Raw genomic sequence first — 282,349 nt, forward strand, 5'->3', positions numbered from 1 at the left:
CACAACTATTGTCACGGATTCTGCCGAGGCTGCTCCTCCTCCTAGTTCGGGCAGGCTTCGGCGTTCGTCGTCCCCGGAGTACTAGATGCCACCGTTGAATGTTTCTATGTTTGATTGCTTTTGTCTGTCTATTACACCTGTGTCCGTTTGTGTCTGATTACGTGTTCTATAAGTTGCCTGTTTTGTATTGGTTAGGTTGTGTGTTGTTTTTCGCCTGTCCGTTGTGCTGCGTGTTTTTTCTCTGTTTTGTTGTTTATTGTTTTACGCATAGTTTGCGTAATTGCTCGCCTCTGTTTTGTTTTGAGGCCGTTCATTGTATTCTTCGCCTTGTGGTTTCACAAGTAAACTTTGTTGGACTAAGCTTCGGTGTCCTGCGCCTGACTCCCACACCACATACACCTCAGCCTTGACAGAACAACACACCAGTATGGAGTCAGCAGGAGCAGTGGCGGCACCCAAGTCGCTGGAGGATCGGATCAGCGACCAAGACACCATGATCCGGCAACTTGGGGCCGCCATGAACGAGGTGTCCAACACTCTGCGCCGGTTGGTTACGGGAGAGGTGCCCACGCCTTCTCACACCATACCATCACTAACGGCCAGTCCTCCTCTCTCAGCACCGGAACCCAGTGGCATTCGGCTCTCGCTCCCGAGGGCATATGATGGTTCTGCAGCCGGGTGTCAGGGGTTCCTCCTGCAGGTGGAACTCTACCTGGCCACCATACACCCAGCGCCCTCGGGATACGAGAGCGTCTCCGCCCTCATCTCCTGTCTATCCGGAAAGGCGTTGGAGTGGGCCAGCGCCGAATGGAGGGGGAATAGATGCCGCTACCATCACCCACGCGGAGTTCTCCCGCCGCTTCAGGGCTGTATTCGATCATCCACCTGAGGGGAAGGCGGCGGGGGAGCGTCTGTTCCACCTCCGACAGGGGAAGAGGAGCGCACAGGAGTTCGCACTGGAGTTCTGGACTCTAGCGGCGGATGCGGGGTGGAATGAGAGGGCCCTCATCGACCATTACCGGTGTAGCCTACGAGAGGACGTTCGTCGTGAGCTGGCCTGCAGGGACACCAACCTATCCTTCGACCAGTTGGTGGACATCTCCATCCGTCTCGACACCCTGCTGGCTACCCGCGGACGTCCCGAGTGGGGGTCGTCCATTCCACCCTCCAGCACCTCCGAGCCAATTCCCATGGAGCTCGGAGGTGCTGGCGCTAGAGAGAGGAGGAGAGAGAACCCGAGGGGGGCCATCCCCTGCACCAACTGTGGCCGTAGAGGACACACCGCGGCCAGGTGCTGGGGAGGGTCTCCTGGGAGAGGGGACAACAGGTCACGCACTGGGGAGTCATTTCAGGTGAGTAGGCCCCACTTACCCAGAGCTCTCTGTTGGTCACATGTGTATACCTGTGAGATTTCCACAGGTGGCACCTCATTCCCAGCATAAGGCGCTAGTAGATTCAGGCGCAGCTGGGAATTTTGTTGATCGTGCATTTTGTTATAGGTTAGGAATTCCCCCTTCGGCCGGTAGAAGCCCCCTTTCCTGTTCATGCCCTAGACAGCCGGCCGTTGGGGTCGGGGTTGATCAGAGAAGTCACAGCACCACTTAAGATGACGACGCAGGGGGTCATGAGGAGATCATTCAGTTTTATCTGATTGACTCTCCTGCGTATCCCGTGGTGCTGGGGCTTCCCTGAGTTAAGCGCCCATGATCCTACCATTGCGTGGCAACAGAGGGCTCTTATGGAGTGGTCTGCCCAGTGTGTAGGGAGATGTCTAGGTGTTTCCTTAGGGGCGACCTCGGTAGAGAGTCCGAACCAAGTGCCCGCAATGCGCATTCCCCCTGAATATGAGGATTTAGCACTTGTGTTCAGCAAAACGAGGGCAACACGGCAACCACCTCATAGACAGGGGGATTGTGCGTTGATAGATCTCCAAACAGGAGCGGCACTTCCGCGGAGCCGTGTGTATCCCCTGTCTCAAGAGGAGACAGCGGCTATGGAGACTTACATAGCCGAGTCCTTGGCACAGGGATACATACGGTCCTCCACTTCCCCGGTTTCCTCAAGTTTCTTCTTTGTGAAGAAGAAGGACGGGGGTTTGCGCCCGTGTATTGATTACCGTAGTCTCAATCAGATCACGGTTAAGTACAGTTACCCTCTTCCACTGATTGCGACTATGACAGAATCAACCGGAGCGCGGTTCTTCGCAAAGTTGGATCTCAGGAGACGCGTACAATCTGGTGCGCATTAGGGAGGGGGATGAATGGAAAACAGCATTTAGCACCACCTCGGGTCATTACGAGTATCTCGGTCATGCCATACGGGTTAATGAATGCTCCTTCAGTCTTCCAATCCTTTGTTGACGAGATTTTCCGGGAAATGCATGGGCAGGGTGTGGTAGTATACATCGACGACATCCTAGTGTACTCTTCTACGCGAGCGAGCATGTAGCCCTGGTGCGCCCGAGTGTTGAGGAGACTGTTGGAGCATGACTTGTATGTCAAGGCAGAGAAATGCTTGTTCTTCCAGGAGTCCGTCTCCTTTTTGGGTTATCGGTTGTCCGCGTCTGGTGTGAAGATAGAGGTTGACCGTGTAGTCGGCCGTGCGTAATTGCAAACTCCAACCACTGTAAAAAGAGGTGCAGCAGTTTTTGGGTTTTGCTAATTACTACCAGAGGTTTATCCGGGGCTTTGGACAGGTTGCAGCTCCCATTACGTCCCTGCTAAAGGGGGGTCCGGTTCGCTTGCATTTGTCAAACTATTTGACAACTATTTACTTTACTTTACTGTACTGTACTCTACTGTGCTCTACTGTACTATACTGTACTGCACTGTGCTCTCCAAACTTGTGAAACATATAGTACCAGTCAAATGTTTGGACACATCTACTAATTCAAGGGTTTTTCTTTATTTTTGCTATTTAAATACATTGTAGAATAATAGTGAAGACATCAAAACTATGAAATAACAATATGGAATCATGTAGTAACCAAAAAAGTGTTAAACAAATCAACATTTATTTTATATTTGAGATTCTTCAAATAGCCACCCTTTGCCTTGATGACAGCTTTGAATACTCTTGGCACTCTCTCAACCAGCTTCACCTGGAATGCTTTTCCAACAGTCTTGAAGGAGTTCCCACATATGCTGAGCACTTGTTGGCTGCTTTACCGTCACTCTGCCGTCCGACTCATCCCAAACCACCTCAATTGGGTTGAGGTCGGGGGATTGTGGAGGCCAGGTCATCTGATGCAGCACTCCATCACTCTCCTTCTTGGTAAAATAGTCCTTACACAGCCTGGAGGTGTGTTGTGTCATTGTCCTGTTGAAAAACAAATGATAGTCCCACTGAGCCCAAACCAGATGGGATGGCGTATCGCTGCAGAATGCTGTGGTAGCCATGCTGGTTAAGTGTGCCTTGAATTCTAAATAAATCACAGACAGTGTCACCAGCAAAGCACCCCCACACCATAACACCTCCTCCTCCATGCTTTACGGTGGGAACTACATGTGCGGAGATCATCCGTACACCCACACCACGTCTCACAAAGACACGGCGGTTTGAACCAAAAATCTCAAATTTGGACTCCAGACCAAAGGACGCATTTCCACCGGTCTAATGTCCATTGCTCGTGTTTCTTGGCCCGAGCAAGTCTGTTCTTCTTATTGATGTCCTTTAGTAGTGGTTTCTTTACAACAATTCGGGCTTGAAGGCCTGATTCTGAGCAGTTGATTTTGAGATGTGTCTGTTACTTGAACTCTGTGAAGCATTTATTTGGGCTGCAATTTCTGAGGCTGTTAACTCTAATGAACTTATCCTCTGCAGCAGATGTAACACTGGGTCTTCCATTCCTGTGGCGGTCCTCATGAGAGCCAGTTTCATCATAGCGCTTGATGGTTTTTGTGACTGTACTTGAAGAAACTTCTTCAATGTTCCGTATTGACTGACCTTCATGTCTTAAAGTAATGACGCACTGTCGTTTCTCTTTGCTTATTTGAGCTTATTATTGCCATAAAATAGACTAGGTCTTTTACGAAATAGGGCTATCTTCTGTATACCCTCCCTACCTTGTCACAACACAACTGATTGGCTCAAATGTATTACGAAGGAAATAAATTCCACAAATGAACTTTTAAGAAGGCACACCTGTTAATTGAAATGCATTCCAGGTGACTACCTCATGAAGCTGGTTGAGAGAATGCCAAGAGTGTGCAAAGCTGTCATCAAGGCAAAGGGTGGCTATTTGAAAAATCTCAAATATAAAATATATTTTGATTTGTTTAAAAAATTTTGGGATACTACAGGATTCCATTTTTGTTATTTCATAGTTTTGATGTCTTCACTATTATTCTACAATGTAAAAACCCTTGAATGAGTAGGTGTGTCCAAACTTTTGACTGGTAGTGTAGATGTCTATGATTGGTTCATATTTTGTCTGTTCCTTCAAATTAGTAGATTCGGATATTTCAGCCATACCCATTGCTGACAGGTGTATAAAATTGAACACACAGCCATGCAATCTCCCTAGACAAACATTGGCAGTAGAATGGCCTTACTGAAGAGCTCAGTGACTTTCAACGTGGCACCGTCATAGGATGCCACCTTTCCAACAAGTCAGTTCGTCAAATTTCTGCCCTGCTAGAGCTGCCCCGGTCAACTGTAAGTGCTGTAATTGTGAAGTGGAAACGTCTGGGAGCAACAATGTCTCAGCCGCGAAGTGGTAGGCCACACAAGCTCACAGAAAGACACCGCTGAGTGCTGAAGCTATAGCGCACAAAAATTGTCTGTCTTCGGTTGCAACACTCACTACCGGTCCCAAACTGCCTCTGGAAGCAACTTCAGCACAATAACTGTTCGTTGGGAGCTTCATGAAATGGGTTTCCATGGCCGAGCAGCCACACACAAGCCTAAGATCACCATGTGCAATGCCAACCGTTGGCTGGAGTGGTGTAAACCTCGCCACCATCTGGCAGTCCGACGGACGAATCTGGGTTTGCATAGTGCCAACTGTAAAGTTTGGTGGAGGAGGAATAATGGTCTGGGGCTGTTTTTCATGGTTCGGGATAGGCCCCTTAAGGTGAAGGGAAATCTTAACACTACAGCATGTATGAATTGGAACGCCGACTGCGGGCCTAATCGTCCAACATCAGTGCCCGACCTCACTAATGCTCTTGGGGCTGAATGGAAGCAAGTCCCCACAGCAATGTTCCAACATCTAGTGGAAAGCCTTCCCAGAAGAGTGTTGCAGCAGTAAAGGGGGGACCAACTCCATATTAATGCCCATGATTTTGGAATGAGATGTTTGACAAGCAGGTGTCCACATACTTTTGGTAATGTAGTGTAGAAACACCAGATTTTCGTCACTAAAATAAATGAATGTTTATTCATTATGAAATTATGAAAAATATTAATAACATTCCACCCATGAGGAACTAGATCATTTGACTGCAGGAAAGGGCTACCTGGGGAGAAAAGAGAGAGAGAGGCAGAGAGAGAGAGAGAGAGAGAGAGAGAGAGTGAAGGACTGTCCAGACTGTTTTCACACTTGCTTTGAGTTATAAGCTGAACATAACAGTATGCCAGTGGAAGGGAGGACTGTAGCAGGTGACCCAACTGTGGTTTATGACTATTATGATTTCCCATTGTAGCCAATTCAATTGCAGTAATTCCATTAGTGATTTATTTGAAATTCTGTTATCAATTTGGTAACAGAATTTAGAATTTTAATCACTTAATAGTTAATAAACCAAATAGATATAAGTAAAAACACTATAACTAATCGGTAGGTCTAGCTTTATCTGTTACTTCTGTGAACTTTTATTTTCCTCCCTCCTCACGAGGGAGAGAAATGTGAAAATATCTTAAAGTTATGTGGGTTTTTGGTAATGGAATTTCAAGGCACAAGGCCATGTTTCTTAAGCTTACAGAAGGCAAATAGTTGTCAGGGGTCTTTCCTTCAATATGATTATGTTTTAATGTATTTCTTATACCTTTTAAGACTTTTTGTAGATGTTTTCTAAAACCCCCTTTCTATCTGTTTGACTAGAAATCAAAGCCTTTATATTATATTTAGGATAGAAAATGGTTGAAAAATGTATATATGCCTTAGGAGTGTTTTTCTCTGCTCTGCTGACAAATATTTTTCTCCACTCATACAGGAGTAATAATGGCCTAGTTCAATCATTTTTCTTGAATTCTTTCTTTTTCTTTTTTATTTATCAGGGGGTGCTGCAGCACCCTCAGCACCCCTACTTCCCGCGGCTATGCTTATGACACTACATTTCTCCTTGCATAGTGTTTACATTTAGTCCATATTTGATCCCAAGATATTCAGGAAGATATACGACCATATCATCTATATTACCACACTTTCAAACCCTTATAGTAGAGTAGATGTGCTAGGCTCCAGTCTGTGAAACGCTTCATTATCTCCCGTTATGCCAATGATTTGGGACTTATTTGTTTTGCTCCAAGGAGCCTTAGAAATCAAATCATCAATTTGTCAAAGCATGCTGTCATGGACGTGCCTATTTCAGGGTTAACAGTGGTGATTATGCAAAACACTAATTATGTTTGAGCAACCTGCAAGTCAGTCCTTAGCTATTAATTTCTTATCCTAAGAATTTGTGCACTCCCCATACAGCTTATGCATATTTATTTTTAAAACAAAATTCTCATGCAGCACATTGCATTTGCATAACCGCTTTATAAGCTTCTTCACAGTGTTCAATGATTCCCAATTCTCAATCCAATCTGCTTGGCAGTGGCTGAGAGTGAGGCTGTCTGCATGTGATTCATTCCTCCAGACTTGCTGTTCTAACAGCTGCATTACCTACCGCCTTTGATTCATTTGCAGGTGTTTTGAGTTCGGCTATGCGTCAGATGGGTAATTCTTATTCAGCCATGTACTTCACATTGGCCCCTGGGTACGTATTATTTTCCACTAGTCATGACAAAATCCACAAATATGTTTTTTTGTGTGTGCATTATCATATGGTATATAGAAAAATATAATGCAGCAGCAGTATTGGACTTTTGTGTGAGTGTCTCTGTGAGTGTCCCTTAGCGCTGTTCTGGTGTCAGCCAGAGTGTGTGCAGGCAGGTGGTCTGCAGGCAGGACCAATATGCTGCAGCAGACCGACCCTGCTGGTGCTCAGTGGAGTTGCTGATCTGGGACCAGTGCCAGGGTCTCTATGGGCTCCAGTCCTGCAGCTCTCAGTTCACTGCATCACCTTCTGTCAGACCATCTCCCATCTGTCCCACACAGCCAGGACACAGAACAGGGCTGCAGGCTACGCCACATTAACCCAGGGACCAGGGGTCACTTCCTATAGAACTCAGTCCAGCTACAGACCCCAGCCATTAAAACAGCACGGGTGTCAAGCAGCAAATCTGGAGGGCCAAATCCTGAGTTTACATCTCTGTTGCCTAAACCTGAATTATTTGATACATCTGTTATTGAGCATAGCAAGACGTAAATGCACAAGCTTTCAGAGTAAAACCAAAAGGGTGAGATCTAGTCTTGGCTACAATACATAACATGCATGTGTAGGCATTTTCAGTGCCTCGAGGGATTCCCCCTCTGCTTGAGCTATGCTTTCCGGTGAGTCCAAGTGAGGAATCCAACAGCAAGGATGAGAATAGAATAGAAACTGGGGTATTCATTCATTCATAGTACCAGAAAAAGTTACTGACATTTACTATATCTTTTACTTTTCAGTCACTGCATGATGCAGAATAATTCACTGCATATCAAATGCAATGTTCAATGATAAGGTTGCAGCGATGTGGCGTATCTGATCTGAGGTCAGTGAGGATTCTGTGACCTTCATCCAGCATGGAGAGAGATGCCAGGCAGGCAGGGCCTTCCAGCTTCCCATTTGCATCTGAGCAGAATAAGCCGATAAGAGCCTTAAGGACGGCGGGCTCTTTTGTCACGCCACAATGTGTAATTCTCCAGTCCTCCTCCCCATCCCCAGCCATCCTAGTGAGGGAACTAACAGACAGATAGACAGAGAGCTACAGTAACAGTGGTGGCTAGCCCCAGAGTTTCTGAGCCTCTGCCAAGCTCCCCTGTAATTACCACTGCTGCTAAATCACACTGGGGGCGAGACTAATAACTCCTCCTAATAACGTACAGCGTATGTGTGACCTGCTGATGTTCAAATGGCATCATCACTCATTGTGACTCCCAGGATATACCATCCCCCATCCCCGTCCTTAGATCCCTTTCACAGAACTACAGCCAATCAGAGCTGTAGATTTCTCTCACAGTGTGGGAATGGGAATGGGACAGTCATTATGGTGCAGAAAGTGCTGTGTGTGCAGCTTCTCTGCCTGCTCATATACACCACCCATCAAGATGCTCATTAGTATTGTTGAGCTAGTTCTTGTGGTCTTTCGGGGGTGCTTTGTGGTAAATGTGCCACTGGAATACACCATTTATCTTGAATAATCATGATTAACATAAAGAAATAGGGGCTGCATCCTCAAACCACAATATTGTACCATAAATTAATATTCTATGATTGTTTGTATTGTGGAGCTTCAAGCAAACATTTCAAATCAACATAGTAGCCTACATCTTCTGAATAAATACACTGAGTATACCAAACATTAAGAACACCCCCCACCCCCCTTTTGCCCTTGGAACAGCCTCAATTCGTCGGGGCATGGGCTGTACAAGGTGTCGAAAGCGTTCCACAGGGATGCTGGCCAATGTTAACTCCAATGCATCCCAAAGTTGTGTCAAGTTGGCTGGATATCCTTTGGGTGGTGGACCATTGTTGATACACACCGGAAATTGTTGAGCGTGAAAAACCCAGCAGCGTTGCAATTCTTGACACAAGCCGGTGCACCTGGCACCTACTACCATACCCCGTTCAAAGGCACTTAAATATTTTGTCTTGGTCATACACCCTCTGAATGACACACATACGATCCATGTCTCAATTGTCTCAAGGTTTAAAAATCCTTCTTTAACCTGTCTCCTCCCCTTCATCTACACTGATTGAAGTGGATTTAACAAGTGACATCAATAAGGGATCATAGCTTTCACCTGGATTCACCTGGTCAGTCTATGTCATTGAAATAGCAGGTGTTCCTAATGTTTTGTATACTCAGTGTATATGTATGTACAGAAGGAATACGTTTGGGTGATAATGATGTGAACCTGGTGAAGTGGATAATAAATCATAGCTGTCATGACAGCGCCGGAACCTATTGATCACTAACATCCAGCGTCTCCCAGGAAACGGAAATGTTAGGTCCACAGTGACATGATTAACATGGCTATCTGTCATGTTAATCATGTCACTTCTCAAGATACCCCATCCTGTAGGCTGATCTGTTTAAGCCTAATATCACAGTTCAGAGGAAAGTGTGGAGGGAAACTTTTGTGGAGGGTTATAGAGCACTACCATCGGCAATTTGTTTTAATTGGCACAACGCAATAGTGTTCAATGTCCACTTTCTTTATACATATGCAGCACACAGACTCCTCTGTCTCCATATCAGTTCACATTGGTTCACTCAGACATACCAGAATGCCTGAGACATGTAAGATACACCTGCTCTCTTCTAATGCAGATCAGATTAGTCCAGTGTCCCCTGCTGCATGGGAGTCTCCTACAATTGTCCATTTCACTATAATGAGGCTGACATGGAGAAGGGACATTGATAGGTCATAACAGTCACTCCCCTGTTCAATAGCACAAACCCAAGGATAATCTCACTCATGCACGTGCACATGCGCACACACGCACACACAGGCCGCAAACAAACTTTGGTTAACTTCCCTTCTTTTATTTGAGAGGACACTTGGTAACAAGCTGCTGGATTTCTTCCTCTCTTTCCCGTCTCTCCCTCCCTGGCCTCTTTTTTCCATTCAAGTGAAATGTCTCTCAGGGCCTGTACTGTGTTCATGCCCTGTTGCTCTTATCTTCAGGCCAGGGAACTAGGGAGCCTGCTGTTTTAGTTGCTTCTCTTAAGGTTGTTTGGCTCCATGCACCAGTCTGCAAATGAAAAGATATTGATGGAGGCTCAGGCCTTCTTGGAGATAACAGGGCTGCATCCCCTCTTCACTGACAGAGCTCATCTTTAACACCATACTGCCTCCACTGAGCTGTCAATCTACGCTCCCCTCAACCGATAACTGCCCGCTCTCACTGATGCTTAATTGTGTCTCAGAGATTCAGTTTGTCATGGCATGCCATTTCCGTGGCCATGGGTGGATTGCTGGGACTGCTTGGTGTTGCTCAGGCCTATTCTCCAGAGACAATGTGAGAGGAATGATATATTGAAGATATGGAAAACAGTTAATCCTCACTCTCAGGGCTAAACGCTGAATGATTTTCAGGCTCCATATTTTGTGCTGTATATCGTGGTAGAATGATGACTGTGCCAGCAGACAGGGTGTCTGGTCCAGCCTGGATATTGTGTCTGCACAGCAGGTTTCTGTTCCATTGTGTTCTATTGTGGAAACTGGGTGACATTTATTCATTATTTGGCACCAGTGTGTTTTCAGGCTATGAATGGCAGTTTCCTTTCCTCACCGTGGTAACAACAGGTAATGAAATTTCAGACAGGAAGTGATAGTCATCAGAGCAGAAAGGGTGAGTAACACAGGTCTAGTGTGTTGAAATTGGCAATGCCTTACCCACATGCATGGAAACGCACACACACACACCTGTCCTGTTCATTTTTGTATGAGTAGAACTATTTCAGACAGAGTAAGTGTAGAGCCATCGGTTCCGTATGGAAGGCTCTAACAACCTGTTTCACCACATTTTGATTGCAGCCAGACCTAATTGTCTCTGCTCATGGGCACCAGCATCAAGCAGACATTAATATTTCACTGGCACTTATATCAGCCTTCCAGAAAAGAGCAAGATGCACTAACCATGGGAGACAGAGGCTAAGAGCAAGCACAGGCCAGTTTTTCCTGATGTGTCTAAGATGTCACACTAGATGACCACATCCTCAGACAAGCACACTAGCTGCCCTCTGGTATTCCGAGGTACACAGTAGACAGTCCTTGTGATGACCATAGTAAAAGTCCATCTGCATAAAATGTGGCTGGAAACTGTGGATGTGTTTTATTTTGTATTTAACCTTTATTTAACTAGGCAAGTCAGTTAAGAACAAATTCTTATTTACAATGACGGCCTACACATACACATTCCAATCAATAAATGACCCAGATGTATATGACATATGTTCAGAGATTAGACACACATCTTCTTACCCTTATAGTGTTGATAAGACAGCATGCCCTCCACTAACCTGGAAATATACATCATTACATCAAATGTGCTTTTCCAAATGACTGGAAATACACATAGCTGATTTGCAGCAATTATTTTACCCCAGCCTCTTGTTTCTGCAAATAAATTAGCTTTATTGAGGTAAATTGGCCTGTCAGAGTCACTGTTTGGTGGCTGACACAGTGCCAGGGGAGGATGAGAAATGGTTAAGAGGGAGAGAGAGACAACCACAGCAGATAAACCATACCAAACAATGGAATCCTTAAATGCAATTAGGCTAAAGAATTAGAAAGTCTATGGATGTGAAAGAGAATGTTATGCCTCAGAAGATCCACTCTTCTCAGGGAGAATAATCTTCTGCCGACTGATAATGCAAAGCCCATAATTTCTCTTCACCGGTATCTTCCAAGTATTAAAGTGGCCATTCTACTTCAATATATTCCTTTTCACATATCCAACCAAGAAAAGAAGCACCTAAGAATGGGTTGTAAAAGTTGTACAACTTTTTTGGGCTTGCTGAATAATTTCACTTTATCACGTTTCAGGAGAAGACCCAGATACAGACAGTGTTGAAGTAACAAAAGTTTATTACAAAAACACGGGGCAGACAAACGACAGGTCAAGGGCAGGCAGAGGTCAGTAATCCAGATCAGAGTCCAAAAAGTACAGAACAGAGACAAAGGGCTGTGAGACATGGGTTTGATCCTAGACACATGAAAAGTGGGATGTATACGGAGGGTACAGGGCAACAGAAGATGAACAGCAGAGTGGCTAATCATCTTGGAGATGGGGAAAGGGCTGATAAACTGGGGGGAAAGTTTGCGGGACTCCACCCGGAGAGGCAGATCTCGGGTGGACAGCCATACCTTCTGCCCGAGACGATATTGGGGAGCCTGGGTCCGGTGGCAATCCACTTGTCTTCAATACCTGGAGGTGGTCTTGAGAAGAGCCGACCGGGCTCTCCTCCAGGTAAGACGACAGCGGCGGATCAATAATCTGGGCCGAGGGTATGCCGACCTCTTCCTCTTGCTCCGGGAAGAGCGGGGGCTGATAACCCAGTGAACACTCAAAGGGCGAAAGACCCGTGGCAGAGTAGGGAAGGGTGTTGCGGGCGTAGTCGGCCCACACTAGTTGCTGGCTCCAGGTGGTGGGTTGGCGGAGACCAGGCAATGCAGAGTCGTCTCCAGGTCTTAGTTGGCTCGCTCCGACTGGCCATTGGACTGAGGGTGGAAACCGGAGGACAGGCTGGCCAACGACCCAATGATGGTGTAGAATGCCTTCCAGAACCGGGACGAGAACTGAGGACCCCGGTCGGAGACCATGTGATGTTGCCATCAGACGGGGGAAGACCCGTGACAAAGTCCAGGGATATGTGAGACCAGGGACGGTGAGGAACAGGCAGAGGTCGGAGAAGATCAGCCGGAGCTTGCCGAGGAGTCTTGTTCTGCGCACAGATGGTGCAGGTGGCGACGAACGCGGAGACGTCAGGAACCATGGTAGGCCACCAAAAGCGTTGTCGCACAAAGGCCAGGTTCCGGAGGTAGCCCGGGTGGCAGGCAAGCCTGGAGGAGTGGGCCCACTCCAGGACCGAGGAGCGGACAGCGTCAGTAACAAACATCCGGTTATCTGGGCCCTCTGGGGTTCGGCTGGGAACGCTGCGCCTCCCGGAACTGCTTCCCTATTCCCCAACTGAGTGCCGTCGCCAAGCACGAGGTGGGAAGGATGGTCTCGGATTCCGGGGGTGTAGCCGCTTGGCTATAGCGGCGTGACAGCGCATCTGGCTTGACATTCTTGGATCCCGGTCGGTATGCGAGGGAGAAGTTGAACCGGGTGAAAAGCAGGACCCACCTAGCTTGCCTGGAATTGAGACGCTTGGCGGTGCGGAGATATTCCAGGTTCTTGTGGTCTGTCCACACAATGAACGGAGGTTCTGCCCCCTCCAGCCAGTGCCTCCACTCCTCCAACGCCATCTTCACCGTGAGAAGCTCATGATTCCCCACATCGTATTTCCTCTCTGTGGCGTTGAGGCGATGGGAGAAGAAGGCGCAGGGATGTAACTTGAGGTCCAGGGCCGAAGGCTGGGACAGGACCGCCCCCACTCCGAAATCCGAAGCATCGGCCTTCACCAGGAACTGGCGGGACGGGTCAGGATGAACCAAGATGGGAGCAGTGGTGAAACGGTGTTCGAGTTCCCGGAATGCCCGGTCAGCAGCTGGGGACCATGTGAACGGAACCTTGGGAGAGGTGAGTGCAGACAGGGGGGAAGCCAGGGTGCTGTAACCCCGGATAAAGCGGCGATAAAAGTTGGCGAATCCCAGGAAACGTTGCAGCTGCACTCTGGACATAGGCTGGGGCTAATCCACCACCGCTCTCACCTTCCTGGGATCCATCTGTCCACTGCCTGCAGCGATGATGCAGCCCAGGAAGGGGATGGTGGAGCGATGGAATTCGAATATCTCCGCTTCCACAAAAAGCTGGTTCTCCAGGAGGCGTTGGAGGACCTGTCGGACGTGGAGCACGTGTTCTTGGGCGGAGCGGGAGAAGACGAGGATGTTGTCGAGGTAGACGAAGACGAACCGGTTCAACATGTCGCGGAGAACATCATTAACCAGGGCCTCGAACACAGCTGGTGCATTGGTAAGGCCAAATGGCATGACCAGATACTTGTAGTGACCGCTGGCCGTGTTGAAGGAAGTCTTCCACTCGTCCCCCTCCCGAATCGACACCAGGTGGTAGGCGTTCCGTAGGTCCAGCTTGGAGAACACGTTGGCCCCCTGGAGTGGCTCGAAGGCCAAGGAGATGAGCGGTAGCGGGTAGCAGTTCTTCACCGTGATGTTGTTGAGGCCCCAGTAGTCGATGCACGGGCGCAGGGTTTTGTCCTTCTTCTCCACAAAGAAGAACCCTACGCTGGTGGGGGAGGCAGAAGAACGGATGAACCCGGCAGCTAGGGAGTCCTCAATGTACAGCGCCTTGCAAAAGTATTCATCCCCCTTGGCATTTTTCCTATTTTGTTGCATTACAACCTGTAATTTAAATTGATTTTTATTTGGATTTCGTGTAATGGACATACACAAAATAGTCCAAATTGGTGATGTAAAACGTAAAAAAAATTACAAACGGAAAAGATGTGTGTGCATATGTATTCACCCCATTTGCTATGAAGCCCCTAAATAAGATCTGGTGCAACCAACTACCTTCAGAAGTCACATAATTACTTAAATAAAGTCCACCTGTGTGCAATCTAAGTGTCACATGATCTGTCAAATGATCTCAGTATATATACACCTGTTCTGAAAGACCCTAGAGTCTGCAACACCACTAAGCAAGGGGCACCACCAAGCAAGCGGCACCATGAAGACCAAGGAGCTCTCCAAACAGGTCAGGGACAAAGTTGTGGAGAAGTACAGATCAGGGTTGGGTTATAAAAAAATATCTGAAACTTTGAACATCCCACGGAGCACCATTATATTAATTATAATTTTTTAAAAATAATATGGCATCACAACAAACCTGCCTAGAGAGGGCCGCCCACCAAAACTCACAGACCAGGCAAGGAGGGCATTAATCAGAGAAGCAACAAAGAGGCCAAAGATAACCCTGAAGGAGCTGCAAAGCTCCACAGCAGAGATTGGAGTACCTGTCCATAGGACCACTTTAAGCCATACATGGAAGAGTGGCCAAAAAAAACCATTGCTTAAATAAAAAAATATGCAAACACATTTGGTGTTCGCCAAAAGGCATGTGGGAGGCTCCCAAAACATATGGAAGAAGGTAGTCTGGTCAGATGAGACTAAAATTGAGCTTTTTGGACATCAAAGAAAACGCTATGTCTGGCGCAAACCCAACACCTCTCATCACCCTGAGAACACCATCCTCACAGGGAAGCATGGTGGTGGCAGCATCATGCTGTGGGGATGTTTTTCATCAGCAGGGGCTGGGAAAATGTCAGAATTGAAGGAATGATGGATGGCGCTAAATACATGGAAATTCTTGAGGGAAACCTGTTTCAGTCTTCCAGAGATTTAAGACTGGGATGGAGGTTCAATGGTTTAAGGGGAAACATTTAAATGTCTCAGAATGGCCTAGTCAAAGCCCAGACCTCAATCCAATTGACAATCTGTGGTATGACTTAAAGATTGCTGTACACAAGCGGAACCCATCCAACTTGAAGGAGCTGGAGCAGTTTTGCCTTGAAGAATGGACAAAAATCCCAGTGGCTAGATGTGCCAAGCTTATAGAGACATACCCCAAGAGACTTGCATCTGTAATTGCTGCAAAAGGTGGCTCTACAAAGTATTGACTTTGGGGGGGTGAATAGTTATGCACACTCAAGTTTTCTGTTTTTTTGTCTTATTTCTTGTTTGTTTCACAAAAAAAAATTATTTTGCATCTTCAAAGGCATGTTGTGTAAATCAAATGATACAAACCCCCAAAAAGTCCATTTTAATTTCAGGTTATAAGGCAACAAAATAGGAAAAATGCCAAGGGGGGTGAATACTTTCGCAAGACGCTGTAAGTCTCCATAGACTTGGTCTCCGGACCAGACAGAGAGTACAGTCATCCCCGGGGTGGAGTGGTGCCTGGGAGAAGGTAGATTCCACAGTCGTAGGGTCGGTGCGGCGGAAGCGAAGTGGCCCAGGCCTTACTGAACACCTCCCGGAGGTCCTGGTACTCCGCGGGAATGGCGGAGAGGTTTGAGGCAACTTCCGAGCCCCCAGGAAGACGTAGCAGGGCAGGCTGCGCTGACTTCAGGTAATGAGCGTGGCAGAACGGGCTCCAGTCCATGATGGCACCAATAGACCAGTCAATAAAGGGGTTGTGTCGCTGGAGCCAAGAGAAATCCAATACAACAGGAACCTGAGGAGACTTAATTAGCAGGAATTTGATCGTCTCGCTGTGGTTCCCTGATACTCGTAGGTTGATGGGGTGGTATTGTGGGTGACTCGGCCTATAGAGCGCCCATCCAGCGCTCTAACGTCCATGGGAATGGAGAGGGGCTGAGTGGGGATGTCCAGCTCGGACGCCAGGGTAGCGTCCATAAAGCTCTCATCGGCCCCAGAGTCGATGAGTACCCGGAGAGATTTCGACTTGTTCCCCCACAGCAAGATGGCATGAAAGGGGGTGCGAGTAAGGGGAGAAGAAAAATTATCTGTATGGCCCACCAGAGTACTCGCTCCTAAATTACCAGTAGTCTCGCAATACAGGCAACTCTTCGTGTGAAGCCTGTATTGCCGTTCAGCTGGAGACAGCCTAGCTCTGCCAAGTTGCATCAGCTCGGGAAGAGATGAATCGGCAGACTCTCGGGGGAACTCGGGTAGCCTCGGGTTCTCTCGGCAACGGAGCCGTCGGGGACTACTGGGATGCGAGGAGGCGAGGAGGAATCCTTGGGCAGGCGAGTGGAATCGGACTTCCTCTCCTTCCTTCATTCCCGTAGTCGCCCATCGATCCGAATGGTCAAGGCGATGAGCGAGTCTGTGGTTCCCGGGCTGCAAGCTCGTCCTTTACTTCCTCCGATACTCCATGCAGGAACGTGTCGAACAGCGCTTCCGGGCTCCAGGCACACTCAGCTGCCAACGTGAGGAAATCCACTGCACAGTCTGCCACACTGCGGGATTCTTGCTGAAGCTGGAGTAACTTCCGGGCAGCCTCTGTCCCGGACAATGGAGCATCGAAAACCTTCTTTACCTCCTGCATGAACTCCTCCAGACTGAAGCATACGGGCGACTGTTGTTCCCACACTGCTGTAGCCCAGGCGAGAGCCCTCCCGGACATCAGCGTGATGAGGTACGCTATCTTAGAGCGGTCCAAGAGGAAGGAGGAGGGCTGCAGCTTGATGATGAGCGAACACTAAGCGAGAAATGCCTGACAGGTTCCCGACTCTCCAGCGAAGCATTCCGGGGGAGGTAAGCAGGGTTCTCGGGAAACCGGGGTGGCTGGGGAGACCGCGATGCTAACAGCCGCGTTACTGAGGGGCTGGGAGGTTCCCATCGTGGTAGGCTGCCTAACAGACAACCCGCGGAATTGCTCCAGCAATGTGTTAAACGCCATGGTCTGGAACCTTCCATGAGACCACGAAGCAACTCCTCGTGCCTTCCAATGGTGGCTCCTTCAGAGGAGATGGCGTTGTGGAGCTGGTCTGAGTCTGTTGGGTCAGTCAGGAGAAGGCCCAGATGCAGACAGTGTCGAAGTAACAAACGTTTATTATGAAAACAGGGGGCAGGCAAACGACAGGTCAAGGGCAGGCAGAGGTCAGTAATCCAGATCAGAGTCCAAAAGGAACAGAACGGCAGGCAGTTTCAGGGTCAGGGCAGGCAGTGGTCAATAATACAGGGTGGTGTGACAAGGTACAGAACGGCAGGCAGGCTCAGGGTCAGGGCAGGCAGAATGGTCAAAACCAGGAAAACTAGAAAACAGGAACTTGAGAAAGACAGGAGCAAGGGGAAAAACACTGGTAGGCTTGAAGAAACAAAACGAACTGGCAACAGACAAACAGAGAACACAGGTATAAATACACTGAGGATAATGGGGAAGATGGGAGACACCTGGAAGGGGGTGGAGACAGTCACAAAGACAGGTGAAACAGATCAGGGTGTGACACACTTGCTGAATAGATTTTTGGATAACACAGAGAAATTAGAGCGTCTTTGTGATGGAAGACCTTATGGATTGCTGACTCACACCTATCTGAAGTTACGCTCTACTTGGTTGGTTTAGCATTTTGCTAAAGCTGCAGCCATTCAGTTACTTAGGAAGAATATTGCATGACCCAAGAAAGACTCACTGCAACAACATCCTGCTGCTGAAATTTGGCCTTACCGACCCTGTGGGATACTGTAGCTTTCCCCATATTCTGCCAGAGGGTTTGTTTGCTCCTCTACAACAGAATGGGTAATGCCATCATTACCCATGCTCTCACAGACGGGGAAATAGTGCATGCTGTTAAAATGGAATGCTAAAAGGTGATGAGGAAACACCTATACATAATTATCAACTTCCCCCATTCTAATTTCCCTTCACTCTGCCTTGTGACAAGTGCTCGCTCTCTCTCACAACTAATCTAGTTTATATTTTCACATTCTCTACTGAGCTGACATGGAGCCTCAAATTGCAGACATTTGCTATGGTTCATGTCTCCTTGGAGGGAAAACGTGATGATGAGCTGCTTGGTTCATTTTACATTAGTCAATCAAATTCAGTAAAATATACATACGTTATCCAAACTACACATTGGATAATTCAGTTTGGAAATGTAGGTAGAATAGTGAGAATAGAGAATAAAACTTCAACTGACAGTTCAATTAAAAAGAGGAAGGGACAAAAGGTTGTCTATTATTTCTCTGCTTTCAGTTTTTTTATTTATATAAGAACTGTAATTTTCCTGGTTTTAGAGAAATATACAGTACCTATAAGCTCTTATCATGAATGCTCCAAAGGCATCTCCATGGAAACCAATAGGGATAAATACAATGACCAGAAATTATCTATTCACTGCAGGCTCTCAGTGAGCAGCTTTCTGGAAACGTATATTGTCTAAGGGATACAATTAACCAAACAACGTCACGCTCCACTTATTAAAGGACCAATAAACAATGTTCATTAAATATTTACAACAAAACATGTAGCCCTAAATAAAACTGGTATAAACACCCTTTTCTCTTTCATAACGTGATATCTAGACAAATTGGAATTAATTAGAGTTGAATGTTTTAAACTCAAATTGTCAGGCAATTGTCTGGAGCTTTCAAGTTTGTTTGTTGCTTTTTGCGAGACATTTCATTGATTTTTTTTTGTCCAAAATCAGCTATTTATATGAAATGATAGCTATTGCAATTATACCCTCAGCAAGGGGAGCGAAAACACACAAAATTTTTTTTTACAAAATATGCAAGCCTAAATCAGCCGCATTTAAAGCCTGCACACTGGCACTTGGGAGGATGTTACACTCTGAAAAGGAGTGCTGCCCCAAATATCCATGGCTACACTCAACAAGGCCCCATGGGTTTTCTCATTTCCTTGCGTGTGTGGGTATGTGTGAATGTATTTGAACCACCTTTATACGGTCTCTCATTTATACCCAAAAGCACATCTTACAAGGTCACCGGACTGCAAAGTTTAGCCAAAGGGCATTCTTTGTTTTATGGTGTACTTGGTTACCCTGCAGTCTGATAGGGCTTGGAAGGTAGGCTACTGTTTCATACACAGTACAAGGCAGGTCAAGGCCGTTGTAACTCAGTCCTGTAAGGGAGAGCAGCTCCAGAGGCACCGAGAGGAAACTGAGAGTGTGGGGTCAGGGAGGGTCCTGAGCTGAATGAAAACCTGGTCTGTCAGATGTGCACACCGTCTGGAGAGTCCAGGATAAACAGAAACTACTAGTCTATGGATGCATTACTACAAACATGTCAGTGGATATCTTGCTGAAAGAGCTATTGTTCTGTACATCCAAGTGATTGATGTGATAACTGAAGGCTATGCAACCTAGAACCTGGACTGTTGTTTGTTTGTTCAGAGTTTGTTGACTTTCACATTCCCAATGGCAGGCAAGTACGAAAAAAAATAGTTTCTACTTTTTGTTTTCTGATAGGGAAAAATAGATCAAATCTGTTTGAAGACATGATTCATGTTGTATGAAGTTTATCAACCAACACTGTCCTCAATTGTTTATTCTTTATCCTCCACAGACCAAGTGTATATCACTTCATTCGAACAGAAACTCATACCTGGGGCTGGCAGTGAGGGAAAGGAAATCTGAATTATGCTTCAGGTCCATTTCCAAGTTTCTCAGTAATATGATCTGGTACTGCTGGGAACATTTTGACAACTCAGCCTTTATTAAACCCTAACTCTGAATCTAATACCACATCTAGAGTTACTGAGTTTGGTTTAGCGGACAGGATTACAATCTGACCACCCAGAATGTCCAACACCACATGCCTGTATTCCACTGCAAATGACTTTTAGCTCTCTGTATGGAAAGCTTGGATGGAAAGGATATCCTTTATTACCCTTAATGAAGGAGGACATATTATACCTGCAACAATACAACATTCTAATACAAACTCAGTATATTATGAAGAAAGCCATAAACACAGTAACACACACAGCTTCACTACCCTCCACTCTGTCACTCCTCTCCTCTCTTCTACCTGTCATATCATCACAATTGTCACGATCGTCAGGGAGAGAAGTAGACCAAGGCGCAGCGTTGAAGGCAAACATATTCTTTATTTAGCGATAGTGAATACTAACAAAACAATAAACGATAACGTGATGTCCACGGTCTAGCACAAAACCACACTGGAACAAAAACCCACAAACACAAAGGGAAAACAGACAGTTTAAATATGGCTCCCAATCAGAGACAACCAGCCAACAGCTGACACTCGTTGCCTCTGATTGGGAGTCACTCAGGCAAAACATAGAAATAGACGAACTAGAACCCCCAACATAGAAACACACCACATAGAACAAACACACCCTGGCTCAACAACTAGAGTCCCATAGCCAGGGTGTGACAGTACCCCCCCCTAAAGGCGCGGACTGCGACCGCGCCTCAAAAAGAGCAAAACAGGGGAGGGCTGGGTGGGCATACCTCCTCGGCGGCGGTTCTGGCTCCGGGCTTGACCCCCACTCCTTCTCTAACCCCCCAAAGTACCCCTGGTCCGGTCTGGCCCTGCTGACCAGAGCTGAACTGAACACTGGTGGAGCGGATTGCTCTAGCTCCGGCGTGACGCAGCACCTGACCGGTGCCGGACCCGCCACCGGTGGAACAGGCACGGGCCGTGACGGACTGACGACGCACACCACTGACTTGGTGCGGAGAGCAGGAACGGGCCGGACAGGGCTGACGAAACGCACCACAGACTTGGTGCGGGGAGCAGGAATGGGCCGGACTGGGCTGGCGACGCGCACCACAGACTTGGTGCGGAGAGCAGGAACGGGCCAGACAGGGCTGACGAAACGCACCACAGACTTGGTGCGGAGAGCAGGAACGGGCCGGACAGGGCTGACGAAACGCACCACAGACTTGGTGCGGGGAGCAGGAATGGGCCGAGCCGGGCTGACGAAACGCACCACAGACTTGGTGCGGGGAGCAGGAATGGGCCGAGCCGGGCTGACGAAGCGCACCACTGACTTGGTGCGGGGAGCAGGAACGGGCCGAGCCGGGCTGACGAAACGCACCACAGACTTGGTGCGGGGAGCAGGAATGGGCCGGACTGGGCTGGCGACGCGCACCACAGACTTGGTGCGGAGAGCAGGAACAGACCGGACCGTACTGGGGACACACACCACTGGCCCTACACCGGGATCTGGAACGGGCCGGACCGGACTGGTAACACACCCCAGTACCTCTCGCCGTGCCTCTCCACCTTCCATCCCCTCTTCGACCAGTGGCCCCCGTAACCTGGCGGCCTCCTCTGCCAACCCGCTGGACCGCTCTATCGCGGCCTCCTGCTGCCCCGACGTCGTGAGCCCCCCCCTAAAAAATTTCTGGGGGTCTCTCCTCCCCGTGGGCCAGGCCTCTATCGTTCTCGCCCAACTCTCGCTCTTCTGTCTCCAACTCCCGCTATTCAGCTCCTCAATGGGCTTGACCCAGGCGAGGCTCTTCCTCCATTGTTCCCAAGTCCACTCTCTCTGCTCTTCCCTCGGCTTGACCCAGTCGAGGCTGCCACGGAGATCTGCTAGGGATCTCCCTGGCGATGGCTCCTCGACTCGCTGCTTGGTCCAGTTGTGGTGGGTTTTTCTGTCACGATCGTCAGGGAGATAAGTATACCAAGGCGCAGCGTTGAAGGCAAACATATTCTTTATTTAGCGATAGTGAATACTAACAAAACGATAACGTGATGTCCACGGTCTAGCACAAAACCACACTGGAACAAAAACCCACAAACACAAAGGGAAAACAGACAGTTTAAATATGGCTCCCAATCAGAGACAACCAGCCAACAGCTGACACTCGTTGCCTCTGATTGGGAGTCACTCAGGCAAAACATAGAAATAGACGAACTAGAACCCCCAACATAGAAACACACCACATAGAACAAACACACCCTGGCTCAACAACTAGAGTCCCATAGCCAGGGTGTGACAACAATGATGAATTACCTCTCTTGTTCTAACAAATTATTAGGACTCCACAGCTCCCATCAGTTCTGAACGGGAGTCCAATCATCAAACATAACCAGGTGAGCCAAAGCTTGTGAGGAGGGACTAGAGCTGCCTTTTCACAGAAAGGACAGTCAGCAGAGTTCTGAGAAAATCCCAATTGGTTCCATTTCATAATTATTCTGCATCACCACATTCTTCACTGTCTTTGTTTCAGTGACAAGGACTTAGAATCATAAGAATGCTGATTATGGCCATTCATTCAACAATAAAAAAAAAGAGTGCATCACCAGCCTGTGTGAAGTGCAGCTGCATCAGCTTTCTGGACTACACTGTATCTCAGGGATTCCACAATCCAGAGCGAGTGGATAATGACCGGCTCTCTTCCTCTTCCTTCTCTCTCTCTCATTCATTTATGATACAGCAGCACTCAGGCTCAATCTACTTATCGGAGGAGCACAGCCCTCACTCTGTTCAACAGTGTAGCCAAAGAAGGAGACGAGCGGTGTGCCAGCCGGGAATCAAACTGAGACCAGATTTTCCTTTACCTGGCTGGAACTGGGCTGACAGAGAGGATTTAATTAGGTTTGGGACCATAGGTTGAATATATGGAGATATTAAACAGGTGTAGAGAGAGAGCCAAACACAATAGATTAATCACAATAGGTACAGTGGCTTGCGAAAGTATTCACCCCCCTTGGCATTTTTCATATTTTGTTGCCTTACAACCTGGAATTAAAATTGATTTTTTGGGGATTTGTATCATTTGATTTACACAACATGCCTACCACTGAAGATGCAAAATGTTTTTTACTGTGAAACAAACAAGAAATAAGACAAAAAAACAGGAAACTTGAGCGTGCATAACTATTCACCCCCAAAGTCAATACTTTGTAGAGCCACGTTTTTTTTTACTGCTGCAAGCCTCTTGGGGTATGTCTCTATAAGCTTGGCACATCTAGCCACTGGGATTTTTGCCCATTCTTCAAGGCAAAACTGCTCCAGCTCCTTCAAGTTGGATGGTTTCCACTGGTGTATAGCAATCTTTAAGTCATACCACAGATTCTCAATTGGATTGAGGTCTGGGCTTTGACTAGGCCATTCCAAGACATTTAAATGTTTCCCCTTAATCCACTCGAGTGTTGCTTTAGCAGTATGCTTAGTGTCATTGTCCTGCTGGAAGGTGAACCACTGTCCCAGTTTCAAATCTCTGGAAGACTGAAACTGGTTTCCCTCAGGAATTTCCATGTATTTAGCGCCATCCATCATTCCTTCAATTCTGACCAGTTTCCCAGACCCTGCCAATGAAAAACATCCCCACAGCATGATGCTGCCACCACCATGCTTCACTGTGGGGATTGTGTTCTCGGGGTGATGAGAGGTGTTGGGTTTGCGCCACACATAGCATTTTTGTTGATGGCCAAAAAGCTCAATTTTAGTCTCATCTGACCAGAGTACCTTCTTCCATATGTTTGGGGAGCCTCCCACATGCCTTTTGGCGAACACCAAACGTGTTTGCTTATTTTTTTCTTTAAGCAATGGCTTTTTTCTGGCCACTCTTCCGTAAAGCCCAGCTCTGTGGAGTGTACGGCTTAAAGTGGTCCTATGGACAGATACTCCAATCTCCGCTGTGGAGCTCTGCAGCTCCTTCAGGGTTATCTTTGGTCTCTTTGTTGCCTCTCTGATTAATGCCTGGTCTGTGAGTTTTGGTGGGCGGCCCTCTCTTGGCAGGTTTGTTGTGGTGCCATATTCTTTCCATTTTTTAATAATGGATTTAATGGTGCTCCGTGGGATGTTCAAAGTTTCTGATATTTTTTTATAACCCAACCCTGATCTGTACTTCTCCACAACTTTGTCCCTGACCTTTTGGAGAGCTCCTTGGTCTTCATGGTGCCGCTTGTTTGGTGGTGCCCCTTGCTTAGCGGTGTTGCAGACTCTGGGGCCTTTCAGAACAGGTGTATATATACTGAGATCATGTGACACTTAGATTGTACACAGGTGGACTTTATTTAACCAATTATGTGACTGAAGGTAATTTGTTGCACCAGATCTTATTTAGGGGCTCCATAGCAAAGGGGGTGAATACATAAGCACGCACTACTTTTCTGTTATTTATTTTTGAAACAAGTTATTTTTGATTTTCACTTCACCAATTTGGACTATTTTGTGTATGTCCATGACAGGAAATCCAAATAAAAATCAATTTAAATTACAGGTTGTAATGCAACAAAATAGGAAAAACGGCAAGGATTTATCAGTGTGGTCTCGCCAACTTTAAAGGGTTTGTAATGAAGCCTTAAAGGTCCAATGCAGCCGTTTTTATCTCAATATCAAACATTTTGGGCTAACAATTAAGTACCTTACTGTGATTGTTTTAAATTAAAATGGTCAAAAACAAACAAAAATAGCTTTTTGGCAAAAAGCAATTTCTCATGCAAGATTTTTGCTAGTACCGTCTGGGAGTGGTCTGAGTGGGAAGGGCAAAACTGGAAACTAGCTGTTATTGTCAGAGAGGTTTGGAACTTTCTTATTGGTCTATTGACTAATTTACCACCTGGTTATGTCACCAGGCAGGCCAAAACTCCATCCCACCAAAACAGGCAAAAAATTTCAGGCAGCCTTTTCAAACAGCTCTTACACTAAAAGGGCATTATTATAATTTTCACAATTTCACAATATTACTCCCATCTTATAGTGTGGGAAAATATATAAAATATAGGAAAATCACATTTTTGGTCGGACTGGGCCTTTTATAAGGCCTTTACGCTTCAGAACGTTTTTAGTTTCTCCTGCAGTGGAATTTTAGAAATGAATGATTGCTGTGTTGTTTTTATAAAATAACTTCAGTATGGCATTTTAAGAAGACACCTGAAAAGATCACTTTAGCAAGTCCCTGGAGTGATAGTATCCATCATCAAAATGAAGCTTCGGAATCTTAAATCAGATCACAATAAGTAACGGTACAGGATGTAACAGACAGTAATTCCCAATACTTATCAGGTTCCCTGATCGGTTTTGATGTATCAGCCATTATAGATGGATATGATAATATTTGTCCTCAATCCCCTCTACATCTGCTTCCAAGTGTGAACTGACTGCTTGATTTATGGGACTTGGTAATGAATTAATTAGGTTGTTAAGATGTCCTGTTCAAGGCCATTGTCCAACAGGTTCCCATAAATTGGTCTCACACAGTAAATCTCTATAGAATCCAATGTGAATGGTGGTGAATGGAGCGATCAGGGAACGGACATTCCAAGACCTTAGGTATCAATATAATTTCTGAAATATGTGTCACCTCCTTGTCTGTTAATTTTGTGAATGGGATTCATGATTGATCCTAATAATAGCCAGTGAGATAAACCTATGTTATGTCTTCTGTCAAAACCATTAGACGTAAAAAGGGCAAACACATTAAAAACGGACACAGAGCCAGTGTGACACTTCATCTTGGATTTACATTTTATTATGACTTGTTGGTATGTTCAAGATAAAGATCAATCCTTTCCCCAAAAAAGGGGAAAGGATTGTGATGAAAATGAAAGATGCTATCACCAGATCACAGCAGGTACCAAAGTGAATGTGAATCATTGTTGTATTTCAAAACTGAATAGCTGTAGGTCTGAGAATAACATGTATCTTAAAGACAAAGGCCATATCCTAGAGCGAATCATCATTTATCAGTTAACTTCCAAACATACTTTGTACAGTAAGGTCACAGTAATACTGAAAATACATATAAAAGTGCCAACCATTGTTTCACAACCCCCGACAATGCAAATAACCTGATAGATTAAGTAATTACACCAGGTTTTCTGTGGAGAGAATGGTCAGAATCTGCTTCCCTGTAAGATGTTGAGGGAATTTAGGGGGATCTGCCTGGCTGTATCTAGCTAAGTTAAACCCTCTTGAGCACAGTAGGTGTTAAGGGCTTTATCCCTCTTTGCAAATGGCCATTAGATTCCAACAAATCCTGCTCTCTGCTGTTTGGGGCCGACCCAGACAGCTTGATCCTCACCCTGGAGGGTCTGACCTAATGATTTACCCAGCTCCTGTTGAACAGTCAGGAGAATAAACCAGCCATTTGATGTATTCATCTAGCCAGTCTTTTGTCTTATGACAGAAGGATGCTGATCAGAAGCAGCATTACTACAGGACAACAATGTTTGAATGAGATTTCTTTGTTTTACTTGTTTTGCAGAGAGTGTAGGTTGGGAAAATGGAATTCAAATGACATTGTAATGAAAGCTGACGAATTAGATGTGTACTGTGCTGCAAAGGAAATTGGGAAAATACATTCCTTAGGGACACATGCAATCGGTTGGAAAGCAATTGAACAACAATGTAAATGTAAAAAGCTTAATTGGAAGTACACGTTTCTCCATCTGCTTCATGACTTTGTAGTAGGTTGTAGGGGTTTATACAAATGACACAGCCTGTGGGTGATGTTGGAAACAGAAAAAGCTATTAATACAACTCAAGACAGAATAGATTTCACACTTTTTTTTCTCACTTCTTTCTTAGGGAGTTTTCACATACAGCGAGCTCCAAAAGTATTGGGACAGTGAGAATTTGTGTTGTTGTTTTGGCCAGTGGTGGAAAAAGTACCCAATTGTCATACTTGAGTAAAAGTAAAGATACCTTAATAGAAAATGACTCAAGTAAAAGTGAAAATCACCCAGTAAAATATTACTTGAGTAAAGGTATTTGGTTTAAATACACCTAAGTATCGAAACTAAATGTAATTGCTAAAATATACTTAAGTGTCAAAAGTAAAAGTATAAATCATTTAAAATTCCTTATATTAAGCAAAATAGATGGCACAATTGTCTTGTTTTTTTAATTCACTGGTAGCCAGGGGCACACTCCAACACTCAGACAGGGATATGTGAATGGACCATTTTCCTGTCTTGCTAATCATTCAAAATGTTACGAGTACTTTTGGGTGTCAGGGAAAATGTATGGAGTAAAAAGTACATTATTTTCATTAGGAATGTAGTAAAGAAGAAGTAAAAGTTGTCAAATAGTAAAGTAAGTACAGATACCCCAATAAACGACTTAAGTAGTACTTTAAAGTATTTACACTTAAGTACTTTAGACCACCACTGGTTTTGGCTCTGTACTCCAGCACTTTGGATGTGAAAGAATACAATGACTGTGAGGTTAAGGTGCAGACTGTCAGTTTTAATTTGAGGGTATTTTCATCCATATCCGGTGAACCGTTTTGAAATTACAGCACTTTTTGTGCATAATCTCCCCATTTTAGGGGACCAATAGTATTGGGACAAATTCACTTATATGTGTATTAAAGTAGTAAAAAGTTAAATATTTGGTCCCATATTCATAGAACGCAATGATTACATTAAGCTTGTGACTCCACAAATTTGTTGGATTCATTTGCTGTTTGTTTTGGTTGTCTTTCAGATTATTTTGTGCCCAATAGAAATGAATAGTAAATAATGTCCTCCTGAGTGGCGCAGTGGTCTAAGGCACTGCATCGCAGTGCTAGCTGTGCCACTAAAGATCCTGGTTCGAAACCAGGCACTGTCATAGCCGGCTGCGACCGGGAGACCCATGGGGCGGCGCACAAGTCGTCCAGGGTAGGGGAGGGAATGGCCGGCAGGGATGTAGCTCAGTTGGTAGAGCATGGCATTTGCAACGCCAGGGTTGTGGGTTCGATTCCAGTATTAAAAATGTATGCACTCACTAACTGTGAGTCGCTCTGGATTAGAGCTTCTGCTAAATGACTGTAATGTATTGGGTCACTTTTATTGTGAATAGAATACACTGCATTCTGAAAATATTCAGACCCCTTATATAGACAGCTGTGTGCCTTTCCAAATCATGTCCAATCAATACAAGCTTGGCACACCTGTATTTGGGGAGTTTCTCCCATTCTTCTCTGCAGATCCTCTCAAGCTCTGTCAGGTTGGATGGGGAGCGTCGCTGCACAGCTATTTTCAGGTCTCTCCAGAGATGTTTGATCGGGTTCAGGTCCAGGCTCTGGCTGAGCCACTCAAGGACATTCAGAGAATTGTCCCGAAGCCACTCCTGCGTTGTATTGCCTGTGTGCTTAGGGTCGTTGTCGTGTTGGAAGGTGAACCTTCGGCCCAGTCTGCATTCCTGAGTGGTCTGGAGCAGGTTTTCATCAAGGATCTCTCTGTACTTTGCTCCGTTCATCTTTGCCTCGATCCTGACTAGTCTCTCAGTCCCTGCCGCTGAAAAACATCCCCACAGCATGATGCTGCCACCACCATGCTTCACCGTAAGGATGGTGCCAGGTTTCCTCCAGACGTGACACTTGGCATTCAGGCTAAAGAGTTCAATCTTGGTTTCATCGGACCAGAGAATCTTGTTTCTCATGGTCTGAGAGTCTTAAGGTACCTTTTGACAAACTCCAAGTGGGCTGTCATGTGCCTTTTACTGAGGAGTGGCTTCCGTCTGGCCACTCTACCATAAAGGCCTGATTGGTGGAGTGCTGCAGAGATGATTGTCCTTCTGGAAGGTTCTCCCATCTTCACAGTGGAACTCTAGAGCTCTGTCAGAGTGACCATCGGGTTCTTAGTCACCTCCCTGACCAAGGCCCTTCTCCCCTAATTGCACAATTTGGCCGGGCGGCCAGCTCTAGGAAGAGTCTTGGTGGTTCCAAACTTCTTCCATTTAAGAATGATGGAGGCCACTGTGTTCTTGGGGACCTTCAATGCTGCATAACTTTTTTTTTTACCCTTCCCCAGATCTGTGCCTCGACACAATTCTGTCTTGGAGCTCTACGGACAATTCCTTCGACCTCATGACTTGGTTTTTGCTCTGACATGCACTGTCAACTGTGGGACCTTATATAGACAGGTATGTGCCTTTCCAAATCATGTCCAATCAATTGAATTTACCACAGGTGGACTCCAATCAAGTTGTAGAAACATCTGAGCTCAATTTCGAGTCTCATAGCAAAGGGTCTGAATACTTATGTAAATAAGGTATTTCTGTTTTTTGTTTTTAATACATTTTCCAAAATTTCTAAAAACCTGTTTTCACTTTGTCATTATGGGGTATTGGGTGTAGATTGCTGAGGATATTTTTAGAATAAGGCTGTAACGTAACAAAATGTGGAAAAAGTAAAGGGGTCTGAAAAACTTCTGAAGGCATTGTAAGTGAATTTGTCCCAATATTTTTGGTCGCCTAAAAAGGGGGACTATGTACAAATAGTGGTGTAATTTCTAAACAGTTCACCCGATATGGATGAAAATACCCTCAAATTAAAGCCGACAGTCTGCACTTTAACCTCAAATCCAAAGTGCTGGAGTGCAAAACAAAAATGTGTCACTGTCCCAATACCTGTGAAGGCCACAATACCTATAGTCCTCTTTAAAGTGAACTCTGGGAAAAAAAACCAAAATAAAAAAAAAAACCAAAATAACTCAGTTCTCTTTGTATTCACATTGCCCTTGCCTTTGAATGAGGACTCTGCTCTCTTACCATTCCACTTCAAAATGTTTGTGATCTGAATCCTCTTTGCATTCACATTGCTATGTTTAGAAAATAACCAAGATCTTTTTCCAACATTCACTCAATGCACTCTGGGTAAATACACAGTGCAGGACAAGTCATACCATCAGAACCTGTTATTGGACAGCCATGGGTGTACCTACATACATTTTGGAAGGTAATAGTTTGTATTTAGTTACAAAATAAGACATACTAATTATAATCAAAATATAATATTTACATGTAAAATTACTGGTAGCGGGAAAAATAGCAGAAGAATAACTTCAGATTTAAATAATGCTTAAACTGAAAACGTTTTACCGCCAACCTGCACATCATCTTTTTTTAGTTTGTGGCACTAATGTGAGGGGCTATGGCAGGGGGAACGATGTTGCAGTAGCCTATAGTGCTTGGTGTGGAAATAATGATAAGTGAACCTGGAGAGCTTTGTGTTCACATCTCGAGATGTTCTCAGTTTGGTTCACTTCGTGGGCTCTTTTGAGGGGTCTGAGTTCCTTTGGAGCATTTACACAGCACAAAAATGTAACCAAACTGCACTGAGTTCCCAAAAATTGTCTGAAAGGGACCAAGTGAGTTCCCAGTTCCTTGAGTGAGGCGCCACTTTGGTAAATGGATGATGAATGACTTGTGTCTTGAGGAAATGGCTGTCACCATGGCCGAAAAGCCATAACCGTGGGTCCATAAATGATATTAGCCGCTAGTGCAGTGCCTGAATGAATAATGTTCAGACATTTAAGATATTATAGAGCTGCAAGTTGTCCTTGCTGAACAGACGAGCTGGCCTTTTCAGTGTACTGCGCTCCTTGCCATTAGACAGTAATTGGTTTTAATGCACAGCTAATTGCACTCTCTTGCACGAGAAAGACAATAACCGAGCAATTTGTAGTTAATGCATCATTACCTCTCTCTCCACCTAAACCACTGGACATTGCCCTTCTCTCTGACTTTGACACAATAATGAGGAAGGAGAAATAGGACGTTTTTAATATCCATGGTCCTTCCACTACCATCACTCATCAGGCACACTCCACTCCAGTTACAGTGGGGAGAACAAGTGTCACGCCCTGACTCTAAGGACTCGTATTTGTTGAGTCAGGGTGTGATTTTCCTTGTTGTGAATATATTGTGGTGATGTTCTATGTTGGATTTTCTATGTTTAAATCTTGTATGTCTAGATCTATGTTGGCCTGTGTGGTTCCCAATCAGAGGCAGCTGTTGCTCGTTGTCTCTGATTGGGGACCATACTTAGGCAGCCTTTTGACACCTGTTAGTTGTGGGATCTTGTTCCGTGTAAGGTATGTTGTGTGTATGCTACCTTGGACTTGTTGTTTTGTTGTGGTGTTTATTCGTTAAATAAACATGTATGCTTATCACGCTGCGCCTTGGTCCTTCTCGTTCGTAAACGATCGTGACAGAAGATCCCACCAACTAAGAACCAAGCAGCGTGTCCAGGAGCAGACAGCCTGGACCTGGGAGGAGATCCTGGACGGGAAGGGATCCTGGACTTGGGAGGAGATTCAGGCCGGAATGGATCGCCGTCCTTGGGAGGAGACAGTGGAGGCGCGCTATAGAGAGGAGCAGCGGCAACGCAGAAGGTGCCGGCCGAGGAGGAAGCCAGATAGACAGCCCCAATAAAACATTTTGGGGGGGCTAAAAGGGTGGTTGGCGGAGCCTAGTGTTAGAGCAGAGCCAACTCCCCGTACTCATGCAAGGAAGCGTGTGACTGGGCAGGCTCCGTGTTATGCGGAGCTACGTACTGTGCCGCGAGTGTTCCGGCACAGTCCTGTACGTCCTGTGCTAGCACCACGCACGTGTCGTGCGAAGATGGGCATTCAGCCAGGACGGGGTGTGCCGGCTCAACGCTCGTGGTCTCCAGTACGCCTCCTCGGTCCCGTATATCCTGCGCCGGTGCTACGTACTGTATCGCCAGTACGCGTGCACAGCCCCGTACGTCCTGTGCTAATGCCTCACACATATTGTGTGGAAGTAGGCATCCAGCCAGGACGGGTTGTGTCAGCTCTCCACTCCAGACCTCCAGTCCGCCTCCACAGTCCTGCCCGGCCCGTTCCTGCTCCCCGCACCAAGCCAGTGGCAGTGGTGCGTGTTCCCAGTCCGGCCCGGCCCGTTCCTGCTCCCCGCACCAAGCCAGTGGTGCGTGTTCCCAGTCCGGCACGGCCCGTTCCTGCTCCCCGCACCAAGCCAGTGGTGGGTGTTCCCAGTCCGGCCCGTTCCTGCTCCCCGCACCAAGCCAGTGGTGCGTGTTCCCAGTCCCGGCCCGTTCCTGCTCCCCGCACCAAGCCAGTGGTGCACGTCTCCAGCCGGTCCCGGCCCGTTCCTGTCCCTTGCACCAAGCCAGGGTGCGCGTCTCCAGCCCGGTCCGGCCCGTTCCTGTCCCTCGCACCAAGCCAGTGGTGCGCGTCCCAGCCCGATCCGGCCTGTTCCTGTCCCTCGCACCAAGCCAGTGGTGCGCGTCGCCAGCCCGGTCCGGCCTGTTCCTGTCCCTTGCACCAAGCCAGTGGTGCGCGTCGCCAGCCCGGTCCGGCCTGTTCCTGTCCCTCGCACCAAGCCAGTGGTGCGCGTCGCCAGCCTGGTCCGGCCTGTTCCTGCTCCTCGCATCAAGCCAGTGGTGCGTGTGTCCAGTCCGGCACGGCCTGTGCCTGTTCCACAGCTGCTCCACTCCGGAGCTAGAGCAGTCCGCTCCACCGGTGCCTGATCCAGTTCCGGTCAGCGGCTCCACGCCGGAGTCAGAGCAGTTCGATCCACCGTCGTTGGGTCCAGCTCCAGTCAGCGGTTCCAGTCCAGACCCAGACGTCAGCCCCTCTCCAGGTTCGGGGTCTCCCACACCAGGGTCCAGACAGGGCTTGGTACGTTGTGGGAGGAAGGAGAGGGGAAGCAGCGCGCCGAGGTCCAGACCAGACCAGGGGCGCAACAGGGAGGTGGAGAGTAAGTGGTGGTCACGCCCTGAGCCGGATCCGCCTCCGAGGCAGAATGCCCACCCGGCCCCTACCCTGTTATGTTTATGTGGCGCGGTCGGAGTCTGCACCTTTGGGGGGTACTGTCACGCCCTGACTCTAAGGCCTCGTATTTGTTGAGTCAGGGTGTGATTTTCCTTGTTGTGAATATATTGTGGTGATGTTCTATGTTGGATTTTCTATGTTTAGATCTTGTATGTCTAGATCTATGTTGGCCTGTGTGGTTCCCAATCAGAGGCAGCTGTTGCTCGTTGTCTCTGATTGGGGACCATACTTAGGCAGCCTTTTGACACCTGTTAGTTGTGGGATCTTGTTCCGTGTAAGGTATGTTGTGTGTATGCTACCTTGGACTTCAAGTTTCGTTTGTTGTTTTGTTGTGGTGTTTATTCGTTAAATAAACATGTATGCTTATCACGCTGCGCCTTGGTCCTTCTCGTTCGTAAACGATAGTGACAACAAGTATTTGATACACTGCCGATTTTACAGGTTTTCCTACTTACAAAGCATGTAGAGGTCTGTAATTTTTATCATAGGTACACTTCAACTGTGAAAGACAGAATCTAAAAAAAATCCAGAAAATCAAATTGTATGATTTTTAAGTAATGAATTTGCATTTTATTGCATGACATAAGTATTTTATTCACCTACCAACCAGTAAGAATTCCGTCTCTCACAGACCTGTTAGTTTTTCTTGAAGAAGCCCTCCTGTTCTCCACTCATTACCTGTATTAACTGCACCTGTTTGAACTCGTTACCTGTATAAAAGACACCTGTCCACACACTCAATCAAACAGACTCCAACCTCTCCACAATGGCCAAGACCAGAGAGCTGTGTAAGGACATCAGGGATAAAATTGTAGACCTGCACAAGGCTGGGATGGGCTACAGGACAATAGGCAAGCAGCTTGGTGAGAAGGCAACAACTGTTGGCACAATTATTAGAAAATGGAAGAAGTTAAAGATGACGGTCAATCACCCTCGGTCTGGGGCTCCATGCAAGATCTCACCTCGTGGGGCATCAATGATCATGAGGAAGGTGAGGGATCAGCCCAGAACTACACGGCAGGACCTGGTCAATGACCTGAAGAGAGCTGGGACCACAGTCTCAAAGAAAACCATTAGTAACACACTACGCCGTCATGGATTAAAATCCTGCAGCGCACGCAAGGTCCCCCTGCTCAAGCCAGCGCATGTCCAGGCACGTCTGAAGTTTGCCAATGACCATCTGGATGATCCAGAGGAGGAATGGGAGAAGGTCATGTGGTCTGATGAGAAAAAAATAGAGCTTTTTGGTCTAAACTCCACTCGCCGTGTTTGGAGGAAGAAGAAGGATGAGTACAACCCCAAGAACACCATCCCAACCGTGAAGCATGGAGGTGGAAACATCATTCTTTGGGGATGCTTTTCTGCAAAGGGGACAGGACGACTGCACCGTATTGAGGGGAGGATGGATGGGGCCATGTATCGCGAGATCTTGGCCAACAACCTCCTTCCCTCAGTAAGAGCATTGAAGATGGGTCGTGGCTGGGTCTTCCAGCATGACAACGACCCGAAACACACAGCCAGGGCAACTAAGGAGTGGCTCCGTAAGAAGCATCTCAAGGTCCTGGAGTGGCCTAGCCAGTCTCCAGACCTGAACCCAATAGAAAAGGGAGGGAGCTGAAAGTGGCTGTAATCTCCCGAGTGGCGCAGTGGTCTAAGGCACTGTATTGCAGTGTTAGCTGTGCCACTAGAGATCCTGGTTCGAATCCAGGCTCTGTCGTAGCTGGCCGTGACCGGGAGACCCATGGGGCAGCGCACAACAAGCGTTGTCCAGGATAGGGAAGGGAATGGCCAGCAGGGATGTAGCTCAGTTGGTTGAGCATGGTGTTTGCATTGCCAGGGTTGTGGGTTCGATTCCCACGGCGGGCCAGTAAAAAAAATATATATTAAAAAAAAGAATGATGTATGTACTCACTAATTGTAAGTCGCTCTGGATAAGAGCGTCTGCTAAATGACTAAAAATGTAAGGAAGGTCTGTATGGAGGAGTGGGCCAAAATCCCTGCTGCAGTGTGTGCAAAACTGGTCAAGACCTACAGGAAACATATGATCTCTGTAATTGCAAACAAAGGTTTCTGTACCAAATATTAAGTTCTGTTTTTCTGATGTATCAAATACTTATGTCATGCAATAAAATGCAAATTAATTACTTAAAAATAATACAATGTGATTTTCTGGATTTTTGTTTTAGATTTTGTCTTTCACAGTTGAAGTGTACCTATGATAAAAATTACAGACCTCTACATGCTTTGTAAGTAGGAAAACCTGCAAAATCGGCAGTGTATCAAATACTTGTTCTCCCCACTGTATACTTCAGTCTGAGAGTTAAACAGCTTTCCTTTGACTACTGTCTCCACATCCTCCCCTCTCTGTGTGTGAGGGAGTAGCATGGACATGAGGAGAGCAGAATGCAAATCATTCCCTCTCCAAATAAACCTGCCCCCTCCCCTCTACCACACAGCCACTCTAAGGAATGTTCCAGTGACTGTAGAAACCTGTGACAGGACCATTGGACCCATGAGCACTTCCATTTCCACAAATGAAATGGCCCGTCCTTCTCAATGAGGCCCAGATCCCCTCCTCTTCCAGAAGTTATTAGCTCTCTAACCAGAGGGAGCACAGTTGGAGGAGGCAGGAGGAGAGCTGGAAGAGGGCTGGAGGAGGCTGGGGCAGGCAGGAGCAGGAAGGAAGAGGGAGGAGGCTGGGGGAGACGGGAGGAGGCTGGGGGAAGCAGGAGGATGCTGAAGGAGGCAGGGGGAGGCAAGAGGAGTTGGAAGGAGACTGGAGCAGGGCTGGAGGAGGCTTGCACAGGAAGAGAGGAGGCTGGGGTAGACTAGAGGAGCCTGGGGGAGGCAGGAGGAGGCTGAAGGAGGCTGGGGGAGGCAAGAGGAGGTGGAAGGAGGCTGGAGCAGGGCTGGAGGAGGCTGGAGCAGGAAGGTAGAGGGAGGAGGTTGGAGCAGGAAGGAAGAGGTTCCTGTGCTGCTGAGACAGACATCCCAGCAGGGAGTTTTTTGCTCCTCTCAGAGGGAGAAGCTGCTTAGCTGACTCTGTACCATTACACTCCATTTGCAAACACAGGCACTGAGATTTGGAGGTTGTTGTGTTAGAGAGACAATTTTATCTTACTGCATTGTGTGCCTCGAGGACAATATCATTTAGCTTGTCTACATGAATGCCTTTGCTATCGCTTTCCTGCATCTCTATTTCCTTGGTGATGCTTTTTCTCTCCCCTCAATCTGACCCTGGTGAATAATGAGCCCACACTTGGCACTGCTATCTATTGCCCCAGGGCCCATTCAGCCAAGGTCTACAATTCAGAGAGGGGTCAATGGTATCGTAACAATCAAGGTTAGTGCAATGGCTATAACATGCCCCTTTTACAATTAGATTGACTAAACAGCAGGAGAAAGACACTTGTTAAAGTTCACTTTGAGATAGTGTCATTCACACATCTAGGATTCAATAGTTTTCTGTTCAATTGTTTCCCAGTCTAATTGGCTAACTATAGTACACAGCCCAAAAGGAAGCACAAAGTGAAAGGCTGTGAGGAAAAACATTTCTTAAAACGTTATGTTTCTGGTTGTGGTTGAGTGAACATTTTATTTCAGGCTGCTGATATTATTTAGGCAAAGTCCATCCCATTGCCATCGCAAAGTTAACATTATTTTTATGCATTTTGGGAGAATGTTTGATGATTCCTTATGCTTCTTAAACACCACTCTAAAATGATTTGGTGATATTTATTCTCTCTAGAGTTTGCATTGAAAAGGAAGCAGTGAATATGTGATGTCTTGTTTTGGCTGGGGCAAAGGCGTGGGGGAAGAGGATTGCCCCAGGCTAAAGCTCCACTCTGACCCCTGACCCTGACTCTGGCACAAGACAGCGATGTTTCTCAGGGCCTGACGTCCATGATGAAGAGCGATTGTTGATCTGAGTCAACAAAAAACTGCCCAGTAAACAGACAGTGTCCCAGAATGCCCTCCAGGTTATGCCTCTGCAGTACTAGTTCTGCAGAGAGTGACAGCGTGTGGTGAGTGTAGGCGCGGTGGAAGAAGAGGCCGATTACAAATCCCAGACAGCAGGCAGTAAATCGGCAGTCCCTCAGCGGTTTGAGATGTGAACCAAGTCACACTTCTACCTGCATTTGTCAGACTAGGGAGGCAGTCTGAATGGCTTGTCATGTGCGTGGTGGAATATGTGTTCTGACAGCGTTGGTGTTCTGTCTGCACATCTCTCCACTTTGTGTCAGAGGGGCTCATGGATGCATACATCTAGATCAGATGTCCTGGTGAACAGATTCAGTTCATTTCTCACAGGAGTAAGTTCTGTAGTAGTGCTTTGGCTACAGACCCAGTGTAGTTCAGGTCTGGTCTAGCATACAGGATAGGAGCCATCAAGACCATTGAATCACACCAGGGAAGTTATGGACACACTGCAGCGGAGTTCTGCTTCTGACCAGTGGCTATGCAGCATTTCAAAGGGCTGTCTGTTTCGAGACAGACTATTACTACAATTGTTGCATAAGAGTTCTTACAGCTTTAGAAATCATACAATGAAATATCATTACTCTGTAGAATAGACAATAGAACTCAGGTAGAGAGGAATGGTTACATCATGCCACCTCTGCCACAGGATCAATCTAAGGTGAAGGCAAAGAACACTGGAGCTATTGTATTTGAGCCAGGAGTACAGGAGCTGCAGTGGATATTTGGTCACATAGGGCTGTTGTGACAAGGTGTAGACAATGCTTTTATGTGACACTTATGAATGAGAAGCATAATTCTTGAGACAGAAAAGAATAATGTGACAACTTAAACCCCCACAGCATATCTAAGCCTATAAATAAGCCAGGTCATGAAAAGCCTGGCCTTTATTCTGACTCTGCATGATTCAAACCCCAAAGCAGAAGAAAATGCAGCGCAGCAGCAGTCTGGATGCTCTGGTGCTCTGGTGCTCTGTACAGCCTGCTGAGGCCTGTCTGTGGCCATTAACCTCCTCCTGCAAATAAACCCTGGGTCCTCACTGTCTCACTGTGGCTTCCCTTTAAACTTTAAACGCAGGTCTGAAAGAGAGAGAGAGAGAGAGAGAGAGAGAGAGGAGAGAGAGAGAGAGAGAGAGAGAGAGAGAGAGAGAGAGAGTGAGCAAGAGAGAGAGAGGGAGAGAGAGAGAGAGAGAAAGAAAGAGAGAGATTAAGAGAAAGAGAGAGAGAGAGAGACAGAGAGAAAGGGAGAGGGAGACAGAGAGAGAGAGAGAGAGAGAGAGAGAGAGAGAGAGAAAGAGAGAGAGAGAAAGAGAGAGAGACAGAGAGAAAGGGAGAGGGAGACGAGAGAGAGAGAGAGAGAGAGACAGAGAGAGAGAGAGAGAGAGAGAGAGAGAGAGAGAGAGAGAGAGAGAGAGAGACTAATAAGATAAATCAAAGACCCTGTTCAGTTATAGCTTAAATCATCCTTTCCCAAAACAACTCTCCAGCACACAAACACCATTGGTAAAATGTACAGTATAAAGCCACTATTTAATATTTTCTGTTTGTACTGTAGGCTAGTCTATTTCTGGAAGTTAGAAAGACCAAACCTTTCAGGGTTTTGCTATTGTCTCTGCAGCTAAACCTAGAACTGAATTACAAGTATATGCAGCTAGAAAACGTAATCACTACGGTGGTGTCCCTTTTGGGATTTAAATCCACTTCTCTCCATTCCTAGAGTGCTTCAGAGAATATCAGAAGCTAGTGAGAACCAATAGCCATGAAATGGACATGCCACAGGCGTGTAACCCCAATTTCAATGTTAAAAGGACCAAATTAAGCCAAGGCGTGCCTGGACTGCCTGCCCTACAATATCATAGAACACTGGTGCAGTGGCTCTAACTCAAGATCACATTTTGTACTGATTGCACGTGATCATTTATAATAGAGACGAATGATGCTCTGTGTCAGCCAAGCTTATTATTTAGTGGGCTGTCAGGTCACTTCAAGTAATGCTTTTTAATAGAATAGAGAATCTTCCTAATGACTGTGAATTATACAATGAATGCTCGCTTCTATTAGTGGAGTAATGTTGCTCATGTCTCAGAAGACGGTAAATGAACTTCAAAATACTCCATAGAGAAATATACATTCACAATCGATATCTGATGATTAGAAGAAAGGTAAGCAGTGCTCTGTGCTCAGTTTTAATATTGCTAATAGGTTCAGGCTTGTGAATTATTCCATATTCCTTTGTTTCAGCTTCAGAGATTTGCTTTGAGACACAACCACAACATGTCCACACAGACACCTGTTTCTGGGCTCTCCCCTTGGCTGATCCATCCAAACTCCCATGGATCCAAATGTTCTTCCCCAGCTTTCCCAGCCCTATCCATCTCTTTAATGTCTCCTTCGTCTCACCTCCCAAACTTTTGTCTCACCTCACTGGCTGTGATTGTACAATGAGAGATTGGACATACCTGTGGCACCAAATTGGGTGTCTGCCTTTGTTTACACTGGTTACTGGTGACACTGGGATATGGAAGAGACAGGGTCCCTTGCTTGTCTGGGCAACTTCTGCCAAGGCCTTACACATGAGGGTGGGTGTAGTTGATTTATTGCCTAATGCTGTTTTCTGTGGGTTCCTGTGTCTGAGAGAGAAGAAGGAGCTACATTATTTCTTCCTTATATCACTGTGCTTCTCAGGGACTTCATTTAGAGTCCTGTGGTGAAGCTATAGGCTGATGAAGCACTGTTTTAGTGAGGAGAGATGCATCACCTTTTCTGTGAGCTATATCCGAACTGTGGCCAACAACATCTGAGAGAGGATTGTTTAAGTTTGTTTTGTGGAGGGGATTGTTGTTGGATTTCAATCTACTGACCGGTGAGTGTTGTACAACACTGCTGTAAAACCTGAGAAAACGTCACCTTTGTGTTTCTGTATTTCACCCTATAGCCATGCAAATTCAGTTAAAATCTCTAGGGTGGTCTTGCTAAAACTGTCTATGAACCACCTCTATACAAAATCCATGTTTTCTATTTTCTAAATGAGACATCAAGGTCAGTGCTACACTGTCAAACAACTTTGCGTAGTAAGCAACTCTACAACAAGCCTCTGAGCTTATTCCAATTTAGTTTTTTAATAGACAAAGCACCCAGTCAGCAATCTGGGTCCGGCCACAGCACAGAGCACTAGCAGAGTGACAACTCTAGCAGACACAGCATCAGGAGGTTAGCGGCCTAGCACACGGGAAACAGAGCAGGGAGCTGGACATCAGCTTTTGATGTTCTCCCAACACAGAGGAAACAAACACAACAAGTGCTGTGAGTGACAGCTGAGGACTCGTTCGCTCATCAAAGCCTCAGCCTGAATCCCTAACCATATCAACTGGGCAGAGAGAGCACCTGCCTGGCTGTCCTAATGTTAGAGAGACGCTGGCCCAGAGTCACTGGGGAGAACCAACACCCTCACTCAAATTGATTTCCCCTTCCTCAGACTCCCGCTCTCTCTCTCTCACTCTCTCTCTCTCTCTTTCTCTCTCTCGCTGTTCCTTTGAAGTACAAATCAGATTGGACTACTGTATGAAAGCAGAAAGCTCAGATTGTACACCAGAGACCTGTCACGACTTCCTCCGAAGCTGCCTCATCTCCTTGTTCGGGCAGGCTTCGGCGTTCGTTGTCACCGTCCTTCTAACCACTGCCGCTACTCATATCTTCATTCCATTTGTTTTGTCTTGTTTATTACACACACCTGGTTCATATCCCCTCATCAGTACCTGTATACGTGTTCCCTCTGCCCCCTTGTCTTTGTGTGATTGTTTATTGTAGAGGAGATTATAGCTCAGTGGAGCTTGATTCTATTGTGTATCACTGGGTTATTCACCCGTGTGCCTTTATTTCCCCAGTGCGCCGTTTGTCCACACTGGTGTGTTTTACGCATTGCTGCGTACCTCTGTTTATTGATTAAACCATTTATTCCGTGATTTCCTCTCCTGCGTCTGACTCCGTCCAACATCACCCCGCTACAAAACCTTTAAAGGACAGAGGGCATGCAGGAGGTCGGCAGGTGTCAGAGTGCATCTATTTCACCAGACACATAGTTCAGAGAGGTCCACGTTACGCTATCAGTAGGGCGCCGGATCAGGCCATGGTCCTGTCAGACTTGTTACTTCTGCCAAGTATATGGACTTAATGCCAGAGAGCTAGAGGATTGGTTATTGTTCCATGTGATTAATCTGGAGGGTGGAAAATGTCTCAAAATTGATAGTCAATATCCACCGTAAGGGCAACTGGTGAGTCAGAGACGGAGTTCAGAAATTCAGTGGTGTGAACTTATGATAAAAAAATGTCAACAGCCATATGCAGTAGACTACTCACAACTGTTCTTACTGTATACTGTATGAGTAATCTAAAAAACATGACTTAGCATGCCCTATTACATTGTGTATGTAACTACTTCACACAGCATGATAATGCAGTCATTAGGGCAGGCTGCTTATCTGCTACAAGGACACCACAACATTGGCTCAGACATATCAGCCTATGGCCACTGGGCAGTGTTCAGTGCCAGCAGAACAATACAATTTAGAGATCATCCTTATCGCTGGATTACTGCTAATTATGTGTGGGCTTCCAGTTTCCCAAACTATTAATGACGTTCCTGTTGGATAGAAGAGAGAGTTTGTGTTGGATGGAGGGAGGGGCTTAGCAAAGAAACGGACAGAATAGAGAGGACAGAATTGGTTACTTGTTACTTGCTGAGGCCCTTATACTGTAGTTTATGTAACCTAGCACAATGTAGAACTATGGTTGACTGCTACTGAAGGTCTTTGGCTAGCATGAATGGGCTTCTTTTCAGACTTTTCAGGAGTGGATTTGATCAGTTTGTGCTCCTTGACGCCTCCACTTCTGTACATAATTCCCTTTTTGTCCCATATATTACAGTCTCCTGTTCAGTTCAAAGTGTCTATAATATCATTTTCTGGCAATAAAAGATGTGTGCCACGCTGATGTACAGTGGGGGAAAAAAGTATTTAGTCAGCCACCAATTGTGCAAGTTCTCCCACTTAAAAATATGAGAGAGGCCTGTAATTTTCATCATAGGTAAATGTCAACTATGACAGACAAATTGAGAAAAAAAAATCCAGAAAATCACATTGAAGGATTTTTAATGAATTTATTTGCAAATTATGGTGGAAAATAAGTATTTGGTCACCTACAAACAAGCAAGATTTCTGGCTCTCACAGACCTGTAACTTCTTCTTTAAGAGGCTCCTCTGTCCTCCACTCGTTACCTGTATTAATGGCACCTGTTTGAACTTGTTATCAGTATAAAAGACACCTGTCCACAACCTCAAACAGTCACACTCCAAACTCCACTATGGCCAAGACCAAAGAGCTGTCAAAGGACACCAGAAACAAAATTGTAGACCTGCACCAGGCTGGGAAGACTGAATCTGCAATAGGTAAGCAGCTTGGTTTGAAGAAATCAACTGTGGGAGCAATTATTAGGAAATGGAAGACATACAAGACCACTGATAATCTCCCTCGATCTGGGGCTCCACGCAAGATCTCACCCCGTGGGGTCAAAATGATCACAAGAACGGTGAGCAAAAATCCCAGAACCACACGGGGGGACCTAGTGAATGACCTGCAGAGAGCTGGGACCAAAGTAACAAAGCCTACCATCAGTAACACACTGCGCCGCTAGGGACTCAAATCCTGCAGTGCAAGACGTGTCCCCCTGCTTAAGCCAGTACATGTCCAGGCCCGTCTGAAGTTTGCTAGAGTGCATTTGGATGATCCAGAAGAGGATTGGGAGAATGTCATATGGTCAGATGAAACCAAAATAGAACTTTTTGGTAAAAACTCAACTCGTCGTGTTTGGAGGACAAAGAATGCTGAGTTGCATCCAAAGAACACCATACCTACTGTGAAGCATGGGGGTGGAAACATCATGCTTTGGGGCTGTTTTTCTGCAAAGGGACCAGGACGACTGATCCGTGTAAAGGAAAGAATGAATGGGGCCATGTATCGTGAGATTTTGAGTGAAAACCTCCTTCCATCAGCAAGGGCATTGAAGATGAAACGTGGCTGGGTCTTTCAGCATGACAATGATCCCAAACACACTGCCCGGGCAACGAAGGAGTGGCTTCGTAAGAAGCATTTCAAGGTCCTGAAGTGGCCTAGCCAGTCTCCAGATCTCAACCCCATAGAAAATCTTTGGAGGGAGTTGAAAGTCCGTGTTGCCCAGCGACAGCCCCAAAACATCACTGCTCTAGAGGAGATCTGCATGGAGGAATGGGCCAAAATACCAGCAACAGTGTGTGAAAACCTTGTGAAGACTTATAGAAAACGTTTGACCTGTGTCATTGCCAACAAAGGGTATATAACAAAGTATTGAGAAACTTTTGTTATTGACCAAATACTTATTTTCCACCATAATTTGCAAATAAATTCATTAAAAATCCTACAATGTGATTTTCTGGATAGTTGACGTGTACATATGATGAAAATTACAGGCCTCTCTCATCTTTTTAAGTGGGAGAACTTGCACAGTTGGTGGCTGACTAAATACTTTTTTCCCCCACTGTATGATAAGATCTAATGAATTAACCATCCCACCTCCTCCACTTGCAAACATTTATAGAGAGAATAACAAAATGAGAACACAGACAGCGATGTCCTCATTTGATTCCTCCATGATGACATCTGTACCCTGTGCTGCTGGAGCTCTTTCAATAATGCAGGTTTGTCGTTCCGCCTCAAAACACACACTCACACACACTAACACGTCAGTGAGTGACAGGAATCACCATCTGATTGACAAACATGATGCACTCGGTGCTCCGTGACAAAGCCGGCAGACAGCAAGGCGTCCTGATGGGCTCAGTCCCCCGGAGAGAGGATGTCAGGACTTGTTAGCATTTAATAATCCAGGTCCAACACCTGCTGCTACTGCTCATCCAATGATCTTCACTAACAACCCCATCAACTAGCAGAGGGCTTGTCATGTTATACATCACTCAGCATTTCGTCATACCTGCCATTGGAAATGGAGAAGCAGAAGATAAGAACCCACTGGGTACAGACGTCAGTTCAACGTCTATTTTGGATTTACATTTGGTTGAGTTGTCAACTAATGTGAATTCAACGTGAAATCAGCCAAACATTTCACCATGACATTGGATTTGGGTTGAAAGTTGGGTGAAGGAAGGGCAAAATTCCCTTACATTGATGACTTTTTGCAAATCCAATCAGTTTTCCATGTTGATTCAACATTATCACATTTAATTGTTTTTGTTGAAATGACGTGGAAACAATGTTGATTCAACCAGTTTTTTTTCAGTGGGAAGTGACCTTTGTCTATTCCAAATGAATCGTGATCTTCACTACACCCCTTTGTCATCTAGCTACCTCACAAGAAATCCATCTGCCTAGATAAGAGAGAAACTCCATGTCTTCATTAGTGATGCGGCACCCTCCCAAGAGGGTAGACGTTCACTTTGCGCTGTGCCAGTTTGTTTTGAATTGAATTTGCACTGCTCGAGCAAATGTTCCTCGTCTAAATAGGTTTGACATTTCAAAGATTTGTGTGTTTATTCCTTCAAAAGGGACCTCGTAGAATGGTTTTGTTAAAGCCTCAACATGAAAATAATGCAGACTTCCATAACTGCCATATGGACATTCTGCTTTAGAAGATACACTAGATAACTAAGATTCACTTAATGTGTTCATGCATACGGTTTGTTATCCTCCAAAGTCTGTCTCTACCCCTCTCTACCCCTACCCACATACATACTGTATTACCTCAATTACCTCATCTACCTGGTACCCCTGCACATTGACTCAGTACTGACTCCTTCTATATCGCCTTGTTATTGTTTTTATTGTGTTACTTTTTTTATTTAGCAAATATTTGTCTTACTTTTAATTAACTTTGTACTGTTGGGAATGGGCTCATAAGTAAGCATTTTGCTGTAAAGTCTACACCTGTTGTATTCAGCGCATGTGACCAATAATATTTTATTTTATTTTGATTTGAAAAGGTCTCGTATAGCTACCAAAATGTATCAGATTCAGTTAGTAGCATAAATCAGAATCAGGCATAACATACAATGCCTCATGTACACATGATAGTGTCATTGTTGTTCACAGTGCTTGACTTGGACTGAAATAGGTTCCGGTACTCATTTTGGCTGCAGATACTATTTATATTTAGGTGCAGGAGCTTCACAGTACTTTGAGCTAATATTCTATAGTAGGAACAGGAGCTCAAGCAGAACATATGAGGTGCCGGTGAGTTCCTGCCCAAGTCAAGCACTGGTTGTTCAGTTCAATAATATCCCCCATGCACATGGGTCAAAACACTAATAATCTGTTCATGTAATTCTATCCCTGCTCGTGGGTCTATCTTTATTGTGTTAGTAATTCAGAGACTCAAAAAGCATCAATCTAATGGGCTAAATCATTAAACTGGCGAGGAGAATCCTCACAATTGATTTTCCTCTTAAGTGTTACTGCTATGCCTGTACTTAGATGCTATTACCGCTCAAACCCATAGGCTATTAGATTATCAAAGACCATGGTGACCTGATCAGGAAATACAGTACATTTCTCAGGAAAATGCTATTGTTGTTCAATTCTCCCATAGCCACGGTCACGATCTGTATCCTCGAAATGGGATTTTCCTTTAGAATTGCATTGAAATATACTCACCATGGCTACTGTGTGTTCAGTCAAAGACAAAGTGTTCTCTTCACACAGATTTGTAAAAGCCTCAGTTTTCTGCTGCCCACAGAGAACATGGAGATAAGTGACAGTAACAAATTGGTAAGAGAGATGAAGTGGCAGACACAAGGACTAGAAGGCGGGCGGCAAGCACCGACCGATAGGCTGTCCTAAAAGCTTTTGTTTCACGAAGGCGTGTTGCAGACTTCTTAGTCACAGTTCTCAAGCTTTACAAGCTTTCCACAATATGTAAAGAGCTTTTCAACAGCAAGCTAGCTAATCACCATGCCGTGGTGATTACAAAGAGACTCACTCAAGATAAATGAGTGATATCATCTATAATATTGTCAAACATTTATATTAATATGCTATATGGACCTTATCTGTATGTCATTAGCTTTATAGGTCTATGGAGAAATTAAAACAAGTTCCGCTGAGAAGGATCTGAGTCACGGTGGATGCAGCAATAACAGTGAGGTACAGCTTTATTAGAACAATTTTACATTTACCCTGACCCCTGGGTGCCTAGAAATGACTGAGGTAAGATTTAGGAGTGAGATAGGGTAAACTTGACCAGGGCCTTGGAAGGTCACTCTCAAATAGGCCTAGTGTAAAATATCTGGTAAAAATGTATTTTCGCCCTTGTGGAGATGGCGATGCATTAGGACAGAGGCAGAAGTGTTCCTTTCCTGTCTAAATGTCTCTACTCTATAGAAAACCCCCATGCAGTCATCATCACTGACATGATGACCTATCTCCTAAAGAGCTCCTCTTGACGATGGTCATTTCCTCAGATGAGGCCAATAGGGGTCTGAAGAGAGGTCAGGGACTGATGATCATGGGAGGTCAGGAATTAGACCCTGATCTACTCTGACCACATGATACCTGGCTGCTCCTTGCACTGCTGATACGTGACTCACCGCTCACCCTGACATGTTAGTGAAAATGTGAGAGGCAAAAGTACATTCAAGAGCAGACTGTGTCCTCTTCTCAGAGTATTGTCAGTGCTCTTCTTACTGTATACCCCAGAGAAATGGAGTGGAATTGCTGCCTCCGCCTGCAACTCCAACTGAAAAAGTGGGGCAAAGGGATTTTCTCCCGAGTATTAGTCCACTACTATTATCATGTTATTATTGGCACTTTCTGGTTACTGGGAGAGAGCAGAGCAGAATTTTTACAACATTTGGGAATGCAAATTTCGCATTAACTCATGAACGGCCATAAATGGTAAAGACCTGAAGTATCAGCAAGAACCACAAGCTATAAGCACAGCAACTATCTATACATAACATTCCAGCATTGGTGATGACTGAGAAGGGAAGAAAACATTATATCCCAACTAAACATGTGCCCTCAGCAAGCCAAGCTTGATCCTATTTTCTAACCTCATGGATGTAAGTTATGTCTCATATTGTAGTTCAAGAAGAATGTTTCTCGAAGTCAAAATGTATTTCAGGTTTAGCCTGGCATCATGTCTCTCTCTGTCCTCAATTTTTTTTTCAGCAACTCAGAGGGCTTCAAAAATGTTCAACTCAGTCAACTAGGATTAGGGACTTACCTTATGAAATGAATGAAATAAAGAGACCATTATGATTCGACGTACTTTGCTGCAGCATTGTCCCACTAACTCGAGCACAGTGATAAGTTATCCTTGTTTGACTCCTGACTGCCTGCAGAGAGAAAGGCCCCGGACTTTTGTTCCAGGGGACCCAACTATGCCCGTTAATCTTATTACCTCTCAAATCCCTGCGACATCACAGACAATTCTCTTCACATATTAATTTTCCTGCCTGTTGTTACTCCTTGTTTCCTGATTATTTTCCAGAATCAGAAGCAATTATTTTTAAAGGCTCACATCTGGCCCCACTGAGCTTTCCCAGCATGCAGCATGATGAGAAAATTAAAACATGTCCCCTGCTAACTCCCCCTCGTTGGTGACCTACAGTGTCTGTTCCTCCTGTCTGAAGGCCTCTGTTTCCCTCCATTCTCTGGGCCCATTTATTGTGAATGTATCTGATGCCAGTGAAGTCAGAAGAGACTGGCCAAGGGCAGGAAATGTAATATCCCTGTTCCACCTTAATCTCATCTGTGACCACCCATCCGACGGGTCATCAGAATGGGGCACGGACAGTAATGAAAAACAAACAGACATTCTCCTCTGGGTCCATTTACAGCTTAGAACCAGATCAAGTAAAGTTCAGAGCTCTGCCTCTGATCCTATTATAGACTTATGACATGCATGTGAATTTTGCATAAAAAAACATATCTCTAAACATTGCAACAGCAGTTTACAAGTATGCCAGGCTTCCAAAATACACATACACACACACACACACACTGTACTATACTGTCCAAAGAGGAAATTGGAGTCCATCTCCCAAAGACCTACCATAAAGACCAATAAAACTGCTTAGCTATTCAAACACCCTGCAGATCTCTTTAAAGGTTTTAAGGAAGATACTGTATAAAGTGAATTAGTTATGTATGCCAAATGCAGCGCTGTAATCCCTGCAAACGCACTAAAGGTACACAGAGCAGCTGCCTCCTTCCTGCTGCCTTTAAGTTTTGCACGCTGTAATAACCTGTGAGCTCATTAACATGGAGCTGTGTGTTTGTGTTTACTATTAAGAGGATCCATTTCAAATCTTTAAAACCTCCATATAAAACCCTAGTCCACTCTCAACAATTAATATGCACAGTGTGGAGACATTTTGAAAGAATGATTCAAGCTCCTTGAGTTTATGTATTTCATCTGTGCCTGTGGCCTGTAAACTGTGTGGATTGTGCATGCATGCAGAGAGGGGATTAAAAGCATGAGTCCCATGAATTATTCTACAAATCACCCCACCACCACATTCCCTAGCTAAGAATCAATCGCTTGATTACTAGAGGGACTCATGGGTCCCCAGAGCTTCCATCACAGTGTTGGGGATGCCATAAACCGTCAAAGTATTGATCATGGAGATTGGCCATCACTGAACATTTTCTGACATGATAACGGAGTATGAGCGTTCTCTGGGGCTCAGATGAAGGAGAGTGTCTGCAGACCAGCAGCCAGAGGAATACATTTACATCAGCACCGTTCACATCAGTGGGACTTATCAAGTATCATACTGTCAGTGGTGTAAAAAGTACCCAATTCTCATACTTTAGTAAAAGTCAAGATACCGTAATAAAAAATGACTCAAGTAAAAGTGAAAGTCACCCAGTAAAATACTACTTGAGTAAAAGTCTAAAAGTATTTGGTTTTAAATATACTTAAGTATCAAAAGTAAATGTAATTGCTCAAATATACTTAAGTATAAAAAGTAAAAGTATAAATAATTTCAAATTCCTTATAGTAAGCAAACCAGACTGCACGATTTTCTAGGTTTTATTTTATTTTACAGTGTCACGGATTCTGCCGAGGCTGCTCCTCCTCCTTGCTCGGGCAGGCTTCGGCGTTCGTCGTCCCCGGAGTACTAGCTACTGCCGATCGATGTTTCGGTGTTTGTCTTGTTTTGTCTTGAGTGGTTACACCTGTTGTCTATTATGTTTGATTGTAGATCCTATAATTACCCTTGTCTCACGTTTGGTATTTGTGTGTTATTGTTTGTGTCTAGGCGGTATCGGCATCGCTTTTGTCATATTACGTGTATGTTGTTTTTTCCCTCCCGGTTCGGAGGTTTTGTTTTGTTCTTTACTATTAGTAAAGTACGTCTGCTAGTATCTCTGTGTCCTGCGCTTGACTTCACTCATCGCATACACGTCGCTCCTGACAGAATAACACACCTCACCATGGAGTCAGCAGGATCAGCGGTGCCAACGGGATCACTGGAGGAACGTGTAATCCACCAAGACGCCATGATCCAGAAACTGGGCACCGCCATGCAAGATGTGATGAACACCTTGAGCCGATGGGAGAGAGGAGGTTTGCCCACACCTCCTCCAACAATACCACCACCCTCAGCCATACCCATCGTTCCATCTCCGGAGTCCAGTGGGATTCGGCTCTCGCTCCCGAGGGCTTATGATGGCCAGGGGCACACTCCAACACTCAGACATCATTTACAAATTAAGCATTTGTGTTTAGTGTGTCCGCCAGATCAGAGGCAGTAGAGATGACCAAGGAGGTTCTCTTGATAAGTGTGTGAATTGAACAATTTTTCTGTCCTGCTTTGCATTCAAAATGTAATGTGTACTTTTGTGTATCAGGATAAATGTATGGAGTAAAAAGTACATTGTTTTCTGTAGGAAAAGTCGATGTTGTCAAAAATATAAATAGTAAAGTACAAATACAGTGCATTCAGAAAGTATTCAGACCCCTTGACTTTTTCCACATTTTGTTACGTTACAGCCTTATTCTAAAATGACAAAGCGGAAAAAACACTTTTTTATTACATTTTTTCACATTTATTAAAAATAAAAAACATAAATACCTTATTTACATAAGTATTCAGACCCTTTGATATGAGACTCGAAATTGAGCTCAGGTCCATCCGGTTTCCATTGATCATCCTTCACCTTCGAACAGGATAACGACCCTAAGCACACAGCCAAGACAAAGCAGGAGTGGCTTCGGAACAAGTCCGGACTTGAACCCAATCAAACATCTCTGGAGAGACCAGAAAATAGCTGTGCAGTGATGCTCCCCATCCAACCTGACAGAGCTTAAGAGGATCTGCAGAGAAGAATGGGAGAAACTCCCCAAATACAGGTGTGCCAAGCTTGTAGCATCATACCCAAGAAGACTCGAGGCTGTAATCACTGCCAAAGGTGCTTCAACAAAGTACTGAGTAAAGGGTCTGAATACTTATGTAAATGTAATATTTCAGCTGTGTTTTTGCTTTGTCATTATGTGGTATTGTGTGTAGATTGACGACGTAGGAAAAAAACGATTTAATACAATTTAGAATAAGACTGTAACATCACAAAATGTGGAAAAAGTCAAGGGGTCTGAATACTTTCCGAATGCACTGTACCCCAAAAAAATGACTTACTTTAAGTGTTTTTACTTAAGTACTTTACACCATTGCATACTGTAGTTTGACAAGCATATTTTAGTTAAGTAGAGTTCTGTGTCTTGCAAGACTATTTAGTTTTGTAATATTCCTCTGTAGCAATTATTCACAAAGAGGAAATTAATTTCAGCTAGAAGCACTATGGGTTGAGTCACATCCATCTTTGTAGGCTACAGTTCAGATTGCATCCTTGGTACTTAGACAATAGACATACAACTTCATAAATCCATTCACAGTGAATCATTGTTCTCTCTGCAATGTAAAGACTCTATAAATATACAGCACCTTCTCCAGTGTAAGGTTTGTTGATTAATGGACCCTGTCTTTACTGGCTTAGTTTCTCTGGACCCCCGCAAAGTCGTAGTCTCTGTGGGAACTGGGAGGCTGCTAGTGCTAGCTACTGCATAACTAGGCCTACTAGCTTCCACCTGCAATGGTGTTTCGTTAGACGAGGATGAGGGTTAGACGAGGATGAGGTGGTAGCTTTGCTGATGTGGTTATCTTCTGTAATTTGGCACGAGCTTGATCAGATAATGCTTTTTTGTGGAGTTTTTGTGCACCACTTTGTCTTGCCTTTTGTTTATCCATCTTGAACAACTCACTCACTCTCCATCTGAGTCAGACCTGATTCACCAAACCTCTTTGAACTTGATAGGCAATTAGGTAATGAGGCCAAGGCGGGCTGCCGCCGGCGCCGCTGAGAAATAGGCTAATTAAAGATTCATGAAAACGATATTGTCTGACTCACGTACTGTAGATTGGACAACACAAAAACTCTGCTTGCTACATGTGGAAATGAAAAAGGAGGGTTACTGTCAATTTTTTAAATAAATAAAAAATATATACAATTTAGACATAGGTGTGAGATGACGGGCGCATGGGCCCCCAATCTGAGGGCCATCTGTCAGTCATGTCTGTAATCAGAGTGATTAAAGACAGAGAATATCATATTAATAATATGCTGGTCTAAACCCAAGGAGAGTTGCCATCTGCTTTCTATACGCTTTGATTAAAAAGCTAATGGCATTACTTGAAGCAGGAGAGCTTAATGCCAGTTCTGTACCTCGCTACAAACTGTGCAGGGTTAGAAATGAGTTAATAAGCACTTCAACTGACCTGGACAAATCCAAGTCAATGTTTTCAGGATGGTCTGAATACTCCAAGATTTCCAAGACACATACTGTAGTGTAGATAGATATGGCAAGGTTAAATTAAAGGAATGGAGGCTGGGCTGGAGTAGTGGGGTTGACATTAATTCTGATGTAAGTGTAAATAAGCAGAGCCAGCTGAAAATAAGCACTGCCATTTTACATCACACCCAGGTAGCCCTACAAACTGCTGCCTCCACACTGTAGGAAATCACAGATATGCAGTGGGCTGTATGCCTGTTAGCTGGGAGGAATGGACCACACTGATCATACTGTATAAGGACGTGATTCATTCTCCCATAAGTGTGAAGCTGATGAGATGGAGCAGCAGAGGAGACCAGTGGTTGTTTGTCATGTCACCTCAGGGCTTACACAGGGAAGGGGGAATGGAAAGCAAATGGATCCCATCTTGTTTATCAAATATATTTCAATAACAATTAATGCCCTCTTTGTTCAAATGTGATGTGATTCTAATGGGATTATAAAGGAATACATTTTATATCAAATGGTAAGCAGATGGTATTACATCTTCTAATTGTGTTTGCATAATGTCTTCCCCTACTGATCCTTACAAATGTCCCATCAATGCAATTGTTCAAGCCTTTTAATTCCCAGAGATGCTGAGGCTGCTTGGTGCTCTCTACTTGTGGCATCCTCTCTCTAATCAGGTTTGTAATCGAGGCCAGCCACAGAGGCGGCCAGTAATTCATTCTGTTCTGGAGAGGCAGGGACTGTGAGTGTCCCACAGCGAAGGTTGAGAGGGCACCCGCCACCTCCCTGCTGTGGCATAAATATGTTTGGTCAAACTCCTTAAGCAATGCAGACGTCTGTAAGGGGCAAAGATCTGTCATAATTATCCGCCTTTAATTCGGTGCTGAAAACACAACTGGCCTGCTGGGGCAACATTCCCCTCCTCTCTTTCATCACATCTATTGTGAGTCTGGCCCTGCTGCCATCTTTGTCTGGTGCTTCTGATGACTAAGACACTAAGTGCAAATTACCCTGTAGCTCTCCTTCAGATCATATTGAGAAATGTCGTTTTAGGTCAGATGCTGATACCTGCCATTTATGCCCATTAGGAATCCTGAGCGAGAGGAGGCACAGAAACCCTGTGCTTTAGCAATAGGGAGCTACACAAAAGTAATGTTCTGGTCACACTGCAACAAACCTGACAAGAGAACCATGGGGCCAGCGGGATTTATGAATACAACGTATAGAGTGGACTGACCTGTAAAAAAGTATAAATTAGTTCCTCTTGATTGGCGATCGGAAAGGGGCTGTTGGAAGCTGCTGGTATCAGAGGAACACTTGAGGCATTACACAGATGTCTCTCATCTCTAAAAGCAGCCAGCATGAAGAGCGAATCAGAATGGGTGTTGGGGACGTTTTATTCCAACTGGCACACAAACAGAAAATCCATTGGCCCCACTGCACCAACAACATTATATTCCAGCAGATATGAGAATTACAGCATGGTACTTTGGACTGAGATTTTTACAAAACCCTCTCCACTCTGACTAGGTTCTGCGGAATAAAACCGGCTTTCTGCTGTGCCCCTTAATTGAGTCTCCATCCTCTCCCACAGCTGCAGTGTGCTTGGCACTTACAAAACTGGCACTGAAGCCATTCACAAAGGGCCTGCACTCTAGGCAGACGCAAATACCAATTTTCCAAATTAAAGTTTCATATGACTAGATGATTTGAAATCCATTAACAGCCTCACAACAAAAAAGGAAGCCCAGAAAGGCAATTAACATACAGTGGGGCATGTCATTCAGGAAGGAGGATGCATTGTTGGAGTGGAGGATGAGGAATGAAGGGACGTGACGGAGGAGGTGCAGTGCCCCCAACCTTTATTAGTCTTTCACCTCTGACCAATGTCATATGCATAAAGGTTGGATATAGATAGATGAGTCTCATAGAAAAAGACAATGCAAAACCATGCAACAATAAATGGTTGTGGTACTTAATATGTTATCTTTGCTTTACTGTAAATCCATTACCTTAAAAAATAATGATGCCATATTGTTCAAGCATTGAATCACTCGTTAGAGGGGAGGAAATAATGGCTTTGCACCAGCACATTTGCATCCCTATGATGCATAAAACCAAAGTCTCAATGTTCCACTGGCATCAGAGATCAATAGCCTTCTCAACCTTACAATACAATATTGCATATCCATCTTCCATGATGCCCCCCCATTGAGCGGCTGCTGAGATGTTTCAGTGCTTATTACCGTTTTTAGGCCTGAGGGGTGACATTTCTCACATGCTTTCATGTTCCAGAGGAATACAGGGGGGGAGGGATCAAGGCCCTGTCTGATGCACACAGCAGGAGCAACTGGGTACACTGGGTTCCCCCCAGAAGGAGCCACTGTGCATGATGGGGTCAGTTCTAAGGCCACTGAAGGAAGGACTGGGCCAAATGCTTTCCCCATGGTCCCCACCCAAACAGTTGTGGCCTGTTTCAAGTAGGCTTCTCACTCAGGGACACCTAAATGCACACAGCAAAGATTGATTTCTGTGCCATTGGGCAATGAAATATGTTGTTGCGCATGCAGGGAAAATGTGTATTCAAACGACTTTGAATATAGTAATAATGATGATGATTATGAAAATAGGAATGTGTTTCAGCGCCTTATTGTTTTGTCTGTCTGTCTGTCTACTCCACAGTGTCCTCACACAGCGTAACTGTGATGATCAATAGACATGCAGTAATTGGGTTGTCCAGTGTTCCCCCCTTTGGAGAGAGAATAGGCTTAATCTACGAGCAACAAGCAGGATACTGTTATGAGATAAATGTATTCATTTTCTAACATTAAACTCTCCTGTTTAACTGATGAAGTAGTGTGGACAAACACTTATAATACACCTTACCATTTAGGTCCCATTGTCTCTGTCTTGTGGCTTGATAAAGTATTGCAAGTGCTCTCTCATGCTCTACCTCAGTGCAGCATCCTTTGGAAACCAAGTTGAACGTTCAATTTTCAGGGAGAGACACTATAAAAAAAAATAGGTCAATTATTTATTTGGATACAGAAACCTTTAGGTGTCAAAAATTACCATAAGCTTGTATGGGGATATTTTTATCACTGATTATGAACAAAACATCACATACCAACTGATTCCACTTTTCAAAATGAGGAGTGCTTTCTCCAAGCCAGTCAGTCTGATTGTCTGCAAAGGTGGCAATATTGAATATGCTGTCATCTCTAGGATATGTTTACTAGGCCTACTCTTAGTATGTGACAGGTTGTAGATGACAAGAATGCATGTGACAAGAAATAAGTATTTGGGAAGAATTTAACCGTCACATTTCTTTATGTAAATTGTAGACTAGGTTTAATCTATTCCTTGATTGAAAAACAGTAAAGTCAAATTTGAATCATTGTATGACTTCTTGGACTGTACCGTAGCCTACCTTTATGTAAAAATAGGAAATTATTGAAACAATTACAGTTAATAATTGTTGCGACATTGTCAACGTGTAATTACTGTCTATTCATTATTATCACAAGTGAAAACTTTCACAATAAAACCCTCCCACATTCTAATCTAAATGGATAATTGTGGAAATGAATGCACAGTAGCCTATTTCACAATTTCACTATCGTATCTCATTGGACAGTGGTTACACGCAGGTTCCACACGCCTTCTGTCGGTCGGTGAAATCGCGACTGCTGTGGACTTGCAAATAAAGCGAAATAGGGAGCGTTCGTCACCAAGACAATCACCTTTACTTTCCAACGACTGTGATATTTTTTTCATCTTTGACCTACCTATTTGGATTAAATCATAGCCTTCTGCGCGTGAAGGCAGAGTGTGGTTATTGGATCCGGAGGCGCTGGTTGGCCGCGTTTGCAGAACGAATTGCATCGTTGTGGAATTGTAGTAATTTATCCAGGTTGCTCTCAAGTGACGCGCATAGCACATTCTAGGATTTTGGTGGGCGACAGTCGCACTTGTCCTCTGGTGTACTGAATTTCGTTGGCTATATGGAGGGGTGTCGGGATGGCTTGCACCAGGAGAACCAAAACTTTGGTGTCTACATGCGTGATCTTGAGTGGCATGACCAACATCGTGTGTCTGCTCTATGTTGGATGGGTCACTAATTATATCGCGAATGTATACATCAAAGTCCCTATGCCTGTCCCAGTGAAAAAGTTAGAAGGCGACAAGAAGGGGGACACCCTACGGATCATAGAAAGACTTGATCGACTTGAGAATGTGGTCAACCAGCACATACAAGGTAAAGTAACCGCTAGACTGAGCAGTATCCTTTACTTACCATTTGATAGATTCTGAGTTGCATATGTTTAATTGTATTGAATGGATGGTTTGTGATATATTAATGATATAGACCTATTTGAATTAGCCTATATCTCCAAACTCAGCAAATAATTACATTGTTGATTTATAACATAAGATGACCCTAACATTTTCCTTTATGAATAATGTGACCACCATTTGTCATCTCCTTACTTCAAATGGTGTGCCTGTCTGGACCATGTGACATAAAGGACAAAGGACAATGAGAACATTGCAAAGGCCATTCAGTCTCTCTGGAGGCAAAATGTCTGGTAGTCTATGCATTATAATTGGAACAGTGTTGGTGACCTTAATTGCTTCTCCAACCACATGAAATATACATATAATAAATGTACAGCTGCAGTTATATGCAACATAATTGTTCAGCACATGCTGAAGCTTAAAACCTTCTTTTTAAAAACCCAAGTCTGTCTCCTTATACATTTTGACATAATTGTATATTTATGTTGCATCTGCTCATCAGTTTTATTATGACTGCCTATTGTGAAACTCTTGAAGTTTGTTTGTCTGTTAGGCCAATAGTAGAAAACTGTCTAATTCTCTCAGACTGTCTCATGAGAACTGTAGTGTAGACTGTGAATGTGAAAACTAGCCCAGAATACTGTACCTATCTGCTACAATGTCATCTATTTTGAGCTATAAACTCAATGTCAAATGTACTGGGACTATATTTTGAAGGATGTTATATCAATGTAATACAGCACACACAGTACATACTCTACCCTAACAGAGGTTTGTCTGTTTTCCCCAGACATTAGCGTTGGAGATACTGTTGAACTTACAGTGAGTGAATTTCCATAGACATTTATTTTTTTATACTATACTTTATAGTATTATCTCAGAAGCTCAATTGCTACAGAATGGGGCCATTTATTCAATTAATCAAAAAAATACATTTTGTTGTAGATCATATTGAATATCCTTTTGACTTTGGATTACTCTTGTGTTCTTGGGAATGTCTGGAATTCCCTTCTCAAAATCCTTCAGGCTTTGCCCCTCGCTACAGCATACAGTTACTCCATAATCATACTGTAATTCTCTCCCTCCCTTTCTGTGTCATGATTTGAGCTTTACTCTTGTCAACACAAGAGAATAATGTTACCCAGGCTCTGATTTGAAACTGTGTAGGACAAGTAGAGTATGAGTTACAGGCAGACAGGGAGGCACCCATCCCTAGGTGGACTTCACTGAGCTGTGAGGCACTGTACATATTCAAACCTGGCTGGTCAGTTGAGTAAACATTCTTTGTGGTGCCAAGACTACATTTCACTGTTTGGCACTGACAGAGAGTAACCTGTTGAACAGCGCTCTGTACGTTTTCTGTGTAAGAGTGTCTGCCTAACTGCCTTATCTCCTCAGGAAATTTTAGGAGTATTTGTGTTACTCAAAAGGGGCAATGTCGCATTAGGTCAGATTGTAAAGATCAATTCAATGTGGCACAGAACACGGCTGGAAGGACAGAATGCCCTCTGTCTATAGCACTATACTGGATGGATGGATGGAGGGTGGACTGATAAAACATGCACTGTAACTCAGCTGTGCATGCATGTTGATTTGGAATGTATCACCAATCAGCCTATTAGAGGTGGGCCTCAGATTTGAGCATAGTAAAACAAAACCACACACACTCCTCATGGAGCTTTGCACTGAGTTTTAGCGCTGCTTGAAATGTAAAGATAAAGCCCCATGTCCCACAGTGTATCACTGCATGTGGGAAGGGAACATTTCCACCGGTGCACAGCAGGTGTGGCATCACCATGTTGGACACAGACAGTCCGTTAAAACATGTTGGACACAGACAGTCCGTTAAAACATGTGTCTGGCTGATGTCACCTCCATACTCAATATAATAAGGCTTGTAAACTCCTCATATCAGTATTTGTCTAAAGAGCGGGATAAGGCAGTGCACACAACCCTTGATTTGTATTACGCACAGTCACTGAATGAGGCTCGCCTGGGTAGCTGACAAGTCCACACACGCCCACCGTAAGTGCTGTTACTGCACTCTACAGCTTTCCTTGTGCTCCCAAAAGCCTGCTGTACTAAATGGACAACAACTTACATAGTCCTCTATTAATAAATACGCTGCCATGACACTTGTTTACCCTGAACAAATGACTATCGTTCTAAGCCAATTAGTATGTGACAACCAAATATGGACGGAGTGTTCTTGTACAGAGACATAGAAATGTGTGTTGCACTGTATAACACTGGGCATCACTCAGGCATCAATCACTCCGAATGATGGTGTTTGTATTGTAAGTGTGAAGTCTTTCCTCCTGCAATGTGTTTACCTGGCTTTTTATGAGCATACCAGCGCTCACATTTCGAGCCGCTCAGTGTTCCTCTACACAGGAAACTGCAAATTCACTTGAGAGGTCTTCCTAAGTCATCAAGAAGTTAATATGAATTTAGACATGACAAATCTCAAAGGAGTTTTCTTCCGTAAAGTACATCTGGGCCTCAGAGACTTTATTATAGATCTCCCCTCTGAACATGAGGAAAGCAATGACAAAGTATGGGTCTATTTAATGGCGATTGTTTTTGTGAGAAGGCTGTGGTCCTCTGGTTGATTTGACCTCTGGGGCTGTATATTACCCCTGGGGATAACTAATAATATGGTGCTGATTCAGAGGGAGATGATGATGCTATTTCATTGGAAGTCCTCAATCAAACAACCCGTCAAATCAATTGAAAAGCCCTCTAAATCACAATGAGTGTTTACTCTTGAGAAGAGGAGCGAGAGAGGGGACAGGGGACGTGTGTGTGTGCACGTGTGTGTGTGTGTTATACACTCCTTGCTGGAGGGCCAGTAATAAATGTTATATAATGGAACAAGAAATGTATAGCCGATGGTCTTGTCTTTTTGCATGGTTTTGGCTATAGAGCACTTATCTGCCTTGTTGCTTCCACTAAAATATCACTCCCCGTATTCTGCCATGCCAAGTTAGTTTTCCCCCACATCCTTTCAATGAAATGTTGAATGACATAATGGCTGCAAGAGGCTGCAGGCATTGACCAAGTGTCATAATAATACGTAATGCTTAACTTGCTGAGTATAGGTTAAATATGGATTGCAAACAAGTGGTTCACTTGATCTAACATTAGGGCTGAACAGGTCGCTACCCAAAATATTAATCAAATCATTGGCAATGCCAGATTACTTTTGTATTTGTAATCGTTACTTAATGCCTCAAATACTAATATTTGATTGACAGATTGGCAACTCTGTCTGAGAAAGTTTTCAATAGATATTTAGTTAACTACCCTGCCTTGCACTGACAGTCTTTATGTAATCTTAAGGGACCAATGAATATCCTCATTTCAGAGCAGAAATGTGGTGAGTGATTTGAAGGAGTCAGGCGCAGGAGGGCAAATCACAGAATAAAAGGTTTATTCTGTAAACACAGCGGTACACAGCAATGCGTCAAACACTCCAGTGCGGAATACAGGCACACTGGAAAACAACGAGGCACACGGGTGAATATCCCGGCGATACAAAATACAAGGACCTCCACGAGCTAATCTAACCTCCACAATAAACAATCACACACAAAGACAAGGGGGCAGAGGGAACACTTATACAGGTACTGATGAGGGGATATGAACCAGGTGTGTGTAATAAATAAGACAAAACAAATGGAATGATGAGATGAGGAGCGGCAGTGGCTAGAACGCTGAAGCCTGCCCAAACAAGGAGAAGAGGCAGCTTCGGAGGAAGTCGTTACAGTACCACCCCCTTGACGCACAGCTCCAGCTGCGCGCCGACACCGGCCTCGGGGACGGCCAGGAGGACGCGGATCAGGGCGAGCCGGATGGCGACGGTGGAAATCCCGCAACAGGGAGGGATTGAGAATATCCCTCACCGGGACCCAGCACCGCTCCTCCGAACCGTACCCCTCCCACTCCACGAGGTACTGAAGGCCCCCCCGACGCCTCGAATCCAGGATGGAACGGACGGAGTACGCCAGGGCCCCCTCGATGTCCAGAGGGGGCGGAGGGACCTCCCACACCTCAGACTCCTGGAGCGGACCAGCCACCACCAGCCTGAGGAGAGACACATGGAACGAGGGGTTAATACGGGAATCTGGATGGAGTAGTAACCTATAGGTAACCTCGTTGATTCTCCTAAGGACTATGAACGGCCCCACAAACCGCGGGTTCAGCTTCCGGCAGGGCAGGCGGAGGGGCAGATTCCGGGTCGAGAGCCAGACCCGATCACCCGGTACAAAGACCGGGGCCTCACTGCGGTGGCTGTCAGCGTTGGCCTTCTGGTGACACACAGGGCGCTGGAGGTGGACATGAGCAGCGTTCCACGTCTCCTCCATGCGCCGAAACCAGTCATCCACTGCAGGAGCTTCGGTCTATCACACATTGAAATGGTGATAGGTTAGTGGAGGAGTGGCAGAGAGAGTTCTGGACATATTCGGCCCATGGCAAGAACACCGACCACTCCCCCGGCCGGTCCTGGCAGTAGGACCGCAGGAGCCTACCCACATCTTGATTCACCCGTTCCACCTGCCCATTAGACTCGGGGTGAAACCCAGAGGTCAGGCTGACCGAGACCCACAGACGTTCCATGAACGCCTTCCAGACCCTGGATGTAAACTGGGGACCCCGGTCAGACACTATGTCCTCTGGCACCCCATAGTGCCAGTTGGAAAGTCAATACACAAGTGGGACCATGGCCGTTGTGGAACTGGTAAAGGATGTAACTTACCCGCTGGGAGGTGCCTAGGTGCCTTACTCTGGGCGCACACCGAGCAGGAGGAGACATACACCCTCACGTCCTTAGCCAAGGTAGGCCACCAGTACTTTCTGGTCAGGCAGCGCACTGTACGGCCGATACCTGGGTGACCAGAGGAGGGGGACATGTGTGCCCAATAGATCAGACGGTCACGGACAAGAGACGGCACGTACTGCAGCCCAGTTGGGCACTGAGGTTGAGATGGCTCTGTGCATAACGCCTGCTCTATGTCCGCGTCCATCGCCCACACTACTGGCACCACAATGCAGGAGGCCGGGAGTATGGGGGTGTTGTCTATGGGCCTCTCCTATGTGTCGTACAGCCGTGACAGTGCATCTGCCTTCACAATCTTCGTACCCGGTATGTAAGACAGTGTAAAATCAAATCGGGTGAAGAATAGGGCCCACCTGGTCTGGCGAGGGTTCAGCATCCTCGCTGACCGGATGTACTCCAGGTTACGGTGGTCAGTCCAGACGTGGAAAGGGTGTTTCGCCCCTCGAGCCAGTGCCTCCACACGGTCAGGTCTCTGACAACAGCCAACAGCTCCCGATAACTAACGTCGTAGTTCTGCGCCGCCGGGCTGAGCTTCTTGGAGAAGAAGGCACAGAGGCGGAGCTTGGGTGGCGTGCCCGAGCGTTGAGATAGGACAGCGTCTATCCCTACCTCGGACGCATCCATCTCCACTACGAACGGTAATGATGGATCGGGATGGGCCAGTACCTGGGCTGAGGTGAACAGAGCCCTCAGGTTACTGAAAGCCCTGTCAGCCTCAGCAGACCAGCGGAGCCGGCACGGCCCACCCTTCAACAGAGCAGTGATGAGAGCTGCGACCTTGCCAAAGCCCCGGATAAACCTCCGATAGTAGTTGGCTAAGCCAATAAAGCACTGCACCTCCTTTACCGTGGTTGGAGTCGGCCAATTACGCACGGCTGAAATGCGATCTCCCTCCATCTCCACACCTGAGGTGGTGATGCGGTATCCGAGGAAGGAGACGGACTGCTGGAAAAACAGACACTTTTCTGCCTTGGCATGAAGGTCATGTTCCAACAGTTGGCCCAGCACTTTGTGAACCAGGGACACATGAACACCAGAATGTCATCGATGTAGACCACTACACTGCGACCAAGCATGTCACAAAACACCTCGTTCACAAAGGACTGGAAGACGGATGGAGCATTCATCAAACTGCACGGCATCACCAGGTATTCGTAATGCCCGTGGTTGTGCTGATTGCTGTCTTCCACTCGTCCCCCTCTCGGACACGCACCAGGTTGTACGCACTCCAGAGATCTAATTTTGTGAATAAGCGCGCCCCATGCATTGACTCGATTACAGATGGAATGAGGGGTAGAGGATAACTATAACATATTGTCCCCTTGTTCAGTGCTCGGTAATCAATGCAAGGGCGCAGACCTCCGTCTTTCTTCTTCACAAAAAATAAACTTGAGGAGGCTGGTCGAAGTGGAGGGACGTATGAACCCCTGGCGCAGGGACTCGGAGACGTATGTCTCCATCGCCTCCGTTTCAGCCGGCGACAGGGGATATACATGACTCCTGGGAGGCACAGCGTCTACCTGGAGGTTTATCGCACAATCCCCCGCCCGATGAGGTGGTAATTTGGTCACCTGCGTTTTGGAAAACGCGTGTGCCAAATCGAGGTATTCGGGGGGAATGCGCACGGTGGAGGTAGTGTCTGGACTTTCCACCGTCGTTGCACCAACGGAAACAGCTAGACACCTATCCTGACACTCTCGCGACCGCCCCGTGAGAACCCTCTGCGGCCATGAAAAGGTGGGGTTGTGTAGTGCTAACCAGGAAAGACCCAACACAACAGGGAAATCGAGAGACTCGAGAGGTCTTTTGTGTAACCATCGTGACTGGTGCTGTAACTTCCCTAACAGACCCTGACCCTAATGGTCAACTGTCAAGTGCATTGATGGGCAGTGGAATGGATAGGGGAACCAATGGAATACCTAGACTATGAGCTAAGGACCTGTCCATAAAGTTCCCAGCTGCGCCTGAATCGACCAGCGCCTTACACTGTGAAACTACTGTGTAATCAGGGAATGTGACGTGTATGGTGCAGTGCGCAGCAGAGGGCTCTGAACGAGTGTGGGTTTGCTCTACCTGGGGTGACGCGAGAGTGCCCTGCCTGCCGCCTCCAGACCCGGAAGAACCCTGACGACATTGTGCAGCAGAATGTCCTCTCCTGCCACAAGAGTGACACTGGAGCTGTCGTCCTCCGTTTTCCCGGATCGCTGCACCACCCAGCTCCACCCAGTTGAAGGTGGGTGAAACGGGCAGGCCACTTTCAGGACGTCCTCTTGCAGCTAGCAGGTTGTCCAACCGGATGGCCGTGTCCACCAGCTGGTCGAAAGTCAACATGGCATTCCGGCAGGCTAGCTCCCTTCGGACGTCCTCTCGCAGGCTGCACCGGAATCCGTCGATGAGGGCCCGCTCGTTCCACCCGGACCCAGCCACTAGAGTACGAAACTCCAGGGCAAAGTCCTGCGCGGTCCTCGTCCCCTGCTCCGTAGTTGTCCAACGCGGCTCCTCCTTATCTCCAGACCGCGTTGGCCCAGTCCAGGGCTTTCCCCGAGAGGCAGGAGACAAGGGCGGACACCTTCTCCCACTCCGATGGAGCCGGGCTGATGGTTGAGAAGTACATGTACAGCTGCAGGAGAAATCCCTGGCAGCGGGAAGCTGTCCCGTCATAATCCCTTGATCGGGATAGATAAACCCTCTGTGTGCTAGGGTGTGGGTGGCTGGATACGGTCGCTCAGCTGGTCCCGAAGGGTCGGGTCCTCTCCTCTCCAGGCATTGGATGACCTGGAGAACCCGATCCATCGCTTCTCCCAAGCTGGCTAGCATCGTAGAATACTCCCGGACCCGCGCCACGACTCCAGGCATGTGCTCTTCTCCTGCTAACTCCATGTCTTGGTGTGTGATTCTGTGGTGAGTGATTTGAAGGAGTCAGGCGCAGGAGGGCAAATCACAGAATAAAATGTTTATTCTGTAAACACAGCGGTACGCAGCAATGTGTCAAACACTCCAGTGTGGAATACAGGCGCACTGGAACACAACGAGGCACATGGGTGAATATCCCGGCGATACAAAATACAAGGAGTTCCACCGAGCTAATCTAACCTCCACAATAAACAATCACACACAAAGACAAGGGGGCAGAGGGAACACTTATACAGGTACTGATGAGGGGATATGAACCAGGTGTGTGTAATAAACAAGACAAAACAAATGGAATGATGAGATGAGGAGCGGCAGTGGCTAGAAGGCCGGTTACGACAAACGCCGAAGCCTGCCCAAACAAGGAGAGGAGGCAGCTTCGGAGGAAGTCGTGACAAGAATGCAGATATGCTGTAACTCTTTTCCCTCAAAGGGAAGTGGAGATACAGTATCTTATTCTCCCATGCTTCTATTTTACTCTCACAATTCCTCTTAGCAACTCCCACAGTTAATTACCTCAGCAGGTTGTGGATTGGTAGAATGTTGGTGTCAGGGTAACATTGGTGTCAAGGTAACAGAGTAGAAATGTTGAGCATTTCTCTAAAGCAGGGGTGTCAAACTCATTTTAGCTCAGGGGCCACATGGAGGAAAATCTATTCCCAAGTGGGCCGGACCGGAAAAATCATGGTATATATAACTTAAAAACAACAACTTCAGATTGTTTTCTTTGTTTTAATACGATCAACATACAACATAAAGCTGGAGCCTGAGGACAGTGTGTCCAAAATAGTACAAGCACAACATCACTATTAATCATAAAACACGTCAAGTTTATTTGAAAATTCTAAAGAAAAAGAACACACAAACACACAATGCCTCAGTGATTAACAGAACTGTTTCACAGATCACAGAACTATATCAGGGTGTCATTTCTCAGGCAGAAATGTAGATAAAAATAATGAAATCCTGTTCCCCAAACAAGTGCAAGAACCACAGAGTCAAGAATAGGTTAAATATACAAATAAAATAAAATCAATTAAAAACAATAGCACATCAACATAAAAACATATAAACATAAAGCTGGAGCCTGAGGACAGTGTCCAAAAGCACAACATCACTATTAATCATAAAACACCTCAAGTTATTTGAATGTTCTGAGGACAAAGAACACACAAACACACAATGCCTCAGTGATTCACAGAAGTATATCACAGATCACAGAACTATATCAGGGTGTCATTTCTCAGGCAGAAATGTAGATAAAAATAATGAAATCCTGTTCCCCAAACAAGTGCAAGAACCACAGAGTCAAGAATAGGTTAAATATACAAATAAAATCAAATCAATGAAAAACAATAGCACATCAACATAAAAACATATAAACATAAATCTGAAAGCGTTGCTCAAACTCCCGTAACAGTCCAGTTATTTTATCTTTGAACCGCTTCATGTCTGCCACATGTTGGGTCGCGCACACATTTTTCAGACAGGGGAAGTGAGCTGCATCACCACCGGCAAGTTGCGTCTCCCACAATGACAGCTTCAACTTGAGAGAACGTATGCTGTCATAATACTGCGTGACAACTTTGTTGCGCCCTTGCAGCTGTTTGTTCAAGTTATTCAGGTGCTCTGTAACATCCACCATAAATGCAAGGTCCGGCATCCATTCTGCGGAATGAAATTCTAACACTGGTTTGCCCTTTTCTTCCATGAACTGTTCAATTTCTTCTCGTAAATCAAAGAAACGCCTCAGCACAGCACCTCGGCTTAACCATCTTACCTCAGTGTGGTATGGCAGGCCATAGATGTGGTCTTTCTCTCTGAGAAGGCTGTCAAACTGACGGTGATTCAGGCTTCTGGATTGGATGAAATTAACAGTTTGGATGACCACCTTCATGACGTTATCCATCTTGAATGACTTGCAACACAAAGCCTCCTGGTGCAAAATACAGTGAAAAGTCAAAAAATCACGTCCTCCATTTGCAGATTGCACTTTCTCTCTGAACTTTGTCACAACGCCTGCTTTTTTCCCGATCATTGAGGGTGCACCATCTGTAGCCAGGCTGACAGCGCGGGACCAGTCCACTCCGACCCTGTCCAGCGCGCTGACGAGTGCGGTAAAAATATCAGCTGCTGTCGTTGTATCTGTCATCGGCACCAACTCCACGAACTCCTCGGTGACGGTCAATGTGTCATCATCTCCGCGGATGAAAAAATGGCCAGTTGTGCAACATCTGTAATGTCCGTGCTTTCATCAATTGCAACCGAAAACGCAATAAATGACTTTACTTTTTGCTTCAACTGGCTGTCCAAATCCACTGAAAGATCGGAAATCCTGTCTGCAACTGTGTTTCTTGTCAGGCTGATATTTGCAAAAGCCTGCCGCTTTTCAGGGCACACAATCTCCGCTGCCTTCATCATGCATGTTTTTACAAATTCACCCTCACTAAATGGTTTTGAAGCCACTGCGATTTCATTAGCAATGAGGTAGCTAGCTTTCACTGCAGCGTCACTGATGTCTCGGCTGTGAGTAAACACAGACTGCTGTTTCTTCAGACCCGCCAACAGTTCATTCACCTTCTCTCATCTCCGCTGTCCTTGAAAGTTGTCATATTTGTCGGCATGAAGACTCACATAGTGGCGGCCGAAGGTTATATTCTTTCAGCACTGCAACATGCTCTGAACACACCAAACATACAGCTTTCCCATTCAATTCCGTGATTAAATAGGATGACCATTTTTCTTGGAACACTCTGCACTCTGCGTCCACTTTTCTCTTTTTTGACAGAGACATATTGGGGCAATGAGGGTGCCAAAGCACATAATGTTAAAAGTAGAAGCCGTAATAAATATCGCGGGCAAAACAAAGTAGCTCATTGGCTGCACGTGCTTGACCTACTTGCTCTGCCCCGGTATAAACAGTTTGCTTGCTTAACACAATTGCTATTGCGCCATCCAGTGGACGCAATTGGAACAGCAGTTTATTTTATTGAAAAATTGCAGCGCATTTTTATACTTAAAAAAAATATATATATATATATATTTTTTGTTTTTTTTATTTTCCAAATCATCTCGCGGGCCGGATTAAACCCGTTTGCGGGCCTGATCCGGCCCGCGGGCCGTACGTTTGACACCCCTGCTCTAAAGGGTGTCTGTTCTTTACAGAGCACAGCCTCAATGTATGTAGTGGTTTTAAGATTGTGAACGTACTGGAATGACAATAAAGATCTACCAGTCCTAAGTGAATGTGGTGTCAGTGAAAGTGTGCTGAAGCAGGGGTGAAGTGTGAGAGTGTGGATAGGGAGGGGAAAGGGAGTCTCCAGAATGTTGATTTTCCAGTAATGGAACGATTATTGAATTACAGATAAACAAATGCACTGGAGGACGATTGCAAATGAAAACAATTAATTACAAAGAATCCAGAGGGCAAAAGCATCATGAGGAAAATCTGAATAAATTAGAAATGTTAACCTCCCTTGCAGGTATTTCCCCCTGACAATTTACTCTAAACAGGAAAATATCTCTGGCACTTATTCAAGGCTACTGTGCCATGTTTATTTGAATTAACTGATAAAATAGTGTCTTCATGTAATTGATGTTAGTCACTACTGTGATTCTGAGGTAGATTCATGTCTCATTGCTGGAGAAGTGTAAGGAGGGGGTTATTTTTATGGTTTACTCCGTATCTGCTAGAATATCTAGAAAGCAACGTACAGATACTTCAGGACAGCGTTTAGAAGTGTCCCACTGAAACAAAAGCGTTTGACAGCCCTCTCTGGCTATACTGTGATTAAGATGGTCCCATGCAGACTCGGCCTCTCCTCTATACCCCACCATCATCCCAAGCAATTTGTCTCAGTCCCTCATATCTGCCCAGTCTATTTGCTAAGTGCACACATGGGCACAAAGACAGCTTGTGTTCCACCAGACAGGCTTTTTAAGGAAGGCTCATCTCCATGTGGCGAAACGAGGAAGCTGAGTGAAGGTGACAGTAACTTAGAGAAATTGGCGTGCTTTGTTTTTACATGCTAGATTGTCTACCCATATTCATCTGCTGTCCTATTTACTTCATAATTCATAATTCATGCCTCTGAGTAAGAAAGGAACATTTTGGTTTGAGCAGAAAAAAACCTTTTATTTCTGGAGTTCTAGAGTCTTTCTATTCTAATACTGTATTAGTCTTTGATGTATTGATTTATGAGTAGGACTGCTTTCTCATAGAGCAGGAAACATACCAGGATATACTACACAGGGGAAATGCACAAGCACATTTTCTTATTTAGGAATTCATATAGAAACTCCCTGACTGTCATAAGCGTCAGTGAAATGCGGTGGGCGAAGTCAAACGCAGGACACAGAGCTTACTGGAAACATACTTTACTAGAAAGTAAACTGAGTACATACAACCTCCACACAGGGAGGAAAATAACCCGCACACTAACGACTGCCGATGACGAAAATACAATCACACACAACACACAATGAAAGACAGAGGGTTAAATAGGGAAGACAATACAACATAATGGAAAACAGGTGTAGACAATCAAGACTTAACAAGTCAAACACAGAAACATAGATCGGTAGCAGCTAGTACTCCGGGGACGACGAACGCCGAAGCCTGCCCGAGCAAGGAGGAGGGGCAGCCTCGGCTGAATCCGTGACACTGACAAGAATGAAGGAAGAGTTGGCACAGTGGTGCAAATCGAGGTCATGCAGAGCACAGCACAGTCGATGGCTGCATTCGAAAACAGGTCTGGAGATATTTACAGATGTAGGATCTTAATTTGAGCCAGTTCGCTACAGCAGGAAAATAATCCTGCAGCAACAGGAAATGTGAAGTATTATTTGGATTATAATGAATGGACATTTTTGTAGGGGTTGATACATTTTTCGTAAGGGAAAATGAAGTCTGACATTTTTAAGTGGAAATTACAAACTTCAGAAGCCTTTTTAAACCTCAAATACACTACAAGTTTTACATTTCCTGCATTTCAGGAAGGTTCAGCAGACTACAGATGAAGGATCTTAATTTGATCACCCTGTTGCAGGATAACTTTCAAACATAGTGTATCTGAGGTTTAAAAAGGCTTCTGAAGTTTGACATTTTCACATAGACATTTCAGACTGGATTTACCCATACGAAAAATTTATCAACCTCTACAAAAATGGCTATTAATTATAATACACATAATAATTCACATTTCCTGTTGCTGCAGGATTCTTTATCCACTGTAGCAAACTGGCTCCAATTAAGATCCTACATCTGTATCCTGCTAAAGGTTGGTGTAAACTGTGGATTGATAACCCAGAGACTGATAGAAGTGAGATGGAGAGAGATGATGACAGGAAGGAAGGAAGGAAGGAAGGAAGGAAGAGACTCGGTAGGAGGCTGCATCACCAGTGGCCTGCCCGGGGATTCATCACTGTTAACCCTAATTGGGATGTTAATCAAAACGCATATGTCTCATCATGTCCCCTGCTCACTGGCTCCCAGGGCTCATAACACATTAATAATCCCATCACTGATCCAGGAGTGAACCGAATGGACCTAACTAACTGTCATACTGTGGGTCATTGTGTGTTATTCTATAATAGTTATTCATTGGCACATGCATAGCTGTGAGACTATTGAGGTTGTTAGCTATGTCATTGTTGTTGAACCGTCAGTGAGTGAAACAACTCCCTACTGCATCAGTGTTCTTATTATGGAGTGTACCGAGTGGAGAGGCTTTCTAACTTATACTAACTATTGAGTATATGAAGCAGCTAATTACAGAGGAGCCACTTTTTTTCTCCCATATCTTGAGCAGGGGATTCTAATTAGCGGCAATGGGACCTAATTGCTAGTTAATTAGAGGGAATGAAGAACCTGTGAGGAGCTATGAGTATAGGCCCAATCAGCCAGAGTTGAACATTCCCTGAACCTGACAGAAATTAGCGCTCCACTGCAAACTGGCATGTGTGATGATGTATTGGGAGAGAGTACTACTAATGCATTTCATATCCACAGGATGTTGAAAATCAGCCTCAATTATCACCATGTCTCATTTTATTACTTTTTACCCTGGAACTTAATTACTTTGTGCCGCTAAATTCTCCTGTTATCTAATTGTTTTTCAGTGTTCATCACAAACCACCTGAAGGCAACACACACACCACACAGGTTTATTTTCAGATGTTCATTAAAATCGCTATAGCAATTAGCATCTGGTCACATTCGTCCACTGGGCTGCAACACGTCCTGTCATTCAAAATAGTTATCACCAATCCATATAATCACAATCTGCCCTGTGCACATTAAAACATGCCCCATTCATGCTGTCATGTTTTCTTATAGTGCACATTAGTACAATCAGTTATAGTAATGTGCTTTCCTGTGTAGGCTATCATTATATTTATTCATTCATCATTAAATTGAACATATTCCAAGTAGGGCTGTGGCGGTCAGTGATTGTCAAGCAAATAACTGCCGGTCTCACGGTAATTGACTGTTAATTAATATAAACACGTTTAGTATCTCCTGGCTTCCACGCATAGAGTACAAGCCACTGATGCAGACTTTTGGAACATCTCAATTTAAAAAAGTCTAATAAATCCATTTAATATTGCCTACACCATCACAATAAATCCATTATTTATTTTAGACAGGTTATTAAATGTAGTCTATTTCTGAAGAACAGAAAAGCATAATGAGTTGTCCTTCTGTTAGGCCCTGATGTGGCTATACCATATGGCTGTGGGCTACACTAGTTCATTTAGCAGACAAGATTTGCTTAGAATTCCACATAATTTTGTATTATTTTATAGTATGAAGAATACAATTGAACATAGCTAAATAAAATAGAAAGGATATTTTCTCCAAACGATTTCCAAGGAAGTGCGCACATGTGGCTATTCTGTGTTGAGTGGTTAACAAAGAAACAGGTCCTCCTATATGCTTAATTTCAAGTTATTTATGCAACCTTAGTTGTGACACAAACGTTGGCTATATGTTTTGATTTTTAATACATTCTAAGGCTGCATGATGCAACTCTAATGATGATTTGAAAAAAGTTGCATGAAAGGCATGAGCTCTGAGTTGTTTCTTGTGCAGGCTTTACATACTTCATCAGTCTCTCATTCACAATTTGACAAGCACTTGATAATATTCTCACCAGGCCTTATCCCGGCGGTATCCCCCTTGTGTGGCCGTAATGCCCCCTAAAAAATGCCTTTTGCGGTGGCCGTTGTGCCCTTGGGCTGAATATAACAATTGTAATTCCCTTATCCCGGCTCCCGCGCTCCGAAGCACCTCTCACTCACATGGCTCCCTCAAATATCTCAATTCTTATTAGCCAATGCCCGTCACGTGAACGGGTCCTTCTCACAGGCATCTCAGCTAAGAAGTAGGCTACAAGTGAAGACAGACACATCGGGGACGCAACTGCGTGCGTCCCTCTTATCAAATTTCCAAGGCCGATATTGAAGATGTTATAAGAACTGTCCACATTTAGCCTACTTTTCGTCAGCCAACAAGATGAGTAGGCCTAACGAACAGCAAAAGCACTACCCTATGTCAATCTGCTATCCCCCATAGTACAAAAGTTTACCTATTCTATTGGTCAACTTGTCCTTCTGTGCAATAAATAAATATTCCAAACATACACTGGTACAGTTGTAGGATGCGATAGATCCCAAATTAATACAACCACTCGCATCAAAATACCTTTTAAAAGCAATGAGGCTGATGCAACAGATGAGAACGTTTAGCTTAAAATGTTTATAAACTATTAGGCTATTTCTTCACATTATAAGTGCAGCAATGCGCACATGGCAGTAGGCTATAAGCGCAAATATTCCAAAATGCAATCAATTAGCGGGAAAACACTGTTCTCAAAGGTGACCGCAAATGCGATTATGCATGTAATACTTTATTATACTGAACAAAAATATAAACGCAACATGCAACAATTTCAAAGACTTTACTGAGTTACATTTCATAAAAGGAAATCAGTCAATTGAAATAAATTCAGAAGGCCCTAATCTATGGATTTCACATGACTGGGCAGGGGTGCAGCCATGGCTGGACCTTGGAGGGCATATGCCCACCCACTTGGCAGCCAGGCTCACTCACTGGGGAGCCAGGCCCATCCAATCAGAATGAGTTTTTCCCCGCAAAATGGCTTTATTACAGACAGAAATATTCCTCACAATTGCATAGCCTATAGAAATGTTGCACAACATGAGCTCATGGGCTCTCATGAAGTGTTTGATTTGATTTTCAAAAACATTTGCATTGATGTCAGAGTGGTTAGAGGGACAATAGAGTGCTGAGTACCAGGCAGTTAGCAAATTTGGTAGGCTACTAATGACCATCAGCAGCATCAGAGCTTGGAGAAGCCTAGTTACCGTGACTAAACGGTCACGTGAAATTTGACTGCGGTCATGACCCATGACCGCCGGTGTGGCGGTAATACGGTCACCGTAACAGCCCTAATCCCAAGCATGTTCCACTGTCACTGGGCATTAGTGATGTCCATCATTTTTCATACTAGTTGTATTGACGTGTGGGCATATAGACATGTTGTAGTAAAACTAGTAATGACTAACGTACAGTATGTCTTCTTTTATTGATTGCAGTTTAGACGTCAAGTTGTCATATACTGAAAGGGAAGTTAAAACAGCAGCCTTCTGTCTGTTTCAAGGCCAGAAGTGACAGTTGCAGGTGAAGACAAAGAGTCATTCTGGCCTCATTGTGTCAGAAGGAGTTCTTGGCTGAAGCCAAAAACATTTGCAAGCAACGATGTCCTTTGAAATGCTGTTACAGTCGTAAAAGCATGCAGGTACAAAGCCTGGAAGTGATGATTTGTTTTGAAGCCAGAGAGCGTGTACGGTTGGGTTGACGCCGATTGAGTGCACCCGCTGTTGTTGTTGTTTTTTGTTGTAAACCACAGACGACTCAAAAGATGAACTATGAACAGACGTTATTATGAGGGGGAAATCATCCATGCCTACACTACCAAACCGCTCCATTCCGGCCAGTGGGCATAGGGCAGCGGTTTAGTCATCTCTGTCTCATAGACTGACTAATCTCATAAGGAAGAACAGCGCTGTAGAAGCAGAAAGTGGCCTATCAGACACTACAATTCAGCGTAGCTCTCTCAAGAGGCTGTTGTCTTGAAAGAAAACATTGGATAATTTTTAATAGTTGTGCTTTAAAGATTTTTAAAGCAGTTGTCTATGAATGGTTCAGGTAGGCTTCAAGGCAAGCCCCTAATCTGCTCTGCTCAAAAAGAAGACCCAATGATGTGTAAACCTTCCCACTGTGTAAACTTTGCCACCTGTGTCGGGGTGTTTCCCCTCTGGCATTACCATGTAGGCCCGTCTTGTAACCTTTTAATCGAGAGAAAATTGCTTCAAAGAATATCAACCACTCTCATTATCCCATCCTCTTTTGATTACTTCATTCACCTTGCATCAGAAAGAAACCCTCATTATTTTCACTTTAAGTTGTGACATTACCATGAAAGACAGTAGCCTTAAATTCTTATTTTATGAGAATGATAATATATTTACCCTCCAAGTTCAACTCACTCTTCCTCTTCTCTCCAGTTGAAATTGAAACTCACTGTGACTTTGGCATTAGCATTAGCATTAGCATACATCAGATGTGAGGACAGATAGCAGCCTGTCCTCTGCTGTCTCAGTAAACTCTTAGACTTGGAGTGTCTGTGTCAGATGCCTCATGTTGAAGAGCACAGACCACAGGGCTGGAGGAGGAGAGCCCTTTATATGTCTGTTTTCACAGGGAGCCAATAAGAGATGACTCTGTGTTTCTGTTACTGTAGGATGTGATGCTAGGTGAAGTTATCAGGGCCTTTGAAGCTCAGAGCTTGCACCTGAGTTGCATCAGTGTCACAGGGGACATTTCCACATCTGACTATAGCAGGTGCATCAGCAGAAACAATGTGTGAGTATTTATCATCCACAATATTCAGGAGTATAAAATGTTTTCTGTTTTAAATGTTGTCTGAAAACGTATTTTCAACTTGTCAACACTAGTTAAGTCCTGTCCACCTCTCTAGAGCTGTCACTGTGTCACTGCAGGCAATACCTGAAGGAATGCCCAGAGAGATGAGTGGTGTTCTGAAACATGCCATCTCTACTCCTGAAATAGTCTGAGTGACGTATTACTTGTTCCCACAAATGCCTCTGATACACAAGCATCACAAATGTGTGCACAATCAGCATGAGGTTTTGCACATTTGAGAGGCATGGATCTGTAAACCTCATTACTGATATATTTAGCATGTGTGGTTTCTATACTCCACTTCCTCATGAAACCTTCACATTCTACAGGCGTTCTTTTTGTTTTCTAAACCTTGTCTGTGACTGTTCGGATCTCAAAGAGCTGCTATTCTTTCTATTGATTTAGAATCTCTCCTCTGTTCTTCATCAAGGCCATCAGCTTGTATAGAGAAGTAGCCTACGCCAGTCAGAGGCTGAAGTGGAGACAGAATCTTTGGTCATAAGAGGAGTTTATGCCTGGAGTGCTCTGCTCTGCTCTGCCAGCCTCTCTCCTCTGCCTCTCTGTTCCGCCTCCTCACTGCACAAGTGCAAGCCATCAAATATTCACTGCTGCCTTTAGAATGCAAATGCAAAGTGTAAAAATAGATCCAATATGTTTTAAGGTGGTGATACTGGAAGGAATTAAGTCATTACACATTCTCCCAAAAGATACTTAAAATGCTGTTTGTATTTGCATCCGACTGCCTCCACTGAATTGTGTGCGGAACTCGAATGAACTCAGGTTGAGCATTCCAACACCAGTAGTGTTGGCTTGCTGCAGTCTGATTCTGTTGGACCCACAAAAGGCTTGAAATGCTAGTGGTGCATTAATCAAAGAGGATAGCCTGAAGTGTATGATGTGCATCTGCTAGTACTTCACACACACATGACATGACCCCTCAGACCTCAGGTCACAGGTTCAGGTTCAGCCTCATTAGCTACTCCCACTCTCTAGCAATTATTCAGAGAAATATCCATGTGAAGACAAATAGCAGGCCGTGGAGAAGACTAGAGGAATGTTAAGAACTATCCTGATGCAGGTATTACTTTCTAAAGTTAGTTCCACAACAGCGTATTGTATTCTCTTATTACATGTTTATATCAACTCTGATGTCAATTCCACAATGTAGAAAGGATAGTACAGTACTGCTCTGTAATAAAACAACAGTTTGTCGGCTACATCTGCTGCAGAAGGACAAGAGTGAGCCATGGAAATAAAAGTGCTAAAAACAAAATGGCTGCCTATTTAAAAATGAGATGGAGAACAAGCTATGAAGGAAAAATACTGGAGTTTTGGTGCAGGTACAGCCAACTAGTGCAAAAATAATATTGCGATATATTCAAAACAATACGATACGATACCATATATCATAACATATTATATCCTGATATTTAACTGTATAGATGTTTTCCCCCATCTCTAGTAATAACTCTACAGCAGGCATGATGCACACAAGCACAATGTAAATAATGCCTATTTAGTAACAAGATAATCTTTCTTCAGTCACAGCTTTCAATGTCTTCATGCTATGGTTGGGGAATATTGTCCTGTCCCAGCAGCTTGAGAAGAACAGAAAAGAAAATGGTCTTGAATTGAAAGGCTACAGGACATTGTGTGTTACTTCTGAAAGCTCTAAGTGGATGCTTCTGAGCTGCCTTTTATAAAAACCCAGTTTGAAGCTTTGGAAAACAGATATTCTGACAAAACATGATAGAAGGAATATAGCCACCAGGCAGCGCTTTGTCAGTCTGTCACAGAGGGCAATGGCAGCCGTCAGCGGCCAACCACTCTGTCTGACCTGAGGTGTTAGCGAAGTGGCACAGCGAAAACCTTCCCTCTCATGTGCTTTAGTGGGGCATCTGCAGAGCAGTGATAAGGAGTGGACTGCTAAAAATGTTCCCTCACTGCAGACACTTTCGAGTCAATTAAATCTCTCATAGCACTATCTGGAATTTAAGTTAGGGAAATTGTTTGGTTCAAAATTTATGAATTTGCAACCCCTGTCGTGATAATGATAGCACATGTTGTAAAATGATAGCTGGGTTTATTATCATAAACCCCTCAAACAGTAAGGTAAGCATGGATGTGCTTTACTCTGATTACAGAGTTATTGAACATCTAAGCATTTCTTCCTCTCACAGTGTTGGATATGCCAGGAGACTCTGCCATTTTCTTTGAATTAGAGCCACAGTTGAAACTTAATCTTATCGCATTTGAGTATCAGTGTTACTGCCAATTCCACATCCCCTAGTCAATTTCAATTCATCAAGTTCACCTCACATGGGAGTTTTACTCCGTTTAATGATTTTGAAGGTAACATTTCCTTCTTTAATAGTATAAGAATAATGGCTCTAGTGTTTTCTATGCCAGAAGACATAAACAGCATAGACGTGCGTGATGTACAACGCATATTCTCCAAAATGCAGAGACTTCCAGGGACTACATACTGTCGAAAGTTTCATCATTGAATTAGACTGTAAAGCGTAGGCGATTCACCTTAAAGTCATGTCAACAATTAAAATCTATTTTCTTCTTTGGTTATCTATTGTTTTCTTGAGACGTAGGCTGTGGATGAATATAAGCTAGTTGTTTTCATAACTGTTCACAAACTCTTCAGCACTCCCATAATCTAATGCCGCGTTCATGTGCTAGTCGGAACTAGGAAACTCGTACATTTCCGACTTGCTAACAGGTTGTAGTTATACACATGCCGCGTTCAACCAGTTAGCAAGTCGGAAATGTACGAAAGCACGCAAACGTGGAATGAACTGGTGGTCCATGCAGCTGCCGTTCCCTGTTGTGATTCACTCTTAAGAATGAGAATGTGTTGTTTGTGTCTGAGAAAAACTTTGCTAAGCAGAGAGGCCAAACCCTCCAGCTTTGAGATAAATAAAAGCGCTCTGCTGTAGCAAGGTTGTTGAATAGTAATTATCACAAATGAGAAAGCTTTTACCTTGCCATAAATATTTAGAGAGGAAAAACATCAATGAAAAAAATATAAGACATCTGAATGCACATCTTTGTAGCCTCATTGAGTAGCCTTCCACCTCAGGCAAACAAAGCGTAATGGTGTTTGTCTGGTACACATAAGTCAGCCAAGCACTTCTCCCTCTGAGAGGAGCCTAAAGCTCCCTGCTGGATGTCTGTCTCTGCAGCACGCAGACTGAACACGCTCAGGAGCACAGGGCCCTCCAGTCAGTCAGGCCATGTTTAAAGGCCAGTCTCATCCAGTCTCCCCCAGCCTCCTCCCTCTTCCTTCCTGCTTCAGCCACTTCCTTCCTGCTCCAGCCTCCTCAGTCTCCTTCAGTCTTCCCAAGCCTCTTTCAGCCTCACTCAGCCTCCCCCAGTCTCCTCCAGTCTCCTTCAGTGTCCTCCAGTCCTGCTCCCTCTGGTTAGAGAGCTAATAGCTTCTGGAAGAGGAGGGGATCTGGGCCTCATTGAGAAGGACGGGCCTTTTCATTTGGGGGAAATGGAAGTGCTCATGGGTCCACTGGTCCTGTCACGGGGTTTCCACAGTCACCAGAACATTCCTTAAAGTGGCTCTGTGGTAGAGGGGAGGGGGCAGGTTCATTTGGAGAGGGGTAACCATTTAAATCCTGCTCTCCTTGTGCCCATATTACTCCCTCAGACAGAGTGGGAGGATGTGGAGACAGGACTCAAGAGAAAGCTGTTTATTTTCAGACTGCAGTTTAACTGGAGTGGAATGGAAGTGATGAATAAAGGGAAGGGGAGGACAATAGATAACAACAGATGACTGACTTTCCCTTCACTTCCATTCAGCTGTTGTTTGTCATTTCTCATCATACATCTATTCTATCAATGCGTGGGAGCAAAAGGCTGTGACTGTATTCGAGCTGGAGAATAGAACGATGGTGGACATATTTCTTGCTGTTTGCATGTGGGATGGTACGGTACATAAAATACCTCTTATAATAGGTAGGCTCACCATCTATTTAGTATTATTCCCAGGCTCCCATCTTGATGTCTTGAATTTGGTTGGCAGCCTGTTTCCATCATGCACCCTTATGGAAGACTTCTTGGGCTCTGGGGCTTGTTTTCCACCTTCAATGGCTGGTGACACATTCAGCCAGCTGGTTCAGTTAAAGAGGCTCTGCCATTAAACAACAACAACACTACTACCTCAGGCTATTGTTCCACCCATCCCATCTCTCCCTGATGCAGCACCCCTGTTCACACCGGCAGCAGAACAGAGGGGGCTGGTTCACCAGAGCTGGGTTAGCAGGATATAATGCCAGACAAATAAGTCACACTCTTATTGTACTTCCATCAACTCTGTGCTTTGGTGAAGAAGGGCGGTGTACGTGTGATCCTAGCCTCTGCCACAGTGTCATCTATTCCATTAGGAGTTAGGTGCAGCCTAGGAATTTATGTTCCTAGCCTGCAGCCAAAAGCCAAGCTCAAAGAGAGCAGCAGCTTATCTGATTGAAGTACTTGCAAAAGGCTCAGGCTGGACTGACCTGTGCCAGATTCCCATCAACATTCCCTCAGTAAAAATCTGAGCGCTCCCAACGTGAATAATTAATTGAAAACCAACACCAGCTGGAATAACTGTGATGTTATGATGATGAGAGATCCCAGTGTTTGGGCCTTCATTCCAAATCTATGTGGACCTAGTGTTCCAGTATATAGGCCAGTGAAGTCTGTTTTTAGTTGCAGTGAGAAACAACTCAAGCTCAGGAGCACATCACAAGTGGTTGGTGTGACATCTGTAGAATGGCTGTTACTGAAATATTTAAAAAAGCAGATCGAAAGAAACCTTGAGTCTTCTCAAGTTCCTCTTCACTTTATCTACTGGTGTCTTCATGGATTGTTATGGGTAAAGGTATAGGCTTTGGTGGAGCATGACTTGAATTCTACTCCGTTTTGGAGATTTTTCAGTTTTCTTTCTTTCTGTTGTTCAACGTTTTCTTTAGAAAATATTATGTTGTCTCGTTTGTTTGATACAATAATTAAGATTCAGATATGGTTTAGATATCATGGCAGACAAGCAGACCCATTATTTAAATGATGTCACGCTCACAAACAAAAAGTTATCAAGCAGCATAAGTCTGTACTTATCATAGATTTTGACCAGATAACTCTCTATTATCATCAGATAGATAAGCAGCTTTAGCCGCCTTGATCTAATTTAATTTGGCTCAGCCAAGTATTTATTTCCTGAATCTTACGATCCAATGTAAAAGGGAAGGGAAGGGGAAATGTTATGGGCATGATAATCATTTTCTGTCTCTTTCCAGCTTCAGAGTCTTATTATCATACAGGAAAATATTCTAAATGGAGGCGCATCACACATCTCTCTCTCTCTCTCTCTCTCTCTCTCTCTCTCTCTCTCTCTCTCTCTCTCTCTCTCTCTCTCTCTCTCTCTCTCTCTCTCTCACTCTCTCTCTGTCTCACTCTCTTGCATGCAGTGAAAACATTCAAGCATGCGCTGTCATTTGTTATCGGGTAAAGTCTTTAACTTATCCTCCCAGCATTATATTACATTGATTAATGTTGATTAATTGGCTATAATTGAAACTTTAATTAAATGTTATGATGTGACATTCAGATTTATGTTCTAAATTTTGAAAAAAGTGTTTTGAATTCCATTACAATACTTAATTTGTGGCTAAGGAGAAACATTTTCAAGGAGGTTTAGTTTAGGTGGTGAGCAATCAAGGCAAGTAATAGCTTACTGGAAATCAATGTAGTCAAACATTAAGGTGCACACACTATAACTTAATTTGATACAAAGTAAATGTGAGCCATGTTGACTTTTTATAGGTCTTACATTGAGGAATATTCAGACAGTGTGTCCCTAGAGCTTATTGTATGTCATTACACATTCTCCCAAAATAATTGTAATTGCTCTAGCCCTGCCAAACTTGTTAGCTGAGTGATGCGCTGTGAGTCAGACTGTCTGGCAACTGAGGACATTAAATCAGATAGATGATTCCCAACAGGCTAGTATAGATCTTAGCAAATGAGACACAGTATCATTTACATAAGAAATTAGACTTTTGGGGGATATGCCTGTCCCATATAGTTAGCAGTGTTTGTTGATACCCCTCTAGGTTTGCAGTTTTGTGGAATAGCCAAAGGAAATTAGAGTTTAAAATGTAAACACACCTCCATGCTAATTTGCACTCACTAAAGCATGCTCAGTGCTCGCCATCTGTGACCATGTGACATTTAACCTAATGAATGATTCAAGGAGATATAAATATCACCAGTGCAACAGCTTTTTAACAACGCACACACACATTATCCCACACTATCCATATTTCATTTACATTTTCAATGTACTTCTTTTAAATGTCCTCCTACATTTAGTAGGTAGTAGTTTGTAACATACTCAACTCCTCGTCTCTCAGAATACACTGAGCTGCTATATCTGATATTAGACATAGATTTTGGGGTTATAAACTTCAGACCGGCCATCTGATACTGCTGAATATTTCTTCTTTAGTTTCTAGAATGGATCAATGTATGAGGGTTTTGTAGCAATTTTGTAAGACTGGTCAAATGGTGAAGAAATAGTTGCCTGATTATTTCCTGAAGAATGCATCTGTCACTGTATTTCCTGGTCTTTGTCCTAGAATAAACATGTATCGATCTGAAATACATTTCTCTGTTTGAAAAAATATCACCCGCTTGTTGATTTCTATACAAACATTGATCAAGGGATTTTACTGTGAAAACCTTTGCTTAAGTGGCTGCTCTACCATCGAAAACAGACAAGAGGCAATCATCAATGGTACTTAAGATATGTACTGTAAAGATGCCTGTGCTTAGATAAGAAGATGCACAGTATTTTCATATTGATTCCTGACTATGTCTTTGCCTGCCTTTGGCAACCACGGTTGTTCAGCCACTGTAATGTGTTGCTTTGAAATGTTTTGATTTGTTTCCTGCGGTGGTGAGTTTGTTCCTGAACAGAGGCAATACTCTACACTGAAAATAGAAACCCTTCAGGAGAAATCATGCTCAGAGCGCTGTGCAGATGAGACTCACAAAGCAAAAACAGAATCTCTTTTAAAATCTCCCCTCTTCAGAGAGTGAGCACTAATCCACAGGCACCAAGTGTAGTGGGAGTCAGATCAACATGATAGGAGGCAACAGGAGACGCACCTCCACTGACTGGTTTAATAGAGTGACACATCTAACATCTAGTCTCTCAAAGACTGCTGTCTACCTCATTGAAGAGACTGAAAAATGTACACAAACATAAAAAACAAAACAAGGTTTTTGTGCTGTTTTTTAACATGTACTTTATTTTGGGGAGAGAAAAAGGTCCCCTTCTGATGTTCTCTTGTTATTTTTCATTTCCTAGCCTGGAATTGTTGGAATAGGCCATATTTATCATCCGTGAACCACCCATTGGTTTCCTAAGGGATGTCAGGGATGGAAATGTGAGTGCCTTCCTGAAGGGCCTAGTGATTGTATTACTTTAATGAGCAGAAAGGAAGCAGAAGCAGGGACAACAAAAGGTTGTGGGGAGTAGAGGCAACCCTACATCCAAACTCTGCCAGTGTGTATTTCCTCTCTCAGGAATAAACCCAGAGAGTAGGCCTACTCCCCACCACACCCTTCTTCCTCCCCTACTCTCAGAGAAAGAACAATGTCAGGAAGACGTGTCAGCCACTGATATGTTCTAATGAGAGAGTGCCCCCTTTACAGACACAGCCAGAGAACTCTATCAGTCTCCACTGGGCCCTAGTATGACAGAGTACACAGCCTCCCAACCTGTGAGCAAGCTAATTGGCTATTAGCTGTAATATGTGCTGTCAAGCTAGCGGGCGCTGGCACCAACCAAACTACAGTCGTTGAGAGAGAAGTGATACAGTATGTCACGGCACTGAGCTGAGCCGTGTGGAGTTGGAGTGTAAGTTAATTGTGCATTTATTTATTTTCACAGGAGAAGTCTTGTTCTGTGAATATGTGAGTTGTAAAGGGCTTTGACTGTTGACAAGACACGATTATGCAGTACATTAAAATAGCAGCACCATTGGTTCTTTATTTAAGTGGCAATTTAGCATGTTGAAAGTAATAATTTCTGGCAGTGTGCATAAGCCAAGGTATTCCATCTGTCTATCCACACGGTATGCTGACGCTGTTCAATGGGCCAGGTGCCTCTTTTGTCTCAGTAGCAGACTAGTGTCTATTCAAGACCCCAGCTCACCTGAACACCTGCATAGCCAAACACACATATTAAAGGAAAAATCCACCCAAAACCACTCATTCCTTTAATTTACAGTGTTAAATAACACTAATATGTGAGAACAATGTTTTTTTGTGTAGAAATGTTTCATTTTAGCATTATAATAAGGTTGGTAGCAACATGGAAAATCTGTTGTGGAAAGCTTAAGTCAACTACAAAATCCACAATCCCTACCTCTTTAAGGAATACCTGGAATAGTATAAAAATAGTATAAAAAAAACAAAGTGGTTGTCCCACTGGCTATCATAAGTTGAATGCACCAATTTGTAAGTCGCTCTGGATAAGAGCGTCTGCTAAATGATGTAAATGTAAATGTAAATAAGTCTAAATCTGTCAAGGGTTTCTGGGTAATAAGGGCTACACAGGAGGGCAATTTATGAGGGCCTAAGGTGTGTACTGAGGGTGGCCATTTTCCTATATTTTCTGTCGACAGGTAAAGATTTACAGTGTTTTTGTCAACACAACTTTGCCTCAGTGAGTTACCATGTATGCAGGGCCTCACCTTGGAGGTGTCAAAGACAAACAGTTCCTGGTTGAAATATGTTCCCCCTGCAAGGCCACCGGTAGATGTAATGTGATTTCATCAGTTTATCTCTTTTCATCTTCAGAGTACTCTTATCACACTTATTCAGATAGGATACTGTTAGTGTTTTGTGGGGGAAAATGTCATTTAAAATGATGGCATGATATGATAGCTTTAAAAATATAATAATACTTGATAAAAACTTGATTTAATTGGGTTGAAAAGGGGATGTAAAGGGTTAATGTAGATCTTCAGTGTGTTTTCTTCCCCCACTCTGCTGGAGAGCAGCTTTAATCCATCCTGGTGTAGATCATCTGATAGTCTTTGATATGGTGCCTCATGGTACAGCAGCACAGATGAGAGCTGTTGAGTCTTAATTACCTATTATACCCCAGACAAGACATTAATCTCACTGAACAACTGAGGAGAACAGTGATAGGCAGGCAAGAGTGGAGCTCTGGTGCAATGTGTCTTATTGTTCTGAAATCCTTGTTTTCCTATAATACAGCAGAAATCCTCCCTCGTACGGTTCGCCCTGGGTTGATTCTGTGTGTTCTGTCATGGAGGTTAGCATAGGGAACACATACTGTTTTGCTGCAGCATACAGACCTGTTCACTGTATCTAACTTTCTCTCCCTCTGCGGTGGACATCCTTTTGTAAACCTCCCCCTCGCCTCTCGTTGCCATAATCCCTTCGCTATATTGTGCTGTTTGCCTTCCTGAACCAGGAATAAAGGCACTTTGTGTGTCCTGTTTCCCTCTTCATGTTGTCTCTCAGCCTTCCTCCTCTGTGGATGTGCCACAGTAAGCACATGGCCCTAACTGACTTGTCCTGATGTGCACACAATGGAGCACACTGACTGACTCACTTCACCAGGCTGGGCTGCTGCTGATAAGCTCTGGGCCTGTGTTGCTGCTCTCTGTGTCGGGAACAGAGCCATCACAGTTTAAAGCAAAACCCCACTGGGTCCCCCCTCCTGAGCCCTTCAGAATCCACCGCATACACACACACACACACGCACACACACACACACACATACACACTCCCACACACACACACTCCCACCCACAGAGAAACAAGCCAGGAGAGAGAGACAGGCAGGGTGTTCCTCTTCCTATTATAGGAGGTGCAGTTGTAGGCTACTTAAATGGAACCGCTCAGATGTATTGACAAGTATTAGCTGAGGAACGCTCAACTCTGCTCTCTATATCGAGACGGAGTTGAGTTTTGATAACTGGTCGCGCGATTTGCTATCAAAAACATTGAGCCACCATCAGTCGATACTTGTCCTTCCGTGGGGTGCTTAAATTCATACTTTTAATTGAAACATTTATTGAATACCACCAACTTTTTCCTCATTTGTGTTGCTCATCTCAGTGTGAATGCGCTTGGTAAATCAGTGTTATTGCTAGCAAATCACACGACCAGTTATCAAAACTCAACTCCGCCTGGAAGAGAACAGTTGAGCGTTCCTCAGCTAGACATGTATTGACATGCATCCTCCTTTCCTTCTACTCTCCCTCTCCTTCCATCCTGTCATGTTTTTGAGATACGTTTCTTCTGCCTTCTACATGTTTTAAGTCTTGTTTTGAGGCCAGAGTGCTGTGAGCTGTTGAACTCCGATTGGGACTTGTGCGTCAGAAGAAAGTGGGATAATAAGACTAGCTATAAGCATTTATAAACATATTAATGCATTCATTTATAATTCATTACACAGACTTGGTTCATAGTGTTACTGAGTTTTCAACACTATATTTTGTCTTAGAGGCGATCATTACTGAATTACTGTACCATGTCTGTCAGAGAGCACTGAACATGCAGCCTTTGAGTGGTTCCTCTACTGTGTTCAATAGACATGAGAGGCTGCCTACATATTTTAGGGGCTTCTGAGTTCTTCTCCCAACAAAATAGCCTTTGGACGACACACTGCCCAGACTAAGCCAATACAAGTTGCCTAGGTTACCCTGTCTGCAAAACAACAACCCCTGACCCAGCCGGCGCTCTTGCCTTTCACTCCTGAGGAAAGCGTCTCAGAAGGCCTAATTAATCACCAGCACAAGTAGTCACATGAATGAGCCTGGAGGCACGTTTGCTGGGATTGGTAGACTTTTAGAACTTCATTGTGTTCTTCTCCCATCAAGAATGGAGGCATTCCTTTCTTCATCAAAGCAACTGAAACTTTCAATGCTGTATGTTTAACTTAGGGTACACAGCTCCAGGCATTACGGTTGCTATCAGTGAACACTGCACTTTGAGTGGCTGACCATATTGTGTTAATTTCAGCAGTTCTAATCAAATCAAATCAAATTGCATTTGTCACATGTGCCGAATACAACAGGTGTAGACCAACAATGCAGTTTTAATAAAAATAAGTGTTAAGTAAAAAATATATAACAAAAAAAACAAAAAAACAAAAAACAAAGAAATAACAAATAATTAAAGAGTAGCAGTAAAATAACAGTAGCGAGGCTATATACAGGGGGTACCGGTACAGAGTCAATGTGTGGGGGCACAGGTTAGTCGAGGTAATTAAGGTAATATGTACATGTAGGTAGAGTTAAAGTGACTATGCATAGATAATAAACAGAGAGTGGCAGCAGCGTAAAAGAGGGGGGGGTGACAATGCAAATAGTCCGGGTAGCCATTTGATTAGTCTTATGGCTTGGGGGTAGAAGCTGTTAGGAAGCCTTTTGGACCTAGACTTGGCGCTCCGGTACCGCTTGCCGTGCGGTAGCAGAGAGAACAGTCTATGACTAGGGTGGCTGGAGTCTTTGACAATTTTTAGGGCCTTCCTCTGACACCACCTGGTATAGAGGTCCTGGATGGCAGGAAGCTTGGCCCCAGTGATGTACTGGGCCGTACGCACTACCCTCTGTAGTGCCTTGCGGTCGGAGGTCGAGCAGTTGCCATACCAGGCAGTGATGCAACCAGTCAGGATGCTCTCGATGGTGCAGATGTAGAACTATTTGAGGATCTGAGGACCCATGCCAAATCTTTTCAGTCTCCTGAGGGGGAATAGGCTTTGTCGTGCTCTCTGTCTTGGTGTGTTTGGACCATGATAGTTTGTTGGTGATTTGGATACCAAGGAACTTGAAGCTCTCAACCTGCTCCACTACAGCCCCGTCGATGAGAATGGGGGCATGCTCGGTCCTCCTTTTCCTGTAGTCCACAATCATCGCCTTTGTCTTGATCATGTTGAGGGAGAGGTTGTTATCCTGGCACCACACGGCCAGGTCGCTGACCTCCTCCCTATAGGCTGTATCATCGTTGTCGGTGATCAGGCCTACCACTGTTGTGTTGTCGGCAAACTTAATGATGGTGTTGGATTCGTGCCTGGCCATGCAATCATGGGTGAACAGGGAGTACAGGAGGGGACTGAGCACGCACCCCTGAGAGGCCCCCGTGTTGAGAATCAGCGTGGTAGATGTGTTGTTACCTACCCTTACCACCTGGGGGCGGCCCGTCAGGAAGTCCAAGATCCAGTTGCAGAGGGATGTGTTTAGTCCCAGGGTCCTTAGCTTAGTGATGAGCTTTGAGGGCACTATGGTGTTGAACGCTGAGCTGTAGTCAATGAATAGCATTCTCACGTAGCTTTTGTCCAGGTGGGAAAGGGCAGTGTGGAGTGCAATAGAGATTGCATCATCTGTGGATCTGTTGGGGCAGTATGCAAATTGGACTGGGTCTAGTGTTTCTGGGATAATGGTGTTGATGTGAGCCATGACCAGCCTTTCAAAGCACTTCATGGCTACTGATGTGAGTGCTACGGGTCTGTAGTCATTTAGGCAGGTTACCTTAGTGTTCTTGGGCACAGGGACTATGGTGGTCTGCATGATACATGTTGGTATTACAGACTCAGTCAGGGACAGGTTGAAAATGTCAGTGAAGACACTTGCAAGTTGGTCAGCGCATGCTCGGAATACACGTCCTGGTAATCCATCTGGCCCTGCGACCTTGTGAATGTTGACCTGTTTAAAGGGCTTACTCACATCGGCTACGGAGAGCGTGATCACACAGTCATCTGGAACAGCTGATGCTCTCATGCATGCTTCAGTGTTGCTTGCCTCGAAGCGAGCATAGAAGTAATTTAGCTCATATGGTAGGCTCATGTCACTGGGCAGCTCGCGGCTGTGCTTCCCTGCACATTCGACGAGCGTCGGAGCCGGTGTAGTACGATTCAATCTTAGTCCTGTATTGACGCTTTGCCTGTTTGATGGGTCGGTGGAGGGCATAGCGGGATTTCTTATAAGTGTCGGTGTTAGAGTCCCGCTCCTTGAAAGCGGCAGCTCTACCCTTTAGCTCAGTGCAGATGTTGCCTGTAATCCATGGCTTCTGGTTTGGGTATGTATGTACGGTCACTGTGGGGACGATGTTATCGATGCACTTATTGATGAAGCCAGTGACTGATGTGGTGTACTCCTCAATGCCATCGGATGAATCCCGGAACATATTCCAGTCTGTGCTAGCATGACAGTCCTGTAGCTTAGCATCTGCGTCACCTGACAATTTCTTTATTGACCGAGTCACTGGTGCTTCCTGCTTTAGTTTTTTCTTGTAAGCAGGAATCAGGAGGATATAATTATGGTCAGATTTGCCAAATGGAGGGCGAGGGAAAGCTTTGTATGATTCTCTGTGTGTGGAGTAAAGGTGGTGTAGAGTTTTTTTTCCCTCTGGTTGCACATTTAACATGCTGGTAGAAATGAGGTAAAACGGATTTAAGGTTCCCTGCATTAAAGTCCCCGGCCACTAGGAGCGCCGCCTCTGGATGAGCGTTTTCCTGTTTGCTTATGGCCTTATACAGCTCATTGAGTGCGGTCTTAGTGCCAGCATCGGTTTGTGATGGTAAATAGACAGTTACGAAAAATATAAATTAGATTAAAACTCTCTTGATAAATAGTGTGGTCTACAGCTTATCATGAGATACTCTACCTCAGGCGAGCAAAACCGTGAGATTTCCATAATATTAGATTTAGTGCACCAGCTGTTGTTTACAAATATACACAGACCACCACACCTTGTCTTACCGGAGGCGGCTGTATGTTATCAATGTCTTCGTTCAGCCACGACTCGGTGAAACATAAGATATTACAGTTTTTAATGTCCCGTTGGTAGGATTTTCGTGATCGTAGCTCGTCTAGTTTTTTATCCAATGATTGTACGTTGGCTAATAGGACTGATGGTAGAGGCAGATTACCCACTCGCCGTCGGATCCTTACAAGGCACCCCAACCTACGTCCCCAATATCTCTGTCTCTTTCTCCTGCGAATGACGGGGATTTGGGCCTCGTCGGGTGTCTGAAGTAAATCCTTCGCGTCCGACTCGTTAAAAAACAAATCTTCGTCCAGTACGAGGTGAGTAATCGCTGTCCTGATATCCAGAAGCTCTTTTCGGTCATAAGAGACAGTGGCAGAAACATTATGTACAAAATAAGTTACAAATAACGCAAAAAAACACACACAATAGCACAATCGGTTAGGAGCCCGTAAAACGGCAGCCATCTCCTCCGAAGACATTGTTCAAGCGTCTCTCGTGATTATTCATAATCATACACCATATTTCACCATGTTCTCTGTAATTAGCATGTGACCATATAGCATGTGACCATATACAGTACTTACAGTAGATACTATTAGTATTGAGAACAAGGTTGTTTGTTTCATAGGAAAGTCCAATGCCGCTCTGCATGCATACATACCACTGACTCAAGTAATAAGATTAAATGCTATACTTTGTCACCATAGCAGGCTAGCAAAGGCAGAGATGCTGCACTGATTTATGATGCAGCACTGTGTTCCTGATAGCACAGGAGGTTGGTGGCATCTTAATTGGGGAGGATGGGCTCGTGTTAATGACTGGAGCGGAATTAGTGGAATGGTATCAAATACATGTACATCAAACACATGCTCCGTTCCAGCCATTATTAAGAGCCGTTCTCCCCTCAGCAACCTCCTGTTCCTGATAGAGACCTTTACCAAGTGTGATGTCACGAGAGGCTGTGTCCTGGAGGGACGTTACATCCCCCTGAGGTGGCTGCAAACCCAGACAGCTATGGCTCCATCTGCTGGTATGGTCGGGAACTCCACCCCTCTATGGCCAATCTTCCCACGCAGCTGAAACAAATGAGGAGCTGATGAGCTGAAGGTTTGGGAAGGGAAGAGACACAGTCTCCAACCTGGGCTCTCTGGAGGACAAGAGTGCTGCACGTCCACTTCCATGAGGAATATAAGGATTTGGAGATACTTACCTTTGGGAAATACTCACCTTTTGGATATATGCACCTGTGGAAATACGTGAGAGACAGTTGGAAGGACTTTTTGCTGGGTTGGCCACTAGCTGCAACGTGGACTACAGTAAGGCTGGGGAAAAGTTATCTGAGCGAGTGAGAGTTATGACTTTGGATGTGGAAGAGACATCCCTGAACTGTTAACCCTTAAAGAGCCACAAGAGAACAGAATTTTGTTATATTTTCGTTAATTTCCCAAGACCTATAATAAAATCCTTGTTTTGGTTGAACCTTGTCTCCTTGCACTACTTGAGCAATCCCGCTGAAAGCTGTGTAGCCTCTCGTGACGTCACAGATGGTGGAGAATACGGGCACGCTCAAGCGTTAATAGTGCATGTCAGAGGAGGATACCGAAGGTTTGATCACCCAGTTTTCCAAGTTGGCCGTAGGCTCCCCGCCGACTGAAATGGAGGACATATTGAAAGCCCTTGTTGCTTGCCAGCAAGCCCAGATGCAAGCAAACGTGGCTCTCTTGGAGGAGCAAAAGAAAGCCAACCTTCTGAAGGCAGAGGAATTGCAGTTGCAGAGACAGAGGGTGGTCCAAAATACCCGCCCAATAAAGGCAAGTGACTTTATATCTAAGATGGGAGCTACCGATGACATTGAGGCATACCTGCATGCATTTGAGGCCACGGCCACTAGGGAAGCCTGGCCCAAGCAACAGTGGGTTGGTCTGTTAGCCCCTTTCTAACCGGGGAATCGCTGAATGCTGTCCGGGACCTGGGCCCTGACCAGGTTACTGACTATGATGCCCTGAAGTCTGAGATCCTCAGCAGATATGGACTCACAAAGTTTGGTATGGCCCAGCGCTTTCACAGCTGGACCTTCCAACCAGACCAACCTCCTCGGGCGCAGATGCATGAACTTGCCCGAATCGCAAGGAAATGGCTGGATCCGCAGAGGAATACAGCAGCGGCGGTGGTGGAGGCCGTTGTGGTGGATCGTTACCTACGCGCCCTGCCTTATGAGGCAAAACGGTTCATCAGTCAACAGGCCTTGACCACGGCTGATCTGACCGTGGAAGCTGTGGAAAAGTACCAGGCCACAGCGGAGATGCTGAATGCTTCCCGAAAAGACCCCAGGAGGGCGGCCCCACCACAAATGGGAAGAACCCGTCCAAAGGACCCCAAGGTCTCGAACCCAGCCACGTCAGGACTTATCCCGGCTCCAGGGGGAGCCAGAAACCAGGCGGGTCCAAGAAGAGTACACCAGGAGGGGGGAAACTCGACAGTGTTACCGGTGTGGGGAGATGGGACATATCTCCTGGCAGTGTGGGAAACCAGCCGATGAACCTATGCCCACTGCGGAGTCCTCCAGCTCAGCACCCACACACCGTTTTGCCTCGCTCTTGGGAGTCGTAGATGGCGGCCCAGATCGACCCCCCACCTGCCCGGTAACTGTGAATCACCATGATGTGGAGGCCTTACTGGATTCTGGTAGCCGGGCCACCCTGGTGCGTAAGGATTTGGTGGGCCCAACGTGTTTGACCCCCGGGGAAAGTCCTCCCAGTTTCCTGTGTCCATGGGGACACCAGAGAATACCCCATTACTGAACTTACAATGACCAGCACACGGGGAACCATACACACGACGGCGGGGGTGGTTGATTCCCTCCCCGTCCCTGTCCTAATTGGACGAGACTGCCCAGCCTTTTACCCACTCTGGAGAGAGTCTCAGGAGAGGATAACCCGAGTACCTCGGAAACGGAGAGGCAAGACTCATCCTGGGAAGGCTCCGGTGCAATCCTCCGAGTTACTCACTCCCGCCCGGGCTCTGATAGGGATGGCAGGTGCCCAGACCGACACAGAGACGGAGCTACAGAATCTGGACAAAGAACTGTCTGGTCTGAAGGGGACCGCTGAGAGGTATCGTTTGTTAAAGCAACAGTTAGACATGAAGACAGAAGAGTTAGATATCCTCCAGGCTAAACTCCAACAGAGCTCCTTCCCTAAGCAACAGGAGGAGCTGGAGAGGCTGCGCAGGACCATCGAGGAGTGTGAGGAGACCCTGCGCAGTAGTAAGGAGGTCCAGAAGAAGGCAGAGGAGAAGTACAAGGTGTTGGAGAACAAGATGAAGAATGCGGAGGCAGAGAGAGAGAAGGAACTGAAAGCTGCTCAACAGAAGCTAAACTCTGCTAAAACCAAGGCTGATGCGTTCAGTAAGAAACTCAAGGAGAGACAACAGGAGGCTGAGTCCCTGGTCCTAGAGTTGGAGGAGTTGAAGAGAGAGCAGTCTGGCAAGCACCACGGCAATGCGGACGCCCTCTCCCGGCGTGATGCCTTCTTCGCTGCCTTTACCCGACGAGGACGTCGGTCCCGAGGAGGGGGATGTGTGATGTCACGAGAGGCTGTGTCCTGGAGGGACGTTACATCCCCTGAGGTGGCTGCAAACCCAGACAGCTATGGCTCCATCTGCTGGTATGGTCGGGAACTCCACCCCTCTATGGCCAATCTTCCCACGCAGCTGAAACAAATGAGGAGCTGATGAGCTGAAGGTTTGGGAAGGGAAGAGACACAGTCTCCAACCTGGGCTCTCTGGAGGACAAGAGTGCTGCACGTCCACTTCCATGAGGAATATAAGGATTTGGAGATACTTACCTTTGGGAAATACTCACCTTTGGATATATGCACCTGTGGAAATACGTGAGAGACAGTTGGAAGGACTTTTTGCTGGGTTGGCCACTAGCTGCAACGTGGACTACAGTAAGGCTGGGGAAAAGTTATCTGAGCGAGTGAGAGTTATGACTTTGGATGTGGAAGAGACATCCCTGAACTGTTAACCCTTAAAGAGCCACAAGAGAACAGAATTTTGTTATATTTTCGTTAATTTCCCAAGACCTATAATAAAATCCTTGTTTTGGTTGAACCTTGTCTCCTTGCACTACTTGAGCAATCCCGCTGAAAGCTGTGTAGCCTCTCGTGACGTCACACAAGCTATACAGAGGACATAGACAGGCTATTGGAGGTAGTGTTTCCTTTCTCAGACAGTATACCATTCAATCTTGCAGTGGTCTAAGGCACTGCATCGCAGTGCTAGCTATGCCACTAGAGATCCTGGTTCGAATCCAGGCTCTGTCGTAGCCGGCTGCGACCGGGAGACCCATGGGGCGGCGCACAATTGGCCCAGCGTCGTCCAGGGTAGGGGAGGGAATGGCTGGCAGGGATGTAACTCAGTTGGTAGAGCATGGCGTTTGCAACGCCAGGGTTGTGGGTTCGATTCCCACGGGGGGCCATTATGAAAAATAAAATAATGTATGCACTCACTAACTGTAAGTCGCTCTGGATAAGAGCCTCTGCTAAATGACTGTGATGAGGTGAATCAACCATCTTGTAACGATCCCGGCAGTCTGAGTCGGGTCCTGTCTGGTGACTAGTTTTTGTGTTTCGTAGTCTCCAGTTTCCCGAGGGTTCGGGAACGCTCCGGGGAGCTCTCTTGTTTTCCGCACCTGCATCCCGTCAGCAATCTGCACACCTGGCCCTCATCATCACCCCTTTTTAGGCTCTGGCCAAACATCCAGTTCCTGCCGGATCGTTAGCCATGAACAGTAGGTGTACTGTGTATCAGTTCAGAGTATCTTGCGTGAGTTTGTTGTTTTGTACTTTGTTGAGTTTTTGTGTCCTTACCTCCGTTTTTGTTCCACCTGCAGTCACACGTCCGGAACCTTCACCCCACCTCTGCCTGATGGTCGGCGGCTGCCGAGCCATCACTGGACCTAGTGCTGCACCCCCAACTACTCATCCACGCCGCCCGCTCTGTCCCTGGATTACTCTGCACCTTTTGTTGTTATCCGAATAAACCCTCACTTTCGTTCAACTCTCCTTGTCCTGGTCTGCTTCTGGGTTCTGGCTGAGGGAACTGTGACAGAACGATCCGGCCAATTATGAACCCAGCGGACCTGGACTCAGTTCGCCATGCCATTACCCAGCAGGAGAAGATGTTGGGCCATCATAGCACGGTACTACAGGAGATCGCGTTGTCAGTTCGGAACCTTTCTACCGGCCTGATGGAGGTCCAGAACCAACGCCAGTGTCCGGTGGAGGATCCACTACCGGTTTCACCCATCTCGCCTGCCGCTTCTGAAGTTGTGTCCCTCCGTGAGCCCAAGGTTCCGACGCCGGATAAGTATGAGGGGGAGCTGGGAGGATGTCGTTCCTTCCTTATGCAGTGTGGATTAGTGTTCGATCTACAGCCCTACTCTTATGCCACAGACAAGGCTAGGATAGCCTTTGTGATTGAGTTGCTGCGTGGTCGAGCGCTGGAGTGGGCTTCAGCCGTTTGGGAACGACAGGATCCCTGCATGGCTTCATACCAGGGGTTCACGGCCGAGATGAGGAAGCTCTTCGACCATTCCGTCCGAGGGAGGGACGCAGCTAGGCGCCTGTGTTCTCTTCACCAAGGAACTCGCAGCGTGGCCGACTTCGTGATCGAGTTCAAGACGTTGGCTGTGGAGAGTGGGTGGAACGAGGAGTCTTTGCAAGCGGCCTTTTACCAGGGTCTGTCGGAGCAGCTCAAGGATGAGTTGATCTCCTATCCGGAGCCTAGTGACCTGGACAGCTTGGTAGCCTTGTCTATTCGGGTGGATAATCGAGTCCGAGAGCGAAGGAGGGAGAAGCAATGGGGTCCGTCCAATCGATCAGCTTCTCAGTTCCCAGTCGGGTCGGGTGGTGGACCAGAACACGTCGATCATTCTCCACCACAAAGGATTAGTGGAGAGGACCTCACTCCCGATTCTGAACCCATGCAAGTGGGGCGGCACGGGTTAACCAAGGAGGAGCGTCAACATAGACGTAGGACCAACTGCTGCCTCTACTGTGGTCGCTCGGGACATTACATCTCCACTTGCTCCCGGCGGTCGTCAAACTGCCCGGCTCGCTAAAGTTGGGAGGACTTTTAGCGAGCCAGTTTCAACCTCTCAGTACCTCTGTCAGACCCCGCTTCCCGGCTACCCTTGTGAACAGGAATCAGAGCTTAGCGCTTAACGCTTTTATCGATTCAGGTGCCGATGGAAGCTTTCTTGATGCCGAGTTGGTGGAACAGCTGGGGCTTTCCAAGGAGCAATTGCCGGAAGCCATTGAAGCGACCACTCTGAACGGCAGTAGTCTGGCACGTATCACGATGAGGACTGAACCGGTTAAGATGCGGTTGTCAGGGAATCATTCTGAGATGATTTCATTTTTCATTCTGCCGTCTTCCCATGTTCCTCTGGTCCTTGGTTACCCCTGGCTGAAGGAACACAATCCCACGTTCGATTGGGTGACGGGCAAGGTAACGAAGTTGGAGCCTGGATTGTCATGCTAACTGTCTCAAGACTGCCTGCCCCCATTCGGTTCCCAGTCAGGTGATTGAGGCTAAACCTCCAGATTTGTCCCTGGTTCCCGAGACATATCACGATTTGGGGGAAGTTTTCAGTAAGCAGAAGGCTCTGTCACTCCCTCCCCACCGACCATATGATTGTGCCATCAACCTGGTTCCTGGAGCTGTCTACCCCAAGGGAAGGTTATACAGTATCTCCCGACCTGAACGTGAGGCGTTGGAGACCTACATCAAGGAGTCCCTAGCTGCTGGTCTCGTTCGTCCCTCGTCATCACCCCTGGGGGCAGGATTCTTCTTTGTGGGAAAGAAGGATGGCTCTCTTCGACCGTGTATTGATTATCGGGGGTTGAATGACATCACGGTCAAGAACAAGTATCCCCTGCCCTTGATGAGTTCTGCCTTCGACTCCTTACAGGGTGCTACGGTGTTCACCAAGCTAGACCTACGCAATGCGTATCACCTGGTCCGGATCAGAGAGGGGGACGAGTGGTTGACGGGTTTCAATACACCGATGGGTCACTTCGAGTATCAGGTGATGCCGTTTGGACTGACCAATGCTCCAGCGGTATTCCAGAGTATGGTGAACGACGTCCTGAGAGATATGATCGGTCTCTTCGTGTTTGTTTACCTGGATGACATTCTGATCTTCTCGAAGGAACCTTCCGACCACGTCCAGCATGTCCGGCAGGTTCTGCAGCGATTGTTGGAGAATCGCCTGTTCGTGAAGGCCGAGAAGTGCGAGTTTCACGCCCACACTACATCCTTTCTCGGGTACATCATCTCCAGGGGTGAGATTAGGATGGATCAGGAGAAGGTTAGAGCGGTTCTGGAATGGGCCCAGCCCGGCACGAGATTGCAACTCCAGAGATTTTTGGGGTTTGCGAATTTCTACCGCAGATTCATCCGGGATTACAGCCGTGTGGCCGCTCCATTAACTGCCTTGACTTCCAGTATCAGGACCTTCAAGTGGAATCCGGAGGCGGATCGAGCGTTTCTGGATTTGAAGAGGCGATTCACCAACGCACCGATTCTCTCTCAACCGGACACGGCCCGTCAGTTCGTCGTTGAAGTGGACGCGTCTGATGTGGGAGTTGGCGCCATCCTGTCGCAGCGATGCTCCACGGACAGTAAACTCCATCCCTGCGCCTACTACTCTCGCGCCTTTCGCCTGCAGAGAGGAATTACGATGTGGGTAACCGGGAGCTTCTCGCGGTGAAACTTGCCTTGGAGGAGTGGCGCCACTGGTTGGAGGGGGCGGAGCAACCGTTTATTGTCTGGACTGACCACAAGAATCTTGCTTACGTGCAATCGGCTAAACGTCTCAACTCCCGTCAGGCCAGGTGGGCGTTGTTTTTCGGACGATTCAAGTTTGCCCTGACGTTCCGACCTGGATCTAAGAACGGCAAGGCGGACGCCTTGTCCCGGATGTTCTCCAAGACGGAGGAGAGTGGGTCCAAGACCGAGACTATTCTCCCCCGGAACTGCGTCGTGGGAGCAGTGATGTGGAAGATTGAGGAGGAGGTGCTGGCGGCCCTTCGGACTCAGCCCGGTCCCGGTAACGGTCCACCCGGTCGGTTGTTTGTGCCTGAGTCGGTTCGTCTGCTGTCCTCAAATGGTCCCACGCCAGCAAGATGGCTTGTCACCCTGGCGTGGCTCGGACAATGGCGTTTCTTCGCAGACGCTTTTTGGTGGCCTGCCATGGCCGAGGATACTCGGGGTTTTGTTGCTGCCTGTCCAGTGTGTGCGCAGAATAAGAGTACCAATCGGCCCAGCTCTGGACTACTTCACCCCCTTCCTATTCCCCGGCGTCCATGGTCGCATCTGGCCCTGGACTTCGTCACGGGGTTGCCCGCTTCTGAGGGGAACACGGTCGTTCTGACTATCGTGGACAGATTCAGCAAGTTCGCCCACTTTGTGCCTATTGCCAAGCTTCCCTCTGCCTCGGAGACGTCCGAGATCCTGGTTAGGGAGGTTTTCAGGGTCCACGGTTTGCCCAGTGATATCGTTTCCGACCGTGGCCCTCAGTTTACCTCTGCTGTCTGGAAGTCCTTCTGTTTGGCCATTGGAGCTACAGTCAGTCTCACATCTGGTTTTCACCCCCAATCCAATGGTCAGGCGGAGAGAGCCAACCAGAAGATGGAATCCACGCTACGCTGTCTGGTCTCTTCCAACCCCACCTCCTGGGCCTCTCAGTTGCCTTGGGTTGAGTATGCCCACAATACTCTCCCCTACATCTGCCACTGGGATGTCTCCCTTCCAGTGCCTGTATGGCTACCAACCTCCCCTGTTCCCTTCTCAGGAGAAGGAGCTCTCAGTGCCTTCTGTTCAGGCTCATATTCGCCGTTGCCACCGGACCTGGCATCGGGCCAGAAAGGCACTCCTTAGAGGTTCGGATCGGTATCAGCTCCAGGCGAATCGTCGCCGGATCCCCGCTCCCACCTATACCATTGGAGATAGGGTTTGGTTGGCCACACGGGATCTTCCGTTACGGACTGAGTCTAGGAAGTTGTTACCGAAGTTCATTGGTCCGTTTGTGGTGGAGAAGGTGATCAATCCGGTGGCAGTTCGACTCAAACTACCGAGGACGCTCAGAGTCCATCCCACCTTTCATGTCTCCTGCCTCAAGCCTGTCTTCCTCAGTCCTCTGTTGCCTCCTCCGCCTCCTCCTCCTCCTCCTCGGATGATCGGAGGTGGTCCTGCCTACACGGTGCGTCGCATCATGGATTCCAGACGGCGGGGCCGGGGTTTCCAGTATCTCGTGGACTGGGAGGGGTATGGTCCTGAAGAGAGGAGTTGGATTCCGCGGCGACAGGTCCTTGATGCTGACCTCATCAGGGATTTCTACCGCCTCCATCCTGGCGCTCCGGGGAGGTCCGCCCGGTGGCGTTCGTCGGAGGGGGGTACTGTAACGATCCCGGCAGTCTGAGTCGGGTCCTGTCTGGTGACTAGTTTTTGTGTTTCGTAGTCTCCAGTTTCCCGAGGGTTCGGGAACGCTCCGGGGAGCTCTCTTGTTTTCCGCACCTGCATCCCGTCAGCAATCTGCACACCTGGCCCTCATCATCACCCTTTTTAGGCTCTGGCCAAACATCCAGTTCCTGCCGGATCGTTAGCCATGAACAGTAGGTGTACTGTGTATCAGTTCAGAGTATCTTGCGTGAGTTTGTTGTTTTGTACTTTGTTGAGTTTTTGTGTCCTTACCTCCGTTTTTGTTCCACCTGCAGTCACACGTCCGGAACCTTCACCCCACCTCTGCCTGATGGTCGGCGGCTGCCGAGCCATCACTGGACCTAGTGCTGCACCCCCAACTACTCATCCACGCCGCCCGCTCTGTCCCTGGATTACTCTGCACCTTTTGTTGTTATCCGAATAAACCCTCACTTTCGTTCAACTCTCCTTGTCCTGGTCTGCTTCTGGGTTCTGGCTGAGGGAACTGTGACACATCTGCTGTGTTTATTTTGAGTTTTAGATAATTCATTAAAATCACATGTATTTCCTTCTGAATTTGTTGGATGTATAACTATAGCATTACTTGTTCATGTTTGACTATTCATGGTTTGGAAAACACATCACATTTTTTATACCTGGAAAATAAATGGAAAAGATTTTTACCTACTGTCTAGCTTCATTTTCTTTTAATCAGTAACAGTGGGTTTCTGTGAAAGGGTAATGGTTCATTGTCATGCTGCCATCAAACCGATTCTCATAGTGCTGTTGTTTCAAGTTTAAACTCTAGTCTAATTCTCACCCCATTTTTTTTTTATATGACCTCATGTTAGGGGAAATTTAATTTGGCTTGTCAGAGCAATTATTTTAGTCTGCTGAGTTGAACTGGAAATACCTGGAGGCAATCTAGATTCGTTGGCCCATTGACATTTTGTTTGCTTTCATTTTAAGTATCTCATTTTTTTCTTACAGTATGTTGTTACCCAGGTTTCTGAATAAAACACTGTATAATAGTTACATTTGCATATGAATTACCTTATTTTTCCTTCATGTAGTTGTCTGGAGAGTGTGCATCATATCACATGCCCACATCTGACAGACCAGGTTTTCATTCAGCCCAGGGACCTCCCTGACCCCACAGTCTCAGTTTCCTTACTGGTCTAATTTACAATGGCCTTACACACTCTGCCTTGTTTTGTGTATAGAAACCAATGACTACTCAGTGACATTCCCAACTCCCCTGTGTTACAAGGTATTGGCTAAACCCCTTAAACAAAGACTGTCCTCCTGGTAAACTTGAGCCCCACTGTGGTCACCATGTGAGATGTGTGTTTGAGAAGAAATGGGAGACCTTGTAGGCTTAAGGTCATCACAGCAGCCAGAACAAAATGAGCAGATTGAAAACCTACAGCACTTCAGCTTGATTTCCTGCAGTTTTCTCTAGGATCATTCTGGATCCATTGAAAGCTCCTAGATAGACACACTACACTGAACCATCGTAAAATAACCTTTTCCACTGATCCCCTTCAGAGTAACAGAAGTGACATTCAAGATTTGCACAAATATATTGAGTCTTTTTTCCTTGTGTCTTCACAGCGATCATAAATGTCATTGAGCTGTACAACAATGTCACATTCAAATCACACTGCAGAGCTTTACAGAGCTTTAAGATGTATCATTCTATCCTCACTCTGACAGTGTAGAATCCCTCCACACTGGGATTTAAAGGAATGAGTGCATTAAATGAAAGCCCTGGGACATACTGTGTGTGGCTGTGAGTCATAGAGGAAGGACACAGGATCTAGTTAAATTCAATTGGATTCCAGGAGTAAACACTGTAATCACATGTACAAACGCCGAGTCTGTTTGACAGCTTTAATGTTTCACTTTGTCATGCTCACTGGAGCCTTCATTTCTATCGACTTCGTTAAATGTGTCTTTGGTTTACAAACCACTAGCCCGTGGCTGCGTTCTGCGAGGGCTCACATCACAATGCTTGACTACATCTTTCTCAGTGACCATGGAAATCTATTATCTTGAAAAGTTGTATAAATGGATAGTCTATTTTCTATCATTGTATATGAGTGTAATACCATACAATTATTTACTCAACAATTAGAATTGTATATGGATATGAATATTGTTACTGCTTTCTAAGGTGTGATAGCTGTGTGGACATAAGCAGTGTAACATCAATTAATGTATTAATGTAAGAGCTCTACCAAGTGTTCTAACTGCAGTTACATTGACCTTGTTATTGAAGCGTTCCTCTTACCTCTCATGCACCCTCAGTAACAGGCAGGGACTATGTGTGGCTGGCTGGCTTATACAAATATTCTAGCTTTTTCTCTCTCTCTGGCTCACACAGAAACCCCACTGAAAGGAGAGGATGTTCTAGGAGACAAATCGTTTTCTGACTCGTCCCTGTTTGCCCACTGGGGTCAGGAGCTGAGCGCTGACAGCCGCAGGGTGGCCCTGAAGATGTTCCAGTATTATGGGTACAACGGCTACCTCAGTGACCGCCTCTCCCTTGACAGAGCCATCCCAGACCTCAGACCTGATGGGTAAGCTGAGCTCTCCTAATAAAGCACACAAAAACACTGAGAATATCACCCACTCCCCCCAAGTCATACCAGCAGCCCAGGGGCTAACAGGAACTTCATATCCAGACTGTCTGATTTCACTATGGTCTGACTATAACACACTAGTTGTGATAGTTTTGGATACAGACTATGCGGAAGAGCACACATTAGAGTCCCCCCTTGTTTGACTGTGTAGAGCGCATAAAAAACAAACTGCCTAGTGGGTTTTCATGTTGAGAATATGCCTCTGCATTTGACTCAAGCCCTCACTGTTTTGACAGGCAACAGAGGACGAAAGTGTTACTTCAAAACAGTGGGGTGCAATTTTATCTCCCATAATTACCATCTCTTGTCTACCCAGTAGGTGCATAAAAGACCCTCACTCCCCCTCTCTGTCTATCTGTGGTTCTCACACAATAAAGATACATTGTGAAAAGTGTCATATCTTATCCATCTGCTGTTGGGTTTAGAAGTCTGCCAGGGACATTAACATAACAACCACCTCAACATTGAGACCACAAATTGCCCAGGCGTCTGAGAAACAGCCAGATCTTTTTAATATAGCTAGAATGTTACTGCTATGAATGTCCACTTCTCTAAACCAGGTCCATTCTTTCCACACTCCACTCACAACAGGTCTATTTTCTTCCCAGGTGTAAAAACATCACGTATCCCTCTAACCTCCCTCAAGTGAGCATCGTGTTTATCTTTGTGAACGAGGCCTTGTCCGTCATCCTGCGTTCCATCCACTCTGCAATGCACAGGACCCCCTCCCACCTCCTCAAAGAGATCATCCTGGTTGATGACAACAGTGACAACGGTGAGTATCATTAGACTGTATATAACTGAAATTACCCATGATTAAAGTGTATTGCAACAAAGTGTTTTGTCTGAAGCAGCCATAGCTTGCTCATATTTTGTTTGATTGCCTTTTCATTTGAGAACTTGAGTGGTGGTACTTTTCTTTCGCTCCTGGTGGCCTCCAGTTTATCAGTGGGAATCTTCCAATCTTAGTAATTGCCCCTTTGTTTCCTGTAGACTCTCTTTCTATAATCTAGCTCTTTAATGTCCTTAATTAGGGGATGTGCTCACTGGATTTAAAGGATAGGTGGAAGAATACTAATTAGCAGGAAAAGCAGGGAGATCTGCCTGTAGATTACCATCCGGAGAGGTAATTAAGTATTTTGAATTTATGGCCTCCCAGCTCTGTGAGCCCACTGGTTCTGAGATCTGTCTCAAACTGTGCCTGGTTTAAAAGAAGAACACCAGCTGAGCCTATGGAGTCCCACCACAAGCACACAGTCTTTTAAGACAGCGCTGCCGTATCTGTGAGCGACCTGTGTCTACTGTTACTAATGGCCACCGTCACACAGTCTGGTGTGGAGGGGAAGGCTGATTAAAGATTAAGCCAGCTGTGAGATGTAGGCAAACATCCCACTGTTGTAGAGTTTGTGCAGGACTATATCACTAAAAGTCAATAAGGCCAGCTATCAGTTGGTGCAGACTGACAGTCAGTGGGTTGGGTCAGCCAGAAGAACCTCATACTCTCCCTGCTGGGATAAGAACTCATTTAAAGATACCCCTCTTTCCTTTTCTCCCTAGTCTCTTCTCTCCTCTCTATCCTGCTGAGCACTCAACCTCCTGCACCCTTCTGCTAAACCCTAGGTACCTGAGGCACACTTTATTGCCTCAGCGAGTTGTCAGCCTCATGGGACAGTCCATTATTACCTGGGTACGGGGGGTAGGCTGAGTGCCCCTATCTGGAGATGCCATCTGTTTCCCCTAAGTGAGGTGAAAATCCAAAGGTTGTTGCCGTCCTCTCTCAGCTCAAGTGGATTACCGTGTCCCATGGAGGCTTTGATTTTATCACGTAATTGGGAGGCAGAGAGCAGCCCCTGAGGTCCCTCAGGAAAGCTAGTCACGCCGTGACATTTTGCTAATGGCATTGCAACCTGTTTGCCAGAGCATTCTGTCAGATTCACTCTGATAGATTTACCCTTATCATTATCGCCATGATTGCTAATCTTATCTCTACTAAATGTTGTCAGCCTGTTGACCCGTGGTGCTGCCGAGGCTGTTTCAGGGGGTCACCAACTAGCTGCTGTCCTCCAGCACCAGGAGCATCATAATGGGAATCTCTCTCTGCAGAGAGTTCACCTCCACCTCCACCCAGCATTAGCATGCAGGAGACACTGTGACCATTGAGGGAAAGAAGGGCCAATTTATCTGGCTGATTGGATGATGTCCCCGACCTGAGGAAGACATGTCTCCATGCCACAGGGACTCTGACAGGTGTCCAATCACCTGACTGATTGGAGGAAGGCTCAAGATTTCATAGCAAGCCAAGCAGAATTTGGAATGGCTGCCAAGGACTGCCCAGTGTTTCAACATTGTGCTACACTCTACTGTATTTAAGGATAATTGTAAACAGCAGAACTTATATTGTTTGGAATGTTGTCAGTCCTTAGTTGAACCTGTCATCTTGTGTATTTCTCTGTATTCATTTCAGCATGAGGTCATCTGACAGGGTTGTATCACAGAGTGAGTTTCTAAATGATTATCCTTACGAACAGGCAATGAGGACCCATTAGGCACATCCTAACAGACAAAGAGTAGAATATCTAAGAGGGTGTCATGCCTTGTTATCCAGCTACTCTCCATTGCAGGGAGAAAGGCTGAATATCACAGGCCTAGAGCAAGAAGCATGAAGGAGTATCCATCTTTGTCCGTCCACTCTCTCTGTCTCAGTCTCTCTCTGGTTCCGCATCATCTTCTCTCAGACTCCATACATCAGTCTACCCCTCTTTTATATCTATTTGTTTCTCTTTCGTTCGCCTTTTCTCTCTCTCTCTCTCTCTCTCTCTCTCTCTCTCTCTCTCTCTCTCTCTCTCTCTCTCTCTCTCTCTCTCTCTCTCTCTCTCTCTCTCTCTCTCTCTCTCTCTCTCTCTCTCTCTCTCTCTCTCTCTCTCTCTCTCTCTCTCTCTGTCTCTCTCTCTCTCGCTCTCTCTCTTTTCTCTTTCCATCACTCTCTCTTGGTCTGGGCAGAGTGACGAGGATTTGTTCATGTATTACATTCACAGCCCTGACAGAGTTGCCAACCCAGGCTCATTTTGAGTGATGGACGGCAGCCTCTGTGTCTCTCCAACTCCCAGCTCATAGCTACAATATATACAGAGACTTTGACTAAACAACAAGGATTGGGTCCATCCCCCGTGGATTATAAGCTCCTCAGCTATGCCCGATTTCGAAAGACACATTTTGAATATAGGAAACGGCATAATGATACAGTGAGTTCCAAAAGTATTGGGACAGTGATACATTTGTTGTTGTTTTGGCTCTGTACTCCAGCAGTTTGGATTTGAAATTATACAATGACTATGAGGTTAAAGTGCAGACTGTCAGCTTTAATTTGAGGGTATTTTCATCCATATCGGGTGAGCCGTTTAGAAATCTACAGAGGCATAAATATCAACCCCACCAAATTTCTAACCTCCCCTGTTATTGTAATGGTGAGAGGTTAGCATGTTTTGGGGGTATGATACAGTGGGGGAAAAAAGTATTTAGTCAGCCACCAATTGTGCAAGTTCTCCCACTTAAAAAGATGAGAGAGGCCTGTAATTTTCATCATAGGTACACGTCAACTATGACAGACAAATTGAGGAAAAAAAATCCTTAAAATCACATTGTAGGATTTTTAATGAATTTATTTGCAAATTATGGTGGAAAATAACTATTTGGTCACCTACAAACAAGCAAGATTTCTGGCTCTCACAGACCTGTAACAACTTCTTTAAGAGGCTCCTCTGTCCTCCACTCGTTACCTGTATTAATGGCACCTGTTTAAACTTGTTATCAGTATAAAAGACACCTGTCCACAACCTCAAACAGTCACACTCCAAACTCCACTATGGCCAAGACCAAAGACCTGTCAAAGGACACCAGAAACAAAATTCTAGACCTGCACCAGGCTGGGAAGACTGAATCTGCAATAGGTAAGCAGCTTGGTTTGAAGAAATCAACTGTGGGAGCAATTATTAGGAAATGGAAGACATACAAGACCACTGATAATCTCCCTCGATCTGGGGCTCCACGCAAGATCTCACCCCGTGGGGTCAAAATGATCACAAGAACGGTGAGCAAAAATCCCAGAACCACACGGGGGGACCTAGTGAATTACCTGCAGAGAGCTGGGACCAAAGTAACAAAGCCTACCATCAGTAACACAGTACGCCGCCAGGGACTCAAATCCTGCAGTGCCAGACGTGTCCCCCTGCTTAAGCCAGTACATGTCCAGGCCCGTCTGAAGTTTGCTAGAGTGCATTTGGATGATCCAGAAGAGGATTGGGAGAATGTCATATGGTCAGATGAAACCAAAATATAACTTTTTGGTAAAAACTCAACTCGTCGTGTTTGGAGGACAAAGAATGCTGAGTTGCATCCAAAGAACACCATACCTACTGTGAAGCATGGGGGTGGAAACATCATGCTTTGGGGCTGTTTTTCTGCAAAGGGACCAGGACGACTGATCCGTGTAAAGGAAAGAATGAATGGGGCCATGTATCGTGAGATTTTGAGTGAAAACCTCCTTCCATCAGCAAGGGCATTGAAGATGAAACGTGGCTTGGTCTTTCAACATGACAATGATCCCAAACACACCACCCGGCAACGAAGGAGTGGCTTCGTAAGAAGCATTTCAAGGTCCTGGAGTGGCCTAGCCAGTCTCCAGATCTCAACCCCATAGAAAATCTTTGGAGGGAGTTGAAAGTCCGTGTTGCCCAACGACAGCCCCAAAACATCACTGCTCTAGAGGAGATCTGCATGGAGGAATGGGCCAAAATACCAGCAACAGTGTGTGAAAACCTTGTGAAAACTTACAGAAAACGTTTGACCTGTGTCATTGCCAACAAAGGGTATATAACCAAGTATTGAGAAACTTTTGTTATTGACCAAATACTTATTTTCCACCATAATTTGCAAATAAATTCATTAAAAATCCTACAATGTGATTTTCTGGAAAAAAATTCTCATTTTGTCTGTCATAGTTGACGTGTACCTATGATTAAAATTACAGGCCTCTCTCATCTTTTTAAGTGGGAGAACTTGCACAATTGGTGGCTGACTAAATACTTTTTTCCCCCACTGTATTTGTGCATCTCTAACTTTCTCACTCATCATTATTCACAATTCATTCAGGACAGTCCGTAGTCATGGTGGCATCCACGTTAATGTAGAAGTGTTTAGAAACATATTATATTCTTATTTACAATAAAAGTGACTCCAAAATGACACAATACATGATTTACCATTCATTTCTATTGTGCACAAAATAATCTAAAAAATATATATATATAAAAAATGCATCCAACAACTTTGTAGAGTCACAAGCTTGATGTAATCATTGCGTGCTAGGAAAATGGGACCAAATACTAAACATTTGTCTACTTTAATAAACATATACACTACCAGTCAAAAGTTTGGACACACCTACTCATTCAAGGGGTTTTCTTAATTTTTACTATTTTTTACATTGTAGAACAATAGTGAAGACATCAAAACTATGAAATAACACATATGGAATCATGTAGTAACCAAAAAAGTGTTAAACAAATCAAAATATATTTTATATTTGAGATTCTTCAAAGTAGCCACCCTTTGCCTTGATGACAGCTTTGCACACTCTTGGAATTCTCTCAACCAGCTTCATGAGGTAGTCACCTGGAATGCATTTCAATTAACATGTGTGCCTTCTTAAAAGTTAATTTGTGGAATTTCTTTCCTTCTTAATGCATTTGAGCCAATCAGTTGTGTTGTGACAAGGTAGCCCTATTTGGTAAAAGACCAAGTCCATATTATGGCAAGAACAGCTCAAATAAGCAAAGAGAAATGACAGTCCATCATTACTTTAAGACAGTCAATACGGAACATTTCAAGAACTTTGAAAGTTTCTTCAAGTGCAGTCGCAAAAACCATCAAGTGCTATGATGAAACTGGCTCTCATGAGGACCACAACAGGAATGGAAGACCCAGAGTTACCTCTGCTGCAGAGGATAAGTTCATTAGAGTTACCAGCCTCAGAAATTGCAACCCAAATAAATGCTTCACAGAGTTCAAGTCACAGACACATCTCAACATCAACTGTTCAGAGGGGACTGTGTGAATCAGGCCTTCATGGTCGAATTGCTGCAAAGAAACCACTACTAAAGGACACAAGCAATGGACATTAGACTGGTGGAAATTTGTCCTTTGGTCTGGAGTCCAAATTGGAGATTTTTGGTTCCAACCACCGTGTCTTTGTGAGACGCGGTGTGGGTGAATGGATGATCTCCGCATGTGTAGTTCCTACCGTAAAGGTAGGAGGAGGTGTTATGGTGTAAGTGTGCTTTGCTTGTGACACTGTCTGTGATCTATTTAGAATTCAAGGCACACTTAACCAGCATGGCTACATTTACATTTACATTTACATTTTTGTCATTTAGCAGACGCTCTTATCCACAGCATTCTGCAGCGATACGCCATCCCATCTGGTTTGGGCTTAGTGGGACTATCATTTGTTTTTCAACAGGACAATGACCCAACACACCTCCAGGCTGTGTAAGGGCTATTTTACCAAGAAGGTGAGTGATGGAGTGCTGCATCAGATGACCTGACCTCCACAATCCGCCGACCTCAACCCAATTGCTATGGTTTGGGATGAGTCGGATGGCAGAGTGAAGGAAAAGCAGCTAACAAGTGCTAAGCATATGTGGGAACTGCTTCAAGACTGTTGGAAAATAATTCCAGGTGAAGCTGGTTGAGAGAATGCCAAGAGTGTGCAAAGCTGTCATCAAGGCAAAGGGTGGCTATTTGAAGAATCTCAAATATAAAATATAATTTGATTTGTTTAACACTTTTCTGGTTACTACATGATTCCATATGTGTTATTTCATAGTGTTGATGTCTTCGCTATTATTCTACAATGTAGAAAATAGTAAAAATAAAGAAAAACCCTTGAATGAGTAGGTGTGTCCAAACTCTTGACAGTACTGTAAGTGAATTTGTCCCAATACTTTTGTTCCCCTAAAATGGGGGGACTATGCACAAAAAGTGCTGTAATTTCTAAACGGTTCACTCGATATGGATGAAAATACCCTCAAATTGTTTGACCAGCCGGGATGTCCTTGTCCCATCGAGCTCTAGCGACTCCTTGTGGGAGCCGGGCGCATGCACGCTGACTTCTGTCACCAGTTGTACGGTGTTTCCTCCGACACATTGGTGCGGCTAGCTTCCAGGTTAAGCGAGCAGTGTGTCAAAAAGCAGTACGGCTTGGCTGGGTTGTGTTTCGGAGGATGCAGCGATGGGACAAGACTGTAACTACCAATTGGATATCACGAAATTGGGGAGAAAAAGGGGTAAAAAAATGAAAAATAAAACTGCACTTTAACGTCACGGTTATTGTATCATTTAAAATCTAAAGTGCTGGAGTACAGAGCCAAAACAACAACAAAATTGTCACTGTCCCAATACTTTTGGAGCTCACCGTATATCATCACCTATTCATCATGCTTCTTATACAGATGTAGGATCTTAATTTGAGCCAGTTTGCTACAGCAGGAAAATAATCCTGCAGCAACAGGAAATGTGAATTATTTTGTGTGTTATAATTAATGGACATTTTTGTAGGGGTTAATAATTTTTCGTAAGGGAAAATCAAGTCTGAAATTTCAAAGTGGAATTTACAAACTTCAGAAAACTTTTTAACCTCAAATACACTACACGTTTGAAAGGAAAGTTATCCTGCAACAGGGTGATCAAATTAAGATCCTACATCTGTACTGTGCATTTGCTTTTATAACAACCTATTATGTCCATGATTCTGCAGTTGTCTTCATTAGCTTTTTCCACATATTTACAAAATGGAATAATCTTTATGAAAGGAACTTTGAATCTATATGAAAAACACTTTGCACTTGATGACTTTACAATAAGAGAGGATGTTGCAGTTTTGTACAGCTGGGTATTCCCACAGCTCTAGCTGTATAACTGTGCCTATTACATTCAAACATGAGAATTTCTTAGGAAGCTTCAGTTAGGATATCAGTCATAAAAGATTTATGTTCTTGGTCATCAGCCGTTCCCAGGGTAATGAACTTGTAACTCCATGTGCTTTATTATGATTAATTAGAAACCATTACACTTCATCATTCTTTTTCTCAATTCACACACATCTGAATCTCTTAATTATTAATTGTATAAAACAAATGACTAAATGAGTTAATGCGGCTGATGAAAAGTCATCAGCACGTGCCCATAAGGTGCCAATTGCTTTCCTGAGGAGACAGATAAAGGGAATGATCTGAACAGAGCATGTCATTTAGCTACTCCCCATTCCATTACTGAACTGATATGTGCCACTCTGAAAGCATTAACACAATTTGTGAAACATCTAGCAGCTTGTAACCAACGCTCATTTTCTGAAATAGAACAGCACCACCATTCACAGCACGTCCAGTTGGGCTATTGAACTTTCCCCAATGATCGATGAGGGACACATTTTGCTCAAGGATAAACCAAACACTAGTGTGCTCAGCCAAACAGAACAACTATTTCAAGGGCAAGGTGTTGTGCTTCAAGGCAGCAAAAAAGGTTTTCTCAGAACACAATCTACTTGACCTGAACTGCATGGGATGGAGTGGTTATTAGAAACAATTGTAACCATTGTATTATAAAATAATCTAATTCAATCATGTAGGATTCATATACTCCACATATCATTCTTATATTTGCTGGAAAATGTGTTCTGTCCTTGAAAACACAAGTCTCTTAGGTCTAGTAGAGACCTCATGCTTTTTTATTCAGTGAGATTCTATAGTACTTAGAGTTTCACTCCCTCAGACAATGTTTAGTATGCTGCTGTTCACTATGGGAGAAGATTAGAATGGAGACTGCTGCTTGAGGGGAACTACAGCTGCATTATGGGAAACAATGAGGAAGCAAAATGGCCAAGTAGAGCTAACACTCTCCAATCTCTACTTACCTCTCCTTGGGTTGTAATGAAATCAATGCCTCTTTGAGTATAATGACACTCAATGCTTTCCCTCTGAACAGGATGGCCATCAAAGTGTCTTATAAAGCCTTGAGAGTTGATAGCTGTGCAGTGTCTACCCAGAATACCACAATTGGTTCTGTGAAAGTTCCCAGAACATTTGTTAGGGTGCGGCAAATGTTCTCATAACATAAACACTGTCCAGTTGTGCTGATGATTATACAATGTTTGTATAAAACATTCGCCTGATGTTGCAAGAACGTTCCCAGAACACATTGTCTTTTTGTATTATTACCTAACTTGGAAACCTAATGAGAATGTTTGGGGAATGTTCTGTGGTGGTTGTTACAGATGTTGTGCACAACATTTTAGTGAATGTTAGGAGAACATTCCAAGGATATTTCATTTAAAACATTTGCTGAAGAAAAACAAAATGTTGTTATCAAAAACAATATTTGAATGAATGCTTTTGGGATGTTATCATCCTAATGTTAGATAAAACCCTAACTAGAACTTAATGAGAATCTTAGCTAATGTTCTAGGAATGTTCCCAGTTTGCTGGGTAGCTACAAATGCTTTCTCATAAAGGTTCTTCAGTCTATCTCGGTGGAGCGCAATCCCCATAGCTGTGTGCTGTACTGAGTGTACTGACTGAAAGGGAACCACCCAAAAAAATGTTGGTAGGGAGGCAGATTCCTCTTGTCCTGTCTGGTCATTCTGTCCCATTCTCTGTGGATCCATTAGTGTTTACAGTAAGTCATTACTCCCAGGTGGACTGTTTGGTGTGGTGTTACACATGGTGAAATGTGTGATTATTGGATTATGGCTGCCAGCCATACACAGCACAGTAGCTGTAGTGTTTAGGGGTCCCTCTGTTCCTGGCCTGTAGTCATACCATCTGGTGAACACTGTGAGAGATGACTGATGGCACGTCAGATGCAAACAAGCAGGTGCCTGGTGGGGGTGTGCAAAGTCATTTACCACATCTCTCTACTTTATAATGATGCAGCAGAACGCTGAGACTTAAACAAGGGCACTTTGGAAGAGTCTAACTAACTGTATCTTCTTTATACTGTAGGCATTTCTCTGGAGGTTTACACAACACAGGTCATTAAAGTGTATTTAATATTCTTTGTAATTGACTGAAACCTTTGGATTGGCTGGCATTTCATTGGCTGCTATTCCCCAATGTGTGATTACTCTGAATGTAAAGAGTTCCTGTCCTGTAGAGTGAATTGTAATGTCTCAGGTTTTTAAGTCAGTGGTACCTCAGAGTTCCAGTTAGCACACAGGTGAAACAACTATCTGTCTGCTGACATCAGTTGATATCAGGTGGTTGACCTCATGTTTCCTTCAGTTGGAGACTTGGCTTGACATAATGTTGATTAGCAGCCCTTTACACTCGTACCCGTATACGAGTTGAAAATGGCAGATTTGGACACTGATAAGCTCCTTAATTGGAACGCAGTGGCTGCACAGTAGCATGACGTCAGAGCTCAGGGTCTTCACAGCTCATTATTACATTTTAGTCATTTAGCAGACGCTCTTATCCAGAGCGACTTACATTTTCATACTGGCCCCCCGTGGGAAACGAACCCACAACCCTGGCGTTGCAAGCGCCATGCTCTACCAACTGAGCTACAGGGGACTATTATGGGTTTTGAATGACTTCCGTTCTGAACTTGAGCACCGCGCGCGACAATACGTTTTCTTTTCTCATTGACGAAAGTTGAAGGAGAGGCAGCGCGACGACATTTCAGTTTACATAATATGTATATTCACTTTTCAATTCACATTAGCAACGGAACGTCATGTGCTGCAAGAGAGTTCGGCGCTCGGTAATGGACATTTACCGTAAATATTCCTATGAACTATCCCAGTAGGCTATAGCCACAACCAGTATTCTTCAACGATGCAAGCGACTTTTCATCTTAACCAGATTACATGTTTGAAAAATGTAACCAAACCACATTACACTCTTGAATAATGCAACAATTCACAAGCATGTGCAAACAATAAGTTGGGCCAGTAACCGAAAGGTCGCTGGTTCGAAACTTCGAGCCGGCAAGGTGGAAAAATCTGCAGTTCTGCCCTTAAGCAAGGCAGTTAACCCCCAACAAAACTGCTCCCCGGGCGACGATGACGTGGAAGTTGATGAAGTCAGCCCCCCGCACCGCACTGACTCATGCATTCAGTTGTGCAACTGACTAGGTATCGCCTTTCCCTACACATTACATTTTAGCTTCAAGACATAAGCACAGTTGCTAACAGCATGTCTTTATCAAGTAACTTTAGCCTATCAAAAATTAACAATAAGGCCTACTACCCCTCTCATACAAATATAAATGTACAGTAGGCTACCTTACAACATTGTCAGGCTTCATTTTTATCAATATCATGCAAATAATGTGGCCTACATGTGATAAAATGCCTCTAGGCCAGTTTAGGACTTTAATGTTGAAAGTGTTTAGTGAGAATTGCAACTGTTTGGATTGAATGTAAATAATTGTATTTGTGGTGTTTGAAGCTGTAGTGTTGATTCTGTAATTTGTAGTTTTATTTTGTATTACATTTTTATTGATCATTTTGAATTGTTGTATTGCTGACCTTTTTGTATGATCTAGTATTGACATTATTTATTTTGGTGGTGGGGATGGGCTTCCATAGTTTTACGCGGCTCAGTGCAGTCGGCAATTTCAGAATGTAACAGGCAATATCAGGTAAAAACGAAATAAAATAAGTCTAAAATATTAGGAAAATGTCTATACATTTCAGCGGTTTCAAAATTATTGCTCTGCTATTACCATTTATACTGTAGGAGTGTTGGGCTGAACGAGACAATTCTGTTCACACTGCCCTGCTTCAAGGGGGGCAGCTGTCGGGCGAGTGTCGTGCGATACCTCCGAAGGTAGCGGTAGAGCTGTAGAAAGTTCGCAAGTTCACATTATTAAAAACAGTATAGCCAAGGGTATTCTCTCGAAACATCTAGAGAATCTGTCGTAGTGTGAAAAGGGTCAAAGTTGCTCCCACCACTAACGCAAATTAGGCAACTTTTGCAGCTTTTTTGTTGTTTGAGTGAGGGAAATGGTGTATATTACGAGGACTGTGTATTTTGAAAGATGAGATGTTGAGGATTATAATAAATACCACTTTGCTGTCATACAAGCAAGTCAAATGTGCACTTGACATTTACATATCATAAAACGAATGTAATATACAGTGGTTTATGATCACTATGTTTAATGTACAGTTACAAGATGCCATGCCGTTATACCCAGGGGTGTGCTAAACAGAATGAGCCTGTGTTTGTTGTATTGAGAAGAAAATATTTCCACAGACCACACATCTGAATGCACATCTGAATGCACTCATGACTCACAAAAATTACAATCTGCTTCTCTGAATTGCCTTGTGAAAGCCTAACACTGTAAGATAATATTTTATAATTTAGCTAGTCATGTTGGCAATAGAACAAGCTTTCAAATTATGTCCACCTGACCCAGATTGATTTGTAATGGACTGTGTTTAGATTGAGTAAACAACAGCAATATTTGTGTAAAGGCGGGGATGTAGGGCTGTGTTCCAAAAATATATATATAACAAGTGCGCTTGCTCTAGATCCTCAACGGCACAGCTAGGAAAGCTAATAAAAAACACCTTATAGTTGAAGACTTCTTTGCATCATAAAAGTGCATTGAAATAACTTAGGAACTGTGCACACTTTGGGAAGGTGTGTGGCCATTTTGGTTTTATGTTGCACCTACCCCAAATTTGCCACGAATATTCTTATCATGTTACTGAATGTATCCATAGTATTTTCAGATTTCGTTATCAACAAATGTGGCAAAAAGCACAGTAAATGTAAAATGCACAAAATCAACAGTGTAATGTTTGGATTCAGCCTTGTGTCAGGTGAACTGTTGTGTCCTCACCTTTAGTCTAATAATGTTCCCATAATCTCCAAACTGTTCCCTTTTAATTGCTACCATGGTTATGCATTCAGTATGCTTTCCATATTTCTTCTGGAAGAAACGTTTTAACTTAGCCCTATACATATAGGCCAATTCCCATGAGTGTAATGGGTTAAGTCTTTGGTTGACCCCTATAGCAACACTTAAAAAGCCTGTGGCACTATGCCACCATCTTTATTTAGGCCTATTCATTTGCATAAACCTACAGTTTGCATGACTCAAAAGTATAATATTGAACTGATGATGTAGTGACTTGATGGTTAGTCGAAAAGGTATTGAGGCCAAAAGCACACCAACTGTGCCCAATTCCTGCTTTTACTTTCATGCTTTTGATAGAATTGCAGCCTGATTCTTCAGGATTGCAATATCCCCTCATGTACAGCAAGCCCTATGGAGACCTACAACTGGAGGCAAGTTCTTCGGTCTAGTGATCAAAGCAGTGGAGCATGAGTGCTTTTGGCTTCCTCCCCCTACCCTTAAATACCCCAAGGTGGATAAGATGGAGTCTATGGGGTGTGGTGTAGGCTATGTATTATCAGTAGCAGCTCTTACTTACCTCACCAGAGATTATGAGGAAACTCAAGGTTTAATACATTATTAACCTGTGTGTGTGTGCATATGCTTGTGTGCGTGTGATTCTGTGTGTGTGTGCGTAAATCGTGTGTGTTTGCGTGTATTCATGCAGCGTTTGTGTCTTTAGACGAGCTGAAGGAGAAGCTACAGGACTTTGTGTCTGAGACCAACAGCCAGCGGCCCGGCTTCATCAAGGTGGTGCGCCATGATAAGCAGGAGGGTCTGATCCGCTCCAGGGTGAGTGGGTGGAGGGCGGCCACCGCTCCGGTTGTGGCCCTGTTCGACGCCCACGTGGAGTTCAACATAGGCTGGTGAGTCACATGACATACACACATAGTACATTAACACACTTCAATACACTGATTTGTGAATCATATGGATTCTCAGCTACAGCACTCTATGGCCATGCTCAAAGCCACATTTGATTGAAGACTATTGCCTCCTGAGATATAGCTAAGAGTTGCCAGTGTGTTGACATGGCATGTTGTCTATGATGACAGTGTGTCAGGAAGTGTGTGAGGCCTACTGTAGGCCCTACCCATACTTCCCTGAGGTACAGCGATCATTTATCTGACAGTGTTCTCATACTGTCTAATTGTGGTCTCAACAGCCTGACCCAAATCTGTCAGGGGGTTTGAACAGCATCCAAAATATTTCTGTTTTCAATCTGTGCTGATTCGGTATTAAACCTACATAGCACAAATTGCATCCCTCAGGAATGCTTTTACCTAGATGTGCACTTGCTACAGGCTGATTCATTGTTTCAGTCTGAATACTTGGCAGGAGCGCCTACGCACATGGTTTGTTCAGAATACAATAGATTCATTTTCCAACTGAGCTTCTGGCTTCTACAAACAAATCTGTTTTTATTGTCACATACTAGATAGGTACAGTGAAATGTGTTGTTTTACAGGGTCAGCCATAGTAGTACAGCATCCTTGGAGCAAACTAGGGTTAAGTGCCTTGCTCAAGGGCACATCAACAGATTTGTCACTTTCTCGGCTCAGGTATTACGAACTAGTTACCTTTCGGTTACTGGCCCAATGCTCTAACCGCTAGGCTACCTGCCACCCTGTCACTACCTGTAACTATCGATATGTGGCTAATCCAAGCCACTACTGAGCATGATTGCACAATTATTGTATACTGTTTGCATTGGTTTTTGTGCTCATTTGGAGAAGTATGAATCATTAACACATCTATGCTCTATTCTCACATTGCTGTTTTCCCAGTGGCTTATATTTTACATATACATTTTTGTCATTTAGCAGACGCTCTTATCCAGAGTGACTTATAATTAGTGCATTCATCTTAAGATAGCTGGGTGAGACAACCACATATCACAGTCGTAGCAAGTACATTTTTCCTCAATAAAGTAGTTATCAGCAAAGTCAGTGCTAGTATGAAAATACAGACATTTGTATATTTTTAATTTTTTGGACCCTTAGTTACAATGGACACTGGATCTTTTTTAGGAGTTGTTACAGAAGGCTAATTGCAGAGTTTGTACACCCTTTTTATATATTGCACATGGTCCTCATTTACATGTGTGGGGTAGGTAATTGAGATAGCTTCTCATGTACTCAATCTTAATTGCGTTCTACTATGTGTTTGAAGGGCTGAGCCTGTTCTCATGAGAATTCAGGAGGACAGAACACGCATTATCTCTCCGTCATTTGATAACATCAAATACGACACATTTGAGATTGAAGAGTACCCACTGTCTGCTCAGGGCTTCGACTGGGAGCTGTGGTGCCGCTACCTCAACCCACCCAAGTCCTGGTGGCACCAGGCCAACAACAGCGCTCCTATTAGGTAGGTAGAAATATGGGGACTTATGAATATATAGCTTCTTTCAGCGCTTTTGTATGCAGGCAGAATGTTATGGTTGCCGTTGTTTCATAACACCTGTTAAAACATGCAGTGTGTTTTCTGATTTACAAGGCAAATGCATACATACGGTATAAATGCCAATTAAGCATCCAGATGTATTAGAATATACTGTAAGTCATGTGAACACAATATTATTTTGATTGATTGATTGATTGATTTTATTTTGGGTAAAACAATTTGTACAGTTAAAAAAATGCAATATTTAAGTACAAGATACTGAGAGGATGACACATGAAAGCGTAAAATCACTTATTTCCAATGTGGTCCTCCAATGGTCCTCGTGTAGGACAAAAACAGGACATAACACACAGGAAAATACATTGAAATACACATTGATTGATTAATTTGTTCATGCCTCCAAGTTATTTTTCTTTAGCTCAGCAAAGTATCCAGTAGGTAGACTAACACATGTATATTAATTTTGTATCTACTCTATGTGTGATGGTGTAGGAGCCCTTCTCTGATTGGCTGCTTCGTGGTGGACAGGCTGTACTTTGAGGAGATTGGCCTGCTTGACGAGGGGATGGAGGTGTATGGGGGCGAGAACGTGGAGCTGGGGGTCAGGGTGAGTAATGAAGCCTCCTCCAGCAGGCACAGAGCATCGTTAATTTAGGTAATGGCTCTGATCCTGGAGAATTAACAGCGATAATGACCCACACTGTTTTTGGCAGCCCTACCTTTAGAGTTTGGCCTCCCTCTACTTTTTATGTAAAGTGGTTACTTGATTAACTTCATAAGTGTCGTCTGGCTCAAAGCGTTGTGCAGTCTGTAATTTCAACATATTAACAATGTGTAGTAAAAGGACTAGGAGGAGTTATTCCACCCCAAACTCATTTACATTTTTTATATTTCAGTCTTTAAAGGTCCCCTTATTTCTTAGCAAAGAAAGATATGTCCGGTTTAAATCAACACCTTTATACACTTCAAAGACTGCTTTGGGTTGAGCCAGTTATATTATAGTCATATTTCCAGACTGTCGAGCATACAGTGCCTTGCAAAAGTATTCATCCCCCTTGGTGTTTTTCCTATTTTGTTGCATTACAACCTGTAATTTAAATTGATTTTATTTGGATTTCATGTAATGCACATACACAAAATAGTCCAAATTGGTGAAGTGAAAAAAATAACTTGTTTAAAAAAATTCTAAAAAATAAATAACGGAAAAATGGTGTGTGCATATGTATTCACCCCCTTTGCTATGAAGCCCCTAAATAAGATCTGGTGCAACCAATTACCTTCAGAAGTCACCTAATTAGTTAAATAAAGTCCACCTGTGTGCAATCTAAGTGTCACATGATCTGTCACATGATCTCAGTATATATACACCTGTTCTAAAAGGCCCCAGAGTCTGCAACACCACTAAACAAGGGGCACCAACAAGCAAGCGGCACCATGAAGACCAAGGAGCTCTCCAAACAAGTCAGGGACAAAGTTGTGGAGAAGTACAGGTCAGGGTTGGGTTATAAAAAAATATCAGAAACTTTGAACATCCCACGGAGCACCATTAAATCCATTATTAAAAAATTGAAAGAAAATGGCACCATAACAAACCTGCCAAGAGAGGGCCGCCCACCAAAACTCACGGACCAGGTAAGGAGGGCATTAATCAGAGAGGCAACAAAGAGCCCAAAGATAACCCTGAAGGAGCTGCAAAGCTCCACAGCGGAGGTTAGAGTATCTGTCCATAGGACCACTTTAAGCAGTACACGCCACAGAGCTGGGCTTTACGGAAGAGTGGCCAGAAAAAAGCCATTGCTTAAAGAAGAAAATAAGCAAACACGTTTGGTGTTCACCAAAAGCCATGTGGGAGACTTCCCAAACATATGGAAGAAGGTACTCTGGTCAGATGAGACTAAAATTGAGCTTTTTGGCCATCAAGGAAAACCCTATGTCTGGCGCATACCCAACACCTCTCATCACCCCGAGAACACCATCCCCACAGTGAAGCATGGTGGTGGCAGCATCATCCTGTGGAGATGTTTTTCATCGGCATGGACTGGGAAACTGGTCAGAATTGAAGGAATGATGGATGGCGCTAAATACAGGGAAATTCTTGAGGTAAACCTGTTTCAGTCTTCCAGAGATTTGAGACTGGGACGGAGGTTCACCTTCCAGCAGGACAATGACCCTAAGCATACTGCTAAAGCAACACTCGAGTGGTTTAAGAGGAAACATTTAAATGTCTTGGAATGGCCTAGTCAAAGCCCAGACCTCAATCCAATTGAGAATCTGTGGTATTACTTAAAGATTGCTGTACACCAGCGGAACCCATCCAACTTGAAGGAGCTGGAGCAGTTTTGCCTGGAAGAATGGGCAAAAATCCCAGTGGCTAGATGTGCCAAGCTTATAGAGACATACCCCAAAAGAATTGCAGCTGTAATTGCTGCAAAAGGTGGCTCTACAAAGTATTGACTTTGGGGGGGTGAATAGTTATGCACGCTCAAGTTTTTTTGTCTTATTTCTTGTTTGTTTCACAATAAAACATATTTTTCATCTTCAAAGTGGTAGGCATGTTGAGTAAATCAAATTATACAAACCCCCCAAAAAATCTATTTTAATTCCAGGTTGTTAGGCAACAAAATATGAAAAATGCCAAGGGGGGTGAATACTTTCGCAAGCCACTTTACCTCCAGTCAAGTATATCCCCTGTATGTGTGAGTGACGGTCCATTCCCCTGCATCAAGTCTGTCTCCGAGGCAGAGTCAGTGTGATCTCAGCAGTACAATGAGCAGATGGGCCAGAGGAGGCACGACTTCCCCAGGGACGTCTAATAATAACCCTGTTACACTCACTGTACATATACCGCCACTAATACAACAATCAACTCCAACAATAATACCCAGAGACAGGGGACAAACACAGTCTTCCTCCAGCTGTACTCTGTAGATTACAGTGCAGCCACAGACAGAGACAGAGAGAGAGAGAGGGCTTACCATGTGATGCCAACGTGGGGAAATATCCATCCTCGGTAATGACAGAGATGTAATCATCAGCCACTCTTTAGGAAAGAGGAGGAGATTAGTCCCGTAAGTCATTTTCCTCCAAAAAAATGCTTTTAGGATTTGGGGCTTGATAATGGCCACGCTGATTGCTTTATGCTGAAGACATTGGTGATTCTATCACCTACATAATACATCAGTGTCCTGCATACCGCTATGTACAAGTAGTTGATGAATAATTTCAGTTAACTCTACCTCTAAAAATAGAGACAAAGGAAATATGTGCCTCCGGATGTGCTGCTTGTGCCCCGTGCTGTTTTAATGGCTGGGGTCTTTAGCTGGACAGTCCTATAGGAAGTGACCCCTGGTCCCTGGTTGTAGGGTTAATGTGGCGTAGCCTGCAGCCCTGTTCTGTGTCCTGGCTGTGTGGGACTGATGGGAGACGGTCTGACAGAAGGTGATGCAGTGAACTGAGAGCTGCAGGACTGGAGCCCATAGAGACCCTGGCACTGGCCCCAGATCAGCAACTCCACTGAGCTCCAGCAGGGCTGGTCTGCTGCAGCATATTGATCCTTCCTGCAGACCACCTGCCTGCACACACTCTGGCTGACACCAGAACAGCACTAAGGGACACTCACAGAGATACTCACACACGAAGCCAACACTGCTGCACAGCGCAGGGGACCTCTCTGGTCCAGGCTTGCGCTTAATCTGTAGGAGGATGTCCTGGGTGTATCAGGGTGACAGCTGCACCATCTTCACATTCTGTCACTGGAAGACAATATACAAGGATCATGAAATGTCATGTGAATGGCATTTACAGTGAATAGTGTTCATTTATTTATTGTATGTGTCAGAGTTTTAACATAACTGTCCCTTGTGTGTTGCTTTAGCTTGCAGAATGTGTTGCTAGGGAATGTGTTGTTGGAGATAGAGGGCACAACATGTTTATGTCCTTTCTGATGAAAAACGGCCAAATCTCAAATATATTTCTGAAAGATAATCCCTCAAGTCTAATTCGGTAATAAAACACAAAGCAGAGATTTACTTTGTTGTGCTAGAGGGTGAGAATTAGGGTTGAATATTTTCCCGGTATTTTCCATCCTGAGAATAAATCACTTTTCTCCCGGGTAAACCGGTATTTCCCGCCAAAACAGGAAGTGTCATTCAAAAGCATTATAATGTAACGCAGACGCTGGGAGACGAGAAGCAAGTACAGGGTAAGGGTTTAATAATAAATAAACATAGAACAAAACAAGAACAGCGTCTGGACATGAGAAACATAACATCAATGCTGACTGGGGAATGAACCTGAGGGAGTGACAGATATAGGGGAGGTAATCAATGACATGATGGAGTCCAGGTGAGTCCCATAATTAAGTGCAGGTGCGCGTAACGATGATGGTAGGTGTGTGTAATGATGAGTGAACTGGTGACCTTGAGCACCGGAGACGGGAGTAGACGTGACAGTAGGTGCAGGTGAAACGTTTAGTAAAACATTTACATTTACATTTTAGTCATTTAGCAGACGCTCTTATCCAGAGCAACTTACAGTTAGTGAGTGCATACATTCTTTTTATTTTTTTCATACTAGCCCCCTGTGGGAATCGAACCCACAACCCTGCCGTTGCAAACGCCATGCTCTACCAACTGGCCCTGCCGGCCATTCCCTCCCCTACCCTGGACGACGCTGGGCCAATTGTGCGCCACCCCATGGGTCTCCCGGTCGCGGCCGGCTACGACAGAGCCTGGATTCGAACCAGGATCTCTAGGGGCACAGCTAGCACTGCGATGCAGTGCCTTAGACCACTGCGCCACTCGGGTGTAAAACAACAAACATGGAACGAGACAACACAGCAGTAGCGTCTACGCATAACCACAGGAATAAGACTGACTGGGGAAAGAACCTAAGGGAGTGCCAGATATAGGGGAGTTAATAAGTGAGGTAATGGTCCAGGTGTGCCTCATGATGACGTGCAAGTTCGGGTAATGATTGATGCCAGGTGTGCTAGGGGACCAGGAACCACCGGCCTGTTTTGATGTCTTCACTATTATTCTACAATGTATAAAATAGTAAAAATATTGAAAAACCCTGGAATGAGTAGGTGTGTCCAAACTTTTGACTGGTACTGTGTATATACAGTGGGGGAAAAAAGTATTTAGTCAACCACCAATTGTGCAAGTTCTCCCACTTAAAAAGATGAGAGAGGCCTGTAATTTTCATCATAGGTACACGTCAACTATGACAGACAAATTGAGAGAAAAAAATCCAGAAAATCACATTGTAGGATTTTTAATGAATTTATTTGCAAATTATGGTGGAAAATAAGTATTTGGTCACCTACAAACAAGCAAGATTTCTGGCTCTCACAGACCTGTAACTTCTTCTTTAAGAGGCTCCTCTGTCCTCCACTCGTTACCTGTATTAATGGCACCTGTTTGAACTTGTTATCAGTAAAAAAGACACCTGTCCACAACCTCAAACAGTCACACTCCAAACTCCACTATGGCCAAGACCAAAGACCTGTCAAAGGACACCAGAAACAAAATTGTAGACCTGCACCAGGCTGGGAAGACTGAATCTGCAATAGGTAAGCAGCTTGGTTTGAAGAAATCAACTGTGGGAGCAATTATTAAGAAATGGAAGACATACAAGACCACTGATAATCTCCCTCGATCTGGGGCTCCACGCAAGATCTCACCCCGTGGGGTCAAAATGATCACAAGAACGGTGAGCAAAAATCCCAGAACCACACGGGGGGACCTAGTGAATGACCTGCAGAGAGCTGGGACCAAAGTAACAAAGCCTACCATCAGTAACACACTACGCCGCCAGGGACTCAAATCCTGCAGTGCCAGACAAGTCCCCCCTGCTTAAGCCAGTACATGTCCAGGCCCGTCTGAAGTTTGCTAGAGTGCATTTGGATGATCCAGAAGAGGATTGGGAGAATGTCATATGGTCAGATGAAACCAAAATAGAACTTTTTGGTAAAAACTAAACTCAGTCGTGTTTGGAGGACAAAGAATGCTGAGTTGTATCCAAAGAACACCATACCTACTGTGAAGCATGGGGGTGGAAACATCATGCTTTGGGGCTGTTTTTCTGCAAAGGGACCAGGACGACTGATCCGTGTAAAGGAAAGAATGAATGGGGCCATGTATCGTGAGATTTTGAGTGAAAACCTCCTTCCATCAGCAAGGGCATTGAAGATGAAACGTGGCTGGGTCTTTCAGCATGACAATGATCCCAAACACACCGCCCGGGCAACGAGGAGTGGCTTCGTAAGAAGCATTTCAAGGTCCTGGAGTGGCCTAGCCAGTCTCCAGATCTCAACCCCATAGAAAATCTTTGGAGGGAGTTGAAAGTCCATGTTGCCCAGCGACAGCCCCAAAACATCACTGCTCTAGAGGAGATCTGCATGGAGGAATGGGCCAAAATACCAGCAACAGTGTGTGAAAACCTTGTGAAAACTTACAGAAAACGTTTGACCTGTGTCATTGCCAACAAAGGGTATATAACCAAGTATTGAGAAACTTTTGTTATTGACCAAATACTTATTTTCCACCATAATTTGCAAATAAATTCATTAAAAATCCTACAATGTGATTCATAGTTGACGTGTACCTATGATGAAAATTACAGGCCTCTCTCATCTTTTTAAGTGGGAGAACTTGCACAATTGGTGGCTGACTAAATACTTTTTTCCCCCACTGTACTTATGTTATGCAATAAAATGATTTTTGTTTTAGATTCCGTCTCTCACAGTTGAAGTGTACCTATGATAAAAATTACAGACCTCTACATGCTTTGTAAGTAGGAAAACCTGCAAAATCGGCAGTGTATCAAATAATTGTTCTCCCAACTGTATATAGGGCTATATATCTATCTAGAACAGAATTATCTACTGTATTTTGGATGCAATTTGAAGCCAGATGGAGATGTATAAATTAGATGCGCATTCGGTCTTTATATTACTGTAGCAGGCCTACCTGTCACAAGAAAAAAAGTCACCATGATGAGATGATAGGTCTACATGCATTGTGAGATGGTCTGTCCCCACCCTGAACGTTGATTCATCATGCAGAGGCCGTAGAGAAACCAGGTATAGACATCGCATATAATTTAACAGTTCCATTTCACTCCATGCTGTTCATATAAATAATTTATTATCATTTACCGGTAACCAGGTTCCCGCTATTCAACCCTAGTGAGATTGTATGGCGTTGCATACATATTCTTTCATAACACCTTCACATTTTGGAGATGCAGCCATTGTGACTGTAAGTCTGCCAAGCAGTTTTGACGGAGAAATTGGAATCATTGAACACTGTGAAGAAGCATATACATCAGTTATGCAAATGTTATACGCTCTACAAGAATGTTTATGAAAAACCCAATTGGTATATATGGAAAGCATGAAAATGTTCATAATAAACCATAACTAGCTTTAGACTGATTTATATTCTCGCCCTATCCTATCCCTATATTCTGTATACAATACAATAATGTTGTGTATAAACAGGAGACATGGCATGCACCTATGTTCTGCAACAGGTATCTCTGGTTGATAAGTACTTGCTGGAACTGCGAATGTATTTGCAGACTGCATGGAAAATCGACACGTACTGTGCAGAATGAATATTAATGTAGCCTATGTGTCACACAAGTAATTGACTAAAAATGTCAGGTCAAAAAAGTATATACTTTTTATTAATGTTAAGCTCCATAGGCTTTGAGACTGTTTTACTATATTAGTTATTGTAGGCAGGAAATATTCCATAGATTCCAAAGCCACTTGTACGGAGTATGTTATGCTATTCACAATGTTGACGCAATACGCTAATGGCTGGAAAACTATGTCATAACACATGTTCAGTGATGCTTGGTATACACAGCTCCTGTAACATGACATTTCTTCTTGACATGTGGGAGAGAGAATGAGTGGGTTGTGAAATGGTTTTCCTGCAGAAGGTGCACTGAAGTCATGTGTCTGTCATCTGTCTGTCTGAGGTCATCCTCTGTCTGTATCTGGCGTGTCCATACTCTGACCCATGCCATAAGGGCTGAGAAGATCGGAGGATGATGATGATGAGGATGATGATCATGATGATGAGAGCAGTTTGATGGTCTTGACAACTTGAGGACCTATACTGCACCTCTCCAATCAAAGACTGATGAAGAGTTCTGTCTGTTCTCTGTCTGTAGTGTGTTAACACCAGTTCACTCAGGTCAGGGGAAAATATTGACATATGTGACTTTGTTAACACCAATTCACTCAGGTCAGGGGAAAATATTGACATACGTGACTTATTCACAGATGCCTGTTTTGCCCCTTCAGTTTGTTTAGCAGGAACTCCAGATGGGGCAGCAGGACTGTGGGTGTTGACATAGCCAGTTGGTTAGTTTGCCATGGAGAAATGAGTACAGCAAACAGAGGAGAGGAGGTGACTCTGGAAAGCAAGACTGAACGCCTCTGTGAGAGAATGTGACAGAGTGCCTCATCCTTGGAAGTAGATCACAGCATAGCAGTCACAGACATCATCAATAACAGGACTTGCGTCATTGAGTTGTATCACTCCTATAAAACTTTAGTCTGACTGTTGTGGTCTGTAAATGTGTGTTGTTCTGTGTGCGCTTGTTTCTTTTTCTGTGTCTGTCTGTGTGTCAAATCAAATCAAATTGTATTTGTCTGATGCGCAGAGTACAACAGTTGTAGACCTTACCATGAAATGGTTACTTACAAGCCCTTAACCAACAATGCAGTTCAAGAAATAGAGTTAAGAAAATATTTACTAAATAAACTAAAGTAAAAAATCTAATAAGTAACACAATAAAATAACAATACCGAGGTTATATACAGGGGGTACCGGTACCGAGTCAATGTGCGGGAGAACAGGTTAGTCGAGGTAATTTGTACATGTAGGTAGGGGTAAAGTGACTATGCATTGATAATGAATAGCGAGTAGCAGCAGTGTAAAATCAAAGGGGGGGGGGGTTTATGTAAATAGTCCGGGTGGCCATTTCATAATTGTTCAGCAGTCTTATGGCTTGGGGGTAGATGCTGTTAAGGAGCCTTTTGGACCTAGACTTGGCGCTCCGGTACCGCTTGCCGTGCGGTAGCAGAGAGAACAGTCTATGACTTGGGTGACTTTGACAATTTTTTGGGCCTTCCTCTGACACCGCCTAGTATATAGGTCCTGGATGGCAGGAAGCTTGTCCCCAGTGATGTACTGGGCCGTACGCACTACCCTCTGTAGCGCCTTACAGTCGGATGCCGAGCAGTTGCCATACCAGGCAGTGATGCAACCGGTCAGGATGCACTCGATGGTGCAGCTGTAGAACTTTTTGAGGATCTGGGGGCCCATGCCAAATCTTTTCAGTCTCCTGAGGGGGAAAATATGTTGTTGTGCCAGACCCCTGAGGGGCCCCTGTGTTGAGGATCAGCGTGGCAGATGTGTTGTTGCCTACCCTTACCACCTGGGGGGGAAGTCCAGGATCCAGTTGCAGAGGGAGGTGTTTAGTCCTGGGTCCTTAGCTTAGTAATGAGCTTTGTGGGTACTATGGTGTTGAACGATGAGCTGTAGTCAATGAACAGCATTCTCACATAGGTGTTCCTTTTGTCCAGGTGGGAAAGGGCAGTGTGGAGTGCGATTGAGATTGCGTCATCTGTGGATCTGTTGGGGTGGTATGTGAATTGGAGTGGGTCTAGGGTTTCCGGGATGATGGTGTTGATGTGAGCCATGACCAGCCTTTCAAAGCACTTCATGGCTACCAAAGAGCTTTCTGTGGCTGTCCCTGAGTGCTATAGATAGACAGAGGAAGGTAAACTCCTTGCAGACAGCAGGGGCGGATCTACTCTCGATGCCAGTTCAGGCAGTGTTCTGTGCTGTGGGCAGCAATGGAGGAAATGATAACATTATGGAATGAGCATTACCTCTCCAGAAACTCTGGAACTACATCAGAGCTTTGAAGTGAATGTTTGCGCGTTGAACCTGACAAGAGGAGATGTGGAATGAATGTCGGTGTGCAGGAATTCTCAGGATGGAATGTTAGCCCGATGGAGCCCGGTTAGATGTCAGTTACTGCTGTGCTGTGGAGGGAGTCAAGATGAGAAGAGAGACTCCTGACTGGAGGCTATGAGCTCTTCAGGGCCAGAGCGCAGAGATAAAAGCAGGTAGAGCACAGATACACAGAGCCACAGGGGACAAAGAGCAGACAGTTTTATCACAACATAGTGAATCACAGCATTACACTACATCTAAGAAAGAACAGGAGATATGGCCATACTGTAGGAATTTCGTTACTGACATACTCTGTATTCTCCCTCTCCCTTTTTCTCATTCTCATTCTCTCACACACTCTCTCACTCTTCCTCTTCCTCTCTTTCTCACTCTCTCGCTCTCTCGCGCTTGCTGTCTCTCTCTCTCTCTCGCTCTCTTTCTCACTCTCTCTCTCTCTTGCTCTCCTAGCAGCCATTAATCATGACATTAAGCATAAGGCACTGGGACTCCAAATGTCATCTCACATCAGCAATTAAAACTGTTAGACCACTAAGTCAGACATAGCATGTCAGATGTCAGTGAAAACATGGTGCTCCTTTTTGATGAGGCTTCTGGCACCCTCAGTACTGTGAGGTGTTATCTGGACCAAGGAGAGGTCACTGTTTCCCTGCAGTCTCCAGGTTTCCCTCTTCCTAGCTTGATCTGACAGGCTTTTTGGATAAAGTAGAGAGGAGTGGAGCTCATGTAGCCCTGTCAGCCTCAGAGTAAGAGGCTTCAGATGTGAGTCTTTCTCCTGGAGCACCCTCTGGGTCTTTTCCTGCCCGGAAACATGATTTTAGCACGACTGATGATTAACTACGTTTTTCCCTCTGTCTTTTATGTGTAATACCAGGTGTGGCAGTGTGGGGGCAGTGTGGAAGTCCTGCCCTGTGCCCGTATTGCCCATATAGAGCGTGCCCACAAGCCCTACACTGAGGACCTGACGTCTCACGTGAGACGGAACGCCCTGAGGGTGGCGGAGGTCTGGATGGACGAGTTTAAGAGCCATGTCTACATGGCCTGGAACATCCCCCAGGAGGTAAGAGTCTGTTAGCTGCCAACTGGACCATGTCTACTGAACCATGTCTACTGGAGGGTGGGCAAGTGGTCAGGGTGGGGAATATTAATATTAATATTAAATAAAGCATGATGTATAGTGTAGTACGTTAGTGTAGAGGTTTAGGATCTTAATTTGATCACCCTGTTGCAGGAGAACTTTCCTACAATGCAGGACATTTTAAACTTGTAGAGTATTTGAGGTTTAAAAAGGCTTCTGAAGTTTGTAAATTCCACTTTGAAATGTCAGACTTGATAGTCCCTTATGAAAAATGTATCAACCCCTACAAAAATGTCCAATCATTATAATACACATAATAATTTAAATGTCCTGTTGCAGCAGTATTATTTTCCTGCTGTAGTGAACTGCTCAAATTAAGATCCTACACCTGTATTGTGAAGAGAACTGTTACTAAAGTTATTTTTGTAAATCCCGATTTGATATGGCATTGACATGTAGATATATAACATGTAGATGTTGTAATACATTAGCAGAGATGCCTGGTGTTTCTTAGTACAAAGGCTGAGTTGATTAGATGCTTAATAGCTTTCCTATTTGCACTCAATACTCACAATTATGTAAAAACTCATTTGAAATAGATGAGCAAATAGATGAGCATCAGCAGACAAATCTCTAAATTGATATTGATACACTGAGTTCTGCAATTCTAATCAACTAGCTTGGAGGGAAATTTGGCATCAGGAATAGCCTCGTTAATTTCTTTTGTCCAAACGTATTATAAACCTACTTCATTTCACATCACAGCTGTTGTTATTGTCTATTATACTCTCGGTAGTCCATTTATCATATCTCAGTAGGCTGCAAGTTGCCTCCATTTATCATATCTCAGTAGGCTGCAAGTTGCCTCCATTTATCATATCTCAGTAGGCTGCAAGTTGCCTCCATTGCAGTTGATGTTGAATCTATCAGGTCTGCTTCAGCTTTTAAGTTTGTCAGCGAGGCAGCAATTAAGATAATTAGGGTAGAGTGGACAAGAGCGGCAGCTTGCTGCAGAAGGAAGGCTGGGCCAAAGCGTGACTGTGGCAGCATGAGGACTCAGAGGAAATGGCAGATGATGTTAAAATCAGTCACTTAGTCCTGTGGTTCTTTATACAGGGAACATGAAGGGCTCTCAGGAGTTATGGCACATTGAAACGGACGATAAGTATTCCTCAGTGAGTCTTGCCTCTCTGAAATCAGGGAATCTGATTCGCCTTTCCACCTAAGAGCTTGGCACATATGCCCTTGCCTATGCATGATATCTTAATGCATTTGTATCTTTACAGCAATCACTGTCAAACTGTTTATCTCTGTGTTTGCATGGCTGTGTGTGCGTGTGTGTGCAGGACTCAGGGATAGACATTGGAGATATCTCTGAGAGGAAGGCCCTGAGGAAGAGGCTCCAGTGTAAGACGTTTCGGTGGTACCTGGTCAACATCTACCCAGAGATGAGGATGTACATAGACACCATTGCATATGGAGTGGTAAGCAGCATGCCCTCTGCAAAAATGGTAATACTATGTAAAGTAAAGCCTCCACAGAATAAACCATGCGGTCCATGCCTGAATAAATAATCATAATCCATTGAGTTACGATTTGGATGACTGCAGTTAGGAACACATTAATTTCACAGAGAGATGCATTTCTGTGGCAGCTTGGCTCTAAAACACGTGGACATGCCTACCGTAGCCTCAGTCCTTGTGTGCAGTGCCAGGGTTGGCACGCTAAAGCCTGGGCAATGTGGGCATGATGTGGAAAAGGTGCAGGAACTCAGACTCTGGGAGAAGACAGAAGACTTGCTGGAGATTATACAGGACACAGACCTGCCCAAGTGCTAAAGATTTATTTTTCCAGTCTACTCAGAGGAATCTGACCATTGTGTATGCACATAGAGTAAAGTCTATTGTTTACACACACATACAGTAAAGGACAAACCATTGTGTAGTATGCACTTACACTGAGTATACAAAACATTAAGAACCTGCTCTTTCCATGACATAGACTGACCAGGTGAATCCAGGTGAAAGCTATGATCCCTTATTGATGTCACTTGTTAAATCCACTTCAATCAGTGTAGATGAAGGGGAAGAGACAGGTTAAAGAAGGATTTTGAGACAATTGAGACGGATTGTGTATGTGTGCCATTCAGTGGATGAATGGGCAAGACAAAATATTTAAGTGCCTTTGAACGGGGTATGGTTGTAGGTGCCAGGCGCACCGGTTTGTGTCAAGAACTGCAACACTGCTGGGTTTTTGACGCTCAACAGTTTCCCGTGTTTATAAAGAATGGTCCACCACCCAAAGGACATCCAGCCAACTTGACACAACTGTGGGAAGCATTGGAGTCAACATGGGCCAGCATCCCTGTGGAACGCTTTCGACACCTTGTAGAGGCCATGCCCCGGTGAATTAAAGCTGTTCTGAGGGCAAAAGGTGGGGTACAACTCAATATTGTTTGGTATACTCAGTGTATAAAAGGTTGTCTATTGTGTAGTCTATGCACACACGACCAGAGCATTGTGCACGCTGATGTAAGAAACAGTGAAATGTGTATTTATGAGGGTATACCGTTGAGTATGCACATATTGCTGTGCAGTGGTGGGGCTGGTGAGCTGTGCGTGTTTTATGTCACCTCCTCTCACAGAGATCTGCCTGTGTGGCCAAATGGAATTCTCAGCAATGCTAGACAAATGTTTCTGAATTTGTATTATGGCCATGAGGGCACGCTGGCAGTATTTATATTAGCAATTCATGTTCAACACAAACAGCTTTATTTCTGTGTGGCCACAGTGCATCAGTGCAATATGCCTGGATCTACAGTGACACACCCAAAAAGCGGTCTCATTGGAGTACGGTCTTCATTTTATGGTTGGTTTCCTTCTCTGTATTTCCATATTATTATGAAAGGTAGAAAGATACAGAGAGGAAAATAGGTCAGCCATATTAAAATTAACTCAAGGAGTAAATGGGTTCGAAAATAGCATGTCCTCATTACTCTGCATTTGCTAGGTGCATTTCATGAACTTGTCAATCATTTTTGTCAGAGAATTCATTATCCAGAATGCAGACTGTGTTCAGAATAGCATTTGAGGTCAAAGGTCATGCTACACACCACACTGACAAGCAGCCCCAGGTTTTCTTCACTCATACAGGAACCTTGCACGTTATTATTTTTTCACTTCATGGAACCTGAGTGACATTTTTATACGTTGTCTGTCAGACTTTATTCCATCATGTACAGTCCCTGAAGAGTATTTTAGGTGCTGCCTGGCTTTTTAATGACCAGCTGACGGAATCAGACATATCCTGTGCCAGTGGGGAGTTGACAGGCACAGTCTCTGGCTGTGCCCTTGTAATGTCATGTCTGTACCTAATCCTGTCCTCACGCACAGCAAAGGCAAACACATTAAATCTGCCCAGCCACCCATCCCAGTCTCCAGAGTACCTCCCCTCTCCTCACACAAACCTGTTGATTAGATCTTTAAAAGATTGAAATAACTGTGCAAACACAAGGCTTCATGTTTGGATTACAAGTCCCATTTATGTTCTATGTCATGTTGTTCTGCAAAGAACAGAAAAGTGTTCCCTCTGTGTTGTTTTGAAGTTATACTGGAAACCTGCTCTCTGGTTTGATTGAATAGGGCGCTGTGATAGCAGGAATATTTGAATCATCTCAAGGTCTCATCGATTCTCTGTCACACAGCTAACCTTTCCCTGAACTAGCCGATTGAGTGACATATCAAATTATGACCCCCTTTGTGTTCATTTCCTCCCTCAGCTGAAGAACTCTCTGAAGAGTGACCTGTGTCTGGACCAGGGGCCGGACACCGACAACGTCCCCATTCTGTACCTCTGTCATGGGATGACACCTCAGGTTAGAATCCCCTCAAGCCCTCTTCAGTCCACATCACTACATAATCATTTCTGTCTCTGTGTCAAATCTCCCACATGTGTATAGCCCACCTTTTCTTATCACTCCGTTTCACCCTTTCTTATCTTGCATGAGTCTTACCAGTGAAGTTCAGTCCACGACTCTGCTACAGTACATGACTGGTCCCTTTAAAGAGCTATTATTGTATGAAACATGTGCTTGGTCTCTTTTATGGCCTACTAATGGCAGCACCCTTCATGATCTACCAGCTGACCAGCAGGACTCCACTTATCATTCACCTCACTGCCAAGGGCCCCTATCCACCATGGGCTTTATGTCTCTGAACTTCAGCCTAAACTGCATTTGTCTTGTATTGACAGACTGCAAAGTGGAATCCATTTGTCTTGTATTGACAGACTGCAAAGTGGAATCCATTTGTAGATATTTACTACTTCAAAAGTGACAAGTCTGCAGGAAGCAGTAAACTTACAGGAAGCTTCCTCAGAGATTAGACAAAACTTTTCTCTTTCTTCACTTTGTGTTTGTATTTGTTGTCATCAGAGGGAGAGAGAAAAAACTGAATCCAATAGTGTTTATAAAAGGTATACTTTCCCAGTCTCCAGACAGGCATTAGCAGATAACTCCAGGAAGCCACTACAGTGCTGTTGAGATGGAGAGCATCCCCTGACACTGTCTCTATCTGGGTCAGGCTGGCAGCCTGATACAGCCCCATCTCAGCACAACTGCTGCCTCTGCACTATCAGCCTCACCTTCTCTAACAATTTCCATAATGTTTTGAAAACGGAAATACCATGGACTATGTAAATGTTAAGCCAAAACAAAAATGGAAACTCAAATAACTTTCTACAATGGCTACCTACAAAAGTTGGATATTTTTCTGGCATGAATATGCACTGCGGTAATTTCTTATTAGATATTTGGTTCTATTGTTTCTGAGTAGACTTCTCTCAAGTTTGCAGAATGTGAGATTTTAGCCCTGGGTTTAGGGAGATTGTAGCCCGGGGTTAAGCGAGTGTTCACACTTGCACATTCTAAAGTCTAGGAGCAGGGCTAGCTGGTCCTGCTCCTAGAATTCTCACTGTCCATCACAAAAGCTGCACTGTCACTGATGATGCCTCTAATGCATTCTGCACATTATTTAGTAAATTCATACTATTTCAACCTTCCATCTGAGGACAAAACCCAAAATACTTTTCATCTGCGCAAAAACATTGGTTGCTATGCCAACTAAAGCAACAAACTCTACAGCTGGAAGGGCAGCAAATGCTCAATTTTCGTAATTTTTTATTGACATTTAATTGGATATATCCATGATAATATATTGTTGCATGATTTCGCCTGGATCAGAAAAGTTATTTTGATGTTTCGTTCGTGCACAGCATTCTCTGTAGACCTGCAGGGACGAGATCGAATTTCAAAAGTAAAACATTGTTTCCGAGGTTAGACAGGCAGACCGCAAGGTTTATACCAACCATCACTGTTGGAAAGCAAATGCTGGACTAGAAGCAAGAGGAAATCATGTGGTAATAAATGTCTTATTGCTTATAACATTGGCCGCATGTCATAGATATAATGTTGGTTGCATGTTGTGTTTGTCCGTTAGCCCAGGGCTTTGGAATACAAGTGTGAATCCTTAGCCGGGGCTAAAGCTTAGCCCAGGGTTAACAAATGCTTGTGTGAACACAGGCTAAGCTAGTCCAGGGCCAGTCTAGCCTGCGGCTAAGATAGCCCGGGGCTAAGAACAATGCCTAGAGAGTTTTATGTGATCCTTAACCTGACTAGTATTTGTAAGGATCCCTATAGTCCGAGTCGGTATTCACGTAATAATAAGGAATTCCCCTCGACCACGCCCACAAATTGGGGAAAACCAACATTATTTATATTGACCCCCATTGTAAGAGAGGGGAAATATACAGAAATAACAAAACATGCCGAAAAGCTGCCATGTTGTTCAATGTACATGTAGCCAGGTCAAAAATCACAACCTACGGTTCGCAATGCTCCCACGTAGAGAAATAGTGCCTTCGAGAAGAGCCCTGTTTCTTGAGGTTATTCGGTGTGGGAGAGTGGGAAATGTAGGGTCACGGTGTCCAAGTAGGCTAGTCATAGCTATGTGTGTAGAAAACATTTAATCACAGGTAAGACATTTAACTTGTTAAGTACAGTCAGTTTGTAACTCCACTCACTACTTGTAGCTGTATAGTCTATTTGTTTGTGTTGTTGGTCTTGGCTAGCTTAATGTTTCGGTCGGTAGCTAGCTAGCTTGCACTCACTCAAGTGGATGCAAGCACCGTCATAAAAAGGGGCTTGAGGGAAGCCCGATAATAATATGTTTTAATGACGAGTGAGAACACTAGGGAGCAGGCAATATTAAAAAGTAATCTTTAGACATGTTGTACTTTTCTTAAATGTAGTTTTGTAATTGACTAAAACAGACAACAAGAACATTTTGTTTGAAGAAGGTCAAGTTTTTGCTGTGAGCCAATGGGGTAACCTAGGTAACCACATGTTGTTTTCCCAACAGGTGGTCAGAGTCACAATGTTCTATCTAATACAGACTGGGTCTATTCGCTGCCGCCCAGGCAGCAGCTAATCTTCCTGGGGTCCAAACAAGTTTAAGGCAATTACATCACACAAAAAAAACAGTACATCATACAACACATTATTGCACCACTACTCTACCACTACATATCTACAATACAAAATGTATAATACCACAATACAACAATATTACAACATTACAGTATACATGTGTGTAGAGTGTGTGTGTTAGCGTGCGTGTGTGTGTGTGCCTATGTGTGTACATTGTTCCATAAGATGTAGTTTTATCCGTTTTTTAAAATCAGATTTTACTACTCGCTTGAGTTACTTGATGTAGAGTAGAGTTCAATGTAGTTATGACTCTATGTAGTACTGTGCATTTCCCAGAGTCTGTTCTGGACTTGGGGACTGTGAAGAGACCCTTGGTTGCATGTCTTGTGGGGTATGTATGGGGGTCTGAGCTATGTGCTTGTCGTTTAACAGACAGCTCGGTGCTTTCAACATGTCAATACCTCTCACAAAGACAAGTAGTGATGCAGTCAATCTCTCCTCTACTTTGAGCCAGGAGGGATTGACATGCATGTTATTGATGTTAGCTCTCCGTGAACATTTAAGGGCCAGCCATGTTTCTCTATTTTGGGCCAACTGTAATTTGCCTATGTCCCTCTTTGTGGAACTTGACTATATGACTGGGCAGTAGTCCAGGTGCGATAAAACTAGGGCCTGTAGGACTTGTTTTGTTGATAGCGATGTCAAGAAAGCAGAGCAGTGCTTTATTACAGACAGACCTCTCCCCATCTTAGCTACCATTGCATCAATATGTTTTGACCATGACAGTTTACAATCCAGGGTTACACCAAGCAGTTTAGTCTACTCAACTTGCTCAGTTTCCACATTATTCATTACAAGATATAGTTGAGGTTTAGAGTTTAGTCAATTATTTGTCCCAAATACAATGCTTTTAGTTTTTGAAATATTTATGACTAGCGTATTACTTGCCACCCATTCTAAAACTGACTGCAGCTCTTTGTTAAGTGTTGCAATGATTTCACTTGCTGTGGTATCTGACGTGTATAATGTTCAGTCATCAGCATACATGGACACACAAGCTTTACTCAGTGCCAATGGCAGGTCATTAGTGAAAATAGAAAAGGGTAAGGGGCCTAAACAGCTGCCCTGGGGTATTCCCGACTCTACCTGGACTATGTTGGAGAGGCTTCCATTAAAGATGATGTAAAGCCATAACACATACTTTTTTTCAGCAGCAAACTATGACGATAATGTTAAAAGCTGCACTGAAGTCTTAACAAAACAGCTCCTACAATCTTCTTATTATCAATTTTTTTCAGCCAATCATCATTCATTTATGTAAGTGCCGTACATGTTGAGTGCCCTTCCCTATAAGCGTGCTGAATGTCTGTTGTTAATTAGTTTACTGTGAAATAGCATTGTATCTGGTCAAACATAATCTTTGCTAGCAGGCTGATTGGTTGGCTGTTTGAACCAGTAAAGGGTGCTTTGCTATTCTTGGGTAGCGGAATGACTTTTGCTTCCCTCCAGGCCTGAGGGCACATACTTTCCTGTAGGCTTATATTGAAGAGATGGCAAATAGGAGTGGCAATATAGTCTGCTATCATCCTCAGTAATTTTCCATCCAAGTTGTCAGTCCCAGGTGGCTTGTCATTGTTGATAGACAACAATAATTGTTTCACCTCTTCCCCACTCACTTCACAGAATTCAAAATTACGATGCTTGTCTTTCATAATTTGGTCAGTTATGCATGGATGTGTAGGTTCAGAGTTTGTTGTTGGCATGTCATGCCTAATTTTGCTAATCTTGCCAATGAAAAAATAATTAAAGTAGGTGGAAATATCAGTGGGTTTTTGTGATGAGTGAGCCATCTGATTCAATGAATGATTTGCCTTTTTGCACAACATTTAATTTAAGGTGCTCCAAATCATCCTTTATATATTTGTTTCATAGTTCAGTTTCTTCTTCTTTTTGTTTAGTTTAGTCACATAATTTCTCAATTTACATTTGCCAATCGGCTGTGCAGGCAGCCAGACTTATTTGCCGTTCCTTATGCCTCGTCCCTGTCAGCGATAACATTTTTCAATTACAAATACAGTCATTTCTTAATGGGTGCATGCTTATTAGTAACTGGAATAAGCAATTTCATAAATGATTAAACTTCAGTGTCTGGTTGCTCCTCATTAAAAACTACAGACCAGCAAATATTATTTACATATTCAACATAGGAATCACTACAAAACCTCTTGTAGGATCTCTTATACCCTAACTTTAAGCGTCAGTTGTCAGAGCACCTTACCGATCACTGCACCTGTACACAGCCCATCTGAATTTAGCCCACCCAACTACCTCATCCCCATATTGTTATTTATTTTGCTCATTTGCACCCCAGTATCTCTATTTGCACATCATCTCTTGCACATCTATCATTCCAGTGTTAATACTAATTGTAATCTGGGACGGCAGGTAGCTTAGTGGTTAAGAGCGTTGTGCCAGTAACCGAAAGGTCGCTGGTTCTAATCCCCGAGCAGACTAGGTGAAAAATCTGTCTATGTGCCCTTGAGCAAGGCACTTAACCCAAATTGCTCCTGTAAGTCGCTCTGGATAAGAGCGTCTGCTAAATGACTTAAATGTAATTATTTTGCACTATGGCCTATTTATTGCCTTACCTCCATAACTTGCTACATTTGCACACACTGTATATATATTTTCTGTTGTATGTTTGACTTTATGTTTTGTTTTACCCCATATGTAACTCTGTGTTGTTGTTTTTATCGCACTGCTTTGCTTTATCTTGGCCAGGTCGCAGTTGTAAATGAGAACTTGTTCTCAACTGGCTTACCTGGTTAAATAAAGGTGAAATAAAAAATAAATAAAACATATTAGGCCCAGACTTTGGTTTCCTAGATATGGCTACTATGATCACTACATCCAATTTAGAATATTTCTGTAAATACCCTGGTAGGTTGACTGATTACAGTTTGAAGCTTTTTTTGGAGTGGACAGCTTGATGAAAGACAGTTAATATTTAGGTCACCCAGAAAATATATCTCTCTATTGATATCAAACACATCATCAAGCATTTCACACTATTTTATCCAGATACTGACTGTTAGCAGTTGGTGGTCTATAGCAACTTCCCACAAGAATAGGCAATAGGTGAGGCAGGTGAACCTGTAGCCATATTACTTCAACAGCATTTGACATGAGATTCTCTCTAAGTTTTAAAGGAATATGACTCTAAATATAAACAGCAACACCTCCCCCATTGGTATTCCTGTCTCTTCTGTAGATGTTATAGCCATGTATTGCTACCACTATATCATCAAAGGAATTATCTAAGTGAGTTTCAGAAATAGCCAGTATATGAATGTTATCTGTTGCTAGCAAGGTATTGATTTCATCAATCTTGTTTCTTAGGCTACATATAGTATGGTAATGTGGGCTATTTTCAGCACTTTTCTGTGTTGCGTTATTGTTTTTATTGCTTTACTGGGAGGCTTATCAGAGGTAGACATTATATTTATATTTGAGCTGATAGTGCAGGGTGAACTACTCACAGTGGGCTTCCTACTAGGGCAAACCGTATCAGTGCAAACAGTATAACTCAGGTTCATAGGCACATGATTACTGCTGACAATAGCTGTCGGATTGACAGAGGCATTCAGGGGAGTTAGAGGAATGTACATTTTGTTACTTACATTATGACTGATAACACCCCTGGGAAACTGTACATTTGCAGCAGCACTACGAAAACTCAGCGACACAATGGTAGGGATTATCTGAGCAGGGCTTGGGTCACTGATAGGTCATTGTCTCAACGCAGCCTTGAAATGGGAGGACAGGGTCCAAGCACCAAGATCATTTGGATGGACTCCGTAATTCCTGTAGAGTATATTCTGTTTCCAAAAGGTGTCAACGTTATCTATAAAAGGTATGCCAACAGAGCTACAGTCATCTTTTAGCCAGATGTGTAGTAAAAAGTGGTCTAATCCTTGAAAGTGAAGCTAAAAGTTGCATCCACTATCATCCTTGCCTATTCAAACATCTCCATGGTAAACCATTCACACTCATTGCACCTGTATTGATGTTTACGCTGGTTTACAAATTAAAGCTCTGGAGGAACCTCCTGTGATCTCTTACAAGAAAGAAAGCCAGTCGGAGCTGATCTTTCCCAAGATGCCTTGCACATTTTTCTTAACAAACAACTCCAGAAAAAACATAACACCCAATCTCACGTCCCGAGAGCAGGCTAATTTAAGAACTCATTACTGTTAGAAATCTGTTAGAATGTCTTTGTCGAACGGTTGTAGGGTTACAGTGCTGTTACTCCTTTTAGAATCCATTTTAATTTCACACCACTACTGATGCCGTTTTCTTCCTTCTTTACCTCCCACTGATAGTGAGGGACTAAAGGATAGTTTTATTTTTTTTATTATAATATTTTAATTGTCCATTTCTTTTGATTTATTTTTACAAACATATACATATGAACATCAATTTACAGACACACACAAACAATGGCTACATCTCATCTGCCGAGACCCGCATGCTCACACCCCCAACCCTAGTGCCTACATTATTCGGGGCTCCCGAGTGGCGCAGTAGTCTAAGGCACTGTATCTCAGTGCTGGAAGCGTCACTACAGACCCTTGTTCAATTCCAGGCTTTATCACAATCTGGCACAATTGGCCCAGTGTCGTCCGGGTTTGGCCAGGGTAGGCTGTCATTGTAAATAAGAATTTGTTCTTAACTGACTTGTCTAGTTAACTGACTTGGCCTTAAATTGTACCAATTCGTTTTTGTCGGTCACCCATGCTATTTCAATAATAAATCATTAAATTTTTTCCATTGTGTCAATGATGGCAGATTGATTGACTTCCAAGTTTTTAGTATACTTTTTTTCAAGATGAGTGATGAGAAAATAATCATCCAGTAAAGAACAGGAATGCCCGCACACTGTTTATGCTCCCAATTCACCTCTTTATTGACTACGTTTCGATCCGAAACGGATCTTCGTCAGGCCAAACAGACTGAGTGCTCACATCCCAAAATATACACATTTCACCTCACATGACCATTACGCACATGACATATGGTGGGTGTGGAAACAATTAAAACAACTTGTGTACCTCTAGTAATTTGATCAGTGAGATGGGCACATGTAGTAGTTACAGAATCTAATATATATGTACAAAATGACCAAGTGGAGACCTGGATGGCAGGACAAATCAACATGACATATTCATGTCAAAAATGGTCTGATATCAAACTCTTTGTTCAGACCTTTAGGAGACATGGCGGACAAACGGTGAATCCAATACAATTCTCTTCTCAGTCAGATTATCAGTATCCCCCCAAGAGTCTTAACATGTTCAATACCAATGTATCTCAGAGAGCGCTCCATGAAATGCGCAGCCACAGGGTTTCTCTGATCAAGAGTCCTGATATTACTCCTGTGTTCTGCTATCCTTGTTTTCCGAGCTTGTTTTTCCTACATAGCATAGACCACAAGAATACACTTGATCAGGGTATACCAAATTATTTGTGGAACACGTAATGATGCCCTTAATCTTAATGGCCTTGCCCATGATAGGGTGATTGAACATTGTGCCTTTGTTCGTAAAGTTACACTGGGTACATCAGCCACATCTGTAATTACGTGGCACTGGTGGAAGATCAGACGTCACCACCATTTGACTGATGTTGGGGGTGCGTCGAGGACTACCGGCGGGGGTTCTTTAAACGTCATTTCCAGTTGTGGATCAGGGCTCAAGATGTGCCAGTGTTTTTTTATGATATGGTCAAACTGTTTGTCAAGTGGGGAGTATTGAAGGAAGCACTGAACTCGTTGGTCAGGGGGGCGGGGTGGTTTGGGTGTGAGGCTGTCATCCTGGGTCATATTTTTTGTAATGATCCCTTGCGTCATGCAGCCATTCCTTTGGGTAACCCCGCTGTCTGAAATACTCATTCAGACAGTCGGCTTGTTTGTCATAGTCTGTGTACTACAGATCCTGCGTATGCAAATGTATTGGCTGATAGGGATGTGAGCATTCAGTCTGTTTGACCTGACGAAGGTGAATTGGGAGCATGAACAGTGTGTGGGCCTTCCTGTTCTTTACAGGTATTCTTTATTAGCCCAGCACCTACAGTGGGGAGAACAAGTATTTGATACACTGCGATTTTGCAGGTTTTCCTACTTAAAAAGCATGTAGAGGTCTGTAATTTATATCATAGGTACACTTCAACTGTGAGAGGCGGAATCAAAAAAAAAAAAAAGAAAATCACATTGTATGATTTTTAAGTAATTAATTTGCATTTTATTGCATGACATAAGTATTTGATACATCAGAAAAGCAGAACTTAATATTTGGTACAGAAACCTTTGTTTGCAATTACAGAGATCATATGTTTCCTGTAGGTCTTGACCAGGTTTGCACACACTGCAGCAGGGATTTTGGCCCACTCCTCCATACAGACCTTCTCCAGATCCTTCAGGTTTCGGGGCTATCGCTGGGCGATACGGACTTTCAGCTCCCTCCAAAGATTTTCTATTGGTTCAGGTCTGGAGACTGGCTAGGCCACTCCAGGACCTTGAGATGCTTCTTACGGAGCCACTCCTTAGTTGCCCTGGCTGTGTGTTTCGGGTTGTTGTCATGCTGGAAGACCCAGCCACGACCCATCTTCAATGCTCTTACTGAGGGAAGGAGGTTGTTGGCCAAGATCTCACGATACATGGCCCCATCCATCCTCCCCTCAATACGGTGCAGTCGTCCTGTCCCCTTTGCAGAAAAGCATCCCCAAAGAATGATGTTTCCACCTCCATGCTTCACGGTTGGGATGGTGTTCTTGGGGTTGTACTCATCTTTCTTCTTCCTCCAAACACGGCAAGTGGAGTTTAGACCAAAAAGCTATATTTTTGTCTCATCAGACCACATTACCTTCTCCCATTCCTCCTCTGGATCATCCAGATGGTCATTGGCAAACTTCAGACGGGCCTGGACATGCGCTGGCTTGAGCAGGGGGACCTTGCATGCGCTGCAGGATTTTAATCCATGACGGCGTAGTGTGTTACTAATGGTTTTCTTTGAGACTGTGGTCCCAGCTCTCTTCAGGTCATTGACCAGGTCCTGCCGTGTAGTTCTGGGCTGATCCCTCACCTTCCTCATGATCATTGATTCCCCATGAGGTGAGATCTTGCATGGATCCCCAGACCGAGGTTGATTGACCGTCATCTTGAACTTCTTCCATTTTCTAATAATTCCGCCAACAGTTGTTGCCTTCTCACCAAGCTGCTTGCCTATTGTCCTGTAGCCCATCCCAGCCGTGTGCAGGTCTACAATTTTATCCCTGATGTCCTTTACACAGCTCTCTGGTCTTGGCCATTGTGGAGAGGTTGGAGTCTGTTTGATTGTGTGTGTGGACAGGTGTCTTTTATACAGGTAACGAGTTCAAACAGGTGCAGTTAATACAGGTAATGAGTGGAGAACAGGAGGGCTTCTTAAAGATAAACTAACAGGTCTGTGAGAGCCGGAATTCTTACTGGTTGGTAGGTGATCAAATACTTATGTCATGCAATAAAATGCAAATGAATTACTTAAAAATCATACAATGTGATTTTCTATAAATTTTTGTTTTAGATTCCATCTCTCACAGTTGAAGTGTACCTATGATAAAAATTACAGACCTCTACATGCTTTGTAAGTAGGAAAACCTGTTAAATCGGCAGTGTATCAAATACTTGTTCTCCCCACTGTATGTTTTTAAGGATGTGCGTATGACCACAAACTTTTCAAAAGAATCGTCCAGCCCATTGGGTATCTCACTACACCCCCATATGCAGACAGATGGATTAAAAGTAAGTTTACATTGTAATACCTCTGACAGCCAACTTTCTAGCCCCGCCCACAACTTCCGGACTTTATAGCATTCCCAGAAAGCATGGATTATTGAGTCATTATTAGTTTTACACTTGAGACATGACTCTGCCGTTGTGCTGTAGAATTTGTGAATTTTGTATATTGTATAATACATTCTATACATTAGTTTATACTGGATTAAGCGTACATTTCAGTTAACTGTAATTTCATTAGTTATGCTCCAACTTTCCCTCCATCTTGTGCCAACATCAGTTCTTTTTTAATCTTGGTTCCAATAGTTTATATATATTTTTAAGAGATTGTCAGTTGGATATGGTCTTTGCAAGGTTTTGTATATCTTCCCTATCATATGAACATCCTTTTCTGACTCAAATAAGATTTCCTGAAGGTTGCTCTGATGTCCAAAAGATTTCAAATAGAAATTTCGTAATATGTAACTTTTAAGTTGCATGTATTTGAAGCTATCTACATTGGTCAGTCCAAAATTACTTTTTAATTCTGTCATGGAAATAGATTTATTTCCTGTTAAGAAGTCATTTATGGTTTCTCTGCCTTTAGTTTTCCATGTGGGCCAATTTATCGATGAATTCTGAAAAGCTATCCAAGGATTGTTCCATAAGGTTGTGTTTCTAGAGAGTGATATTGGTTCTTGTAAAATACGTTTCATTTTCTTCCATACTGTTATAGTGTTCTTAACTATGAAGTTGTTAATGTTCTTAGCTTTATCCTTTGAAAATAGACACGTAAAAAGATTCTGGAGATGTACCCATTGTTCCTCTTTAGTGCATTTAACTATATGTCGCAAGTAAAAGCCTTGGGTTGCGAGTTGATACAATTCCAAGTCTGGAAGGTTAGAACCAACCTCAGATGTAACGCTTTCATTTTTATTCTATGAATTGTATTTGCCCATATGAAGTCTGTTATAACCGAGTATACTCGGTGGGGTAATTGGTATTACCGAAAATAAATACAAAAACTTTGGCAGCCATGTCATTCTAAAGAGATTTATTCTACCTGTAAGATTTATGGGATCATTTTCAAGGTGCCATACTCAGTGTATTTATGCCAACTGTTTGCGAGCGGCAAGGTAGCAGTATATCCCTCCTAATGTAACCCCGTGCTCCCAACCAACTTCGTCCCCACCCCTATCCAGCTATGATATCCTCCCTCCCCTCCAGCTGTTACATTCCCCCGCCTCTCCCAGGGTTCTAGCTACCCCACATGTGTAGACAAGCCTCCTCATCCCTCATATGCACGGCAATAGAGTCACAGCAGATGCAGCTGCCATCTGTAGCACACACCACTACCTCTGCTGCTCCGCTCAGTTCAAACAGATGCTTTTTCCTGCCACTGGTGTTTTACGGCCTGTTAGCTAAATATGGGCACTTAAATGCCCTTGGAAAATACGGGCTGGAAGGACCGTATCAGAGAGTGCAGTTAGAAGTGTTTGGGCTACCTGGTCGATTTGCGTTGTTTATGGAGAGCACTCCTCTCCATAAACAATAAGCCATTTCCTGCCCTGTGCTTCAGTTCAGTGAGGGTAGCTGCATGAATAGACATGTCATATGGGTGAAGTAAGCTCAGCCTTAACAAGTCCTAGTGAAAAGCGAAAAACATTTTGTGAAATGCTTGAATGCCTCCAGCTCTCAGTGGTTTATGTATGTGCTGTCTATTCTGTCATTCCAGAATGTGTACTACACCAGCACTCAGCAGTTACATGTAGGGGTGCTCAGTCCCACCATCGATGACGATGACAACAAGTGCCTGGTGGATGTGAACAGCCGACCGCGCCTCATCGAGTGTAGCTACGCCACAGCCAAGCGCATGAAGCTCGACTGGATCTTTACTCAGGTAAAAAACCATACAGACCTGACCAACACACTCAGACTGCACACTGAAAATAGACCAGCAAGCGATAGAAAATGGTAGGTCAAAGATAAAAATGTATACTTTGTTGCAAGGGAGTTGGATCATTAGTAAATGTGGCACCAGTGGAGGTAGGTATCTTCAGTCCATTTTAGGGGGTAATGTTTGCGGAAATCCATGGCTCAGTGCTCAGTGTGGTTGTGTTGGTCTCATTAAGGAGTGTCACAGATATAAGAGAGTTTTACGGTTCACAGACCTCTCCACATTCCTCCAAGCCGTCTAGACGTGAAAAGTAACTACATCATAATGACTCTCTTTGTCTTCATTATTGGACTGGCTCTCTGAGCACAGTGGCCTGTAATGAGGGCCACATCAACATGGCCTGAAGAGTGCTTCACCCATCTGAAGTTTTGAAGGTGCAGTTAAAACCATTCTGATTATGTTCAGTGTATCGTCATAATGTATGCACTCAAAATATCCATTTAAAATAGTGGGGTGCTAACCTTGAATTCAACTTCTAGGAATTGTGTTTTCAGATAAAGACATACAGTTGAAGTCGGAAGTTTACATCCACAACCTGAAGTTTACATCCACAACCTAAGTTGGAGTCATTAAAACTCGTTTTTCAACCACTCCACAAATGTCTTGTTAACAAACTATAGTTTTGGCAAGTCTTTTATGACATCTACTTTTTGCATGACACAAGTAATTTTTCCAACAATTGTTTACAGACAGATTATTTCACTTATAATTCACTGTATCACAATTCCAGTGGGTCAGAAGTTTACATACACTAAGTTGACTGTGCCTTTAAACAGCTTGGAAAATTCCAGAAAATTATGTCATGGCTTTAGAAGCTTCTGATAGGCTAATTGACATAATTTGAGTCAATTGGAGGTGTACCTGTGGATGTATTTCAAGGCCTACCTTCAAACTCGGTGCCTCTTTGCTTAACATCACAGGAAAATCAAAAGAAATCAGCCAAGACCTCAGAAAAATAATTGTAGACCTCCACAAGTCTGGTTCATCTTTGGGAGCAATTTCCAAACACCTGAAGGTACCACGTTCATCTATACAAACAATAGTGCGCAAGTATAAACACCATAGGACCACGCAGCCGTCATACCGCTCAGGAAGGAGACTCGTTCTGTCTCCTAGAGATGAACGTACTTTGGTGCGAAAAGTGCAAATCAATCCCAGAACAACAGCAAAGGACCTTGTGAAGATGCTGGAGGAAACAGGTACAAAAGTATCTATATCCACAGGAAAACGAGTCCTATATCGACACAACCTGAAAGGCCGCTCAGCAAGGAAGAAGCCACTGCTCCAAAACCGCCATAAAAAAGCCAGACTACGGTTTGCAACTGCACATGGGGACAAAGATCATACTTTTTGGAGAAATGTCCTCTGGTCTGATGAAACAGAAATAGAACTGTTTGCCCATAATGACCATCGTTATGTTTGGAGGAAAAAGGGGGTAGCTTGCAAGCCGAAGAACACCATCCCAACCGTGAAGCACGGAGGTGGCAGCATCATGCTGTGGGGGTGCTTTGCTGCAGGAGGGACTGGTGCACTTCACAAAATAGATGGCATCATGAGGAAGGAAAATTATGTGGATAAATTGAAGCAACATCTCAAGACATCAGTCAGGAAGTTAAAGCTTGGTCGCAAATGGGTCTTCCAAATGGACAATTAGCCTACGCATACTTCCAAAGTTGTGGCAAAATGGCTTAAGGACAACAAAGTCAATGTATTGGAGTGGCCATCACAAAGCCCTGACCTGAATCCTATAGAAAATGTGTGGGCAGAACTGAAAAAGCGTGTGGGAGCAAGGAGGCCTACAAACCTGACTCAGTTACACCAGCTCTGTCAGGAGGAATGGGCCATAATTCACCCAACTTATTGTGGGAGGCTTGTGGAAGGCTACCCAAACCGTTTGACCCAAGTTAAACAATTTAAAGGCAATTCTACCAAATACTAATTGAGTGTATGTAAACGTCTGACCCACTGGGAATGTGATGAAAGAAATAAAAGCTGAAAGAAATAATTCTCTCTACTATTATTCTGACATTTCACATTCTTAAAATAAAGTGGTGATCCTAACTGACCTAAGACAGCGAATTGTTGCTGTCTTAAAAACCCCACCTCTTTAAGGAACACCTGGGATAGGATAAAGTAAACCTTCTACCCCCCCCCCAAAAAAAATTAAAAAAAATTAAAAAATAATAATAATTGTAAAGTGGTTATCCCACTGGCTATAGGGTGAATGCACCAATTTGTAAGTCGCTCTGGATAAGAGCGTCTGCTAAATGACGTAAATGTGCCCTTGAGCAAGGCACTTAACCCTAATTGCTCCTGTAAGTCGCTCTGGATAAGAGCGTCTGCTAAATGACTAAAATGTAAATGTAATGTAAAATGTTGCTATGATTAAATGTCAGGAATTGTGAAAAACTGAGTTTAATTGTATTTGGCTAAGTGGTATGTAAACTTCCGACTTCAACTGTATTTGCTTCTCCATTGGTGGAGCAATTATTTATTTTGATGCCCTCAAAGGTTACAAACTAGTAGGTTCTGTACCGTATCCAAAAACAATTAATAACAAGGAGTGAGACATTGAGAACGTACTATACAGTAGTATGTACTGTATGTCATATGCCTGGATTGGTTGAATCACTATCACTAAGACTCCTAGTAGTCAAGGTATTGTCAATTTTGGATTCAACCTATTTGCGTCTATAGCTTTGACATTAGTGTGATGCCTTGTAAACTCACTGAGAAAGAAATCATGTTGTATGTTCCGTTCAAAGGTTTATTGAAATGCTGCCAAGTAGAGTTTTACATCTTAATGCAATTTTCCTTTGATCATGTTGGAGAGATAATTGTTGTTTGAACTGTGTCAAATTCTTAGTTGGAATGTACCGACCTGGTTTCACTGAAGTATAGGTAGCCCTGGAGTGTAAAAGGTTTTAAATGCTTGATCTCATGTGTCACATATCTACATGGCTCTTCTGTAGGTGGTTTCTTGGTTTAGCATTGTATAATTTAAGAAGGAATGGAGTTAGACACCATGCATTATTGATCCCATTTCTGCCAGACATGGTGTGAAATGTGTTTTACCTCAAAAGAAAATAGTATGCATCAACTCAAGCATAGGGTTGGACAGTGCTGTAGTGAGGAGGAATGTTCCTATTCCCATTCTAGCTTAAGCATTACCACACTTAAATTCTACAAGATGGAGAGGAGGAGAAGAGCAGCAATCATTGAATCTCTCTGTGGTTTAATGTGCCTGACAATTTTGTGAAATTTCTTAGCTTTAGAGCCTTATAGTGGAAATTCAACATGCTCTCCTCAAGTGAAATAAGTGTGATGTATCTTGGGAAGTAGAAGAAAATAAGTGGGTGTTTGTATTTGTAAAGATTTTGTCAGCAGTTAAGGTGGCTGTAGCGTGGGCTGTAGCATGGAGACACAGAGGGTTTATATGTAAAGAGCCCTGCTTGGGAGACAGTCTTAACACGGCGATTAAACACATCTAATTAGCTTTCTGTTCATCCTCAGTGCTTTCACTGACTCGATGACATCACCTTCCCAAGTGCTCCTGTTTTCTACTACCCTTTGTGTATCCTCTACAGTGAGGGAGAAAAGTATTTGATCCCCTGCTGATTTTGTACATTTGCCCACTGACAAAGAAATTATCAGTCTATAATTTTAATGGTAGGTTTATTTGAACAGTGAGAGACAGAATAACACAAAAAAAATCCTGAAAAACGCATGTCAAAAATGTTATAAATTGATTTGCATTTTAATGAGGGAAATAAGTATTTGACCCCTCTCAATCAGAAAGATTTCTGGCTCCCAGGTGTATTTTATACAGGTAACGAGCTGATTAGGAGCACACTCTTAAAGGGAGTGCTCCTAATCTCAGCTTGTTACCTGTATAAAAGACACCTGTCCACAGAAGCAATCAATCAATCAGATTCCAAACTCTCCACCATGGCCAAGACCAAAGAGCTCTCCAAGGATGTCAGGGACAAGATTGTAGACCTACACAAGGCTGGAATGGGCTACAAGACCATCGCCAAGCAGCTTGGTGAGAAGGTGACAACAGTTGGTGCGATTATTCGCAAATGGAAGAAACACAAAAGAACTGTCAATCTCCCTGGGCCTGGGGCTCCATGCAAGATCTCACTTCGTGGAGTTGCAATGATCATGAGACCGGTGAGGAATCAGCCCAGAACTACACGGGAGGATCTTGTCAATGATCTCAAGCCAGCTGGGACCATAGTCACCAAGAAAACAATTAGTAACACACTACACCGTGAAGGACTGAAATCCTGAGGCGCCCACAAGGTCCCCCTGCTCAAGAAAGCACATATACATGCCCGTCTGAAGTTTGCCAATGAACATCTGAATGATTCAGAGGAGAACTGGGTGAAAGTGTTGTGGTCAGATGAGACCAAAATCGAGCTCTTTGGCATCAACTCAACTCGCCGTGTTTGGAGGAGGAGGAATGCTGCCTATGACCCCAAGAATACCATCCCCACCGTCAAACATGGAGGTGGAAACATTATGCTTTGGGGGTGTTTTTCTGCTAAGGGGACAGGACAACTTCACCGCATCAAAGGGACGATGGACGGGGCCATGTACCGTCAAATCTTGGTGAGAACCTCCTTCCCTCAGCCAGGGCATTGAAAATGAGTCGTGGATGGGTATTCCAGCATGACAATGACCCAAAACACACGGCCAAGGCAACAAAGGAGTGGCTCAAGAAGAAGCACATTAAGGTACTGGAGTGGCCTAGCCAGTCTCCAGACCTTAATCCCATAGAAAATCTGTGGAGGGAGCTGAAGGTTTGAGTTGCCAAACGTCAGCCTCGAAACCTTAATGACTTGGAGAAGATCTGCAAAGAGGAGTGGGACAAAATCCCTCCTGAGATGTGTGCAAACCTGGTGGCCAACTACAAGAAACGTCTGACCTCTGTGATTGCCAACAAGGGTTTTGCCACCAAGTACTAAGTCATGTTTTGCAGAGGGGTCAAATACTTATTTCCCTCATTAAAATGCAAATCAATTTATAACATTTCTGACATGCGTTTTTCTGGATTTTTTTTGTTGTTATTCTGTCTCACTGTTCAAATAAACTTACCATTAAAATTATAGACTGATCATTTTTTTGTCAGTGGGCAAACGTACAAAATCAGCAGGGGATCAAATACTTTTTTCCCTCACTGTACCTCTCATGTCGGCCTAACACTGTAAATACTTCCTAAATATCTCCTTATGTAACACAACACATAATAAACACATGCACACACACATGTTCATATGCATGCACACACACACACACACACACACACACACAGACTACCAAACTGTTCACTCAAAAAGGATCAATTAGATGAAAGAACACAGGAGAGTTGGTTAACCTTTCACCACTGCTCGTGAACCCAGGACCATTATCATTCTGGCTCTCTGGTTCACTCTCTATAGCAAATCAATATGTTGGTTTGGCAGCAGCCCACGGGATCAAGCACAGGGAGCAAACAGGACTGGTCCTCTGCCAGTACAGAATTCAACCTCACGCCTCATTCTGTAATGTAGCCTCTCCGCAGGCTTTTTAAGCACCCTGAAGGTTATAATGGTTGTTGGTGTTTAGCATCTTTTGATGTTGACTTCCCAGATAAGAGAAAGGCTGAGTAATGCTGATATTTGTTCTTGTGTGAAATTGTTCTGAAGTGTTCAGTGACTCACTGGAATTCAACTGCCTCAGATTTTTTTTGCTATTTAGCCATGTATGGCCAAAACATCAGGTTAAGAACATTATGCCGAAACCCTGGGGTAACTTGTCAGGCTTCCTGCTGCAAAATGGTAATCTTGCAAATAAGATTAGAATCAGGATGAAATTATTAAATAAATACGTGTTTTTGCAACTTGGTAGATGCCTCGTAAATATTTCAGGAAGCGCCTCTGGAAAAGTATGATAATGACAGAATGAAATATGAATTAATTATTGTTTTATATTTTGAAACAACTTCAGATGTGTAGACACAGTCTTAACAATTGATGAGCTGAAATAAATACATCAGCAATGATAACAACATAAACGTACATGTACAACTCACCAGAAAGGGACTTTTTTCATAAGGGGGACGTTTTGGTTCTACTGCATTGTGTATTTCTATTTGTTTTATTTGTCATAACTTATTTTCTTTGTCATATCTTATTTTCAGGTAATGTTGTTTTCCTTGTACTCATTCCAGGCTATTTGCACCATGTGGCCAATGAGGTGTATCTAATGGCTAATGGTTCTTTAATTTGGTTGAACATGTGGAATCCACCATGTTATATTTCATGCTACATCTGACAACCATTACTACACGTAGAGATGTTGATTACTGATGAAAAACAATTACAGTGAATATGTAAACTGTATCTGTCCCCCATGTATTTTACAGAATGCACTCAAGCATATAATTGTTTAATTCCATAGCTTTTAGGCATGCTAGACCTGACAAGCACTCTAAACTAAACAGACAGTATTCTATATTAATGAAAACCTGTCTTATCATGAATCAGAGTGACATCAACTAGACTCCTTGTTATTTTGATTCATTCACTTTCAAATGAACCTGACCAAATCATCAGTATTCTATATGTGCAATAAAACATTGATGACAAGTTGACAATGGGATTGCTTAGAGATGGTTGTTGACGCCACGTATAAATAGTAATCCCTCATAAAATGTTCTGTTAATTATTAATTGGTTAGTGCAAATCTTAAGGATGTGTATTGGGCTGAATTTCTCGAACCTTAACATGCCCTAGCCTCTTTCTTTATAGAGCATCTAGTCTTGAACTAAAACAAAAGGCCATTTTAATACAGTAGCCTTTTCAGCTTGAGTCGTCCTCTTCCTGACTGAGAGGTGACAGGGGAGATTCTCTGATCCCAGGCCCTGAAGTTACACAGAGATAGTGAGCTTATCTGATCTGTGCAGTGACTCCCATCACACTGGTCCCAACAGTTGAGTCCAACCCAAAGCTTCTAGGCCTCCACTTACATGTGAGAGACTCTCAGCTCTAACAGATTGGAAAGAGAGATGAGATGGAGAGACACTTCGAAGCACACAATTCCTTAGGTGACAAAGATTGAGTTTTTTCCCGTAAGTGTGAGGGTTGTTTTCTCAGGTGACGTGTGAAAATGTTTTCTTCTCATCTAATGTTATCTTCTGTATTCCCATTTTGTTATCACATAATCTTGGCATTCCTACTGAGAGTGCTACTGAGTATAATGGTAGATAGATTGTTGTTCTTGCTTCGTGAGCATGCTGATGCTATCTGGGAAGGCCCCAGTGCTGGCGTCGAAGGGAAATCAGTACGAAACAGAGCTGCGGGTGCTTGTTAAGCTATACACATCCATCCCATCCATTCATTCATAGCACTGTGGGGTTAAGGTGACACAGCAATCAACGACATGCACACCAATGATGCTGTGTCGCATCACACTGTAATTTGATCTACCAGTTTTTTCTTTCAGGGAGGTTCCATTCAGAACAGGAAATCGAAGCGATGCCTTGAGCTGGTGGCCAGCAATGACAACGAGTTTGGGTACCAGCTGGCCCTTCAAAAATGCACTGGACAGAAATGGTCCATCACCAACACACTGCCTGGCAGTGCCCTATGATGGGCTCCTCTGAGAAAACACTGGCTAGATATACTGTAGCACACTGGACTGGATGGGGGGCTAACTCTGTTACTCCTCTGGACTTTCTGTTGTGGATAAAGGAGAATGGTGCATGGTTAATGACAGTCATTGGAGCACCATGATGTCTTGTTCACCAGTTGACATCACATGATAAATGTTAAACATTTTCTTTAGCCTATGGATCAGCCATAGATGGTTGATATTGTGCATTATGAGATACTACAACGTTATGGAACATATTTTGTGAAGAGTGTAGTTGCTTTTCTGTTGACTTGAAGGTTGTACTGGGTCCTATATGTTCATTGTTGTACTTGATACATAACTGCTACTGTGTAGCAAGCATTACGAAAAGTTCCTTGCTGTTTTATTTTCTTCTAGTGTCTCAGGTTTGTAGGATAAGTTTATTATGCGATTAAGCTGTACAGTTTTGGGGAAATGCCAACATGTTGGAAAATAATATACTATTTTCTAAGTGTAAATATTCAAAATATTTATAATATATGCCAGTAAAAGAACTGATGTTATATGAATGTGTGGTAGTGTGTTTTTTTTCCAATGGTACAATATTGAGTGTACCCTTTCCATGTAAACCGTCACCTGCTGTCCCGTATGTGCGTCTGTCCCATGTGACACAAGGCAAATGTCATGTTATCAAAATGAATGTGTCTCATTCCCCTTAAGCTCATGCCTTTAAGGTTATAGCTCTCTCAACATACAGAAGTTAATAATTTATGTTCACTATTTAATGGTAGCTGATTACACAAATTATATTAATGATCACATACAGATGTAGGATCTTAATTTGATCACTTTTGTTGCTGAGAATTTTCCTGCACAGCAGGAACTTGTAGTATATTCAAGGTTTACAAAAGGCTTCTAAAGTGTGTAATTTCCACTTTAAAATGTCAGACTTGATTTGCCATACGAAACATTATCCACATAATAATTCACATTTCCTGTTGCTGCAGGATTATTTTCAAATTAATATCCTACAACTGTATCCTCCTTTTTATGGTTTTGTGCAGTAATGTATCAAAAACATTTCACAAGCGCGTACACACACACACATACACATAAACACATACACACCGGGAGAAAATTGGAGAAATGGCATCTAGTCAGTTTCTCACAGTGATATCAGTAGAAGCAGACAGCAGTCTAGAATCAGGGCTTGTTTCTGTCAAAGCCTTTCTCTTCTGACTGTTGTGTGTACCAGGGGAGGAGAGGAGTGGCACATTCGGTTTTCAACATGCCAGTCCTCATTAGCATCCACATTCATGCCGGGAGAGGGGAGGCGTGCCATTAAATATACATGTAAACACACTTTCGTCAGAGCTTCCTTCGCCAACAGATTTAAATCAGGAAAATATTTTTGTGCGTTCTCAAATTCAAAACGGAATTGATTTTCCAAAGGTTGGGAATTAATATGCACAAACCTTCTCATATGTGGAAAACCATATTCATCATCTCAAATTTTGCCGCAGTCACAGTAGTTGTATTGCTCTAAATTCATAAAATAATGTGGAAACACATACAGTGAACTCTTCAAACAGATCTCACATACAGTGAGATATTCACATCTTTGAATCTCAGCGTGACATTGAGTTATTTATGACATTGGAGCTCTTCTTGTTAACGCATACAGTAGGTTGCCTTTTTGTATAATGTTAATCATAAATGATTAAAACCTTTCAGATAAGCATAATGATGGGATACCACCTGCTTTGAAATGTCCTCTTTGTACTGACAGTAAAATCATTAGGATTCACATACAATTTCATGAATTAAAGCCAAAGAAATGGAAGTGTGATTTATTACATCACAATAACATGGTCTTGTTAAATCAATCCCAGTAACAGTGTTTCTAAGATGACTAAAAAACATGTGCATCATATGAGAAATAGTATATAAATATAAAAAAAATTGTACAGATATCGTACAGACTTTACATAAAGATTCTGATTGCATTCCTGGATACGTCACTGAGTAATAACCATCTTGCTTTGACCACTGAAAAATACTTCCAATATCTGAAATGCGGGTTTGATGAGTCTATGAATGGCATCGCTCCTGGTTTTTTATTTCATCTGAAAAACAGAGCATTCTGAGAAGTCTAGAATTCCTAACCCAATAAAGCAGTGGTGTCCTTGGTCTGTGTGCGTGAGACGGTCCCATTGCCCTTGCCAACATCTATAATTCAGGTTTCTGCCTCTTGGGAGAAAGGCAATGAGAGGGCGCACCTCGATAATCATGCACACTCGCAGTTACTGCTGCCCCTGACACAGCCGCAATAAAACAGAGTGAGAAGAGATATATTCTTGGCACAAAACAAGGCCACTATGATAAGGGGAATCATATGGAGGGAGTCGGCGCCTTGTCTGAATTGAGAATTAATAAATGTCCCACAAGACTCACTGGAGGAGAGAGTTTCTCAGTTGTGGATCGTGCAGGTAAGCTACAGGTGGCTAAGTGAAGCAGTAGATCCACCACAGGAGGGCCCAGGGGATACAAGATATATATTGGAACTGGGGCTGGCGATGGGGAGCCAACTTTCAATTGAAAATTCAATTAAATCCTGCTCAAAGTAAAGTCATTTGTCATCTCTATATCACATATATATTGCAAGCCTGCTGAGCTGTAAAAGAGACAGATTTATAGTCAAATAGCTTTACTCTGGTTTTCCAAATCTAAAGCGCATTTTACCCACACCATCTCTTCGAGCATGTTTCATGTTGCCATAGTAACGTGGCTTAATTTAAGTCACCGATTTTTAGATCCCAAGGCGTCACACCAGAGGTGAAAATACAAACTCGACAAATCCACATTTCCTGCTGATACAAGATTCATCTCTGACCTTTTAATATTACGCTTGAATGCCTTGAGCTATGCACAGGAACTGACTGACAAACATCTTAAATCTGCATATATTATGGTCTGTGTGTGGTACAAAAGGGACTAGGAGATATTAAAAGAACATTCACGAGACGTGCTGCGTGCTATGCACTGATGGATAGCTTTCCGGAGGTTCACAAATATTTAAAAAAACAACCACAATAGCATGCAGTACCATCAGCTTGTTTTAGGTTAGGCCCCTTGTACATCTCAGACCAGACTCAAACCATATCTGAAGTGAATTCAAGCCATGCAACTCATCCATGAACTACTCAAAGTATTTCTTTAGTCCTTTCCCATTTCCTCACTGTTTTGACAGTGCTCATTTCGAGTGGACATCCACTAGTGCAACTTAAAAGTTCCTCCAATGCAATTGTCAGGTGGGCTGTCTGTCAGTAAATCGATACAGCATGTTATTGAAGCAGTCAGTGTCAGTTTCTCTGCTCCAGACAGAGCAATGAAGCTGAATAGCACAGCTTTCTGTATTATTATTATAATTTTTTTGTGTGTGTTTGTTTTTTTACAGCTTTCTGTATTTGTCAGTCTGCTGGATCATCACAGAGAGGCAGAGGGAGCCCTGATAAATCACAAAGATCATTTCCTGGGCTGCAATTTCTTTATGCTTATGGATTACAGCAGTTTGATGGATGACAGTGTAAAGTTACATAAGGTACACATACAGTATGTATGTACACTTCAATTACTGCCTAACAACCATTTGGCTGTATGATGGTGCCTGCAGTGACGGATTGTGCCATTGCCCAATGGAATGGTGTTTGAATAAAGAGTTCCAATCCTCTAAATAAAGGTTGGCTTATCTTTTTATACCAGTGCATTTTGCTTTTGTTCTTTTGCCAAGTCTTACTGTATACATTTCTATAGTTATTGTACCAGCCCTCCAATTGCACCAAACCCTCCTGTGGACTGTTGTGAAATTACTTTTCTCTTCTATTTACAGTGGCTTGCGAAAGTATTCACCCCCCTTGGCATTTTTCCTATTTTGTTGCCTTACAACCTGGAATTTAAATGGATTTTTGGGAGGTTTGTATCATTTGATTTACACAAATGTTTCCCCTTAAACCACTCGAGTGTTGCTTAGCAGTATGCTTAGGGTCATTACCAGGACGTGTACTCCGAGCATGTGCTGACCAACTGGCAAGTGTCTTCACTGACATTTTCAACATGTCCATGACTGAGTTTGTAATACCAACATGTTTCAAGCAGACCACCATAGTCCCCGTGCCCAAGGACTCTAAGATAACCTGCCTAAATGACTACCGACCCGTAGCACTGACGTCTGTAGCCATGAAGTGCTTTGAAAGGCTGGTCATGGCTCACATCACAGCATTATCCCAGAAACCCTAGACCCACTCCAATTTGCATACCGCCCCAACAGATCCACAGATGATGCAATCTCTATTGCACTCCACACTGCCCTTTCCCACCTGGACAAGAGGAACACCTACGTGAGAATGCTATTCATTGACTACAGCTCAGCATTCAACACCATAGTGCCCTCTAAGCTCATCACTAAGCTAAGGATCCTGGGACTAAACACCTCCCTCTGCAACTGGATCCTGGACTTCCTGACGGGCTGCCCCCAGGTGGTAAGGGTAGGTAACAACACATCTGCCACACTGATCCTCAACACGGGGGCCCCTCAGGGGTGCGTGCTCAGTCCCCTCCTGTACTCTCAGTTCACCCATGACTGCATGGCCAGGCACGACTCCAACACCATCATTAAGTTTGCCGACGACACAACAGTGGTAGGCCTGATCACCTACAACGATGAGACAGCCTATAGGGAGGAGGTCAGAGACCTGGCCGTGTGGTGCCAGGACAACAACCTCTCCCTCAACGTGACCAAGACAAAGGAGATGATTGTGGACTACAGGAAAAAAAGAGGACTGAGCACGCCCCCATTCTCATCGACGGGGCTGTAGTGGAACAGGTTGAGAGCTTCAAGTTCCTTGGTGTCCACATCACCAACGAACTATCATGGTCCAAACACACCAAGACAGTCGTGAAGAGGGCACGACAAAGCCTATTCCCCCTCAGGAGACTGAAAAGATTTGGCATGGGTCCTCAGATCCTCAAAAAATTATACAGCTGCACCATCGAGAGCATCCTGACTGGTTGCATCACCGCCTGGTATGGCAACTGCTTGGCCTCCGACCGCAAGGCACTACAGAGGGTAGTGCGTACGGCCCAGTACATCACTGGGGCCAAGCTTCCTGCCATCCAGGACCTCTATACCAGGCGGTGTCAGAGGAAGGCCCTCAAAATTGTCAAAGACTCCAGCCACCCTAGTCATAGACTGTTCTCTCTGCTACCGCACGGCAAGCGGTACCGGAGTGCCAAGTCTAGGTCCAAAAGACTTCTCAACAGCTTCTACCCCCAAGCCATAAGACTCCTGAACAGCTAATCATGGCTACCCGGACTATTTGCACTGCCCCCCCACCCCATCCTTTTTACGCTGCTGCTACTCTGTTAATTATTTATGCATAGTCACTTTAACTCCACCTACATGTACATATTACCTCAACTACCTCAACTAGCCGGTGCCCCCGCACATTGACTCTGCAACGGTACCCCCCTGTATATATAGCCTCCCTACTGTTACTTTATTTTACTTCTGCTCTTTTTTTTCTCAACACTTTTTTTGTTGTTGTTTTATTTTACTTTTTTTGTTAAAAATAAATGCACTGTTGGTTAAGGGCTGTAAGTAAGCATTTCACTGTAATGTCTGCACCTGTTGTATTCGGCGCATGTGACCAATACAATTTGATTTGATTTGATTTGATTGTCCTGCTGGAAGGTGAACCTCCGTCCCAGTCTCAAATCTCTGGAAGACTGAAACAGGTTTCCCTCAAGAATTTCCCTGTATTTAGCGCCATCCATCATTCCTTCAATTCTGACCTGTTTCCCAGTCCCTGCCAATGAAAAACATCCCCACAGCATGATGCTGCCACCACCATGCTTCACTGTGGGGATGGTGTTCTCGGGGTGATGAGAGGTGTTAGGTTTGCGCCAAACATTTTCCTTGATGGCCAAAAAGCTAAATTCTAGTCTCATCTGACCAGAGTACCTTCTTCCATATGTTTGGGGAGTCTCCCACATGCCTTTTGGCGAACACCACCGTGTTTGCTTATTTTTTTCTTTAAGCAATGGCTTTTTTCTGGCCACTCTTCCGTAAAGCCCAGCTCTGTGGCGTGTACTGCTTAAAGTGGTCCTATGGACAGATACTCTAACCTCCGCTGCAGCTCCTTCAGGGTTATCTTTGGTCTCTGATTAATGCCGTCCTTGCCTGGTCCGTGAGTTTTGGTGGGCGGCCCTCTCTTGGCAGGTTTGTTGTGGTGCCATATTCTTTCCATTGGTGAATAATGGATTTAATGGTGCTCCGTGGGATGTTCAAAGTTTCTGATATTTTTTTATAACCCAACCCTGATCTGTACTTCTCCACAACTTTGTCCCTGACCTGTTTGGAGAGCTACTTGGTGGTGACCCTTGCTTAGTGGTATTGCAGACTCTGGGGCCTTTCAGAACAGGTGTATATGCAGTTAAAGTCGGAAGTTTACATACACTTAGGTTGGAGTCATTAAAACTAGTTTTTCAACCACTCCACACTTTGTGCATGACACAAGTAATTTTTCCAACAATTGTTTACAGACAGATTATTTCACTTATAATTCACTCTATCACAATTCCAGTGGGTCAGAAGTTGACATACACTAAGTTGACTGTGCCTTTAAACAGCTTGGAAAATTCTTTAGACTTTAGAAGCTTCTGATAGGCTAATTGACATCATTTGAGTCAATTGGAGGTGTACCTGTGGATGTATTTCAAGGCCTACATTCAAGCTCATTGCCTCTTTGCTTGACATCATGGGAAAATGAAAAGAAATCAGCCAAGACATCAGAAAAAAATGTGTAGACCTCAACAAGTCTGGTTCATCCTTGGGAGCAATTTCCAAATGCCTGAAGGTACCACGTTCATCTGTACAAACAATAGTACGCAAGTATAAACATCATGGGACCACGCAGCCGTCATACCGCTCAGGAAGGAGACGCATTCTGTCTCCTAGAGATGAACGTACTTTGGTGCGAAAAGTGCAAATCAATCGCAGAACAACAGCAAAGGACCTTGTGAAGATGCTGGAGGAAACAGGTACAAAAGTATCTATATCCACAGTAAAACGTGTCCTATATCGACATAACCTGAAAGGCCGCTCAGCAAGGAAGAAGCCACTGCTCCAAAACCGCCATAAAAAAGCCAGACTACGGTTTGCAACTGCACATGGGGACAAAGATCGTACCTTTTGGAGAAATGTCCTCTGGTCTGATGAAACAGAAATAGAACTGTTTGACCATAATGACCATTGTTATGTTTGGAGGAAAAAGGTGGTGGGTTGCAAGCCGAAGAACACCATCCCAACCATGAAGCACAGGGGTGGCAGCATCATGCTGTGGGGGTGCTTTGCTGCAGGAGGGACTGGTGCACTTCACAAAATAGATGACATCATGAGGAAGGAGAATTATGTGGATATATATTGAAGCAATATCTCAAGACATCAGTCAGGAAGTTAAAGCTTGGTCGCAAATGGGTCTTCCAAATGGACGTTGGAGTGGCCATCACAAAGCCCTGACCTCAATCCTATAGAACATTTGTGGGCAGAACTGAAAAAGCGTGTGCGAGCAAGGAGGCCTACAAACCTGACTCAGTTACACCAGCTCTGTCAGGAGGAATGGGCCAAAATTCACCCAACTTATTGTGGGAAGCTTGTGGAAGGCTACCCGAAACGTTTGACCCAAGTTAAACAATTTAAAGGTAATGCTACCAAATACTAACTGAGTGGATGTAAACTTCTGACCCACTGGGAATGTGATGAAATAAATAAAAGCTGAAATAAATCATTCTCTCTACTATTATTCTGATATTTCACATTCTTAAAATAAAGTGGTGATCCTAACTGACCTAAGACAGGGAATTTGTACTAGGATTAAATGTCAGGAATTGTGGAAAAACTGAGTTTAAATGTATTTGGCTAAGGTGTATGTAAACTTCCGACTTCAACTGAATACTGAGATCATGTGACAGATCATGTGACACTTAGATTGCACACAGGTGGACTTTATTTAACTAATTATGTGACTTCTGAAGGTAATTGGTTGCACCAGATCATATTTAGGGGCTTCATAGAAAAGGGGGTGAATACATATGGACAAACCACTTTTTTGTTATTAATTTTTTTGAATTTTCTGAAACAAGTAATTTTTTTCATTTCACTTCACCAATTTCGACTATTTTGTGTATGTCCATTACATGAAATCCAAATAAAAATCCATTTAAATTACAGGTTGTAATGCAACAAAATAGGAAAAAACGCCAAAGGGGATGAATACATTTGCAAGGCACTGTAACCACATCCTCTCAAGCTCTGCGTGAATAAATCAAGCTGTAAATTACACAGGTATCTTGGGGTCATGAAGATTTGAAGTCTGCAAATGAATGTATTACATACTGAGAGGAGAGAGAACCTTTTGGAGAGTCAGCATTTACCTGTTAAACTTGAGCTCATCACTTGGAGAGACTATCGTGGGAGGCAATATAAAGAGTGAGTTGATTATTATTGAAATAAATAGACATGCACACAACTCAGAAAACCTCTCAACACAACCAAATATCAATTTAAATTAGTGTGAAGGAATATTTCATGCAAAATACCTTGAGATTTTGATGCTGTATTGAATGTTTGATCTTAAAAAGTGCTATCAAATACGCTGACCTAAATTCAAAATGAATCATAGATTACCTTTTAGGCAAACAGCACCTTTCAAGTTGGAGTTCAATGGTATTTACTTTACAGGGATAAAAAACAATTTTATGACCACCTGGTGGTGAACTTCTCTCGGCAGTGCACACAATACAATAAGCCATAATCCTCTGTAAATTGCCATAGGAAACCCATCAATACTTCTGAATGGCCTTGTGACTCAATTATCAGCTTCATAAAAGACATTGCTTATGGCATTTAAATTCATAATGTGCTTCCTAACAATACATATTGAGTATAGAGTCCTTGTTTGCGCAATGATTTATAAATGTCTGAGTCATTTATCATTTTCAGGGTTTTAATGTGAACCTCATCCTTAAAGTCTGAAAACACAGAAGCATGACCAGAAGCTCTCTGTTCCCCTGCCGTTCCTAGTTTAGTTAATATACTTTGAACAACATCTGAGCTCAAATTTGTTTTCTGTGCACTTTACCGGTCTGTGTAATGAAATAATTTACATATGAGAGAGGAACTGTCATGATCGTCGTTAAGAGAGGAGGACCAAGGCGCAACGTTGAATGCGAACATATTTATTTAGATAATGATCACACGAACAAAAACGAAAACGTGACGTCCCTGGTTACATACACAAACCAACACGGAACAAGAAACCACAATGAATGAATGCCTAACGGCTACCTAAGTATGACTCCCAATCAGAGACAACGAGCTACAGCCGTCTCTGATTGGGAGCCACCCTGGCCAACATAGATATACAACAACTAGAACCAACACACATGAAAACTCACACCCTGGCTCAACATACTAGAGTCCCCAGAGCCAGGGCGTGACAGTACCCCCCCCTAAAGGCGCGGACTCCGACCGCGCCAACCAAATACCACAGGGGAGGGACCGGGTGGGCACTCCGCCTTGGCGGCGGATCCGGCTCCGGGCATGTTCCCCACTCGCTCTCTAACCCCCCAAGGTACCCCTGGTCCGGTCTGGCCCTGCTGACCGGAGCTGGACTGCACACTGGTGGAGCGGATTGCTCTAGCTCCGGCGTGAAGCAGCTGACCCGTGCTGAACCAGGCACCAGTGGAACAGGCACGAGCTGTGCCAGACTGACGACGCACACCACTGGCTTGGTGTGGGGAGCAGGAACGGCCCGAGCCGGGCTGACGAAACGCACCCCTGACTTGGTGCGGGGAGCAGGAGCGGGCCGACGAAACGCACCACTGACTTGGTGCGGGGAGCAGGAACGGGCCGAGCCGGGCTGACGAAGCGCACCACTGACTTGGTGCGGGGAGCAGGAACGGGCCGAGCCGGCTGACGGGACGCACCACTGACTTGGTGCGGGGAGCAGGAACGGGCCGAGCCGGGCTGACGACGCGCACCATTGGCCTGGTGCGGGAGCAGGAACAGGCCGGACCGTACTGGGGACACACACCACTGGTCCTACGCAGGGATCTGGAATGGGCCGGACCGGACTGGTAACACACCCCAGTACCTCTCGCCGTGCCTCTACACCTTCCATCCCCTCTTCGACCAGTGGCCCCCGTAACCTGGCGGCCTCCTCTGCCAACCCGCTGGGCCGCTCTGCCGCGGTCTCCTGCTGGCCCGTCGTCCACGGCATTAGCCCCCCCCTAAAAAATTTCTGGCCGTCTCTCCTACCCGTGGACCAGGTCTCCATGTCCCTCGCCAGTCTTTCGCCCTTCTGCTTCCATGTCAAGCCCTTCTCTTCCTCACCCGGCTTGACCCAGTCGAGGAGGCGAAGGAGATCTGCTAGAGATCTCCCTGGCGATGGCTCCTGGACACGCTGCTTGGTCCAGTCTTGGTGGTTTCTTCTGTCATGATCGTCGTTAAGAGAGGAGGACCAAGGCGCAGCGTTGAATGCGAACATATTTATTTAGATAATGATCACACGAACGAAAACGTGACGTCCCTGGTTACATACACAAACCAACACGGAACAAGAAACCACAATGAATGAATGCCTAACGGCTACCTAAGTATGACTCCCAATCAGAGACAACGAGCTACAGCCGTCTCTGATTGGGAGCCACCCTGGCCAACATAGATATACAACAACTAGAACCAACACACATGAAAACTCACACCCTGGCTCAACATACTAGAGTCCCCAGAGCCAGGGCGTGACAGGAACTTCTCCTTTATAGGCAAGGTTGATATTTTATGTAGGCTACTGATCTTCCTCTAAAGTATAAGTTAATGCGATGACAATATGTATTTCTTTATCTACGTCTCTGCTTTGCATGATCAGTAATCTTCTCACTTGAGCTGTAATTCTTATAGTTAAAGACACTTTGACATTACTTCATTTTTCATTTCATTCACAATTTATTTTTCATACATTTTTACAATATAGCCAATGTTGACTTTGCAGCTGGCCCATCTGGCGGAAATCGCTCAGTTCTGCCTCCAGGACAAGACTCATGACAGTGAACGTCAACCTGCAATTTATGACGGAATGAAAAACAGGCTTTTATGATGGATAGATGATAACTTAAAGCCATACACTGCAACTTCAAATAAATCCATGAGTTTATTCATTCAGAGTACAGGGGAGGTCTAGCCTCCCATTAGAAGACTGACAGGTCTCATAGTGGTGGTGGTGGTGGGGGTGTGTGTGGGTAGATAGGGGGTCAGGTCAGCTCAATCACTGAGGCAGTGTTTTCATACAGCTGAGCTAAGGTTTGCTTTGATTGGAAAATTAACAGGGATATGTCAGGAATACATTTGTCAGCAAATCCCCATGTTGTGTCAAGTAGGGATCACAAAACAGTGGGGTGAATAGATACAAAGAGAAGGCAACACTAAATGAGGCCTCCTACTAGGCTGGCCTACTGAGGCTGACCAGACCCGGCGCCAAAACATTTAAACAGAGGTTAGACACTTTGCCTACATTAGAAATTGGCTGCCTGGGTACTGTATGTGTTATATGATTTGATTTAGGTTTAATCTTGGACAGATATTGCAACCTGAGTAATCGTGCTCACTGTGTACGCTAGACAAGGACCAAACCTTACCACAGCATGCTCATTAATCACATTCATATTGTGGTTTGTATTGTCAAACAATATGAACAATTCCACAGACACGGATGCCTCAGTAGGAGCCAGGAGGTGTGTGTCATGAGGTAGTGTGTATATGTGTATTTGCACATGTGATCACCCCAGGTTCTCTTTCATCCCTTCTCCTGACTTTCGATAATTGTCTGATGGCTGCGATCCAAAACACAATAGAGGAAACTGGGGCACGGAGGAAGGAGCGTTACCTTTGTATTAATATGCTGATAGAACTATGTGTGATAACAAGCTCCATGCCTCACAGATGCTACAGTATTACCCTCCGCAGTGCAGGTGTTATCATCCTCATCCCGCTAATGCAACCTGGCTGCAGAACTGATGAGGCCGCCTGCAGACAAAACTGCACTCTGACTCATTGTTTCAGATTAGCACAGCTTCCCATGGAGCAAAGTGCCCACAAGTCTGAAAATGATAGCTTGTGATATGGCAAAAAAAGAGGTTCAGATCTTAAACTATTTGTTGCCCATTGTTACCCATAAATACAATTATATTATAGAATATAATAGCTATTGAGATTGTCAGTGTGTGAGATTGTGTTTTATCACAAAACATACAGTATACAGCATATATTGGACGTGTATGACTGTATATTGCTGCACTTGGGGTTAACAATGCAATTGTATTGATTATGAAAATGATTTCTGGTTTGACAATGTTAAAGAAACCAGAAATGGAACTCTCTAAAGGATAAACATTCATTTACAGACATGCTGATCATATTAGTGTTGAGTTTGTTGGGTAGAAGTCTAGAGTCAACTTTGAGAATTCAAACAGACAGTCTCTAGGTCAAAACCATACAAACACTAGGCATAGATTTAATATGCCTCTCACTCCTCCTTCCCCACTGAAACCATTTGACCTGAGTAGCATGAAACACAGAGGCATTAACAGTGAGCAGCTCTGATGTTGTTTCCTTGGCCGGAACAAGGGATGCGACAGATGCTGAGATAGTTTGATATGCTAATGATTGCTGCCAGCACTCTCCCCAGAGAGAAAAAGAACAAGGGGGTGTGAGAGAGAGAGAGAGAGAGAGAGAGAGAGAGAGAGAGAGAGAGAGAGAGAGAGAGAGAGAGAGGAGAAAAGAAGAAGTCATTACTGTAATTCACTTGGGATGATGTGCTCATATCAGCACTAAGACACAGTAATGGAAGCCCTTGAAGTTTGGACTGTGGAATGACCACAGAAGGAGTGCCAGCCAGGGAAGGATGAAGTGCAGTGCCAAGTGCTGTGAGGTCATTCAGAGCGGTGCTCACAGTGACTGCCTGGGCTTTTGATTTTACCCTGATGAAGTCAGACACTCAACTTGCTGAGTGCTCCAGCAGTTTATCAAACATATTGATCACTGAGCCACGTATTGTGCTACACATTGTGCCCTTGCCACATTTCATGAGAGAGCTCGTTTAGATGGGCCAGGATTATTTATTCGCCTGTTGTAGTATTGTGAGAGAGATATTGTGACGGGCATCGCCAGCCTTGACAAACACTCTGTGTGTGTGTTTTTGTGTCACTCTGTGTGTGTGTGTGTGTGTGTGTGTGTGCTTGCGCGTGTGTGTGAAGTGGCTGTTTGAAGAGGCAGACACACATGGTGGTCCCTCTGCGTCTGCCTCCTACACCACCTGTCTGTCTACAGGCATGGAGCACCCAGAGAATTAGGCCACTGCCAGGGGGATGACAGCTCAGTGACACACCACTCCAACAGCATAACAACACCACGTCTGAAAATGTCTTATTCTGTCAAACAATCTGTGTGTTGTACTTGAATGAACTCTAATATGCGACTTTTGGAATGTTTTGGGTTGAGTAATAATCAAGGTAACAGACACATCTCAGGGGTTTCTTTTGAGTAGAGTTAGGTACAGGGGGGAGAACAAGTATTTGATACACTACCGATTTTGCAGGTTTTCCTACTTACAAAGCATGTAGAGGTCTGTGATTTTTATCATAGGTACACTTCAACTATGAGAGACAGAATCTAAAACAAAAATCCAGAAAATCACATTGTATGATTTTTAAGTAATTCATTTGCATTTTATTGCATGACATAAGTATTTGATACATCAGAAAAGCAGAACTTAATATTTGGTACAGAAACCTTTGTTTGCAATTACAGAGATCATGCGTTTCCTGTAGGTCTTGACCAGGTTTGCACACACTGCAGCAGGGATTTTGGCCCACTCCTCCATACAGACCTTCTCCAGATCCTTCAGGTTTCGGGGCTGTCGCTGGGCAATACAGACTTTCAGCTCCCTCCAAAGCTGTTCTATTGGGTTCAGGTCTGAAGACTGGCTAGGCCACTCCAGGAACTTGAGATGCTTCTTACGGAGCCGCTCCTTAGTTGCCCTGGCTGTGTGTTTCGGGTTGTTGTCATGCTGGAAGACCCAGCCACGACCCATCTTCAATGCTCTTACTGAGGGAAGGAGGTTGTTGGCCAAGATCTCGCGATACATGGCCCCATCCATCCTCCCCTCAATATGGTGCAGTCGTCCTGTCCCCTTTGCAGAAAAGCATCCCCAAAGAATGATGCTTCCACCTCCTTGCTTCACGGTTGGGATGGTGTTCTTGGGGTTGTACTCATCCTTCTTCTTCCTCCAAACACGGCGAGTGGAGTTTAGACCAAAAAGCTCTATTTTTGTCTCCTCAGACCACATTACCTTCTCCCATTCCTCCTCTGGATCATCCAGATGGTCATTGGCAAACTTCAGACGGGCCTGGACATGCGCTGGCTTGAGCAGGGGGACCTTGCGTGCGCTGCAGGATTTTAATCCATGACGGCGTAGTGTGTTACTAATGGCTTTCTTTGAGACTGTGGTCCCAGCTCTCTTCAGGTCATTGACCAGGTCCTGCCGTGTAGTTCTGGGCTGATCCCTCACCTTCCTCATGATCATTGATGCCCCACGAGGTGAGATCTTGCATGGAGCCACAGACCGAGGGTGATTGACCGTCATCTTGAACTTGAACATTTTCTAATAATTTCGCCAACAGTTGTTGCCTTTTCACCAAGCTGCTTGCCTATTGTCCTGTAGCCCATCCCATCCTTGTGCAGGTCTACTATTTTATACCTGATGTCCTTACACAGCTCTCTGGTCTTGGCCATTGTGGAGAGGTTGGAGTCTGTTTGATTGAGTGTGTGGACAGGTGTCTTTTATACAGGTAACGAGTTCAAACAGGTGCAGTTAATACAGGTAATGAGTGGAGAACAGGAGGGCTTCTTAAAGAAAAACTAACAGGTCTGTGAGAGACGGAATTCTTACTGGTTGGTAGGTGATCAAATACTTATGTCATGCAATAAAATGCAAATTAATTACTTAAAAATCATACAATGTGATTTTCTGGATTTTTTGTCTTAGATTCCGTCTCTCACAGTTGAAGTGTACCTATGATAAAAATTACAGACCTCTACATGCTTTGTAAGTAGGAAAACCTGCAAAATCGGCAGTGTATCAAATACTTGTTCTCCCCACTGTACATACATACAGTATCACTGCTAAGTGCACAGAGTATCCTATACTAGGTTAGACTAAAGTGTATTATAATGCTTTATTCATCTCTCCTCTACTCTTCTTCAGTTTAACAGCATGAGTCTTGTCATTATTTGCTTCCTGTTCAATTCCCATTTGCTTAAAAATGTGTTCCCCACTGTTATGTATTTTTTTTTATGATCCAGGAATCACTCAAAATAGTATCTGAAACAATATATTTAATGACACAAGAAACGTCACTTACTTGTTGGAGAAAAAAGACTAAGCTGCAGTAAATTGTTTCCTAAAGGCAAACACACTGAGCAAAATTAATTATACAGTGACTGCACACAGCCCAGAAGAAAGTGAGATACAAGCCACCCAGGGAATGAGTCCACAAAACTTTCCACACTTCTCCTCTGGAATCTCATTTGAATGTAACCTTAGCACCCATCAGTCTCAATCTCGAGGAAACAAAATCAATAGGAACTGGGCAAAGCAAATTGAACCAAAGAGGAAAGAGGAGTGTTAAATTGTCTTAAAGCTTTGTTTCTCTTACATAGTACTTCACCAAACTGGATACGTGTTTAAAGTGGTGTGGATGTCTCTGACTGTGAGTAAGGTGCCCGAATTAGAGTGTGCATATTTGTAATTGACTTCATTAGATAAGGAATTAGGTAAAATCTTAAATGTTTTCCACATCTAATTGGGAATATGAATTTCTACATATTTTATCTACCCAGAAATTGCTTTATTCCATTTTTCATTGTAATACATCCCATAAATGTCAGCTGATGGCCACTAGAGACAGGAGTTATCCACTAGATTATTATTTTTACACATTTTCCATTACAGAGTCTGTGTATTCTTCATTATAATTGGATGAAGCTACTGATGTCTATGTTACCCCAGCATTGTGAGATGAGGGAATATTGGGATCACTTTAGTACTCAGGCAACAGGGGGGAGAGAACATGTTAATGAATATATAAACATGAGAGGAGAATTAGAATAATCCTAAAATTCTCTCACAAAGGTTTGTCATTTCCTGTTTTACTTCTGGGGGTAATGCCTTTAAGTCATTACAAAGTCTCCTCCCTCGCAAACTCAAACTCTCGGCCAAACCCCTCCCTTCCGCTAATTTCACCTGGGTTTATCATGGTCAAAAAGAAATGTTTGTTTTCATGAATTTTTACGATATAGCCAATTTTGACTTTGTGGCTGTGGAATTCAGTGAGAACCGTTTATCATCCACACACAGGCTTGAAAATCACTGCAGCAGTTTAAGCACTGCCATCGCCCAATCCTGATTCAAATAATCAATAACGAAAACCCAAAACCAGGAACTACTGCTGCTCGTAATCAAATAATTAAAGGTGAGCCATAACAGATTCTCGCCATTTCATCTGTCCATGAGAATCTGTCCTTGAGAGATTCAAATAAACAAACTACAAAGTACTATAGTGTAAGTCTTCATTAGTAAAGTGGCTGGGGGCACATCTACTGTATATCGGCAAGAGCCAAGAGAAACAATCCACCCTCTTAATGATCTAAAACCAATATATTGATTTGAAATACAATGTAACTCACTAACACAGAAAACTGATAGCCAGTGTTTAGATGCACCAAGCAAGCTTGGCCTCCTGGCTGCCTACAATGATGGACAGCTGTCTATGGTCCCTTGGCAACCATTGCTCTGATTGTTCAGGTATGGACTTGGAGGGGATACTAAATCATTTTCATTCTGTTTTATGCATATAATCTTCCATAAAGAAGCCTATATGTTTTCCTCAATGGAATCAGATGTTGACAAGTAACAACTTGTAAGCCCCCCATCAATAAAGACATGGAACATAGAGCATCTTCTCCTATACGTAAAATGTACATTGTATTGACATAGAAGGCACATATACAGTTGGAGGGGAGAGTAGCATTCTGATTCCCAGAATAAGTACATGTCATTGGCTATCACAATAGAAAAGTGACCTTGTCCTTGATGAGACAGTCGGAAAGGTGAGAGTTTGATTTGACCCAGAAATACAGTTCAATATAGCTGTGGATCAGCCTATCATAAACAATTATGCATGCACTTGACTGCTAGTGCAGTTTAGCCAGGGACAAGGACAATATTAGATGCTGCTATGGGACTGAAGGACAACTCGCCCCAAAAGACAATCAGTCATCCATGATAGTCACACCTCGGTGGCAGGCAGATAACGAGGGAGAGGAGCATGGCTGTGTAGAGATCACAGGAGGATGAAAGCTCTCTGACAGGACAGAGATAGTGGTCAATAGAGGGGTTGCAGTGATAACAGTGGGCATGTGGCCACAGGAGTGTTTTCCTTGTGTTGCATCTGCTCTGATTGACTCTAATAGTTATTGTGAGGCTCAATACAATGCTGAATAGCAGCTTCTTGTGAATGTCTCACTGTGGAGCAAACAATTCCTGTTCAATGGCAAACATTATTGGCAACCAGGGACACAACTTTGGTTTTAGTGGGTGGGTCTGGGGGTCCTCCCACAGAATTATTGGCCATCTAAAGCTAATTTCCTGCATTTCTACACAATCTAATATGACCCTTTAGGGGTAATTTTGGGGTCACTTTTATTGTAAAGAAGAATAGAATATGTTTCTAAACACTTCTACATTAATGTGGATGCTATGGATAATCCTGAATGAATCATGAATAGTGATGAGTGAGAAAGTTATAAACACACAAATATCATGTCTTTGGGGTATGATATTTGTGCGTCTCTAACTTTCTCACTCATCATTATTCATGATTCATTCAGGATTATCCGTAATCATGGTAGCATCCACATCAATGTAGAAGTGTTCAGAAACAGTATATTCTTAAAAGGGACTCCAAAATGACACAATACATTATTCACCATTCATTTCAATTGGGCACAAAATAATCTGAAACACATTTCAAATCCAAACTTTTGGAGTATAAAAGAAGAAAAAATGCTTCACTGTCCCAATAATTACGGAGGGCACTGTAATTCATATCATAGGCCTAATAGTACTGTAGAGCTTATTTTACTGCATCGCCCCGTCCTGCCCCTAGGGGTCCACCGCCCTGCAGCGCCCCAACCCAACACACCCCACTCTTAGTGAAACATTCATTATTGGTTTCAGGTGTGTTAGGCCAAGGCTAAAGTGACAACCAACAGTACAGCAGACCCCCCAGGGCCAGTGTCGTAGAAATTACCACCAGGGACACCTGAAGTCAATTTTAATTGAATCCTTCTTTATTATCAGCAAGCTGATGAGGTTCCAACAAACTTAATGCACCATAGTACACGTCGGTTGGGAGCTCCGTCGGGGCTTGTCCCGTTAGTTCTCTTATATACTGCCTACACAGACAAGTTATATTTGCATGATTTACATTAATCATTATTCATCATTAATTCATCATTAACGTTTGGTTCATGCATGTGACAGACCAATACCTCACAAGTATTCTTCTCTCCAAGCTGACACCTTGAAACTGAGACACCCCTTTCTGTTCTCAAAACAATGTTCTGGGCATACTGCCAAATTGCTTATAGTGATTGTGAGAATTCCTCCCAGGCATGATCAATCAGTCACTTGCATGAACCCAGTCAAATTGGTTATTAGAAAAGCACAAACATAAAATGTTCCTTCACATTCCCTCCTCTTATCACTCTGTGATAATTATCGTAACATTTTAAGGTAATCATTAGATTTTAGCTTCTATGAAAAGGAGGTTCTTCTATTAAAGTAAGTGAAATCAACACATAAAACCAGACACTTCATCCTTTCAAACCCTTCACTCTGGGTTGTACAATCTAAAATACACACAAGGGATCTGTAGACTCAGATTGTTTCCATAGCTGTTACCTATAAAACCATTGCATTAGAATGTTTTAACTTAAGACCTTCGCTTCATACAGTTACACATACAGTGCTTTGGAAAGTATTCAGACCCCTTGACTTTTTCCACATTTTGTTACGTTAAAGCCTTATTCTAAAATTGATTAAATAAAACATTTTCCTCATCAATCTACACACAATACCCCACAATGACAAAGCGAAAACAGGTTTTTAGACATGTTTGCAAATGTATAAAAAACATAAATACCTTATTTACATAAGTATTCAGACCCTTTGCTATGATTCTCGAAATTGAGCTCAGGTGCATCCTGTTTCCATTGATCATCCTTGAGATGTTTCTACAACTTGATTGGAGTCCACCTGTGGTAAATTCAATTGATTGGACATGATTTAGAAAGGCACACACATGTCTATTTAAGGTCCAACAGTTGACAGTGCATGTCAGAGCAAAAACCAAGCCATGAGGTCGAAGGAATTTTCTGTCGAGCTCCGAGACAGGATTGTGTCGAGGCACAGATCTGGGGACATTGAAGGTCCCCAAGAACACAGTGGCCTCCATCATTCTTAAATGGAAGAAGTTTGGAACCACCAAGACTCTTCCTAGATCTGTGTGTCTGGCCAAACTGAGCAATCTGGGGAGAAGGGCCTTGGTCAGGGAGGTGACCAAGAACCCGATGGTCACTCTGACAGAGCTGTAGAGTTCCTCTGTGGAGACAACCATCTCTGCAGTACTCCACCAATCAGGCCTTTATGGTAGAGTGGTCAGACGGAAGCCACTCCTCAGTAAAAGGCACATGACAGCCCGCTTGGAGTTTGCCAAAAGGCAGCTAAAGACTCTCAGACAATGAGAAACAAGATTCTCTGGTCTGATGAAACCAAGATTGAACTCTTTGGCCTGAATGACAAGCGTCACGTCTGGAGGAAACCTGGCACCATCCCTACGGTGAAGCATAGTGGTGGAAGCATCATGCTGTGGAGATGTTTTTCAGTGGCAGGGACTGGGAGACTAGTCAGGATAGAGGCAAAGATGAACGGAGCAAAGTACAGAGAGATCCTTGATGAAAACCTTCTCCAGAGTGCTCAGGACCTGGAGCTTGTAGCGTCATACCCAAGAAGACTCGAGGCAGTAATTGCTGCCAAAGGTGCTTCAACAAAGTACTGAGTAAAGCGTCTGATTACTTATGTAAATGTGATATATGTCCTTTTTTAATTTTTTATAAATATGCAAACATTTCTACAAACCTGCTTTTGCTTTGTCATTATGGGGTATTGTGTGTAGATTGATGAGGGAAAAAACTATTTAATGTTAGAATAAGGCTGTAACGTAACTAAATCTGGAGAAAAAAAAGTAAAGGGGTCTGAATACTTTCCAAATGCACTGTACGCTTCATTACACAACTTAATTTATGGATTCTGGCAATGACATTTCAGCTGGAGCTTTTGTCGCGAGTGGCATGTTAATGACAGATCGGTATCTCAATGAATTTTTTGGTCTAAATTACTATACATTTCGCAGTGTGCAGACCTCCACAATCATCCTGATACCCCAAATAAAGCCTAAATCAATTACGGGATATCTCTCTCCTTATTGGAAGGCATTGTTTTCATTTTAGTCTACCCTAACAATGTTACTCTTAATATGTATTACCAATTTCTGTTGGATATTCACTTTCTGCTTCGCACTTATTAAATGTATAATATTTTATGATTAACATGTAATGTGCCGAATTGATAAAATACATTGGCCAATTCAGAAGGGAAGAGATAAACTTTCTGGGATCAACATGTATTATAACTGGGCTGACACTGTCTATCAGTCCACTGTAGATGGAGTGCTCTGTCCGTAATAAGTCTGGCACCTGAGACAGGGAAGACTCGGAAACAGAGCCAGTTTCCGACTCCGTCTCGGGGAGTGGTTACATTTTGCCTACTCACGAATCGGTTTAGAACTTAATCATTTGGGATATCAACGAAAGCTCCATCGGGAGTACAATAAATTGTAGCCTTAAGTTTAGTTAACAAGTCTCTACAAGTTCAACATTCATTAATTATATTTAACAGGGCATGGGTTTTGTTTAAAAATGTATTACCGGGGTGTAGGAAATCTCATTAGCGTTTATAGTTTTATTGGTTAGGGGTAAGTCAAGTCCCGTACCTTTACCAAAAGTGGATATGCGCCAATCTTTATCTGATACTTTATTTCCCAGACCCTTTAGACAATCATACAATACTTTAACTTTACCTTTATCAAAAGATCCATAAAGAGAACACCCTAAACTTCTCCGAATACTTTTTACACCACTTACGTACGTCTACGTGTGGGTGTGCAAGTTGTATATTATTATTATTATTATTATATTTTTTTTTTTCCATTGTTACTTTATCAAATCTCTAGTAACCCATTATACTCTTCTTCACAAATTCCTCCTTTACACTAGTGTTCTATTCATACAGGGGTTTAAATATTTACACTAGTGTTCTATTTAATAGCATATTCGGGAATCGTACTCTCTCCTTTCATATATCCCTATATAACGTTATAAATCAACTTAGGTATTTACATCCACACCACCAGCAATGATCACAGAGCAGCCAGCCCGAGAGGTACACATACCATGTTCTCAAGGAAATCTCAGTGTCCAGGGGCATCAATGAACAGTCCTTACCCATCTCAGCTGTTACCCTCTCAAACTTTTCAATGGCTTCTCTTGTCAGTGCTCACTACCTGTAAATCGACGGGTGGTGGTGGACAGAACCCCTAGATAACTTTATAGAACTCAGCTCACACAGAACTGGTTGAGGTATTCATTCAGACACGCACCTCTTTCACACCAGAGTTAGTTCCCTGACAGCTCTCATTCACTCAGTACTTAATAATATCTCTTATTATCTAAATTTCAATCCTCATATTATCCACATTTCAAACCTCTTATTATCCAAATTTCAATCAGCTTAATATCCAAATGTCAATCCTCTTATTATCCCAAATGTAAATCCTTTGTTGAACTCAGCTTACCACTTATTATCTACATTTCAATCTCTTAACACTAATTCTATCTCTTATTATCCAAATTTCAATTAGCTTAACATGTCCTTTCCACACTCATTCAACTCTCACATCCACATTCACTTAGTACTATTCCCAAACACACTCAGTAATCTCCCTTACTACTCCATGTGCAACTTCAACGATTCTCTTGTCGTTACTTCCTATGGACCACATGTATCTTCCTATACATATAAAGTAACACCTCATGCTATTACCTGTGGCAGCAGACCACGTAGACACTTCAAATAAATGCCTACAGACCACTGTCAGCGGGGCATGGTACCATTACTTCTCTATAAGACTAGTTCTAGCCTTCTTCCACGTCATATGTATCTTCAACGGTTCCTATATAGTCTCTATGGTTGCCATAGTCCCTACAGTATCTATAGTCTCTACAGTATCTGTAGTCTCACGTATATATAGTCTCTCAGTGTCTATAGTCTCAGTAGTCTATGTTGCCATAGTCTCTACAGTATCTAGAGTCTCTACAGTATCTAGAGTCTCGCGTATCTATAGTCTCTCAGTGTCTGTAGTCTCAGTAGTCTATGTAGTCATAGATTATATAGTTTCTATAGACTCTATAGTCTTGCCGCTTCCCATATAGAATAACACCTTATGCTATTACTTAAGACTAGTGGTACCCTCCTTCATTTTTATGTTTAGTTTTATTGGTTTTATTGGTTTATTATGTATTTTTTATACAAATTCATTTAAATTGACTTACTGAAATTCAGTCGCCGTGTCCCTCAATTATTTGCAGATGATGTGTCTCCTCCTGGGCAGCTCACAGTAAGGATCTGGTCTGGGCGGGTCCTCGTCATCTTTTGGTGAGATGGGAATTTCCCTCACGCTTCATAAAATGCACCACCGGTTTTTCTCGCAGATCCTCACTGGAAAGCTCCGGATGCAGAATCAATCTTGTTCGTGACGCTAAACTGTCATGGAAATTACCACCAGGGACACCGGAAGTCAATCTTAAATGAATCAATCTTTATTATCAGCAAGCTGGAGAGGTTCCAACAAACTTAATGCACCATAGTACATGTCGGCCGGGAGCTCTGTTGGGGCAGTCCCGTTAGTTCTCTTATATACTGCATACACAGAAAAGTTATATTTGCATGATTTACATTATTAATTATTCATCATTAATTCATAATTAACGTTTGGTTCATGCATGTGACAGACCAATACCTCACAAGGCTTCTTCTCTCCAAGCTGAGACCTTGAAACTGAGACACCCCTTTTGGTTCACAAATTAATGTTCTGGGCATACTGCCAAATTGCTTATACTGATAGTGAGGATTCCTCCCAGGCACGATCAATCAGTCATTTGGATGAACCCAGTCGAATTGGTTATTAAAAAAGCACAAACATAACATTTTCCTTCACACCAGGACTGAGCAGTCCAGCAGCTAGGGTTTTACTAAATAGGTATCTCCCCTGACGTGGGCATGTTTTCAATATAGACTATTTTTGTCGTACAGTATTCCATATAAGGCATCCAGACCTTATGAAAGTTGCACAGCATACCCTTAATCTTGTAATAAATAAAATCTAGTGAAACATAACTTTACATTTCCGCCATCCATGGTGATGTTGTTGGAGGATAACCAACCTTCCAATTAATGGCAATGCATTTCTTAGCCGCTATAAATGCTAGGTTACACAGTTTCTTCTGATAATAGTCTCCAGTATCAACATTTCCAAGCTAACAAAAACAGAGAGAAAGGAGAATCTGTAGAAATGCTGAGATAAAATAACATACTCTTTGCCAGAATTCAGCCAGCCTTCACAAGAACATAACATATGAAAATATGTCTCCTTTTGTGTTTTACACCTCCAGCAGAGGAATTACATTTCTGAGTGCATGATATTCAGTTTTACTGGCATATAGTACGTTCTATAGATGGTCTTAAATTGCAGTAATTTATGTCTGAGATTATACAGTGGGGAGAACAAGTATTTGATACACTGCCGATTTTGCAGGTTTTCCTACTTACAAAGCATGTAGAGGTCTATCATTTTTTATCATAGGTACACTTCAACTATGAGAGACAGAATCTAAAACAAAAATCCAGAAAATCACATTGTATGATTTTTAAGTAATTAATTTGCATTTTATTGCATGACATAAGTATTTGATACATCAGAAAAGCAGAACTTAATATTTGGTACAGAAACCTTTGTTTGCAATTACAGAGATCATACGTTTCCTGTAGGTCTTGACCAGGTTTGCACACACTGCAGCAGGGATTTTGGCCCACTTCTCCATACAGACCTTCTCCAGATCCTTCAGGTTTCGGGGCTGTCGCTGGGCAATACAGACTTTCAGCTCCCTCCAAAGATGTTCTATTGGGTTCAGGTCTGAAGACTGGCTAGGCCACTCCAGGAACTTGAGATGCTTCTTACGGAGCCGCTCCTTAGTTGCCCTGGCTGTGTGTTTCGGGTTGTTGTCATGCTGGAAGACCCAGCCACGACCCATCTTCAATGCTCTTACTGAGGGAAGGAGGTTGTTGGCCAAGATCTCGCGATACATGGCCCCATCCATCCTCCCCCTCAATACGGTGCAGTCGTCCTGTCCCCTTTGCAGAAAAGCATCCCCAAAGAATGATGCTTCCATTTCCATGCTTCACGGTTGGGATGGTGTTCTTGGGGTTGTACTCATCCTTCTTCTTCCTCCAAACACGGCGAGTGGAGTTTAGACCAAAAAGCTCTATTTTTGTCTCATCAGACCACATTACCTTCTCCCATTCCTCCTCTGGATCATCCAGATGGTCATTGGCAAACTTCAGACGGGCCTGGACATGCGCTGGCTTGAGCAGGGGGTCCTTGCGTGCGCTGCAGGATTTTAATCCATGACGGCGTAGTGTGTTACTAATTGCTTTCTTTGAGACTGTGGTCCCAGCTCTCTTCAGGTCATTGACCAGGTCCTGCCGTGTAGTTCTGGGCTGATCCCTCACCTTCCTCATGATCATTGATGCCCCACGAGGTGAGATCTTGCATGGAGCCACAGACCGAGGGTGATTGACCGTCATCTTGAACTTGAACATTTTCTAATAATTGCGCCAACAGTTGTTGTCTTCTCACAAAGCAGCTTGCCTATTGTCCTGTAGCCCATCCCATCCTTGTGCAGGTCTACTATTTTATACCTGATGTCCTTACACAGCTCTCTGGTCTTGGCCATTGTGGAGAGGTTGGAGTCTGTTTGATTGAGTGTGTGGACAGGTGTCTTTTATACAGGTAACGAGTTCAAACAGGTGCAGTTAATACAGGTAATGAGTGGAGAACAGGAGGGCTTCTTAAAGAAAAACTAACAGGTCTGTGAGAGCCGGAATTCTTACTGGTTGGTAGGTGATCAAATACTTATGTCATGCAATAAAATGCAAATTAATTACTTAAAAATCATACAATGTGATTTTCTGGATTTTTTGTCTTAGATTCCGTCTCTCACAGTTGAAGTGTACCTATGATAAAAATTACAGACCTCTACATGCTTTGTAAGTAGGAAAACCTGAAAAATCGGCAGTGTATCAAATACTTGTTCTCCCCACTGTATGAACGACTGGGCATTCAAACACATCTGTATCCTTTCATCATCATCATCATCATCAATAGTGTCTCCCAGGTCTTCCTCACGTTTTTGTTTTACATGTTTTGTGTCATCGGGAAAAGCCTCTGTCAACCCTTGATACAGTTTGGAAATCAACTTCAGATGTTTGTCAGACTGCCTTAAAATAGTTTCAATCTTTGAAGCTTCTGACTTGTCCAGTGTTTGCTGCACAGAGAGTGTGCATCTGCAAAAGTTCACCTCAGTGCCGTCACAGACTGGTCTTCCCTGGTTGCCTGACCCTGCTGAGACCCCTGTCACCATCTGATCCTGCTCAGATGAGGCATGACAAAGAATTACCTTGGTGTACATTTATACATTATATTATCCAAGAATATAATCAATGGTTTAATAATTGAAATGACCATTATTCCCAGATCCCAGACTGTAGCCTACCCATCAACTCAAGATGGAACTTTGTATCCATTCACTCATTGTTGTAATATACTGCACAATTCTGCTCCGTGGACGGGTCTTCCCTGGCTCTGACCCTGCTGTGACACCTGTCATCATCTGATCCTGCTAAGACATGATGAGCATAGTGTTGTGTACTGACTGTGCACCATGACAGTGAAACCTGTTTCTTCCATGTCTGTGTAAAGTAGGGAATTAGCTAGGGAAACTGACAGATCAATAACATTACATTGCTATTCCTACTCCAATAGAAACTCACATCGCGCTGTCAAAAAACGTCAGAATATCGGTCTTCAATCATTTGGCCGCTGGGTTCATCGTTTGATTGGTGGCAAAAATAATAGCTAACATTAGCCAACTTTCGGCTAGCTCTAATGGTACATCAACTGGCAAAAACAAGCCAAGTTAATTTACTTCTGTTGAAATGGGATAAAACAAAGGCTACAAAACATTTCCAACAGCTGTTAGATACTGCTACCTGACAGATAGCTAGAGGCTGGAGCTGAACTGGCTGTGGTATCTACTAGCTAGCTAGCTAGTTCATTCACTTCAGACAGAACTTCAGTCGAGAGGGGATGAAACATTAGCTAACGTTACATGTCAGTTACACTACTAGCTCAGCACTGGGAATAAATACTTTTTTTCTGTTAAATCAAGAAGCATTTACCTTGCCGTGCGGTCCTAAATCCAGCTGGCTGAAACCACCAAACAGCCTACCCGACTGCTCTGCGGCGTCCGCGTGGTCCTAAAGCACAACGAATACGCTTTTTGTATCACAGTGCAATGATAAAACTGTGGGGGACAAAAATGCAATTTCAGAATGGGGGGGTCATGTCCCCCCCATCCAGTAAAAGTTGTGCCCCTGTTGGCAACAATTGTTTGTTTTACACTGCCTGCATGGTTGTTTTACCTTCTTACTTTGAAAAGCAGGAGATAAATAGGCATTGTAGTTGGAGAATATCACTGGCCCAGCCTGACAGGAGCTCTAATCGCAGTCTCAGAGTACAGAGACAACGGATTTGACAAAACCTTGTTTTACGTCCTCTGTTTAGAAAAGGTTGACATTGAACATCCAGCAGAGAAATTGCCTTTGTGTTCTATGTCTCATACTTTCTGTGTTAACACCACCTGTGATTTAATAGAATGTGTTTCTCACCAGGTGATGTTTGACTGGAGCTTCAGCTCTCCTGTCTCGACAGTGAGCTATGGTACTAAAGGAAATCATTTTGAGAGAGTGAGTTATGTTACTAAAGGAAATAATTAAGCAAGCGCTTCTCCTCTACTTCTCAGTCCCGGATATTGAATCGGCACAGCCCAACCACAGTGAACATCAAACGATCCTTTTCCAGCAGGCAGGGAGTGGGACCTCCATCTCAGTATCTGAAGATGTGGATTTGATTTGATTGTCAGAGCCTCCTCATCTCTTTGATTATCCACCACTCAAGCTGTGTTTGGCCTTGATGACTCAACCAATTAATGATGACAGGAAATCATTTGATACAGAGCTGCCATAGCCTTAAAGGAATACCATGGGGAGAAAACATTTTTGATATGTATATTTCATTACAGCTCTACCTGAGATGAATTCAGTCAAACTGAAAGTAGTCTTACCAGACTTTCCTTTGATTTAGTTTTCATGCTTTTGTAACTTCTTCAATCATCAGGGTACATCATCATTAGAGTTTTCCGCTTCATAGCCCTTAAAACAGTCATTGTTTGGTATGATGTGAGGCAGGTCAGGTTGCCTGTAGGGATGTAGTCGCTTTGCTGAATTAGTGGGTGAGCATCAGAGTTTCAGGGCATGTTTGAGTCTGATTTCTCCTGACAGTCTACAATAGCAGGCAGGGCTTCACAGTGTACAATCTCTGCAACATCAGACTGAGGGAGCTGAACACACAGGCACACAGGCATGTCCATTAGATGGAGTCTGACTCCCCTTGTTCTGAGCAGAAGGTCTGAAACACAGTCACATTACTGTAGCTCAACTAGAACCTGTCCCCAAGCCACTCGGCTGATCCCTCACCCAGACACTGTGGGGATCTGTCCCTTTCTGTGCCTATGCTGTGTGACATCTGTCAGCATGTGTAGCAAACTCCTGGAGGGAGCCAGCTATCAACGTCATTGTCAATGCAGTTCAACCAGACACAGGCCTGCCAGGACAGACAGAGAGAGAGAGAGAGAGAGAGAGAGAGAGAGAGAGAGAGAGAGAGAGAGAGAGAGAGAGAGAGAGAGAGAGAGAGAGAGAGAGAGAGAGAGAGAGAGAGAGAGAGAGAGACAGAGAGAGAGAAAGAGAGAGAGAGAGAGAGAGAGAGAGAGAGAGAGAGAGTGTGGGTGGGTGGGTGGAGATTGAAAGGAATGGAGGAATTAACAAGAAAGCATCAAATGATTTACTTGTAGATCTCTTTATTATCCAGCAAGATAATAAAGAGAAGGGTCAAACAGTGTTATTTTTCTATGAATTCATTACTTTGAATTCATCCATTTAATTAACTCAAGTTTATTACTGAAGATGTGTTTACTTTACAGTCATTAAAAGGCAGAGGACATGAGGTGCAACTGAAAGTGCTTATGGGTATGCTCGTCATTGGCAAGGACTAGGGAGTCTTTTAGGATAAAAAGAAAAGGAATAGAGCTAAACTGCTTAGTTTTCCTCTGAGTATTTGGCAGGCATTGCTATCTGAGGTGATTCCTTTAAAGCAAGGTCAGAGGGTGCTCCAGCCTACTAATTCAAACTCTGATCTTTGAGATGAGGAGGGGATCAAAATGTTTTAATAGACTAATTAGAAAATGTAATACATTATTAGAAATGTTATGTTTTGAGAGACAGAGAACCAGTTCTGCTTCCAAGTCTTTGAGATGCTGTGTGAATTTATGCAGAAGAGAGATTGGGAAACAACGTAATCTTAGTGCTTACTGATTCTGGATAATTGCGATGAATAAACTTCAGCTCATTCAGATAACCTTGATAAACATGCGTGCCAAACATTGTAAATCTCTGGGTGTTATGATCAATACTGAATATACATAACTCTTTAAAGCTGGGATCCGCGAAAGGGGAAACAGCGCCACTGGTCGCCTCAGGCGCATTTGTTATTGTTTTTGTTTTGTTGACTAAACAGAGGTGAGGAGCATCCTAACGGAAGTGAACAGCATGTTTTAAAGTATTCTGTACATATTCTGCTGTTCTATCGCGCATGCAATAGATGTCTGAGAGGGAAAAAACAGTGTTTGTTGTTTGCAGTAACTTCTTTGATGTTGTAATATCCCAAACAGACATGGCAGTTTCACCATTAAGGATTCCAGCTTTAACTCTGGCTCAGTGGATAAAAATGGCACAGTGTGAGAAAATATATTTTTAAAGAAAACGATTAAATTATTATGGAATCAATCTAATTGTACCCATTTTGAGATATATTAGGTAGTAGTCAAATACTGGGCAGGGCAACCGACCTATGAAAGTGGTCTTGGGTAATGGTATGGGAATAGTTACATGCTGAGTTATCAAATTACTCAAAATGAAATGCAAGCTATTTCAATTCAGAGTATATTCTGGTATCAGCAGTATTGAGGATTCTTATCTGTACAGTGTGGAATATTAATATTCTGTAATTGGGGGAAGCGACCGTGGATGATGAGACCATCAACCCAGAAGTGAGAGAGAGAAAGCGAGGAAAAGTGAAAGAGAGCGATGAACAAAAGCCTTTCTTGGCCTGAAATCTCATTGCTGCTGGAAAATGTCTGCCCCCATTAACATTTGTTCAGCCTGAGTGGTTTAGTCCCTTAGTGAAATACAGTGCCTTCAGAAAGTATTCACACACCTTGACTTTTTCCACATTTTGTTGTGTTACAGCCTGAATAAAAAATGTATTCAATTGAGATTTCGTGTCACTGGCCTACACATAATGTCAAAGTGGATTTATGTTTTTAGACATTTTTACAAATTAATTAAAAATGAAAACCTGAAATGTCTTGATTCAATAACTATTAACCCCTTTGTTATGACAAGCCTAAATAAGTTAAGGAGTAAGAATGTGCTAAGCAAGTCACATAATAAGTTGCATGGACTCACTCTGTGTGCAATAATAGTGTTTAACATGATTTTTGACGACCTCATCTCTGTACCCCACACATACAATTATCTGTAAGGTCCCTGAGTCGAGCAGGGAATTTAAAACACAGATTCAACCACAAAGACCAGGGAGGCTTTTCAATGGCTCGCAAAGAAGGGCACCTAACAGACATTGAGGGGTTTCACCATGAGGCCAATGGTGACTTTAAAACAGTTACAGAGTTTAATGGCTGTAATAGGAGAAAACTCTAGATGGATCAACATTGTAGTTACTCCACAATACTAACCTAAATGACAGAGTGAAAATATGAAAGCCTGTACAGAATAAAAATATTCCAAAACATGGATCCTGTTTGCAATAAGGCACTAAAGTTAAACTGCAAAAAATGTGGCAAAGAAATTAACTTTATGTCCTGAATACAAAGTGTTATGTTTGGGGCAAATCCAACACAACACATCACTGAGTACCACTCTTCATATTTTCAAGCATGTTGGTGGCTGTTATGGGTATGCTTGACATCGGCAAGGACTAAGGAGTCTTTTAGGATAAAAATAAACGGAATGGAGCTAAGCACAGGCAAAATCATAGAGGTTTGCCTTCCAACAGATACTAGGAGACAAATTCACCTTTCAGCAGGACAATAACCTAAAACCCAAGGCCAAATATACACTGGAGTTGCTTACCAAGATGACATTGAATGTTCCTGAGTGGTCTAGTTACAGTCTTGACTTAAATCGTCTTGAAAATCTATGGCAAGACTTGAAAATGGCAATGATCTAGCAATGATCAACAACCAATTTGACTGAGATTGATTAATTTTTTAAATAATAATGTGCAAATATTGTACAATCCAGGTGTGCATAGCACTTAGATACTTACCCAGAAAGACTCACAGCTGTAATCAATGTCAAATGTAATTCTAAGGGACAGATTGAAATTTACTGGGGTGGAGGGCTGGTCCAAAATAGGAGAAGGTTGTCAAACTTTTTTTTTTGCTTTGCGGACGGTTGTGTGGTTTTTTGGGGGGCACTGGGGAGGATAGTGCGTTTTTTCCCTGGTTTACATTTGCTCTTCTGCTCGTATTTTCCCTATAAACAATGTCTTGACTTACTTTTGATATTACCCTAATAAAGTTGAGAAACTTTTGTGAAGGTTTGGTATGGTGTGGCTATTATTAAGCTTTAGCTATCGCAGGCCTATGATATGAAGGCAGTGACAGTTTGTTTCAGGCCAACCAGAGTTACTCCTATAATCTAACAATGTAATGCTTATCTTTATACAAAATAATAAAATAGAAAATGTACGAATTACCCTCTTTCTGTACGTCTATATCTGTATAGCAGACGCAGTAGCCATTTGACATAAAGAAGTGCATGTTGGTGTCATAGCATGCCACCGGCAAATTTCCATCTCTCTGGGGTTAGGCTAAGCTACTCTTTCTTTATATACAGTGCATTTGGTGGACACCTAAGCCTTTGCATGCAATGCCCTGATACAGTTAGTACTCAAATCTCTGACAGCTGAACCGTGAGATTGGCAGTAGGAAAGTAGCCTAACCCCACCTCACAGGTCCTCAACTGGCAGCTTCATTAAATAGTACCCGCAAAACACCAGTCTCAATGTCAACAGTGAAGAGGCGACTCCGGGATGCTGACCTTCTAGGCAGAGTTGCAAAGAAAAAGCCATATCTCAGACTGGCCAATAAAAATAAAATATTAAGATGGGCAAAAGAACACAGACACTGGACTTTTTCTTTGCAACTCTGCTTAGGTCAGCATCCCGGAGTCACCTCTTCACTGTTGACGTTGAGACTGGTGTTTTGCGGGTACTATTTAATGAAGCTGCCAGCTGAAGACCCGTGAGGCGTCTGTTTCTCAAACTAGACACTCTAATGTATTTGTCCTCTTGCTCAGTTGTGCACCGGGGCCTCCCACTCCTCTTTCTATTCTGGTTAGAGCCAGTTTGCAGTGTTCTGTGAAGGGAGTAGTACACAGCATTGTACGAGATCTTCAGTTTCTTGGCAATTTCACGCATTTCTCAGAACAAGAATAGACTGACGAGTTTCAGAAGAAAGTTATTTGTTTCTGGCCATTTTGATCCTGTAATCGAACCCACAATTGCTGATGCTCCAGATAATCAACTGGTCTCAAGAAGGCCAATTTTATTGCTTCTTTAATCAGCACAACAGTTTTCAGCTGTGCTAACATAATTGCAAAAGGGTTTTCTAATGATCAATTAGCGTTTTAAAATGATAAACTTGGATTAGCAAACACAACGTGCCATTGGAACACAGGACTGATGGTTGCTGATAATGGGCCTCTGTACGCCTATGTAGATATTCCAGCCATTTCCAGCTACAATAGCCATTTCCAACATTAACAATGTCTACACTGTATTTCGGATCAATTTGATGTTATTTTAATGGACAAAACAATTGCTTTTCTTTCTAAAAACAAGGACATTTCTAAGTGACCCCAAACTTTTGAATGGTAGTGTATATCGTAGGGGAGAGTGGGGTAAGTTTAGCCAAAGGGGCAAGTTGAGCCATCCTTGTTTCTAGGAAAACATACACAAAATGAATAATTTGACCAAATGGTCATCATCCATTAAGTCTGTGAAGGAAGAAACCACATGGAAAAAGTGGTAAGAAAGTTAGGTCCAAAAAATAGATTTCATTTCATTTATTGTGTTAGATGTTTCATGATGCAAAGTACATCATTTTAAGATTGTTCTATACATCAGTTTGGGTCTCTATAGGCATCAATATGAGGTCCTAAACCTAGCATGTAAGTGCATCCTTTTAGCTGTGTGGGCTAATAGTCAAAATGTTTGCCTTGGGCTAAATTGAGCTAATGGCAAGTTGAGCCAGTATAATTGTTTTCTCCCCAGGCATAATGCAAGGCATTATCGCTGGGATATGAGGTATGTTAAAAGTGTTTTAAAAAGTACAAAGTGTTTGTTAGGTGTTAAGCATGTGTTAAAATATGCTACAAATGATTAAAAGACAAAAAGCTTTTGTGATTGTGTTGAATTGTGTTTTGGAAATAAAGACATGGTTTTAAAAAGGTAGTGGTAAATTTCATTCAGTACAGAAATGTGTAGGTGGCTTAACTTACCTGGTGTAAGTTGTGCCAAGAGACCCCTTTCGTTTTTATTACATACATCAGACAGTCAATAAACCACCTTCATAAAATAAGTTTAGGCCTAAAAAAGCTTCTTAAACGAACAAAAAATTAATAGTGACCTAGACCTATGTGAACTGCACTGTTGAAATTCCTGACTCTGCTCGTGATGACTCACTTCATGGAGGTCAATAACATGATCAGGCTGTCAGAGCTAAATCCCATTACACCTTACACCTGTGGAGAGGATGAAATACTGAGGAGACGGAGTTGTTAAAGGCCTGATACATAAAGTGCTCAAGGATGAGCTAAATGTCATGGGCTGTGGATGTAACACTGGGTAAAACTTTCTCTCCCCAGCCTCCTCACAGATTGAGATGCTTGGGGAATAAAACGAACACAGAGACTGCAGAGTATGTGGTGCACAGAGAGTACAGTAGAGAATGTGGAACCTTGGACTATATGTCTACTTTTACACAAATAATGCCATACCTCTATTCAACCGTTTCATGAACATAGGCAGTAGCCTTCCTTTATATCTATCAGCCTTAAACATTTGATAACACACCTGAATTGCCTGCCTTATTTGTTGCTCTTGTGCAGGTTCAAAATATAGCTTATAGTTTACTACTGCTGTTATTGGGTGATTTTTGATAAATGGCTTCATTACTTTTCCTGCGGTCTAGAGGAGATGTTTTGTAATGGCACAGTACAACTTGTTTGTCCTTACAGCGTGTTTGTGTCTGTAACGCCTTCACCACCCCCAAGGCAGGCAGAGAGCATGATTTCATTTACTGATTTCTCTCACAAAGGATGGTGTAACACAACTTTTGTTGTTCTGAGTCCTTGTAGAGAGGTGACTGGGGGAACTGTGTGTTTCACTATAGACTGGATCAGTGGGTAATTATGCTGTTCTGGGAAACTGGGAATACACCCACCCATCCAGAGGCGTCATGCTCATAGGGGCCACGGGGGCAGGTGCCCCCCCTAGAGAGAATTGTTTTGTTAAATTTGTTGTTGTTGTTTGTCTGTAATACTACTAGCCACCTAGCAAATTTATGAACTTGGTTTTAGCTAGCCCAGATAGGTTCCCAATCTCCCAACCTCATAACTAGCTACCAAAGAAGCCATTTCAGGCTATAAATCAAGTTAGAGTAGCCAGCTTTTCAACTATCTTTGCTGGCAAGCAATGACTAAATGTACTGAATAAGACTGACATTCCTTTACATTTTTTACCCAGATTTTAGCAGAGATGCAGGGAAGCATATTTAGTTTCTTTTTAAAAAATAACCACCTAAAATAACCACCAGTCAGAGGTACGCTTAAATATGCAGAAAAATAAACTTATTGTTTACATATAATTAAGCATAATGATTATGGCTCTGGATTGCAGGAAAAAGCTGTTTCTGGTGTTTGAAAATGCAAAATTATCTAACTTCCGGACAGGGAAGTCACGTCCTCACGTCATTTGTGCACCCTCCGATTTTGGGGTGCATGACGCCCCTGCACACCTCTATCAGGGTTGATCAAATGAGCAGCCAGTCACATATCTGTAGATACCAGCCATGTATTTGGTGTTCATGCTAATGTGATGTGTTAAGTGTGTATTAATGGCATAATGCCAATGTAAAAGTTTGTCTTATTGTTACAATAAAGAATATCCCAACTGCTTCAGTTGGTTAAACTCTAACATTTCCATACTAGCAATGCTACTAGAGTATTTGATATGGGCTCTTTCTCCTTTCCATTTTCTCCATCCCTCTTCAAACAGAACACTTTAACCTCAGTCCATGGAGACCCCTCAGAGCAAGAGGGTCCGCCTTGCCTCTAATCTCAAAATGTGACAGCGGCCAGCAAATTCCTCCTGCAGACAGGCTGGCCTATCAGGTGGGGAGCCCTGGATGTGTGAGTGGAGTAGGCATCAACCATAGGGCTCACCACAGGAATCAGCCACAGGAATCAGCTTCAGGATGATGGCTCTGATGGTCCCTGAACCCCCACACAATTTGTAGATCTCTACGTCCGCCATTGCTGTGTCTCATCAGATCCGGGCAGGTGTATGTGCGTGGAATGTTAAGCAGTTGGAGCTGGGTCAGGACTCCCCCTGTCCATCAGCTTTGACCCTGTGACCCCCAAACCGCCATACAGGAGAACATGTTTGCACAATTCCCTGCACATTGCAGGAGAGACAATTAGATGCCCTGCAAGGTGACCCAGAAAATAAACATCCAATACCAGAGAGACATGCTGTGCGCTGGGCCGAGCTGATAGGAAACTCCCTGGAGATACCACCTATGGGAACCACTTAGTGTGGATGGTTCTATTGGCTAGGTTTGGCCACTTCAGACAGCTGAAATTCATTTATTAAGGACCAAAATTGGGGGGCTTCAATAAGCTGGTTGATATGAATTATTCAGCACAGCTAGCCTTTGTTCTGAATTTAATTCATGTTATTCATGCTGAGGGTTCAGTCAATTACATTTGCATTCTAAAGAGGGTTTTTTCTACTCTTCCTTTCCTAATGGATAATTTCTGAACTCTTTGACCCATACACTATAGACCGTAATTTAGAGCTTACTGTAACACTCTGAAATGAGCGTGTGTGCATGTACAAGCGTCTGCATGGTAATTTATGAGGTCAGAGAAAGGGGATGGAGATTCCATACAGTACAGATTTGGGAGAGGGTGGGCAGGGTCCTTCTACTTACCCCACAACTGTATTTTGGTTATAAGGTTTGGTTTGGAGTATGAGACCCAATATTAAGAGGGTGGGTCATGCTGTCAGGTGGTTGACAGGCCATTACTGTGGAGGCTGGACCTCCATCTCTCAGAGTGCAGCTTGTCAGAGAGCCTGTCTATCAATCATCAACCAGTGTGCCTCAGTCCTCCACAGGCATACCACACTGCAACACTTCATCTTGGAAGAACCACACTGGAATCATCCGGGCAGAGCAGACTCCCAGAGGTGCAGAAATAAACCAGTTTCTCCACAGAACTTTCTTTCTCACAGCTGCAAATGTGTTCTTGAATTGTACACACATGTTGATGTACCTGTTGCAGTCCGTTGCCTATATCTGTTACACTTTACCAGCTCTGCAACATTGTAGAACATGGAAAATAGTAAAGTTCAGAAATTCATATGAAAACCAATAGGCTGTGACATAGTTGAAATAGTTCAGAAGTTATAGGACCACTTCAGTACATTGGCTACTGACCAGACAGTAAGACTGCTAATTCATTGGAGGGATGAGAAAAGTTCAAGAGGGGGGATAAGATCATAAATCTCGAAGCAACATAATGCCTGAACTCCCAATCGAAACCAGCCGGGGCCATTCTCTCGCCAGCAGAAATCCAATTACTAGACACCTATTGATCACTAGCACCTCTCCATTACATTGACAGAGGGCTCCAAAGTTATGCTGTAAGCATGTGCGATGGGGTTAAGACAGGATTCTAGATATTGACAAAAAGGCATTGCGACAGATAGGATTAAAAATCTTGTTGAAATAACATGTATCACTGTCAAATAATGGAACTTGCCAGTGAATTTGATTCCACTAAACTGTGTGGAAGCATACTGACCTCTTGTGGTTAAAGAATGGAGTTACGTATTTTATGTCAAGTGTTGTGGGCATTATAAACCAAGAGAACAGTGCAGCAGTTAACAGCAGTTAAAATCTCTAGTCTCTTTCCTGGCACTCCTTTTCCTCCACACGTCCTGGGTAGTGATTCGCATGCAGGAAAAATACTTCTGATGTCAAGCTTCTAGCCTTTTGTTTGAATACAGAGCATTCAGTAATCCACAGTCTCTCTGCTGGAGATACTATGGACGGCAAGTCTTGTCTGTCCTCTCACAGCTCAGAGGACTTTCCTCTATCTCTGGGAATCTTTGTTCCTGCTTTGACTCCCTGTGGAGCAGTTCATTTTGAATGACGTTCCAGCTCAGGCACAGGGATCAGACAACAAAGAGACATGCATGGCATAGAGTTCACCTGTAACAGACAGGTCTGATTCCTTCACACAAAAGCAGCTTTAAGGAGTTTCACCCTCTCCTCAGTACTGCCACAGGATGCGATTGAGACCATGACAAGGGAAAGGTGAACCTTACTAGTCAGTTCATTTAGGGCTGAATCCTAACTTTAGAAACTTGCATGCAACTCAATTTTCACTAAAGCCTTTCATTGATGTCAATGAGAAACTTCCATGAAAGATTGAGTGTCTTAACTTTAGATTCATTATTTAGTAATGATCAAGGGAAAATCTCAATTTCTCTGACTTACACACACACATAGCTCATACATTTTTTATCAAAACTAATTAATTTTAGTTATCCGAATGTTAATGGTTTTTTAATTGTCCCATCAAATGAAATGTATATCTGAAAACATTTGAGTAATGCTTTATCGTTCCCCTGCTTTTAAGTTTCAAGTTGTCTGAATCCAGTGAAATTAATCCAGACTTGTTTAGGTGGCACAGGAAATAACTAGATGGATGTGTAACTTAATCAGGGGCTGAGTTGGGACAGTCCTGGGGATGAACTCCTCAATGACTCCTTCTCATGTTTCTTTTCAATACTGCGTAGTTCCATAATGGAGACCGTGTTCTGATCACAAGCAGAGTTATTTGGGAATTCCCTTTGTCCATGCAAATGTACATCCATATTGATGGCACATTCAATTGGTAACTTTGATCAATGTTTTTGAATATGTAATTCATCTTTAAATGTATTTTCATAGTTTTTTGAAAATCTACTGAAGGAAGCTGAAAACTTGTCTTCGCTTTCCATGTTCAAGGTAAAAGCTCATCCTCAGAGCTGGCAGGCACCTTCAGTTTCTACAGAACGTGTTTATGGAGCAGACTTATGGCTGATTTTGACTAATCTTAACACTGCATAAATGATCTGAGTGAAATTTGAGATACAGCTTGTCTTCTCCCTCACAGCGGGATACACTCACAAGAGTTGACAGTAGTCTCTGTAGTATTACACTGTACTGCTGGTATAACTGTATATGTCCACAGAAGGTGTTGCATTTTGAGAAGCTGCCCTGGGATCATAGCCCTTCTGTTCATTAGTGCTGGAATGTTAGTGTTTTCTTTTTCATTGTTCTAGTTGTTGCCTCTTCAAGTTTTCACAGCCGAAGCAGAATTTAACATAATCAAATTATGGTCGCTGAAATGCAAGGAGCAACGAAGGGAGTAACTATGTGCCGAGAATAGAAAGCAGAGAATTATGCTAGACTCTTCTTGCGGCGTCAATGGAAATGGAGAGGGAAGCAAGTTTTGTGCCTAAGAAAGAGCAGACAGACAGGATGGCATGGCAGAGAAACATTGCCCCAGGCATCTGTTTGATATCCTGTCCATGGCTACTGGTGGCTATTGCGGGGAATACTGGACAGATTGAAAGCTTTTTCAGATGTTGCAGAGGCGTTTGGGATGTTTACACACACACACACACACACACACACACTTATAAAAAGTGCATTAGTCCATCATGAGCACACAGCAGCAGCCTCCATTTCCTTTCAGATGATAAAATATGAATTCAAAAGCAATTAAAGTGTCACTCAAGGTCTGAGTAATTTTGCTGGTGGATATTTACTGTCCCTCACACTGTAATATCACCTCACATTGTGTTTTCCTAATCTAAAATAGATTTTGTTTTCTCATTGCAATTGCATGAAAATCATCATGTCAACAGGCATAATGAATCACAAATGTTAACATAGTCAATGCTTCTCCCTTTTGACATTTACAGTGAGAGCACTGTAATATTTATGTTTTGAAAGGTAATGGTGATGTTTAGAGAAACTGTTAGTATAGACAGGGAGGACATAATGCAAACTTTGAGCCATTTCTCTAGTTTCATTTGAGTTAATTTTCTAGTTCTTGGAGTATATGTAGGCTACCATGCACTCTGTGAACAACAACCCAGAGATCCCAACGTGACTCTCATAACACCTGTGCAGAGCAGTCAGACAGAACATGGCAAATGTACAGTATGTGATGGATGGATATGTAGGAACATATCTACATTGTGTATCAGACAATTCAGTGAGCAAAACAGTTTCACACTGAAGGAAGGAGGGCAGGCTTGACATGCTGTTGGCTGGCCCCAGAGAGCTTTGATATACACCCTTTGAAACATGTATAGCTCGTGGCTGATCACAGCATTCTAACATGTTCAAAAGTGATAAATTGTTTAATCACTAAATCGTTGTATCTTAACACTGCAGATTCAGTAAACTTTTAATGTGTTTGTCTTGGTAGCACATATAATGATTAAAGATGCTGTAGACCATCTAAATATATCATATTTTGTCAAATTATAAATACCAGTTTAGTGACCTCATTTCTTGAAAAATAGAGGTCCATTTATAGATTTCAGGGAAAGCGAGGATAGCTGGTATGGCTTCCCATAGCCTTGGAGAAACAATGCAGAGGTGAGAGACCTGTTTCAGTCCCCTGCTGGGGACATGCAGTGTGAACAGCACATCAATTATACAAAACAATATATAATAAAAGGAACTTTGACATAAGCTAAAAACTACCATATTATAGAACATTTGACTTATATAGACTTTTCCTTCCACATTTTTTTCATACCATGTTATGGAATAATAATGTATGCATCCTTAGTGAAAACAATAAACACAAACAGTTAAATATAGATTCCTTTTGTTTTACTTATCTAGTTAAAAGATACAAATATAGAAAGGAACCCTGGGAGATTTTCGTAAACTGTCATTGTGACATGGGGTGACCCAAGTTAATGGTTTGTAAGCAATTCTTCACCTTAATCCCTGTCGAGTCCCCCTGCACACCACTGCAGGGGCATACCATCAGTAGGATGGTTCACATTGTGCCCACATGAGGTAATGAGAGCAAGTTGGTTGGGTATAGCACACGTGTTCAAGCCTATCCTTTCCAGTAGAGCACACAGGTGGAGAGCACTTTAAGCTGTTTACATGCAAGATGTATAGGATTTATGGACAAACTAAGTCAGAATTAGTCAACAGTATTGTTCCCCACCTCCTCCTATTCCTCCTTCTCCTCCTCCTCTACCTCTCACATCACACCACACTGACCCATAGCCCTTGCCTTTTGGGGACCCTAAGTGAAGTTTTGTTGCACCCATCCAAGTTTAGATAGCTGGCTAGACTAAATTAGCAATCTAAAAATGTTAGCTGACATGGGCTAATTGAGTGACTGTCAGTGAATGACATAACAAGATAAAATCTGGTGATGCACAACAACATTTCTAAATTGCACCTTGTGTATTCTACTATTCTAACTCTCAAGTTGAGACCCGACAGAGTTATTTTAAAAATATATCTAAACATTTGGGGGGGGTTGGGGTCCCTCTAGTGGCCGCGGGGCCCGAAGCGGTCGCATATGTAGCTTATGCCTAGGGCCCTGCCGGCAAGGCACCGCCCACTTAAATGACAGCCATCACATAAATCAACCTTTGACCTTTGAGTAGGATCCAGAACTTTTATCTGTACAACAATACCAAACAGTGACTGGAATCATGAGGGGTGGAGCAGGTGTCCTATTAAAATTAGTACTCCTATTAAACATAATATGTTATGAGAATATATAACAAGACATTGTAAGAGATCCACCCATTGCACACAAGGCTACTGTAAAGAGGTCATCTTGTGACAGCTAGATATTGTTCTTTTTGTGGGACCTACTTCTTCTGGTCCTTCTGTCATGGCATAGTCATTCCTCTTCCACATTTAGAAAACCTATCTCATGGTTACCTAATGTGTCCTGTGAAAGTATTACAAGGTTATCCACTACCCATAGATCATGTAAGGCACAGGTAGGCCCAACTAAAGACCTCGATATAACAGTGGTGTTCTATGTAGCTAAATATCTTGTGCTTATAATATATTTCTAATTTATATAGAAATATATTTCTAACAGATTTTGTTGTGTTACAGCCTGAATTCAAAATTGATTAAATAGATTTTTGTTCTCACCCATCTGCACACAATAACCCATAATGACAAAATGAAAACATGTTTTTATAAATGTATGCAGTTTTTGGTGGAAAGCAGACTGAAACAGGTTTTCCTCTAGGATTTTGCCTGTGCTTAGCTCCATTCTGTTTCTTTTTTATCCTGAAACACTCCCCAGTCCTTAACTATTACAAGCATACTCATAACATGATGCAGCCACCACTATGCTTGAGAATATGGAGAGTGGTACTCAATAATGTGTTGTATTGGATTTGCCCCAAACATGATACTTTGTGTTCAGAACAGAAAGTGAATTGCTTTGCCACATTTTTTGCAGCATTACTTTAGTGCCTTATTGCAAAGAGGATGCATGTTTTGGGATATTTTTATTATGTACAGGCTTCCTTCTTTTCAATTAGGTTCTAATTGTGGACTAACTACAATGTTGTTGATCCATCCTCAGTTTTCTCCTATCACAGCCATTAAACTCTGTAACTGTTTTAAGGTCACCATTGGCCTCATGGTGAAATCCCTGAGCGGTTTCCTTCCTGAGTTAGGAAGGACACCTGCATCTTTGTAGTGACTGGGTGTATTGATACATCATACAAAGTGTAATTAATAACTCAATGTCTGCTTTTTTTTACCTATCTACCAATAGGTGCCCTTCTTTGAGAGGCATTGGAAAACCTAAACACTATTATACAGCGGGGCACACAGAGGGAGTCCAGGCAACTTATTATGTGACTTGTTAAGCAAATGTTTACTCCTGAACTTATTTAGGCTTTGTCACGGTTTCGGCCGAGGCTGCTCCTTCTCCTTGTTCGGGCAGGCTTCGGCGGTCGTCGTCTCCGGAGTACTAGCTGCCACCGTTCTATGTTTCATGTTCGTTTGGTTTTGTCTCTTTGTAACACCTGTCCCTTGTTTGTGTTTGATTGTGTTCCCTATTTAGTTTCGTGTGTTTGGGTCAGGTGTTATGCGTGATTGTTTATTGTCAGCCTGCCTCCGAGGAGTTTGTATCTCTCGTTGTTGTATTTTTCGAGAGTTCGCACTGCGTGCGCTTTTCTTGTTTTTTCCGCACTGTGTTTGTGCGTAATTGTTCGCGCCGCCCGGTTGGGTTGGCGACTCATTGTTCCTGTGTTGGACCTTACTAAAGTCTGTTGAAGTCATCCTTGTTCCTGCGCTTGATTCCTTTCACTCATCCACACACAGCACTCTGACAGAATCACGCATCATTCCATGGAATCAGCAGGAGCGACCGCGCCAACAGCAGGTATGGAGGAACGTCTTCGTGGGCAGGAGGACCAGATTAACCAGGTCTGTCATGCCCTGGAGGGGGTGATGAACACTCTCCACCGATGGGAAACCAGCGGGGTACCCACGACCCCACCTACCGAACCATCCCCATCGGTCAGTCCTCCTGTCCCATCTCCCGAACCCAGTGGGATTCGGCTCTCGCTCCCGAGGGCGTACGACGGCTCCGCTGCCGGGTGTCAAGGGTTCCTGCTGCAAGTGGAGCTCTACCTCGCCACCGTACACCCGGCGCCCTCGGGACACGAGAGCGTCTCAGCCCTCATCTCCTGTCTCACCGGCAAGGCGTTGGAGTGGGCCAACGCCGAATGGAGGAGAATGGACGCCGCTACCACTACCTATGCAGAGTTCTCCCGCCGCTTCCGTGCTGTGTTTGACCATCCACCAGAGGGGAAGGCGGCGGGGGAGCGTCTGTTCTACCTCCGACAGGGGATGAGGAGCGCCCAGGACTTTGCCTTGGAATTCCGGACTCTAGCGGCCGATGCAGGGTGGAATGAGCGGGCCCTTATAGACCACTTCCGTTGCAGCCTCCGGGAGGGACGTCCAGCGAGAGTTGGCGTGCAGGGACACCTCGTTGACCTTTGACCAACTTGTCGACATGGCCATTCGGCTGGATACCCTGCTCGCCACCCGTGGACGTCCCGGGTGGGGTTCGCCCATTCCACTCTCCAGCACCTCCGAGCCGAGCCCTATGGAGCTCGGGGTGCTGGCGCTAGAGAACGGAGGAGTAGGAACCCGAGGGGGGCCGTTCCTGCACTAACTGTGGCCGGGGAGGGCACACCGCGGCTAGGTGTTGGGGAAGGTCCCCGGTGGAGGAGAAGGCAGGTCACGCATTGGGGGGTCCCCCAGGTGAGTAGGCGCCCTACTCACCCAGAGCTTTCTGTCGTTCACCTAACCTTGCCTGTTTGTTTTCCACAGGTTGCACCTCGTTCCCAGCATAAGGCGCTGGTAGATTCAGGCGCAGCTGGGAATTTTGTAGATCGCCAGTTTTGTATAGAGTTAGGGATTCCCCTCCTTCCAGTTGATAAGCCTTTCCCTGTTCATGCCCTAGATAGCCGTCCGTTAGGGTCTGGGTTGATTAGGGAGGTCACAGCACCCCTTCAAATGATGGCGCAGGAGGGTCATGAGGAGACGATTCAGCTCTATCTGATTGACTCTCCTGCGTATCCGGTAGTGCTGGGCCTTCCCTAGTTGATGACCCATGACCCTACTATTATGTGGCGAGAGAAAGCTCTTAAAGGGTGGTCTGCCCAGTGTGAGGGGCGGTGTCTGGGTGTTTCCATAGGGGCGACCTCGGTGGAAAGTCCGAATCTAATGACAGCACTGCATATTCCCCCAGTATGAGGATTTGAAACTGGTGTTTAGTCAAACTAGGGCGGCGCAGCTGCCGCCTCATAGACGGGGGATTGTGCGATAGATCTCCAGTCAGGAGCAGCTCTCCCGCGGAGCCATGTGTATCCCTTGTCTCAAGAGGAGAGGAAGGCAATGGAGACGTACATCGCTGAGTCTCTGAGACAGGGATACATACGGGCCTCCACTTCACCCGCTTCCTCGAGTTTCTTTTTTGTGAAGAAAAAGGATGGAGGTCTGCGCCCGTGTATTGATTACCGCGGTCTCAATCAGATTACGGTGAAGTACAGCTATCCACTTCCTCTGATTGCGACTATGACGGAGTCACTGCACGGTGCGCGGTTCTTTACAAAATTGGATCTCAGGAGCGCATATAACTTGGTGCGCATTAGAGAGGGCGATGAATGGAAGACAGCGTTTAGCACGACTTCCGGACACTACGAGTATCTAGTCATGCCATATGGGTTAATGAATGCTCCCTCAGTCTTCCAATCCTTCGTCGATGAGATTTTCCGGGACATGCAGGGACAGGGAGTAGTCGTGTACATCGACGACATTCTGGTGTACAGTCCTACCCGAGCAGAGCATGTAGCCCTGGTGCGCCGAGTATTGAGGAGGCTGTTGGAGCATGACCTATATGTCAAGGCAGAGAAATGTCTGTTTTTTCAGAAGTCGGTCTCCTTTCTGGGTTACCAGTTGTCTGCGTCAGGGGTGAAGATGGAGGTAGACCGGGTGTCAGCTGTGCGTAATTGGCAGACCCCAACCACTGTGAAGGAGGTGCAACAGTTCTTGGGTTTTGCAAATTATTACCGGAGGTTTATCCGGGGGTTTTGGACAGGTGGCAGCTCCCATAACGTCTCTGTTAAAGGGGGGTCCGGTGCGCTTGCGGTGGTCAGCTGAGGCGGACAGGGCTTTTGGGAGACTGAAGGACCTGTTTACCTCGGCGCCGGTGTTAGCTCATCCGGATCCCTCTTTACCTTTCCAGGTAGAGGTGGACGCGTCAGAGGCCGGTATAGGGGCCGTTCTTTCCCAACGGTCTGGCACACCACCTAAACTCCGTCCCTGTGCATTTTATTCTAAAAAGCTCAGTCCGGCGGAGCGGAATTATGACGTAGGAGACAGGGAGCTGTTAGCCATGGTACAGGCCCTAAAGGTGTGGCGGCATTGGCTCGAGGGGGCTCAACACCCTTTCCTCATTCTAACTGACCATCGTAACCTGGAGTACATCCGGGCAGCTAGGAGACTGAATCCTCGCCAGGCCCGCTGGACTATGTTTCTAGCCCGGTTTGTGTTTAAAATCACGTACATCCCTGGGTCCCAGAACGGGAAGGCAGATGCTCTGTCTCGGCGGTATGACGCGGAGGAGAGGTCCGTTGAGCCCACGCCCATACTACCAGAGTCTTGTCTGGTTGCACCGGTGGTGTAGGAGGTTGATGCCGAGATCGAGCGGGCGTTACGCACCGACCCAAGTCCTCCACAGTGTCCAGTGGGTCGGACGTACGTTTTGCTCGAGGTACGCGATCGCCTCATTTGTTGGGCTCATACGTCCCCCTCCTCTGGCCATCCGGGTATCGGCCGGACAGTGCACTGCCTTAGCACGAAGTACTGGTGGCCAACGTTAGCTAGGGATGTGAGGATTTATGTCTCCTCCTGTTCGGTGTGTGCCCAGTGTAAGGCGCCCAGACATTTGCCCAGGGGTAAGCTACAACCCCTGCCTATTCCACAACGACCCTGGTCCCACCTCTCGGTGGATTTTGTTACCGACCTTCCCCCTCACAGGGGAATACTACCATCCTGGTCGTTGTGGATCGGTTCTCGAAGGCCTGTCGTCTCCTTCCCATGCCGGGTCTACCCACTGCCCTACAGACCGCTGAGGCTCTGTTTACCCATGTCTTCCGGCATTACGGGGTACCCGAGGATATAGTGTCTGACCGAGGCCCCCAGTTCACCTCCAGAGTGTGGAGAGCGTTTATGGAACGGTTGGGGGTTTCGGTAAGCCTTACCTCGGGTTACCACCCGGAGAGTAATGGGCAGGTTGAACGTGTTAACCAGGAGGTGGGTAGGTTTCTGAGGTCTTATTGCCAGGGCCGGCCGGAGGAGTGGGCGAGATACGTTCCGTGGGCCGAAATGGCACAGAACTCTCTCCGCCACTCCTCCACCCAACTAACCCCTTTCCAGTGTGTGTTAGGGTACCAGCCGGTTCTGGCACCTTGGCACGAGAGCCAGATCGAGGCCCCTGCGGTGGATGAATGGGTACGGCGCTCGGAGGAAACATGGAACGCTGCCCAGGTACATCTGCAGCGGACCATCCGTCGGCAGAAAACGAGCGCCGATCTCCACCGCAGTGAGGGGCCTGTGTACGCACCTGGAGATCGAGTCTGGCTCTCGACCAGAAACCTGCCCCTCCGCCTGCCCTGCCGGAAGCTGGGTCGGCGGTTTGTGGGGCCATTCAAAGTCCTGAGGAGGTTGAACGAGGTGTGTTACAGGTTAGAACTGCCTATTGACTATAGGAATATTAACCCCTGCGTTCCATGTGTCTCTCCTCAGGCCGGTGGTAGCTGGTCCACTCCAGGAGTATGAGATAGAGGAGACTCCTCCGCCCCCGTTGGACATCGAGGGGCTCCGGCGTTACACCGTGAGGTCCATCCTTGATTCGAGACGCCGGATGGGGGGTCTTCAATATCTCGTGGAGTGGGAGGGGTACGGTCCGGAGGAGCGGTGCTGGGTGCCAAGGGGGGACATATTGGACCAGTCCCTGCTGACCGAGTTCCATCGGGGGTCATCCTGCGCGCCCTGCTCCGCGTCGTCCGGGTCGTCCCCCGAGCCCCGGGTCGGCGCACGGCTGGAGCCGCGCGTCAAGGGGGGTACTGTCACGGTTTCGGCCGAGGCTGCTCCTTCTCCTTGTTCGGGCAGGCTTCGGCGGTCGTCGTCTCCGGAGTACTAGCTGCCACCGTTCTATGTTTCATGTTCGTTTGGTTTTGTCTCTTTGTAACACCTGTCCCTTGTTTGTGTTTGATTGTGTTCCCTATTTAGTTTCGTGTGTTTGGGTCAGGTGTTATGCGTGATTGTTTATTGTCAGCCTGCCTCCGAGGAGTTTGTATCTCTCGTTGTTGTATTTTTCGAGAGTTCAGACTGCGTGCGCTTTTCTTGTTTTTTCCGCACTGTGTTTGTGCGTAATTGTTCGCGCCGCCCGGTTGGGTTGGCGACTCATTGTTCCTGTGTTGGACCTTACTAAAGTCTGTTGAAGTCATCCTTGTTCCTGCGCTTGATTCCTTTCACTCATCCACACACAGCACTCTGACAGGCTTGCCATAACAAAGGGGTTGAATACTTATTGACTCAAGACATTTCAGATTTCAGATGTTTTTCAAAGTTTGAAAAAAATAATTCCACTTTGACATTATGGGGTATTGTGTGTAGGCCAGTGACCAAATATACAGGCTGAAACACAATAAAATGTAGAAAAAGTCAAGGTGTATGAATGTTTTCTGAACGCACTGTATAATAGCTTGCTGCAAGATAGATTAACCTGATGCTGTGAATACCATGAGTAAATGCAAGTGGATGCTTTGCTCTTTCACCCTCACAGTGCTACCTTTACAGGAAGTGTGTAGAGAGTGACGGAACTCTCTTGACTGGTCCAACGTCTAAGTCTGAAGTCAGAGTGCAATTTAGACGTCACTGCCTGGGCACATCTCTCTAAGCACATTTAGCTTTCTAATGTGTTGAAATACCAACGACTGTCTCCAAGGAAATGTTCTCCTTGCCAAAGCTACCAATAAATAGTCTGTGGATGGGTTCCATTGAGCCTTTGCTTTTGTAGTGGTCCAACAGCACTTTTTCACTTCATATACCCTTTACATGCTTGCAAGACATGAACAATAAATAAACAGCCTTGTTTCTATATTTAGATGACAGCCAGAGACAGTAACTCTGGGTAATTTGAGGATAGCAAAGCTCTGTTACGTACAACAAACAAATACAGACATCAATATCAAAAACTTTCATCACATCCCAAGTTTCTGCAGTTTATTAGATGGATAGATATAGATGTAATTGAAGTAGGCCCTCTTGTTCAGTGTCATGTCATGGACGACCATGGAATAGGTTCAAAAGCAGTGTGACCAGCAGGGCTCTTGGCAGAGGTGCTGAAAGCTGAATTAGTGGTGAGTGTTGGTCGAGGTGTCGTCATGCAGATGCCTGCACTGAAGGGGTGACATCAACATCAATAATGAAAGTGGCTCATCAATGACCAGGGGAGGGCTACTGTATAAAAAGGAGGGAGAGTTACTCTAAGCACTTATAATAGACTGATCAACCAGCTAGACTGGCCCCTCCAAAGCATTACAGAAAAACATATCTAAACTTTGTGGAATAAACTCAGGCAGAAACTGGTAAGTAAAGGTTTACAATAAATGTTGTAATCTGATATTGATAATCTAAGATACATTTAATAACTGTTTTAACGTTATGTTAAATGTGAAGCATTGTCTTACTACAGAGTTAAAGATATAGACATGTTACTGACCTTTATTGAAAACAGATTATTAGTAATAATGAGTTAAATTAGTTCATACAAGATTGCTGAGACAAGTTCTTAATTTTTCAGGCAATCAATATGCTTTCCATCAGATCTTTGGACAAAATTGTTTTGATAATTGTCCTCTGCAATTTACACACAGAGGCGAGACCAATGAGGTAGGTTGACCAACTTAACTGTCAAAATGTAATTTTGTGTATTGCATTTCATACCATGGTTTATTTCTCAATGGCATTTCATTGCTTTGTTGTATCCTGTATTCTAAGTCGCCTCGATCTAAGTGGGATGCAATGGTTATTCTCTGGCCAACAGAAAGAGGTCCATCAGTGAGGTCCAGCTCATGCACAACGTGGGAGTACACAAGCAGGTCGGGGAGAGACAAGACTGGCTTCAGCTGAAGTTAAAGGATATAATTGCAGCCTCACACGCCAAAGCACAACAGCATGGACAATCAGGGAAGATCCGGAGTCTGCTTCCTGATGATCTCACAGGACTGGGCCTGTATACAAGTTAAGCCTCAGTCCTCAGGGTTTGTCTTCTCTTCAGTCTTACACAAGTGATACCTCATAAAAAAAAGAGTTGAACTCTCACAATGAAACTTTAAGTTTTCACTGTAAATGTCATTTTAGTTTTAGACATTTTTTAAATTATTAGTTTAATTACGTATTTATTAATGTATTTACTATTTATATATTTATTTATATTTTATATTTATTTCCTGGTTTTACTGCATTTGAATTAACAACACATTTTATTTATGACCACTACCTGGACTAATGCACACAGAACAGTATATCTTTTTTGTATTGCTTTACCACGTTGTATGTGTCAAATCACCGTTATCAGTGTCAAAAAAGGTTTGTTATTGTCTTTGATATGTCCATCTCTTTATTTCAGTGTAAAGCACAGTTTACTTTAAATAATGTTCACAATGAGGACCAACTTGGTTACTGTTTGTACCTTTTAAATCATAATGATATCACTGTTTACTACTCTCACAGATGCTTTGTAATTTCAAAATAATAATTCATGAAAAGCACAAAATGTAAAAATAAAAAATAAAATAAATAAATAAAATAGATTTCAATGTGAACATGTGAGATTATGTTTATATGCATTAATAAATAGACTATTTGCAAAACATTGTGCAGGTCTACATTTTATGGGATGGAAGCAGAGTTACGGGGGGCTCAGGGACCCCCTGAATGTGACATGAGTCCCCCTAAATGCAACAAAGTCTAACTTTGGAGGGGATATCTAAATAATGCTAATTTAAGCATTCTCCTATTTCTTTTATGCAATTTGTACTTCTACAGTGGTATATAGTAAAATAAAAGCGTATTCCAAATTAAATGAACACCCCCACCTCTGTGTCATGGTTGTAACACATTTCTTCAATTTATCTGCGCTTGTCATCCTGGGACAGTCCCGTGTCTCAGCCCCTTTTCAGGTGTCCCAACTTTTCTTTTTACAAAAAAAATTGTTTTGTCAGCAAGACGCATCAATTAATCAAGGCTACAAGAGTGTAGACCCAATGACATTTGCAGAATGTGTTCATGACACATTAAAAGGTAATAAAAAATAAATATGTTAAATGATGTCTTTAATATTAAGCCCATAAAAAAGATGTGTGCACTTGAAGTGTGTGCACACATTGGAGGACTGAATGTTACGGTATAATTTGCACTCTGGGTGGAAGTAAGACAAGGAAGCTATTTAGCAGAGGAGGAAGATAAAGGAGTTGACACACTGGTGGAAGATGAAGAGTCTCTCCCTTCTCATGTAAAGTTAGGCTTTGTGAGATAGCCTATAAGAGCTTATGTGCACAAACCCCTTCAGTGGCATGAATGCTAAAGATTTGGTCATGTGTCAAGTGTATGCAGAACGGAAGAGTATCGTATGCTGAGGTTATATGCTCAAATCCAATAAAATGTGTGTAGACTAACAGTGAGATGCTTACTTAATAATAGAAAGATAATAACACAAGGAATAAATACACAACGAGTAACGATAACCCCAACCGATTGCAAACATTTCTATAAACCTGTTTTTGCTTTGTAGTTATGGGGTATTGTGTGTAGATTGATGAGAGGAAAAACTATTTAATCCATTTTAGAATAAGGCTGTAACGTAACAAAATGTGGAAAAAGTCAAGGGGTCTGAATACTTTCTGAATGCACTGTATGGGTAGCTCTTGACCCGCTCCACTACAGCCCTGTGGATGGGGGCGTGCTTGGAAATGGGGGCGTGCTTGGCCCTCCATTTCCTGTAGTCCACGATCAGCTCCTTTGTCTTGCTGACGCTGAGGGAGAGGTTGTTGTTCTGGCACCACACTGCCAGGTTACCGACCTCCCTGTAGGCTGTCTCATCGTAGTTGGTGATCAGGCCTACCACCGTTGTGTCATCAACAAACGTAATGATGGTGTTGGAGTCGTGCGCAGCCACGCAGTTGTGGGTGAGCAGCAAGTACAGGAGGGGACTAAGCACGCACCCCTGAGGGGTCCCTGTGTTGAAGGTCAACGTGGCGGATGTGTTGTTGCCTACCCTCACCACCTGAGGGTGGCCCATCAAGAAGTCCAGGATCCAGTTGCAGTGGGAGGTATTCAGTCCCAGGGTCCTGAGCTTAGTGATGAGCTTGGAGGGCACAATGGTGTTGAACGCTGCTGCAATCGTGGTAGCGAACATGAGCTCAAATTCCTGGATTACCCTGTTAGGGTAAAGGAGACAGAGGTGGCAAGAATAAGGGCTGTCCAGCGTGTCTCCTGGAGGCGGTGAGAAGAGTTGAAGGAGCGAGTGACGTTGAAGAGGTAATGGTAGTAGAGTCTGGCTAACACCTGACTCAAAGTCCTCTTGACTTCAAACAACAGCCTCCTGTCCAGACCAGTGTGTCACAGCTCTCCCTCGCTGTGAGTCACGTGAGTCGCATCAGTCAGGCTAAAGTCATCCTCATACATAGGGTCGGTTTGCTCCTAGCAGAACTCAGATAGGCGAAGGGAAAACCTTGGCTTGAAAAACCAGAAAAAAGTTTGGCCCTCTTGAGACAACTACACTTCTTCAAAATAGTCTGAATTAATCTAAGATAACACAAGAAATCTGTAATTAGTTTTGAAGATTTTGCCTATGATGTTTGGTGCAGTATTTCTCAAGTGAAAAAATGTGCATGAAATCTAGTCGTCTGTCGTTGAATGAGAAAAAACACTTAATTGAAGAATCCCTACTATTGACCAATCACTGACGAATTGGCGTAAACTTTGGCTACAGAACTTCGACAAGCCTCTAGAAAAAAAATGTGTGTGCTCTGTGACGGTCTCCCTATGTCCTCCGTCACCTGATCTAAAACCAGGCCGTATTCTAAATAACCAGTCATTGCAAATGGTTAATGATTTATAAGAAGCATATTTATTTATATGTGTGCTGGTATTAATACATATATGTTTATGAACTGAACATGTTGTATTGAATTTATTTCATTATGAATATTAATTGATCATTGTGTCAGGTCTTCCTTCCATTGGCTGAAGCATTGTGGGTATTGGTATTTAAACCTAGTCATTTCTGCATTTGAGAGACAGACAGGGAACAGACAGGGTAAGATTGGCATGCTGCCTGGTACAGGAATGATTGAAGCCTGGCTTTTCTTTCGAGTTTATTAGGCCTACTTTTTGTTCATCGTCCTGTTTATTTGTTTTTGTAAATACTTGTACAGTTGCCGGCTATATTAATTATTCACCTGCTAATAAAAAGCCACACTTTGGCAGAACCACATCTTCCTCTTATGCCTCCCCACTGTTCCAATCCAACAGCATGGTCAACCTCACAAAGGGTGTCAGAAGTTCCGGCAAACCCCGCCACAGTGAGGAGTGCAGGCACGCTATAAGATGGAGGAAGATGACGTGACGCTTGAGTTGGTGAACACTGCTTAACACTGGTTCTGGTGTCTAAACACGGAGGGTTACCTGTTTTGAAGGGGCTGCAGAGGTCATCAGGGCATCTATCCATGAATTCCCACAGGCCTGGCAGCACTGGGCGGACGCGTACATGGCCGACTCACCGCTGGAGCAGCTCTTCAAGGTGCAACGGTTTCTACTGGAGGTGATGGGGCAAGGAATGTCTCCGGGGAAGGAGCTGTGCGACTGTGATATCCGCACACCTAAGAGAAGCTGTGCATGTGACTGTGGCCATGGCTGGGAAGTTGGCCCTGGTGGCAAGGACTGGTGGCAAGGACTGGTGTTATCACTACGACAAGCACGGGCACGTACTGGCTACCTGCGTGTTCCACCAGCCATGGAGGTCTGAGGCGTCGGCTGATTCGCCGCCTGCTGTAGAGGCCCCACAGTCAAGCCCTGTTATCGACGAGGAGCTGCCCTCTCGGTTGTCTCCTGTACCTGTCCCTGATCTTCTTCTCCCTGCTGGGGGTGAGTCCAAGCTGCAAGCTGGGGTGCCCGAGACTCCAGTGGAGATGCAGGTTTCTGATGCTGTTGATGAGCTGTTGGCTAGCCAGATGCCCATGGCCAATACTGCTGGGCTGATGGATGGATGGCGGTGGGGACGAGTCTCTGCCGGTTGCTGGTAAGAGTGAAGTAAGAGTGAAGTGCCTCTCACACGCTATCTCCTGAGACTGATAATACTGAGCTGTGCCCTAGGCCTGAAGCTGGGTAGGGGTCTGATCCTGCCTTTGGTTCTTCTGGGGTACTGATTCACCTGACTCACCTTCTCTACAAAAGGTGACTGTGCCAAGAAGGGTGGACACGCCCTCAACAACCAAGCAGGTCAGTGAAGGTCTGATTTCTGACCCGGGACTAAAGCTCAAAATGAACAATTACATTTTTTTTACATTTAAGTCATTTAGCAGACGCTCTTATCCAGAGTGACTTACAAATTGATGCATTCAACTTAGGATAGCCAGTAGGACAACCACCCCCATTTTTTTGAATTGGGGGGGGGTATGACAAGTGCCTGGATTAGGACCTGTGCCGCTTTCTGTGTAAGGTAGGGTCGTACCCTGCAAATGTTGTAGAGCATGAACCTGCAGGATCGGGTCACCGCTTTGATGTTAGCAGAGAACGATCATACAGAGTGCAAGTTCTCATTGTTTCAGATGATGTTGCTCATTCTTGAGTTCTACCTGTGTAGGCCTACTGCAATGCAATGTCAGTACTCTGGTCAGGTAAAATGCCTCCAAGCTCCTAGTATGGTTCCTGTACCTGAGAACATTCAGCCTTGTTATACTGATGCAAAACCCCTGTGTTTGTGTTTAAATGCTTTCGACAGCCTTAATTTCAAGGGAGGTGGTAAACCTATAACTGTTTAATGCTTTTTCTCTGCACTTCGTGCGTCAAGGAGAAGGGGGAGGAAATGTGACGATTGGCATAATGTTATATGTCACATAATCTATAGTGTTGCCTGAATATGTATGTCCAGATATTGATTAACACCTGTTTATTAGGAGAAGCACATGTATTGACTGTTAGTGATGTGGGGATATTTAGCTTGTGAATATATTACCTGAATGTGTTTGTATGCCATTGGCATACCTTTATTGAAGTTGGTTGTCAATTAGGTAATTGTTAGGGTTTGTGATGCGTTCTGGGTAATGGGTGTTGCTACAAGAAGCAGGTCTTTGCTTTGTTTAGGAGTCAAGACAGCCCGGTAACAGGTAGGCATCTTGCCGGGTTTATAGGATGATTGAAGCCTGGATTTTCGTTGGTTAGAGCACTCTTTCATTATTAGGTCTACCCTTGGTTCTTTGTCCAGTTTGCATCCGACAGTGCTGCCGACTGATCTGCAAAGAACCTTGCATCATAAATAACTACTCATTATTATTTGTAGATCAGTGAGTCACAATTTACCCCTGACACATCACCGTTTTTCATCCTCTCGAACACGGCCAATGTTTCTTGGCAACTGAGGGATCATGATATATATTGCATGTAGAAAAGGTGGACTTTGTATCATTTATTGCAATGGTCATGAACTGCTCACCACAAACGGAGAAGAAATCTGAGAGAATTGGCATCATTGTGAGTGCAGCTGAATGCTTTTTGCAGAGTTCTGCAGGGAATCATGTCGAAGAATGTTCCACCATCACAGGCCCCAGAGCCTGTAGGGATTTGAATTGGATTGTGACTGAAGGAGTATTTATTTTGTGTTTGATATTATGTCTGTTTTTTTCTGCAATGTTAAAAAATATATATATATCTATGGTTCTCTACCCCGTACAGTAGGTGGCGGCAATACACCTTATAGGATGTAGTCCACCATAAACCTCAGAAGCAGTGTGTAGGAGGGAGATTCCTAGATGTGAGAAGTCTGCAGGAGGACATGAGACAAAGGAATGTGTAGTATCATTGGGAAAAGTTGTGTAAACTGTAGGGGTACCCATGGTGCTGGAGATCAGAGGTGTTCGGTCAGAGAAATGCAGGTTGAGGTTGCCAGGATCAGAGCAGTGCAGAAGGTGTCATATGCTGAGGCAGTGAAGCGAGTAGTAGAGGAAGATGGGTCCAGGGTGAGGGATCCTAAGAGGATCCCTGTGAGTAGGATAAGGCAAATCGAGTGATAGGAATAACATGTTTCAGTAAGGGTTTTTTTTGGCTTTCAAGGCCATGGTTGTCAATTGTACTGCAGGGATGGAATGTAAATCACAGAGAAGTACTTGGGTGTACAAGAATTTACTGCCGACGCGTTCCAAGATGTTTTGAACTATAGTGTCCCGTCCTCCCAGACTGCTGGCCTGGAGTAGGATCAGATGCGGGCCAAAGTAGTGTAATAGTGGTGAGGCTTTAATGGGTGCAGGGTTAGTTGGTAGGGCAATATTATTTATTTTTCACAAAGTGTAATGAATTCATACTACAGAATAGTAGGCTGATACACAGCCAATACAGTAGGTGGCGGCATGCACCTATGACGTTTGTTTGCCAAATCTCGCGAGAGCGTCTGAGTAGCAGGGACAACATCACTTTTGCCTTTTAGGGGAAAATGTCAAACCAGGACGCATTGGATTGATCCTTTGAATTCCATGTATATGATGTTTTGTATAGGCTATATGATATTAATGCGAGAATACTTGACATTTAAAAGGTAAGAGTTATTTTGGTGTATGTAAGTGTTCAAATGTCTGCGCTTGCTAGCTAACGTTAGACAGCTAGCTAGCTAGTTTACTGGTAGTTCCTCTGCATACATAGCGTGTTGTAGCTAACGTAACTAGTGATTGATTATTGATCAATACCCCGAACTAATGCAGCTAGCTAGCTAACTTGAAATTAAACTAGCTAGGTTTTGTCCAGTTAACGTTTGTTAGCTAGCCAACTGTTAGCACATCATGACATGTTTGCTCAGGTTAGCCACTGCAGCTATGTGAAGCTAGCCACAGTAATGATTAGCCACGATAGTGGAATTTGCTGAATGCCTTCAAAATAAAAGTTCCCCATTTGAAAGTGATGCAAACGGATACAAATAGTGGAAACATGACATATGTGGACTAGATAGATAATGCTAAACAAGGTCGAAATGTTGTATAAATTAAACAAAATACAATTATTAGTTGATTTGATCAAAGAAATAAAATGGTTGAAATCGCACTGTGGGTGTGTTAGACTTCAGATTTGCATTGGGGGCATACTAACATGCACTGTACAGCCTTACCTCATTTCGTGGACCCAAGATCCATAGGTAAGGCTGTACATTGCAATATGAATGTCATATACACAATAGGCTAGTGAGGTGATTTCCCACAGTTAAAGTTCACTAATGTGAGGTACGATGCTAATATTTGTGTAAACTCTTAAGAATTGTAATCTGTGAGTGTCACTGAGTAGACTGATACCACATTTCATGGATCCAAGATCCATAGGTATCAGCCTACTCGTTGACACCCACAGATTACAATTCTGTCAAGTGTTCCACAGGGATGCTGGCCCATGTTGGCTCCAATGCTTCCCACGGTTGTGTCAAGTTGGCTGGAAGTCCCTTTGGGTGGTGCACCATTCTTGATACACACGGGAAACTGTTGAGTGTGAAAAACCCAGCATCGTTGCAGTTCTTGACACACTCAAACCGTCGCGCCTGACACCTACTACCATACCCCGTTCAAAGGCACTTAAATATTTTGTCTTGCCCATTCACCCTCTGAATGGCACACATACACAATCCATGTCTCAAGGCTTAAATAGCCTTATTTAACCTGTGTCCTCCCCTTCATCTACACTGATTGAAGTGGATTTAACAAGTGACATCAATAAGGGATCATAGCTTTCACCTGGATTCACCTGGTCAGTCTATGTCATGGAAAGAGCCGGTGTTCCTAATGTTTTGTACACTCAGTACCTATAGAATATCTACATACACCCCCTTGAACTTTTTTCACATTTTGTTGCATTACAAAGTGGGATTTAAATATTTAATTGTAATTTTTTGTAATTGATCTACACAAAATATTCTACACATTTTTACAAATTTATTAAATGTTTATAACTAAAATATAGTCGTTGCATAAGTATTCACCACCTTTGTTTAGGCAAAACTAAATTAGTTCAGAAGTAACATTTGGCTTAACAAATCACACAATAAGTTATATGGACTCACTCAGTGTGAAATAATAGGGGTTGACATGATAAGGAAGGGCAGTGATGGGTAACAATAACAAATCAGACATTGGATATATCTTTAAGCATGGTCAAGTTAATAATTATGCTATGGATGATATACTAAACCATCCAGACACATCATAGACTAAGTTGTCGTTCTGAACTGAGCTGCATGACAGGAAGGAAACTGCTTAGGGATGTCACCATGAGGCCATTAGTGATTTTAAAACAGGCACAGAGTTCAATGGCTGTGATCGGAGAAAACTGAGGATGGATCAACAACATTGTAGTGACTCTACAATAATGACCTAAATGGCAGCGTAAAAAGAATTAAATATACAGAATAAAAATATTCCAAAACATGTATGTATCAAGGCACTAAAGTAATACTGCAAAAAAACTGCATCATGGTATGGGTATGCTTGCCATTGGCAAAGACTGGGGAGTTTTTCAAGATGAAAATAAATGGGATGGAGGTAAGCACAGGCAAAATCCTAGAGGAAAACCTGCTTGTCTGCTTTACACTGGGAGGGGAATTCACCTTTCAGCAGGACAATAAGCCAAATCTGCACTGGAGTTGCTTACCAAGAAGAAGTGAATGTTCCTGAATGGCCAAGTTACAGTTTTGACCTAAATCTGCTTGAAAATCTATGGCAAGACTTGAAAATTGCTGTCTTACCATGATCCCCCAACACCTTGACAGAGCATGAAGAATTTTGAAAAGAATAATGGGCAAATATTACACAATACAGGTGTGCAAAGCTCTTATGAGACGTACCCAAGAAGACTCATAGCTGTAATCACTGCCAAATGAGTTTCTAACATGTATTGACTCAGGGGGGTGAATACTTATCTAATGAAGGTATATTAGTGTTAACATTTTCATAAATTCAATATATATATTTTTTAGATTCTTCTTCCACTTTGACATTAGAGTATTTTGTGTAAATCGTTGACAAAAAAAGGACAAATCCATTTTAATCCCACTTTGTAACACAAAATGTGAAGAAATCCAAGGGGGGTGCAGACTTTATAACTATGCCCCAATTACAATTCTGAAGTCTAATACAGCCACAGTGCGATTTCAACTGAGTTTTACTTTATTTCGTCAAATGAACAAATGATTGTCTTTTGTTGAATTTATATAACAACATTCAACATTTCGAACTTGTTTAGCATTATCTAGTCCAAATATGGCTTGATTCCGTTCTTTGTATCCGTTTGCTATATATATATATATATATATATATATATTTTTTTACAAGCATTCCAAACCATCTCTGCAATTTACTAGCTAGCTACCTAGCTGGGACTGGTGACTAGTTAATTTACTGCTGGCTATGTTGTGATCACATTAGTTGGCTTGGGTGCCAGTGTCAACATTGTTAGCTAGCTAGTTAGCCACCATTAGCTAGCTCATATTATTCGGGATCATCATAACATTAGCTTGCGAGCAGTTGTCAAGAGTTGGAATGCGAAGGGGAATTGAGTTTTAGTTTCGTATTCACTGAATGTATAACTATCATTTATGTGAATAGTTACAGCTGGTTTTGCTCTCCTGAATCAACCCGGTGAATTAATATCTAACTCTACTCCCTTCGTCATGTTAGATTATGAATGGTGAAGAATCCGGGCTGGATGTCTCTGTGCACGGGTGATGGCAGCACGTCTACAGTCATATGATAGCAACTCCAGTGACACTGACAACTGGGAACGAAAAACAACCAACCGACCTCGCAAGCTCTGCAAGCACTCGAGGTGAGGCAATTACTTTGTGTTTGATACTGTGTAAGGTCAGAAAGAAGTGACTAACCAAGATAGTTGGCATTTCTGTAGAGGCATTTCACATACAGTATCATGTGTATAGAGCTATAGGTATTATAGGCTAGACAGATGTTTTTCAGCATAGTCACACACTGATGTGCATTTTTGTAAAAAATAAATAATATTATTTTATTACTTTAAAATATAAAAAAATCTCTGCATTGTTGGTTAAGGGCTTGTAAGTAAGCATTTCACGGTAAGGTCTACACCTATTGTATTCGGCGCATGTGACAAATACAATTTGATTTCATCATGTTGACATTGTCCATTGTGATTTCCATTGAAGGCCTGGTTACTCTTGAGCCCAACATCATAAAAAGCGACTGTTTTTTATCATGACTGTAAATTCAGTTGGGCTGGCATAACGCTCCCAGTAGTAATTATTTGAAAAGCCCACTGTCATGACAGCATGGCAGCGCTATGTACACTTCATAACTAAAAGTTGAAGTGAAGTGTTTGCTAATGGTCTATGCCCTTTACTGGCTGTTGTTTTGGCGAACAGAAAGTCTTTGGAATTTCTTGGGTCGTTGTAGTTGTTATTTAAGAGCCCCTAGAGAGACTAGCTACCTAACTTACATTTTACATTTACATTTTAGTCATTTAGCAGACGCTCTTATCCAGAGCGACTTACAGTTAGTGAATACATATATATATATATTTTTTTTTTCATACTGGTCCCCCGTGGGAATTGAACCCACAACCCTGGCGTTGCAAACGCCATGCTCTATCAACTGAGCTACATCCCTGCCGGCCATTCCCTCCCCTACCCTGGACAACGCTAGGCCAATTGTGCGCTGCCCATGAGTCTCCCGGTCGCGACCGGCTGCGACAGAGCCTGGATACGAACCAGGATCTCTAGTGGCACAGCTAGCACTGCGATGCAGTGCCTTAGACCACTGCGCCACTCAGGAGACAAGTGTTTGCTAAAGCAAATTCTTGCAAAAACAGTCCTTATTTTTCCTAACTTCTAAGAACTGGTGCAGAACATGACCATGCAAGTGTGTCTTTTGGCTTCTCTCCAAACAGGAACGTTGGCCTACTTTTTATACTTCCATGACTCACTGATGTAATGTGCCCTCATATTAAGGGAACGGACATTATCCTATACAGCACTGTGCTTTTAGTGTATCTCTGGGACAACATGTTCAATATTTCAATACTAAATGGGACACTATTACTCATGGTTGTAGGCCTATATAGGGAAGCAATAATTTGTGATAAAAGGCCCTGTTCCATTTTGATACTGCTTTTAATGCCTTTTCCCTTTGAAATATGTACCATTAGACACGTGGTCCACCTACACTAAAAGGGCTTCTGCTTTTGTGTGTGTACATTTGTCTCCTTCCATTCTGTTCAGTTAGATGGGCTGCTTCTATGCTGTCTGTCTTTCTAAATATCGACTTATCTTATCATGCTGCAATCTGTAATAATACATTAGGGGAAGAAGGACAACAGAGGGAGAGTGTGTGTTGTCTGTGTAGAGTTTAACTGCAATTAGTATTTAGTGTGCTTTCTGCTCTGGCCAGCGCTCAGTCGCGTGCATCTCGACTGGAGGCAGACCTGGTGAAGATGAGCCTGCATGGTGCTAGCGGGGGCTGTGACCGCTCACGCGACCGCCGGCGCTCCATCGACCGCTCCCGGGACTCATCGCACGAGAGGGGAGAGGGCCAGCTCACCCCCTGCATCAGAAATGTCACCTCGCCCACCCGCCAGCACAACAGTGGTGAGTAGAACATACTGAGAACACTTTCACACAGTCTCCTAAAATAAGATTTATAAGGGAACATGTTGTATTCTAATGTTGACATGTAATAGGAGTAGTCTGTGAAAAAAGTCAGTCGTCATTATGCCAGTGAGTGATTTGTGCCTCTCCACCTCCAGACCGTGAGCGGGACGGTGGCTCCAGGCCCAGCAGCCCCCGTCCTCAGAGGATTTCCCCCAGCGGCTCCAGTAGCAGCGGGGTGGTCAGCAGCCGTAACAGCAGCCTGTCCAGCACTGAGGGCTGCTTTAAGAGCCTGGGGGTGGGAGAGATGGTGTTTGTCTATGAGAATAGCAAGGAGGGACTGGGCACGGGCCTGTGTACCCGCAGCATCCGGACCTCAGGCTCCGAGAGGGTCACTCTTATTGTAGATAACACACGCTTCGTGGTGGACCCTTCAATCTTCACAGCACAGCCAAACACCATGTTGGGCAGGTAGGGCTGACCTCATTGTTCTACTTTGTTATGATAATTTTTGTTTTACCAGTATGATTATATGAGGAGGAAGTCCCCTCCATGGGTTCTTTCCTTTAGCTTTTTTATTGTATGAATGCTGAACAACACTGAAATGTGACCCCTTGGAAATGTGACCTGTTTTGTGGTTTCTTGCAGAATGTTTGGATCTGGAAGAGAACACAATTTCACACGGCCCAATGAAAAAGGAGAGTATGAGGTCGCCGAGGGCATCAGCTCTACAGTGTTCCGAGCCATCCTGGTCAGTCAATAGCACTGTATTACCAAGTATAACATTCCCTTTTACTAGCTTGGTCAATTATTGACTGTTTTTACTTTTGTAAAAATAATTCCTTGATCAAGGGTAGCTGTTGCTAACCTTTGCTCTTCTGAGCCACAAGGGGAGGAGGAGCCTGCTACTCATAGTAATCCTGAATTGATGAACTTATTTGTTGATTGTCTGAAACTTTGTAGCTTAATTATAAAGACACCAAAAACATTTACTTAAGGCTATAGAGTCGACCTCGGACTGTTATTAAAGAGTAGAATAGAGTAGATGCCATGAGTTGTCCACAGAGGCTTTGAGTGTCCTGAGAACAAGTACAAGAATCAATACCACTGGTTGTAGGCTGCTGATGTGAAAATGCTGCTGATGTGAATACGGAAGATGAGATTGATTCAAATGTGGGCTGTTGTTGACAAACAGGGATCACTCTGGCCTCAGAGGCACAGCACTTGTTTTGAAAGATGCAACTTTTTATTTTTACATTTGCAACGCTATATTCATGCCCAGCTCAACTGGCAGTAAACTGGTATCTGCACTTAGGGGAGATGGCGTTGGCCATTTTGACCATTTTAGGAAGGGGGAGGGGGGCTGATGTCTGTGAGTGAGGCAGTCTCTGTAATGGCTGCCTTTGTGTTTTCTCTGTTCACTCTCTTAACTGGCAGGATTACTACAAATCTGGGATAATCCGTTGCCCCGATGGAATCTCCATCCCTGAGCTGAGGGAGGCATGTGACTATCTGTGCATCACCTTCGACTACAGCACCATCAAGTGCAGAGACCTCAGTGAGTATACCCCCTTTTTACCCTACTTGACCTGGTTGGCTCCGTGAACATAAATCATGAGCCCTGGGTTTTCATATCCCTTGCCTTATTAGTGGTTAATCAGGTTTCTATTCGACTGATGAAGATGTTCTGGGAAGTTAGTGTGTTGGTTTGCGTCTCTGAACTGCTGTCTCCTGACTGACCCAGGTGCCCTCATGCATGAGCTGTCTAACGACGGTGCACGGCGTCAGTTTGAGTTCTACCTGGAGGAGATGGTTGTACCTCTGATGGTGGCCAGCGCCCAGAGTGGGGAGAGAGAATGCCACATCGTAGTGCTCACTGATGATGACGTAGTGGACTGGGACGAAGAGTACCCACCACAGATGGGAGAAGAGTACTCACAGAGTGAGCGAATACACACACACTCTCCACCCACCCTATGACCTAGATATTTTGTGTGTATGTATTGATATCTAGGCGTGTGCTGTTTTTAAATGTACACTACCAGTCAAAAGTTTGGACACACCTACTCATTAAAGGGTTTTTCTTTATTTTTACTATTTTTTACATTGTAGAATAATAGTGAAGACATCAAAACTATGAAAAACACATATGGAATCATGTAGTAACCAAAAAAGTGTTAAACAAATCAAAATATTTAATATTTGAGATTCTTCAAATTAGCCACCCTTTGCCTTGATGAAAGCTTTGCACACTCTTGGCATTCTCTCAACCAGCTTCATGAAATAGTCACCTGGAATGCATTTAAATTAACAGGTGTGCCTTCTTAAAAGTTAATTTGTGGAATTTCTTTCCTTCTTAATGTGTTTGAGCCAATCAGTTGTGTTGTGACAAGGTAGGGGGGGTATACAGAAGATAGCCCTATTTGGTAAAAGACCAAGTCCATATTATGACAAGAACAGCTCAAATAAGCAAAGAGAAACGACAGTCCATCATTACTTTAGGACATGAAGGTCAGTCAATATGGAACATTTCAAGAACATTTTATTGAAATGCAGTCGCAAAAACCATCAAGCGCTATGATGAAACTGGCTCTCATGAGGACCGCCACAGGAATGGAAGACCCAGAGTTACCTCTGCTGCAGAGGATAAATTCATTAGAGTTACCAGCCTTAGAAATTGCAGCCCAAATAAATGCTTCACAGTATTCAAGTAACAGACACATCTCAACCTCAACTGTTCAGAGGAGACCGTGTGAATCATGCCTTCATTACATTTACAATTTAGTCTCTTATCCAGAGCAAATTTTTTTTCATGATCGAATTGCTGCAAAGAAACCACTACTAAAGGACACCAATAAGAAGAAGAGACTTGCTTGGGCCAAGAAACACGAGCAATGGACATTAGACCGGTGGAAATGTGTCCTTTTGGTTTGGTCTCCAAATTGGAGATTTTTTGTTCCAACCGCCGTGGCTTTGTGAGACGCGGTGTGGGTAAATGGATGATCTCCGCATGTGTATTTCCCACCGTAAAACATGGAGGAGTTATGGTGTGGGGGTGCTTTGCTGGTGACACTGTCTGTGATTTATTTAGAATTCATGGCACACTTAACCAGAATGGCTACCACAGCATTCTGCAGTGGTACGCCATCCCATCTGGTTTGGGCTTAGTGGGACTATCATTTGTTTTTCAACAGGACAATGACCCAACACACCTCCAGGCTGTGTAAGGGCTATTTGACCAATAATGAGAGTGATGGAGTGCTGCATCAGATGACCTGGCCTCCACAATCCCCCAACCTCAACCCAATTGAGATGGTTTGGGATGAGACGGACCGCAGAGTGAAGGAAAAGCAGCCAACAAGTGCTCAGCATATGTGAGAACACCTTCAAGACTGTTGGAAAAGCATTCCAGTTGAAGCCGGTTGAGGGAATGCCAAGAGTGTGCAAAGCTGTCATCAAGGCAAAGGGTGGCTATTTGAAGAATCTCAAATATTTTACGTTTTTTACATTTTAGTCATTTAGCAGACGCTCTTATCCAGAGTGAATACAGTGAGGGAAAAATTTATTTGATCCCCTGCTGATTTTGTACGTTTGCCCACTGACAAAGAAATGATCAGTCTATAATTTTTGTGGTAGGTTTATTTGAACAGTGAGAGACAGAATAACAACAACAAAAATCCAGAAAAACGCATGTCAAAAATGATTTGCATTTTAATGAGGGAAATAAGTACACTGCTCAAAAAAATAAAGGGAACACTTAAACAACACAATGTAACTCCAAGTCAATCACACTTCTGTGAAATCAAACTGTCCACTTAGGAAGCAACACTGATTGACAATCAATTTCACATGCTGTTGTGCAAATGGAATAGACAACAGGTGGAAATTATAGGCAATTAGCAAGACACCCCCAATAAAGAAGTGGTTCTGCAGGTGGTGACCACAGACCACTTCTCAGTTCCTATGCTTCCTGGCTGATGTTTTGGTCACTTTTGAATGCTGGCGGTGCTTTCACTCTAGTGGTAGCATGAGACGGAGTCTACAACCCACACTCAGGTAGTGCAGCTCATCCAGGATGGCACATCAATGCGAGCTGTGGCAAGAAGGTTTGCTGTGTCTGTCAGCGTAGTGTCCAGAGCATGGAGGCGCTACCAGGAGACAGGCCAGTACATCAGGAGACGTGGAGGAGGCCGTAGGAGGGCAACAACCCAGCAGCAGGACCGCTACCTCCGCCTTTGTGCAAGGAGGAGCAGGAGGAGCACTGCCAGAGCCCTGCAAAATGACCTCCAGCAGGCCACAAATGTGCATGTGTCTGCTCAAACAGTCAGAAACAGACTCCATGAGGGTGGTATGAGGGCCCGACGTCCACAGGTGGGGGTTGTGCTTACAGCCCAATACCGTGCAGGACGTTTGGCATTTGCCAGAGAACACCAAGATTGGCAAATTCGCCACTCGCGCCCTGTGCTCTTCACAGATGAAAGCAGGTTCACACTGAGCACATGTGACAGACGTGACAGAGTCTGGAGACGCCGTGGAGAGCGTTCTGCTGCCTGCAACATCCTCCAGCATGACCGGTTTGGCGGTGGGTCAGTCATGGTGTGGGGTGGCATTTCTTTGGGGGGCCGCACAGCCCTCCATGTGCTCGCCAGAGGTAGCCTGACTGCCATTAGGTACCGAGATGAGATCCTCAGACCCCTTGTGAGACCATATGCTGGTGCGGTTGGTCCTGGGTTCCTCCTAATGCAAGACAATGCTAGACCTCATGTGGCTGGAGTGTGTCAGCAGTTCCTGCAAGAGGAAGGCATTTATGCTATGGACTGGCCCGCCCGTTCCCCAGACCTGAATCCAATTGAGCACATCTGGGACATCATGTCTCGCTCCATCCACCAACGCCACGTTGCACCACAGACTGTCCAGGAGTTGGCGGATGCTTTAGTCCAGGTCTGGGAGGAGATCCCTCAGGAGACCATCCGCCATCAGGAGCATGCCCAGGCGTTGTAGGGAGGTCATACAGGCACGTGGAGGCCACACACACTACTGAGCCTCATTTGGACTTGTTTTAAGGACATTACATCAAAGTTGGATCAGCCTGTAGTGTGGTTTTCCACTTTAATTTTGAGGGTGACTCCAAATCCAGACCTCCATGGGTTGATACATTTGATTTCCATTGATAATTTTTGTGTGATTTTGTTGTCAGCACATTCAACTATGTAAAGAAAAAAGTATTTAATAAGATTAGTTCAATTATTCAGATCTAGGATGTGATGTTTAAGTGTTCCCTTTATTTTTCTGAGCAGTGTATTTGACCCCCTCTCAATCAGAAAGATTTCTGGCTCCCAGGTGTCTTTTATACAGGTAACGAGCTGAGATTAGGAGCACACTCTTAAAGGGAGTGCTCCTAATCTCAGTTTGTTACCTATATAAAAGACACCTGTCCACAGAAGCAATCAATCAATCAGATTCCAAACTCTCCACCATGGCCAAGACCAAAGAGCTCTCCAAGGATGTCAGGGACAAGATTGTAGACCTACACAAGGCTGGAATGGGCTACAAGACCATCGCCAAGCAGCTTGGTGAGAAGGTGACAACAGTTGGTGCGATTATTTGCAAATGGAAGAAACACAAAAGAACTGTCAATCTCCCTCGGCCTGGGGCTCCATGCAAGATCTCACCTCGTGGAGTTGCAATGATCATGAGAACGGTGAGGAATCAGTCCAGAACTACACGGGAGGATCTTGTCAATGATCTCAATGATCTCAAGGCATCTGGGACCATAGTCACCAAGAAAACAATTGGTAACACACTACGCTGTGAAGGACTGAAATCCTGCAGCGCCCGCAAGTCCCCCTGTTCAAGAAAGCACATATACAGGGCCGTCTGAAGTTTGCCAATGAACATCTGAATGATTCAGAGGAGAACTGGGTGAAAGTGTTGTGGTCAGATGGGACCAAAATCGAGCTCTTTGGCATCAACTCAACTCGCCGTGTTTGGGGGAGGAGGAATGCTGCCTATGACCCCAAGAACACCATCCCCACCGTCAAACATGGAGGTGGAAACATTATGCTTTGGGGGTGTTTTTCTGCTAAGGGGACAGGACAACTTCACCGCGTCAAAGGGACGATGGACGGGGCCATGTACTGTCAAATCTTGGGTGAGAACCTCCCTCAGCCAGGGCATTGAAAATGGGTCGTGGATGGCTATTCCAGCATGACAATGACCCAAAACACACGGCCAAGGCAACAAAGGAGTGGCTCAAGAAGAAGCACATTAAGGTCCTGGAGTGGCCTAGCCAGTCTCCAGACCTTAATTCCGTAGAAAATCTATGGAGGGAGCTGAATGTTTGAGTTGCCAAACGTCAGCCTCGAAACCTTAATGACTTGGAGAAGATCTGCAAAGAGGAGTGGGACAAAATCCCTCCTGAGATGTGTGCAAACCTGGTGGCCAACTACAAGAAACGTTTGACGTCTGTGATTGCCAACAAGGGTTTTGCCACCAAGTACTAAGTCATGTTTTGCAGAGGGGTCAAATACTTATTTCCCTAATTAAAATGCTAATCAATTTATTACATTTTTGACATGTGTTTTTATGGATTTTTTTGTTGTTATTCTGTCTCTCACTGTTCAAATAAACCTACCATTAAAATTATAGACTGATCATTTCTTTGTCAGTGGGCAAACATACAAAATCATCAGGGGATCAAATACTCACTTTCCCTCACTGTACATATATTATTTGTTTCATATATAAAATATATTTTGATTTGTTTAACACTTCTTTGTTTACTACATGATTCCATATGTGTTATTTCATAGTTTTGATGTCTTCGCTATTATTCTACAATGTAGAAAATAGTAAAAATAAAGAAAAACCCTTGAATGAGTAGGTGTGTCCAAACTTTTGACTGGTACTGTATGTAGTTCTGTCCTTGAGTTGTTCTTGTCCATTAATGTTCTGTATTATGTCATGTTTTTGTTTGGACCCCAGGAAGAGTAGTTGTGGCTTTCGCAACAGCTAATGGGGATCCTAATAAGATACCAAAAATGTGTTCTCGCTAATTAGTAATCCCTGCCGTGGATTTAGACTGTACATTTACCTAAAGTGACAAACTTAATTGACACTGCTTAAAAACCAGTTGTTGATAATGAGTTGCTTTGTGTTTCACAACATTTTATTTTCTCTCTCTGCAGTAATATACAGTACAAAACTATACCGGTTCTTCAAGTATATAGAAAATCGAGATGTTGCCAAATCAGTTTTAAAGGAGAGAGGACTGAAGAAAATAAGATTAGGCATTGAAGGTAAGATGATGGTTTTATCATGTACAGTGGGGAAAAAAGTATTTAGTCAGCCACCAATTGTGCAAGTTGCCTGTAATTTTCATCATAGTTACACATCAACTATGACAGACAAAATGAGAATTTTTTTTCCAGAAAATCACATTGTAGGATTTTTAATGAATTTATTTGCAAATTATGGTGGAAAATAAGTATTTGGTCAATAACGAAAGTTTCTCAATACTTTGTTATATACCCTTTGTTGGCAATGACACAGGTCAAACGTTTTCTGTAAGTCTTCACAAGGTTTTCACACACTGTTGTGGCGCAGTGGTCTAAGGCACTGCATCGCAGTGCTAACTGTGCCACTAGATCCTGGTTCGAATCCAGGCTCTGTCGCAGCCGGCCGCGACCGGGAGACTCATGGGCGGCGCACAATTGGCCCAGCGTTGTCCAGGGTAGGGGAGGGAATGGCCGGCAGGGATGTAGCTCAGTTGATAGAGCATGGCGTTTGCAACGCCAGGGTTGTGGGTTCAATTCCCACGGGGGGCCAGTATAAAAAAAATATGTATTCACTAACTGTAAGTCGCTCTGGATAAGAGCGTCTGCTAAATGACTTAAATGTAAATGTAAATGTATTTTGGCCCATTCCTCCATGCAGATCTCCTCTAGAGCAGTGATGTTTTGGGGCTGTCGCTAGGCAACACAGACTTTCAACTCCCTCCAAAGATTTTCTATGGGGTTGAGATCTGGAGACTGGCTAGGCCACTCCAGGACCTTGAAATGCTTCTTACGAAGCCACTCCTTCGTTGCCCGGGCGGTGTGTTTGGGATCATTGTCATGCTGAAAGACCCAGCCATGTTTCATCTTCAATGCCCTTGCTGATTGAAGGAGGTTTTCACTCAAAATCGCACGATACATGGCCCCATTCATTCTTTCCTTTACACGGATCAGTCGTCCTGGTCCCTTTGCAGAAAAACAGCCCCAAAGCATGATGTTTCTACCCCCATGCTTCACAGTAGGTATGGTGTTCTTTGGATGCAACTCAGCATTCTTTGTCCTCCAAACATGACGAGTCGAGTTTTTACCAAAAAGTTCTATTTTGGTTTCATCTGACCATATGACATTCTCCCAATCCTCTTCTGGATCATCCAAATGCACTCTAGCAAACTTCAGATGGGCCTGGACATGTACTGGCTTAAGCAGGGGGACACGTCTTGCACTGCAGGATTTGAGTCCCTGGCTGCGTAGTGTGTTACTGATGGTAGGCTTTGTTACTTTGGTCCCAGCTCTCTGCAGGTCATTCACTAGGTGTGGTTCTGGGATTTTTGCTCACCGTTCTTGTGATCATTTTGACCCCCACGGGGTGAGATCTTGCGTGGAGCCCCAGATCGAGGGAGATTATCAGTGGTCTTGTATGTCTTCCATTTCCTAATAATTGCTCCCACAGTTGATTTCTTCAAACCAAGCTGCTTACCTATTGCAGATTCAGTCTTCCCAGCCTGGTGCAGGTCTACAATTTTGTTTCTGGTGTCCTTTGACAGCTCTTTGGTCTTGGCCATAGTGGAGTTTGGAGTGTGACTGTTTGAGGTTGTGGACAGGTGTCTTTTATACTGATAAGTTCAAACAGGTGCCATTAATACAGGTAACGAGTGGAGGACAGAGGAGCCTCTTAAAGAATAAGTTACAGGTCTGTGAGAGCCAGAAATCTTGCTTGTTTGTAGGTGACCAAATACTTATTTTCCACCATAATTTGCAAATAAATTCATAAAAAATCCTACAATGTGATTTTCTGGATTTTTTTTCTTCTCAATTTGTCTGTCATAGTTGACGTGTACTTATGATGAAAATTACAGGCTTCTCTCATCTTTTTAAGTGGGAGAACTTGCACAATTGGTGGCTGACTAAATACTTTTTTTCCCCACTGTATTTGCTGGGGTTCAGAGCAAAACATTTATATTTCGATTCAGCATTGTGAACTCACTGGCTCTGTTGTCTGCACCATGTATTGGTAGGTTACCCCACGTATAAAGAGAAGGTGAAAAAGCGTCCTGGTGGCCGTCCTGAGGTCATCTACAACTACGTCCAGAGGCCCTTCATCCGCATGTCCTGGGAGAAGGAGGAGGGCAAGAGCCGCCATGTTGACTTCCAGTGTGTCAAAAGCAAGTCCATCACTAACCTGGCTGCAGCTGCTGCAGATATCCCCCAGGACCAGCTGGTCAACATGCACCCTGGCCCTCAGGTGGACGAGCTGGACATCCTCCCCAACCAGCCCCCAGTGGACCCCAATACAGCAACAACTACAACAACGATCCCGGCGACCCAGACGCCCCCTCGCCCGCAGTCTAAGGACTGCCCCCTCCCTGACACCTCCCTCCCCAGCGTACTGCAGCATGGAGCGAGAGGCGCATCATAACCATATTGCCTTGGCACCTCCTCCGCAGCCTTAGAGCCTCAAGGACCTGGTCGACTGTAAAAACTAGACTGGCAAAAGGGCATATTTCTCCTCTTTTATTTTTTTTTACTTGACCAAAGGAGTTTATTTTTCTGTTAATTGTTTGAAATAAATTTAGCAAACCCACTTTTGTAATTATTATTAATAATAATAGTATTATTATTTACAATGGTTATTGTACCTCATTTGATGAGTTTGGGCTGTGCACTGTGTGGTGTTACTGTGTTCTCCCCCTTTTATTTCACGTGCGGTTCTGGGCATACTTCCTGGATGGCAAGACTAGTGAATACTGTAACTGTTTGGGGAATGGGGCAAAGCCTCTGATTTCATCGCCACTCAGTGGAAAATACTGTTGAATTCCCTATCCTTTGAATCATGTAACGGTTGGGTTGGTTGACGTCATAGGATTGGTAATGGGATTCTGTGCTCCCTGGATATTCAGCATGACATAAAGACATTAAAATCACTACATTGTATGGTGTTTTTATTCCTATCATTATGCTTATTATCCATTAATAGCACTTGAGTTTAAAGTGGTGTTACTTTCACTTTCTTATCCCTCTACATAGAGCAGGGTTACCAAACTGGCGTCTGAGTCTAGATGATGATCACTGACGTAGTGTGTATAATAGGTTATTTTTAAACCATTTGTTTATCATTTCAGAGACTTGACTTCCTAACCTAGGGCTCTATTAAATCCGTATCGTGGCAGTTCATCTTTATAGCGTGATTGAAATTTAAAGGCAATGTTCCTGCATTAGCGGAGACTGAATTCATGGTAAACGCTGCATACGTTGGCTCAATTAAAAATTACCTTTACATTTCTATCGCGCGATCTGTAACGCTTCAGCGATACAGATTTGAATAGAGCCCTTAGACTTTCAAACTGAAAGTTGAAAAAGTAGCCTAATACATGTGCAATACCTAGCCTGCAATTATGTGGTTTGAGTTGACCTGATTTCAGATCAGGAGGAAAGTTTTCCTTTTATGGGTCATTTGGATAGTCTGCCTGTTGCTAGGGAACAACAATATTTACCGGGGTTCAGTAGTAAAGCACATCCTGTGTGGGGGTGGACGCCTCTGGCTGTGAGATGGTCCAGGAAGGTGAGTGGGTGATGAGAAATGGTGTGCCCCCACAATATGCAAACATCACAAGTTGTGTGGACAATACCAACCAGTCTCCTAGCAACTCTGGCACAGGAACTAGTCTCTGATTTTGTTACGTTTCATCTATTGCTGGCAAGCAAACGGATTACTCACTGTTTTCCCACACAATATATTGTAGCACCTTGGATTTCCACGTTGTAGCAACAACGTAAAATCCCTCCAGCTGATTTAGCAGTGAAATGTCACTGGATGGTAACTTGATGGCTACATACTGCCCTGTTTCGAATTTTCAAAAATGGAGATAAACAATAGAGGAAGTTTTCTTTTAAAAATAATTCACTGCTGATACAATACACTTTTACATACATATATATTTAGATACAATTATTCTTATGGTAGAATAAACATGTATGATACCATTTTCTTTAGAAATATTAACATGTTTTTTGTAGTGTGAAAACACACAAAAACAGACTAATGCCATTATAAAAGAGCTGGGTTCAATGCCTGTGAGGGTGAATGGACATAGAAAAACCCAGATAACTGGTACAATAATACTACAGGAGTAATGAGGCAGTTTCACTTTCCCAAACCACACTGAGGCGGACTGTACACCATGGCCGATCCCAGGCCTAGTATTCCTTCCTTTTCAGGGCCCGCCTGCATTCAGCCTTACTGTGAGGCTACAGTCGCATTAGCCCTGTTGATATGGCTCTCTGGTACTGGTCACAAACTGACACAATGTGAATACTGTAACACCCAGCCCTTACTCCACCATGTTCATCCCATTTAGGAGGCCTTGCCTAAGCCTGATAGTCCTCACAGTGGCCAGGGCAGGTCACTGAAGTCCACTGGGCCTCCCAGCCCTGCGTCTGCCTCCAGGAGGCTCATGATCACAGCCATGGCTGCCTCGTCATTACTCGGGCTGCTGGAGCCTGGCTCATCCATGATGTCAATGCCAATGTGAGCATTATCACCTAAACAGGGTAAGGACAGGGGTTAAATATTTAAAGATTTTATGTGGATAGTTTCATTAACTGTAATCGAGATTAGAGTTCAGAGCGGGGAAAAATACATACTTAGATTGGAGTTGTTGGAGTATGGATAGCCTATGGAGTCTGGTCCCGGTATCATCCCTGCTGAGGGATGTTCTGGAGTTCCACTGTTTTGTATCTGTGAAAGAATCAAGATAGAATTGACATTAAGGAATCACCATTGCATCCTCAAGTATGAGCCACCAACAGACACTAAAGATATCCACCCGATGTGCTCATTACTGACTTCACATGTATGAGCAGTGGAGTGAATAGGAGACTTCCTCCCAGATGGGAGGGGTTGAGGTGGAGGAGAGTGGGAAGGACAGGTGGGAGCTCTTACCTTCTTTCCCCCTGGGGACGACATGTCTGGGGGTGGAGTGCTGGTGAAGTTGTGAGGACTGGAGCCACAGCTGGAGGGCGAGGAGCCTCTTATCCTGGAAGAGTAAAAATACAGGGTCAAAACAGCAGGACACAGCCCCATACAGTCTCAGTCACACACAGACGTTTCCATTATGCACTGGGGGTCAATGACCATGGTATGGTTATGACCATACAGACATGTCAATTTCTGTTTGACAATACAATCAAAACACAATCCACATGGTTCCTCTCACCTCTGGATCTCCATCACCTCCTCTGCGATCATCCGGCCGATCTTGCCTGCCCCTGCCCTTGTGCCACCGGGGATGCCAGGCACGGTCTGAAGGGCCCGCTTCCCGGTTCCTGCAACCAACAAACGCAAAAGCTCAGTCACATTTCCGAAACAAAACAATTACTTAGTCATGCCAGGCACAAAATTTTTTATGGCAACTCATCAATGTACAGTCACACTTCATCCAAGCGGGTGAACTGCTTTGTGAGAGCACAGGAGGGCAGGCTTACCGTCTGTGAGTACACTGTCCATGCTCTGGGGGGAGGCGGCGAGCTGAGGATAGATGCCATCAGATCCTTCAGGCACACTGCCACTGTGAGACAGTGAAAGGGAGAGAGAAGAGAGTGAGCATCATCACTGAGCATGCTCGTCACTTCACACCTCATTGGGCAGTTTATTAACATCCATTGCATAGACAGCCCTACAGCTGTAGAAAGACACAGTAATAAAGATGCAAGTGTTCCAATAATGCATTGTAAATGTAAATCAGCTGTATGAAATCTTACATTTATATGACCCTAATAAAATTAATACAGTGTAATATTATGCATTGACTAGTTAAATGAGGGCTATGGAAGAAAGTCCTAGCAGAAACAGATGTGTGTAGCTACGTACCAGACAACAGTGTTGGTGGAGACAATGTACTCCACCTCTTTGGTCCAAGGGTTCATAAAACTGAACCAGCGACTCCTCAGCGTGATAAAGGAGCCGTCTTTTATTTTGAACTTGTAGCAGTTTGTATTGATCTTCTCTCTCATCTGGAGCACTGAGAACAGAGCCAGCAGCCAGGGGGTGAGCTCAATAAGGCATGATCTCTGCACACTTGACCTCTGTGACATGCCAAATGGTAGCCTGCCAGGTTCTAGATTCATTCATATCACAGTCTACTCGCCATGTGACAGGCTTAGCGCAATACATTTTTTATGACAAAATTACCAGCCATTACAAAATTACTCATGTAAGGCCTAAGACTCAGGGATGTATCACTGAGTCTAAAACTTTGCTCTTTGGTGTTATATTGGTGTCCTTGTTCAATCTGATACATACCTTGTCTATGACATTCTGCAAGGTGCCCAATGTCATCTTGATGAAAGTACTCATAAAACGAAGTACCCAGCAACTCTTGGGGTAGATAAGCCAAAATGGCAGTGGCCCTACAAAAGAGAACAGTATTAAACACAAGTCCTGACTATCAATGCAGGCCGGTGGTATTTAGGACATCTTTAAGATAAGTCTAGCCCACATCTTTTTTTATTGTATACAAATAAAATAATATTCTCCCCCCTGCTTTGCTTGTTTGATCATAACCAATGCCATGACATTCTAGGGCTGGGCAGTATACCATATTTGACGATATACTGGTATTGATGCACGGACCGGTTAAAGTTTTTACTTTAACTTCTATAACGGTATTTCAATGTTTGGTTTGTTAAATGTAATACGCAACTCTGGCGCGTATAATCTGTTTTTCACTCCGCATGGTCAGATGGATGCAACAATGTTGGTGACATGCTACTTTCCACAAGCGTTCTATATTTACTCAATTCGTTTGTGTATCTTCCTGTCTGCAAACTACTGTTTGCTAGTTTGTCTTTTCTTAGCAAGGTGTTGCTAAAATAATTTGTGTTAGCTCTTAATGCGTATCGCTAGTTAGCTGGCTAGTGGCTAGCTAGCTAAATGTACTAAGAGTCAGAGCAAACGTAGCTAGTTAGCTAACACCGCCTGGTACCAGTGCCGGTGTAAGCCAAGATAAGCATGTTTGTGCAACGGTATGTTGTCAGAGAGGAATAGGTGAAGTATGAATATATGTTGGCTTCTTCTTCTATGATATAATGGCTTTCCGCAAACAAATGTTAAAGGTGGATGCCGCCACCTACTATGCTGGAGTGTGTGGTCAATCACAGTTTACAACATTAGCTCCACATTTCTAAATCCTCCTACCTAACTCAGTACTTCTGAGAAAATAAAAAAGAGCCCTACTAACTTCTAATAGACCCTCCCCCAAATCCCTTCCAACCCCATCCAACCTCAATAACCCTACGCTCCAATCTTTCCCTCTCTTCAATATACTTACAACAATATAACAACACATGCTCCACCGTTTCATCGACCATACACTCCAGACACAAACCATTCACATGCTTGTCAACCAGATGTAATGACGAGTTCGATGTACAATGTCATAGGCACAATCGAGCAAACACCACCTCTTCCTTCCTAATCTGACCTTTGAATCTTGGTCCACCGACCTTTCTTTGAAAGGCATATAAATGCCGGCCATTGGGCTCAGAGTCCCATCCCTTCTACCACACATCTATCAAAATGGCTCTGATCTTACATTTGGCCTCACCTCTACCCAGTGGAACATTAATATCAATTATATCTCATTTTAAAGCTCTTTTGGCTAACTGGTCTACAATGTAATTTCCTTCCACACCCAAATGTGCTGGGACCCAGCAGAATCTCACTACTACACCCAGTCTCTCAATTCTCCATAATAACATGAATACCTCCAATAGAAGGTCACTCCTATTAGATTTTCCAGATGATTAACTATTCAGTACAGATAGGGAATCTGAGCACACTATAATTCTGACAGGTTGTACGTCCTCCACCCTCTGGAGGGCAACTACTATCGCCAACAGTTCAACTGAGTATACTGACAGTTAATCTGTTAGTCTTCTACATATCTGCACATCAAATTCAGGAACGTAAACGCCTGCTCCTGTGCGCCCACTATCTGGGTCCTTGGATCCACCTGTGAAAAGCGGTAAAAATGCATAAAAACTTCTACCAATGTAATTGTCAACCAGTTTCCCTATATCACTGACTTCTGACCAATCTTTCCTTTTCTCTACCAAGGTTAGATCAACAACAGGATCTGGGAGTAACCATGGAGGAACATCCCCTATCACCACAGAAGGGCCAACCTCCAACTCCCTCAAACCATTCTCATCAGCAAGCTTTCCAAGTGCCCAACCAAAACCACTGCCTTGTCTACTAGTATATTCCCAACAGTCATCTAGAACAGTAGCAGTGGGATGGTAAATAATATGTTGGCTAGCTAGCTAGCTACATGAAGTATGAAAACATGTCATGTAACATCTAATTAGAGTCACCTGGAAACACTGATGAAAACTTTGGTTCTTACCCTATCGATAATTCCTCACTGGCTTATTAATTTGTTGTCATGTCAAACAACAATGTATTCAAGGTTCTGTCCACTATATACCAACTATAGAATTAGAATAATCATTATATTTCCATGATTCCAACAGTACAATTAACTAGGCCTAGATTTTTTTGCCCAGATCATGCTGCGTGTCACAGTGTGGAAATTATCATAAAAGTGCAGGAAATGCAGAAATGGATGAAAATGCTGAAAATGATTTTTGTTTGGAGTTGGATTGAACAGTATAAATGGAGAAAGCCCCATTGAAATCACTTATAATGTATGTGTTTCCATCCTAGGGTCATGAATTACTCAGAAAGCATATTTATAACTTTTATTATTCAAAAACATCAAATACCGTCATTGTTATTTTTTTTTGTAATGATATGATATTTTGTCCATATTGCCCAGCCCTATGACAATCACATAGCACCCTGTGACATTATCTAGAACTTCCTAGTGTACCTAACAGTATCAGTGACATGGCGAGGTTATGGGATTGTTTTGTCAGGGGGCAGTGGAGTATTTGTTGTCAACATATCTACTCTGAATCCTGTCTGCCCTCTGGGCCTCCATTAACACCTCCATCTGGAACATTTTACTGATGCTATATTTGGACATTGACAAAACCTCACTCACACACAAGCTGTCACTCTACAGTAAATCCAGCTCTGGACTGCCCACAAGGTCCAGCCAGGTGTCAGGACATCACTGTGTAGCGGCCAACTGGTACATCCTTTGCTACATGTTTGTATGACTGCATCCATGCCCTAAAAAATCTCTCACCTCTGATCGACAAAGACAAACTTCCCGTCGATGGCATGGCGCGAGACATACTCAGTGGGCTTGACACGGATCTCATTGTTCATTGGCTGAGGGACAATGTGGGGATGCAGCCGTCCAATGGCCACCAGGCAACTGAGGTTGCAGCCCTCGTTGTCTGGTTCATTGTCGTCATCCAGACCCATCTTGGTGGGCGGCCAGCTCTTCAGGTAGCCAGTACTGTGTATTGTGCAGAAGCTCTTACGGTCAGCTGCGGATACAGGGAATAGATCCTCATCATAATCTAGCCCTACTCTGGAGCTGTCACTGACATCAATGAGTAGGTAGTCTATTGGTATGAAACCAAATTAACTGTTAACTAAAATGAATCACAGGAGATGAAAAATTTAAGGAAAAGACAGGTACCTTTTTTCTTGGAGCAGGTGGAAGGAAAGTCCTTGTCCTCCATTTTAATGAGGGGCCGATTGCACTTCATCCTGCAGAAGAAGGATCGCCTGGCTCCAGAGCAGAGTCTGGATGGGCCGGGGGTGATGTCTGTCTTTACTGGAAGGCCAGCTGGGGACCAGACACAATATAGCATTTAACCTATGCTGCAACGACAGGAACAGTATCACCCATGATCCTTTATAAATATATAGTCCTACTCTGGCAAATAAAGCTACAATACATCATTTTTTGCTATTACAAAAAATTGGTTGAATTTACAGAAATTGTTTGACTGTTTATATTTACCCTAAATCCAGCGTGTCTTGATGTAAAAATAGCACTACCCTACATTTAGCTTCTGACATTTAAATGCTGAGGAACACACGGTACAGGGGGATACATTGAGGGGTGTGTCACTGTGCTAGCTGTGTAGGGGACAGCAGGCTGATGACACACTGATTACAGTCTCTTCTACTCTAGCAGAGACACTGTGTCCCTGCTGTCCTTGTTCTCCATCCCCCGGGCACTTAGAGAAAGGCTGGTAACTAGAGGCCAGGGTGCATTACTTTTGGAATCGATGAGGCGCTCCCGTGGCGCCGTGTCCGACGAGGACAGCTGCTCCTTGACTTTGGCAATGTCTTTAGGATGCAGGTAATCAAACAGGCTCTGGCCAATCAGGTCATTCTGCACAGAGAGGGAGAGAGTACTGTAAGATAAGTCCATGTTACATAAATGACGCCATTAAAAAAAGACAAAATAACTAACACCCTTGCCTTTCGTGAACTAACACTTGTACTTGACTTTTTCCAACTAGCACCGACTTCGCTGATAGCTACTTTATTGTGGGAAAATGTACTGACTGATATGTAGTTGTCTTAGCTACTTATCTTAAGATGAATGCACTAACTGTAAGTCATTCTGGATAATGGAAAAAACTGCAACATATTGGAGAGGACGTACTTGGCTGTAGTTTAGGATTTTGTAGACTGACTCCGAAACAAACAGTATCTTCCCTCGATCGCAGCCAACAACAAACAGAAAGCCATCAGATGCCTGTGGAGAGGAGAGGGAGAGGGAGAGATGAGAGAGAGAAGAAGAGAGAAAGATAAATACTGAGTCACACATGCATACTCATCATGAAACGCACTCTGAGGACACCATACAGTCTATGGAAGTAAGGACACCCACCCTCAGTATTAAGTGCTTCAGTTCGTCATCTGACAGGAAGGCTGGTTTGTAGTTAGCTTCAGTGTAGGGGTTAGCGGCACCTGTGAGTCAGAAAAAGCTCATATGTAACACAACCGGATCAATATGTAATTTTTATTTATTGTATTTCTCTGATGTACTTTATTGATCAGCTGCATGGTGGTGGTTGTCATCTTTGCACTGTTCTGGCAGCAGTCCTACTAAAATCCTTCTCGCCTCACCTCTTAAGGTCTTCATGTGCTGGACAGCCATGCGCAGGACCGTTAGTTTGTCCAGTTTACGGGACATAGCATTGCAGGTAGGCACTAGTGCGGCCAGCTCATCTATGAAGCTGTTCATCTTGTCCCTGCGTCTCTTCTCAATCTGACTGTGGGCCTCCCTGCCATCCAAGCAATACAAAGAGCAATTAACACAGACAAACGAATTAACACATCCATAGTCTGCCTGTATTTAAAGAAACATGACTAATCTCTAATATAAACACACATATTTTTATGTCATCCTATGGAAGGTAGAAACATTTGGTTACCTGGCATTTTTAATCCGGCCTTGATGATCACCAAGTCCATCATTGTCTGTGTCCATGCTATCCCTTTGAGGAGAAGCAATAACATTAGTACAAAGAAATATAGTAAAACAATTATTTTACAACAACTATTTAATAATGATAATACAGTATGCAATGTAATTATGAATAAAGCAAAACACTAAAGTGAGAAGTCATTTGAATGTTTTATAATTAAAAAAACATGGAGAGCCTTTGATTGACATGAAACATCAACATTACTAATTCAAGCTATTAGCTTCTACCAAAGCTATATGAATAGTTTATAAAAATGTTAATACAAAATTATGAACAAGGTTTCTTTGAGACCATTCTTGTGTGGATTCAGGCGAAAGACCTTGTGCCACTAATACCTCTGATATTGTTCACAGCTGAACTTCTACTCTGTCATCCCACTCAGCCCTACTGTCCTTTCACAAACCACAAAAGAGAAATGAAGTCATGACCCATTACATATCCTGTGCCACTTCAAGACTTGTTCACTCCATACTATAATAGCATTCAACAGCCTCAAATAAAGATTATTTAAAATATGATTGGCTCTACAAAATTGACCCAAAGGTATTCCCACAGAGTTGTTGGCTTAAGTCTCACTAAAGCAGGTAAAAACAAATCTGTGCCTTTAGTGAATGAGTTACAAAGACAACAATATAATGTATCATCCATCATCCATCAAATCAGGGTGCACTCTCTATTAAATTAAGGCCTGTCATCAAACTAAATACCAGCAAATACATTTTTTAACACAACTGTAATACTGTCTTGTTGCTTCAAGATTGTTACTGTAGCACCCCTTCATGCTTTGATGCTTACCCTAATTCTAGCTATTCAAATCTACACTATAGCATGACTGGCTCTCCCATATTCACAGCGATCCATACAGTACATACTAACTGACCGGTCACTCTCAGGGTACTGATTATAATAACACATTCATTTTGATTGACCTAAGTTGGGGATGAGGAATTTCACAATACATTTTTTCGTTTTTTCTCTAACTGATATGGGGAACACATTAGTGTCTAACCTCAATTTGCAGGCCAATACCGACCAAACAAGGATCACAGAGGGCCAACTAATCAGACATGTGATTGGCTCCTCTACTACAAATGTACTTGAACATTCATAATTTGATTTGATACTTACTCAAAAGAAAATCCATCAATTCTGTGAAAGCAAGGAAGTTTGTATATTACAATTCAAATTAAGTATACTGATTATTCTGATCTAATCTAAATCAAGGTTATGCTACCATTTGTTCCTAATTGGTTGTTAATTTCTAGGTAGGTAGTTATCTTTTCAACTTTAAGTGGAAACCTGCATGCAAACATACAAATCTGTCACAAAATGGCATAAATGAAAAACTGAAAAATGTGATCACACTAAACCAGACCTAACATGACATGAATATCAAATGAAATCAAATTGTATTGGTCACATACACGTATTTAGCAGATGTTATTGCGGGTGTAGCGAAATGCGTGTGTTCCTAGCTCCAACAGTGCAGTTGTATCTAATAATTCACAACAATACACACAAATCTAAAAGTAAAAGAATGGAATTAAGAAATATAGAAAGATAATTAAGATGATTGGCACATGCACTATCTTCAGGTGGCAAGTAGAACAAAGTCTATAAGCAGTATAGGAGTCAGGCTTACTGGTAATCTGTGGTGCTGCTTTTTCTCTTGCGTGTGTAGTCCATGCCGGGTGTGCCGATCGAGCTGATTAGATCAGTGGAGCCAGGAGACATGAACTCGTTCATCGTGGAGGAAATGTCCATTCTTTGGTCTGCCATTAGATCATCTATAGAGAGAAAACACAATGATTTCAGCACTTACTATGCTCCATAACACACAATAAAAGGTCAGTTGACGTGAAAGCGACTTCTATGAAAGGACACTATAGACGTAAAAATCTCAATTCTTAGACAAAGACAATTGATCAAAAAGTGAAATTAACTGTGGTTGTTTTAAAGAGGGTGTGACACTCACCACAAATATTCATAAGGCCAGTTATCCTCAAAACATCTCACTCGGTTTCTTTCCAGCAATGAACCAGATCTGAAAGGCAAGTCAGCGAAGAGTCAGACGTCCTCTTTATATACCCAAGGCATGAGGACACCACAGCAGCATCATATAACAAAGCCCTCTGAACCTGAGCAGCTGCCGTACAACCTGGACTTTGTGCTGATGTATACTGTAGATGGCCCACTCAGTAAAGGTGATGTAAGAGGACCGATTCATATCTCTATGGTTTGAGATTGAAATGATAAGGTCTTACATAAGGTGAAAGCTATAGCTGAGGCTCAAGCCTCTCTCTCTCCCTTAGGCAACAATCAAGAGTGTCTTTGAGAAGCATAATTCACTTGACCTCCAGCAACAATGAACCAGAATTATTTTGTTGTCAATGAAAACCTTGGGTTACTAAAAACGGATGCTTTGGAATAGTGTTCATAACATAATGTAGCATATGCTACAAAAACCTAGGTGTCAGTCAGAGACATAATTTAGTGAGATTAGTCCTTAATATAAAAGGCTAATTCAGATAAAACAATGACAATGTTACCGAGGAAGACAGATTGTCAGGAGGGGTCACATTTCATAAAAAACCCATATCTGCATTGATCACTGTTTATATAATCCAACCAGTAATATGGCCTTTTCCTAACGAAAGTATAACGCAAACTTCTATGCGAACGTCTAGCAACCCAATGGTTGCGAGTTCGAATCTCATCACGGACAACTTCAACATTTTATCTAATTAGCAACTACTTACTACTTTTTAGCTACTTCGCAACTATTTAACATGTTAGCTAACCCTTCCCCTAACCCTAACCTTAACCTAACTCCTAAACTTAACCCTAAACTGAACCATAACCCCTAGCCTAGCTAACGTTAGCCAGCTAGCTAACGTTAGCTACCTAGCCACCTTGCTAGAATTCGTAACATATCATGCCTTTTTCAAATTCGTAACATATTGTATGTTTTGCAAATTCGTAACATTTACATTTACATTTACATTTTAGTCATTTAGCAGACGCTCTTATCCAGAGCGACTTACAGTTAGTGAATACATATTTAATTTTTTTATACTGGCCCCCCGTGGGAATCGAACCCACAACCCTGGCGTTGCAAACGCCATGCTCTATCAACTGAGCTACATCCCTGCCGGCCATTCCCTCCCCTACCCTGGACGACGCTGGGCCAATTGTGCGCCGTCCATGAGTCTCCCGGTCGCGGCCGGCTGCGACAGAGCCTGGATTCGAACCAGGATCTCTAGTGGCACAGTTAGCACTGCGATGCGGCGCCTTAGACCACTGCGCCAACATATTATACGTTCTGCTAATTTGTAACATATAATACGAATTGTAATTCGTAACATATCATACGAAATGGGTGATGGACATCCACAAATTAATACATACCATATGGAACTTAACATATCATACTAAATGGAGTGTCATGGATTTACGTACATAATAATACGGAATGCTCTGAGACCAGGTTGCACAAAAATACCTTAAAAAGCACAGCCACCTCAGGTCACTGTGCCTTGTCCTGCTCCTGTAATCAGACCAGAACTTATGCTCTGCTCCACTGTGCCTGAAAGTCTTCTCGTTGTAATTTGATTCTCCACTGACCTATTTTTCCCCAGCTCTTTTCCACTCTCCGTATGATGTGTCAGTTTCAGAGCGTGATTACATCGAACAAAACCTTAATTACACCCCATAATTTCTTGCCTGCAGCCAGGAACTTTGTTATTGTCACCGTCACCATAGTCAACTACACTACAACCTGACCCCTCACTCTGGTATATGTCACAACAGACATCCGAGCTGACCATGTAATCCACCGGGCAAAGAGGACTTGCTTCTATACCATTCATCACTGTGTGTTTGCAATGATTTTTTACATGTTTTTTTGTAAGCTGCATAAAACAATACTCCTGAGAATGTAAATGTTTTGTAAATGTTCATTTGTCACATAAGCCAAAGGAAGGCTAAAACACCTACACTGAGTGTACAAGACATTAATAACACCTGCTATTTTCATTACATTGACTGACCAGGTGAATCCAGGTGAAAGCTATGATTGATTGTCACTTGTTAGCCCTTATTGGTGTCACTTGTTAATTCCACTTCAATCAGTGTAGATGAAGGGGAGGAGACAGGTTAAAGAAGGATTTTTAAGCCTTGAGACAATTGAGACATGGATTGTGTATGTGTGCCATTCAGACGGTGAATGGTCAAGACAGAATATGTAAGTGCCTTTGAACGGGGTATGGTAGTAGGTGCCAGGCGCACCAGTTTGTGTCAACAACTGCAACGCTGCTGGGTTTTCCACGCAGTTTCCTGTGTGTATCAAGAATGGTCCACCACCCAAACGACATCCAGCCAACTGTGGTAAGCATTGGAGTCAACATGGGCCAGCATCCCTGTGGAATGCTTTCTACACCTTGTGGAGTCCATGCCCTAATGAACTGAGGCTGTTCTGAGGGCATACTTAGTGTATACTCAAACACAAAAGGAGAAAAAGGAAACTCTGCTTTAAGGTCAGCTTAGCTAGTTGTAACACATCTCTGGTTGCCCGGATACAGTGGAGCAGGACCTTCTTGAACGCTTGCCAATTAGGGAACCTTTTCCGCTACACAGAACCCACTGATAGCATGCAGGTCACACCTCTCCTCACACCACCACTCATCAAAGTCTAATGAAAATACTTGTGTAAAATTTTACCATCTCCATGGCATTCACATAATATTCAGTAACACTCAACACCATCCATTTTACAACACTACAAGATCACTAAGGTGGATTCTGATCATTTCTAATGTTTTCATGCACATGACCTCTATGGTATCTAAGTGACAAAAAGGTTTATATTTAAGCTGTGCGGAAATAAAAACCTTGATCAGATGAGGAGAAGCAGTGAAGAAGCAGAACCACTGGTAACAGGGTCAGGATGAAACTACAGTATGTCAGCTCAGCTGGATACGCATGGTTAGCTTACACAGCACTGTGATACTGTCTGCCATGCAAGAACTTCTCCCTTTCATAATGTTCTTAATGCTATGTCACTGTTCTAAATGTGTTCCTATTTAAGCCACTCCCCTGACATGATCCCATACTTCTGTCACGTTCAGATGAAACAGAGTGTACTGTGCGCTCAGCAGCATTATCATAGCGCTGTAAGGCTGTCTGTAATTCCAGTCTGTTGCGTGCCTTTCTGGAAAGCTCAGGCTTGGCTCATGTAATGACATGGCCTATGTGTGCTATGTAAGTCAAGCTGTCCGTTTCTCAGTATGCTCCTTTACTCAGAACAGAGCATTCTAAGAGCCAAGCTAGAAAGATAGACAGGAGATGTTAAAGCGTTGGTGGAATAGATGGTTAGAGGCCATGTTAAAAAATCAGAAATAAGACTCCAGTTCAAGTTAATAAGATGCAAGAAAACAATATAGCTGGGAACTGTGGGTGAGAAGATCGCCCTCACACATGACTGTGTTTATGTTTGACTGACTGACTGTGCTCATAACTTAATTCATCCCTAACTGTTCTCCCCGCCAACTGCTCATGTGGGCATTTTGAAGTGAAACAGCAGGAAGCTGTGCGTCACAAACGTCATTGGTGATTCACTTCAAACAAAGGTTGTGAACTCATTTCAGAGCAGCTGTCAATTCTTATGAAATCACACAGAACCATGTGTGTCCACATACCTGGATGGGTGGTGAAGGAAGTGGCCTGGCTTCCTTATGTCAGAGCTGGGCTTTTTCTCACAGATGCATTGACAGGCACAGTACCTAGAGAGGAGAGAGAGGGATCAGATAGGACAAGAGGTCAGGTCACAGTGTAAAACACACTGGCCAGCCGGGAGTGGCGACTCATCTAGGCCTATGTAGTAACAGCGAGTGGTGCTCTGATTAAGTGCTTGTTCAGAAAGCTTAGATGGGCGACAGATGGGAGGTGATCTGGAGATAGTGTGAGTAGAGGAGATGTCCACAGATTCTCCTCTATGCCTAGCCCCAACAGGGTAGTATTAGCAATGGGATCATAATCACTGCCATGCAATATCTCATGCCTATAAGACTAATCATACTGCAGTAGTTCTGCACAAAGTACTACATTTTGAATGTCACACAGTAAAATATGGATAACAGACAGCCCAGTACCTGATGTAATTCCTGTAATTAGGCACAGAACAGCTAGGCCTATTTATCTTTATGTTTACCATACTATCACGGCTCTATGGGGAAATGTATACAAAACAGACCACTTCTTTTAGCATGTGCTCTAATTGCTCCACACACACACCCCTTATTTATAGGTCAGTGACACAAATGCACACTTATCCGCACCATAAACAGAACAACTTTCTGTTTCGACTTTTAACCTTCCTACTCATATCATCATTGGAGTACATGGATAAGAGCAATGCCTTCATTAAATTTGGAATGTTTACACCTTCAAGTGTTCTGAGTCAGAACAATCCAAACTATAGCTACACTCAGCTACTCTCATAAACAACTCCAAAGGAAAATAACAAGCATGTCAGCAGAATGGACAAAACACATGCACAACTCAAGGGGAGTGAGACCATTTTGGGTTAAAGAAAATCAGCAACAGAGATTAACGAGCACTGTGTGTGCCTCAGGGAATGGACAAAGCAGACAGCTGGACAACCATTCACAATAGTCTAACAAAATACAACATTTCTGACCGGTCAGCTCTAGGCTTGGGTGGCAGCTATAGCACTACCTAGCCTACTACGCTCGTGTCATCCTTTGACTTTGTGAATTATTATTACTGTATTATTACTCTATTATTGGTTGAGAAAAGCTAATGCTTCAAATGATTGGGTTAGGTGGGTTAAGTGACATGAATCTTCCTCTAACACCTAAAGCAGGGATCATCAAATAGATTCAGCTGCGGGACGATTTTTTCTTGAGCGGCTGTTCGGGGGCCAGAACATATTTAAGCTACAAATCATTTGTAGACTGCAAATCTCAACGCAAGAAGCCCAAACACATATAATATTTGACTAAAACATAATCATATCAAACTGCTCTCTCTATTTTGCGTGGGAATACTTGGGAACAGATTTCCTCAATTGAAATCACTTGGAGATGATTTTTACAGTATTTCATGTCCAACAATGAAAGATAAAATAATATATATATATATATATATATATATATATATATATATATATACAGTGGGGAAAAAAAGTATTTAGTCAGCCACCAATTGTGCAAGTTCTCCCACTTAAAAAGATGAGAGAGGCCTGTAATTTTCATCATAGGTACACGTCAACTATGACAGACAAAATGAGAAAAAAAAATCCAGAAAATCACATTGTAGGATTTTTAATGAATTTATTTGCAAATTATGGTGGAAAATAAGTATTTGGTCACCTACAAACAAGCAAGATTTCTGGCTCTCACAGACCTGTAACTTCTTCTTTAAGAGGCTCCTCTGTCCTCCACTCGTTACCTGTATTAATGGCACCTGTTTGAACTTGTTATCAGTATAAAAGACACCTGTCCACAACCTCAAACAGTCACACTCCAAACTCCACTATGGCCAAGACCAAAGAGCTGTCAAAGGACACCAGAAACAAAATTGTAGACCTGCACCAGGCTGGAAAGACTGAATCTGCAATAGGTAAGCAGCTTGGTATGAAGAAATCAACTGTGGGAGCAATTATTAGGAAATGGAAGACATACAAGACCACTGATAATCTCCCTCGATCTGGGGCTCCACGCAAGATCTCACCCCGTGGGGTCAAAATGATCACAAGAACGGTGAGCAAAAATCCCAGAACCACACGGGGGGACCTAGTGAATGACCTGCAGAGAGCTGGGACCAAAGTAACAAAGCCTACCATCAGTACCACACTACGCCGCCAGGGATTCAGATCCTGCAGTGCCAGACGTGTCCCCCCTGCTTAAGCCAGTACATGTCCAGGCCCATCTGAAGTTTGCTAGAGTGCATTTGGATGATCCAGAAGAGGATTGGGAGAATGTCATATGGTCAGATGAAACCAAAATATAACCTTTTGGTAAAAACTCAACTCGTCGTGTTTGGAGGACAAAGAATGCTGAGTTGCATCCAAAGAACACCATACCTACTGTGAAGCATGGGGGTGGAAACATCATGCTTTGGGGCTGTTTTTTCTGCAAAGGGACCAGGACGACTGATCCCTGTAAAGGAAAGAATGAATGGGGCAATGTATCGTGAGATTTTGAGTGAAAACCTCCTTCCATCAGCAAGGGCATTGAAGATGAAACGTGGCTGGGTCTTTCAGCATGACAATGATCCCAAACACACCGCCCGGGCAACGAAGGAGTGGCTTCGTAAGAAGCATTTCAAGGTCCTGGAGTGGCCTAGCCAGTCTCCAGATCTCAACCCCATAGAAAATCTTTGGAGGGGAGTTGAAAGTCCGTGTTGCCCAGCGACAGCCCCAAAACATCACTGCTCTAGAGGAGATCTGCATGGAGGAATGGGCCAAAATACCAGCAACAGTGTGTGAAGACTTACAGAAAACGTTTGACCTGTGTCATTGCCAACAAAGGGTATATAACAAAGTATTGAGAAACTTTTGTTATTGACCAAATACTTATTTTCCACCATAATTTGCAAATAAATTCATTAAAAATCCTACAATGTGATTTTCTGGATTTTTTTTTCTCATTTTGTCTGTCATAGTTGACGTGTACCTATGATGAAAATTACAGGCCTCTCTCATCTTTGTAAGTGGGAGAACTTGCACAATTGGTGGCTGACTAAATACTTTTTTTCCCCACTGTATATATATATATATATATATATATAGTACCAGTCAAAAGTTTGGACAAACCTACTAATTCATGGGTTTTTCGTTATTTTTACTATTTTCTACATTGTAGAATAATAGTGGAGACATCAAAACTATGAAATAACACATATGGAATCATGTAGTTACCAAAAAAGTCTTAAACATCAAACTATATTTTATATTTGAGATTCTTCAAAGTAGCCATCCTTTGCCTTGATGACAGCTTTGCACACTCTTGGCATTCTCTCAAACTTTTGACTGGACTATATATATATATATATATATATATATATATATATACAGTGCCTTCGGAAAGTATTCAGACCTCTTGACTTTTTCCACATTCTGTTACGTTACGGCCTTATTCTAAAATTGATTAAATTGTTTTTCCCTCATCAATCTACACACAATACCCCATCATGACGAATGTTTTCAAATTTATAAAAAAATTAAAAACTGAAATATCACACGCTACAAGCCTGGCACACATGTATTTGGGGAGTTTCTCCCATTCTTCTCTGCAGATCCTCTCAAGCTCTGTCAGGTTGGATGGGGAGTGTTGCTGCACAGATATTTTCAGGTCTCTCCAGAGATGTTTGATCGGGTTCAAGTCCAGGCTCTGGGTGGGCCACTCAAGGACATTCAGAGACTTGTCCCGAAGCCACTCCTGCGTTGTCTTGACTGTGTGCTTAGGGTCGTTGTCCTGTTGGAAGGTGAACCGTCGCCCCAGTCTGAGGTCTTGAGCGCTCTGGAGCAGGTTTTCATCAAGGAACTCTCTGTACTTTGCTCCATTCATCTTTGCCTCGATCCTGACTAGTCTCCCAGTCCCTGTCGCTGAAAAACATCCCCACAGTATGATGCTGCCACCACCATGCTTCACCGTAGGGATGGTGCCAAGTTTCCTCCAGACGTGATGCTTGGCATTCAGGCCAAAGAGTTCAAGGATGAGCAGTGGAAACAGGATGCATCTGAGCTCAATTTCGAGTATCATAGCTAAGGGGCTGAATACTTATGTAAATAAGGTATTTCTGTAGATTGCTGAGGAATTGGTTTTATTTAATCCATTTTAGAATAAGGCTGTAATGTAACAAAATGTGGAAAAAGTCAAGGGGTCTGAATACTTTCCGAAGGCACTGTATATATATATATATATAATTTTTTTATGCTCAGAAAACTTGGGGGGGGGGCAAATAAAACCACTCCATTGTATAGAATTTCAAGGTCAGATTTCTCCTTTCTTCTCCCTCGGCATATGCTGCTCTTTCTGCAAATTTGCTGTTGGCTTTAAGCATGTTTTACAATATTCCTGACTGACATAAAGCAGCTTGAATTTCTTTGCATATTCTTTGAGAGCTACTGTAGACTCAGAGAAAGCTCAGTGAAAACACTGAGAGGAGCATCATACTGGCAGGGCAGGCAGATATGGTCAGGTCATATAAAAAAAAAAAATATATATAGGAGTGTGTTCAAATTCGATGCCATGTTTTCTGTTGAATCCCTCCCTTGAAACCTAAAGTTGGCTATTGGGATGAGGGCAACATGAAGAAAGAAAGACAGAGACTTCAGAATAGAAGTGAAAAATCAAGAAGTGTGTAATTTTGGGTACCCAACATAAAAGCTACTGTGAGTTACACAGCTCCAGTGGAAGCAACCATGAAGAAAGAAAGACAGAGACTTCAGAATAGAAGTGAAAAATCAAGAAGTGTGTAATTTGGGACGCATCATAAAAGCTACTGTGAGTTACACAGCTCCAGTGGAAGCAACCATGAAGAAAGAAAGACAGAGACTTCAGAATAGAAGTGAAAAATCAAGAAGTGTGTAATTTGGGACCAAACATAAAAGCTACTGTGAGTTACACAGCTCCAGTGGAAGCAACCGAGCGCCACACATAATGTGACATGATGCAACTGGTTAAAGTAAAGGATGATTACCTAAATGTTATGAAGTAGCCAATAGAATCCACTTTCCTGTGTTAATGTGCAGTACTGACAGGTAAATATTTCATAAAACAAAAACATGACCTGTCTTATAGCCTACTACTGTCCATCAAGGAGTTAGTAAAGACAATGCAATCACAATTAAATTTTCTCTGACCCCACTGTTCTCTATTTACCTTCATGTCATATTATGTCAAATTAAAACCATGTAGCATCATCTATGTTATTACTGTTACATTACTGATACACTTGTTGACTTTTTCAGGAATAGCTGTTTCAGATTTTAAGAATAGCATGAAGAGTAATGTCCTTTTAAAAGTGAGCGTTGAAATGTGCAATCCCTGGACTGGTGTACTGTAGCCATTTGTGGGTCTGCCGGTCGCGGTGCACAATTGGCCCAGGGTAGGGGAGGGAATGGCCGGCAGGGATGTAGCTCAGTTGGTAGAGCATGTGGGTTCGATTCCCACGGGAGGCCAGTATGAAAAATAATGTATGCACTCACTAACTGTAAGTTGCTCTTGTCTGACTAAAATGTAAATGAATAGACCGACATAACTTTCACAAATACTGATTTTTTTACAGCCTTACTTTTATGAGCAGAGGGATTTGTTCAAATTATAGCAAAATAGTATTTGGTTTCACTAACATTGGAGCTTGGTAGAAATGTATGGCTATTATTAGACTATTCTGCACTAGGACCTGTCGAGCATATAGGCCTAATGACAACGGTCATTAAATAATGTAGTTTACAAATGGCAAGAAATCTGTCAGTGACTGTCACATTGACTTGATATAATCTGAAACTGAACAGAATCCAGTGCAGGATATGTTCATTACATTGTATCAATATCAGCCCAACACCTGCCTTGCATTGCTCATATAGAGAAGAAACATTGTTGCTGTTAATTAAAGGATGACTATATAGGCCTATAAAAGGCAAATGATTGTAACAGGTAATCAACCGCGCGTCACTAGTTGTTTTATGCAACATAGCTATGACCTCGTTTAATCCCGAGCCGTGGCAGGGAAGTTCAGACAAATCACGCAATGTACAAATAGACAAAAATAGCCTCCCAATCAAATAAAATTACATACGGTCATTCCAGATGTTTAAATTAGGTTAGAAACCTACAAATCGCATTTTGCTCACTGCATTAAATTACACTGTGTGCCTTTAAGTTACACTGTAAGCCGATGACTGCACCTCCTCGGGAATGGCAATAGACAGCCAATTGAGACCCATAATACGAGTAAAGAAATGCACACAGTATACCAAATTCACAATGTTTAATAAAGGAAATATGTTATAGGGCTTTTGCATAACATATAACAAAGTATGTTACTTACGTGTGGAAAGGCAGCACATGTGTACTGAGGCAGATAGGAACAGCGGTAGGCAGAAGTAATACACTGACCTACTTTCCTCCTCCTGTGATGATCGTTGCACCACTAACCCAGTTTCTGAACCAATTGGGTGCTTTCGAGATCAAGGCTTTGAGCCTCTAGCAAATAGAATAACTCGGTTCCATTTATGGACCAATGAACATGGGGAAGACGATATAGGCTATATCCAATGAAATTACATGAAGCATCAAAGGAAGCTACAGAATAACGCAACGATTCAGCCAATGGCAAAATAGAATAGAGTCAGCAGGAAGATATTTTGTATCACAACACATGTGGGCAGTATACTCGAATCTTTTTGCTGGGCTCCTCTTTGAAACTCTTGTAATGTGCCAAGTCAAGAATGTTAACCACATAGCAAACAATCAACACAAATAAGTCTGTCTGTTAATGACCTTGTAGGCCTATCTACTTTGACATTTTATTAGAAATAGTTAGTTACAGTAATGACCTAATCATGACTGTTCTATTTCTTTAGGAATAACTTGATATGCTACTCTGTAACAATCTGGTGAGTATGCAATTATTCAGAAATAATATGTTTGTGTATTCTTGGAAAACAGAATTACAATGCACCAAAGCATTGTAATTCAATGTAGCTACAAAGCAAATATCAGCAGAAAGTAATGAACTATCTAATCTAATGAAGAACCATCACTGCCTGTGGCTAAGTAAAATTTGTTGCCATACCAACAGCCTAATTGAAATATGAGCCACAAACAGTGCATTCTTACCACATCACATTCTAAGACAAGTACATACGCGACAAATATCTACCAGATGAAACTTGGAAAGTAAATGTTACCAAAAACAGAGAAACAATGCATATTCAAAGATCTGGCATGGTTTTATAACATGTTGATGAGTGGTGGTTTTCTTAACTTTAGGGCTATTTCATGTTTCCACCACAGGCTGGCAGCAGAGTATAACGTATAGACATGTGAAGAGATTGGCCAGTTGTAATTTCACATTTACACACATATATGGCTGGCTTTGTCTCCTTAAACAACTACGCTATTTGAATATATAGGCTATTCCAATGCAATAGAGATGTTTCATGCTCCCTTAGGATGATTTCAGATGCATTGCAATAATACTTTTTCTTAGGCTTGCTGAGATTTCTGTCAAAGAAAAGCTTACATACTCTATTTTAATTTACATAATAGGGGATTGTGTTAGGCAGATCTCAGGTACTACAGTAGACTTCTTGTATGGTAATCCCCAAATATGTCTCCATTTCAGACGGACCGGTGCAGAATTAGCCTGACTATTGGAGATGGGCAGGTCAGTGGTCCTTGTGAAATTGTTAAGAAATGACAGATTTGGTTTGGCGTATCCACTGACATCCACAGATTCTCCTTTTGATCTCTGCACTGTGGAATATGATGACATATTAAACTGCACCTGGAGATCAGTTCAAAGTGTATCAGCTGCTTGGAAAAGGTGCTTGTGTCCCAGCTTGACTTGAGGCCTGCTGCATCACTGAAGCATTTATTTTCATTCGCCCCATGTGAACCCTATCCCTGCATACCCCTAGGCTCTCTCCCTGCCACACAAAGGGGGTAGGCATCTTGTCATCTCCTGCCCATAAGCGGAGCAGCTACAAAAGCTCTTCGCAAGCAGAGCCTTGCTGTTATCGCCCAACCTGCAGCTGCCACACAGCCACATATTCCACACAACATGGGCAAAAATAAGAGATTGTGGAGGACTTAATTCAGGCTGCCATTGCAATGAGGGCATGAAAAGCCCCTGTTCCCCTGCTCCGCCCACAAAACGGTAAAGGGGACTTGCTGATCCCTCAGTTGCTGTTCCTGTCATTTGTGCTGCCTCACTGTCTCTCAGGGGATTTGTGTCCCATTCGTGAGGATTCAGCATGTCTCTCATGTCTCTGCAGAATGAGTCCAGACGCTCTTCATCCCAAGAGGCTTAGGCAGACTGCAGTGGATGAACTAATGTACCTTTTCAAGAATTAAGAGCTGTGGTGGTATCATAATGCATCCTGTGTTTAAACCAGCTTTTCGGTGCTCTTTCCCCTCTCCCTTCCCCTCTCTGCTCAGGGCAGCTGGAGGGGATGTGGAGGAGTGTGAACTGTGTGTAGTGTGCCACACAGTGTAGGCTGGCGATGTGAAGCAGCAGAGCGGCAGGACGGGCATTGAGAGACAGCTGCGTCCAGCTAGGTCATGCAGACAGGGAAGGTTCAGGGGAGATAGTCAGATTTCTACACCCCTTACTTGACTCACATCTCATTGTGTTATTGTTCAGTGACAGACACAGCCCATAGTAATGTCATATCATGCACAAAGCTTTTTGTATGTGAACAAACCCAGATGAGAACATAATGCTAGATATGAGTGGTCCACCGCAATGACCACTCTGGCCATGTGAAGCTGTGTGGGGTTGTATGGCATAGGCCATGACCTGCACTGCAAAGACCAGCCCCTAAAAACGGCCACCCCATTGCACTTTTTATTTTATTTTCTCACAAGCAGGTCTTGAATAGGAAGTGATTGTGAAAGGAAAGTGCTTGACAAAAGATTCTGGCTGCTGCAAGGGAAAAAAAGGTCCCATTGCCAGACCTGTCACATGCCAGTGAGCACAACCTTCCGATAGGCCGTTTCCGGTTTCTATCAATCGACCTTTCACCTTCTTCTGATAGAGGTGTCTGGTGAGGTGAACTCCCTTTCCAGTTGCATGCCTGTGCATTTCTCCTCCAGACCTCCACAAGGAATAGTGTGGGAGGGTATTCTGCAAATCTTGGGAATCTTAGACATTTTCTGTTATGCAAGATTGATGTAATGACTTAGGAGCTTGTCATGTTTATCCATCCACTAACTCAATTTTGTTGTTATAATGAACGTAACATTCAAATTGCAGATTTTGTTTGCTGTTTGTTATTAAGTCCGCGTTTTACAGCTCGTGCAGGTGATTTGTGCTCATCATGCATGACTGGTCTGTTGGAAAACCGGCTCACACTATGCACTGTTTTCTGTGCCACTGAACTCACACTCCTGAACTATGACTGTAATGTGAGAAACACTGATTTTTTCACATCGATACTGTGTGCTTGTTGGAGTTCCACATAGGACAGTAGGGTGAGGGAGGATTGGGTTGTATTTCACATCATTTTGAGTAAATGTGCAATGGACTCACCACATCTGGGGGTAATGAGGGAGTCTGTTGTAGGGCTCAGATGTTGGGACAGACATATTAAGGGCAGTGAGTAACAGAAGACAGCAGGATCAGGTGCAAAATAGTATCCAGTTTATTCACAGTGAAAATGTGGTACAGCTTAAAGACGAAATCCAATGAATATTTACCTAGGTCTACAAAAATATTTACAACAGATTTCAAACACTGTCAGAACACTGAATGAATTGGGGTATACCAGCCTATTGACCCTCTGCGTCCCCACAACTCACATACCTGAGCTAAAACAGAACTGAAGTACACCTGAAAAACAGGTATCTTTATACAAATGGCCCCTCTCATATGGACCATACCATTAACCATGTATACTCTTAACCAAAAACAGGCATTACATTATGCAACAGGCATCTTCATTGTATCCACATTTAAATAGAAATCTTGAAACATTCCTGGAGTAAACTCAAAGTGGGAACACTTTCAATAAATTAATATACATGTAATAATAGTACTGCAGGCCAATTGGCAGCAACGTAGGACTATTACTAGTAGCGCATATCAGAGTCCAAAACGTGTACTCGTATGCACAGCAGTGTTCTAGAATATTGGACCGTTAGCTTTCATACTTTTCGAATTCTCAGCGCAGCTCAAACCATTTTTCCAACTGTGAACACATTCAAATGAAAAGAGGAGGTGTATGTGGAGCCACGTTGGTTGGACATTTTGGCGAGGTGCGCGTCCCGGTGGATGGTGGTCGAGCCGCGTAGGTATTCGGACTATCGCGTCTCTGAGTCTGTGGATGTCAGTCAAGATTGACAATACATCGGCATCGCCATTCATTTTCAATGGAAGGAAAGCGACGAGAAGCGGAGTGGGCGGGGACCGTTGAGCAACGCGAGCATGAAAGAGGGAGCGTGAACAGGGCGGAACCAAAGTTGGAGAAAGCTGAATTTATGCAAATACACCACTCGAAGCTCACTATAGCTTCCAGCCCCTACTGGATTGGCTGTTGATACCTAGCACTACACTCTTGGAAAAAATGAGCTATCTAGAACCTAAAAGGGTTCTTCGGCTGTCCCCATAGGAGAACCCTTTGAATAATTATTTTTGGTTCCAGGTAGAACCCTTCTGCTTCCAGGTAGAACCCTATTAGATTCAATTTAGAACCCTTTCCCCAGAGGGTTCTACATGGAACCCAAAAGAGTTTTACCTGGAAACCAAAAAGGGTCTCCTATGGGGACAACTGAAGAACCCTTTTGGAACCCTTGCAAAAGTACAATTTTATTCACCCCCCCCCCCCCTTGGCATTTTTCCTATTTTGTTGCCTTACAACCTGGAATTAAAATTGATTTTTGGGGGGGTTGTAAGATTTGATTTACACAACATGCCTACCACTTTGAAGATGCAAAGTATTTTTTGGGGTGAAACAAACAAGAAATAGACCAAAAAAAAGAAAACTTGAGCGTACATAACTATCCACCCCCCTTGGGGTATGTCTCTATAAGCTTGGCACATCTAGCCACTGGGATTTTTGCCCATTCTTCAAGCCAAAACTGCTCCAGCTCCTTCAAGTTGGATGGTTTCCGCTGGTGTACAGCAATCTTTAAGTCATACCACAAATTCTCAATTGGATTGAGGTCTGGGCTTTGACTAGGCCAATCCAAGACATTTAAATGTTTCCCCTTAAACCACTCAAGTTTTGCTTTAGCAGTATGCTTAGGGTCATTGTCCTGCTGGAAGGTGAACCTCCGTCCCAGTCTCAAATCTCTGGAAGACTGAAACCTGTATTTAGCGCTATCCATCATTCCTTCAATTCTGACCAGTTTCCCAGTCCCTGCCGATGAAAAACATCCCCACAGCATGATGCTGCCACCACCATGCTTCACTGTGGGGATGGTGTTCTCGGGGTGATGAGAGGTGTGGGGTTTGCGCCAGACATAGCGTTTTCCTTGATGGCCAAAAAGCTCAATTTTAGTCTCATCTGACCAGAGTACCTTCTTCCATATGTTTAGGGAGTCTCCCACATGCCTTTTGGCGAACACCAAGCGTGTTTGCTTATTTTTTTCTTTAAGCAATGGCTTTTTTTTTCTGGCCACTCTTCCGTAAAGCCCAGCTCTGTGGAGTGTACGGCTTAAAGTGGTCCTATGGACAGATACTCCAATCTCTGCTGTGGAGCTTTGCAGCTCCTTCAGGGTTATCTTTGATCTCTTTGTTGACTATCTGATTAATGCCCTCCTTGCCTGGTCCGTGAGTTTTGGTGGGCGGCCCTCTCTTGGCAGGTTTGTTGTGGTGCCATATTCTTTCCATTTTTTAATAATGGATTTAATGGTGCTCTGTGGGATGTTCAAAGTTTCTGATCTTTTTTTATAACCCAACCCTGATCTGTACTTCTCAACAACTTTGTCCGTGACATGTTTGGATAGCTCCTTGGTCTTCATGGTGCCGCTTGCTTGGTGGTGCCCCTTGCTTAGTGGTGTTGCAGACTCTGGGGCCTTTCTGAACAGGTGTATATACAGTGGGTAGAACAAGTATTTGATACACTGCCTATTTTGCAGGTTTTCCTACTTACAAAGCATGTAGAGGTCTGTAATTTTTATCATAGGTACACTTCAACTGTGAGAGACGGAATCTAAAACAAAAATCCAGAAAATCACATTGTATGATTTTTAAGTAATTAATTTGCATTTTATTGTACCTAGCCTGCTTGCTTGCACCAGGGATCTTCAATTCCGGTCCTGGAGGGGCCGAAACACCTCTGTTTTTCATCCTCTCCTTCTAATCAGGGGCTAATTCAGACCTGGGACACCAGGTGAGTGCAATTAACTACCAGGTAGAAATAAAAAACAGAAGTGTTTTGGCCCTCCAGGACCGGAATTGAAGAACCCTGAGCTAGGGTGACTATCCGAAGTATCGTGTTATGTGGAAATCCCTTCTTAGGTCCCGCCCTGTTCATGCTCCCTCACCCATGCTCGCATTGCCCAATGGTCCCCTCGTCCACTTCACTTCCCTCCATTGAAAATGAATGCGTTCAACACGGGTCAGTGGATCTCGGCAGTCGCTCACTCGCGAGCGCTCCTTAGACCGTACGTGACAGACACTGACAGACATGGAGCTCCGAGATGCTCAAATGACAAACAAAGGAAACAAACAAAAAAAATGTTTTGTAGGCTTAGAGGGTATTCATGTGCACCTAAACATCGCGTGCACCTAAACATCGCATCCACTTCGAGGATGCAAACAGATAAATTACTGCATTTAATTATGAAACTGAAATGCGCCAACAACTTGACCAAACATTTCCTCAACACGTGATTAGAGCAGTAAATACTCATGATACTGGCATGAACATGAAAAAAAAAAAAATATTCACGATGGAGAAATGTATTAACAAATATATTGGGGGAAATGAACACGCCAAACCATTTATAAGGGGATGCATTAAAAAGTGTGCGAGCACGCATCCCATCCCCACTTAATTATGATCTTCCAATGAAAAATCTCAACTTAATTCCCATTGAAATATTTATTTAGAGTTTCTGACTAAAATCAGGAATAGGCCTACTTCATCCATAGTGTGTGCTCTCTCATGCTATCTCTCTTTATCTCTCTTTATCTCTCTCTCTCTTTCTCAACAGCTGGGCAATAACAGGCTCTTGTATCCTCTAATTCAATATTTATTCCGACAGAATGATGAGAGCAAGCAACATTATACAGTTATTTGATTATGAGCCACTCCACCCATCTGCTATTTTCTGAGTGAAAGTGTCATATTACCACCCACCAGGGTAACAGTGAGCTAAGTGTCTTATATCCAGTTATATATATTCTGTGACAGACCAATCACACCCACCAGAAGCAATATTTAGCATTGCTTGATGCAACTGGTTTCAGTCCATTTTATTGCCATAGATACACAAGGCCTACCATTGCATTGGGAGGCAGGTTTACAAAACAAGCCAGTCAGTGAATACAAAAAAGCGATTGTTAGCTGCAAGTACTGCCATTGGGGACCACAGGAGAAAAGGAGATCCAGTGCACTTCTCCCATCTTCAGTTTCTTTTCTCTCCATTCTTACTTAGGCTCATCTCTTGTAAGAGTGCCCTGAAAGACATGGCACATCTGAATGGCCTCATGTAGATAATGCTCTCTTTCTTCCACCAAAAGTCCTATTAGCCAAGACCATCTTAAGACGTCAAGTTTGTCATTGGTAGCTCACCCCTACCTTACCATATAGTTTGTACACTATTGGAAGTATTCTAGGTAATGAGCCTTAGAGCAGTAACTCACAATGGGTAACCAAATACAAGGCTGGTGGACAGAAGGTCAAGTGTTAGTCTGACGGATGGAACATGGCATGAGGTCTCCTGTCCACACCTTTGTCTTTGGTGACCATGTCTTCGGTAGAGTTGACAAAGCAATGCGTTCAGCAGGCTCTTTCTTTTCTTTATGTGGCTCTTTTCTCCCTGAGAAATGTTTTTACATAACCTCTAGAGAGGCAGGCACAAAGCTGTCTCTGTGTGCACATTTGTTTGGTAACACCCAGCAGCACAATGGCAAAAGGTTGCCTCAATGGAGCATTAGATGAAAAACTGTTCTCTCCATAAGGCTTTTTACAGAGCCAACAATTATGTTGCGCGTTCATGAGAAATGACATATGTTGTATGTGGGAATGTTAACTCTGATATAGTATGTTGGTGTTTTTTTTTTCTTGCATTTGGTATTTTCCAGTCATAGCTTTGTAGCACAGAGGACCTGTCTGGACACGTAGGTTTGAATACAATGAGGCCGTCAACCCTTTTAGACCTCCCCTAATATCCATCCTTCCTAAGACTCCTGGAGTACTGAGACCCTGCCTCCTCTCGCCCCCTAGCCATGTAAATTAGGAAACATTTTGTCCGGAGGGATTTAGACAAGCTGTCAATAGAGATGGTCCCCAGGAGTTTTCAGGTGACTGCTCAGGTTTCCCTGAGTCTGCACGTCAGCTGCTGAGGGGAGGTAGAGGGACACAATACTGATTTTCTTCTTCCCTCATGTAGCTTGACTGTAGTTTGTATACTACTAGTTATCCTCCTTGTAGATCTAAAGGGCATTCAAAGCTACTATGACGACTCTAGAGGTGGATAAATGTCTGTGCATGATCACAAAACATACATTTCAGACAAGTAAATTGAGCATGTCAGAATAATTTCTTGTTTATAGGAGCCCAGTTTCCTGCACTTGCAAAGCTGTGTATGACTTCCATGTCCATCCATAGAACAGGACATCAAAGATCTTTATTATAAAGGTAAGGCTGGTCATTTTTGTATAAGACAGTTTTACAATAGGCCTAAAGAATCTATTTATCTAAGCTAATTGTAACCGAACCATAGTAGCTTAGCTCATATAGAAATAATTTTACACAGTTCTGATTATGTATGATTCATTTAATGGTATTTTATATTCTCTAGCTTTGGCAAACATACTGTAGCATCCCAGAGAAAAACAATGACATCTTTGGATTTGGGCTACTCTATGCAGGAGTGCTCATGTATCATCCCGCCCAGACAAAACATTATCTCAATGAATCCCCCTCATTCCATTTATTAAAAAGCCTGAGCTGGATTCCCCCTGATATTATTGTGGCTTAATCTTTAGCAGGGACAGCAGTTCACACACTGTCTAGACAAAAATAAAAGTCCCAGAGGCTCCTCTTGGAATCCAAGGGCATTTTGGGATTGTGAAGCTGAAAGGGTTGTGGTGCTAGAGGAATCCTGTTCGCACAGAGCTAGAGAAATGCCAGCTCTGGTAACTGGGCCCAAATTGTGCCTGATGAGTAAGCTTTGCCATTGTCTAGCATTGTCTGGCTTTGGGAGAACTCATAGTGATAAATCAGAAATAATAATTTGTGGTAGACCTTAATCTGATAACAAGTCAGTCAGTCAGTCAGACTCAGTCATAACACAAACCTCTCCTAGATTAAAGTGAATTTGCAGACATATGCCCCGCGGTTTGCTTTGTCTTTGATTTCTTCGTATCATATGGAATGGAACAATTTGATTTCTTCCATCTCGCATGGAACAATTCTGATGCGAATTGATTATTTTCCAGAGAGGATGATCAATTAGTGTTTTTCCTTACATGATTGCAAACAAGAATGTCACCCAACTTGGCTATGCATCTTGGCTTCGGAAGAGTTAGTAGATTGGATCATCATACTGTATGTTTGACTATCTGTATGTTAAAACCCGAATGAACAACGACGAGTATGGTGATGAAGTTTTCAGCAGTTGCTTATGAGGCATGAGATGTTGTGTCATCTCAGTGCTCTGAGAGAGATGTCACATAACCCAGCTGCCAGAGAGACAGGACAGGACAGCGTAGGTCCCTTTCCTTCTCTGCTAATGGGAATTCCTGATGAGATCACTCAACAGACCCTCTTCAACAAGCCAGCTTTTATCAGGCTGATTACAGCCAAGCCTCACCTGCCGTGCAACAGGTCCGTAGTATCTTTTGATGTCGACTCACCTTGAGCCTGCATCCCTGAGCTCACTTGCTCTCTGGAAGGGGAGTGTTGACTCCAGCTAGAGATGTTGTCATTGACAAGTTAATGAAAGTGAACCTAGATTGTATATTTGTACTGTGATCTGAGGTTTTAAATAACAATCATTTTGTCAGCCCCATTATTTGCATATTTGTATTTGCCTTTTTAACACACAGCTACACACAGACACACATGGTACACACAGTTAACCAGTCCTTGCCACTATTTATAACACATGTCCATTCTCTTCAGCATATGGGGGCTTCAACTATTGCTTTAGGTCAGAACAAGGGCTTAAAATCTGCATTCTGCAAACTGCAATCTGTGTGTATTTGTTTCGCAACACTGATATGATAGAGAGTATTAGCAAGGACCCTGCAAATCCTATGTTTTTCTTTGGGTCTAAGTAAAGGACTTAAGTGAAGGTTATTGCTCCCAAATGAGAATGACGGAGATGTGCTCATCCCTTGAACATAATCAGATGTTAAAACACTGAGAGAATGCACTCTATTGATATAATACTACTGTTTAAAATGGTCTTTCTCCCACAGCAGTGGAACAGGGCTAGGATGTTCACTCTTCATATGTATCCACTGGGTCATTACTTCAGATTAGTATTTTGTAGTTTCGTTCTCACACCAGTGTTTGTGAATTTGGTATAATTAAGCGATAATGGGTCAGAGACATTGATATAACCATAGAGACAGACTGCATTTTTCTAAGGCCCTGTAGAAGCAACTTGAGAATGGATCGGTGAATTATTATAATAGTTAATTCAGGATAAATTATCTAGCTACAGTCCCCTGTAGCTCAGTTGGTAGAGCATGGCGCTTGCAACGACAGGGTTGTGGGTTCGTTTCCCACGGGGGGCCAGTATGAAAATGTATGCACTCACTAACTGTATGTCGCTCTGGATAAGAGCGTCTGCTAAATGACTAAAATGTAAATATATTGTGAAAATATCACAGCTATGTGGTGCTGTTTGACCTCATACCAAAGATGGTTTAGGATAAAGATATGTAGAAACGGATTATCCAATACAAACCCCTGATCACGCTGGAAGGTGATGTCATGGCAACGGTGGTTAGATAAGTTAATGCGTAGAAACACGTCATCAGGTCTAACGGTTGTCTTGCGGCGAACTGCGCATGTGCAGGTCATTAAATCAAATGCACTCCTTCGATATAAAGTAGTTTTGAAGAAAATGAAAACGTGTCAGTTTGTCACTTTCACGAGGTTGGAGTAATAACATGTTCAGCTACTTAAGACATTGGCTCGAATCTAGGTGGTGCCTTCATTGACTTCTCAAACCCCAAACCCCGTTCTGGCCTGTCGAGTCTGCTTCCCAAGCGTTCTCGGAAGTATCCCAATTGTGGGCCTCTTGGTTTAGAAACTCTTTACTACTGCTCATACCATGCAAACCCCATTATATTTTTGTTTAATCCTCCACGGTGTCAATAATCCTTCTCTGTAGGGTGGCCTGTTGTCTACCAGTCCCAAAAATGTATAGATGCAGGTCTAAAACGCTCTCTAAATACTGGGGAGGCCTGAAATACAGAAAGTGACAGTTGAAAAGCCATGCAAGGCTCACTAAGGCATACCCTGGATATTTCTCCAGCCGCAATAGTAATGCTGATTTAAGTGGGTGGCAATCTTCTTCTCAGTGAGTGCAGTTTTTCCTTTTTTCAAATGTAGACCTTCTTCGGACACCCATCGAGTAACCATTTTATTTAATCTCTTTCTATAAGCTCTCACATATGCCCAGACAACAGGTTGCCAGGACAACTCGATTGACCTTTTTACCTCAAAGGAGGCCTCTGCTTTTAATGGCCACATTGATCTAACAAAAGGTCCCAGTTCCCACTCTATACTTGCAATTTTAGTAGAAATGCTACATATGTGAGTCAAAGTTTCAAAGTATTTCTCAGCTATAGTATGCTGGAGCCCGATCATAAATGTAGTACACTGTTTTTACATAGGTGCATTTCATCAAGTATATTGGTGTCTGTGAGACAGATAAGTCAGATTGTTTAGAAGTACTGAGATAAATCAGATGAGTATTGAGCATTTTGTTGAACAGTAGAGCAGGATGGGTCAGAGCTGTTGCTGAAGTATCCTCTCATTTCATGATTCATTCCCATCATCAGAGAAACCAGCTCCGGATACCCCTGACCTTGCCCTTGCCTTCCACTGATTAACACTCACTCAGGAATGGAGATAAGATTATGTGTGGTACCAAGACTGTGAGAAATATACTCCCAGGTCTTCTTGACGGCTCTTATAAAGGGAGGGAGAGAAGGAGAAAGAGAAGGAGAGTGAGAGAGAGCACAGATTAGATCAATATCTTGGCACACGTTTCTGTTAGATGGCAGAATGTCTGAGGGCTTTAGATCAGGTTTAATAAAGGTACAGATGTAGGATCTTAATTTGATCACCCTGTTGCAGGAGAACTTAAAATGTGTAGTGTATTTTAGGTTAAAAAGGCTTCTGAAGTTTGTAATTTCCACTGTGACATTTCAGACTTGATTTTACCTTGTGAAAAATGTATCAACCCCTCCAAAATGTCCATTAATTATAATCCACATAATAATTCACATTTCCTGTTGCTGCAGGATTATTTTCCTGGTGTAGCAAACTGGCTTAAATTAAGATTCTACATCTGTAGAATTGGCTTAGAATTTATTGTGTTTGACAGGGCATGGCCTGTAGCCATTGGCCCAGAGGGTGCACACAGGAACAGTCTGCACTGTGCACAGCATGTTCATTTTGTCCTCCAAGCGCTAGGCTACCACTGTGTGTATACCCATGTGTGCAGGTAAGACTGCCAAGTCAAGGTCAGAAATCATATTGGTATTTTCATTTTCAAGATTGGTTCGCTCTGCGAAATGTCAAGCAGGCCCTCTTGCTGGGGGTGAATAATTCCACTGCCATGTGTTCTATGAACATCTCTGTTGACTTGATCCCGGTCAGGTCAGTGTGTTTGTGAGCATGTCATAGCTGGGGATTGGACTGCTTGGCTTGGAATGTGGGGTTCTCTAGAGTTTCAAAGTGAGCTGGAGATATGCCCTACAGGCACTCAGGGACTCTTCAAGGAGGCGCTTGTGTTTATCTGTCAGAAGGCCTCTCTGAACTGGATGAGCTCAGGACCCTAATCAGTGTTCACTTATGGAGGGCACATCATTAAATGAGAACAAAACAATGCAATACCATAACATTGAAGAGTATTTTGCATTACATGTATTTGTTTGGGAGACACCCTTATCTAGACTGAGTTTTAGTGTCAGCAGCATTTTTTTGGAACATTACATTTACATTTACGTCATTTAGCAGACGCTCTTATCCAGAGCGACTTACAAATTGGTGCATTCACCCTATAACCAGTGGGATAACCACTTTACAATATTTTTTTTTTTTTTTTTTTTAAGAGGGGGGGGGGGGTAGAATGATTACTTTATCCTATCCCAGCTATTCCTTAAAGAGGTGGGGTTTCAAATGTCTCCGGAAGGTGGTGAGTGACTCCGCTGTCCTGGCGTCGTGAGGGAGCTTGTTCCACCATTGGGGTGCCAGAGCAGCGAACAGTTTTGACTGGGCTGAGCGGGAACTATGCTCCCGCAGAGGAAGGGGAGCCAGCAGGGAGGGAGTATTGTTGAATAGTGTCCTGCATACAGTTTTCTTATGGGACTAGTGGTCCAGCAGCCATCTGTATGTGTGTGATGTGGATGTGGGCTGCACTACCCACTCTTTGAGGGGAGTGTGGATGGAGGTATTACAAACCTCCTGAAATCTGAAGTCACTTTGAAGTGAATATGCAGGCTTTGAAATCTTATCCACAACAGGGTTTTGTTTTTTCTTTAGTCAAGCCCACATGTGTACTTTAGATCTTTAACCATATCATTTTCACTTTCCTGCACTATTGAGACCAAAGACATTAGGGGAGAGGACGTGCTTCGCAAGATCAGTTCCAAGGATGCAAATGTGCTGTTGATAGTAGGACAACTTTTGTAACTCTTCAGCAAAGATACAGGTATAGATCAGTGGAGGCTGCTGAGGGGAGGACGGCTCATAATAATGGCTGGAATGGAGTATAATGGCTGGAATGGAGTGAATGGAATGGTATCAAACACATGTGGTTGATTCTATTCCGGCCATTATTATGAGCCGTCCTCCCCTCAGCAGCCTCCACTGGTATAGATGCATTGCATAGAGAAGGCCAACGATGATCTGATATGATGAATTTATCAGTCTCCTTGAAGACTAACTTAAGACCATAGATTGATGTGCAGAAGGGAGTTGTACATCTAGGTTGCATCCATCAACTACTGTAAAGGTGTAGGTGGGGCTGCAGTATCAAGCTGATGAAATGAAACCCATCCCAACCTGTGGGGAGTGCTTCTATGCACGTGTCTGCATGCCTAAATAAACACTCTTCTGCCGTGGGCTGAGGACAGGTCTGTGTGGCCGGGATTAAGGCTGAATAAGTGATAGATTGGCCTGACGTCAGAAGAACCAACAGTCATTCTGTCCATATGAGTGATGAACATGTATGTGGAGTTGTCTCTGTTGAATGAGTTCTGTGATTTATTCCTATACCTGTGCTGTTTTTGGTCGCTGTTTCTACTGCAACACCAGAAAATAACCCCTAATAAAACAGTTGTGCTGAAATGGGTGAGACTGTAGTTGCAGTATGCACTGTGGGTGGAACCTGATGACAGGTGATAGATTATATTTTACATTCTGGTGGTGGGGACCTCAATGTATGTACAGCACAGCAGTCAGCTGAGATATACAAAATTCCCTGTTTCTAAGGATTAATGCATCACAAAATGTCACCCAAAATGTCACCATTTCTCATTGAGCTTAACATTAAAGGAAAAAACTATCTTTGGGTATTTGTTTCATTAGTCCCGTGTAGCTCAGTTGATAGAGCATGGCGTTTGCATCACCAGGGTTGTGGGTTCGATTCCCACAGGGGGCCAGTATGGAGAAAAAAAATGTATGCACTCACTAACTGTAAGTCGCTCTGGATAAGAGCGTCTGCTAAATGACAAAAAAATTAAATATGTAAAAGAATTAGTCCATTGTTGACATAGTCCCAAAATGTTTTGCTTGTCAACACTCAAGTTTACAAGATATGTAACGCTGCAGCATCATATGATGCAAAATGCATCATACCGGGATGATTTCTGTATTTTGAAAGTTACATATCTTGAAAACTTGAGTTCTGACAAGCAAAACATTTTGGGACTATGTCAACAATGGACTAATGAAACAAATACCAAAACATAGTTTTTGGGAAGAATTTTCCTTTTGACATACACCAGACAGGTGCAGTGAAACATGTTGTTTTACAGGGTCAGCCATAGTAGTACAGCACCCCTGGAACAAATTACGGTTAAGTGCCTTTCTCAAGGGCACATTGACTGATTTTTAACCTTCAGCTTGGGTATTCGAACCAGCGACCTTTCGGATACTGGCCAAACACTCTACTTGCCAACCTGAATAACCTAACTTTTTCTCAACATAGACCTACATCAGATTGAGCCAGAGGTGGATTGTGTTAAACACATCAAAGAGCAGGTGTGAAATTACAGTCATATAGAGAAGTGCCAAAGGGCCTTACTTCGACCTCTTTCTCACTCTCCCTCTCTCCACCTCAATCTTTTAAATTGCTTCTGTCTGCCTCTCTCCCCCTCTCACTCCCTCTTCCTCTGAAAATGCAGGTTTTGGCCAAACTGCCAGGCATTAATCCAGCTTTGTCGATGTGCCAGGTCCCCTCCGTCCCACCCCCAGCCCAGATCCCAGATGACATTTAGGAAGGTGAAAATTACCCATAGCATACACAGAGCAGATCACAGTGTTCCCACACACAGACAGAACAACCTCAGTCCTCCTCATATCCAGCCACTATGGATTAGGGCAGACAGAGCCCCACACATTAAGGTTAAATTATTCCAGAAGCCCAGAGCTTTAGCTTTTTAGCCCACTACTGTGCAGTGCTGTGGCTATGGCTGCTGCTGTCTGTCTCCCAGAGCCATGCTGTGTGGAGAGGCTGATGGGGGTGGAAGATACCATGGTTGGGGATCAGGGGTCATTCATCATCAGTCTCCCTGGATCCTTCTCTAAGCACTGTGTCATTGTCAGCCATCTCCTATCTGGAATATGTATAAACAATCCAGTGCCATCCCTGCCTTCTTCAGAGCAGTAATAATGATAGGAGTGATGGCCTACTATAATCATTCTTATGATTGCATGACCAAGTTATTGTGTGTTTTTCTATTGCTTTCATTAGAATTATAAGTATGTTATCAGAGTTTCCAGAACTTGTTGGAATGTTCTGTATGCAAACATAAGGGGGCCATACTCGCAAGCGTTAGAAGAAGTTTAAGTTTAAAAAATTTCTCTGTCTCAAAATGTGCATCAGCCAATTAATTAAAATCATTGACATAGTTGCATGTAATCAAATGCTATGTTAGCTGTTTCCATCAGATAACCTGGCAGATTTAGCCCTATGCTAATCTACACAGCCGTGATTATATCTGGTTCAAATTCTGTATCAGCCAATTAAAATCGTCTATGTTATTGCATTAGTGTGTTGAGAAGAGAAGTGCAGCCAAAACCTTGTAATTTACATAAGATTACAAATTGTTGGAGTCCCTCTTGCAGGCCGACACATAAGCTACTGGCACTGCTACATAAACCATTTTCGCTGCTATAGGCTATAATACATAGACGTGTAGGCTACACTTACGTGCATAACGTTTAATATGCATTATTATAATCTTCCACTTTGTCACATATGCTTTATTTGATTCGAGCATCGAGGACCAGCAGGGAATAGTGTTTTCCTTAACAAAAGTGCTTGATGCGAGGGGGCCTCGAACCCATGGTTAATGTGCACTGTCATTTTTGAGTCAACTGCTTTGGTGGTGTGTGCCACCAGGAAGGTTTAAAATACCTCTCTAGTGGTCAAGTTGACCTATTTTAAGAAATGCCATTGGTTGGTGGATATAAAGTTTAAGATCTTTGATAGGCTGATGCGGAATTTGTTACAGGAAATAATCACTGCCAGCTGGGTCAGGTTAGCTTAGGGCTGTGTGGTAGGTAGCCTAGCGGTTAGGAACAGTTAGGAGCATTGGGCCAGTAACCGAAAGGTTGCTAGTTTTAATCCCTGAGCTGACTAGGTGAAAAATATTTCTGTGCCCTTGAGCAAGGCACTTAACCCTAATTGCTCCTGTAAATCGCTCTGGATAACAGCATCTGCTAAATGACTAAAATGTTCAATGTTTCAATGTTTCATCAAATATTTTATTTATTTATATTTTTATACCTAAAATCAAAAATCAAAAGGCTAAATGATCCTTGCTATGACCATCTTAAAGCAATTCCATATGTTAGCTTAGACTCTTAAGGATTAAACACAAAACAATATGTTTTAAGTGAGAATTAGGAAGGTCTGAAAAGTTTTGGAAATTCTTGCCTACTTCACCCATATTTAATATAATTTTAGCCAAAAAAGTAGTGTGTAGTTCCAGTAGTTAGCTACACCGCTACATGGCAATTAATTACTGAAAACACTACCAAGATTTGAATTTAGTTCAACTACCACCAAGCTACTGCAAAATAACATCAATTACTAATTGAACTACATGTATTTCACTAATCCCCAACACTGTCGTTTGATCACGTGCAACTACATTGACGATTTTAATTGGCTGATGTGCATTTTGAGACTGAGAAAAAGTTTAAACTTAAACGTATTCTAATGTTCGCAAGTATGGCCCCAATGTGTTTTTATGGTCTTATCATTGGTTATTATGTCTCGACAGGATGTCAGTTAACCATACCAGCCTTTAATATATGGGTGAAGTATTATTGTGATGCATTTATAAATCTTTCTTGATCAAATAGTTCCCCTGCATGTGTCAACAACACAGCCCACAATGTATTATACTGTACTTAGAGGGCTATTGACGTTGGCAAACATCTCAGCAAGGATGATATGAGGTCAGTTATGTTAAAGAACATCATAGGCAAGGAAAGGGACATCTGAGTTTTCCCTTTCGATGAAAATATATCATAGTTAAGTCACAAACCAAATATTGAATTTACAAAGGTTGAATCTGGCATACCCGACTTAAGTCTTCATAAATCTGTTGCCTTTACATAATTAGTTATACCAGCAAAGCATAATGGTGTTATTTACTATAAAGATTTTCACATACAGATGTAGGATCGTCATTTGATCACCCTGTAGCATGAAAACATTTAACTTGTAGTGTTTTTTTTTTTTTAAGGTTTAAAAATACTTCTGAAGTTTGTAATTTCCACTTTAAAATGTCAGACTTGATTTTCACGAAAAATGTATCAATCCCTACAAAAATGTCCATTATTAAAATCCCCATAATAATTCACATTTCCTGTTGCTGCAGGATTGTTTTCCTGCTGTAGCAAACTGGCTCAAATTAAGATTGTACATCTGTACATTTTACCACATAAGACACTTGTTCTTCCATATTTGACATGAGGCTTAAAATTGAAAAAATGGCTCATGCCAAACAGACATTAAGCTATTGTCTATGAACAATAAGTTAACAAATAGCATCCTGAACAGCCAGTTACTGCCATTGACATCTGTGTATACAAGTGCGCTATCTATAAAACAGCCCAACACAGCCCCTATTCTAACCCATTTTCAGTAGATGGTAAAGGGAAGATAGATATGAGATACCATTGTGTATTCATATTCGGAGGTGTCACGCCTGTGGTTTCTAAAGATATCTTTGTCTTGTCAGATGTGTTTGCTTACGACTGGGTGGGGTAGTCACCCTCTTTGTGACTGGGATAGCTTGAGATAATATATGCTTCTTGTGTAAATGAGATCACTGCATACCAAAACTAGCCAAAGATTGGACCCCAATATTTATCACAGATTTTAGCTTCATTCAGATGAATATCTTAAAGGTCCAATGCAGGTGTTTTTATCTCCATATTAAATATTTTCTGGTTAACAATTAAGAGCCTTCTTGAGATTGTTTTTCAATTAAAAAGGTCAAAAAGAAACAAAAATAGCTTCTTAGCAAAGAGCAATTTCTCAAGCAAGAATTTTGCTAGGACTGTTTGGAAGTGGTCTGAGTGGGGACGGGAAAACTGAAAACTAGCTGTTATGGGTAGAGAGTTTGGAACTCTCTTTCTTATTGGTCTATTAACTAATTTACTGCCTGGTGATGTCACGCCATCCCACCTAAACAGGATGAAAATGTCAGGCGGTCTTTTCAAACAGCTATTACACTAAAAGGGCATGATCATAATTTTCAAAATGTCACAGTATTATTCAAGTTTTAAGTTTTAATGTCACATGCAGTGTACAGTGAAATGCCTTTCTTGCAAACTCAAAACCGAACAATGCAGTAATCAATAACAATGTAATACTAGAAAATAACATAAGGTAGAACAAAAACACACAAGAAATAAAAACAAGAAATAAGAACACAATAAAGTAAGTAAGTAAGCATACTATATACAGGGTCAGTTCCAGTACTATATTTACAATGTGCAGGGATACTAGATATGTATAGGAGTAAGGTGACTAGGCAACAGGATATAAGATAAACAGAGTAGCAGCAGCTTGTATGTGAGTGGGTGTGCGTGCTTATAGAGTCAGTATAAATGTATGTGCATATGATGTGTGTGTGAGCAAATGATGGAGTGAGTGTTTGTGTGTGTGTTGGAGTGACAGTGTGCGTGTGCATATTCCAACCTCATAGTGTGGAAATATATATAAAACACAGGAAAATCACGTTTTTAACTGCACTGGGCCTTTAAGGTAGGTCACAAGTGTATATGTGTTGTTTCATTATTCACTTCAGAATAGAGTATAATCATACATAAACAACACCAGTATGTGTCTTGAAGATGTGGACACACTCTAGGTTAGAACTTCATCAATGTCTTTCTTTATCCTCCCTTGCAAAGTCAACAGACAGCAGAGGAGGACGATTAGGCCCTGGCTTATGGTTCTGTGTTCAGGCAGCCCACAGTCACATTTAGATTAAGAGCTACTGAATCCTTCCACAGGTGGCTTTTGACCCAGTTAGTTGACCCGTTATGACCGTTGACATGATTTACCAAGCTTTTGTTATGTACCAGCACATTTCAAAACAAGAGTGTTAAAATCTACATGGCTAACGTCAAGAATTTACACATAGAGCAAGTTGAGTGAACACACCATTAATTTAGCTGAACTGACAATAGGCATAGATTATGTACCAGTGGGAACTGTGGTTGACATCCTGGCACCAGCCAAGCTTTCTTCTCCAGTTCCTTCTTTTCCAGTGAGGGCTGCTGGGATGTGTCTGGGGTGTTATCCACAGTTGCCCACCCGTGTGTCAATTTAGACTAGATGGATGAATTGGTTGCCATAGTGAAGGCATATCTGGGGCATTTACACAGCAGGACCTTCCTCTCTCACAGATGGAGCAGATTCCCTCATTGAACCATCCATCAAAACAGTACAACCAGACTCCTACACATTCATAAAGAGTTATGCTATCAAATCTGTTATGTAAAGCTGTAAGCAACTGTGTTTTATTATCATGTGTTTATATGGATGTCCAAACCTCAGTTTAACCGCATGAAATTAGCTTTTGTCATGGGAGAATGTATGTTGATACAGAAACATAGACTGCTTGGTGCAGTCCAATGGTTTCTCTGTTTCTCTAGCCCGCAGGAAACAAGTTCTAGATGTCCCTCTTTCAGAGTGTGCCCATCAGATATCCAACAGTTTCCTATCAGTCACTTTCTATTTGAAGCACGTCAAATTCCACATACCTGTGTTCTATCTCAGAGGGAGACTTTTCATGGACAGTTGATGTGTGATCAAAACATAATTGTAAGGTAAACTATCTGAAATAGTTTGGAGAAAATATGAGACACTCGTATGTTTGTAAGAAAACGTGAGTATCTGGGAATGTGTGTGTGCTTGAATGCACCAACATGGTTCCCGTTACGGAGAACAAAGCCCTTATTTGTTCCCAACAGCCTCGCTCAGATGAAACTTCAGACTATTATGAGAGCTACTGAAGGATTGGGGGCTTGGGTTAGCTACATGTGACTCTCTAGCTAGCAGCCTACCTTTGTCTCAGCCTATTGGAAACTATGCTATGCATTTACTGTAGGAACGTCACACCAGAAGTCTTAGGATGCCTGAGAATGTAACACCTACCTATTAAACTTGACTATATTCTGTGGTCAGTCTCAATGTTTGGGAAGATGGAGGCACTGCCAATCAGCCATACTAGAGATTTTAGTGGTCTGAGCATGACATGTATGTCATATCCTCTCTATGACGCCAACAGTACTGTGTCTGCCCCACCCCCAAACCCAGGAGCAGCTTAAATCCACCAGGCAGGCATTGTGAAAGACTCCAACAATACAGCCATAGAGAGCGAGATGGAGAGCGAAAGATGGAGACGGTGTGTGGGGCTCAGCGTGTCCCCCTGCCACTGAGAGGCCTCGGGCTCCTGGCTCTCCTGGCTTCCCTAACAAGCGACACACACTTCAGCTCAGATGTTTTCTCATGACTGCTAAAGAGCTTTCAGCCTGCTCTCTAATAGAGCCCTTTATGAGGGAGCGGCGGGGTCCGATTTGTCTTCTGTAAATACTATATGGCATGCCATTGTCAACAGGGGCCAGCCCATCTGTGGGAGGCAGAAGGCCTTGATTTATCCCCTTTTTTACCCTGTTGCAAATGCATTGTATTTTCTTTAAGCGTGGGAACACCTCTATGGGGAGAACCTTCTCAGGAAAGGGCACATTTTAATGGCTTAAGAGACTAGTCAGAATAAACAGTCAAATGAAGGTCCAACATGGAGGGAACTGAACAGAAGTTCCAGTCCACTGCACTGAGAAGAGAGTTGAAGTAAAGGCAAGCTTCTCCAAGGAGCAGCCATGATGACAGCTCAATATGAATTTTGGAATTCAGAATTCCATCCTGAACACCAACATCATTCCACTGTGTCATTTCATAATGCAGAAAATAACATATTCTGAAGGCTTCTGCGATAAAATGCCTCAATACTGAAGCATTTCTTTTAATTGTCAGGCTGTTACGTTATCAGTTATAAGGGTGTGGGTCAGTTTGTTCTTGTACCATGTGAGTGTTATATTGTGACGTATGTAAACTGGTTTTACATGTGTGGGATGACTTTTACAGACTGACCCTGGATTTCCACATGCAGTTAATTTGTTTAGCAGGAGGACCTTTGTGCAGTGGGTGTAGGTCCCCATGCTCTGTGACATGACAAACACGTCAAGGCTCATCTGAGAGGAAGTTTCGTGTTTAGCTGTGTCTTGAGCTGCAATACCATGTGCTATGACTGTTTAAAGAGAGGGCAAGTCCTATAAACCCCCACCCATGAAGAGCAAACGAGGTCCATAAACACACACAAACAACATGTTCTGGGACTGAGGACCTCAGGTCCCCAGACAAAGTAAAGGCACTGTAACTGCTTTCTATAATGAGTATTTCACATGGTTATGCAATCTCATGTAATAATCAGGTGTGATTTTAGAGCTGCTGTTATTTGTTGGTGCCTGTGGTATGGTCAAGGGTCAGAGGTCAGAGCTGTGTCCAAAGGTTAAGCATGTCACTGAGGTGGTAAATGGAGTTGTTTACAGGTCTCCATTTTGAGTTAACCAGACTGTTGTATTATATAGTATAAACTATTTAGGCCTACTGCAGGCCTACAGGTCCTTCAGAAAGTATTCACACTCATTGACTTTTTCCACATTTTGTTGTGTTACAGCCTGAATTTAAAATGAATTAAATTGAGATTTTGTGTCACTGGCCTACAAACAATACCCCATAATGGCTGTCTAGCAATGATCAACAACCAACTTGACAGAGCTTGAAGATTTTTTTTTATAATAATGTGCAAATATTGTACAATCCAGGTGCGCAAAGCTCTTAGAAACGTACACAGAAAGACTCACAGCTGTAATCGCTGCCAAAGGTGATTCTAACATGTATTGACTCAGGGATGTGAATACTTATGTAAATTACATATTTCAGTATTTCATTTTCAATACATTTGCCAACATTTCTAAAAAGACAAATCTTACTTTGTCATTATGGGGTATTGTGTGTATATATATAAAATATATATATTTAATCCATTTTGAATTCAAGTTGTAACACAGAAACATGTGGAATACGTCAAAGGGTATGAATACTTTCTGAAGGCAATGTATATCTGGTGTTGATGTTGCTGTTAATTTTGAAGTGGAAGAACGATTGCATTGGTGATTGCAATACACTTCTGTCCAACATGTGTTTTCAGTTAATACTTGTACAGTCATTTGTCCCCAACACTCTTTGGAAAACATGTTTAAAATCTGTGGTATTCACATTCTAATTAGCAGGTTGGTGTGATCATCTGTCTCAGCCACTGTAAAATGGCCTCTAGGCTTGTTCCAGAGTTTTTCCAGAGTTTGAGTTTAAGCTATAGGTAGACTCAGTGATATTACGTAGATGCAGAAAGTAAACAGCATAGTGGGTCAATTTCCACAACAACTAAGAGCGTTGAAGCACGAGGCTCAACTTCTCCCCTGTTTTGGTGCCTTGGCTACCATGCTGTAAAACAGCGTGAAGCGATCCCATGCACATGTGAAGATACTGTGTGTGACTGTGTGAGAGCGAAGTCTTGCATCTCGCTCATCTCAATATCTGTGGTGCTGCTCGTGGCAACGTCATTTAGCTGAGTCTACCTTTAATGATGTCATAACCCTGTGTGTATAATCCATATGTTATTGCATTGAGAAATACTGTATGTGTACGTGAGTGTTATTTAGTATTTTATTACAATCCCCATTAGCTACTGCTAAAGCAGCAGCTACTCTTTCTGGGGTCCACACAAAACATAAAACATAAAACATGACATTTTTACATTTTAGTCATTTAGCAGATGCTCTTATCCAGAGCGACTTACAGTAGTGAGTGCATACATTTTCATACTAGTCCCCCCGTGGGAATCAAACCCACAATCGTGGCGTTGCAACCGCCATGCTCTACCAACTGAGCTAAACAGAACTAATACGACATTAATACATAACAATAATAGACAGGTAGATCACAAGGACAGAACTACATACATTCAAAGTAAGTATAAACACTTTCATACATTTATGTCTTCATAATCATGTTATTCATATACGCTACTGAATACAAGAGCAACACACAAAAAGGAAATTGGAAATGCAATAACAAGGATTGTGTTGCAAATAGGCATAGACTTTTCGCTAAATTCCCCTGACGTGAATATAGCAACATTGTTTTGCTAAATTCCCTGACGTGAATAAAGCTGCCTTGTTACCATAGTTAGCGTAGTTACCACCCACAATGGGTTTCCCTGGGATAAAATGCAACATTCATGAACATGAAATAACCAGGCCTTGAATTTTGAGCCTGAGTTATTGTGCTAGGCTTTGGACCTGCTCAAATATTAACAATATCCCTGTGAATCAGATGGAATTGTTACGGCTCCTACTCATATAAAATGAACCAGAATCAGATTGGAGTTTCACCTAAGGTCCTTGGCTCCCACTGAGGCTTTCACCTCAACCACCGTGATCAGAGTTAACTGACGTGTAGTTTCCTCCCTCTAAAGTTTCAACTTAATGGTTTCTACCTCAGCAACTTGTCTTACATTTCCACCCTCATGCCCTACACCACATTCACACACAGTAGCGTCCACCAGTCACACACATACACACATATCAGTACATACTTAGGTATCAACTCAAGGACAGAACTACATACATTTAAAATAAGAATACACACTTTATACACTTAAAGATGCACTATGCAGAAATTGCTCCGTCATTTACTGGTTGCTAAAATTTGAATAGTTTGCCTAACTTCAGTTTGTGACAAAACAAGCAAGTATAGTGTAGAGAATCATTGTAGAGAAATGATATTCTTCATAACCAAAAATATTGTATTTTCAGCTGTTTAAAACTGGTGTACAAACCGAAAGTAAAAGACTCAAAAACGAAACTTAAGAACGTGAAGCATAGAAATAACTAACATAGAACAAATCTACCGCTTCCTAGACTTGTTATCAATGAGAATGACAGATCTACAACTCACCTTTCTATGTGAATGTAGTCGGTCGCCCAAAAAGTTACATATTACAGCTTTAAACCTAACATTACATATATCAATAATGTGTTGCTCTACTGAGGCAGGCCCTGATATCTTAATGTCACTGCACCAATGTTCTTTAAACAACCCGAGTTATTCTTACAACACCAGTTAGTCAGTGAGCTGAGCAGACTATCATATCATACAGAGCATGACTGAAGTCCTTACCCTACTGAGGCTTTGCTTACATGTTTTCTCTAAGCAGGCCCTGATATCCTAATGCCAAGGGCACATCTTGTCTTTAATTTTAACCCAAACACCAGATCTGCTTGGGAGGGAGATGCTACAAGCTATTTAGGTCAGAGGCAATGTGCTGTGGTGCTGTTCTATTCGTTTTTAAAGCCGTTTTTGCCACTTGCTTGAGTGATTTGAGAGTTCCATGCTATCATGGCTCTATATATTACTGTGTTGCCTTGGATTTGTTTTGGCTATAGGGACTGTGAAGAGACATCTGGTTGCATGTCTTGTGGAGTATGAATGTCTTTCAGAGCTGTATGTTAGTTGATTGAATAGACATTTTGGAGTTTTTAACACAATAATATTTCTTACAAAACGAGAAGTGATGCAGACAATCTCTCTTCTACTTTGAGCCAGGAAAGATCAACATGCATTTTGTTGACATTAGCTCTATGTGAACAATGCAGGGCAAGACGTGCTGTTTTGTTTTGGACCAGCTGTAGCTTTATTATGTCTTTCTTTGCAGCACCTGACCATATTACCGGGCAGTATTCAAGATAGGATAAAACTAGAGCCTGTAGGACCTGTAAGAATGCTGAGCATGTCTTTATCACAGACATACCTCTTCCCATCTTTACAACCATTGAATAAATATGCTTTGACCATGACAGTTTACAATATCAGGTAGCACCAAGCAATTTAGTCTCCTCAACTCGCTCAATAGCCACATTTTCCATTATCAGATCCAGCTGAGGTCTAGACCTTAGGGAATTATTTGTTCCAAATACTATGCTCTTAGTCTTAGGACTAATCTAGGACTAATCTAGTCTCAGAACTAATTTGTTACTGACCACCCATTCTGAAACTAACTGCAACTCTCTGTTTAGAGTTGCAGTGATTTCACTAGCTGTGGCTTCTGGCGTGTATAGGGTTGAATAATCAGCATACACAGGCTTTGTTTAAGGCTAGTGGTAGATCATTAGTAAAAATAGAAAACAGTAACGGGCCAAGACCACTTCCTTGCGGAATACCACACTCAACATGTTACGCTTCCATTAAAGAAAACCCTCTGTGTTCTATTGGATAGCTTTCGATCCACAATATGGCAGAGGGTGTAAAGCCATAACACATACATTTTTCCACTAACAGATTATGGTCAATAATATCAAAGGCTGCACTGAAGACTAACAGTACAGCTCCCACAATCTTCTTATTATCAATTACTTTCAGCCAGTCATCAGTCATTTGTGTCAGTGCAGTACAGGTTGAGTGGCTTTCTCGATAGGCATACTGAAAGTCTGTTGTTAATTTGTTCATAGAGGAATAACATTGTATCTGCTGGTCAAACAAAACAAAGTCCAAAAGTTTGCCAAGAGCCAGCAGTAGACTGATTGGTCGGCTGTTAGAACCAGTAAAGAGGAATGACTTTAGCTTCCTTCCAGGTTTGAGGAATGTGAACAACACGCTGTGGGCTCTGCTTGGAGAGATGCTCCACCACTATCACACATCTCAGATCTGTCAGGGCTGATGCATGTGTCTGTCTGCCATGTTCACCACACACTGTTGGCAGGAAGGATATGCAACTAGCCACCATCATAGCTGCGGTAGCTGACACTGGAGGGACTCACACCCTAAAATCCTTTACTGTATATGTGCGAGAGCACTGCCTCAGGTGACCATGTGTCTGTTTTGTCTGGCCCTCATTGGCAGCTGCAGCCTCACACTCTGTGTCCAAACAAGTGGATTTGACTCAGGATGTTTGATATCACAAGGGCAGTTTTATTGTGTCTCCACGGTTTCCCTACGTACCAACATACATGGTTGTTTGGGCCAGATAAGATCCTGAAAGAATAGCCACAGACCAGAGCAGAGCTTCAGTTAAGCCACCAGTATCAGGACCATGAGAGAGAGACCATGGAGCTGCTTAGGAAGGGGTCATGAAGAGGTCACTGAGGACTAGTAGCTGGTGGTGTTGTTACTGCTGCACTGTGTACTAACTGTCATTACTGAAGCGTGTATTTAGTCATATAACCATTACTGTAAATGTATTTATGTTCTGCTATTTCTTTATTGTTCTGCGATGCTTTAGCATATTCCTCTAGTAATAACATGTGCACTCTTGTTGGCCGTACCCATCCTTCAACTCCAAGGACTTCAGCCATGTATGTCTTTTTAGCACCCAGGATTATGATTATCTCTCTGAGCACTGCTTTACAGCTTAGGTCTGAATTGTAGAACAACTGATTCTGTATCTATATTCAGTTGTTTACATTTATTTTCTTGTTGCATGCACAATACCTAGCTAGTCCTGCCTCATTCTGAAACTAGAACAGATCGATCAATCCACAGGTGTCAGGAGATAATATATCCAAAATGCATAGCTAATATTTTCAAGCAGCTGAAAGGATTTTCTCCTGTAATAAGAGGGTGTGTTCATGCTAATGACTGATATTTCCCATGTCCCCATGCTCCTCTACAGGAGACCTGGTGAGGTCTGCACCTGGTTAGAAAATGTACAGGAGAGTGTTTGTCGCTCCAGGGGTTTGAACCTGTGACCTCTCTATAATAACACTAATCACCTACACACGCAAGGAGTTGTTCAACTATTCATGGCTTAGTTCTCTCACCTGATTAGAGAAACAGGTGTAAAAGGGTTGCAAATGGAGGGTATATTACTGGAAACTTTCAAAGTTTACCAGTAAACTAGCAGAATTTTGGTAGCTTTCAAGGTTTTGGGGTAATTTTATAAAATGGCATCTAGTGGCCTTTTTGGGTACTTCAGATTAACACATGTCCATAATTATTTCTGGCCCTCTGTGTGGCCTTATCACATGGACAATATATACAATAATAAAATAAGATGATTTTAAAATACAACATTGAATAACAAAGCTGTAAAACATTATCCTAAATATAAATCATCAAGTTAGTGAATACCATTGGTGTTTAATATTAGGATTTCAGCATGAAATATCCTTTATTCATTTTCTTTACACACTTTTCTTTATTTTACTATGTCCATAAGTCTTTGTTGCAAATCATTTTTTGTCATTAATTAGGCTATTTTCTCTTGAACCATATGGTTTATCCACTAGAAACTCATGGACAATATGGACAGATATAAAAAAAAATATGAATACATTTTATTCAACTATAAATTACCAAAGTCACCATAGATTACTGAAGATTCTGGTAACTTTGGTAAATTACCGGTAGCTTTGCAACCCTAGTTCTGTAGTAGGACACTTAAGTAGTGTCATAACAAATGGGTATGCTTTCCGCCCAAGTGCAGTTTTGATTTCTTTGCTTGATTATTCCTTCCCCATCTGTAGAAACTTGCCTCAAGCAAATCCAAGTAACCTTCAGAATTATTATTTTACGCTTTATTTGAAACAGGGACAATGTACAGCAAAACATAAGTCTCAGAAGTGAGAAGTGATGTGTTAGCTAACATCTATTGCACACTGTGCATACAAAGTATTTTATATTGTTGAAATTCTCAGCCTATCCATTGTAAGCCTGTCCCTTGCTCTTGGGTCTTTCTAAAATACACCTTTGGGGGATGAGTGTCCCCAGTATCTGCAACCACGATACAAAAGCAACAAATACATTTTCACTGGAAACCATCAAAGGTAAATACATTTTTATTGCCGCATTAGTGTTTATCTTTAACATCATAAAAAAGGTACCACATCCACCATTCTGGGATCCTATTTCAACCATGCCTGAACATTGTCTATGTGCCTGAACGCTAAAAGAATGTGCTCCACAAAAATCTTTGCAACATGATACAATGCCATTGTGAGTGAAACCAAACTTTCCCCCATCAAGTGATAAACATGGGGCCACAGCAATTGTTCAGGTGCAAGATCTTGTGAGTTTTGCCCCCGGGACAGAATCCATTCACTTTTATTATGGAGAGGAAGATCATTCTGTGAGGTTGAGAAACACCCAAAAATGTTAATGTGTTTTTCTGTAACTTATACCATGTGCACCCATGGAATCCTCTGTTATGCATGATAAGACTACACCTGTGTGTTATTGGAGGAGATAATTCAACCAAATGCTCAGCTGTAAAATGGCTACAATCAACCTTTCTTCACCCATGGGTGTGGTTACCAGTCCGTTACACATGTATCTTCCTCTTTGATTATTGCGCATTTCCTTACACCACTATTCTCTCAGTGACTCCTTAGACAGTATATATGGGCTGTCAGTATATGAAGTCTTTAATCAGACAACAGTCTATCAAAGAGAATCCATGTTGCAGCTAAACACTGAACTCTGGAGTCTCTGCAGAAGCTTCTGGAACAAAACTCCTTTTCCATCGAGGCGGTGGTAGCTTTCATTCTTTTCTGGAGTATTTTATCCTGCTAGCAGAGAATGGCCATAGCGGATGAGCCCTTTAGCCTTGTTGCACACATCAAAGAAGCTAGCTACTGTCACTGGATGAGCTAGAGCAAAAGCCTACAAGCTGCCTCAGGCATGCATACAAAAACAGTTTTTCAGTATAAAAATCTGATCTGTAACTCTGATCCCTAATATTCTCAACATTCAAAGCTTGGGCAGTCTGACAACTCCAGTGAATATGGTAACACAATAATGATGAAACATGAATAGGGCCTGGAGTATTTCCTTGTTAGGTTACAAGGTCAGGAAAGACTTGTGGCGTTAAAAATGATCAAATACTTCTCAACTGAGATCAGTACTACTCCTTCCTTCTGCATGATTGCACATATATAGACCTTATTCATGCAGGTGTATTTTTTGCTTTTGGCACAGGCGGTAACACTCTCTCACCATAGCAGACACACGTCTGTGAGCACAGACAAAACATCCAGAGTTGGCCGCTTCAAAACAGGGCACATACCTGACATTCCCACTCGTTCCCATGATAGAGTCGATGAGTGGCGGAAATGTCCTAAATGAGGAGCAGGTCGCTAGGGGTCATGTTGAGGATTATTTCAATTGGGGAAACTAAGATTTAGCTCCCTCTCTCGGCTCATGGCAGTAAAGCCTTTGCTTTTCATTTGCTTTTCAGCACAGTGGCAGTCACACAAACACTAGTAATCTTAAGGGTCTCAACCGCTTCAGAGCATGCTGCCCACTGCCATGGAGGGCTGGGCGACCACACAGTGGCTTAGTGGGGCCTAGTGTACTAATCACAGATTACAGGATGAGGATGGAGAGTGACCACAGAGAGAGTTTGTGGAAAAAAACATTATTTCCTTAACCTGCCTTCAATGATGCTCATTTGAAAGAGGTCCTCTGTGTTTAGTATTTCAGGTAAACTCTGGGTGGCTCACAAGCTTGGAGGCTGGTTTATAGTGAGCTCTAAAATACCCCCATAAACTCTCCTCTCCATTTCATTCAGTAGCCCTGACCTCTGGGTCTGCACCCCACTGGCCTGACCGAGCTGCCCAGTGAGACGAGGCCACTGCCTGGGACACGACCTCCAGCGTTGCAGGTGCTGCCCCTCACTTCTGCCCCGGGGCCCCACATTGTAAGTCATTGCTCCAATAGTAAATACGGCGCCACAATGAGACCCCTGAGGCAGCAGGGGAGGGTGTCAGTCAAGACAATGGTGAGAATGAGTCACGGCCGTGAAACCAAGCAGAGTCTGTGTTTTGGTTGGCCTTCACCTTGTTGTGGCTGGTGTTCTAGCGCTCATCTGTCAGCAGCATGTGCAGTTGATTCATTAAATCAGGCATTGAGTGAGAGACTTTGGGGTGGTAATCGGGAGCGCTCAAACTTGTAAGTGCAGGTTACATCAGGTAAGCTCCACTTGGCACTCTGATGACGCTAGTTTCCTGCAGCGGTGCAGTCAAGTGGATCTGCTGCAGTTGACATTCAGTCGTTGTAAAATGGGGGAGTGTTGCATTCTAAATACGAGCTGTGCTAATTGCCCCCAGGTTTAATCTCTGACTGTCCTCTCATGGCTGGCATCAGACACCGCAACAAAGTTTCACAGCATCTCTCCCCTCTAGGATGACAATAAATAGTCTTTGTTGATGAGTTTGTTGAGATGTCAATTGTTTACTGTAGACCAGAGAATGAATGATTCTGGTGGAACCAACGTGGTTGTGATGCTGTAAGTCAGTCAAAGCACTATTGTTTTCGTCCTCCAGTTTTGTAGACATGAATCACACTGATGAAACGTCTTTGTTTGCTTATCGGTTCAAAGTGATATGAGTCATTTCAAAAGATACATCACTACAGAAATAATGAAATCTGCGTCCGTACAACAGCATTACTGGGCCCTCATGTCCTGATAGCTTCTGCAGAACTTTTAATCAAGTTATAGAACAGTACAGAACAGCTCAACAGTGTGTGAGGTCAATACTGCCTTGCCATACACCCTGTACCTTTAAAACCCAGTGAGGCGTGGGCCAGTGGGCCTGGCTGTGGCGGTGGCAGGCCTGGGACACGTCTGCTGTTAACGGATGTGACAACCCCGGTGTGCCTGGGAGGGGCCGTATAGCACCACACTGTGCTAGAGGTCAGAGGTCACATCACAGGCCTGCTGGATTAACACACCTGTCGCTGGAATAACTAGTCTTAATGAGCATAGTACCACTGGTCCCAGTCTGATACCAGTGGGCCAAGTGCTCCTGAGTGCCTCAGCCCAGAGTGCTGGGGCTGATTGGCGTTGGTGGAACCTTAATGGAAAGCTCGGCTCTCAAGTCCCTTCCTTCATTAGTGACTCCACCGCGGGGCTCTTTCTGCAGGGGAACAAAGGGACCTAGCAACACAAAGTGACACATTCCAGGGATTAGGAGCGTTGAAAAGATTGTGCCGTTAAAAGAGACACAATATTTCCTGACGTGAGAGAAATGTTTTTTTTATAGGTTGTTCAATTTAACTCAGTTTAAGGGGGCCACATAGTTTTTCTCCAATCTACTGTAATTTCAAGATATAAACTATATACAAAAGTATGGGGACACCCCTTCAAGTTAGTGGATTCGGCTTTTTCAGCCACACCCATTGCTGACAGGTGTATAACATCGAGCACACAGCCATGCAATCTCCATAGACAAACATTGGCAGTAGATTGGCCTTACTGAAGAGCTCAGTGACTTTCAACGTGGCACCGTCATAGGATGCCACCTTTCCAACAAGTCAGTTCATCAACTTTCTGCCCTGCTAGAGCTGCCCGGTCAACTGTAAGTGCTGTTATTGTGAAGTGACATCAACCCCATCGAACACCTTTGGGATGAACTGGAACGCTGACTGGCGAGCCAGACCCTAATCGCCCAACATCAGTGCCCGACCTCACTAATGCTCTTGTGGCTGAATGGAAGCAAGTCCCCATAGCAATGTTCCAACATCTAGTGGAAAGCCTTCCCAGAAGAGTGTTATAGCAGCAAAGGGGGGACCAACTCCATATTAATGCCCATGATTTTGGAATGAGATGTTCGACAAGCAGGTGTCCACATACTTGTGGTCATGTAGTGTATATGCAGCAGGAGAAAGCCATCTCTAGTCTATCTGAGAGAGTTGTTATAGCCCTGTGGTTTATTTTCTAGCTCTGGATGGGCCTCAACACAGGAATAGCCTTTAAAGGTTAGTTAAAATAGCCAGGGAGGAATAGGACAGAATGTAGGGGACCTGGGTCTCAGTAGGCCTGTATCTGCATCGTTGTCCTGTGGCTGGGACAGGAAAACTGTGGGAGTTTGGTGTGGTCGGACCAACCCTGGAAAATGACATCAATCCTTCTTCCCATGCACTGATTTCCTTTGAAGTTAAACCTCCATTAGATACTAAATGGACTTGGATTCTAAATGTAGAACCAAAGGTGACCTTATCCTACAAGCACCATGACTGACACAATGATTACCATAGATATTGGCCTTTTAAAAGCATTCTTGAACTGAATGATGACGTTTTCTCTCTGGCTGTCATCCTAGTGAGACAGAGGAGTGCGTAAGAAGTTCCTGTCTCTCTTTTATAGAGCTGATAAACTGACATGATGAAGTAGTGACCATGTGGAAGGCCTGACTCTGAAGGGCCAAAGTCAGAGGGGTCCTGGCTCTCAGAGCATGCTGCCATTATACACCCCCATTTCCCAACTGTTACCCCCAATGACCCTGGAGCAGATAGAGGCTCAGGGCTGACCTCTGCCTCTCAGACTCAGACCCCAGAACAAAGCCCTGGCCCATGCCATTGTGTCCGCCTCCCATGTGTCAGTGTGTGTGGAAACTTGCGTAAGTGTGTGCATGCGTGTTCGCAACGTGAGTGCAAAAGTCTGAGCTTATGCCTGTGTGTGGGTAGAGTTAGAGTATAATGCCAGCAGACGAGGGGAGGTGGAGAGGGTTATCAGAGAGCCCACTGGGGGAAACACTGAATATGTTTCGGTTGGAGGCTGCTGGGAACCCCAACCTCATTAAAGCAGCCCAGTACAGAGGAATGTCTGAGAGAAGAGGACCAGGACCCTCGAGTTATTCCTCCTCTGCCTCTCAGCTGGCTGTAGTGGTCTGCAGCACCTGCACATATGGGACCACCCTCTCCAGTAGCGTGGGAAACAAACACCAGAAGAGTCACACCTGTAAAACAAAAAGGAAAAAAAAATACGCATTATTCACATGGAGAAAATAATGCATCCAAATCTGACTTGACACATAGAAAAGGTTTCCTTGTCAAGTCCTGTGGCAAAATGATGCTTCGCTATGTGTAACAATGCGTGCAATGGAAACAGAGCCACCTGAGAGAGTTCAGCACAGTGAAAAGCGTTGGGATATGTTTTTAAGAAGCAGGAAGACTACCGTTCACATGCCATGTGATACAGTACATCCCCCTTGTCTGATAATGATGGTGCTCCAGATTCTCCACCATTACCATGCATTTTAGATGGCTCAGGTTTCTCTGAGGAGGCAGAGGAAGGAAATGAGAAGCCTTGGTTATGTAATGCAATAACTCACAGGGCTGAGGAGTTCTCTTCAAGACAAAAACTTGGGAACATGTACTTACTTTGTTCTCTTTATAAGTGCCAGGGAGAACTGCAACCAATGCAGTATATATACACTACATTACCAAAAGTCGTCGAACATCTCACTCCAAAATCATGGGCATTAATATGGAGTTGGTCCCCCCTTTGCTTCTATAATAGCATCCACTTTCTTGGAAGGCTTTCCACTAGATGTTGGAACATTGCTATGGGGACTTGCTTCCCATTCAGCCACAAGAGTATTAGTGAGGTCGACTGATGTTAAGGGCGATTAGGCCTTGCTCGCTGTTGGCATTCCAATTCATCCCAAAGGTGTTCGATGGGGTTGAGGTCAGGGTTCTGTGCAGGCCAGTCAGGTTCTTCCACACCCGATCTTGACAAACCATTTCTGTATGGACCTCGCTTTGAGCATGGGAGTGGCATTGTCATGCTGAAACAGGAAAGGGCCTTCCCCAAACTGTTGCCACAAAAGGTCGAAGCACAGAATCGTCTAGAATGTCATTGCATAGCTTTGTAGCGATAAGATTTCCCTTCACTGGAGCTAAGGGGCCTAGCACGAACCATGAAAAAACAACTCCAGACCATTATTCCTCCTCCACCAAAACTTTACAGTTGGCACTATGCGGATTGGGGCAGGTAGTGTTCTTCTGGCATCCTCCAAATCCAGATTTGTCTGTTGGTGAAGTGTGATTCATCACTCCAGAGAACGCATTTCCCACTGCTCCAGAGTCCAATGGCGAGCGAGCTTTAACCACTCCAGCAGACGCTTGACATTCGCGCATGGTGATCTTAGGCTTTGTGTACAGCCTGTTCGGCCATAGGAAACCCATTTTATGAAGCTCCTGACAAACACTTCTTGTGCTGAGTTGCTTCCAGAGGCAGTTTGGAACTTGGTAGTGAGTGTTGCAACCCGAGGACCAGATTATTTTTACGCGCTACTGGGCTTCAGCACTCGGCAGTCCCGATCTGTGAGCTTGCGTGGCCTAACACTTCGTGGCTGAGCCATTGTTTCTCCTAGACTTTCCACTTGACCGGGGCAGCTCTAGCAGGGGCAAGGGAAAGACCGAACTGACATGTTGGAGAAGTTGGCATCCTATGATGGTGCCATGTTGGAAAGTCTTACTGAGCTCTTTCAGTAAGGCCATTCAACTGCCAATGTTTGGCTATAGGAGTGCATGGCTGTATGCTCGTTAATTTTATACACCTGTCAGCAACGGGTGTGGCTGAAATAGCCGAATCCACAAATTTGAAGTGTTACATACTTTTGTATATATATATATATATATATATATATATATATATATATACAGTTGAAGTCGGAAGTTTACATACACCTTAGCCAAATACATTTAAACAGAGTTTTTCACAATTCCTGACATTTAATCCTAGTAAAAATTCCCTGTCTTTGGTCAGTTAGGATCACCACTTTATTTTAAGAATGTGAAATGTCAATAATAGTAGAGAGTGATTTATTTCAGCTTTTATTTATTTCATCACATTCCCTGTAGGTCAGAAGTTTACATACACTCAATTAGTATTTGGTAGCATTGCCTTTAAATTGTTTAACTTGGGTCAAACGTTTCGGGTAGCCTTCCACAAGCTTTCTCAAGATAAGTTGGGTGAATTTTGGCCCATTCCTCCTGACAGAGCTGGTGTAACTGAGTCAGGTTTGTAGGCCTCCTTGCTCGCACACGCTTTTTCAGTTCTGCCCACACATTTTCTATAGGATTGAGGTCAGGGCTTTGTGATGGCGACTCCAATACTTTGACTTTGTTGTCCTTAAGCCATTTTGCCACAACTTTGGAAGTATGCTTGGGGTCATTGTCCATTTAGAAGACCCATTTGCGACCAAGCTTTAACTTCCTGACTGATGTCTTGAGATATTGCTTCAATATATATCCACATAATTTTCCTTCCTCATGATGCCATCTATTTTGTGAAGTGCACCAGTCCCTCCTGCAGTAAAGCACCCCCACAGCATGATGCTGCCACCCCCGCGCTTCACGGTTGACATGGTGTTCTTCGGCTTGCAAGGTTCCCCCTTTTTCCTCCAAACATAACGATGGACATTATGGCCAAACAGTTCTATTTTTGTTTCATCAGACCAGAGGACATTTCTCCAAAAAGTATGATCTTTGTCGTGGAGTTGCAAACCGTAGTCTGGCTTTTTTATGGCGGTTTTGGAGCAGTGGCTTCTTCCTTGCTGAGCAGTCTTTCAGGTTATGTCGCTATAGGACTCGTTTTACTGTGGATATAGATACTTTTGTACTTGTTTCCTCCAGCATCTTCACAAGGTCCTTTGCTGTTGTTCTGGGATTCATTTGCACTTTTCGCGCCAAAGTACGTTCATCTCTAGGATACAGAACGCGTCTCCTTCCTGAGCGGTATGATGGCTACATGGTCCCATGGTGTTTATACTTGGGTACTATTGTTTGTACAGATGAACGTGGTACCTTCAGGCATTTGGAAATTGCTCCCAAGGATGAACCAGACTTGTGGAGGTCTACCATTTTTTTTCTGAGGTCTTGGCTGATTTCTTTTGATTTTCCCATGATGTCAAGCAAAGAGGCACTGAGTTTGAAAGTAGGCCTTGAAATACATCCACGGGTACACCTCCAATTGACTCAAATTATGTCAATTAGCCTATCAGAAGCTTCTAAAGGCATGACATAATTTTCTGGAATTTTCCAAGCTGTTTAAAGGCACAGTCAACTTAGTGTATGTAAACTTCTGACCCACTGGAATTGTGATACAGTGAGTTATAAGTTAAATAATCTGTCTGTAAACAATTGTTGGAAAGATTACTTGTGTCATGCACAAAGTAGATGTCCTAACTGACTTGCCAAAACTATAGTTTGTTAACAAGAAATTGCTTCTTTAATCAGCACAACAGTTTTCACTTAGAATGTATTTGTTGCCATTCTAGGGTCATGCACTACTCATAAAACATATTTGTAACTTGTATTATTAAAAAACATAAAATACAGTCAAATACTGCCATACTGTCAAAAACAGGGTTGTTGTTTTTTTCATAATATGACACTATTTTTTTCCCTTTATTTGACAGTATGGCAGTATCATATGATATTTTGGCCATATCGCCCAGCCCTACACTTTCAGGATGAAAACTTTCCCCACAGTCATCATAAAGGCTTCCCAGTCACTACCAAGCTGAGATGTTTGCTCTAAAAAGAGGTGTAGTCCTTATTCTCTAGGTTTAGTCTTGTAGACTGATTGCCTACCTGGCTGTAGGATGTTTGAGGCGTTGGAAATGTACATCTTATGACTAAGTCTCCTTATCCACAGGATGTAACCTTGACTGAACCTAAATACATGCATCTTCTTTTCAAGATGAAGTCTGTCCTGTCCTGATCATAAAGCAAAACAGAAATTACTATACAAATCATGATGATTAATGGATTGAGGCATTTCTTGTAATCCAGCAGGATCATTATTTACGGTTACTCCTCTGGTCTGGTCCATCGAGGGTCAACAAAGATAGTGCAAATATTCCTCCATTGCCCCGGCATAACTGCCAGATTCAATATTTTGTGGCGTGAGTTTGCACAAAGTATATTGGTTTATTGACAGGGTTATAATTCTCTGGGACATTCTCAGGGACATGAAGATCTAGACAAACAGCCCACCCTGTCTGCACTGCCTGTCCCTGTCAGATCACATATGGCCTGGGCAATGTGTTTGGGTAGAGTAGGACTGGCTTCTCTCCCCTCTTCCTAGTCGGCGGTAGAACCAGGTCTGTCTCTGTGACTAAATATGTTTTTTTTGGCTGTCAGAAGGCATTCGGTTTTCTGTTATCTCATTTCCACCTTTTACTTGTCTTATTCTAATTCCCTTTCCATTTGTTTCTCTCTTCACAGCCCCATACGATTGGCTAGCAGGTTGGGCTGAGCTCCTGTGGTCCATTCAACAGGAGCAGATGTTAAGCTGTGCTCTCAGTCCATCAGCGTCAGGCTGAGGTGTGTCTGGGGCTAAGAGGTTGTAGTGGTATTAGAGGCTGTGTGTATGGTCCATGTGCTTGGTCAATGGCCTGTCCTGCTTATCTGCCCGCAGTGGGCCTGCACAGCCTGCAGCTGAAGAGCAGCTCAGGTCTGCATGGTCATTTCTCTTCACAAGCCGTGGACTGCCAGACAAAGGGCAGGCAGGCTGCAGCAGCTGCTTAACACGACACATTATAAAGTCAGAGTTGGGGCAAAAGAGTGTTTCTCCTCCGAGACCAATTATTAATGAGGTGCAGCAGAGGAAGCAGTCAGGTCTTAGCAGACGTGCAGTGCCTGTGACAAGTTTCCACTGCTCATGGGTTATTTATAACCCAGATTTGATGTGCATGTACTGTATGTCACCAAACCGCTTCATACATAACTATAGGGCCATAAATTAGGGAGAACATACATAGCCTACTGTAACTGTGAACTGTTGAAACTTGTTATGCTAAACAGGAAAGTTGGGTTAAGATGTATATAATGTCAAGTTCCACCATCTTATTCTCTCAACACTCTCACAGACATTAGTGCAAGTATTATTGATTATTATTACACAAGTAGAAATAAGGTGAAAAACATCCCATGTGACAGTCCACCTACATTATAGATATAGACAGTATTATTATCACTTATCTAAGATCTAACAGGAGTAGTGGAGTGAACCCCAAATCCCCAAATAAACCACACATGATGAAATCCAGCCTTTTACTCATCCTTTGGTTCTTTAATTCCTGTTGGCTCCCTGAAAAAAAGCTCTTTCCTATTGTATTTCTGAACTGCATTTCATATTCAGTGTCTTTCAACTGCATTCTGCATTACGTTGAAGTGCTGTTAGTGCCTGAAGGGATAGGACACCTCGGGACTTCAGTTCTATCTATCTTCTATTATTCAAAGATGTTAATGCAACCCTTTATTTCAAGCAACACTAAGACTTTTGATTGTCTTTATCTCTGAACTAAAGTAACTGTTTACTTCATACATCAGGTGCATTCACTATTAAGAAGCACAAAATACTGGACCAAAGATCCATGATTTTCCAACATCTAATTCAAGTGAAAGTTTTGTTTATTTTATTATATCGTGTGTTCTTAGAACCACTTAAAATAGAAAAGGAAATGGAATGAATTGCTTGCATAAGGTGGATGTACCTTTTGCCTAACATTAATTTGTTGTTTCATCTTCTGCTCTGGTATTGGCTCTGCCAGTGTGTGATCCTGAGCTGTGACCCAGCCCTGCGTCACATGCATTCCCTTTCACTGAGAGGCACACACAGTATCTTGCTGGCGCCACTGAAAGCCACATCCTTTCATTCATGTTTGCCTGTCGTCCCTCTCCTTCTCCTACTTGCTCTGCCTTTAGCACACGTTTAGAAAGAGCCTGTCTGCATGCACTGCAATCACTTCCTTTTTTGTCCCTTTTATAGGGAGCTGTCACCCAGATGTCAACTGCTAAGCGAGACAAACAACACATCCCAGAATCCCCCAGAAGTCACAGCCTCTGAGACGTGAGGGGTACAAGACACATTCTTCAGTATCAGCTGGCCATTGCACTCTCCCCAAACTCTCTTCAATTATACCACACAGTGAAGCTGCATTGTGAGGGTCCAGTAATGTAATCCCCCTAAATCAAAATGCAAATCAGGCCTATTCTCAATCCTTTATGCTCCCTTCTTTTTTGAAGATGGCTAGCCGGCGAACGCTGTGATGGTGTTTTTGTGCTTTGTGTGGGAAGAAACCTTACTTTTACTGTTTATGGCAAGACACAAAACAGGTCATAAACTCTACAAGTTCACTCCCTATGCCACACAGTTGTCAGTATGGAAAAAACATAATTCTAGTGCATCGTCTGGATGTATGGTAATATGATTATTGATAATAGCACATGTAAAAAGTATATAATGTTACGGTATTGGAATGTTTGCCATAGAATGTAGTATAGGACATAATATCACATTTTATGCTGTCACAAAGCGATTAAGATCAATAAACCAATAATTTACTGCAGTTAACATTCCAATGCCAAGATAAACAAGATGTTGTTGTCCGCCATACAGCTCCAAACTTCTTCAGAGTGAGAGGCTATAGATAAGGTGAGAGATATCAAAGCAGCTAACAATAGAGAGGTGGATGGGTGATGTACCTGTGGGTGAATAACACACATGAATAGGTTCCTTATGGGTAGTGTCTTGTCTCAACGCTAATTGCTGTTAAAGTATCAGATCCCATTTTATGGTTATCAAGTATCTTTGATGTTGGATAAAAGTTTTCTAACTAAAACTCAATGGAAGTATTGTGCATGATCTGAACATAAAACCCCTCTGGTCTTATGTTCTGCAACCTAAACTTACATGAACATGTATGCACTCACTAACTGTAAGTCGCTCTGGATAAGAGCGTCTGCTAAATGACTAACATGTAAATGTAAATACCAACATGCTAGTGTGTGACTTATTTAGCCAACTTAGAAAGAATACTTTTAATGGTCTTGGACACTCTTCATACAATGAATAAGAAGTGCATTGTGCCATAACAGACTTTGTCTTCATTATAACCGTGAGGTTCTCATTAGACTCCCTAAATAATTACGGAACCTTCTAATAGCACCGCTGTGCATTTATACGATACATTGAAAATATTGAATAGCCATGGTTAGTCCTCTGGTTTTGATTTATCCAATCATAATCAAACACATAAAACAGAGAACATCCTCCCAGGCTTCCAGGATGGAGGCAGTAATGTATACTGCTGTTATGTCTCAAATCCAACACCTGACACTGGATACCTACTGTATGCAGGTACAATGTGTATACTAAACACTGG

At 43.4% G+C, this 282,349-nt stretch overlaps 4 protein-coding genes and 2 long non-coding RNA genes across 8 annotated transcripts in view; 4 read left to right on the top strand and 2 right to left on the bottom strand.

Moving 5' to 3' along the window:
• Positions 1-55,345: 55,345 nt before the first annotated feature.
• On the top strand, positions 55,346-150,595 carry LOC123484102 (polypeptide N-acetylgalactosaminyltransferase 18-like). Its single transcript, XM_045214089.1, has 11 exons — positions 55,346-55,967; positions 99,455-99,650; positions 100,322-100,488; positions 113,362-113,545; positions 114,852-115,049; positions 115,578-115,692; positions 125,961-126,146; positions 127,511-127,648; positions 129,943-130,038; positions 142,194-142,358; positions 149,904-150,595. The coding sequence occupies exons 1-11, from the start codon at positions 55,730-55,732 to the stop codon at positions 150,048-150,050; spliced, it is 1,830 nt and encodes a 609-aa protein (XP_045070024.1). The 5' UTR covers positions 55,346-55,729; the 3' UTR covers positions 150,051-150,595.
• Positions 150,596-175,930: 25,335 nt separating this feature from the next.
• On the bottom strand, positions 175,931-176,972 carry LOC121555719. Of its 2 annotated transcripts, none has more exons than XR_005997985.2 (3): positions 176,900-176,972; positions 176,215-176,337; positions 175,931-176,088 (listed from the first exon to the last, which is right to left on the bottom strand). It is a non-coding gene; the product is annotated as an uncharacterized LOC121555719 (long non-coding RNA). The 2 variants fall into 2 exon arrangements; XR_005997986.2 differs by having other exon boundaries at positions 176,215-176,340; positions 176,900-176,934.
• A 21,692-nt stretch (positions 176,973-198,664) lies between these two features.
• On the top strand, positions 198,665-199,100 carry LOC121555726 (parathyroid hormone). Its single transcript, XM_041869557.2, has 2 exons — positions 198,665-198,744; positions 198,899-199,100. The coding sequence occupies exons 1-2, from the start codon at positions 198,665-198,667 to the stop codon at positions 199,098-199,100; spliced, it is 282 nt and encodes a 93-aa protein (XP_041725491.2).
• A 6,404-nt stretch (positions 199,101-205,504) lies between these two features.
• LOC121555736 (BTB/POZ domain-containing protein 10) lies at positions 205,505-220,910 on the top strand. Its single transcript, XM_045214090.1, is given in 10 exon segments — positions 205,505-205,663; positions 208,779-208,926; positions 210,519-210,715; positions 210,874-211,186; positions 211,364-211,466; positions 212,153-212,273; positions 212,460-212,657; positions 217,903-218,013; positions 220,005-220,261; positions 220,264-220,910. Coding segments are annotated over 9 exon segments (1,476 nt in total). The 5' UTR covers positions 205,505-205,663; positions 208,779-208,825; the 3' UTR covers positions 220,339-220,910.
• A 994-nt stretch (positions 220,911-221,904) lies between these two features.
• On the bottom strand, positions 221,905-241,585 carry LOC121555738 (aryl hydrocarbon receptor nuclear translocator-like protein 1). 2 transcript variants are annotated; one of them, XM_041869568.1, is made up of 19 exons: positions 241,489-241,585; positions 235,107-235,190; positions 231,386-231,454; positions 231,053-231,197; positions 230,539-230,559; positions 229,357-229,419; positions 229,049-229,206; positions 228,810-228,889; positions 228,582-228,674; positions 228,188-228,305; positions 227,601-227,750; positions 227,199-227,445; positions 224,288-224,394; positions 223,856-224,006; positions 223,471-223,553; positions 223,203-223,311; positions 222,929-223,022; positions 222,631-222,724; positions 221,905-222,528 (listed from the first exon to the last, which is right to left on the bottom strand). In XM_041869568.1, the coding sequence occupies exons 3-19, from the start codon at positions 231,396-231,398 to the stop codon at positions 222,371-222,373; spliced, it is 1,884 nt and encodes a 627-aa protein (XP_041725502.1). In that variant the 5' UTR covers positions 231,399-231,454; positions 235,107-235,190; positions 241,489-241,585; the 3' UTR covers positions 221,905-222,370. The 2 variants fall into 2 exon arrangements, with proteins under 2 accessions (XP_041725502.1, XP_041725503.1); XM_041869569.1 differs by lacking the exon at positions 231,386-231,454.
• Positions 241,586-279,411: 37,826 nt separating this feature from the next.
• The window catches only part of LOC123484101, a 3,755-nt gene continuing 817 nt past the window's right edge, over positions 279,412-282,349 (top strand). The window contains exons 1-2 of the long non-coding RNA XR_006658400.1: positions 279,412-279,506; positions 280,954-282,349. The exon at positions 280,954-282,349 is cut by the window's right edge and continues 817 nt beyond it. This is a non-coding gene — a long non-coding RNA (uncharacterized LOC123484101). The remainder of the gene's footprint in view (positions 279,507-280,953) is intronic.

Source organism: Coregonus clupeaformis, unplaced genomic scaffold (assembly GCF_020615455.1).
Source record: "Coregonus clupeaformis isolate EN_2021a unplaced genomic scaffold, ASM2061545v1 scaf0196, whole genome shotgun sequence".
NCBI lineage: Eukaryota > Metazoa > Chordata > Actinopteri > Salmoniformes > Salmonidae > Coregonus > Coregonus clupeaformis.

Coding starts and splice junctions, on each gene's coding strand:
- LOC121555738 (XM_041869568.1), bottom strand. Junction 228,890..229,048: donor GCACATGAAGACCTTAAGAG/GTGAGGCGAGAA, acceptor TCTGACTCACAG/GTGCCGCTAACCCCTACACT. Junction 223,554..223,855: donor TCCACCAACACTGTTGTCTG/GTACGTAGCTAC, acceptor ACTGTCTCACAG/TGGCAGTGTGCCTGAAGGAT.
- LOC123484102 (XM_045214089.1), top strand. CDS start 55,730: ATGGCTTGCACCAGGAGAACCAAAACTTTGGTGTCTACATGCGTGATC. Junction 55,968..99,454: donor GGTCAACCAGCACATACAAG/GTAAAGTAACCG, acceptor TGGCTCACACAG/AAACCCCACTGAAAGGAGAG. Junction 126,147..127,510: donor CCTGGAACATCCCCCAGGAG/GTAAGAGTCTGT, acceptor GTGTGTGTGCAG/GACTCAGGGATAGACATTGG.
- LOC121555726 (XM_041869557.2), top strand. CDS start 198,665: ATGCTTTCCATCAGATCTTTGGACAAAATTGTTTTGATAATTGTCCTC. Junction 198,745..198,898: donor ACAGAGGCGAGACCAATGAG/GTAGGTTGACCA, acceptor TCTGGCCAACAG/AAAGAGGTCCATCAGTGAGG.